This window comes from Aristolochia californica, unplaced genomic scaffold (assembly GCF_029961685.1).
Source record: "Aristolochia californica isolate CCGP_79_NKW_82.1479 unplaced genomic scaffold, dmAriCali1.0.hap1 SCAF_7, whole genome shotgun sequence".
Classification (NCBI taxonomy): domain Eukaryota; kingdom Viridiplantae; phylum Streptophyta; class Magnoliopsida; order Piperales; family Aristolochiaceae; genus Aristolochia; species Aristolochia californica.
In genome coordinates this window covers 35,400,227-35,686,468 of record NW_027182268.1, presented here as the reverse complement: position 1 = coordinate 35,686,468, position 286,242 = coordinate 35,400,227, and the positions used below count along the sequence as shown (strand labels likewise).

Here is a 286,242-nt window from a genome sequence, read left to right as displayed (position 1 = left end):
ACAAAAATAAACGAATGTTACTACACCACACCTGAGGTTGACACAAACTTCAGTAACATGCACACAACTACCATAATTGCATTAAATACAATCATGCCTAAGAACAATAACAATTACTGCATGCACTGACCAAAAATTTTTAAAGTGAATAAATTTTTTTTGGTGGATTGGACCTTTGGTTCAATGGACACAGGCAGGAGCTTCAGGTTCCAGATTGACAGAGGGGTAATTCAAGTGCAAATTGGAGGGTGTATTGATGAAAAAGAAATCACATATGTCAAATAGGTCAGAGAGGGTAAGGTTCCCCTACAAACCATTCGAGCTAAGAGTGATCTTTAGAAACCCAGTTTGAACTACCTATGGAATATTGGGCCTTAAAATTTGGATATTTGTGGATGAGCAATAATGAACCTTTCATTTCTTTGCCATTCTATCAACAATAGAAGAATACATCAGTCTTTTTACATTGAATCAAAATGAGCACTTCTGATTCTTTCTAATTTTATAGGGTTGAATAAAATTTTAATTACCCATTTGATTGAATTGCTATGCTTAGTGTGTGGCTCATTGGTTTTTTCCTTTAAGAGTTTGGATTAAAAAAAAACGACAATACAATAAGACACAGACTGATCCCCAACTAGTGTATGCATGTAATCAACATCCAAAAAATATATATGTATATATATACATGAAAATGGAAGCAGATGTGTGGTCTTAAAATTCATCATTCCACTCCTCTCTCTCCTTGCCCCAGGGTAAGTGCTATTAAGCTAACTTTAATGGAGTTCCAAAAGTCATCCAGGCCCCTCTCACAGAGATGGTCAAATCTGTAATCAAGATCAGACTCATGTGCACTGGCTTTCTTGTCATAATTTACTCTACAGGGCCTGATCTTCAACCTTTTCTTGTTTGAGCAAATGTTTCCAGCCCTCTTAAGTGGAAGGAGACTCTTCAATTGTCATTAGCCAGATCATGGTAAGTTTTGACTCCTTGAAAGTTATGGTCCCAACCATCGTGAGGTTTAAGATCTTATCAAGGAGTTCAAGATCCCCTGGAATCAGATTAACCAGTATGCCAGTGACCAGGTAGATTCCCCTGCAGTGATGGGACTGGACAGCAACTCCTCATTGTATTGTCCAAGAAATCCCTCTTAGTTGCTTGTAAGTTTATGTTTTGTCATTATCTGTCTTGGGCAGCCTATTCCTTGCTGCTTAGAATTCCTATTGTTTATTTTTGTTTCTCAATAAAATCTCCATCATTTTTTTTTAAATGATAAAATCTCCACCTTTCAGGCAACAAAAATTTAAGAGATTAAATTTTTTGAAAAAAATTGACACAGAATTCTAGACCTGACAAATTCAATCACTTCCAAAAAGAAAGTTCTTTCCTCGTGAATAAAACAGGATGAGGAAAACAAAGCTAACATCAGATAGCCAAAGGGTGAACCTGCACCCACAATCATCAGACTAACTCTAGTCTTTAACCTTTAGAAAACAACCAACAATGACTTCAGAAATCTAACTGTCCAGAGACAGCATAGTACACTTGGAGCTGAAAACCAGAAAAAAGGCAGGTTAAGATTCACAAGAGGAAAATCTACAGAGACTCCCTACATGTTCCACGAAATGGAGGATTATTTAAGATAAGGGGCAGTAACTCAAGACTGATTTTCCAGTCATATCTTTATTCAATTTGAAGATAATTACATAACTATAGGCGCAGATGAAAAATACAAGAACCCGTTGTTATCTTTTTATGGTTTTTACTACCAAAGTTGAAGATCTGTGCCATGTAATATACGTCTTTCTCAACAGCAGAGAACATTAACCAATTGAAATGATAACAACATCAACTGAGAACATCAGTAAGCCTACATATCATCAATTAAAATCTCGCTTGTACAGAAATATGACTGCCAATGGAACACATCTAACTATAAAATCCCATGCATTTAGTGGAGACTAAAGTTTAGACACATTTCACTAAAAAAAAATATCCCAGTATGCAAGAGAAGCAAAAGTGGTTCTTTAAGGTTGAACGACATGGGATTGAAAGACAGAAGAAGCAACATAACAGGACGCAAGTACAGCAAATAAAGGTTGAAAAAGAAGAAGAATTGAACTTGCAAACCAGCCGCAGAGAAACCTCAAAACGATTTCGCTATCCGAGGTTAGCAAGTGTGTTGACAGGATCAAGAAGTTGCGGTTGCTGTTGTGAACCGGCCACCGCAGGCGTAGTGGGAGAACCCTTCCCTTCAACAAGCCTCCACATGTACCAGGAGCCGACGGAACGGTAGGGTCTCCACCTCTCACAAAGCTGTTCCATTTGGGAGGGGCGGGGTAGCTCTTCCAGGTCATAAAGGAGCTGGACACCCTTGCGGACGCCAAGATCGCCAACAGGAAGGACATCTGGACGATGGAGGGAGAAGATCATGAACATGTGAACCGACCAAGCGCCGATGCCCTTGACCATGGTAAGCATGGAGAAGAGGGACCTATCGTCCATAGAGACGATGGTAGCATCAGAGAGGATGCCACGGGTGTACTTGGAGGCGAGGTCATGTAGGTAACTAGCCTTGCGGGCAGAAACGCCGATCTGACGTAGCTGCTGGGGGGTGAGGCCAAGCACAACCTCGGGAATGACGCCGTCCTCCCCACCACAAAGGGACAGAAAGCGGGAGTATATGGAGGCGGCGGCCTTGAAGGCGAGCTGCTGGTAAAGGATGCTCCTTGCGAGGGAGTGGAAAGGCGGGTGAAGATTCTGGAAGGCTGGGGGTGCGTGCAAGTCGATCACGCGAGCGAGCAAAGGGTCGGAGTTGCGGAGGTGCCGAATCGCGAGGCTAACTTCGCCATCGCAAGATAATGTTCGAGCGTCCAAGGCAGGGGGAGGGGGAACGCTTTTCCGGGATTTTACAAGGAGAAGATTGTTGCAGTTGCTGACTGCATTACCAGAATCCCTCTTATTCAAGGCGTCTTCCTGCGAGGCGTTGGAGACTTTGCGAACCTTTCTGGGGCGGAAAGGGATCTTGGAAGAGGAAGGCGAAGAGTTGGAGATGAAGGCAGCAGGATCGGAATCGGCCAGAGGATTATTGTGGTCTTTGCGGTCTTCTTCTACTTGTAGATGGTGTTGTTGATAAGCTTGTTGAGGCTGCAACGGTGGTGGCGCTAATACCTGTGAGGCTGCCGATTGGGTCTGCGCTTCTGCTACGGCTACCGCTTCCGCTTGTGCCTGGGCGATGATGATGGCATGGGTAGTGGTTTCCCCTGCTGCTTGCGTTTGTGTCTGTTCCCCCATGTGCGGAGCCAGACTGATGCGTCTTCCTATGGCCGTCGCTGCAGTTGTTGGCCCGTTACGAGCATAATACCTTGCCTTACCCAGCCGGCCTTGATCTATCTATCAAATATCCATCCATCATGTCCTCCCCCCACCCCTCAGGCTTTTTTTTATTCGGAGCAAATTCAACGTTGTTTTAAAGTAAATAAAATCACTTGCCTTCTTGGTGCTACGTACAGTAACGCAATTTACTTTTAGCAAGAACAAACAGAGGACGTGTACCTGTTTGAATTTTGAGCGGTGCCGACTGGACTTGTTAGGTCACAGGTAAAATTCGGCATGATGTGACACTTACGTGGCACAGAAGAACGAAAACCAGGAGAAGGTGAGGTCTGCCTCTCCTCGCCCTGTGGTCGGTGCCCTGCCGCCGGCGCAGAAAACTATCAGCAAGATGTTGCTGTCACTTGCCGATCTGCCATTGCCATGCCTCTCTGTTACTTTTATCGCAGGTTAACAAATTCATCTTCTTTACTGTATGTTCACAGCGTCCCTTCTATAACCGGCCTTCCAGTAAGAGGAAGTTCTCTCCTTCAACAATAAACTGAGAGATAGGAAGGAATTTGCGGAGAAAGGTGGTATCTTTATTGGATAAAAGAGATATTCAATTGGAATCAACATGAAGACGGATCCATATTTTCCGACAGGTAAACTGAACTTTTTGAATTGTTGGATTAAAATAATCATTCACTGCCAACAACTACTAGTAAATGATTTTAATGGTCAAACTGAATCTCAAATAATGAATTCAATGTTAATGTTCAATGAGATTTAACTTAACACGAGTTTTCGAAAAACTGTTAAGCAAGAGTCGCTAGCCAAATTATATGTTGAATTTTAAAGAAATTAATATAGACCTGGGCCGATTGCATTTTTCCAGTTCCATCGAAGTATATTGTATTTATAATCTCTGATCGGAAGGATGGGGAAGTACAGTTTACTTATAATCTCTGATCAGAAGGATGGGACTCAGTTGAACCAGGGTGGTGAACCGCAAGCGGCTATTACACCGGTTCGATTGCGGGTTCTGTTCTTCCTATTTTAACTCCTCTCCCTCTCTCTTTTCCTCTTTCTCAACTCGGATAATTCCTGGTGCAGGGGCATGTGATTTCTTCAATCGTGAAGCAACTTGCCTTGGAAAATTTCTTCCACGGGGAAACATTTTGAGGCGCGGATTTCCCTTTCCTGCTATTCATTTTCTAGTGCAAGCAATGGGATGTGAATAGTTCTTTGATGTCTGTTGCCTCCAATGGCTTTTCTTCCTCCTTCGCAACCCAACCCTGATCCTCTCAGGCCCCATGTTGGGGTTATGGGCGTGAAGGATTCCACCAGTGAGCGTCAAGAAGAAACTCCTGAGGCGACTCTTCTGGTGCGGCACCTTCCTGAGGCCATTTCTGGGGATACTTTATCTCGTTTCTTCTCACACTATGGAGCTTCCTCTGTCAGGCCTTGTGCTGGTGGAAGGTAACTTCCAATTGAAGTACTTTTCTTACTTTACAGATCTGAGATAACTGTGGGCACGCCTCTTTTTAAATTTGACAAGGATGCTATCAAATTAACACTGTGAGACTTTTTTTCAGAGCCAATTTCATTTGTCGTTCTGTAAATTCCTCTTCGCGATTGAATATAAATGTCCACGCTGATTTGTTTCTTTTAAGTCATAACGCAACTTAAGAGTTCATGTCTAGTTAACTATTTCTTAAGGCCGAAAATCTTTACTTGTTTCAGTGTCTTGCTACTGGCTTTACATTGATGGGCATTGCATGGATGCTATCAAATTTACCCTGGGAGGCTTTTGTCCATTAGGAGTCGATTTCATTTGTTACTCAATAAATTTTCTCTGCCCATTGAATATATATATATCTCTGCTGGTCTGTTTCTTTAAATCATGATGCAACTTTGGGTATATGCTTGGTTCAATTTTTTGTTTAAGGGCTTTACAGTTTATGGTCATCTAAGGTTGTTGCTGAGACGTCCTTTTCATCGAGCTCTTTAACTTCATGAGGTTTCTTTATCTCTAGCAGTACAATGATCCGAGAGTTTGTTATGTGGGTTTAAGTCCTCATGTGATTTGGCTGTAGATATTATGAGATTTAAAATCCTTCTAGAGGGTATGTAATCCTGCAAATTAAGGTGAATTAGGCAAGATAGGTGTATTTTAAACTCGTTTTTCCCTTAGTATTGTCCCTTATAATCATTATGTAGCTTTTGTAGTGGTATAAGATTTGTTTGTCGCACTTTTTTGGATCTTCATTTTTGTTTAAGAGTCCGTTTCAACTCACGTGGTAGAGAAAAAAATAATTGATATTGATGAATTCATTGACAACCACAAAGCACTTGGAGATTAAACTATGATCATATGAACAGAGGAAAGTGATCTCCACATGCTCCAAAAGTAGTCGAAAAAGGTGAAACTCTCGACCATATTTTCCCCTGTTTTGCCACTTTCCGGATTTTTTTGCCATGCAATGTAGGAGATACTCAAACCAACTAAAGCTTTGTGTCCTTTGTTTGTGTTATTATACGAGTGGATGTGGGCCTTGATCAGAAAACCAACTCCAATTCTTTATGGCCTTTTCATCAGTGGATAAATGTTTTAAACTTGAATTTCTTTTATCCGTTTGTTGAGAGAAACATTAAAAAAAAAAAAAAAACTGAAAGAATCATTACTTATCTGCTCACCCATTTATTCACCTCGATCTTCTGCAGACTTAGGAACTGTGTTTTTGTAGATTTTAAGAAGGAAGCTTCGGCATTGCAAGCACAATCACAATTAAACAGGTGAGTCTACAGTTTGGCCAGTTTTCTGTAGACTTGGTGTGCTTCTTAATTTGTTTAGATGTCTTTATTGAAATTTCATAATCTTATACTTTTGTTGGAAAAATGTCATGTTTCAGGAGAAAAAGCATCTCAATTATTATTTTACATAAACTAATTTTCTTTTGGGTGTCTGTGTGGTTAAACTTCCATAGTTGCAGTTCCTCAATTCGATCATCATGTTTCAACTTTTCTTATCAACTGAATGGTTAACTTGCATTATTTCCTTTCAGGTTGAGATTCCTTGGGAAAGTCTTGTCAGTGGAGAGGGCAGGCGGACAAATCCCATGTAAGGAGAAGCTACTAAGTGAAGGGAAACTTGGGAAGAACTCCACTCCCCCTGCTTCATCAGTCAATAATGCGCAAGTGACTGGGAGTATTTCTAAAGTGTCCATTGCATGCTCAATACCTATAAGTGAGCCAATTGCGCCGAAACTTGGGGTGGAATACCCATTTTCTCCTCATCTGAAGTACGTATAATTGCTTTCACCTTGTTCTTGTGTTTCATTTTGTGTCCTAGGGATTTTGTGATTATAAGAGGATAACTGTCTAGAGTTCCAGAAGCTAGAAATGAGTGAGCATCTGAATACTTGGGCCTTTTGTAAGCTTCAAGTATGCAATGAACTGCCCGATCTGCAATGTAGATGTACATTGCTTATCATAGCATTAACTGTATCTAAACTATTCCTTCTGTCCTGTGAGGAGCAAACAATGTAGACTTATGGCTATCCATGTGTGAACTTAGGAGTACTGCATGGACAAATCAATCTATGTAACTGAATTTGCACAGTTTCTTGTTGCGATTACCAGATTTATGATAGTCCACCTAATCAAGAATATGAATCTCTTTAATTAAGTTGGACTTCCTTTTTCTTCCAATGTGGTTGAGATAAAGAAGTCTTCCTTCACTATAGCCTCCATTTGGTTTATGTGGAGTATGTTTGTCGTATATTTTTTTGTCCTTTTCTGCCTGTTCCCATGATCAATGCTTTCCACTTTAGAACTGTGTTTCTTCAATTAGAGTTTGACTCCTGCACAAATGATCTTTGTCAAGTTTATGTGCACCTTATATTAATTTTTTGTTGTAGGTATGCATATCCACCACCAGATGGAAACATACTTACCAATATTGTGAATGCTCTCATTGCTGTTCCTCGTTTTTATACACAGGTTAGTAATTGTTTTTCTTTTTTTTTTACTGCATAAATATGTGTATTCTTTATAATCCTTTTTTACTGAAGATGGGGAAGCTTCCTTTGAGATTTTATGCTTTATCTGTTTATCTTCTCGCAAATGAAAGCAATAGTGTCATTTGCAGGTTTTGCATTTGATGAACAAGATGAACATTCCTGCACCTTTTCGTATGGCTCTGCCTACACCGCCTCTCCCACCTCCAGTCCCACCCCCACCCCCTCCACCTCAATCTCCCCCTCCCCCTCCTCCCCCTCCTGCAAAGGCAACATTCAATCGGAAAGATCTATCCAGTGATGAGTCAGAACTGGAGTTCTCAGATGAAGTATTAGCATTCCTTCCTTTTGTCGTCAGCATTTTAAAATGTGAAAATTATTCTATTAAAATATATGATTGAATCTTATATTGTCAGGGTGATGCTGCTGAAGAGAGCCGTGCCCATAAGCGTGCTAAAAGGGAAGCTATTGTGGGACCAGCCATAGATAAAGGAGTGGCACATGAAGCAGTTGGATTAAGACCTTCTACTTTGGTACCTAAAGAGATCCCATTGATTAAAAAGAAGCATCCCGTTTTGCAGGTTATCAACTCAATTTAAACTCTCTACTCGTTTGTTAATCTGTGATGTCTTTTTTATGCCTCATGATTAATTTGTTTTTAATTCAACTTCAGATCAGAATTGCCTCCAAGCCAGTGCAAGGTGAAACTATGAGCGAGGAACTTGGCATAAAAGGACAGGACGAACAACAGAATGAGGGTTTGGAAGTGATACAATATGCAAACCGACAAGAAATAGAAAATGGGAAGTTACCTCCGGAGGAAATTTTATCACTTCCTATGTTTAAGGTAGTATTCTTCAGGTTTTGTTTGCTGTATTATCTTTCCCATAATGTTACACATGTTCATTTTGTATGTTGGATTGAAAATTCCGAAAAGAGAGTTAATATGGAAAAAAGAAAAAAGACATCAGAAACTATCTCCATCTTGAAGACTTATCAATACTTTCAAAGATGCAAATATCAGTAGTTTCATCACATCTAACAATGGCTTGAGGTGTAGTAGCTTAGAGAAGGACCTAATAGATGCCCAAGAAGTATGAGACATATTAAATTCTCATGATGGTATAAGAGGAAAGAAATCTTATTCTGTAAATTTTAGGTTTTGTCTTATTACTTTCCTTGTAGGGGACAAATATAAATACAAAAATGTTTTCAGAAAAAAAATTAATACAATTCAATTTTTCTAGAGCTTTTGCCGACCGAATTTTAGATAGGTAACTGAAGTGGGCAGAGGTAGTTTTATTTCCATCTTTTTTTTGTCATTTAGCTTAAAAGAAACAACTTTTTACAGTTTAGGGCTTCAGTGCTGTCTCATGCTTCTCTCTGGAAAAAAAAATATTTCAAAGCAATCCTCTTGGTTTGATTGAAATCCTCAAAATTCAAAAGGAGAAAGTTTTAGGTGAGCAGTTAATATGAAACATTAAGCTTTTGACTTTCAATTGGTGCAGAACTATACTTCTGGCAACCCAGCCAAAGTGTTGTACATAAAGAACTTGGCTAAAGATGTCTCTGTTGATGATTTCTACTTCATATTTGGTAAGTGATCTTGAAAAATTGGTGTAGCACTTGCCATATTCTAAACCATGGACCAACTCTTGATTAATTTACTCATGAACATCACCCATTATTTTTTGATTGGCTGATGTTGCTGAGATCACCTGCAGGGTCATTTTTTGGTAGTATCGAGGCTGCTAGAAATGCTCTCAATGTTAAATTGATGCAGGTGAGACCATATGTTGATTCTCATAGCTACAACATTTTCTGTTGATCTTTGATGTTTAACTTGATTCCCTGGCCAAATGAATCTCAAGAACCAAATTAAAGTACATTTCTTGTTACTGGTCAATTGATGGGGAAGTTTAACTGCCATTAAAACTTACATTATGGTACATATGCAGGTTTGAGGAATAACTTTTTCATGTACTCCTGATATGCTTTTGGTTAGCATAGGAAGGAAAAGAAGGGTTGCTGGATATGAAAAATGTAGAACATAGTGGAGCAGGCTACAAAAATGAGGAAGAGGAGGGCAGCCACCTTCCGTCCTCTGTCTTCCTTGGTCAGGAGGAGGGCCGCCCTCCCCCTCCAGGAAATGAAAAGAGGAAAGGGGGATCTCTCCCTTTCTGTGTCTGTCTAGAGGAGGAGGGCACCATGCTCCCCACCAAGGAAAAAGATGGCAGCAGTCCTCTTCCCGTCAGAGGGTGGAGGGCCGTAGCCTCCCTATTCCTGACAGGGGAGGGAGGAGGATGGTGATTGACCCTCCTTTCTCTCTTTTCTTCTTTTATTAAATGTATCCCTACTCTTTTTCATCTTCTATCAGGAATTAATTTCAGTTATTGGAGAACCAAATAGGATTCCACAGGTACTGGAAAAATTGGTTCCATATAGAAATTAATTCCACAACTGATTCCAGACTCACTAACTTTGGAATGACTGTTTGTCTGGAATTGTGTTCCAATTATGGAGTAATTCTTGATATGTTAACTCCCCCCATGGTATTTCATGTTTCTGGGAAGCTGTATATTTGGTTTAGCTTCCAGCTGACAGTCTCTGTTGGTAAAGTTGCCTTTGCATTATTTATTCTCTACAGATGATTATTTGCTGCCCACATATAATGTTGTGAAAAAATGTTTTCAGATTGAAACTTAAATCCTAGCACCCACATAAGAATTATGTAGTGATTGCTTGCCACATGATTCTGTTAGTAAGATTTATACAGTTAATCATTGTCTAATATCTGAATATTGGCATTTCAGGAGGGCCGAATGAGGGGACAAGCATTTGTAACATTTCCATCTGTAGATCTGGCTCAGAATGCCTTGGTATGCATTTTTGTAGAGTATGTCTTGGTTGGTTGTGGATATATTCTCAAGTCTCGATCGTGTAGCAAGATGCTCATACATGTTCCTGTTGTTCCATGCTGTCCATTGCTTTTTGTTTCCTTATTACCTTTGTTGATTGGAAATATAAACCCTTCAATGATTTCTGGAGAGCTTTCGGTGGATGTGCTTCTGCTTTCTTCTAGGTCTCAACTACTCTTACATGTTGTACCAAGTTCAGTTTAAGCATTTCCAAAATCATTAAGTAGGAAAAAAAATCCGTTTGAAAGGTTAATATAGATGGTTGTCTGATACTAAATACCTTTGTTTCCATTTCTTTCTCCCTGTTTTTCCTAGTAACTTTGGATCTTTGTATGCAGAACCTCGTCAATGGATATGTCTTCAAAGGCAAACCAATGATCATTCAGTTTGGGCGTAATCCCGCAGCCACTGGTAAAGCAAGCTAGCAAAGACCATGTGGGCATAATCCTGCTGCCACTGGTCAAGTCAGGGGATGAATTTGCCACCCTTATTTTCTGCAAACTCCCCCTTTTCTTCCGAGTCCAGCTTCTGGAGTGGAAAAAATCGATTTGATTTTAGACGATCTAATGCGGATTTTAGTGAAGTTAACTCAGGTCCTGAGTCCAAGTGACAGAATTGGGCTTTGAAGATTGAGAAAGAAACCAAGGTTTGGAGAAGAAGTGGGGAAGTTGAGTCGGACGCTGAGTCCAAAGTCACAGAAAGAAACCCAGGTTTGAAGAACGACACAGGAGTGTACTAATGCCTAGAGAGTGAATTTTGATTAGTTGGGGCTGATTTCAGTATAAAATGGTTCCCCATGAACTGTAGTTTTTTGTAGTGTAGGGTTGTCAGTTTTATCCAATTATCCATTGTGCTGTTATGCTTATTCGTTTATCAATAGATGTGGAACGAATATTTTTATACTAGAAAGACTCCATCAATTTACTTATATTTTTTTATTATCCGATTATTCGAATAAATAGTGTTAATTTTTTAATTTTAAAATCGCTCCACAGGAATCCTATAAAAAATAAACATTCCTCGTGTAATGGATCAGAGGATGAGTTAATGTAAATAATGTTTAATTAAAATTAGATGATTACACATTTAATTGATGTTATTTTAATTTTTTTCACAATTTATCATGATTTTAAATATTATATTTCGAAGAAAAAATTTACCTAATTATCTTTAGGCAGGCGTGCTTTGAAACGTTCAATGGATCCATTAGGTAGGTATTTGGTTCAAAATACCCATTTGGAGCCCATAATATTGGTGTTTGTAGGTAGAGGGATTAAAATTTAGGTCTGATTATTTTATAGAGCTCGAACTTCTTCATCTATGGCAACAAGCCAAACAGGATTATTAGCTACAAATTTGAACCTTTTAGGTGCAGTAGAGACAAGCAAAGCTGCGATGTGCATAGAGGAGATCGACGAGAAGCTTCTCGCTAGAAAAAATGGCGATCAGAGAACTTGCTCTGATACTATATGAAGCTTTAAGAAAAACTCTTTTTATTCACCACGATTTTGAAACCAAAATTACATCATATATTTATACATAAAATTGAAAATTGCTAATTCTAGCTTGGTGATCCGTCGGTTCCGGCAGACGGGAACCTAGTCTGTAGGCTTCCGTTGCACTGTCGTTCACACCCTCACCCTTCCTCCCCATGCACTTCCTCTTTCGCTTTTTAGCCCTCCCTTCATCTCTTCCTCAGTCGTCAAGCCCTTCCTCTCGGGTGAGTCGTCGTCCCACTCTCATGTTTGATCCTTCCTCCATCTCTTCCTCTGTCGTTGTCCCTATTCGTGGCCTATCATCAAAGGAGTTAACTTAGTTCCCATAATGTTATAATACTTTACTATTCATCTTATTTCCTGTTATGATATGGGATGTCACCCAAGTCGCGTTGAGGTATGCCCGTGTTGCCGTTGCCGAGGATAGGCGTAGGCGTTGAAGGGCCGCTATACTCTTAAATCGTTGACAAACGTGTATCTGATCAAGAAGATGATGAACAGTAAATTGATTATGATATTAGGAATTAAAGTTTGCTTCGTTCATGATTACAATATATTCTGTTTATAATATGTTTACTTCATACTAGGATATTCCCCCTTCTGGTTCTCTTTTACCACTCTTAGCTGTAGGTTAATTTAGTTTATTTACTTTTAATTGTTATTACTTTCAATTTGTTTTAATGGCATCCAGTAGTAGGAGTACTGGATCAGTTAAGAATGCATCTCTGGTTGAATATAAAGTTCAACAACAATTAAATGATTGGACAATTCCGTCCATTAAACCTACATCAATATACAAGAAAGGAACTTTCACCCTTTCTAGTACCATGGGAATTAAAACCATGGAACAAACAATTAATCTTGAAAATCAAGATTCAACTCTAAAATTATTAGAGTTAACAGATCTCAATAAGTATCTAGCAGATACTGAGAAGAAATATATGCATATTGGATGCATACAGATTGCGTTCAAACCCTTGACCTTATTAGGGATGAACACATGTCTGCAGGCCATACTTAGAGATGGTCGTTGTTTGGATTGGAAACCCTCATTAATGGGTATCGTGGAAATAAGTCTCAGTAGGGGACCTGTGTACTTTAATGTCCATCCAAACCTAACCCTATCATTAACAGATAGGAATTTGTTAGAATCTGTTCAATTAAGGATTCTAACACAGGGATACAATTTTATTCCTGGAACTGAAACCATTGCTGTTATAGCAAGGATTCATTTCAAAATAATGAATACCTTAGTCCCTAAGGTATTACACTTACCAGATCAAGGTAAGACTGTTTTGATCGAGATAGATCTCATGAGTGCAAATATTGCCACTCCAAGAATGATCAATTGGGAGGAAATTCATTTCCCAGCCAACTGGACTATTCCACAGGCTGTTCCTCCTCGCCTCCTGATTAATCAGGATATTGATCATGTCATCCAATCAACTGATGGCGATGTGGTAATCAATTTCAAGGATAAGACTCCATACCGAGTCTCTTTACCACCCACGTCATCCCGATATTCGGATGTAGGTCCATCTTCGCGCCTACAGGAATTGGATGAAAAGCAATCCTTAAAGGATGATTCCTCAATAAAAGGAATCCAACTATCAGACACCCAAGTACCTCATGGGGTCTACCGAGAAAGGGAGCATGATCGAACTTCTCCAGTGAGATGACTGGTTTTACTCTGTAATTATGATTTTTACACCTTACCAGAGTAACCCAGACCCACCACCTTTTGTGGTGGATAGAGCAGCAATTAAAGCTGAATTCTTTCACCCCAATAATCTAGGTTTCAAAAATTGGTTTTTTGATACCTATGGGGACGCAGAACGCATGGAATTTTCAAATGACTTTTATCTTTATTTGGAAACAAATAAGGTTATTATGTCCTTTGTAGATTGGTTCATGCAAACCAGACTCAAGAAGGCGGAGAAACGACCCTTAGTTTCCTCCTCTAATGCTCCATCTCTTTCTACCCTAACGAAAGAATGGCATCTTATGTCTGGCATCAATATTAGATCAGTACATCCTCCCACTGATCCAATTAAACTTGAATTTGCAAGTCCTTCAGGAAAATCTCCTGAATTTGTTGAAGCAGTTGCTTTTGTCAATCCTGAAGTTACCATTAACCCAATGGGGCAAATCAGAAGACAAAACAACTTCACCAATTTAAATTTTCAAACGATCGGCCAACAGTTGACACGTATGGAAGATTTATTGGAAAAAGATGTCTCTGAGAAAGTATGTCAAAATCCTTATGACTTATCTTCTCGAAAATTACCATTGTTGATGAATGATAAACCACTCATCAAACCCCCGGTTCCAATCAGGAACTTTAAATTAGATAACAATTCTGAGGTGGTAGAAGAATTGTTATTAAGGCTTGGCAAATTAAATCTCTCGGAAGAGCAGATTAAACAAGCCCAAAAGAAGCCCGAAACGACGGCTAATGTGGTAAGTCAACACATCCAAAAACATTTACCAATTCTACATGTTTTGGAAGTTGACCATTCACAGGATGAAGAATCGCAAGAAGGTTCTTTATCACAAAATAATTCTGAAGATTTAACTCCTTCAGCATACTCTGATTCTGATATAGGTCAAACGCCAGATCTACATGACTTGGGTTTAACCAATATCACTCAGACTGAAGCAATTCTTCAGGAAATGATTCAAGACCAACCGAGTATCCAAAAATTGGATTACCAAAAATCATCTACTCGGAAGTGGGATCTAGAACTCAAAAGATACTACCATAGGCCTACCCCTCAGGACCTATTGTATGAAGAAAATTTGTATCTAGATCAAAAATCCTATGATGGGAGAACCATCTATGAATGGAGTATAGATGGCATATCTGAATATCAGATAATGGAACATTGTCAACGGATGTTAATGTATGCAACCATCTGTCGACAACATAAAAATTCTGATCAAGGCATAGCAGAAATGATAACTGCTGGATTCTCGGGAATCCTAAAAGGTTGGTGGGATAATCTCCTCACCCATGAACAACACCAGGAAATTTATAATTCCAAAAAGGTAATTAAAACTGAAGCAGGTCCTGCATACCTAGGCGAGGACGATGCAGTTTATACCTTAATCTCCTGTATTGTTCATCATTTTATTGGCAGACTTACTTCCCAGACAGATAAGGGAAGGGAGACGTTGCAAAATTTGCGGTGTAAAACACTTAGCCATTTCAGATGGTATAAAGATGTTTTCCTCAGTAGAGTGATGCAACGAAATGATGCCAATAATGAATATTGGAAAGCCAAATATATCGATGGCTTACCTCCGCTTTTTGCCAATAAGGTCAGAAAGCGAATAGGAAATGAAGGTGGTGCAATCAACTACCACCAATATACATATGGCCTCCTTACCAGTGCTATTATTCAAGAAGGAATGGCCCTATGTAATGATTTAAAGCTTCAAGCTCAGCTTAAACAACAGAATATTTCTGGTAAGCGTGAGCTTGGGGAATTCTGTGAACAATTTGCTTGTGCAACAGGACCCCAACCTTCTCCTCAAAGGAAGGGTAAAGGGAAAGTCTCTCATCCTAAGAGAGAACCCTACTCTCATCAGAGTAGGAGATATCCTAACCGACAGTCTCATCACAAGACTCGTCCTGAACCTCGGAGACCTCCTCCTCCTCGAAGGACTCCTCCAGACAAAAAGAAGAAAATTGTCTGTTATAAATGTGGTAAATTAGGCCACTATTCCAATAGATGCAAAACAAAAGAGAAATTAAACCAACTTCAGATAGATGAAGGATTGAGAATCCAGTTGGCTAAAATTCTCTTAAATTCTGATTCTGGAGACGATATTGATTATGCCTCATCCAGTCAATCAGAAGATCCAGATTGCAGTTGTTCTCATCTCCAATCTGTAGCTCAAATGCATCAAATTAATGTTCTGACATCCCTGCAACGCAGCATGTTAGAGAACATTGATCAAGAGGAAGATCCTCAAACCAAGAGATATTTAATTAAAGAATATCTCGATCAAATTCAAAGTACTTCAAAGAGTAATCCTCCTATCCCAGGAGTAAAACCCTATTCTTTGAAAGAAATTATTGGTCGTTATGAAGCAAACACCTCTTCAAAACAACCAATATCCATCTCCTCATTACAAGGAGAAATTAAAGAAATCAAGCATGAATTAAAAGAATTAAAATCTTTGTATAAAAAGCTTGAACAAAAATGTGAAAACACATGTTCATCAGAAAAGACACCTGAAGGTTCTTTTTTGAATCAAATTACTAAAGTCATCCATCAAAGATGGCATACTGTAATTAATTTGGTGATAGATCAGAACTTTGTCATTCCTAAACTGACAGCGCTGATCGATAGTGGAGCAGACTTAAACTGCATCCAGGAAGGGTTGATTCCAACCCAATATTTTGAGAAAACCACTCAAACTTTGGCAAATGCCAATGGAGACAAAATGTCAATTAAATACAAATTAAATAATGCCTCCATCTGCACTAATAATCAGTGCATTTCCACTGACTTTTTATTAGTCAAAAATATGACGCAACAGGTCATATTAGGTACTCCATTTCTGGAGAAAATCATGCCAATTAAAGGCATCGATAATCATGGAATCCAAGGTCAGGTTAATAATAAACCTATTTATTTCTCATTCAAATCTCCTCCTCAAATTAGCTTCATTAATGAGATCTCTGAATTGAGAAGTGTTAAAGAACATCATCTGAGTTTCCTGCACAAAGAATTACAGTTGTTAACCCTTGAACAACAATTGGAAACTCTAGATATCAAAGAGAAAATTAGTTCTCTGCAGAAATTATTAACCCAAGAAATTTGTAGTGAGATTCCTACGGCTTTTTGGGATCGACATAAATATATTGTGTCCTTACCATATATTGATGGGTTCAATGAAAGAACCATTCCCACCAAAGCCAGGCCTAGTCAAATTAAACATGCTTTACTAGACCTCTGCAAAAAGGAAATCCAAAATCTATTGGATAAAAAATTAATTCGCAAATCTTACTCCCCATGGAGTTGTACTGCTTTTTATGTCAATAAAAATGCAGAGAAGGAACGAGGTGTTCCCAGACTTGTGGTTAATTACAAACCACTTAATGATTGTTTGCGATGGATTCGATACCCCATCCCAAATAAAAAAGATTTATTAGACAGTTTGTTTTCTGCTAAAATCTTTTCCAAATTTGATTTGAAATCTGGATATTGGCAAATTCAAATTAATGAAAAGGATAAATATAAAACTGCATTCACTGTCCCTTTTGGTCACTTTGAATGGAATGTTATGCCTTTCGGTTTGAAAAATGCTCCATCTGAATTTCAAATTATTATGAATGATATATTTGCTCCTTTTTCTGAATTTACCATTGTTTATATTGATGATATACTTGTTTATTCAGAATCTCTTGATGCTCATTTTAAGCATTTACATGTTTTCAAATCGGTTATTCGAAAACATGGGTTGGTGATATCAGCAGTGGGAAGAAGGAAGATTGACAGAAGGCAAGTAAAGGGAAAACAGGCAGGGAATAACTTTAAATCACTACTAATTTATTCACAATATCATAAAAGTACTTACAATAAACTCCAAGTAGATAAAAACACAAGTGTAGGCAACCTTGAAGACAAAGGGGAAGGTTTTTCCAGTGATGCCTTGTCTAAAGAAACTAACTCCTTATATAGCCGGAGTGAACTAATGTGGATTTGAACATATTTGAAATCCACTACTAAAAAGTAACCTCTATGATTGAGGTGATGAGTCATGATCTCTATAATTGAGATTCTTGGATGATTCAGCATCTTGATTATCTTCATCTTTATCATCCACTTTATCTCCATGATGGGGATAGGAAAGAGACATTTGATGGGCTTTGTCCCAAAGCATCTTTTGTTGACGAAGAGCCTTAACTCTTATCCGATGCAGGCGGCTACTAGCGGCATCCCATGAGTGAGACTTTATGGAAAATGGCCGACCAAATATACTGTAGGAGCCTTGATTGATGTGACAAATAGGCCAACTGTGGGCCGGAGGATAAGATTTCCTCGGAAGCTTTTGGACGGACTTGGCCGACGAATCTGGAACAGATTGATCTGTCATAGTCATATCCTGCAAAATTATTTCTTTTTAGATGTTGCCTTGAATGCTTGCAACATAAGATTAATATATTCTTCCGGATCCTCATCAGGTGGCTGACTATCCGGTAAAGAGTCTTGAGCATTATCATCTTGCTCTGTGCTATTATAATCAATATCTTCATCATCTTCAGCAGCAGAAGGTTCTGAGACAGACATGTTGTCGTCTGCTGGGTGATGAGAAGAAGTGCCTTCATTGCACTGAGTAACCATAGAATCCTTCATTGATTCTAATAATTTTTGCATAATATCTTTTTCCGAGATATTCGGAATCAAACTCTTTAATTGAGTTTTAAAACTTGCAAATAAATTGTCGGAATCATAATGGACTTCCGGGATGCGATGCAATCCAAAATTGTTTTCATTTTGTATGATAGCAGACTTAATTTCTGCAACTTTGGTATCAATATTGGGGAAATTTTTCCACCATCGAACATGAAATGTTCGTACTAATACTGGTAGGCTTTTATCATTAAAGCCTGTAGTACAATCCCATCTCCAAATCCATGGTAGAGAAAATACCATAAAGAAGATAAGACTGTCCCAATGCTTTGGGGGTTTTTCATAACCCAGAGCTTTAAGCTCAGGACTGGATTGAGTCCATTTACTAAAACAAGCCTGAATGGGCTCAGGTAATATTGAAATGGGTGGCCCAAATTTGATCCACCATGCAAATACCCAACTGGGTAGAGGTAATGACCTCTGAAAGACATTCTTTTCCCATTGGAAAAACCAGGAATGCCTATGGGAAGGATTTTGGTAATAAAAGGTATTATACCAAGAATCCATATAATCCCAATAATTAAATTCCTTATCATTAGGAAGATTAGCTGCTTTAGCCAAATCAAATTTTCCCCATGTTGAGGGATGCATGAATCTTTGAATTGTACATTTACTGTACGCTCTTGGGCTATCCCATTTAGCCACATTTGTCAGTGTATGATGCACTGATATAGAATTCAAATGAACCAAAATAGATTCAAAGGAATACCATCGTTTTCCTGCACGGATGGGACAGTAGGCTTCTCCAAGCCATTTCTGTAACATCTCCCAGGAATCCAATGTACCCTCAAGATCCTCTTTATTGAGGAGTAGAATTGTTTCCTTCTCAGGAAGAGTAATATACTCTGGTTCTACTTCAAGTGTCTCTTTATACGACACTGGGGCTTTGCCCTTCTTGTCTGAGGAATTTCCTCTTTCTGAATTCTTTCGGCCTCGGCCTCTTGATTGTTGATTTCCACGGCCTCTCAGTGGGAGTGGATTGCCCCTTGCGGGGTTATACATGATTTTGACCCTGGAGAAATTCACGGGTTAGAAAATCAGGTAAGGAGTTCAATTCTCCTTTGATATGTTCTATATCAAAATCAAAGGCGCTTAATTCCGCCTGCCATCTGGCAAAGATTTGTTTGGAAGTAAGATTCTTCACGTCCTTCTTAAGAATCGATTTGGCTGCTGAACAATCAACTCTTAAAAGGAATTTTTGATTTAATAAATCATCCTGGAATTTATGAATGCACTTAATTATTGCCAATATTTCTTGTTTTACAGTGGAATAATTAAGCTGTGCATCATGCCAATTTCCAGAGGTAAATCGAACAAGTTCTTCTTTACCTGATGGATTTCTTTGTGTCAAAATGCCACCATAGCCTATATGGGAGGCATCTGTCACTACAACCTTCGGATAAGAAGGATTAGTGAGGTTAAGACAAGGGAGTTGTTTAACCTTACTCTTAATTAGTTGGACTGCCTGGGTATGGTTGGGAGTCCAAGGCTCAGGATTCTTTCTGAGTCTTTTGTGCAATATTGCAGAATCTTGTGCAAGATGAGGATAATAATCTGCAATATAATTGAGACTTCCTAGAAATCTCTGAAGTTGAGTTTTCTCCAGTAGTTCATCTGGGAACTTAGAGGCAAACTCAATGCTTCGATCAATGGGAACTATTTTTCCCTTGTGAATATTATGACCTAAAAATCTAACAGAGGTCTGGAATAATTTCATTTTCGGTGCTGATATCACCAACCCATGTTTTCGAATAACCGATTTGAAAACATGTAAATGCTTAAAATGAGCATCAAGAGATTCTGAATAAACAAGTATATCATCAATATAAACAATGGTAAATTCAGAAAAAGGAGCAAATATCTCATTCATAATATTTTGAAATTCAGATGGAGCATTTTTCAAACCGAAAGGCATAACATTCCATTCAAAGTGACCAAAAGGGACAGTGAATGCAGTTTTATATTTATCCTTTTCATTAATTTGAATTTGCCAATATCCAGATTTCAAATCAAATTTGGAAAAGATTTTAGCAGAAAACAATCTGTCTAATAAATCTTTTTTATTTGGGATGGGGTATCGAATCCATCGCAAACAATCATTAAGTGGTTTGTAATTAACCACAAGCCTGGGAACACCTCGTTCCTTCTCTGCATTTTTATTGACATAAAAAGCAGTACAACTCCATGGGGAGTAAGATTTGCGAATTAATTTTTTATCCAATAGATTTTGGATTTCCTTTTTGCAGAGGTCTAGTAAAGCATGTTTCATTTGGCTAGGCCTGGCTTTGGTGGGAATGGTTCTTTCATTGAACCCATCAATATATGGTAAGGACACAATATATTTATGTCGATCCCAAAAAGCCGTAGGAATCTCACTACAAATTTCTTGGGTTAATAATTTCTGCAGAGAACTAATTTTCTCTTTGATATCTAGAGTTTCCAATTGTTGTTCAAGGGTTAACAACTGTAATTCTTTGTGCAGGAAACTCAGATGATGTTCTTTAACACTTCTCAATTCAGAGATCTCATTAATGAAGCTAATTTGAGGAGGAGATTTGAATGAGAAATAAATAGGTTTATTATTAACCTGACCTTGGATTCCATGATTATCGATGCCTTTAATTGGCTTGATTTTCTCCAGAAATGGAGTACCTAATATGACCTGTTGCGTCATATTTTTGACTAATAAAAAGTCAGTGGAAATGCACTGATTATTAGTGCAGATGGAGGCATTATTTAATTTGTATTTAATTGACATTTTGTCTCCATTGGCATTTGCCAAAGTTTGAGTGGTTTTCTCAAAATATTGGGTTGGAATCAACCCTTCCTAGATGCAGTTTAAGTCTGCTCCACTATCGATCAGCGCTGTCAGTTTAGGAATGACAAAGTTCTGATCTATCACCAAATTAATTACAGTATGCCATCTTTGATGGATGACTTTAGTAATTTGATTCAAAAAAGAACCTTCAGGTGTCTTTTCTGATGAACATGTGTTTTCACATTTTTGTTCAAGCTTTTTATACAAAGATTTTAATTCTTTTAATTCATGCTTGATTTCTTTAATTTCTCCTTGTAATGAGGAGATGGATATTGGTTGTTTTGAAGAGGTGTTTGCTTCATAACGACCAATAATTTCTTTCAAAGAATAGGGTTTTACTCCTGGGATAGGAGGATTACTCTTTGAAGTACTTTGAATTTGATCGAGATATTCTTTAATTAAATATCTCTTGGTTTGAGGATCTTCCTCTTGATCAATGTTCTCTAACATGCTGCGTTGCAGGGATGTCAGAACATTAATTTGATGCATTTGAGCTACAGATTGGAGATGAGAACAACTGCAATCTGGATCTTCTGATTGACTGGATGAGGCATAATCAATATCGTCTCCAGAATCAGAATTTAAGAGAATTTTAGCCAACTGGATTCTCAATCCTTCATCTATCTGAAGTTGGTTTAATTTCTCTTTTGTTTTGCATCTATTGGAATAGTGGCCTAATTTACCACATTTATAATAGACAATTTTCTTCTTTTTGTCTGGAGGAGTCCTTCGAGGAGGAGGAGGGCTCCGAGGGGGAGGTCTCCGAGGTTCAGGACGAGTCTTGTGATGAGACTGTCGGTTAGGATATCTCCTACTCTGATGAGAGTAGGGTTCTCTCTTAGGATGAGAGACTTTCCCTTTACCCTTCCTTTGAGGCGAAGGTTGGGGTCCTGTTGCACAAGCAAATTGTTCACAGAATTCCCCAAGCTCACGCTTACCAGAAATATTCTGTTGTTTAAGCTGAGCTTGAAGCTTTAAATCATTACATAGGGCCATTCCTTCTTGAATAATAGCACTGGTAAGGAGGCCATATGTATATTGGTGGTAGTTGATTGCACCACCTTCATTTCCTATTCGCTTTCTGACCTTATTGGCAAAAAGCGGAGGTAAGCCATCGATATATTTGGCTTTCCAATATTCATTATTGGCATCATTTCGTTGCATCACTCTACTGAGGAAAACATCTTTATACCATCTGAAATGGCTAAGTGTTTTACACCGCAAATTTTGCAACGTCTCCCTTCCCTTATCTGTCTGGGAAGTAAGTCTGCCAATAAAATGATGAACAATACAGGAGATTAAGGTATAAACTGCATCGTCCTCGCCTAGGTATGCAGGACCTGCTTCAGTTTTAATTACCTTTTTGGAATTATAAATTTCCTGGTGTTGTTCATGGGTGAGGAGATTATCCCACCAACCTTTTAGGATTCCCGAGAATCCAGCAGTTATCATTTCTGCTATGCCTTGATCAGAATTTTTATGTTGTCGACAGATGGTTGCATACATTAACATCCGTTGACAATGTTCCATTATCTGATATTCAGATAAGCCATCTATACTCCATTCATAGATGGTTCTCCCATCATAGGATTTTTGATCTAGATACAAATTTTCTTCATACAATAGGTCCTGAGGGGTAGGCCTATGGTAGTATCTTTTGAGTTCTAGATCCCATTTCCGAGTAGATGATTTTTGGTAATCCAATTTTTGGATACTCGATTGGTCTTGAATCATTTCCTGAAGAATTGCTTCAGTCTGAGTGATATTGGTTAAACCCAAGTCATGTAGATCTGGCGTTTGACCTATATCAGAATCAGAGTATGCTGAAGGAGTTAAATCTTCAGAATTATTTTGTGATAAAGAACCTTCTTGCGATTCTTCATCCTGTGAATGGTCAACTTCCAAAACATGTAGAATTGGTAAATGTTTTTGGATGTGTTGACTTACCACATTAGCCGTCATTTCGGGCTTCTTTTGGGCTTGTTTAATCTGCTCGTCCGAGAGATTTAATTTGCCAAGCCTTAATAACAATTCTTCTACCACCTCAGAATTGTTATCTAATTTAAAGTTCCTGATTGGAACCGGGGGTTTGATGAGTGGTTTATCATTCATCAACAATGGTAATTTTCGAGAAGATAAGTCATAAGGATTTTGACATACTTTCTCAGAGACATCTTTTTCCAATAAATCTTCCATACGTGTCAACTGTTGGCCGATCGTTTGAAGATTTAAATTGGTGAAGTTGTTTTGTCTTCTAATTTGCCCCATTGGGTTAATGGTAACTTCAGGATTGACAAAAGCAACTGCTTCAACAAATTCAGGAGATTTTCCTGAAGGACTTGCAAATTCAAGTTTAATTGGATCAGTGGGAGGATGTACTGATCTAATATTGATGCCAGACATAAGATGCCATTCTTTCGTTAGGGTAGAAAGAGATGGAGCATTAGAGGAGGAAACTAAGGGTCGTTTCTCCGCCTTCTTGAGTCTGGTTTGCATGAACCAATCTACAAAGGACATAATAACCTTATTTGTTTCCAAATAAAGATAAAAGTCATTTGAAAATTCCATGCGTTCTGCGTCCCCATAGGTATCAAAAAACCAATTTTTGAAACCTAGATTATTGGGGTGAAAGAATTCAGCTTTAATTGCTGCTCTATCCACCACAAAAGGTGGTGGGTCTGGGTTACTCTGGTAAGGTGTAAAAATCATAATTACAGAGTAAAACCAGTCATCTCACTGGAGAAGTTCGATCATGCTCCCTTTCTCGGTAGACCCCATGAGGTACTTGGGTGTCTGATAGTTGGATTCCTTTTATTGAGGAACCATCCTTTAAGGATTGCTTTTCATCCAATTCCTGTAGGCGCGAAGATGGACCTACATCCGAATATCGGGATGACGTGGGTGGTAAAGAGACTCGGTATGGAGTCTTATCCTTGAAATTGATTTCCACATCGCCATCAGTTGATTGGATGACATGATCAATATCCTGATTAATCAGGAGGCGAGGAGGAACAGCCTGTGGAATAGTCCAGTTGGCTGGGAAATGAATTTCCTCCCAATTGATCATTCTTGGAGTGGCAATATTTGCACTCATGAGATCTGTCTCAAGATCTGTCTCGATCAAAACAGTCTTACCTTGATCTGGTAAGTGTAATACCTTAGGGACTAAGGTATTCATTATTTTGAAATGAATCCTTGCTATAACAGCAATGGTTTCAGTTCCAGGAATAAAATTGTATCCCTGTGTTAGAATCCTTAATTGAACAGATTCTAACAAATTCCTATCTGTTAATGATAGGGTTAGGTTTGGATGGACATTAAAGTAAACAGGTCCCCTACTGAGACTTGTTTCCACGATACCCATTAATGAGGGTTTCCAATCCAAACAACGACCATCTCTAAGTATGGCCTGCAGACATGTGTTCATCCCTAATAAGGTCAAGGGTTTGAACGCAATCTGTATGCATCCAATATGCATATATTTCTTCTCAGTATCTGCTAGATACTTATTGAGCTCTGTTAACTCTAATAATTTTAGAGTTGAATCTTGATTTTCAAGATTAATTGTTTGTTCCATGGTTTTAATTCCCATGGTACTAGAAAGGGTGAAAGTTCCTTTCTTGTATATTGATGTAGGTTTAATGGACGGAATTGTCCAATCATTTAATTGTTGTTGAACTTTATATTCAACCAGAGATGCATTCTTAACTGATCCAGTACTCCTACTACTGGATGCCATTAAAACAAATTGAAAGTAATAACAATTAAAAGTAAATAAACTAAATTAACCTACAGCTAAGAGTGGTAAAAGAGAACCAGAAGGGGGAATATCCTAGTATGAAGTAAACATATTATAAACAGAATATATTGTAATCATGAACGAGGCAAACTTTAATTCCTAATATCATAATCAATTTACTGTTCATCATCTTCTTGATCAGATACACGTCTGTCAACGATTTAAGAGTATAGCGGCCCTTCAACGCCTACGCCTATCCTCGGCAACGGCAACGGCAACACGGGCATACCTCAACGCGACTTGGGTGACGTCCCATATCATAACAGGAAAGAATATGAATAGTAAAGTATTATAACATTATGGGAACTAAGTTAACTCCTTTGATGATTAAGATATATAAAATTTATAATAATTTACTTCATACCTGGATATTCAAGGTTTAGCCTTCCATTTTATTGGCAGACTTACTTCCCAGACAGATAAGGGAAGGGAGACGTTGCAAAATTTGCGGTGTAAAACACTTAGCCATTTCAGATGGTATAAAGATGTTTTCCTCAGTAGAGTGATGCAACGCAATGATGCCAATAATGAATATTGGAAAGCCAAATATATCGATGGCTTACCTCCGCTTTTTGCCAATAAGGTCAGAAAGCGAATAGGAAATGAAGGTGGTGCAATCAACTACCACCAATATACATATGCCTCCTTACCAGTGCTATTATTCAAGAAGGAATGGCCCTATGTAATGATTTAAAGCTTCAAGCTCAGCTTAAACAACATAATATTTCTGGTAAGCGTGAGCTTGGGGAATTCTGTGAACAATTTGCTTGTGCAACAGGACCCCAACCTTCTCCTCAAAGGAAGGGTAAAGGGAAAGTCTCTCATCCTAAGAGAGAACCCTACTCTCATCAGAGTAGGAGATATCCTAACCGACAGTCTCATCACAAGACTCGTCCTGAACCTCGGAGACCTCCTCCTCCTCGAAGGACTCCTCCAGACAAAAAGAAGAAAATTGTCTGTTATAAATGTGGTAAATTAGGCCACTATTCTAATAGATGCAAAACAAAAGAGAAATTAAACCAACTTCAGATAGATGAAGGATTGAGAATCCAGTTGGCTAAAATTCTCTTAAATTCTGATTCTGGAGACGATATTGATTATGCCTCATCCAGTCAATCAGAAGATCCAGATTGCAGTTGTTCTCATCTCCAATCTGTAGCTCAAATGCATCAAATTAATGTTCTGACATCCCTGCAACGCAGCATGTTAGAGAACATTGATCAAGAGAAAGATCCTCAAACCAAGAGATATTTAATTAAAGAATATCTCGATCAAATTCAAAGTACTTCAAAGAGTAATCCTCCTATCCCAGGAGTAAAACCCTATTCTTTGAAAGAAATTATTGGTCGTTATGAAGCAAACACCTCTTCAAAACAACCAATATCCATCTCCTCATTACAAGGAGAAATTAAAGAAATCAAGCATGAATTAAAAGAATTAAAATCTTTGTATAAAAAGCTTGAACAAAAATGTGAAAACACATGTTCATCAGAAAAGACACCTGAAGGTTCTTTTTTGAATCAAATTACTAAAGTCATCCATCAAAGATGGCATACTGTAATTAATTTGGTGATAGATCAGAACTTTGTCATTCCTAAACTGACAGCGCTGATCGATAGTGGAGCAGACTTAAACTGCATCCAGGAAGGGTTGATTCCAACCCAATATTTTGAGAAAACCACTCAAACTTTGGCAAATGCCAATGGAGACAAAATGTCAATTAAATACAAATTAAATAATGCCTCCATCTGCACTAATAATCAGTGCATTTCCACTGACTTTTTATTAGTCAAAAATATGACGCAACAGGTCATATTAGGTACTCCATTTCTGGAGAAAATCATGCCAATTAAAGGCATCGGTAATCATGGAATCCAAGGTCAGGTTAATAATAAACCTATTTATTTCTCATTCAAATCTCCTCAAATTAGCTTCATTAATGAGATCTCTTAATTGAGAAGTGTTAAAGAACATCATCTGAGTTTCCTGCACAAAGAATTACAGTTGTTAACCCTTGAACAACAATTGGAAACTCTAGATATCAAAGAGAAAATTAGTTCTCTGCAGAAATTATTAACCCAAGAAATTTGTAGTGAGATTCCTACGGCTTTTTGGGATCGACATAAATATATTGTGTCCTTACCATATATTGATGGGTTCAATGAAAGAACCATTCCCACCAAAGCCAGGCCTAGTCAAATGAAACATGCTTTACTAGACCTCTGCAAAAAGGAAATCCAAAATCTATTGGATAAAAAATTAATTCGCAAATCTTACTCCCCATGGAGTTGTACTGCTTTTTATGTCAATAAAAATGCAGAGAAGGAACGAGGTGTTCCCAGACTCGTGGTTAATTACAAACCACTTAATGATTGTTTGCGATGGATTCGATACCCCATCCCAAATAAAAAAGATTTATTAGACAGATTGTTTTCTGCTAAAATCTTTTCCAAATTTGATTTGAAATCTGGATATTGGCAAATTCAAATTAATGAAAAGGATAAATATAAAACTGCATTCACTGTCCCTTTTGGTCACTTTGAATGGAATGTTATGCCTTTCGGTTTGAAAAATGCTCCATCTGAATTTCAAAATATTATGAATGATATATTTGCTCCTTTTTCTGAATTTACCATTGTTTATATTGATGATATACTTGTTTATTCAGAATCTCTTGATGCTCATTTTAAGCATTTACATGTTTTCAAATCGGTTATTCGAAAACATGGGTTGGTGATATCAGCACCGAAAATGAAATTATTCCAGACCTCTGTTCGATTTTTAGGTCATAATATTCACAAGGGCAAAATAGTTCCCATTGATCGAAGCATTGAGTTTGCCTCTAAGTTCCCAGATGAACTACTGGAGAAAACTCAACTTCAGAGATTTCTAGGAAGTCTCAATTATATTGCAGATTATTATCCTCATCTTGCACAAGATTCTGCAATATTGCACAAAAGACTCAGAAAGAATCCTGAGCCTTGGACTCCCAACCATACCCAGGCAGTCCAACTAATTAAGAGTAAGGTTAAACAACTCCCTTGTCTTAACCTCACTAATCCTTCTTATCCGAAGGTTGTAGTGACAGATGCCTCCCATATAGGCTATGGTGGCATTTTGACACAAAGAAATCCATCAGGTAAAGAAGAACTTGTTCGATTTACCTCTGGAAATTGGCATGATGCACAGCTTAATTATTCCACTGTAAAACAAGAAATATTGGCAATAATTAAGTGCATTCCTAAATTCCAGGATGATTTATTAAATCAAAAATTCCTTTTAAGAGTTGATTGTTCAGCAGCCAAATCGATTCTTAAGAAGGACGTGAAGAATCTTACTTCCAAACAAATCTTTGCCAGATGGCAGGCGGAATTAAGCGCCTTTGATTTTGATATAGAACATATCAAAGGAGAATTGAACTCCTTACCTGATTTTCTAACCCGTGAATTTCTCCAGGGTCAAAATCATGTATAACCCCGCAAGGGGCAATCCACTCCCACTGAGAGGCCGTGGAAATCAACAATCAAGAGGCCGAGGCCGAAAGAATTCAGAAAGAGGAAATTCCTCAGACAAGAAGGGCAAAGCCCCAGTGTCGTATAAAGAGACACTTGAAGTAGAACCAGAGTATATTACTCTTCCGGAGAAGGAAACAATTCTACTCCTCAATAAAGAGGATCTTGAGGGTACATTGGATTCCTGGGAGATGTTACAGAAATGGCTTGGAGAAGCCTACTGTCCCATCCGTGCAGGAAAACGATGGTATTCCTTTGAATCTATTTTGGTTCATTTGAATTCTATATCAGTGCATCATACACTGACAAATGTGGCTAAATGGGATAGCCCAAGAGCGTACAGTAAATGTACAATTCAAAGATTCATGCATCCCTCAACATGGGGAAAATTTGATTTGGCTAAAGCAGCTAATCTTCCTAATGATAAGGAATTTAATTATTGGGATTATATGGATTCTTGGTATAATACCTTTTATTACCAAAATCCTTCCCATAGGCATTCCTGGTTTTTCCAATGGGAAAAGAATGTCTTTCAGAGGTCATTACCTCTACCCAGTTGGGTATTTGCATGGTGGATCAAATTTGGGCCACCCATTTCAATATTACCTGAGCCCATTAAGGCTTGTTTTAGTAAATGGACTCAATCCAGTCCTGAGCTTAAAGCTCTGGGTTATGAAAAACCCCCAAAGCATTGGGACAGTCTTATCTTCTTTATGGTATTTTCTCTACCATGGATTTGGAGATGGGATTGTACTACAGGCTTTAATGATAAAAGCCTACCAGTATTAGTACGAACATTTCATGTTCGATGGTGGAAAAATTTCCCCAATATTGATACCAAAGTTGCAGAAATTAAGTCTGCTATCATACAAAATGAAAACAATCTTGGATTGCATCGCATCCCGGAAGTCCATTATGATTCCGACAATTTATTTGCAAGTTTTAAAACTCAATTAAAGAGTTTGATTCCGAATATCTCGGAAAAAGATATTATGCAAAAATTATTAGAATCAATGAAGGATTCTATGGTTACTCAGTGCAATGAAGGCACTTCTTCTCATCACCCAGCAGACGACAACATGTCTGTCTCAGAACCTTCTGCTGCTGAAGATGATGAAGATATTGATTATAATAGCACAGAGCAAGATGATAATGCTCAAGACTCTTTACCGGATAGTCAGCCACCTGATGAGGATCCGGAAGAATATATTAATCTTATGTTGCAAGCATTCAAGGCAACATCTAAAAAGAAATAATTTTGCAGGATATGACTATGACAGATCAATCTGTTCCAGATTCGTCGGCCAAGTCCGTCCAAAAGCTTCAGAGGAAATCTTATCCTCCGGCCCACAGTTGGCCTATTTGTCACATCAATCAAGGCTCCTACAGTATATTTGGTCGGCCATTTTCCATAAAGTCTCACTCATGGGATGCCGCCAGTAGCCGCCTGCATCGGATAAGAGTTAAGGCTCTTCGTCAACAAAAGATGCTTTGGGACAAAGCCCATCAAATGTCTCTTTCCAATCCCCATCATGGAGATAAAGTGGATGATAAAGATGAAGATAATCAAGATGCTGAATCATCCAAGAATCTCAATTATAGAGATCATGACTCATCACCTCAATCATAGAGGTTACTTTTTAGTAGTGGATTTCAAATATGTTCAAATCCACATTAGTTCACTCCGGCTATATAAGGAGTTAGTTTCTTTAGACAAAGCATCACTTGAAAAACCTTCCCCTTTGTCTTCAAGGTTGCCTACACTTGTGTTTTTATCTACTTGGAGTTTATTGTAAGTACTTTTATGATATTGTGAATAAATTAGTAGTGATTTAAAGTTATTCCCTGCCTGTTTTCCCTTTACTTGCCTTCTGTCAATCTTCCTTCTTCCCGCTGTAATTGGTATCAGAGCCATGGAAGGCTAAACCTTGAATATCCAGGTATGAAGTAAATTATTATAAATTTTATATATCTTAATCATCAAAGGAGTTAACTTAGTTCCCATAATGTTATAATACTTTACTATTCATCTTCTTTCCTGTTATGATATGGGACGTCACCCAAGTCGCGTTGAGGTATGCCCGTGTTGCCGTTGCCGAGGATAGGCGTAGGCGTTGAAGGGCCGCTATACTCTTAAATCGTTGACAGACGTGTATCTGATCAAGAAGATGATAAACAGTAAATTGATTATGATATTAGGAATTAAAGTTTGCTTCGTTCATGATTACAATATATTCTGTTTATAATATGTTTACTTCATACTAGGATATTCCCCCTTCTGGTTCTCTTTTACCACTCTTAGCTGTAGGTTAATTTAGTTTATTTACTTTTAATTGTTATTACTTTCAATTTGTTTTAATGGCATCCAGTAGTAGGAGTACTGGATCAGTTAAGAATGCATCTCTGGTTGAATATAAAGTTCAACAACAATTAAATGATTGGACAATTCCGTCCATTAAACCTACATCAATATACAAGAAAGGAACTTTCACCCTTTCTAGTACCATGGGAATTAAAACCATGGAACAAACAATTAATCTTGAAAATCAAGATTCAACTCTAAAATTATTAGAGTTAACAGATCTCAATAAGTATCTAGCAGATACTGAGAAGAAATATATGCATATTGGATGCATACAGATTGCGTTCAAACCCTTGACCTTATTAGGGATGAACACATGTCTGCAGGCCATACTTAGAGATGGTCGTTGTTTGGATTGGAAACCCTCATTAATGGGTATCGTGGAAACAAGTCTCAGTAGGGGACCTGTTTACTTTAATGTCTATCCAAACCTAACCCTATCATTAACAGATAGGAATTTGTTAGAATCTGTTCAATTAAGGATTCTAACACAGGGATACAATTTTATTCCTGGAACTGAAACCATTGCTGTTATAGCAAGGATTCATTTCAAAATAATGAATACCTTAGTCCCTAAGGTATTACACTTACCAGATCAAGGTAAGACTGTTTTGATCGAGACAGATCTCATGAGTGCAAATATTGCCACTCCAAGAATGATCAATTGGGAGGAAATTCATTTCCCAGCCAACTGGACTATTCCACAGGCTGTTCCTCCTCGCCTCCTGATTAATCAGGATATTGATCATGTCATCCAATCAACTGATGGCGATGTGGTAATCAATTTCAAGGATAAGACTCCATACCGAGTCTCTTTACCACCCACGTCATCCCGATATTCGGATGTAGGTCCATCTTCGCGCCTACAGGAATTGGATGAAAAGCAATCCTTAAAGGATGATTCCTCAATAAAAGGAATCCAACTATCAGACACCCAAGTACCTCATGGGGTCTACCGAGAAAGGGAGCATGATCGAACTTCTCCCACTCCCAGTGAGATGACTGGTTTTACTCTGTAATTATGATTTTTACACCTTACCAGAGTAACCCAGACCCACCACCTTTTGTGGTGGATAGAGCAGCAATTAAAGCTGAATTCTTTCACCCCAATAATCTAGGTTTCAAAAATTGGTTTTTTGATACCTATGGGGACGCAGAACGCATGGAATTTTCAAATGATTTTTATCTTTATTTGGAAACAAATAAGGTTATTATGTCCTTTGTAGATTGGTTCATGCAAACCAGACTCAAGAAGGCGGAGAAACGACCCTTAGTTTCCTCCTCTAATGCTCCATCTCTTTCTACCCTAACGAAAGAATGACATCTTATGTCTGGCATCAATATTAGATCAGTACATCCTCCCACTGATCCAATTAAACTTGAATTTGCAAGTCCTTCAGGAAAATCTCCTGAATTTGTTGAAGCAGTTGCTTTTGTCAATCCTGAAGTTACCATTAACCCAATGGGGCAAATCAGAAGACAAAACAACTTCACCAATTTAAATCTTCAAACGATCGGCCAACAGTTGACACGTATGGAAGATTTATTGGAAAAAGATGTCTCTGAGAAAGTATGTCAAAATCCTTATGACTTATCTTCTCGAAAATTACCATTGTTGATGAATGATAAACCACTCATCAAACCCCCGGTTCCAATCAGGAACTTTAAATTAGATAACAATTCTGAGGTGGTAGAAGAATTGTTATTAAGGCTTGGCAAATTAAATCTCTCGGAAGAGCAGATTAAACAAGCCCAAAAGAAGCCCGAAACGTCGGCTAATGTGGTAAGTCAACACATCCAAAAACATTTACCAATTCTACATGTTTTGGAAGTTGACCATTCACAGGATGAAGAATCGCAAGAAGGTTCTTTATCACAAAATAATTCTGAAGATTTAACTCCTTCAGCATACTCTGATTCTGATATAGGTCAAACGCCAGATCTACATGACTTGGGTTTAACCAATATCACTCAGACTGAAGCAATTCTTCAGGAAATGATTCAAGACCAACCGAGTATCCAAAAATTGGATTACCAAAAATCATCTACTCGGAAATGGGATCTAGAACTCAAAAGATACTACCATAGGCCTACCCCTCAGGACCTATTGTATGAAGAAAATTTGTATCTAGATCAAAAATCCTATGATGGGAGAACCATCTATGAATGGAGTATAGATGGCTTATCTGAATATCAGATAATGGAACATTGTCAACGGATGTTAATGTATGCAACCATCTGTCGACAACATAAAAATTCTGATCAAGGCATAGCAGAAATGATAACTGCTGGATTCTCGGGAATCCTAAAAGGTTGGTGGGATAATCTCCTCACCCATGAACAACACCAGGAAATTTATAATTCCAAAAAGGTAATTAAAACTGAAGCAGGTCCTGCATACCTAGGCGAGGACGATGCAGTTTATACCTTAATCTCCTGTATTCTATTTTTCTAAGACTTAGAGTTTGACTTTGGGTGTAATTTAGACAAGGGCAGTTTAATTGTAATATAATTTTACTTGTTTCCTTTATTAAGTTTGAGGGTTGATTGATCAATTCCCAAAGATTATGAGTTGTTCATCTAATTCATGATTTTTTCTTTATTTTTATTTTATTTTAATTTATTTATATGTAGCTCTCTCTCTCTCTCTCTCTCTCTCTCTCTCTCTCTCTCTCTCTCTCTCTCTCTCTCCTCTCTCTCTCTCTCTCTCTCTCTCTCTCTCTCTCTCTCTCTCTCTCTCTCTCTCTCTCTCTCTCTCTCTCTCTCTCTCTCTCTCTCTCTCTCTCTCTCTCTCTCTCCATGCACTTCCTCTTTCGCTTTTTAGCCCTCCCTTCATCTCTTCCTCAGTCGTCAAGCCCTTCCTCTCGGGTGAGTCGTCGTCCCACTCTCATGTTTGATCCTTCCTCCATCTCTTCCTCTGTCGTTGTCCCTATTCGTGGCCTATCACCGAGCCCTTCTTTTCTAGTGAGTCGTCGTCCTATCCTCCCGGTCGAGTTTGTTGTTGCCCCAACCCTTTCTTTGTCTCGAATGATTCATTGGCTCTTAATTCCACCCCTCTGAATGCATCTATTTATGTATTTTCTCTTCCATTAGAGTTAAGATGGTAAGCTCCACTCTATTCCACTTTTATTTAATTTTCTATTTTCTTTTTATAAATTAAAGAAATTAAAATCTTGTGAATGTTGTTCTTGATTGCAACCATCTTCATTTTAAATTATTGGTTTTTTTTAGATTAACAAAAGGCAAGGTTGTTGTTGGATTCAGCCCAAGATGGGGGGTGGTGGGAGGTTGCGATAAGGCTGTTGTTGCAGGGTTTGTGGCCTAAGATGACCTATTTGAATTTGTAAAGGAAAAATCTCTCAAAATTTGTCGAGAAATCATTTTTTGAAAGGAGTGATTAACATGTGTTTGTCCAAAACTTTATTAAACAAATATAAAAGGGGAGTGGCATTAAAATGAAATACTATTGTATATCCAATGTTAATAGAATAATTAAAAAGCAATGTACATTGATGAAATGCTTAAACATCTTGAATGCCAAGGTTTTATTCCAACATCCATTGGCATGAATCACATGGAAATTCAAATAGCAATGAAACATGAAATTATTAGGAGTTAAAGTTATTTGCACAAATAAGATTCACCGACCCACACCAGGCCTGCAAGCTGCATTACAATATACCAAGCGATTGCTCTTCTCTATTAGGTCCTTGTTTTTCAAATTTAAAACCAGGTTGCCTTAACATCAAGGTCCAAACATAACATGTTTTGAATTTTAACCATTATGATTTAGTAAGATAAAACAAAAATATGGCATAGGGTAAGGATAGGACTTTGGACACAAAGTCAACTGATCAAAGCAAAATTGATTAAAAAATGATAGAAATAGCTACAGTATTGTATGAGTCTAGTAAGTCTAAATTGGTTGTCTAGATAAACTGAGACATTTTCATGTAATTTATAACCTTGTTGTATTTACTGCCAGTGAAAAACTAACTTCTATTTTCCCTAATTATGCATCTGGCTTGCAAAATCATCTTTCTAGGTCTGAACTTCCCTTAACTATCCTAAAACATATCTATTGAACATGTAGTCCTATGGTTAATAAATTTGTTTAAAATTATTTAATATACTTTGAGAAAATGATTGTCACTAAAGCAAAAAAAACGAATGTTAGAATAAAAATATTAAGGAGAATAACATAGTGGACACAGATAAATATCAAGTTATATCATAGACTTCATTCTGGACAAATTTATAACAAGACATTTCTCGTTCTTGTGTTCTCTTCTAATTAACACTCTCTTTACAATATGTAGTCGCATCCCTATGTTTATTTGATTTAAGGTTTCAAGGTATATATCATTCATCTTGAAGGGGACCATTCAAGATATAGCAGAATAGCAGCCACCAAGATATAGAAGAATGAGTTACAAGTCATAATCAACAAATAGAAAATGCTTTCATACTCTATGTGAAAGCTAGCTCCAAGTCCATTCCATCATGATGAGCCAAATGTAGATATTTTTTTTCATACAATTAGAACTGAGATTTCATTAAGAAGCTCTAAAAAGGTATTTTTAATAGCCAATTCATCAGAACGCAAAACCAACAACAAGAGAAAATGTATTTTTAACAATGTGGATTGAAATTTCATCAAAATGCAAAACTAGCAGCAAGAGAAAAGAAAGCAAAACAAGAAATACAATCATATGGAAAAGTATTTTTAACAACCAATTCAGTCTTGTTTCCTTTTATAAAAAGAAAATGGAAGTATAAAGAAAAGTGGAATACAATAGAGTTTATTGTCTTAACCAATATTCACTAGAAGAGAAAATACATGAATAGATGCATCAAGAGGGTGGGATTGTGAGCCAATGAATCATTCAAGACAAAGAAAGGGTTGAGACAATGATGGACTAACTCGAGAGGACTGGGACGGTGACTCACCTTGAGAGGAAGGGCTTGACGAACTCAAAAATAAGAATTTAATTTATGTTATATTTCTCATTCACATTGTCGGCTTAAATAACCGTTTTACAAACTATACATGGAGAGTTTAAGAGTGATTAACGGGATTACAAAATCACAGAGATTACAAAATATGTACTGAGAAGGCAAAAGTATATTTTTTCGTAAGGGAAGAAATCTCAACACTCCCCCTCAAGTTAGTGCATAGATATCGCTCATGCCCAACTTGTAAAGACAATTGTTAAAAGCTCGGTAAAACACTGCCTTGGTCAGCACATCAGCAAGCTGATCTTGAGACCGAACATGAGGGACTTTAATGATTCTTCCTTCTAGAATTTCCATGATAAAGTGCCTATCAACTTCAACGTGTTTAGTTCTATCATGTTGGAAAGGGTTGTGGGCAATATCACATGTTGCCTTACTATCACAATAAAATTTCAAAGGACTTGTCTGCTCAATGTGTAGTTCTTGTATGAGATTTTTGATTTATAACAATTCACATATTACCTTGGCTATTCCCCTGTATTTGATTTCAACTGGTGATCTAGCCACCACCTCGTGTTCTTTACTTCTCCAAGTGACCAAATTTCCACCTACAAATGTAAAGTATCAAGATGTAAATCGTCGATCCTCAATTGACCCAGCCCAATCAGCATCGGTATAACCTTTGATTTTCAAGTCGCCTCCCTTTTTAAATAAAATTCCTTTCCCTGGAGATGATTTCAAGTAACGTAGGATACGGTTGACGGTATTCATATGTTCTTCACTTGGGGAGTGCATAAATTGACTAACCACACTTAATACATGAGCTAAATCTGGTCTGGTATGTGCAAAATACATCAACCTCCTGACTAGTCTTTGGTAACGTTCCTTGTTTGCAGGGACTTGATTTGAATGTGTTCACAGTTTAGATTTTCTTCCATGGGAGTATTGACTGGACTATATGTTGTCATACCAGTTTCCTTCAACAAGTCCAAAACATATTTTCATTGAGAAAGAAAAATTCATTCCTTCGATCTTGACACTTCAATACCAAGAAAATATTTTTCATAACCAAGATCTTTCATTTCAAACTCTTTGGCAAGATGACTTTGCAATGCCTTCTTTTCTTCTGGATCATTCCCAGTTACTATCATATCATCAGCATACACATTAAGAGTTGTGATTGCCTCCTTGTTAGATTTCCAGAAGAGAGTATGATCTGAGTTGTTTTGCTTGTATCTGATAGATTTAATAAAATTGGTGAACCTTCAGTAAGAGTTGTGATTGCCTTCTTGTTAAATTTCAAGAAGATAGTATGATCTGAGTTGCTTTGCTTGCATCCAATAGATTTTATAAAATTGGTGAACCTTCCAAACCACGCCCTCGGGGAATGTTTTAAACCATAAAAGGATTTCCTCAGTTTATATACTTGTTTGTATCCTTTGGTTTACATAATACATCCAGGAGGTAATTCCATATATTCTTCTTCTTGGAGATCTCCATGCAAAAATGCATTTTTAACATCAAACTGATATAAGGGCCGGTCAATATTCACAGCCAGAGATAGTAAAATCCGAATAATATTGATTTTGGCCATTGGTGCGAATGTCTCCATGTAATCGATCCCGTAGGTTTGAGTATATTATTTGGCGACAAACCTTGCTTTGAACCTTTCAATGGTGTCATCGGCTTGATATTTAATGGAAAATACCCACCTGCATCCGACTGGTGTCTTTCATATAGGTAGGTCAACCACTTTCCATATTGAATTCTTTTGGAGGGACCTCATTTCTTCATTCATAGTTTCTTTCCACTTAGGATCTTTTAAGGCTTCTTGCACACTATTAGGAATAAATATAACAGATAATTGATTCACAAGTACTTCATTTACCTTTGACAATCTATGATAAGATACAAAATTATGCATGGGATACCGAGATTTAGAGATGAGAAGAGGTTCATAATTGACTTTAGGTTTTCCTCTTGTGGTTCGATGAGGTAGCACTCTTAGTTGAGTTTCGGAACTTACCTGAGGTTCAGACATGGACTTGGATTCAAAAACCAATTGATCCACTGGTACATTATGAAGGGGGGAAGATGTCAACTAAGACTCTGGTTGCATCACTTCCATCTGGTCTTGTCTGTCTCCATCCTGTGAATCATGCTCATTTGTATCATTTTGATGTTCACTACTGTAATTTGAATACTTACCACTTGTAATATCCAAGGTGTCCAAATAATGATTAAGGGTCTGCAATTCAATCCTGTTCTACGCTGTATTGAATATTTGGGAGTAGAATAATACATGTTATCTTCATGAAATACCACATCAAGAGTGACATACAATTTTCGAGAGGGAGGATGATAACAACGATAACCTTTATGATGTTGAGCATAACCAACAAAGACACACTTGAGAGCTCAGGGTTCCAATTTATTTCTCAATGGCTTATGGAGATGAACAAAGGCTACACACCCAAAAACTCTAGGTGGCAATTTGGCATAACAGGTGAACTTATGGTTTCATGAAGAACACTCAAGGGAGTCTGAAATTGTAACACACTCAAGGGTATTCGGTTGATAAGATAAGTTACAATTGTGATGATTTCATCCCAATAATTAGCCGACATATGAGCTTCAAACAAGGAAACACAAACAACCTCAAGAAGGTGGTAGATCTTTCGCATTGCAACCCCATTTTGTTGAGGGGTGTACGGACAAGTAGTTTGATGAGTAATACCATGATCATCTAGATGTTCTTTCAAACCTTGATTAACAAATTCTCCACCATTGTCACTGCAGAAAGTTTGTATTATAGAATGGTACGAAAAAGCTATCATTCTATGAAAATTTTTGAATAATGAACTAACTTCACTTTTTGATTTCATTAAGCCAATCCAAGTCATACGGGTGTGATCATCAGTAAAGGAAACAAACCACTGTTTATCACTAAGAGAGGCTATATTTGTTGGACCCCATACATCAGTGGATAATCATAAAGGGTGTTGGACTCCTATTCATGCTTATTTGAAATGGAATACGATGGCTTTTAGCCAATTCACATACCTCACATTTAAAATCTAAAACAAATAATCTAGCAAAGAGTTTTGGAAACAATTTCTTTAAATAACAAAAGGATGAGTGACCCAACCGCTTATGCCATAACCAAATCTTAGAATTTGCAAATTTATGCATGGAAAATGTTTGAGCTAACAGATGAGAACTCTTCGGCTTCAGATCAAGGTAATAGAGCTTCCCCCTTCTAGTACCATAACCAATTGTCATCCAAATTCGAATGTCCTTAAAAACACAACGATTAATACAATGCAGAGTTTGAGTTATTTGAGCTACTGATAACAAATTATGATTGAGGGTTGGAACAACTAATACAGAATCAAGACTTAAATTTTCAATGAGGGTGATGAACCTTCTCCAATAATGTGAGAGGGAATACCATTTGTTGTAGATAAGATATGTTGTTATGATGATTTCATAGTTTTAACATGATGATTGTCAAATGTCATATTATCAATAGCACCAGAATCAATTATCTATTCACTATTTCTACTAGGAATAGAAGTATTAAGAACCTTACCAAATATAACAATTAAAATTGATGCATCCTTCTGTTTTCAAAGAGCTTTGGTAGTATCCCACCATTCTGGATACCCAATAAGTTCATAATATCTTGATTTTGTATACCCATTCTCAGCACAGTGAGTACAAATACGATTTGGTTTTGATTCATTTGACATGATGCAAGAAGATCGATGATGATCACCCAAAAATACTGGTCCGGTTCGCTTCCTACCTCTGGGTTTACCCGATTTGGGTCTCTGATGCCGATCCGGTCCAAGAACTAGTCCGATCCGCTTTCTGTTCATTGGGTCGACCCAGTTTGGGTCTCTGATTCTGGTCCGGTCCGAGAATTGGTCTGGGCCGCTTTCTGTTCGCTGGGTTGTCCCGGTTTGGGTCTCTAATTTTGGGCCGGTCCGAGAAGTGGTCCGGTTCGGTCGACCCGATTTGGTCTTTTGATTGTGGTCCAGTCCGAGTTCGGGTCGACAGAAAAATAAAATGTGGGACCTAAGTTAAGTGGAATTTTTTTTCTCATACCTCTTCTTCTTCTTCAGCGAGACACTCTGGTGCGACTCCTCTCTCGCCAGGCTGGAGGCAATGTTCGGAAGGTCCGCCGTTCGTTGGCGATGGTTTGGGAGTCCTACCAGAGTTTAGCAGAGACTCTGGTGGTGGCCGTGAGGAGGCAGGCGCAGAGAAATTTTTCTCGTACTAGCATCTTCATCTTCGGTGATGGCAGTCTCTCTGGTTTTGCCGGCAAAGGTGTGGTTTGCTAGGAGGCCGAGTAATGGCTTACGGAAATTCCGCCGGTCTTCTCTGACGGTGGTTCTGTTCATGGCGATGACAGAGGAGACTCTCCTTTTTTGCTGGGCTGGTGATGCACTGTAAGGCCAAGTGGTGGTTCAACGGCGGTTTGGTGTTACGACGACAACCGAAGAAAATGCAAACAACGTCTTTTTCGTTCACGATGACTTCAGAGCAGACTTGCTTTGTTTTTTTTTTTTTTGGCAACAGAGTTGCTGCTTTGTTTTTAGGCTACGGGACAGAACTACTGCTTTGTTCTTCGGTGACGGGAGAAGGATTCTCCTGCTCCGATACCAACTCAAAAATAAGAATTCAATTTATGTTATATTTTTTATTCACATCTTCGGCTTAAATAACCCTTTTACAAACTATACACGGAGAGTTTAAGAGTGATTAACGTATGTATTGAGAATGCAAGAATATATTTCTTCGTAAGCGAAGAAATATAAACAGACAATATGCCACGAATAGGGACAACTTGAGAGGAAGAGACGGAGGAAGGGTTCGTGAGAGGAAGAAACGAAAGAAAGGCTAAAAAGCGAAAGATGGGGTCGGAATTCCAAAACCCTGAAATTAAAAGAAGACCATTGATCACCCTTTCAAACGGTCTTTGTCCCATTTTCGTATCTTTGGCACCTTACCTTATCAATCCTTATATATATATATATACACACACACACGAAGTACATATTATTTATTAAAAATTTAATTTTTTTCTCTCTATCAGACCTTAGCCTGTGGTGATACGCAGTTCGATACGGCTGATACGTCGGACGCCTGCCCTGGGCCTGCTCTGTTCAGCTGGTTTTCTCATTGCCTCTTTCCTTTCCCGGTTAGCTCTGGAAACAGTTAAGAAAACCTTTCTCCCCTCCAGAAAAGCGGCGTCTATTCTACTTTGCTCAAGCTCTACGCGTTTCATTTCCAGCGATCTGTCTTCCGCTTGATTTGTCCCTTCTCTCGTCTGCTGCAATCTCTGGTGAGTATTTTCTCTGATCAAATAGTTAGCTTTGATTTCACGTTCTTATAACTTCATCTTCTCTACATCGATGGCTGTTGGAGATTGGCTTTCAGAGTAATAAGAGTAAAATTTTTCTCTGAACCTTGGTTTATCCTGACCTGTATTTTATGAATCCAAACCACTTTCTATCTCTTTCTACTCCAGGGGCTTTCAGCGGTGGCAGCTGTCCTCTCTTGGTCACTTCTGCTTTTTCTGCCGTCGTTGACCCCTTAGAGATTCATCGAGGTGTGCATTTGTATTATTGACTCGATTTTTCCCTTGTGTGCTCGTTTAGGTGAAGTCTCTCTCTGCCGTTTCCCCAGGACACGAAGAGACTTTAAAGCTCTATTTGAATTCATTTTCACTGAGCTTATATAACAGTACACAAACTGACCACAGATGGAGAGATTTCTTAGACCACAACTTGACCAAATCATCATTTCTTAATTTTAGTTTAAGAATTAAAACCCGGGATAAAGTAATCCTAAAACTTTGACCAATTTAACTTGCAGCTCGTATTGTTTGTTGACCATAATTCATGAACCCAGTCACCATAGGGAACATATGGTGGATATCCATGAATAATTTGATGTTTCTTTCTCTTGCTTGAGAGAGGTTATGAACCTAGAATTTCATATTCTGTTACAGCGAAAGGAGTTGGAAAGAAGTTGTCAATAATAGAGAAACATGTAAAAGAAATTTCCATACAAGATTTAATAGTTGGTCCATTCTCATCCTTGGGAAACGTCCACCTTGTTGTGATAGGAATGAACAGGAACAAATAAGCTTTAGCTAATGTAATGAAGATACTAATGGTCGTGCCTAAAACCTGGATTTTTTTTTATATTATTATTTTTGTTGTTCTTTTACTTTTTTTTTTTTTAATGAAGTACATTCTTCTTTGCATTTATGTTTTTAGCTGTATGTTGTTCATGCCTATCACATTTTGGAACAACTTCAGGAAGGAAGCTGGATGGTGTACGCTCATATGCACTAGATTTTGGATCGTTCTTGCCAATTTGTCATATTTGCCAAATCATCCTTTTTTCTCCGGTGAGAGGCACTGCAGATATGGAAGAGATTGGGACAATGAGTCGTCGCCGTCGGGAGGAGCGTTACCCCAACACGCCTCATCTCCCTCCGCCAACTGCACTCGCTTCTGAGTCCTACTTCCGACACCCACTGGTGCGAAGATAGGGCCAGAAACGGCGACAGTCTCCAAGACAACGAAGCCTGCCATCTTCTCCAGCACCGTCAAGGAGAACTTCGATCTCAACCATGCCGTGATGGAGGAAGAGGGACGTTGGTCGATGGCGAAAGGAAAAGAAGTCAGAGAAGAAAGGGAAACAAAGAGAATCGTGGATATTCGGCGACTCAGAAATTATCTTGGAGATGAAGCTAGGCAGACTCGGAATGGCTCTTCGATTAACCTCCAGAAATGGAAATCTATGATCCTTCATCTCAATTCCTCTGGCCGCGGTCCCTAACTTCGCCCGCTGCTTCGAGGACAAAGATTCGGCGAGAGAGCCACGACTCCGGGAGATCAGAGTGGGGGAAATCTCTTTCTCCCTCTCGGTGTTTCGAAAAAAGGGTGTACGGGAACGTAAAATTGTTCAAAGCCGAGGGCAGTTAATAATGGCCTGGATTTATCTCCAAGAAATTTTCGGAAACACGCCCTGCTGGAAACCTATGTGAGAGGAAATCCTAAAAATGGGAGGGATATACACTGGGCAATCTCTGAAAACTGGCAGACGCCTTTCTATCATCCGCCCTGCTCCACTCGGGAAAGACCCATTGCATTACCCTCCTCTACCAAAACCCCCCCAAAAAATCGATTCCAGATGCACTTCGTCTCCCCCCCAGAAAGGCATAACCAACACCCAAAATCCTTCCCTCCGCTTACCGCCAGACCTTCTCTCGGCAGGCAAAAGGGAGATGGAATCAGCATTCATAGTAGAAACCAAGTTCGAAGCCTGGACGGTTGACTATCTTGCAACATGGCTCCGGGACAAGCTACAGTCTGATTCCCTACTCAAAACGTCTTGGTTAGGCTCTTGTAGATGGTTGGTTTCCCTCAACTCAAGGGAGGAGGTAGCGACAACCCTAGAAGCCGAAGTCTGGGAGAATGAGTCGGAGGTGGAAGTCATGAAATGGGAAGAGACCGAGCTATGTTGTCCTCTTGGTCAGTGGATCTCTGTCAAGGGGCTGCCGATTGAGCTCTGGTCGAAGGAGGTTTTGCACCGAATTTTTGAGTTGTTCGGGCAAACAAGCAGAAGACACAGCTGAGTGACGTAACATAGATGATGCAATGGCTTTCGTTGCTCCATCTTCCAGGTGGTCTGAAAATCTATTTTTGGAGCTTATTTGAGCGAAAATTTCATCTGGCTCGAAGTCCCGTTCGGCCGAAGCGTCGCCGGACACGAAGGGGATTGACAAAACAAGATCAAGGGACTGACGGAATAGTCCAAACATCCACAAGAGAGAGCGTAGCTCTCTGGTTTCACAGCGAAACGAAACACACGACGAAATCCAGAATTCTGTCCGTTGGAGATTTTCCCCCTTTCATTAAGTATATATCCTTTAGGTTTTCCTGTTACAAAATGGCCCATGGGCCCAAGACAATACCCCCTCATCCCATTAAGCCTAATCAAATAACCCTATATACATATCCCAAATTATACAACAATTATGAATATAAATTACATTGAATATACATTTTAACATATCGTAACATCCCCCCTCAAATTGATGATGGTGAGTCAACCAGCAACAATTTGCCAACCAAAAAATTATGTCGGGATTGAGACAATGCTTTGGTGAAGACATCGGCCACTTGAAGATCCGAAGAAATGTATGGTAGAGATATTACCCGGCGCTCCAAAGTATCACGGATGGAGTGACAATCAACCTCAATATGCTTGGTACGCTCATGAAAAACCGGATTGGCTGCAATCTGTATAGCACTTGTATTATCTGCATGAAGCGGTGTAGAGGAGGGCTGAGAAAACTGGAGCTCAGCAAGAAGACCACGGAGCCAAATAACTTCCGAACACGCAGTAGACATAGCACGATACTCGGCCTCGGTAGATGACTTGGACACTCGATCTTGTTTCTTACATTTCCAAGAAATTAGTGCATCGCCTAAAAACATACACCAGCCTGTAGTAGATCGACGGGTATCGGGGCACCCTGCCCAATCAGCATCACTGTAGGCAACCAGATGTAGCGCAGAGCCAGTAGGAAAGAATAAACCACGAGCAGGGGAGCCGCGCAGATAGCGGATGATGCGCTGAACGGCCGCAAGATGAAGGTGTCGAGGAGATGCCATAAACTGACTGACCTTATGAACAACATAGGAAATGTCCGGGCGAGTAGTAGTCAAGTAGATGAGACTCCCGACTAGTCGTCGATAGATAGTCGGATCATCAAGGAGAGTCCCTTCATCTTTCCGATATTTGACATTGACCTCCATAGGGGTAGCCACCGAAGATGTGTCCTCCAACCCAGCGAGTGTGATAAGATCTTGAATATACTTATGTTGGTTTAAGAAAATACCTTTAAGTGTGTGATGGACCTCCAACCCTAAGAAGTAGGTGAGGCGTCCAAGATCCTTCATATGAAAAGTGGCATGCAACACCTTCTGAAGCGTGGGAATCAGTCCAGAGTCAGTGCCAGTAATGATAATGTCATCCACATAAACCAAGAGAATGACCATGCCTGCAACAGACTTATGATAAAAGAGGGAGGAATCATACTGACTCTGGGTAAACCGGTGGAGAATAAGAGTGCTACGGAATTTCTCAAACCAAGCCCGGGGGGCTTGTTTAAGCCCATACAAAGGACGTCGTAGCTTGCAGACGTGATCGGGAGAGGATGTAGACATACCCGAGGGAAGCTTCATATAGACATCTTCTTGCAGATCACCGTGGAGAAAAGCATTCTTCACATCCATCTGATGCAATAGCCAAGATTGAGAGGCTGCAATGGCTAAGATAGTACGGACTGTGGTCATCTTGGCAACTGGGGCAAAAGTTTCCTCATAATCAATCCCATATTCCTACCTGTTCCCCAGGGCCACAAGGCGGGCTTTGTACCGATCCAATGATCCATCGGAACACAGGTTGACAGAGAAGACCCACTTACTTCCAAGAGGCCGAATAGTGGGAGGGCAAGCCACAATGTCCCAAGTGTGATTCTCCTCTAGCGCTTGTAGTTCAGTTTGGATGGCCTTTTGCCAACACGCATGTGCTATGACCTGTTTATATCCAGAAGGAATGGAAATAGAAGACAAAGTAGCTACCAGAGATACAGGGGAGGGAAAACCATACCGGTCAGGAGGGTGAGAACTACGTGTGGATCGATGAAGATGGAGGGGAGCAGAAGTAGAGGGAGGATCAGGAGCAAGCGCTAGGTCAGAAGGGGAAGAGGGCAGCGAAGCAGTGGATTGAGGCTCATCAAAGCTCGGCAAACTAGACAAAGAGGTAGACAGAAGTGTAACTTGAGATGGAAAGAAATATTGGTTTTCAAAGAAGACCACATTCCGAGAAACACGGACTCGACGTGCCTGAGGATCATAGCAAACATAGCCCTTTTGAACACCGGCATACCCAAGAAATGCACACATAACGGATTGAGCTGTAAGTTTATGTCGTTCATGATCAGGTAAATGCACAAAACAAACACAACCGAACGTCCGAAGAGCTGTGTAGGACGGAGAATAACCGAATAATTTAACAAAGGGAGAGACATGATGCAAGACAGGCGAGGGCAGGCGGTTAATTAAATGGACGGAGGTAGAGAGAGCTTCACACCAAAACCTAGGAGGAACGGATGATTCAATGAGAAGGGTGCGGACCATATCAAGAAGGTGACGATTTTTGCGCTCAGCAACACCATTTTGTTGGGGTGTCGAGGGACAAGAACGTTGAGAGATAATGCCTTTGTTTTGAAGAAATTCTTGAAATTCTGCCGACATGTACTCGCCCCCAGAGTCAAAGCGGAGTACTTTAAGGTGAGCGGAGAACTGGGTTTCAATGAGTGCAAGAAACCTCTTAAAAACGACAAAAACGTCAGACTTAGCTCGTAGGAAGTAGACCCAGGTAAATCGACTAAAGTCATCAATAAAGGTGACAAAGTACTTAAAGCGTGCATGCGAGATAACAGGAGCAATTCCCCAAACATCACTATGAATAAGGTCAAAGCAGTGGGAAGCATGCGAGGCATGATGCGAAAATGATAGAGTTTTACTTTTGCCAAGTTTACATGATGAACAGTCAAATGACGTGTCACGAGACATACAATCTTAATTGCCTAATAAACCTAATTTAAATAATGTACGAAGTACAGCCGAGTTTGGGTGGCCTACACGTCTATGCCACAACTTAGGGCCAAATCCAACAACATTACAAGCAAAAGAAAGTACAGGAGAATGTGGAATAACAGTGGATAGAAAGACTTTAAGTGGAAATAGCCTGCCCACTTTAGGCCCCTTCGCGATCACCTTCCCCGACGCTTGATCCTGCACAACACAGCCAAAGCGAGAAAACTGAACATTACAGTTTTTATCAACCAATTGACCAACAGACAAAAGGTTTGTCGACAGGTCAAGAGACACAAAGACATCAGCTAAAGATGGAGAGAGATCACCAACAGCACTGATAGGCAGAGTGCTGCCATCAGCAGTGTTGATGTGCAGATTGCCATCATACTTTCGGACATTCGAAAGAGATACCACATTGTTGGTCATGTGGTTAGAGGCACCAGAATCAAAATACCATGGGTGAGTAGAAAAGTTCTGTTTACCTGAGATACCAAAAGTAGAAAAGGCAGAAATGATCATCTGTTGTACCATTTCAGGAGTGAGAGTGGTGGAACTGGTAGGTGCTGGTGGAACAGGAATGATAGGGACTGAAACAGCAGGTGGCAATGTGGTAGAACTAGATGTACCAATGGATGCATGATAAGCTGTAGGCTTCCTCCGTGGAGGTCGTGTAGGGCAAACAGTGATGTGATGACCCGGCTTCTTACAGTAGCTACAGAATAGAACCGACTTCTTGGAGCAGTCCCGAACAAAGTGACCATAAGCCTTGCAGTGGAAGCACTGAACAGAACTGGTGTCCCAACCCTGAGGCCTTCCTTGTACTACATAAGCTACAGGAGCCGAGAGATCATCCTGAACGCGAGGTGTCATGCTAGCCTGAGTAGTAAGGCGCTGCTCCTTCCGGAGAAGTTCACTCAAACAGGCATCTAGGGACGGCACCGGATGACGATTCATCAGATGTGATCGAGCAATCTCAAACTCGGGACGAAGCTTCATCAAGAATTGATCCCATATACTGGTGTTATGGACAACTTGCACAGCAGAGAGAGCAGCAGCAGGGACATCCTCGTAAACAATGTCAGTGTAGTCAGCCCATAGATTTTGGAAGCCCGAGAAATATTCTTCAATCGAACGACTGCCTTGGGTGAAATTTGCAAGTTCATATTCAACTTGAAATCGACGGGCCGTGCTGGTTTGACGATAAACTTTGTGGAGGTAATTCCACATATCGGCGGCAGTTTTGTAGGGCCTCAGATTTGGGACTAGGTGAGGCTCAAGAGATCCAAGTATCCAAGTCATGACTCTAGCATCCATGATGATCCATTTTGACAATGCGTCAGCATCACCAGGGGCCGGATCACACCCATCAATATGACCCCATAAACCTCTTCCCTGAACAAATAACCGGAACTGAAATTCCCAAGTACCGTAGTTCTTGCCCGTGAACCGAATAGGAACGAAATTGGACTTATCTGCTGACATGATAAAATTGAATCTAGCAAAATTCCTGATGCACCCCCGCAAGATAAAAAATTCCAAATAAACCCTCACTTTTCAGAAATTGCAAATAGACCCCTACACTTACAGACATCCAAGAGTTGCCCCCCAGGTTAACAGAAATTCGAATTAGACACCCAAACTTTCAGAAATTCGAAAAGCACCCTCGTACTTTCAGAAATGCCAGAATGGCCCCCCAAGCTTTCAGAAATTGCAAAGCGGCCCCCAAACTTTCATAAATTTCAAAGCGGCCCCCAAACGTGCATATATTTCATAGCGGCCCCCAATCTTTCAGAAATTGTAAAGCGGCCCCCAATCGTTCAGAAAGTGCAAAGCGGCCCCCAAAGATTTTTAAATTGCAAAATGACCATATGCCAATTAATCACCCGAAACGAACGCGCGGGAGAAATTTTTTTTACCTTCGTTCCCCCTTCCGGCGAGTTTCTGCCGAGAACCTCCGTCCCGCTGTAGCTTCTCCGGCAACGAAACCACCGATGGAGCTTTTCTGACGACGGAACCACAACGTTTCCGAGCTCGGAAAATACTTTCCGACAACCCCTTTTGTTTCCCCTTCCGGCGAGAGCCTCTACGGGTCGTTTCCCCTTCCGGCGAGAACCCCCTTTCCGGTAACGGAACCCCCGTAACTCGTCCGGCAACGAAACCACCCCACAAGTATTTCTAACAGCGCCCGAAATCAATGCCGAAAGTGAACAGAAAAAAAATTGGTCGGACAACACAGGTCGTTGGACGAGAAATACGTCGGGGTTACTCTTCAGAGCTCTGATACCATGACAAAACAAGATCAAGGGACTGACGGAACAGTCCAAACATCCACAAGAGAGAGCGTAGCTCTCTGGTTTCACAACGAAACGAAACACACGACGAAATCCAGAATTCTGTCCGTTGGAGATTTTCCCCCTTTCATTAAGTATATATCCTTTAGGTTTTCCTGTTACAAAATGGCCCATGGGCCCAAGACAATACCCCCTCATCCCATTAAGCCTAATCAAATAACCCTATATACATATCCCAAATTATACAACAATTATGAATATAAATTACATTGAATATACATTTTAACATATCGTAACAGGGATGACCTCTCGCCGAGTCCGAATCATCTCCCAACTGGGTCAACTCAGACATTAATCCATCGTGCTTAGACGACTCCACCTCACTACCGAGTTCTGAGTTAGACTCGTTTACAAATTTCAACGCCTTGGGGAGTGTTTCAAGATTCAATCTGTCAGATGATGTCTCGATTTTCGAAGAGATGTCACCAATTTCAAATTTAAATGGCAAATCCCGAGAAGAATCCCGAGGTATGCCAGCTGGTTCCCCCCAAATTTCAAATTCAAAAGGTGAATCCCGAGGAGAATCCCAAGGTACGCCAGTTGGTTTCCCCCTAATTTCAAATAAAAAAGGAGAATCCCAAGGTACGCCAAGTTCCCCATTAATCTCAAATTCAAAAGGTGAATCCCGAGGTGGATTAGCTAGCTTCCTGATGGCCAAAATGAAGATTGCTTTTCCTGATATTTCAAAGGCCGCTCACTTCTCGAGGCAAAGCTCAAAATCCGTGTCAGGAATAACATTTTTCCCTCCCGTTTTTTCGTCGGATGCCCTCCAAAATTTTACCTTCCCAAATCCCGATGCCCTTATCCCCTCCCACGTCTTCCCCTCACCCTATGTCCTCTCCCATCTTTTTGTCAGATATCACCCCAAAATCTTCTTTTTCAACCCCCGAAATCCCATCTTCCCACACTTCCTTTTCAACTTCTCCCGTCTTTTTGTCAGAAATCTCCCAAAAATTTACTTTTTCAACTCCCGAAATCCTATCTTCCCACACGTCCCCTCCAACTTCTCCACCTTCCCACACGTCTTCGCCAAACCCAAAATCCCCAAACCCCGAAATCCCTACCTCCCCGAAATCACCCTCTCGCATCTCAAACCTGACCAACCCCCTCTTTCGAAAAAACCTCCCCTCCCACTCATTTCCCTCCTCGTCCCAAGAGTCCTCTTGGAGCCCGAAATCCAGAGACCTGCAAACCACTGATTTCAAGCGGATTATAGGCTTCGAGAAATCATTTTTTTCCCCCACGACTTTCGGGGTAAATTATTTTCCCTCGCTTCTCCCCAAAATCTTGCTCAACCAAGTCTACCATAATTCCCATTCCGATACCCAGTGTTCTTCCAGAAACCTTTCCCCTCTCCCCAAAAGATCAGAACCATCAGCACCTCCCATCTCGTCCCTCCATTCATCTATGGAACCCGAAATTCCTGAACAGGCAGCATCCCCCCTGTCATCGCTACATATCAAAGAAGACAGCGACACCTGGAGACAGAGATCAAAAAAGAAAGTAAGTCCTTGGCCATCCCCCCAATGCCTGAGAGACATGACAGTCCTCAGCTCCCACCTCCCTCACCCGGTAGACCTGATTGTCTGGTGGAAGAACTCCAGGTCGAGCGACACAAATATGACGACGAAACATGGGAACAAATGATGAGTCTCGCGCGTCTTTTGGGAGCAGTTTACATAGGTCAGTTGCCTGAAGACAACACCTTGTCAGGAGTTCAAGCATTCAATTCCAGATGATTGTGTTATCTTGGAATGCAAGGGGTATTGGTGGCTTTTGGAAGAAGGAAATGGTTTCAAATTTTCTCTCCCAGTTCAAACCCTCTGTGGTTATTTTACAAGAGACAAAAGGTCAGGAGATGTCTAATCCTATCGTTAAGGAAATATGGTCGAATCCTTCAATTAAATTGGCGGTTGTTAATGCAGTAGGTCATTCCGGGGGCATCCTTGTTGCCTGGGACTCTTCTCTTTTGGACTCCCTCCATGTGGTTGAAGGTCGTTTCTCCCTGGGCATCCAGTTTAGGGATTTCACCTCCGGTAGGATGTGGTGTGTAGGGGGAGTGTACGGCCCAACCAGATATCGAGAGAGGACCCTCTTTTGGGAAGAATTATGTGAGCTATATCAATCTTGGAGGCTCCCATGGATTTTTGTAGGTGATTTCAATGCAAGCCGGTACTGTAATGAGAAGAAACCCCCGGCAACCCGTATATCTGCTTCTATGAGGGGTTTCTCAGATTTCATTGGCAGCTGCGGTTTGGATGAGATCTCATTATCCGAGAAAAATTACACATGGTCGAATAGTCAACAACAACCGATTTTATCAAAGCTGGATCGTTTCCTGGCATGCCCTGATTGGTTGTAGCTTTTTGGAAATGTTTCGGGTCATGTTCTCAACAAGGTGGGTCAGATCACTGGCCAATCATGGTAACTACTTCTTTTGAGAAATGGGGACCTTCTTCTTTCAGGTTTGAGAACTCATGGCTGTCTGCGAAAATTTTTGCTACCCTTATTGATGGATGGTGGTCAGAAGACCCATGTTTGGGCTGACGAGAATGGCCCTTCCCTCTGAAGCTTCGATTCTTAAAAGGCAAAATCAAGGAATGGGCCACCTGCCACTGTACCACGTTGGCTGCTGAAAAGTCCTCTCTTCTTGCTCAGATTGCGGATTTGGACCTTGTCGAGTAACAAAGGTAATTGACTTCGGAGGAATATTCCTCCCGAGTCTCTCTCAACTCTAACCTCTAACCTCAATTCTATCCTTCATCAAGAGAAAATCTGATGGAAGCAACGTGCTAGATTTAAATGGCTGAAGGAAGGAGATACCAATACAAAATTCTTTCATGTCATGGCTTTGGCGAAGCGTAGGTCCAATTGAATTACCTCATTATGTATTAATAATGAGGTAACGTTGTGTTGGACCGCGATTACTAACGTCGTGTCAGACCTATATTCGGAGGAATCCTTCAATAGGCCTAAATTGTAGCACATTAGATTCTCTCAGTTATCTCCAGCTGTCTCTTCTCTATTAGAGCTTCCTTTCTCGGCTGGGGAAATCGAGCACGTTGTTCTAGGCATGGAAAGCGATAGAGCACCGGGCCCTGATTGCTTCAATGGAGATTTTCTAAAAAGATTCAGGCCCCGGTTCAAGGAGGACATCTCATAAATGATTCATGAATTTTTCAAAAATGGGGTCATGGAGAGGAAAATTCCTCTCTAAAGTTGGTAAGTTGGTTCTCATAAAATCCTACCTTCAAGGAATCCTCGGCTACTTTTTGTCAATGTTATGGTGCCCCGCCTCTATTAGAGATAGAATTGAGTTTGTCAAAAGAAGATTTCTTTGGGGAGGACCAAATGGTGAGAAAAAGTATCACTTAGTAAAAAGGGAAGAGGTCTGCAAGCTAAAATTCCTTGGCGGACTGGGTACCCGAGACATTGCCACTACAAATTCTGCACTTTTCCTTAAATGGATCTAGAAATTCAATCTTTTCCCTGATCTAATTTGGAGAGCTCTAGTTGCTGCCAAAGCCAACAAACATTTGGGTTGGTGGACTGTGGGGGGAAGATACTACTGTCTGTCCCCAACCTGGAAAAAAATAGTCTTGCTACTCCCAAATTTCAAGAAAGTTGCTAAGTGCTACGTTGGCAATGGGACCTCCACAAAATTTTGGTCCAATTGGTGGACTGGCCAATCCAGCCTCAGCATTAGCTATGAGTCTATCTCAAAATTTTGGTCTGATTGGTGGGCTGGTCAATCCTGGCTAGAAATATTGATGCCTCTATCTCAGATCTTTGGTTTGCAGCAAGGGGTTGGAATTTGAACCTCAGAAGAGACCTCTCAGATTTTGAAGCCATTCTGGCATCTAATCTCCTCTCGATACATTGATCTGGACACCTTGTACAAAAGGTACTTTCTCAACTGCTTCAGCCTACAATTTCCTCAGTAACCCCACCTCAAAACAGCCTAACCACTCTACGGCCTCCACTGTGAACCTCCTTGCTCCCCCTTGCGCAAATTTTTTTAATCTGGCGCGCTTGCTGAAATAAAATCCTCGCATCATTTTCTTTAATTTGGCGGGGAACCGCTGTCCCCGATCCTTATTGCCCTTTTTTCCAAAATGCCCCAGAAACGCCCAATCACATACTTTTATCCAGTCATTATGCCTATACTATTTGGACCAACCTTTTAAATAAATTTGGTTCCAGTATTGCGCTGCATAAAATCTCCCATCCACTATCCTTTCAATCACTGGTGCTAGTCTCCCAAAACTTGGAAAAATGCTTCTCTCATACTGCATTGGGCACATAATATGGGGATTATGGAAAGAAAGAAACAAGAGAAAATTCGAATTTAAATCTTCCCCCACTGAAATTTTGTCTGATAACATTACGGGCCAAGTTTCTATCTGGCTCCTAACCCAAAAAATTTCAGAAACTTCAGCAGTTCCTATCTCAGAGGAAATTGGTAGCTAGTTGTTGGGCTATCTCAGCCTGCCCGTCCCCCGATTATGGCTATCTGCGCCCCCACCCCCCTTCAGGCCATTTCAAGCTAAATTTTGATGGAAGCGCTCTTGGCTGCCATGGTCCTATGGGTTATGGAGGGGTTATTCACGATGCAAACGGTTATCTCCTTTTCTCCTTCACAGGCCCACTTGAAATCTCTGACTCCACAACAGTAGAACTCTCTGGCTTGCTGAACAGAATCAAAGTATTTACTAGCGGGCTCGTGGGCCCCCTTTGCATCGAAGGGGACTCGAAGACTGTCATTGATTGGTGTGCAACATTTATCTGACCTCCATGGCGTCATTGGGATATGTATTCAGAAATCTGTAATTTAATTTTTTCTTTAAATTATAATTGGAAACACATTCCTAGCTCTGCCAATCATTTGGCAGACATTGAGGCTAAGATGGATATTTCACTCCAACACCTTGTCGTGGAGGAAGGCCCTCCTAGCTAGGTTTGTTTGTACTCTTCACTTTCTTTAATAGTTTATACACCTTATTTAAAAAAAAAAGGAAGTTTCATCTTTCCTAATTGATAACTAGAAGTAGCTCTTCACAATATTAGTAGTGCTGATGGTTCTCTAAGTGGGGTTGTTTAATTAAGATTCATTGCTTAGTTTTTTTAATTTTTAAAGAGGCGAATTTTATTCAAAGCTGAGGCTAGATAACAAAGTCACAAAGTACAAGCTAGAGGGGGTTCTGTTACAATTAGGGATTCAATGGTAACCCTCTGTTTGGCCGACGAGTCAGCCAAATGATTGGCTGGTCTGTGAACATCGTTCCAGAAAAACTCATTTGGATGCATATTTTAGAATATCATGTTTTTAAAAGGCCTCTCTCTCTCCCTGTCAATCTGCTTTTTTCTTTGAATGGTTACATACACTCTCTAAATCTCTCAGGATTTTCAACTAAAAAGTCATGGAAGATGTTTGATTGTCAACACCTTCAAAAAATATTATTGCTCCATGTTATTTTTTATTAGCTATGTCGATATTATTATAGTGAATCAAACATTGGTTGAGCCATTCTTATTGTTTTTCTTAACAATTGTCCTATAGTGTAGTTGAGACCGCATCACTCAAGATGGTTTTACCAAAATATGAGACAAGCTAGATAAGTTAAATAAATTTGATAAATCACATTGTAATTTGAGAGGAATCACTGGATCAGATATCTTTTCAGAGAATAATTTTCTCTTGCTATTAGTGTATGTACCAAAAAGCATTAAATATTTTATGTTCCTATATTTTAGTTCAGTCAGTTAATTTTGAAGTAAAAGGTTTCTTACTTTTTATTTGATCCCCTTGGAGAGAACCAGGGACTGTTGTTTGTAAAGATCTTCTCTGTCAATCCACTGTAGAAAATATAGTGCATGATTGCAACTTCTTTGATTTTCAGAATTTTTAATTTCACGGATATTGAAACGGACAGGATTATGAAGTTTTTTGCTCTTTTGATATTTCTTGATTCTATGTTTGACTCTTGAGTTTTTATTATCAGAAAGTAATACTCCCTCTTCAATTTAAGGTGGTCATCTGCACATTGAAGAAGAAGACAGAAATCTCTTGACCTCAAAGCCCTAATTGAAGATTACTCCCTGTTCTTTGACAACTTGGTTGAGCTTATCCCTGCAAAATTCTTCCTTCCTACTGAGGACAAAGAGTAAGTATGGTGTCAAGGCTTGAGCAAAGCTGCCAAAGCATCAGCTAAAAAGGAATCTCGTGAGAACACGAAAAAAGCTTGGCGAGCCCATCTTGATCCTGAAAAATCTGCTACAACTCTGGAATTGCTCAAGAAAAGAGTCAGAGATGACGAGAGGAAAAGTTGGCCGATGATGCGCTTAAGAATGATGAGAATGTTGAACACCCATTATACAAGACTCACTCTCTAACATATGAAGCACTCAGGGGATTCCACCAAAAATTGAAAGAGCTCAGTGAGGGATGGACTGCCAAAGCCGAGAACAAAGACAAGGTTGAGAAGAAGAGAAATATGGACAAAGGTAAGTGTGAGCATGATGAGTTGGTAGATGAGATACCGAAACCCAAAAATCCAGTAAATTTGTCAAAGAAAAAGGGAAATGAAATCCCTGCAAGTCTTGAGTTTGGTGTGGTGAAGATAGGGAGTGAAGATGAATCAAAGAAGAGAGAGGAAGCTTTCGAAGACGAAGAACCTTGAGGAGGCAAAAGAGGATGAGAAGAGAGGGGAAGTAAGAAAGAAGCGTTATTGGAAACCAGCTACGAGTGGGGCTATAGGGTCAAGGTACATGATGATCCAAAATTGATTAAGCAGAGTCTAAAGAAGGAAAAGAAGAAGCTGGAGAAAAGTGCTGAGAAGTGGAAGGTAAAAGATAGAGAACGTGCAGAAGCAAAAGGAGGAGAAACAACAGACTATGAAAGAGCATATAGCCGAGAGGCTTCATGAGAAGAAAATGCGAAGATTGCAATGAGACAGAATAAAGTCATGTGGCCGGGATTTGAAGGTCGTAAAGACGGATTCATCAATGATTCACAAGGTGCTTTTCCCCACTAAACATGTTTACCCTTTTTATCGTTGATTACCAAGAAGTCAATACTCTGCTGTCAGAATCACATATTGTCGTTTTTTTTTTACCTAATTGATGTGGTTATCAATGATCCAAGTTTAACATATCAATTGCAATTCAATGGACAAACACAAGACTCTTTGGTTAGGCTGCTTCTTTGCTCTCTCATGAAGAATTCAACCCTCTGAAGTGAAATGTATCTTTGACGTTCCTGGTCAATTAACCACTAAAGTTGGCCTGTTAAAACCATGCGCATATGATAGTTGCCTAGAATACAGTTATTGTTTGTTATTTTTTTCTTCCTCAACTGTACAAATAAACGGCTCTAAACCCAGTAATTCTTTGCTTGCTTACTGGCTGGTCCTAGTCTGGGCATTTTCTAAGGAGATGATCACTTACTTCAGCCTGGTTAACATTAATTGGATTCTGGTTGACTATTTTTCTTGGTGATAGCCTTTTTTTCGTTTTTTTTGTTTTTTGTTTTTTTGTTTTTTTGTTTTTTTGTTTTTTTAATGTAAGATCATTACACCATACTCTCTTGAGACATGAACCTAAAGCTCTCACGTTACAAAAAGTAACCTAGACCAGGATATGTCCATGGCTCACCAAACCATGTGAGATTCCCCTAACCTTTTTTGACAAGCTACTTAGAGCAGTTGGTTTTTGCAGGCTCAGATTTTGTGATAGGTGTTCAGGTTCTAAAACCGATCTGTGCTCAGTCTTTAACTTCTTCATGAAAGGTAAGATAATTTTCATTCATTTCCCACTTTTACCAAAGTAGCTTGCTCAAGTGATAAAGTAGCTCTTACATAATCACAAAATCTCACAATTAATAGCAAAAAGTTAAACTTGGCGAAGACTACTAAGTACCCCTTGCATTTGTCGCACGTATTGCTCTTTTGCCACCATTACATTTATCTTTTGATTCACCTGAGATCCTCCATTGACCTTCTTCTACCTCAGAAATATTAACCTTTTCCATTTCAGTCCGACTGTCATCTAAAATAAGGTCATGCATGGCGAAGGAGTCCCTTCACATTCTTATATATACCTAAGTAAAACTCTAATGGCTGCATTCCTTCGAAGTATCTCTCTTCCTCTGCTGCTTTCTTCTTTGTTAATCTTTATTAGCATACGTTTTAGCCTGATCCCCAAAATGTCTTCTGATTTTAAGAGAACAGTCACAGACGAGTTTATAGCACTGCTGTGAAGCATCGAAGAAGAGGAGGTCAACTAAATCCTAGACGAACATGGGAGGTTGGGGGCTGTAAGTCCAGTGGCCAATCTGGAACAGAATGACAATGAATTGTAAGTGACAAGAGCGGCATTGTTGCCGGCAGGATAGGAAGTGGAGGCCGGAATCCGAGTAGCCAGTGCGACAGGAGGGAGAGTAGACAAGGTAACTGCTTCGTTTGAGCTACAAATATATGGGTAGGAACTCTTGAGAGCCAGATACCTCACAGATATGCCACCATGACCATAGAACTAATTGAATAAGTGATTCGCTTTGCCCAACATTAGTTTCTAGAGAAGTTTTCCCATTGTTGCAGTACTTCTATAATCCTGGGCGTAGATACAGATTCTGGTCAAGAAGAGAAGTGGTGGAAGTTTATAGAAACCAGCCGAGAACTGGGTTTTTGTAGAGCCATGAAAAGGCTCTCCATCACCTCATCTGATTACATAGAAAGAGACCTATGAAGAGTTTTTACTTGCACTATTTTCATGTTTTCTATCTGCTTATGCTACGTCTTAATTTGTATTAGATGTACCAAAACTTTCCGTTTCTTTTCATCTAATATTGCTTCAATTTTTTTCTTTTCATTTATTATTACTTCTAATTAATACAAATTAATATACAGCACATACAAAAATTCCCTTGGTGATTTCAATTTTTTTAATCAAATCATCTCAAACATGCGTCGGCGAAAATTGTCAATGTTGAGCATTGCAATGCTGCTGTATCCATTGAAACAAAACAGGAGCTTGCTTGTGTTTTTTTATATTTTAAATAAGACTTATTTATTATGTCATGAATACATTGTGGACATGCCTCTGAAACCCTACCTTGTGATAGATTGGTCCTTTCAAGACCCATTCTCCTTAGAAACTTTGGTAGAACTACTACTTCTAAGTCATTGATTAAGAAAGGTTTTCGTTTTTAAATTTAAATTAGGTGAAAGCCTTCTCTTTGGAGAAAAAAATTTCTTCGTTAGAAAGCTACTCACTTGTTGGTTTTCAAACTCTTCTTGTTTTATAAATTCCACTAGCTTCTCTAAACTTGACCATAACATATTCTATCTATAAAGTTAATATATATACATACGGCCGATCCAATACAAAAAATCATTTGGTGCGAAACATGCGAAACGGTTATATCAGTTGTATATGTAAAGGGTTGATCTAATACGAAAAATCATTTGGTGCAAAACATGTGAAACACTATCTTAGCTATTTGACCATGATCAACAGTTGTTCAATCAACGATTATCTTTGTTGTCTGATCAATGGTTATCTTAACGGATCAATGTTAATGGTTTTTTGTATTGGATGAGTCATGTATATGTATTTATATACTAATGAAAAATATATTAAAGTGGACTAGTTGGTTGTGATAAGTTTTGTCCAAACATATTGAAGTGGACTAGTTTGGATTGGTTTGGATTTGTTTGGATTTGTGAGTTGTCAAACTTGAACTCGACTTGACTATTAAATTGCTCGAATAGGCGCAAATTCGAGTTGGTTAAGAAAATACTAAAATAAAAAACCTAAAAATCTAACAAAATATATAAAGAAGAAAATTTTCTAAGGAAATTAATTATAGAAAACAACATATTGGTAGCAAGTTGATTTAAGTATTTAAATTATAAAAAAGGATGGTCTCCTTCAATTTGATTTGCTTCAAATATACTGGGAGCAATTTGATTCTTGCTCTTTTGTTCAATTAAACCTTTTGGATTCCTGGGTTTTTTTTTTTTTTTTTATGTCTAAATCAAACAATTGGTGTACTTTTGGTAAAGCAAAATTTGTTCCTTGAGTTTACAATAAATAAATAAATAAAATTGAGGAATAATTTATGAAAAGATCAATTACTAAAATGCCATCGTGTTGTACTTTATGATGAAATAAATATAATAGATTGCATATAAATTTTAAAGGCTAGATTATGGGTCAACAATTTATAAGATCTGTGGGAATATTAACCCATTTATGGTAAGAGGAGTATATTTATTAAATAAATATTAATTATATATTTTTTAAAAAATACCAAAGAAATAATTTGCTTTATTTTAAAAGAAATATTCTTGTAAAAAAATAATGATTAAAAAAATTAATTTTTAGGCAACCTAAGAAGATAAGAAGGCCGAGAATGGCGAGAGAGGTAACTGGAAAAGGAAAGTCCCTCCACGCAAATTACCAAACCAAACGGACAATAATCGAAGTAACAGACACCGGTTTTGCCTACAGGGAAAGCTTCTCCGCCGCAGCCAAAAATGAGTCTATAAATCTTGCGACAGCTGTAAGCAAGATGGCCCGCTTCCTCGGTTCCTTTTTTGGATCAAACGGTTCATCATTTCCTTCTTCCTCGTGGTCTCATCACCTCCGCCACGCCAATCTGCAGAGGCAAATCCTTCCGTCGCTTGTCGCCTCCTCTTTCATCCAACAAATCCACACAGAGAAAAACGAAGGGGAATACCGCCCTAATCGTAATTCCCATGTGCCTGGCGAATTCAAATCGCTACTGTTGTTATCGTCGTCGTTAAAATTTGACTTGAGCTCGAGCGTATTTCTGTCCAGTACCTGCACTCTACCATGAGTTTTAGGGACGACAATGATGAAGGAGGAGATCTCCGTAAGCCTTTTCTGCACTCTGGAAGTTGGTACCGCATGGGCTCAAGGCAGTCGAGCATGATCGAGAAGCTGGGGTCTTCAGCTCAGGTCATCCGAGACAGCTCCGTTTCCGTTGTCCTGTGCACTCTTATAGTGGCCTTGGGTCCCATCCAATTCGGATATACTGTAGAGTCGATATTCTCCCTCTGTTTTCTTTTTTATCTTGCATTGCCATTATTTCCTTCTTAGTTAGTCCTTAGTTTTTATTCATGTATATTTTGTTTCCTCTTTGCTCTCCAATCGCAGGCTGGCTACTCGTCCCCTACGCAGTCAGAGATTATCAGCGATCTCAGCCTTTCTGTCTCAGAGGTACATACTCCCTTTTGTTATTGTTCCAAACTATGCCTTTCTCTTCGTATTCCAAGCTATTGTTGTCCTTCTACTGTTTTATTTCTGTCTCTGTGCTTGCCTTTAATCATGTGGAGTGGAACAGTTTTCTCTTTTTGGTTCTCTGTCCAATGTGGGAGCCATGGTCGGTGCTATTGCCAGCGGGCAAATTGCTGAGTACATCGGGCGCAAGGGGGTACTTCTGCAGATGCTCTTTGTGGAAATTTTAGTTATGTCTTTTGAGTCGATCCTAACAATTTGACCAACTTCGCAGTCGTTGATGATTGCTTCCATTCCTAACATTATTGGATGGCTTGCCATATCATTTGCAAAAGTGAGTTGAGTTTAGTCATGGTTCTTCATAAATGATTGTCGCCAATGAGTTTCCTTCAGCAGCTCTTACAATTTCTTGTCGTTCTCATTCCAAGGACTCCTCATTTTTGTATATGGGCCGATTGCTGGAAGGATTTGGAGTAGGGGTGATTTCCTACACGGTATACTTTGTTTTTCTTGATGTCTTTCTTCTCTTTTTTTATGATTTTTGTTTTATTTCGTTGTTTTTGGGTCGAATACATGGTATGATTAATTGCTCCTGTCTCTGGTAATCATATTAGGAGAAAGAAAATCTAATAGTATCTGTGTTCTTGGTGATTCATTATAGGTGCCTGTTTATATAGCAGAGATAGCTCCTCAGAATTTGAGAGGGGCCCTTGGCTCTGTTAATCAGGTTGGTTACCAGCTAGCATTTTTGGTAGCTACAAAGTGATATTATTTTTTGTTTTGTTTGACACCATCTTTCTCTGCAGCTGTCTGTTACTCTTGGCATAATGCTAGCATATCTCTTTGGGCTGTTTCTCCACTGGAGATTGCTTGCGGTGATAGGTCAATCATTTCTGTTATAGACATCAATTAATATTTTGGCTGGATTTGCTATTCACTGTGGAATCATGCTACAGAGATTAGATCTTCCTCATGTTTGATCTCTGCTGTGGCAACTACCAAATTTACACTATTTTGTCTCTTATAGGATTGAAATGCTCAATCAATTTCTTTTAAAGATTTCAAAAAATTGTATGATTTTCTTTGCTGTAATTCCAATTTTAAGAATAAAGATACCCAAAGGGAGATTTGATATTCTAGAAAGCATTTGTACTACTGTTTTTGTCTGGCAGGAATTTTGCCTTGCACTGTTCTCATACCAGCTCTGTTTTTCATCCCTGAATCTCCACGATGGCTGGTGAGTTTCATCATAGCCTTCTGTTATTGTTGTAAATATGTGAGAGTTAGCCTGGTCTACCTTAGGTTAACGTGTTGATTTTTTTCTTCTTCTTGTTTGTCTTTTTTTACCCATGTTTGTGTTGGAAACCAGGCAAAAATGGGCATGATGGAAGATTTTGAAGCATCTTTGCAAGTGCTACGGGGGTTTGATACTGATATTTCTGTTGAAGTGAATGAAATCAAGGTGTAAATTTGAATGACATTGCCTTTATGTTGTGCTTCATCTTTTTTCATATGGCATCTACATAATCTGTTTTGTTACATGCTGCTGTTGTAGCATCAGGAGTTAATGCAGTAGTATGCAGGATTTCAGGAACAGTATCGATAACTTTGCTGCTTATACACAAAATTGATCTAACCTTTAATTGATAACAAAATTTCTTTGTGCAGAGGTCTCTTGCATCGACAAGAAGAAGAACTACAATTAACTTTTCAGAACTCAAGCAAAGGAGATATTGGTTTCCTCTGATGGTATTAGAGCTTATCTGGTGTTTCATGTTCTTTTGCTTTTTTGTCTTCTGTGTTTGATGGTTAACACTACTGTACATTCTGCAGGTAGGAATTGGTTTACTTGTACTGCAGCAGCTAAGTGGAATCAACGGCATCCTATTTTATTCCAGTAATATCTTTAAAGCAGCTGGTAAGTTTCTGCTACAGCTCAAAGAAATAGGACATGCATTATGGTCTCTCCCATACGTTCTTGTCAAGGTGTTAAAATAGTGGAGAAGTATTTTTCAACTTTTATTAGAAAAATTTAATCTATATCATAAATATAGATATAGAACAGTTAGTCATTCTGTGGTTACAATAGATATAGTTTAACATTAATTACCCATCCAATCCAATATTGGTTAGATACTTGAAGAAGTACTCGGAGAGTCCGTGTGCTTGGATGCAAACTATCTTTACCCCTTTCCGCAACTCCTACTGTGCAGAGAAACTTTAAAGGTTAATAGTAGTTCTTCCTTGGATACTGATGATGAATACACTCTGAAACTCTTATAACTTCCATCAAGATGAAACAAATTACAATTCATTGCAGAAGTTGGTTAGCTTTGTCTTTGTTTTTGTGCAATTTATTAATGAAAATGGAGATATTACAAACGGGGAAGGGGAAAGCCCTCAAGCCTCAAGGGGGAAGAATTCCCAGTGAAAATGCAAGATCTAGGAACTTAGCTAATCTATCTGCAATATGATTCACTGATCTTAACCTACGAATCCAAGAAACAGTGATATCTATACACAAATAAGCTATTACATCATAATAATGCTGAAGCAGTCAAGCAGGACTGGAGGAACAAGAAAGCCATGAAATGATTGTAAAACAGTCTCCTTCATCTATGATGGGGCTAGAATTTTTAAGCACAAAGCTGTATCCTTTTATATGAACTCTAATGTCAGCTTCAATTGAATTACACTTATAAATTGAACCTAAGGAAGTGCTTTGAACTATTCCATTATGATCTCTGATGGTCCCATCTTTAACACTAGCCCTGGGATTACCTAAAAAACTGCCACCAAAGTTTAATTGAAGATATACCACTGAAGGAGGCTCCCAACTGAGCATAGATGGAGGAGAAGAGTAATGAGACCTGACAAAGACTGACCAATTCTTTCTAATTACAGAGCTTTAGTAAGAAGGAAGCCCACAAGAAAATTGAGTGAATTGGTATCTCAATTACTCTCCTTCAATGAGAGTTTGTGAGATTGGACTCTGAAAATTCATATAAATTACAAGTTCCTGAATGTAAACATTGAGATTGATTTGAAGAGCATAATCAAATGAAGATGATGTATGAAACTGTTTTTCGTTTTATGATAAAAATTTGAAAAATAGACAAGACTTTTGTTATTTCTTTCAATAGATGTGATAGATTACTGAAGAACAAATCATCCACAAATGTAATGAATACTTAAATCTTGCTAGGCTTGACGCACGATAATAGGCCTGAACAGGAGGAACTATTGGATCCATAGAACAGTACACTATTGGAACTATTGGAACTATTGGAACAAATATAAATAGAGCAGTCCTCATGAGACTTTGCTGCACTTGGAACTATTGGAACAAATATCAATATTTGCAGTACACTTTAACTTGACCTGAGGATTTACAAAGTCCGTATAACAAAAGACAAAACTCAATAATATTTTATTGACTGTAAGCTGATAAAATTCTCCCCGAGGAGCTGAAAGGCTTTTTATAGCGTCAGTTTACATCAAAAGCTTTCTCAAAAGAGGTTCATAATGGAAAGAAAACAATCTGAAACTTCCGATTTGGGTTTTAATATAGATAGTGCAAGAAGGATCAAAGCTGTTTTGGGACTTTTTGAGCTTGCCTCGGGGCAAAAAGTTAATTGGGGGAAAACTTCCGTTATGGGTTTTAATACTTGCCCTATTTTATTAGAGGAGTTGGAAAATATATTTGGTTGTAAAGCCTCCACTATCCCATCAACCTACCTTGGTCTCCCTCTCTTTAATGGCCGCATTACCCAAAGTTTATGGAATCCAGTAGTGGAAAAATTGGAGACCTGTCTAGCAACTTGGAAGAGCATGTTTCTTAGCAAAGTAGACAGACTCATTCTCTTGAAGTCTTGTATCGCAGGTATTCCAAATTATGATTTATCCTTTATGCCTTGTCCTATTTCGGTTTGCAATGCCATGGATACGCTTAAAAGAAGATTTCTATGGAGAGGATCGAGTGATACTTTTAAGTACCATTTGGTCAAATGGGATGATGTCTGTATGGCAAAAAATAGGGGAGGACTAGGGATCCGAAAATCGAAGGATATGAACTAGGCAATGCTCTTAAAATGGCTGTGGAAATATAACAATGTTTCTTCTAATCTTTGGAAGGAAATGGTATCTGCGAAACTTGGCTGTCCTTCTCCTTGGTGGATCTCAGGTGGCAATCGGAGAAGTCTTTCTCCAATTTGGAGATCTTTATATCTTCTTATCCCCAAGTTCTCTTCAGCTGTCAGATTCTATGTTGGTAATGGAAGATTTTTAAAGTTTTGGGAGGACTGGGGGACGGATCAAGCACCTATAGTCAACTTAAAGGAACATTTTCCTCCTATCTCTGCAAAAGAATATATCGGTTGTTGATGCTTTTGAAGATGATGGATTGAACTTACACCCTAGAAGGGGTCTTTGTGATACTGAGGCTCTGGAGGCAAGTAGGTTGATGGAATCTCTACAAATCTTCAGATTGAGGCCTTTAATTGCGGATAAGATGATATGGTGGCCTGATAAAAGTGGTATCTTCACAGTATCCTCTGCTTAAAGCTTCATCAATGATTGACATACAAACCAAAGGGATCATGATGTTCTTTTTTCATGGCATCTCTATGTCCCGCCAAAGATAAAAAAAATTGTTTGGAGTGTTTACCATGGAAAGATACTCTCGGCAGATGTGCTCAGAAGAAGAGTCATCTAGCAATTGACCTTCTCTGCCCCCTATGCAACTATGAGGTTGAATCAGTCAATCACATTTTGCTCCACTGCTCGTTTTCCTAGAGGGTATGGTTTTCCATTCTCAATAACATGGGTTTACAATTCTGTATGTCATTGGGTCTGATCTCTTTCAATAAGATGCTAATTGGTACTCCCCTCCCTGGGCTTGGTAAGCTTCTGATTTCCGCATGCACTGATTTTATTCCGTGGGGGCTTTGGAATGAACGTAATCGGAGACGTTTTGATACTAGAAGTAACTCTGTGTCTAGTGTGGCAGACTGTGTGACTGGCTAGATCTCTACTTGGCTCCTTACTAAAAAGCCTTTCTCCTCCTTTGCTAGTTCCTCCATCCGTGATAATTGGAACACTATTGAAAATATGAGGCGTGGGACCAAGACCCCAGTCATGCAAGAATGGATCCCCCAGAGTTTGGTTTCCTTAAGTTAAATTTTGATGGTTCCTCCCAGGGTAATCCCGGAAAGGCAGGTTTTGGTGGTGTTATCTCAGATCCCTCAGGCAATCAATGTTTATCATATGCTGACCCGCTTGACATTGTTGATTCAATGACGGCAGAGATTCACAGTCTTCTCAATGGGCTTCACGTTTATTGTGACCATTATAATAGTCCTATTCACATTGAGGGGGATTCGAAGGTGGTTATTGGATGGTGTGATAAGGCTTCCTCCACCCCCCCCCCCCCATGGCGCCATTGGGATTCCTTGCAGAAAATCCTTGAAATTTCTTCTCATTTTTCTTGTATTTGGTCTCACATTCCAAGATCTGCTAACTCGGTGGCAGATGTGCTTGCCAAGTGAGGAGTTTCCTTACAATCTCTTGTTGTTAGGGAATTGCTTCTCGTCCCTCAATAATTCTTTGTTCTTTTGTTAATATATACATCCTTTTTCAAAAAAAAAAAAAAATCTCAAATGGAGAATTTTTAAGTAAAAATAGCATTGAAGAATAAACTTCCTAGGAAAGCATTATCAAAACAGTTAAGTAATAATGAAAGACGACTTCATGAAACTAGGAAACTTAAGATTTAAAAGAAACTAAATTAGTAAGTTACAAGGATTATAACTTTCCTTTCTGCCCCGATTGTTTTTCTGCTATTCTAGCAGATCTTCTAAATTGTGTCCTTCAAATGACTCTTTTCAGGGGATGCCATTAAGAAAAGAAAAAGAATGATAATTTTCAATCTATTCTTCTTCTTCCTCCAACGGTCATGTTATTCTGCTATTGAATCATCATCTAAGGCTGCATTATTTGCCTTGAGTTGAGAACTCGTCCTTGAGTTTGATACTTCTGTTTCTTCGTTTCCCCGTGGTGCAGATTTAAGTGCTTCACATCGTTAGAAAATATGGCATGGGTGTATATTGGTAATTTTACCTATGTAATACTCGCTCCTAGTGTCCAGGTACCTTGTTAGGAGTTAGTCTACAATGGTGTCTTAATATCTGGTGTTTTTCTTATTTATTTCAAGTGTATTATGTACTGTTTTAGGAGAGGGGCTTTTTTTTTTTGTCTTTTTAGTCCCTCTCTCACTTAAGTAATAAAACCTAATCAGGGGTGGAGCTGGCCCCAATCGTGCAGCAGCCTACATGCTGCTTTTCAACATCTTCTCTTCCTCTCACTTCTCTCTTCTCCTTCTCTTCCTTCTCCTTCTTCTCCTCTCTATTTGCATCTATTTTTACACGCATTACTCACTTCAATGAATGGGGTTCTTCACTCTATAAGAATTATTTTCAATCTTCTCCAATATTTCACAGGCCTGTGCTTTGCAGAATGCAACTTCCTTGCTCCATATGTGGGAAATCTCTTTGGAGTTGAAAAACCTAAACCAAATCTCCCACTTTGAAGGAGACTTTTTTCTTTGCGCTTTTTTTTTTTTATTTTTATTTTGAATGAAGATGTATAAGCTATTTAAAAAAGATGAAGATTACAATACCTTGCTAAACAAGGCCTACCTCCACAACAAGGTGAGGGAGTGAGACCCCTAATTTAACCCGTGCATCAGCTAAATGATTAATTGATCTGGGAATATATTTCCATTTACAATTTAAAGCAGACGTTCAATTACATATATCTTAGAATATGTTCCAATGCCGCCAAGGATGACGTTCTGTCTTTGCATACCAATTAATGACTATTTTCGAATCTCCTTCAATGCAAAGGGCCCCAGAAAGACGACTTTTGAAGATCCGTAATCCATTTAGTAATCCAGATAATTCAGAAGTAGTCGAATCTGAAATTCCAATAGGCCCAACAAAGGAAAAAAGAAGAGTACCATTTTCATCATGAACAACACCACCAAAGCCCGTTGGGCGTGGATATCCAAGAGCGCTTCCATCAAAATTCAGTTTATAATGGCCCATTGGGGGAGGAGTCCAAATTGCCATAGTCAGGGGCCGGATATGACATGCTAGCAATTGTTTGCCAATTCTCCCGAAAGTTAGATCCTTTTAGATTTCTGAATTCCTTACGCAAAAGGATTCACGCAGTGACTTGACCAATAATTTTTTCAACCAATATATCTCTAGGAATAGATTTTAGATTAAATTTGCGATTATTCCTTTCTTTCCATAATGCCCAAATGAGATGCCCAACACAACAAGATATTAATATTTTTTCGAGCTTTGGGAGGTTAGTATTTTTAACTGAGAGAATGGTAGATGAGAGGTTTTGAGTGAGACAGTACTGGAGATCGATTTTGTTAAGGAGACTGGTCCATACAAAATGGGCACAATTGCAATGTAAAAGGATATGGGTGGCTGTTTCTGAAGAAATTTGGCAGAATGGGCAAAGAGCGTTTGGGACATGGTAACTGAGAGAGTTCTTGCCACCGTCCAGGAAGATATGCCTACCAGGGCCCAAGAAATCTCCAAGGAGCGGGTCACGAAAATGTAAACCAATAGAAAAAAGACTAGGATGGGAGAGAGTGGCTTCAACAGAGTTTGGGTTCCAGAGGACAAGAATACCTCCAGAATGCCCAATCGCATCAACTTTTACCCATTCAGGGTTTGAATCATACCATACTTCCCAAGCAACAAAATTATCAAAAGATTGTAGTTTGGTTTCAACCAATATTACAACGTTTGGCTTACATTCAAAAAAGGCCGCCTTGATGATTGCACGTTTTGAGCGTGAACCGATTCCTCTGACGTTCCAAGAAAGAACAATTATTTCGGGGCGGGTGGTGGGATATCCTCCACTGGGCATTGGAGATTGTCGTGGAAAAATTTGTAGAATTCCATGCTAACTTAGTAATTTCCTCGAACTCCTACAGAGGAAACTCTTGCTCTTGCTCTTTGACGAATTGGATGAAGTCCTTTTGGGCATCAGTCTGAGCGATTTGAGAGAAGTTGGCCAAATAGTCTGTTTTTGGAGGGAGAGAAGTGGACGGAGGGTTTGCTGGAATATCTGGTTTTGGTGGACTATTTTTTTTTCTTTCTTCTTCTTCTTCTTCTTTTTGGAGTATGTGTGAGCGAAGGGAGGTTTCTTCTTCAAATTTTTGCGGGAGTATGCGATAGTTGACGGGAGCTTTTCCTTTGGAACTTGAGGATTCCATTGGATTGTGAGACTTCGGTCTAATAGTTGCTTAGGGGGTTGGACAAAGAATGTGAGGGGGGGGGGGGGGGGGGGGGGGGGGGGGAGGCTATTTATATAATTTGGCAATCCTCTGTTTGGTGGGGTGAGGTAACCGTGCCAATGAATGAGGTTTGGGAGAGTCTTTGGGGTTTGAGCACCATTTTTTTTTTTTTTTGAGTAAACAGGAGTGAATATATTACTAGAAAAAAACAAAAACAAATGCCTTACAAAACAAGGCCTTCCTACACAAAAAGATGTTGGAGGGAAACGCCTAATTTAGCCTGATTATCCGCTAGGTGATTAGCGGATCTTGGAATATAATTCCAATTACATTGCAAATGAGAAATTAAATTACAGATATCCTCAAATAGATCCCATTGATCATCAACTTCGTAGAATGATCTAGACACTGACCATTCGTTTATTTTAATGGGAGACAGAGGGGCGGGGGAGTTCCAAAAGGACGCACTGAGAGAATTTTCTGGGGAGTTGGTGGTTCGAAGTGGCAGGGGCAGCGAGTGTTAGTTCCCATCCTTGACAGGATTAGGGTCAGAGTAAGATGATGGCAGGGGAGGGGAGATTTGGCTCTTCGGGAGGTGCGTAACAGTAGATAAGATGGGAGAGGTAAGGTTCTTTGCAGAGCATGGGGGAGTGTGATTTGTCTGGGAAAGGAAGTTTCTCAGATTGTGCTTATGATCCATGAAATCAACCTTCTAAATCTTTTTGCCAATTGATGGTAACTTGATTAACTCCAAGGCCCTTCAAGGATTATCTCCGCTCATAACTTGACGTGGAAAAACTTGAGACTTTGATTTTTTCTTTTATTATTCCATAATTTGGCATGAGGTAGCAAAGAAAGGATCCCATTGATTTAAATTGTTTTGATCTTAGCCAATTGTGCTTCTGCGCTGCAGTTTGGTCATCCGTTCGAGGATCAATTTACCCCACAATTATATCTGTAACTGTCCAATAACTTTTTGGTCTATGTTAGAAACAATAGAAGCTGCGCCACATGTGAAGCATCATGAATTTTCTTGCATGGTATAAAATGTTCATCTTGGGAAAAATATTAGTAATAACCAAAATGGTATCATTGCCTTTAAGTGTCCTGGTGCATAGCATCTTGAGTTTTCTTACATGTTATGAAATGTGCCGTTTTAAAAAAATTTATTAACAATAATCAAAATGCTATCATTGCTTCTTAGTGTTCTTGGCAAAACCAAGATGAAATGCATTCTAGATCTTTCCAAGGTTTTGGCATATATAGTCCAGCATTAGAAGCTCTTCCTCTATTTGTTTGACAAACTCAACATCTAATTATGTACCTCTCTAAATCATGCCTCAAATGTGGGTGACAGTGTTGCTCAGCTATGACAGCAAAAGTTTTTTTCTCTGCTAATATGTGTCTCAGCTTAGTTTAATGTATGCAACTGAAATATTCTGCTTAGCTTTGGATCAGCTATTCAAGTTAACATAATTTTTTATTGGGTTTTGGTGATCAGGAGTTTCATCAAGTGATGCTGCAACTTTTGGAATTGGGGCTATTCAGGTTATAATCTTAACTTGAAGAGTTGTTCTTTTTCATTAAGAGAAGAAATATCTTTACCTAACCGCTATCATGATGCTGCAAGCATATCTTCTATTATATGTCTTAAAGAGGTGGGAAGTTGTGTACAGGTTCTTGCTACTGGAGTTACGACTTGGTTGATAGACAAAGCTGGGCGTCGACTTCTCCTCATAGTGAGTTTGAATGCGAGGAATTCTTGTCTTTGTTGTGGAGTTTGATGGATGTAATTGAAGTCGAAATTTGAAATGTGATTTCTTGGTGTAGATCTCCTCCTCTGGAATGACAATTAGCCTTCTTGTTGTTGCAGTTGCGTTTTATTTAAAGGTTAGCATGATGAGTGCTATGTCAATGTATTTCAAATCCATTAAGGCTCATGGCTCATATTTTATCTGGGTTTGATTGCCAATGCATTGAATTTTCGGAAAAAAGAAAGCAATATCTACTTTAGTTACATTATGTCATATGTTTTTTTCACTTGTATTCGTGTTCTAATGCAATCCAGGGTGTTGTGTCTGAAGATTCTTCATTTTATGGTGCTTTGAGTATACTGTCTCTTGTTGGGCTTGTGGTATGTCTCTTTCTTTTGGTGATTGATTTCTAGGTATAATCTTTGATAGAGAATACCTTTTTTGTATGACTTAAGCAGAGAATACTCTATTAATATTTTACCAATTTGTTTCCTCTAGGCTGTAGTAATTGCCTTCTCTCTCGGAATGGGAGCTATTCCATGGGTTATAATGTCAGAGGTATGTACTAGGTTTCTCTTTATGCTTTTCTACTTCAGTAAAATACACTGCTGGTGATATGTGTTTTTCCAAAGCCATGTATCTGGACTATACTTTCTGAAGTTTATAACAGCTCACTAGTACAAATTAGTTTGTAGTTGCTACTAGTAGTATCACATAATTCCTCATCTTTTTCTTGTTGATAAAACTACATTCATACATTTCCAAAGAAAAAATTACATTCATCAGAGGCAAGTTATAAAAAGTACAACTCTGCCCTGAAATCAGGGAGCAACACTAACTCCTGGTTACATTCCTGCTGTGGTGGCTTATTGGTGTTTGTTGTACCCATTTAGCATTATATGTATTGTATTTGTAGTATTAGATATGTTATAGTTGGATACACATCCATCTTAAGATGGCTAACTGAAGTGTGGAGATCTTTCTCCTAACTAATAACCTCATGGTTTTTCTGGTCTTCAAGCTAAGGGTGGCAATGAGTCAGGTAAATCCAAACCTGTTGTTAAATGGGTGGTCTTGAACCTGACCTGTTAATTGAATGGGTAAAAAATGTAGACCCGAACTTGGACCTCTTGTGGTTTGGGCTGGGGTCGTGTTAACCCACTTAATTTTTTTAAAAATAATACATAAATATGGCAAAATGCAAAAAATTAAAGGATATAAATTTTAAAAAAAGAATTCTTTTGGTAAAGAAGTTGTTTGAAGTTGTAAAAAATAAAGATCAGGGAGTCTAATTAAGTTTGGTCTAGTTTAAATAAATTGAATGAGACACTTCAGTCCAGTTCTTACTCTTTTATGCAATTAAACTAGGATCCATAAGTCCTGGTGTCTAACCCTAACCCAACTCAATTATTAGACGGGTCCTTTTGAATAAGCCTATACTTGACCCCTTTAAGTTGGGCCGGGTTCAAGTCAATTAAATGGTTCGAGTTACCGGGTCAGACAAAAATTTGCCACTCCTTTAACCTATGTGGGATTATTTTTACTAACAATTCCCCTCACGCCTAGGTCTAGAGAAATGGACAATGGGTTGAGACTAACATGGACAGTATAAATGGGCATGTACTAAGCCCAACAGAGTAGATGCCTTGCTTTGATATTGTTACGGCCCTGATTTTACAAAGGATGATCGATCAACCTAAATAGGTATGATTGATTATACAGAAGGTTGTAAGGCAGAAATTATAAAGGATGATCAATTAACTATCTTAGTATGATTGATCATACAAACTGCTGCCAGCCAGCCTAATCAAGCATGTTTGATGGCATGATTGATCATCCTCAAAGTATAAAACGGTCAATCGAGTCTGATTGATCGATCATCCTTAGTGACGGTAGTGTTTTTTGTTTTAAGTAGTGACAATATTGTAATTTCTATTTGCAATGGCATTCGATTGAATTTCTGTTATCTCTTTTGAGAAACTCAATAAGAGAGAATGGAATCCCCGAGAAGGGCAGACAAGAATTACAACCCTCTTCTATTTAAAATGGCCTCTCCCTAATCCTCTCTTTGTCCTATTTTCTCCCCTTTCGTCTAAATCTTTCCTCGAATTCGTCTAATTCTTTCCCCGACTTCGTCTCATTTCTTCTTGGTTACCTCAATTTTTTTTTTCAAATGGAGTGAAATTTTATTCCAGCCAATAACAAAACTCGTTACCTCATTATGCAAAAGGATCATATCAATTGGTATCAAAGCACCTATCTTGGGCATCTAAAATTTTGGCTCCAGCCATGGTGAATACAAGAGCGATAGAAAGGGAAAAGGTGTAAGATCAAGAGGTAATTGCTGCATCTGCTAGTCGAGTGCTTCTGAAATTAATTCAGAATCTTGGTCAGCTCTCTGTGCTCGAGTGGATCAAATAGCACTTCTCGTGAAAACATTGGCTGAAGTACAAAATTCCAGACATCTGGAGTCCCTACCAGATGTTCGAGAAAATTCTAAACAGCCGGCTTCCCCTCCACCTTGATCTTTGGATGGAGATGCAACATCTGCTGCCCACACCAGCCAATCCCTACCGCAATCTTTGCTACTCTACCCGACCCATATTTCCAGCCCCTATGACCCATCCTCCATTCACATAGCTGTCCACTCCACCTTTCTATCAACCCGACATTTCCTTCCCCACATCCATACCACCTCTCTACGCGTCCTTTGTTCCCCCCACAATCCCAAACCCACACCAACCACACCATAATTCCTAGCAATTATCCTTACCTGCCAACCGTTAGTGAAAATTCCCCAAACCAATTTCAGCCTCCATTCTATCAAAATCCCAACACTTTATCCCACCCACCACCTGTTCGACAGAATGCCATACCCTCACATCTGTGTGCAAGTCAGCCTCAAATGGCTCGTTTGGACTTCCCCCATTACAACATAGATGATGATTCTATTGAATGGACCTATGTGGCCGAACAATTATTTTCATACCATGGAACCGAAGAGCATCAAAAAGTACTATTAGCGTCCTTCCACCTTGAAGTTGACGCCTGCAAATGGTTGCAGTGGCACAATCGGACCAACCCCTTTCTCTCTTGCTCGAATTTTACCTAAGCTCTTTGTATCCGTTTTGGATCTACCTAATATCAAGATTTCAACTCCCTTTTAACAAAGTTGCATCAGATTAGATCAGTGAAAGAATATCAGGCCAAGTTTGAACAAATTGCTAATCGTGTCTAATGGTCAAGAGTACATCCAAGTAGGCAGTTTCATTGGTTGTCTCAAACCAGAATTGGCTATTGAGATATGAGTGTTCCATCCAAGCTCGCTTGTGGAGGTTATATACTAGGCTGGGTACAGGAGGAAAAGTTAGCATTGCTTCGGCCTCGGTCTTCCAACCCACAATCTCAGGCTCAGGACAAAGCCCCTACTCCAGTAACCTGTTCCATTCAATGGCCCAGCCTCTTGCAAGCCTTTCTAGCAGCTCATGCTTGCGGACATGGAAAACTCAAGGAAAGGGATTGTGTTTTTATTGTGATGAAAAGTTTTCTCCAGGCCACCGTTGTAGACGTTTTTAAATGTACTTATTGCCGCTGAGGATCCGAGCTCTCGAGTGTTGTTCCATGCTCTCTTTGGGATCCTTTGTCCTCAAACGTTGCAACTGGACGGGGTAGTGAAAGGCCATATAGTGACCGTTCTGATCAATAGTGGCAGCATGCACAATTTCATCTGTGGTAAGATTGCTACAACTCTAGCGCTTCCTTTGTTTCAACTTACTAGATTCTTAGTTATGGCGGGAGGACCTGCATTCAATGTTCCTCTAAGGCAGTAGAGGTCTCCATTGGGATACAGGGTTCACAGATCACTGCGGATCTCTATCTTACCTCTCGAGGGTGTGGATATGGTCCTCAGCATGCAGTGGTTGCACACACTGGATGAGCTGACATGGGATTTTAATAAGCTGGCCTAGTTCATGCATAACCAGAGGACGGTCAAATGGCCAGCTACTGCGACCAATTAGCCGCAAATGCTCCCGATAGCTCTGTCCGCACATGGGTTCCCAACATCGATCAGACTGTGTTATCCCAGTTGCTTGCCCCGCTATAGCCGTTGTGCAACCAGGGGTGTCAGATTCCCCATGGCTCCCGTCTTCACAACGAGTTGAAGTTGCAAATGACAACCTGCTGGCTGCAGAGACTTTATACGACCTGGCAGGTGCCTTCTCCTTTTCCCAACGTTTCAACCTTGAGGACATGGTTGATCTCCTGGGGAGGGAGGGGGTGATATGTTACAGTCTGAATTTACAAAGGATGATTGATCAACCTGAATAGGTGTGTTGATCATATAGAAGGCTGCAATACAAAAAATTATGAAGGATGATCGATCAACCATCTTGGTATAATCTATCATGCAGAACACCGCCAGCCAGCCTAATAAAGCATGATTGATGGCATGATCGATCATCCTCAAAGCATGATCGATCATCCTTAAAGACGGAAGTTTTTTGTTTAAATAATGGCAATATTACTACATGCGATGGCATTTGATATAGTTTCTATAATCTCTTTTGACGAAATCAATAAAAGGGAATAGAATCCTAGAGAAGTGCAGACCAGAATTACAACCCTTTTATATTTAGAATAGCCTCTCCCTAGTTCTCTCTTTGTCCTATTTTCTCCCCTTTCGTCTAATTCTTTCCCCCAAATCGTCTCATTTCTACTCGGTTACCTCAATTATGCGAAAGGATCGTATCAAATTCCACATTAAATTTGAGTAGTTGAAGTTAAGAGGTTTTTTCCCAACCCCATGATGTTTCTTGACTTTAATCTCGTGGGAATTATTCCCACTAACAAGATATTTCCTTTCTATTCTAGATTTTACATCCACTAGTTCTTTGTTAACATATAACAGGGCTCTTAAGTAATTTCTCATTTTTTTTATGAATCATAAAGGAGTTTGAGAGAAGATTGATTTGTTGATTTTTTATCTCTCACTTTGTTGTACTTCATTCCTCTTGCTTTTATTTTTCCTTCCTTCTCTTCTCACTTTATTATAACTGGGGACCCTCTTACGAACTGTAAGCACTTTTATTCTTCTATCTTTTAGGGTAACGTTCAAACATCTCATTAGTTGATACTGAGAAGAAAAGGAAGATTGTTAAGTAATGCAAATATTAGTCAACACAAAATTAAGTTTGGGAAAATGTTCTAAACTTGAATGCTTGTTTTTTTTAATTTAGGGTTTGATTCAAATGTCTCAACGTAATCACTTAGGAAAGGAAAATAGACAAGTCATGCAGGAGGAAGTCGAGACAAAATTCAAGCCTGATAACATGACTTTTGTTGTCTCAACTAGATGATAGTTGTTCTTAAGTTCTGAGATGTTGAAATGGGTCTTTACATTTGTTTTGAAAAAGGGATTATGCATGTGTTTAAAATTCCTTCTAGAACCATGCTGATCGACTGTGTGCTTATATGCAGTCAAAGAAGCTCAAACATTTGAGCAAGCCAAAAAAAAAATCTTCCTGGGAATGAATCTAAGGTTGTAAACTTGAAACTCTTATAATAGGGTTTACTGATGTGTTTGACATTCCTTCTAGAACCAAGCTGATTGGCTATGTGCTTATATGCAGTCTAAGTAGGTCCAAGTTCTAAGAATACAAAAATAAAATTCTTCCTAGGAATGAATCTAAGATTATAACATCAGAAATGGAGTGTAGGATAAGCTAGTAGCTCCAAGGGGGAGGGATCTATCCCCAACTAATAACGACACTAGAGTTTTCTTCAATGAGAAGATGACCTAATAGTCGCTCCTTGAAAATAATCAGACCGTGAAGCAGGGCAGAGATTTCAGCTGTGGTAGAATGAGCAAGACCCAAAGGAATTGCATAAGATAGAATGACCTCATCCGAAGAATTACAAAAAACGCCTCCAAAACCAGTCGGGCCTAGGCAACCCAGAGCGCTACTGTCAAAGTAGTTCAGCTTGATGCTGCCCAGAGGAGGGGGAGGACCACTCGACCATGCCAGGAGCCTTTGTTGGGCATTCCCCTGAGGGAAGAGAATTCTCGACGAGAGTGAAGCCAACTGGTAATATGACCCACAACCAACTCAATAGATCGTTCGATGCTGCTGAACTTGCAATTAAAACGCTGGCTATTGCGCTCTAGCCAGATGCACCAGGGAACATGGGCAAGATAGGCAAAGAGGAGGATCTTTCCAAGTGTGGGAAGAGGGGTGTCTCTAACCATCCGAATGGTTCCAATGAGGTCGTGCCGGAGGGCGAGTTGAAGATTTATCTTTTGGAAGACACCTATCCAAACTTTCCAAGAATAGATGCAATGAATGAGGACATGCTCGACTAATTCGTTGCATGCATCGCATAGAGGGCAGACCTCATTTGGGCTTGTAAAGCCCCTCCTGAATAGATTGTTGGCAATAAAAATCTACCCTTTAATAGCTGTCCACATGAAAATTTTGATTTTCCTTGGCACAGAGAGCTTCCATGCAGCCATGGCATCCTACTTAGGGGGGTTGGGCGTCCTACCTTTGATGTGAGAATATGTAGTGGCCACAGAGAAGAGGCCCCTCTTGTTCGACTTTCAAACAATCTTATCTAGAATACAATCCTGAACCACAATAGGGGCAAGATTATCAAGAAGGGTACATAGGGTCATTGGTCTCACAATCTCAAAGGCCTCGCCTGAAGTGAAAGTCCCAAGACTTGTTGCGCCAAACATCTGCAATGAGGGCCTCTTGCCTAGATGTGATGGCAAAGAGAGAATTGAAGGCCTCCATAAGGGGTCTGTTTTTGCATCATGCATCTCACCAGAAAAGAAGTCTTTGACCATTTCCTACATAGAAAGAGGTGGCACTCATGAAGAGAGGGAGCAAGGGGAGTAGAGACGTCCATATGGGAGATAGGCGTTTGTGTCTCCCCCCTACAGACCACCAATGACGAGGGCACTGTAACTTGTAAGCTTCCATGGTATTCCAACAAGAGACTCTCTGAGAATTAAAGCTCCAAAACCACTTGAGGAAGAGGGCTTGGTTCATTTCTTTTGTGGGGTGGACACCAAGCCTGCCAAGAATGCAAAGCAAGTAGACTTCGTTCCAGTTGACCAGATGATAGCGAAAAGAGTCCTTAGATCCTTGCCATAATAAGCGTTGCTTGATGGAGTCAATTCTTTTGCACACAGAGACCGGGCATTGCATGAAGGATGGATAATAATTTGGGATGCTCGCAAGATAAGACTTCAAGAGAGTGAACCTTCTTGCAGTAGAGAGTAACTTGCCACACTAGGTAGCCAACCGGCACTTGAACTTTTCAATCAAAGGAAACCAGTGGTTGGCCCTCGGTCTACTGTCGAGGAGTGGTAGGCCGAGGTATATCGATGGAGTGGTGCTCAGAGAGGAGCCCAAAAAATCCGCCATATGCCCCAAAGCCTTAGGGTCGATGTGGTAACCAAAGAGAGTAGTTTTCCTTCAGTTTATCAATTGACTTGAGGAAACCTCAAATAATCCCAGAAGGGCCCGAAGTTTTTTGACCTGGTCCATAGTTCTTACACCAAAGCATATCGTGTCGTCAACAAACTGAAGGATAGGGATATCAAACTCCGCAAGATCAGAGGTAAGCAACATCCACCCCTTCTCCTTGGCCGAGTAGACCAAGGAAGAGAGATACTCAGCAATGACGTTAAATTTCAGCGTGGGTATGATTTTTAGTTGGCTGCACACCAGGAAGGTGTTTGCCCCCCAAACAGGTATATCCCTTCGTTGGAATTGGAGTTTGCTGGCTCATATGGCGAGGTGCCTACCGTAGCAGAGTGGGAGCCTCCTCTTGGTGATTGAATCAAGCTGAACTTTGACGGGAGTGCTTTGGGATGCCCGGGTCCGACGGGTGTGAGGGAAGTTTTCAAAAACCACAGTGGAGAGACTATTCTTTCCTATGCGGGGCTGGTTGGTATTACAAACTCCAACACCACTGAAGTGACTGCCCTCCTCCTTGGAGTAAAAATTTTCAATGACCGTCTTCGTGGAAAGTTGCCCCTTCAAGGGGATTCCAGAGTTGTTATTAGTTGGTGTTCTAGCATCCACACCCCACCCCCCTGTGGCGCCATTGGCCCACCATTTCTTCTATATTTGACATTGTATCCACCATTTCTTGTACTTGGAATCATGTTCCTAGATTAGCCAATTCCTCGGCTGATAGATTAGCTAAACTTGGAACCTCCCTACAATCTCTCATTGTATGGGACGGTTCCCCCACCTTGTAATTTTACTCTTTGCAATATAACTCAACACTAAAAAAAAAAAAAAAAAATAGCAGCGGGGACAAAGGGTCGCCTTGCCGGAAGCTGTAGGATCCCTTGAAGAGACTACAAACAGCACCGTTGATGAGAAGGGAGTAAGTGGCGGAGGAGATGCAGTTGTGGATCAAAAAACGCCATCTTTGCCCAAAACCCATTCTGGCGAGAAGGTGATCAAGGAGCCGCCAATAGACCATATCAAAGGCCTTTTCAAAATCCAACTTGAGGACAAACCGGGGGAGCTTCATTGTCTTGAAATGGTGCAAAAGTTCATGGCTCGACATGGCAAGGTCGAGGATATTCCGGCCCTTAATAAAAGCACTTTGCCCGTGGTGAATGACCAGGGGCAGGATAGCTTTAAGCTGGTTCAACATTTGACTTTATGGGAACGAGAGCAATGAAAGAGGCCCCAATACTACGGTAAGTAATCCCTCGATGGTAGAAGTCATGGACCATGGCAGTAACATCCTCTTTAATGGTAGGCCAGCAGTGATGGTAGAACTCTCTATTGTAGCCATCAGGGCCGGTGCCTTGTCACAAGGAAGGCCAAGGGTAGCCTTTTCAATTTCACGCACTGAGAAAGGGAGTTCAATCAGACCGGCAGCTGCTTCAGGAATTCTCTTAAGGTGGACATTCTGAATAAGAGGCCTCGAATGACAAGTTTCAGTGTAGAGACCTGCAAAAAATTTCATTAAGGAGTTAGTAATGGAGGGCTGATCAGAGGTTACCTTGCCGTTGACACATAGCAAGGTAATCCAATTAGCTCAGCGCCTGGCAAAAGCAATAGCATGGAAGAACTTCGTGTTTGCGTCCCCCTCTGAGAGCCACCGAAAACGAGCTAATTGCTTCCAGCAGATGAGCTCATTATGAGCAAAAACTTGATGTGTGTATAAATTTGAAAGTTGAATATCATACATATCTACATATATGTCTTGTGTGTTGGAGGGGTCTCTGTGTGTGTGTATGTGTATGGATGTGTATGGATGTGTATATATCTTTGTATACACAGAGACACATATACTGACACTAGAATATATTCTTTATAACTATTTGTATTCCTCATATTCCTTTAGAACTATAAAATTTCAATCATGCCACCTCTTATTCCTCATATCTAATATATCTGTACAGTCGTCTTGCAAAATATCCTGGGATATGTATTATTTTCAGGATTTGGATGATGAATTGGTTATAGTTCAATGTGAGAACAGTTATAAAACACATTCAGAGTCTAAGTAAAAATTGTTGAGTGATGAATTAAATTTAATATAACTTAAAAAATCTGCAGTCATAGCAATCAGAAATTATGGCATGTCTTGAGCCATGTCTGGTCTTATATTTTCTATTGCTTATTACTATAATTTGTTTTCTAGTATTATTTCCAAATAATGAGTTGAGGGGGCTAACTTTGCTGACTAGAAGGATTGCCAGTTAGACGGTCCTTTGAAGTTTTTGCTAAGTTTTGTTTCTACATTTTACTCTACAACACATCATTTCCAAAATCCTAGTCTTACTTTATTTTCTTTTATATCTGGGACATCTTATGTGTCTATCTTAGATGACTAAGTTAGTATTAATTGGAAACCAGCCTACCTTTTCCTTTAAAATGGAGTCCACTCTGAGACTAGTCCAACATCTTATGTCAATAAGAATATCTACAGAGTTTTTTCTTGGGTTCAAAATTTATGGTGTTATGACTCACAATTGGGACCCTACTCAGGTCCTTCAAAATTCTGAGTTGGACCGCCTAACTCACAGGGGCTTTGACTTGGGGCCGTTTGGGCTATTGTAGAAGGGTTGAGTCTAACCCACCAACCTGACCCACCTAGACTCAAATCTGAGTCGACTTGGTGGGTTGTAACACCATGTTGAATTCTCCTTTCATATCTTAGTGTCTGTTTTAGGTGACCTAGTATTTTGGCCTTTAAAATAGAACTCTATTTCTGAGACTAGTCTATCATATTACATTGATGAGGATATCTACATCTCTCTTGCTCAAAACATTAGAAACCCATAATCTTCTTGGTGCCTAAATTCTCCTTTCATGTCTTATGTGTCTGTTTTAGGTTACCAAGTGATTATTAATTGGAAGCCATCCTGCCTTCTCCTCTAAAATGGAGCTCCACTTCTGAGACTAGTCCAACTTCTTGCATTTAGAAGATCTACAACTCTCTTCCTCAAAACATTAGAAACACAGTGTCTTCTTGGGGTCTAAATCTTCCTTTCATTTTACCCCTTTGATTATATTTTTATTTTCATTTTTTTCTTAATAAAATTTCTCGCTTTTCACGACAGACAAAAATTCTGACCCCTACTGCTGCAAATTGAAGAGGTTCTTGTGTTTTGCAGATACTTCCAGTAAACATTTTCTTGATTTTCTTGGGGTCTAACTTTTCCTTTCATTTCACCCCTTTGCTTGTATTTTTATTTTCATTTTATTCATAATGAAATTTCTCACTTTTCAAGAGAAAAAAATCTGACTGATACTGTTGCAAATTGAAATGGTTTTTGTGTTTTGCAGATACTTCCAGTAAACATTAAGGGACTTGCTGGTAGCGTCGCAACTCTAGCTAACTGGCTGACTTCATGGGTTATAACTATGACTGCTAACTTGCTCTTGTCTTGGAGCAGTGGAGGTAAGTCCCAGCCGCCCCCCACCCACTTACCCAAAAAAGTAAAAATATCACAGTGACTAAGCTTGGTTTTATTGAAGTTAACTAATTTATTTTTCTATGATTTTAATCTTGATATGTTTTATTGCATGTGTGTGAGACAAAAATATTATTACTATATCTAGCTAAATCATCTATTTCATGTCTTTCTATCATTGGTATTGGATAACACATATTTTCATTTAATAGCTTTACTGTATAAGAGGCTTGGTTGTCCCAGTCTTTTCATTAACGTTGACATAAAGTAAGTTGTTATATGAAAAGGGTGTTGGAATAGCTGACATAGCTATCTCTAGAAGTCCAAGGTAGATTTCTGTAAAGCTCATGGAGTAGTATGCTTGTGATGACTTTAGGGCTGGCATGAGTGAAAGGTCGGTTAATGTTCTAGGTGTATGTGACAGAGAGAGATAGAGAAGGGTGACCAAAGCGCCGAAGGTTGAGGACAAGATTGAAAAGAGAGAAAATAACACTGAAGGAGAACAAAAAACCAAGGCACAAAAGACAGAAGTAGACTGGGGTTAACTTCCCCTTGTCTTGTTGTGTTTTTTGGCGTCAAAACAAAGAAACACACACAAAATAAAAAATAAAAAAATAGTGTAGAGGTTTAAGCACACATCCCCCTTCGAGTTGTTTTAGTTTTATAGACTTTGTCCTACAATATGGGAAGTATTCAATGAGAATATAAGTTTCCTTTCTAATATTAACTCTTGCTCCTAACTCCTACTCTGATTCTAACTTTTGATTAATTGTGACTACTGCTGTGACTCAAACTTTGACTAGGATGTCCCCACATCCAAGTCAGCCCTACTTCCTGTCCGAATTACTAACTTAATCTTTTGGTTACATTGAATATATTGAAAATCCCTATTATAAAAATAAAGATTACTTTGTTCCTTCATGCAACGACAATTTACCTTTACTGTGTTGACTGCTATGCTGTGGAAGTTTGCCTAATTTTTTGTGTTACTGGCTTTTTTCCAGACTTGTTAATTCAAGTTTTTCAAGGACTTTTAAGTCTGGGAAAGAGTTATGACTAACAATTTCCCATGCAACTATCTGGGCTTTATGGGAGGAAAGAAATACTAGAACTTTGATAATCATTCTTGGTCTGTTAGGGGAATTATCCAGTGTATGATTCACTATACTCATTTTTGGTTTAGTAACAATCCCTCTTTTCAACAATCTTGCTAGTGCTGTTTGGCACTCTCATTGGCAAGAGGTGACTGGTTTTGTAGTTTATAATGTCTGTGGGAAGAAAGATTTGGCCTTGGCAGCAACCCCCCTTGAAGCTTAACCCCAACTAGCACTCCCAATTGGCCGCTTAGTTATCACAATTCATAACCATAGGGTTAGGTAACTTAAAACCAAATTCAAGAAGAACAGACTTAATCCACATAAGCTAACTAACTGTGTGAGTTATTGCTCGATACTCGGCATCTGCACTAGATCTAGCCATAATCGTCTATTTCTTCCTTTTCTAGCTTACCAAGTTGCCTTAAAAAAACAACAATAGCCTGTTATAGAATGTCTATCCATCTTACAACCAACATAATCAGTATCAAAATACCCAAGTACATCAACTTTCCGATTTTGAGTATACAAAGGACCTTGTCCAGGTGCACCCTTCAAATATTTTAAAATCCTTTGAGCAGCTTATAAATGGACTTTTTTGAGGATTTTCCATGAACTGGCTCACAACTCCCATGACAAATGAGATATCCAGCCTGGTAACTGTAGCATAGATCAGTTTACCTACTAATCTTCGGTATTGAGTTTTATCCTTGAGTGTAGGACCCTGAGTGTCATGTTGATTATGATTAACTTGCATGGGGGTGTCTACGGGTTTAGTACCTAATAAACCTTACTCCTGTAACATATCCAATATATATTTTCTCTGAGAAAAAACAATATCTCACTTGCTACGAGCAACTTCAATGTAAAGGAAGTACTTGAGAGAGCCCAAATCTTTTTGTCTTGAAATGTGTGGCTAGATATTGTTTAACTTATGTAATACCATCAAGATCATCGCCAAATAACACAATACAATCTACATACGAAGTAGACAATGACATAGCAAAGGACTTAAAGGATGGGGACAAAAAATCAAGAGACACATATTTGGATATCGGATGAGAAGTACAAGATCGTTTACCTTTCCGTAAACTAATGAGCAAGTCCAAATAAAAGAAAATAGAATCTGCAAGCAATGAGGAAGTTGGTGGATCATGAGAAGAGAGTTCTGTAAAGGTAATTGCTGGAGCGCAAGAACAATGGCTGTGAACACAAAGAGGCGATGAAGAACTCGACGAAGTTGGTACATCCAAAACTACAATAGGAACAAGACAATTAAAGGAGACTCAGGTGAGACAGGAAGCTCAGTAGAGGTTGCAAAATATGGAGTATGTTTAAAGAAGGTCACATCAATTGACACATGTCTTCCATCAAACAGGATCATAACATTTGTACCCTTTTTGTCAATGAGAATATCCCAGAAAGACACATTTGACAGACCGAGGTGACAACTTATCAACCGAAGTTCCAAACATATGAACGAAACAAGTACATCTAAAAACATGAGGAACCGTATCAAACAATTTACAATTCAGCTTTAAAACCTAAAGAGAAACTTGACCATTCAAAACAGATGAGGGCATACAATTAATCAAGTACCATGAAGCTAAAACTCTTCCCAAAAGGATTTAGAAACATTCATATGTAGTAATAGTGACCTTGTAACCTCAAGGAGATGACTGTTTTTACGTTCAATCACCCTATTTTGTTGTGGTGAATTAGAGCAAGACGTTTCATAGGTACTACGAGAAACACAAAACACTGGAAATTTATAATTAAGATATTCCAAATCATTGTCAGTATGAAGCACATGAACACAAATACCAAATTGATTCTTTATCTTCATTGAAAAAATTGAGGAATACATCAAATACTTCAGACATATCATGTAGGAGATATACTCAAGTTACTCTATTGAAATCAATAGTAAACGACACAAAATACTTAAAATCAAACGGACTAGGAATCCAACACGGACCTCATATATCAAAGTGAACTAATTCAAACAATTTGGTGTTTCGACTAGAACTAACTGGGAAACTGGAGCGATGATGTTTTCCTAGCTGACAAGACTCACAATCAAATGAAATGATTTACGCAACCGAACCGGTGATGGATATCTCAAGCACAAATGCCACAAGTAAGAAGAATCTGCAGTAGTGAGTGCCACTGCTCAAGAAATTGATATATCATCTAGTATGTAGAGCTCTCCCGTCTCATGTCCTAAACCAATTGTCTTCTTTGTCTGCAAGTCCTAGAAAACACAAGTAGGATAAAAGGTTACTGAACAATTTAAGGATTTAGTAATATGATTCATAGACAAGAGATTAACTTGAAACTTTGGTACAAATAAAACAGATTCTAAGAATATTTGTGGAGTAGTGTGAATTGTACCCTCCCCCTAAATGAGAGAGGTGGATCTATCAACTAAAGTAACTCGACGATATGAATGAGATAGATTAATGGATTGAAATAAGGAGGGCATACTTGACATGTATGTAAAGGCTTCTGAATCAATGATCCAAGAGGAGGAATGGGACACATTCAATGCAGTCATACTTGTACTAACCATCGTGGCACTTGTTGAGATAGGAGTCTCAGTAGTCTGAGAAGCAATAGATGGAGCAGTCAGCTGACTTAGTCGCTATACTAACTGCTGAATTTCCTCGTAGGATCTTGTGTGTGAGGAGGCTTCCTTATTTGTGAATATAGAGTTGGCATAGGTAGGCTTACCAAAATTTTCTTAGCATTTCTCAGAAATATGATTAGTCCTACCACAATGAACACATTTTTTATCTCCCCGCACATTTTAGTCATGACCATGGGTAGAGAAAGCGAACTCTACCTCTATTATTACCACCGTGAAATTGACCATCAAGCTTACCACTAGAAGATTAGAGGCTAAGAGCAGTTGCTTCTGAGAGAGCTCCATAGACTCATTTTTATTTACTACTGCACCTTCAGCTCGAACAACTCTATTAAAGGCTTGCTCAAAGGTGGTGACATCTTCATTGGCTAACAACTGGACTTGAATAACATCATACTCAGGCCCCAAACCATCCAAAAATTAGGCTACTTGAATGTAATTTTCTTTCTTACGAATTTCTTCAACTTTCGCAGTAAAAGAATGAAATGAACTAATCTTCTGCAGTACCCCTCTCATCTCAGTGAAATAATCGGTCACTAATCTACCTCCACACTTTATATTAAAATATTTCACATATAACTCATAGATCCTTAACAAATTACTTTCTTTAGATAAAATGGAAGTTAAGGTAGTCCACATTGCTTTAGCATTACTCCAGCTCAAAATCTGGTTACTAAATCTGGACTCCATACTGTTGACCAAGTCATTACTAAATTATCTTCTGCCACCCAATCTTTAGTAATAGGCATAGGGGGATCATCTGTTACATATTCGGCCATTCTTCTGGCCCTCAAATACATCAAAACTTATCTAGACAAGTTCACATAATTCGATCCATTCAATCGAATCGTAGTTATCTGAATAGGTTGAGAGAATTTCACATCTGAGCTCTTAGTAATCCTCTGGATAGCAACTTGTGTGCTGGATTCAACCATTAAATTTCACAAACCACCACAATTCAATAGACTAGAAACATTTTCTCCAAATTTCTATGTTTGTACAGTCAAGTGGTTCCCACAACAAAGTCAATTAGGGCAATTCAACACCCAATTCATTCAATTTCCAAGCAATAGTGATTAACTTCAGCAATTAAGACTATAAATCGATGAAAGAATGACCTAATTGCACGAAATCAGGATGACGCAAGCCATCTAAATGTTGATGCAAGCATTAGGGTTAAAGACGCACGCAAATTTGAAGAATTGGCCAAGAGGCTAAGACAAGCAAAAAAAAGGGAAAATTGAAATTTTTACCCTACCAGTCTAGAAATCTGGGAAAATCCTTTAAGGAGATTGTTGAAAATTGAAAGAAATCATCCCAAGATGTGAGTTACTGCTCTGATTCCATGAAAATTATGAGATTTGGGGAGAAAATAGAAGAGCTAAGAGGACGAAAAAAGACCTGGGAGAAGAGCAGCCTTGCTTCCTTGGAAAACATGCCAGTGACATGTCCTCCCTATTTTTAATCAGGGTTTAAGTGATATTTTATAAATGGACCTTTAATACTCAAAATTACATATCTCCTAAAATATATCTAAATCGAATGAAAATTGAACCATAGATCAAATAAGATATTGTCTATCTAACAGCCATACTATAAGAGATAAATGTGATGTATGAAATGACCAAAATACCCTTGAACTGGTATTTTAACAGTGATCATGTTTCCAGGGACATGATGCACTCAAGTTTGTGTGTTTTTGCAGTTTTGTAGAGTAAAAAATAAAAATAAAAAGAGAGAAGAACATCATATTGCAGCTAGTGCACTGGATGTCCTTGGCAAAACAGAAAAAAAAAATGCTCAACACACCTGGAAATCTTGTTGCTTGTTGATCTTCTACACCCAACTCTTTTATTGCTGTTTTTGCTGCTTCTTTTGCAAAGATCATTACTGCCCTGCCACCAATTGTTACTTACCTTCGTTGAGAGAACCGAGGGTGATGCATCAAGTAGTGTGCTTGTGCTGATTTGGGTTGTTGTGAGTGAAAGGTGGGTTAATGTTTTAAGTTCATGTGTGAGAGAAAAAAAAAAAAAAAACAAAAAAAACAAAGGTGGAGAACGAGAGAAGAAGATAGAAAAGAGAAAGAGAGAACACAGTTTGTGAAAAAGAAAAAAACACAAAAGACAAGATTGATCAGGTTCCAGCTCCCCCTGATCTTGACGTGTTATATATTGATGAGCTTCTGTGACCTTTATCTAGCCTCAGAATTAAAATAAAACTTTCACTTAGCTCCTAACGAGGACACATTGCTTAGGAAACTAACAATCTCCCTGCCCCATAAATGAGAGAGAGAGAGTTGTTAAATCATGAAATTTGGGTCTTTTTTATATTAGAGATGGATCAAGATTACAGACCTTATTTTATTTCTTTTGAAGAAAAATACCAGACTTCTCTGGTCTCTTTTCTGTTTCAATTCTTAAGTCTCTCACTGATATTCAATTATATATACATATATATATATATGTATGTATGTATGTATGTATACATCTATATTACATATATATTGCATTGCTTTTATATCACATATAGAGCTATGTGCATATTTCTACATATTCACACTTGAATAGATAAAGAATTGAGAGAGACATCAAATTGGTGTGCTGTAATATATTGATATGTACCTATTTGAACATATTCACACTTAAATGGATAGATTGAAGAGACATCATCAAACTGTTGTTCATTGGTAGCATTGCAAATGAGTAACTTAAATGAATTTGCAGATACTTGTCATTAACGTTGTCAAGTTGATATAATAATGGGATATTCAGATTCTCCAGTTATTGATGAATCTAATAGCTGCCTTCTATCTTCAGGAACCTTTACGATCTACACTGTTGTGAGTGCTTTTACGCTGGTATTTGTGATATTATGGGTCCCTGAGACCAAGGGAAGAACTCTAGAGGAAATTCAGCGGTCTTTCAGATGAAAATATTCTACTCAGGACCTCAGAGGTCTTACTTCGGCTAGTCTTGTATCTTGCTTTTGCCAAGTGCACGCTTCAGAATAGCCCGTCATTCCTGATTTTGCTGCAAGTGGATTGTAACTCCAGAACAGGCCATCGATATGTATATTTCTTTATTTTGTGTCATTAGTTTATTCATATTTTGTATTTACGACTATTGCTATAGATTTGAGAAATAAAACTCATTGGACTCTGTTATTCAAACTTGGAATACAATTCAGTTCCATTTCCACGCCTGAATGAATTGTTGACTATCAATAATTTGAAGCGAGTTGCTAAACCCTTGGTGATTGTTCTATGAAAGCCAACATTATGTTTATTCAGCTTGGGTTGAGGCGGCTAGATATTCCTTGAGACGCCTGTTGTAAACGCATGGCCGTTCCAAATGAACCAAGTGACCTGCCTTCTTTATCGTCTGCATCGTAGTGTTGCCTCCCAATTGCCTGTAATATAGTAGATATTTTAAGTAAAAAAAGAAAATACAAATACTAAATTTTGAAATTGTCTAATTTCTGAACCAGGGCGGTTTTATATAGTTTCAGTTCTCCAGAAGTCTTTTATGGAAGTAAGACAAGTTCAGCTGTATGTAATTACGTTCTTTTTCTTGTATTTCTGTTAAAGTGAAATTACTTATAGTGTGAAGTTGGGTTCAATGTCTATCCCAAAATATTAGCCTAAGGGAAGGTTATTTTCTAACTAATAAACTCAAGATTTTTGTACTCACTAGTCCATGTAGGACGATTCTTTAACATTCTCCTTCACGTGTAGGCCCTCTTTGTGGTTCTACATAAAGATAAATTTGGTGGAGGCCCACACATGAGTATTTGTTCTGATAAAGTTGGGTCCAAAGTCTATCACAAAATGATTAACTAACTTAGGAAACCTCTTACCTAACCAATAAATTCAAGATCTTTATAATTACTAATATATGTAGGGTTATTTATTAACATATAGAACCAAAGAGAGAACTAAAGAGAGTAACAGGAGTATTCGTGTGCGTAAAGCTGAGAAGGGTAAATGTGGACTTACTCCTTCATGTTCTGGGCAAGGTCAAGATTGAATATCTGATCGTTCTCCCCCCAGAGTAGCAGTATCTTCTGCAGTAAAAACCAGTAGAAAATCTGAATGTCTACCTCGGGTAAAGGGAAGTAGAGCTGATGACAAAGTAGTTTCAGAATCTCCATTTACCTGCGAAAATTTGGGGATGACTGTGTCTTTGTTGCTGACAATTAAACCTTCCAGAAGCTCAGCTCTTTCCTCTCTATTGTTAAACATAACCTGGACAAATCACATGCGTTTATTTTCCAAAACCATCATGCATGGTAATCGAGTACTAGAGGAGAAGTTCCAGCATTTATTTGAATAATTCACCCTTTTGCTCGCTTTATGAGAGGAGGGGGAGGGGGAGGGGGGCTCGCCTTCCGACCTTCACCTACTCTCTCTCCTCTTGATACCCACCATTTCTTCTATTTATTGCTACTTATATTGTGAACCCTACAATTTTCTCTACATTAAAAAAAGTAACTTCCTTTCTGTTTTTCTCTCTTTTTTTATTAAAAAATATCCTTCTTTATGATACCTGTGGCCTACAGAGGATGGTAGAAGGAAGACTTCGCCATCTAAGAGCCTTCTTTCTCCATTGTCCATGTATTAAATGGAAGTCATATAGTGATTCTTTTTGTACTCACTAATCCTTATGGGACTTTTTTTAAATACTACCCTTTATGTGTAGGTCTTCTTGTGTGGCTTTACATATCGACAATTTGGGCGGCTCTATTTGTTCTAATAGCATGTAAAGTTGGGTTTAAGGCCTATCTTGAAGTGATTAGCCAAGTTAGAAACCCTTTTTTTTTCAACTAATATACCCAAAAACAAAGCTTAGTTGGCTTATTTACTCTTTGTATTTTTTTCCTATAAACATTCATTTGGACAAGAGAATTTAAAAGGGTGTTCATCGCAGGGTCTTTTAAGTCGTGCAGCTCACCAGTTGGTGGGTATGCTTTGATCAAATTAAGTTCGTGTTAAAGGACAGTTAAAGAAAGGCAAAAAGGGAGCTAAAAACGTAAATTGAGCATTAAATACTTTGTTCAGAAATCAACATAAAGATTAAATGAAACACTTAATAAATCGTTTGGAGTGGAGTCCGGAGATTTTCATCTCTTTCAACTTTTCTCCAAGGTATTGAAGGAATGATCTGAGCCACCAAAGTCTTTAACAGTTGGGAAGAGTAAGCAACTTGGACTTGGTCGGAGCAGCCGACCTCGTTCATGGGTTGCTTTTACGATTAATGTCAACCTTCCACACTGTACTTTTACGTCTTTAAGTGACGAAGCTACTTAACCTGGTTTTTCTAAATGTGATAGATCAGTCGCTCCCCATGGCGACTCCCAGAATCACTACTACTCTGCTACTTAATTATCTCAATCCCCAAGAAACTGGACTCGTTTAATTCTCGGTTTAGTTCACCGTTTACAGTGAGATTCCAGAAGACTCAGAACAACAGATCCACTCTCAAACGTAACGAAAGGAAAGATGGAAAATAGGATTGTAATTACTTAATCGGATGAAAGATAAGAGGGTAGATTACCTCAAGGTAGTCTCGGTAGAGACAGTTTGGGAACCAGAGTTTCTTGTGGGCGGCCACGGAGAGTAGAGCCTTCAGTCCCTTGACACTGTTTGGGAGCAGCAGATCTGAGGATGACGCGAAACCTAACCTCTCCAGGGTTGTTCCACTGATTGAATCAGTCATGGCAAGCACGGAACCTGATATGACGAGACAGGTGATCAATTCCGGATATAGCTCCGCCATCTTGAACGCCACCATGCCGCCATAGCTGAATCCGACCACGCTGCACTTGTTGACGTTGAGCTTGGCGAGGGCCTTGGCCAAACATTCGGCCTGGAACCTCGGAGAGCGATCGGCGCTGGAGGTGACGGAGCCACCGAAGAAGAGGAGATCTGGCACGTAGACGTCGTACTTGCTCGTCAGCGCTCCCACCTGGAACTGCCATGTTACGATCCCTTCCGCGGCGAACCCATGAACCAAGACCACCGCAGGCTTCTTCTTCTTATCTTTCTTTCCGCGGCTTTCCTCGTTTTTGCTGCTGCTACGGGGTACCCAGAAGCTCATTACGGTTCCCTCTTCGATCTCCACTTTCTGAGGGGTCAGCTCCGCCAATTTCATCAGCCCATGCAAGAGCGGCTTCTGTGCTGCTACTAAGTTCACCATTGCTAGCTTTCTCGATCTCAGTCTCCTTCCAACGATTACTCCACTTTATCTAGGAGGATCACCCAGCCGGCTTTTGAGGTTGATTAATCACTTTAAAAGCCTCGGAGCCGGTCTCCTTAATAAGATGCCAGCCTGCCATTGATGCCCACAATTAATATCGTAATTGGAAGATCTGGGTTCCGAAATCTGTATTTGCTCAACTCCTACCAAACCCGACCAAACACAGAACAGAAAACCCATAACATATGCATGCGGATGAACTAACCAAACCAAATAAAAAAAACAAGGAAAAAGACAAAGAAGCTGACCAGTGCACGAAACGACCGTCGAATCCCAACCGCCACGCAATCGGCAGTAATTGCGACTAATCTTCGAATGGTGGCATCTCGCTGGGTTGATGAACGACATCGTCTACTGCACGACTTGGGTGGGACGATGCGATTGATTCATGGGATTTTATGCGTAAGAGCAACTAAAGGAGAGACGAGCACGTAGCCCTGAGACTTCCTTTACAAAAATGTTCGGATCCGTTCAGCAGGAGTTATCACGAATCTCTCAAGAAATTACGACGTGAATTCATTTTGGCTCGTTTTTATAAAACATTGAACGGAAGTGAAATTTCTTTCCTCCCCTAAAAATACCATAATTTAGTATGAAATACTAAAATTTGAAAGTAAATACTACAACTCTTTCGATTTTGATGGTGAATGGGTTTTAGGTTTCGATCTTCATTTTGATGTTTAATAGAAAAAATTTACATAAGAATGTTAACATTAACCTGACCATAATTGCTCACTATTATCAGACTATTTTCTGGGGAAAAAAAAATCAATATATACACCCGATTAACACATTCTGTATGTTAAGATATGGAAATATTATTACATTACCAAATTTTTTGTTAATAATAACATAAGTAACCAACTTTTTAATTTAATATCACAAATACCCAACTTTGATCGGTTAACTACACATGTGTACATGTCAAAAGTGACACGTAAGCTTTGATCGCTTACGTGGTACTATATCATCACACCACAATAACACCCAAAGATCCTAACATGTCAATGAAAAGCCATGTCATCATCCATGTAAGTTGCCACATCATCATAATATGTCATCGAGCACCACATAAGCCATCTACGTCAACTTACCTTTTTTCTCTCATTTTTTTTAATGATTGATTTAAGTTATTTTGTAATTAAAAATATTTTAAAAATATTAATTTCTGGTTTTAAAAATCTTACATATTTTATTTCATTAAAGTCACTTTAATAAAATATAAAATATAAAATTTGGTTATTAATTATTTAAAATTATTTTTAATGTAATAAATACCTTACATTATCATTTTAAGATATTATTTAATTTAATGCAATATTTTGTAAAAATATAATTTAGTTTTTAAAATCCTTATTTGTCGGTACATATTTTACTACCCACTTTTTTAATTAATAAATATAAAATTCGTATATTAAATAATTAAAAAATTATTTTAACACCTTTCATTATCGATTTAAAATATTTTTTAATTTCAAAAATTATTTTAGTGTTTAAAAATCTAATTTATCGGTACACGTTTTATTACCTTATATTTACAATAATAAAATATAAAACAAGTATATTAACTAATTACAAATCTTCTTCTAATATGTTTAACAAATTTTTATCGATTTTAGATATTTTCTAATTTTAAAAATAATTAGTAATTTTTTTTTCAAAAAGCTTACATGGCACATGATGACGTGTTATGATGATGTGGCATACAACATGGATAATGACATGACTGTTTGATGACATGTTATGGTGACATGGCATCCTACGTGGATGATGATGTGGCTTTATGATGACATGACGGGTGACATGTTTGGCTCTTTGGGTGCTAATGTGTTGTAAAAACGTTGCACCACATAAGTTGTCGAAGGTGACATGTTACCTTTGACTATACACGTGTGTAGTTAATCTTATTTGTGTTACTATTTAAAAAAAAAAAGGTAATATAGTAAAATTTCCTTGAGATAATAACAAACTGTGAGTAGTCATGCCTAAAATAAACTGACTTTAGGGGGGGTTAGTGCCCCAAAGTGGATTCTTGAAGATCAAGTCATGTCCAACATGAAGATCATGTCATGTCATGTACATGAAGATCATATAAGAATTTGTGTTAGTGTTGACGACTTCATGTGCACTGGAAAACAGTTTCCAGTGTTAGTGCCCCAACATGAGAAAAACATAAAAAATAAGAGAATTTCTAAACCTTTACAGTGCACTTAATTACAACATAATCCTTAAACCCCAAATTAGGTAAAACAACCATTATTACTACACGAATAAGTTATTTAATGTATAATTAAATATACTAATATATTTATTAATTGAATTAGATATTTTATTGTACATTAATATGGTAATTACATGAGCCAATGAAATACCTACACGATTAATTACAAATAATAAATAAATAACATTATAAATAACAAAAACGAAAGTAATACGTTGAGTTATTAATTTATTAATAACATATGATATACTTTAACCTAAAAATGAATAATTTAAGAGAAAAAATTGATCTAATCATAAATTTAACACACTATATATTTGTACATAATATATTTTATGTATTATTAATTATTAATATATTATGACAAAATTTAAAACTATTGGTTTAATTAACTATAGCAATCGGATAATTATGCCAAAAATAATTTATCAAATATTTATTTTAACAATATTTTCATTATGACTATTAAATCACTATTTTAATATAGTAACTGTAAAATAAATATATTAAATAAATAAAAATAATTATTTTATAAATAAAAATAATTATTTTATAAATAAAAATAATTATTTTATAAATAAAAATAATTATTTTATAAATAAAAATAATTATTTTATAAATAAAAATAATTATTTTATAAATAAAAATAATTATTTTATAAATAAAAATAATTATTTTATAAATAAAAATAATTATTTTATAAATAAAAATAATTATTTTATAAATAAAAATAATTATTTTATAAATAAAAATAATTATTTTATAAATAAAATTTATAAATTAATAATTTTTATGACGATAGTTTAATTTTTCCTAACTTAGGAAAAATTAAACCATCGTCGTCTTCCTCAGCTGCGAGCCAAAGGGCAATGACGATGGCGACAGGGACGGGCTAGTAGGCGACGGCGACGGCCAGCGACGACGGCGGGCAACGACGATGGCGACGGGGACGGGCTAGTAGGCAACGGCGACGGCCGGCGACGGAACGAGAGAGGGTTGCGGCAACACCGAGAGAGGGCTGCGGGAACGAGAGACGGTTGCGGAAAGAGAGAGGGTTGCGGCAACACCGAGAGAGGGCTCCGGCAACACCGAGAGAGGGTTGTGGAAGGAGAGAGGGCTGTGGAAATGAAATGGCAAAGAGGGTGTGCGGCAGAGAGCCCCCCGAGAGACAGCCCCGCTCGACGAGAGAGAGCCCGCGCGAGAGTCATGTAGATGATTCTCAAAATCGGGCGGAAAGCACTTTCCGCCCGTTACTCTTGAGACATTAACTCTTGAGTCATGTATCTTCATGTACATGACATGAATTTTGGCTCTCCCTAACGACATCAGGACATGAACTGTGTAATGCGCATGAAGATCATGTCCTGAGTCATGTGCACTAACCCCCCCTTAAGCTTCTTGGAATTTTGAATTCTAGTTTGTAGGATATTTATTCTCTAAAAACTTGCTTCAAATATGATGGTGGAGGTCATCCAACTACTTCTCCACTACAAATCTTTCTCACCTCTACTTGCCGGGGGGGGGGGGGGGGGTGGTTGTTAGTTAACAAAATGAATTTTTGAAGTTCATATTCATCTCCAACATGAAGATCATGTCAGTCATGTATGTGAACTTCAACTTCACACTTGGTGTTAGTGTTGACGACTTCATGTGCACTGGAAAATAATTTCTAGTTGTTAGTGCCCCAACATGAGAAAAACGTAAAAAACAAGAGAATCCTTAAACCCTTATAGTACACTTAATTACAACATAATCCTTAAACCCCAAATTAGGTAAAACAACCATTATTACTACACGAAAAAGTTATTTAATGTATAATTAAATATATTAATATATTTATTAATTAAATTAGATATTTTATTGTGCATTCATATGGTAATTACATAAGCCAATGAAATACGCACATGATTAATTATAAATAATAAATAAATAATATTATAAATAACAAAAACGAAAGTAATACGTTGAGTTATTAATTTATTAATAACATATGATATACTTTAACCTTAAAATGAATGATTTAATAGAAAAAAATGATCTAATCATAACTTTAACATACTATATAGTTGTACATAATATATTTTATGTATTATTAATTAATAATATATTGTCACAAAATTTAAAACCATTGATTTAATTAATTATAGCAATCGGATAATTAAACCAAAATAATTTATCAAATTTTTATTTTAACAATATTTTAATTATGACTATTAAGTCACTATTTTAATATAGTATTTATAAAATAAATATATTAAATAAATAAAAATATTTATTTTATAAATAAATATTATAAATTAATGATTTTTATGACGATAGTTTAATTTTTCCTAACTTATGAAAAATTGAACCATTGTCGTCTTCCTCAGTGACGATCCAGAGCAACGGCGACGACGGCAGGCACCGACGGTACGCCGAGAGGGAGAAGAGATGGAGGCCGAGAAGCTCTGCAACAGATGTTCGACCTCCCGTGCTCTACGACTGAGGTCAAGAGGGAGAGGAGAGGGAGGATGGCCAACGGGGGGGGGGGGGGGACGCCGAGAGAGAAGAAAAGTCGTCGTCGAGGGAGGAAGGCCTCCCTCTCGACCTCCGTCGCAGAGCCTCTTGGTCTCCCGTACTCTACAACGGAAGTCAAGAGGGAGAGGCTATAGGGAGGGAGACCGGAGAGGACGGTGAAGACGAGAGAGGGAGGGAGAGAAGGGGTGCGGGAAACGGAAATGAGCAGACTCATGGAGAGGGTGTGCGGCAAAGAGAGGGGGCGCTCGTTTTATGTACACGATTCTCAAAATTGGGCGGAAAGCGATTTCCCTCGTTTATGCTTTGGACATGATCTCGTGAGTCATGTTAGTCATGTACATGACTTGAACTTCATCGCTCCAGGACATGAACTGAGTAATGCGGTTGAAGTTCATGTCCTGATTCATATTGACTAACCCCCCTTATGTCATTTAGGGTGGGGGTTAGTCAACATTAAAGTTGAAGTTGACGTTAGACTTCAAATTCAAAACAATGATTTTATTCAACTTCAACTCTTCCTTGGGTGTCAGTGTAGACCAGTTCAAGTGTACTGGAAAACAGATGATAGTGTTAATGCCCCAAAAAGAAAAATATGATGTAAATAAGAGAATGAATAACTTTTTACAATATACTTAAATAAAATATATACTTAAACAGATAATTAACCAAAATAAACATTGTTATTATACTAATAAGTGAGTTAATGTATGATTAAAATATATTAATATACTAATTAATGAAATACTATATTATATTAATTAGTGATTACAATTTATTATAAAATAATATAATAATTAGGTGTGACTATAATAAATTATATAAATAAATAAATAAAGTAAAAAATAACATAAGTGAATATAATAAATTAATTAATTAGTTTTTTAATAACATAAGAAATATTTTCACATTAAAAATACTAATTTAATACAATAATAAATAATATATATAATAAATAAATATATATGTTATTTTATCAACAACACAATATATATTTTTACATATTATTAATTAATAATATATTACCACAAAATTTAAACCATTGGTTTAATTAATTACAGCGGTGGGATAATCAAACTAAAATAATTGATCAAATGTCCCCCGTGTTGAATAGAAGGGAGCTACTATTTACAAGTTTAACTTCCAGAATGGTTTCCAAATAGTAAGTTATCATGTACAAAGCAAGCTACTGCCAGGAACTTTTTGTGGTATTCCTTCTATCATTGTATCTCTTAGGGGGGTTAGTCAACAAATTGGAAATTTGTTCTTCATCTTCATCTTCATCTTATGCATCTACATGATCTTCATCTTCGAAATAGGTGTTAGTGTGGACAAGTTCATCTTTGAAATCTTCAAAATAAGGTGTTAGTGTGGACAAGTTCATCTTCATCTTCATCTTCGAAATTTAAAACCATTGATTTTATTAATTATAAAAATAAGTTAATTAAACCAAGTGTTTGAGTTAACAATATTTTAATTACCACTATTAAATCACTAATACAATAGAGTAAATAAAAAATAAATATGATTAATGAATAAAAAAGTATTATATTAATAACATAAGATAGATTTTTTACATGGTATTAATTAATAATATATTTTGACAAAATTGAAAGTAATTAATTAATCAAATGCATACTTTAATTATATTTTATTTACCAGAGACTTAAATATGAAGTTTAATATAGTAACAAAATTGAACAAAAATAATAAATAAATACATATACAACTTTATTAATAACCTAAAAAAAAGATTATTCTAATAACGAGTTCGTGCCTTTAATATTAAAATCATCAAGTTACAAGTTTCTTACATATAAACGATGCATGTTCAAAAGTAATAAGATACAACCGTCATTTATCGTTCCACATGGAAGTCGATATGGCATCTCGAAATTTTGCGGCTCTGTGGATTCTAATGCACTCTGCCTCCGAAAGCATGTTACTTGGCTACCCACATCCTTAAGACCATCGCAATCGTCGTTGTCTGTATACATTTTACATAAAATTGGATATGACCTCTACATAAAATTAGGCATAACCTATATATATAATATATGTATAAGATTGGTCATAACCTCTTCTTAAAATTGAGCATAATCTATATATATAATACCTGTATAAAATTCGGCATGACCTCTACTTAAAATTGGGCATAATCAATATACATAATACCTGCATAAACACTCCATAAGCACTCCATAAAATTGTCTATACATTCCATAAACACTCCATGGAATTGTTTATATACACTCCATAAAATAGTCTAAACACTCCATGCACTACATAACATTATAAATAAACTCCATACAATAATCAAACACAACAAAATTAAATGAAATATCACTATCAATTTACAATCGCCCAAATAAAAACTATAATCCATTATAAATTTACAAACTATAATTGTTTCTCTTCATGCTTGTTGTTCCTCGCCCATTTCCCCCTATGAACTGATCTCCAAATCTTCCCCTTGATTGATCTTTCTCTTGTAGAGGAGGTAACTCCTTCAATACTGCAATTGTTACATCATCCGCATTGCCCTGACATGCAAGTAAGAACATCCAGAATAAATCCGTGATTATGGTAAAAAAAAAAAAGGGCCAATTCTTTACTAGTTTACTTTTAACAATCTAAAATTTTTGAATAGGGATATAAATATTGCCCTGATGAGACATTCTCAAGCAGGCCTTCGGACTCAAAATTCTCCTACTCCAAAAAAATAAGATTGGAAAACAAAATCTTAGAACAATGGTTGAAATGGCATTGGTCAACAAGTTCTCAACTATATCAAAAGTAGGATATATCAATCACAAGTAGTTGTCTATAAGGCAAATCAAATACAACACTAAATTAATAAAAAAAAATAGAGTTTAGACTTACCTTATGAAATTTGAGAAAAATCAAAGCCGAAGGGTTAAATTGAAACCACAAAAAAAAGAAAATACCATGTGGTGGATATGTATAATACCCGAATCTCGTCACCACATGGCAAAAATATTCCATAGCACTTCAAAAATCCTCAACAACATTCTAAAATATTTCAAAATTAATTAAACTATTTTCACTACCGGATATACACTAAACAATGAGAAAACACACAAATCAAGTTCAAATTCACCGAACACCCCTGGTAGAGCCCCATATAACTTCGCAGTCACTATGAACTGTACCTTGTCAGTGATGGGAGTCGGGTTTCGTTGCCTAATGGACATTCGTGTAGGCGACTCAGCTTTGTTTGAATTGGACTAAAAAACCCCTAATAAAACCTAAACCATAAACCATCAAACCCTAAAGTCAAACCCTATCACCTACTAAACTCTAAACCCTAAACACTAATTCCATAACACAGTACCCTAAACCTTAGAAGCCCTAAACCCTAAACCCTAAACCCTATACCATAATTCCAAACTCTAAACCCAAAAAACCTTATCACCTACTAAACTCTAAACCCTAAACACTAATTCCATAACTTAATACATTAAAAGCCCTAAACCCTACACCCCAATTCCAAACCCTAAACCCAAAAAAGAAATAGCTTAAAAACACAAAACTCCCAAAACCTTAAAAACCCTAAACCCCCTAAACCTTAAAAGCCCTAATCCCTAAAATACCATAAATCCTTAACCATAAACCCTAAACCCTAATTACTGGACTCTTAAATACCGAGCAACAAACCCTAAAAATAATCCAAAGAATTTAGACTATAAACCGTAACCCTAAATCCCAAAATAATGCACAAATAACCCCCAATTACGCACTGAAAATAAATTTAAATCAAATAAAACACTAATTTAATAAACAAAATTAGGGTTTAGGCATACCTTCTGAAATTTGGGGAAATCTAAAGCCGAAGGGTGAAATTGATGCCTAATCGAAGTAGATATTAAGCAATCAATGCCCAAATGTCCAAAATCGAAGAAAATCGAAATGGAAATGGGGAAATCGAACGAAATCGGAAGGTATTTTCAGGGGAAATGAGACTAGCCAGAGAGAGAAGTGAGTGGGAGGCCAAAAGGGAGAAGAGAGGGAGAAGGCAGAGAAGAAGGGAGGTCGGGAGGGAATAGAGAGAGAGAAGCGAGAGAGAGCGAGTCCGAGAGAAGAGACGAAGTCACAAAGATGAGAGAGGGGGTGCGAGAGAGAGGGCGAGGCCGAGAGAAGACCGAGAGATGAGGTTGGAGGTGAGAGGGAACTGAGACTGTGGCCGGAGACGAAAGACGAGATCGATTTTGGTAGCAGCGTCGTCGGGGGCGTAGGGAGACGAGAGAGGGAGTGTGGGAGAGAGGAAGAAAACATGAGAAATGACGACGCGCGATGGGGGGTCCGAGGAGAGAGAAGGGAAAAATGGAGCTTCGTCCGTCCTTCAATTCAAAGAAGATTAAACAAGACCTTCTTCCACATGATCGAAATTAAACCGTGGAGATGAAGGATCCCTTCATCCCCTGCATCGAGATGAAGCTTCATATGCACTCCACTAACGACTTCAAGTGTTGAAGGGCGTTATGCGGTTGAAGATCATCTCATCCTTCAAGTTGACTTACCCACCCCCCCTAAGATTCACCACATCATGTCATCTACCATCGGCTGCATATATATTTGAAACCATGACTCTATAGGCTGTCTTATCTGGCTTTGTCTCAAAGAGGTGGTCGGCTATAATTTCAAGCAGATGAGAATTTTCATGCAAACTACAACCCAGCAAGAATGCACCCTAAATAGCCGAATCTGGCAATGCAGGCATGGCTAAGATAAGATTATAAGCTTCTTCCAGATTGCCAACCACCCCAAGAAGCTTCACCACATATACATAATGCTCTGTTTCAGGGATGATCCCAAATTCATGCTCCTTTCTCTTAAAAAATTCTCGATCTTCAGCAACAAGCCTTCCATGACAATAACCAGATAGTGGTGCAAAAAATGTGGACTCATCAAGTTTTAGTCCATTCTCTAACATCTGTTTGAATAATTCAGTGGCTTTATGTTGAAGCCCATTCAACCCAAGACCCATAATCATTGAATTAGGGGGGGTTAGTCAACTTGAAGGACGAGATGATCTTCAACCGCATAACGCCCTTCAACACTTGAAGTCGTTAGTGGAGCACATATGAAGCTTCATCTCGATGCAGGGGATGAAGGGGTCCTTCATCTCCACGGTTTAATTTCGATCATCTGGAAGAAGGCCTTGTTTAATCTTCTTTGAATTGAAGGACGGGCGACATTGGCTTTTTCTCCTCTCTCCTCGCACCCCCCCCCCCCCCCCTCGTGCGTCGTCATTTCTCATTTTTTCTTCCTCTCTCCCGCACTCCCTATCTCGTCTCCTTGCGCCCCCGATGTCGCTGCTGCCTCTCTTCTCTCGGTTTCGAGTCTCCGGCCTCCGTCTCTCCTCCCTCTCTTCTCCGGCCTCCGTTTCTCGAACTCGCCCTCTCTCTCGCACCCCCTCTCTCGTCTCCGTGCCTCCCTCTCTTTTTTCGGACTCGCTCTCCGTTTTCTCTCTCGCGCCTCTCTCTCTTATCACTCTCGATCTCCCTTTCTTCTCTCTCTTCTCCCTTTCAGCCTCCCACTCCCTTCTCTCTTTGGCTATTCTCCTTTCCCCCAAAATACCTTCCGATTTTTTATTGATTAGGGTTTAGGGCCGTGCGCAAGAAAATTTATTCAGAGCCCCAGACAAATATTATAGGTTTCTGGGTTTTGTTTGTTCAAAATGACATTGTTTTTGGAGAAGGCCTATGATTGAAGACATATTTACCGGTTTGTTTCTGAAATTATTGTGAATTATCATGGGAGATTACCTATTTAGAGATTTTGGCATTCGGGTGAAGTTTTGGAATAATATCTTAGATTGATTCTTTTTGGAACCATTAGCCTGAGAAGCATTCTCTGCTGGAGAATAGAATTTCTCTCTTCTGGAATTTAAGATTAAATTTTGGCATTCAAGCGAAATTATTGTTTAATTATCATGGGAAATTGCCTGTGGAGCGAGATTTTGGCACTCAATAAAGTTTTGGATTAATGTCTTGGATTGATTTTTTTTAACCATTAACCTGAGAAGTATTTTCTGCTGGAGAATGGAATTTCTCTGTTCTAGAGTTGAAGATAAAGTTTTGTTTACATGGCTAAGCTTCAGCATTATCACAAGATTAGATCTGATATGAGATAAAAAGGCAAAGAAAAGCACAAATGAGTTTTTTTCTTGCTCTTAGGAATTTTTTGGTTGGTTGCTGCGCCACATATTTTCTTAAGAGCCAAAAGATTGAGGGAAGAAAAGGCTTAGCAGGATTTCATGGGTCGCAGTAGTGCTTTTAAGAGGTAATAATTGGAATGGCTAAGGTTATGGGTAGAGGTCATCCTTTGATCCATCATTTTACCCCATTTTTTTACCTATTTTTCCTGATCACTTGGGAGTAGTAAATGAGATTATATGCAAAATGGGTGAATAGGTGAATAAATGGGTTATGTAAATTGTAGAAAGCATAAACTAACATAATCTAAGGCATCCTTAAGCATAAACAGGTATTGGGTAGTTTTTATTTATATTCGGTCTACTTTATAACAGTATGCAAGTGTTAGACAACCTTCCCAGAATCCTTATGTGGATAAGAACTGTTTTTCTTTAACCATTTGTAAACACACCGGATAAAACAATAATATGGGGCATAGAGTGAAAGTGCCTGCATTAGGTTCTAGATTTTAGGAGGTCATAGAACTGCACCTGGGATATCAATTGAGGTCTACAAGTAGGAAATTGGATGTTGTTGCCTATGTCAGCCTCCTATTGAAGATTAATGGTGGACCTGAGGAATCAAGTTTGGTAATTGTGGTAATGTTGGAGGTCTGTTAATCTCTAGTCAATGTTAAAACTCAAAAAAACAAAAATAGCCTACATAACTGAGAAAACTAAATTTTGTTCCCTAGTTGTGGTCCTCAAATAAAATATAATTAAAGTATGCATTTGATTAATTAATTACTTTAAATTTTGTCAAAATATATTATTAATTAATACCATATAAAAATTTATCTTATGTTATTAATATAATACTTTGTTATTCATTAATCATATTTATTTTTTATTTACTCTATTGTATTAGTGATTTAATAGTGGTAATTAAAATATTGTTAACTCAAGCACTTGGTTTAATTAACTTATTCTTATAATTAATAAAATCAATGGTTTTAAATTTCGAAGATGAAGATGAAGATGAACTTGTCCACGCTAACACCCTATTTCGAAGATTTCGAAGATGAAGTTGTCCACATTAACACCCATTTCAAAGATGAAGATCGTGTAGATGCATAAGATGAAGATGAATCAAATTTCCAGTTTGTTGACTAACCCCCCTTATACGTGACTGTATTTCTTTCTCCCATCATCTAAAAAACATTGAGCACTAAATTGATGAAACCTGATTTAGAATACAGGTCTAAAAGAGCTGATGCCACCATAACCTGTGAGTCAAGTTTATGTCTAAAAACATATGCATGAATCTCCTTGCCAGATTGGATCATTGCCAATTGAGCAGAAGCAGCCAGAACAGTAGCAATTACTACAGGATCAGGTATCTTAGCTGCCTTAATCATTTCTGAGAAGAAGGATAAAGCAAGCCCACACTCCCCCAACTGAGAACACCCCGTTATCAGAGAAGACCACGTAATTAAATCTGGATCAGAAAACTCACGGAACTCTTGAACAGCAAAAGAGAGCATTGCACCTTCAGTACATGCTAACAAGGGCACTCCTAACATGCATACTTGCTATCTAAGCCATGTTTCAAGCAAAGAGCATGAACTCCACTCCCAACATCCAGCAAATTTGGATCCGAAAAACAAGTACGCAAACCAACCATAGTATATCCATCTGGTTTAATCCCTAGGGTCTGCATTTTACTGAACGACTCGAGGCAATTGTGCGAAAATCCTCTATTCGCAAAACCAGACAGTCTTGAATTCCATGAAATCAAGTCCTGATTGTACATTCCATTAAAAACAAATTCAGCAACCTTCGTAAGGTTAAGTGTTAGATATGTATTCACAAGAGCAGTAGCTGATATGGGATAGGTTGACAGACCATCCAAAAGTATGATTCCGTGAACCCATTTTTCGCTTGCAAGATCAAGTTTTTCAGCACACGCACGCAAGCGAAAGTGAAGTCAACAGGCTTTGTATCAGAAGTTAAAATCCACCCAAAAAGAGAAAATCCAAGGTTGAATTCATGATCCCGATTGTAAGCTCTAATCATGGAGTTCCAGCGAAAGACACTTTTCAGAGGAGTTAGATCGAACACCTGACGAGCTAAGACCAGATGACCATTGATCGCATAAAACCGATGGATTCTTGTGGCAAAGAAGGAATTCCCTGCTAAGCTAGACGCAATTACTAGAGCATGAAAACTTTTGGTTTTCGAAAGGGTGTTATGAGATTTCAAGAGCTTGGAGTGAAGGTGATGTTGTTAGACTTGATGTCTAATAATAATAAAATAAATATCATAGAAATAGATAATAAATCCTCTATAATTCCATTATTATGAAAGTCATACATATTTCATAGAATTGAAATAAGAAGAATAAAAAGAGCGTACCTTTCATCTTGAAGAATATAAATAGAACTTGAAGTGTACAAGATAACCTTTGATAATTCGTTTACAAGTGATAAGTTTGCTCTCGTTCAGCCAGACTGGGTGTACAAATAGCCTTAGCCTCACTTGTAAGACCATGGAGGAATTTATAGATTTCCAAAGGGTGTGGCACTTATGACTATTCATAAGGATACATCCCCTTAGGAGAGATACATCCTCTAAGGAGAGATACATCCCCTAAGGAGAGATACATCCCCTCAAGAGAGATACATCTCCTTATGCCCAGGGGATGTGTCCAATCAATGCACCCAATGAATCTATCTCTACAGGGTGATGTGTTGGCCATTATTCCATGTACTGAAAATTCAATGCAACATCTAGAAGTGGGCCCCACGCCTCTAATATCATGGTAATTTTATTTTATAAATAATATATTTTGAAACCATAATTCCAACAAACTCCCACTTGGTTTCAAATCCATTTCAAATTCCGATTTTTGAAAAAAATATGAAAAATCAATCTTGACACATAAAACCATACCATGACCATAGGCATTACCTTAAACACTTTAATATACATGTGTAGTTAACCCAGGCCTACACAATATATATCTTAGATATCCAAGGCTGGGGAATAAACCAAATCCATACTTGTCAAATTTGCCAATTTAGCGGTCTCCATTCTTAGCATACTCAGACTTGAACTCAGGGTAAAGCTCTGTACCAGTTCGAGTATTAGCCACTAAGGTAATTGTGCCTAATCAATACCATAGGCCTGAATAATTTAGACATCCAACCCTACTTCCTATTGAGACCCTTCCGTATATACATACAAGTATATACCTAATAGAAAAGCTGGACATCAAGGCATTTCATCGTCCATAGCATACTCAGTACTTGAGGAGCTCAGGATAAAGCTCTATACCAGCATGAGTATTAGCCGTAAAGGAAACTGTGCCTATGCAGTCCCATTGGCCTGGACAATTTAGAGACTCAACTGTCAGTCCCTATTGAGACCCTCACATATACACGTACAAGTGCATACCTAATAGGGAAGGTGAATCTCAAGGCATACACTGAGTACTCATATTATCACACAAAAGCATATGCATTCTTTCAAAATCATTCCATGGAATATAAATTACAATGTCATGACATACATAGTATTACAAATCATTGAGACCACAATGCGTACAAAACAATGTTCTCCCACTTGGTCTCATCAATTATAAACAAATCAAACTCATGTTCCCCACATGGAAAGTGAAACTGGTCACGGGAAGACACTTGGTTAGTGGATCAGCTAAGTTATCCGGAGAAGATATCTTATAAATAACAACTTCCTCCTCCCTCAGCATGTCTCGTATGTAGTGTTATTTCCCTTCGATATGTTTAGCCTTGGAGTGACACTTCAGATCTTTCGTGATAGTAATAGCAAATACATTATCACAAAAGAGAGGAATAGGTCGCTCCACACAGTCTACCACCAGAAGACTTAGTAAGAATTTGCGAAGATAGACAACCTCCCTTGTAGCTAAGTTCATAGCTACATATTCTACCTCTATGGTTGATTGCGCACACAGTCTTGCTTCTTGCTTTTCCAAGAAATGGCACCTCCGCCAAACATAAAGATAAAACCAGAAGTAGACTTTCGGGTATCAATACATCCTTGATAATCTAAGTCGGAATAACCAACCAATTCCAACTTGTCCGCTTGATAAGTCAAAGCATATGACTTTGTTCGTTTTAGATAGCGCATTACCTATTTTACCCCTTCCCAGTGAGTGAAACCTGGATTAGCCTAAAACCGGCTAAGAATCCCAACAACATAAGCAAGATCAAGTCTTGTACATATAAGAGCATACATAAAACTCCCCACAACAGAAGCGTATGGATACTTAGATTCATCCAACTTATCTTTGAGGCGAGAAAGACAATCCACCTGGCTCATTTTTTTAGTGCTATCATAAGGTACTTTACCTTGTATACAATTAGACATGTGAAACCGATCCAGAAGAGTGTTGATATACTTCTCATGAGACAAACTCAATTTTCGCAAAGATCTATCCCGTAGAATTTTAATGCCAAGAATATAAGAAGCTTCCCCAAGGTCTTTCATATCAAATGTTTGAAACAACCATGTCTTTATACCTTGGAGTAATTGAATATCATTCCCAGCTAATAAAATATCATCTACGTATAAAGTAAGAAAAGCAATGCAATCTCCCACTGTTTTTATATAAACACAGTGATCTTCTGGATTCTGAGTAAAACCATACGCTGTAATTACTTCATTGAACTTAATATTCCATAATCTTGAGGCTTGTTTCAAACCGTAAATAGACTTGTCCAACTTACACACTTTTGCTTCAGTTCCAGGTCTAACAAATCCACGTGGTTGTTCTATATAAATCTTCACATCCAAATTTCCATTTAGAAAAGCGGTTTTAACATCCATTTGGAACAACTCATAGTCATAATATGCAACCAATGCCAGAAGAGCTCGAATAGACTGTATTCGTGCAACAGGAGAGAATGTTTCATCATAATCAATCCCGTATTATTGAGTAAGACCCTTGGCAACAAGACGAGCTTTGAATCTTTCAACTTTATCTTCAACATTTCTCTTCCTTATAAAAATCCACTTTCACTTAATGGGCTTAACCGATGTAGGAAGATCAACAAGTTTCCAAACCTCATTTTTATACATAGAGTCCATCTCTTCTTCCATTGCTGACTTCCACTTGTCGGAATACACATCAAGGAGTGCTTCCTCGTAAGTGACAGGATCAGTAACATCTTCATTCAACCTTGTTCTTTCATAAGTTTCTCCAGCGTAGGTATAAAAATCTGAAGATGATAGGAGTTGATTAGGTTTTCTTTCTCTAGTCCCTCTTCGAATATCCGTTTGGGTGGAATTCTCTATATTAGAAGGAGATTTAGAAGAAGACATTTCAACACATTCTTCCAAGTGAGACTTCGTACCTAAATCTTCATCACAATCAAATCTATCCTCAATGAATTTTACATGTCTACTTTCAATAATCACCTTCTCCTTGGGATCATATAACCTATATCCTTTCTAATGTTCAGAGTACCCAACGAATAAACATCTTCGAGTCTTAGCCTTCAATTTGTCCTTAGGATCAAGTTTTAAAACATGAGCAACACATCCCCATACTTTAAAATGGTTAAGACTAGGAGTTTTGTCTGACCATACCTCATAAGGTGTTTTCTCAACCAACTTTGAAGTCACTCTATTTGAGATATAGGTAGCAGTCAATAGTGCTTCGCCCCAAAAGGATATTGGTAAATTTGCAAGTGCCATCATACATCTTACCATCTCTAGTAAGGTTCGATTTCTCCTTTCAGCAATACCATTCTGTTCAGGTGTATAAGGCATGCTAAACATATGGATAATCCCGTTTGACTTGCAACATTCAGAGAATAACTCCGAACAATACTCTCCACCTCTGTCGGTGTGCAATGTTTTGATCTTCTTTCCTGTGGCATTTTCTACCTCCAATTTGAAGGTTTTGAAATAATCTAAGGCCTCATTTTTTCTATGTAGTAAATATACTCTTCCATATCTTGAGAAATCATCTATAAATGTGATAAAATACGAATGACCATTACGAGTATTCACATTCATAGTTCCACATATATCAGAATGAATAATATCCAAAACATGAGAACTTCTTGAGCCTTTGGATCGAAAGGGTATCTTTATCATTTTCCCTTATATACAACACTCACAAATAGGAAAATCATTATGTGAAAGATTTTTCAATAATCCTTGTGTCACAAGTCTTGTAATTTTATCCTTGTTTATATGCCCTAGTCGTAAATACCACAAATACAATTCATTTTCTTTAATACCCGAAGAAGTAGAAACATTGAATACCATATTTCCACTAAGTTGCAATTGATATAGACCAGAATTTCGTAAACCTCTCAAAATAACTTTATCATCTTGTAACATAAGAAACTTTCCATTTCCAAAGTAAAATGTAAATCCAAGTTTCTCAAGACAAGATATAGATAATAGACTTCTTCTCATAGAAGGAGCATAAAGACAATCTTCTAAATAAAAAAACTTATTATCAACAAGCTTTAGCCGGTAAGTTCCCACGCCTTCCACAATGGCCTTTTCATCGTTTCCCATGTAAATAAAGCTTGTTTTGTCCTCAATCTTTCTTAGCTCCTTGAAGCCCTGCAACTTATTCGATACATGAACAGTTGCACCAAAATCAGCCCACCAACTAAAAGGCTTGATATAAATAGTACAAGTTTCAAGAGATAAGGACTCACTGGTGTTCTTCTGTGTGGTTTTCAAAGCCCTACAATACTTCTTTATATATCCTGACTTATTACAACAGAAGCAAACACGTTGATTTGCATGTATTTCAACCCTTTATTGATTGACCCTTTTGTCCTTGAAGTTTTGCAATCGAAAGTTTTTTCCCTTCTTCTTAAAATTCTTTTTCTTCGGCTTCAAAACTACGTTAGCACTAGGTGAAGGTTTATCTAACTCAATACTTGGATTGAGTCTTTCGGACTGGTGGTCGATCATATTAACCAAATCAAATACAGTCCACTTTGTCTTGGACAAAGAATAAAAGTCTTGAATATATTTGAGAGATTTAGGTAAAGAGTTGATAATGGTGACCACTTTAGTTTCTTCATCCATTGGTCTACTATGATATTGTAACTCATCTGCCATGGCAAGCAAGTCATTTACATGTTTTCTCACATCAGCATTTTCTTCCCATTTGGCACGAGTGAACTTTTGCCATAAGTTATTGATGTGAGTAGACGACTTTTTACCATATTTAGCCTCAATCTAGTCGAGAATCTATTTTGTAGTGGGGACATGAGAATAAGTCATCAAGAGAGTCTCACTTAGAGCCCCAAGAATATGTAACCTAGAAATTTCATTAGCATTATCCCATTCCTTGAATTTTCTAAGGTCCTTCTTATACTGTTTTAGATTATCGAGGTAGTTTATTCCGGAAGGTCTTTGAGGAGGAGTATCCACTTTGATAATCTTATCAAACCTATAGCCTTGTAGCATTAAGTCCACCCGTTGTGACCAGTTCACATAATTAGTCTCATCAAGTACATTTTTCTTTAGGGACTCAGCAAAATTATGTCCACTACTGGATATTCCTGTCATCCAGAAAATATTTCAATATTTGGGAGAATATACATAATTATACAATCATTTCAGCCATCTAGTACTCCCATTTGCCCTTTGGGGATTCATGAGAGTTACTAGGCAAATCATTCCACACATGATAAACAACCAACAATATCACAAACCAACAAACAAACAAATAAATGAATTCATACTTACCCTTTGGGGATTCATATGAATTAATTTACAACATACTAATCTAATTATACAATTCGCATTACCCTTTGGGGATTTTGCTAATCATATAATAAAATTAGTATAACTCATAAAATAAATTATACTCAAAATAAACACACATAAAATTAATTTAATCTATACAAAATGCATTACCCTTCGGGGATTTTACAAATTATATAATTAAGTTAATTTTCACATACAAATACATAAATATATAACAAGGCAAGCAATAACACTAATTATAAATACTTCAAATAGCCAAATAACATGGAAATTCTATTCAAAATATAATTCTGGGTAAAAATAAACCCTTAAAACACATTCTGGCTCATTATATTAGCAATAACCCGGTTTGGTTCATGGTTCTGGGTCATTACCGACCCGGACTGCCCAAGCCTGCACATTGGCAAGCCTGCACCAGTAGGCCCATGGACAGTAGCCCGCGCATAGCAAGCCCACGCACAGTAGCCCGCACCAGCAGGCCCGCACATTGGCAGACCCGCCTGCGGTGCCAGAACCCAATAAGCATAAATTAGGCTTATTTCCATTCACAAATAAATAGCCAAAAAATCCAAAACAATTATGAAAAAATATAAAAACTTAGAATCTATCTCTATGATACTAGCAGAGGCATTAATCACTTGTATTTGTTAGACTTAATGTCTAATAATAATAAAATAAATATCATAGAAATAGATATTAAATCCTCTATAATTCCATTATTATGAAAGTCATACATATTTCATAGAATTGAAATAAGAAGAATAAAGAGAGTGTACCTTTCATCTTGAAGAATATAAATAGAACTTGAAGTGCACAAGATAACCTTTGATAATTTGTTTACAAGTGATAAGCTTGCTCCCGTTCAGCCAGACTGGGTGTGCAAATAGCCTTAGCCTCACTTGTAAGACCATGGAGGAATGTATAGATTTCCAAAGGGTGTGGCACTTATGACTATTCATAAAGATACATCCCCTTAGGAGAGATACATCCCCTAAGGAGAGATACATCCCCTCAAGAGAGATACATCTCCTTATGCCCAAGGGATGTGTCCAGTCAATGCACCCAATGAATCTACCTCTACAGGGGGATGTGCTGGCCATTATTCCCTGTATTGAACATTCAATGACAACATCTAGAAGTAGGCCCCACGCCTCTAATATCATGGTAATTTTATTTTATAAATAATATATTTTGAAACCATAATTCCAACAGATGTAAGGAAATACGCATCCATAAACCAACCAAGAGGATGAAACAAAGTGATTAAATTGCAAGCGAAGGTGACCCGGGGACGAGAAATGGCAAAATTTACAAATTCACCCATCTGGAATTGTCATAATTTAACATCCAGGAAAAGAAAAGATAAGGAAAGAAAAGAGGCTCGTTTGATAAAGGCCTTTTTCTTTGGCGACACAAAAAACACTGAAAACAGATAGGGAAGCCGAGAGGGAGAAGAGAGAAGGCGAGGGAGGCCGAGAGATACAGGGAGAGGAGATGCGAAGATGATGAAGGGAGAAGGGAGAAGTGTGAATACGAGAGAGGAAGACGATGAGAGGAAGAATAGAGCGGGAGAAAAAACAAAACGGGAGAGGAAGCCGAGAGGGAGAAAAAAAATTTCGTAGGGAGAGGCAACAACGCAACCCAAGTGACGCTTCAAGTGAAGGACTCGAAAAATTGGCTGAATCACAATTCCACCATATTTTAGCCTGAGTAGATTACATACGGTTTTCAAATGATGTTGGTATTCATTCACCTCTAATGGCCTAATCGAATAAACTATGTAATGCATGTGAACTTCAAAGGTGACACATAGGATTTGACCAATTACGCATCACCACGTCATCATGGCACATCAGCACTCAGTGAGTCAATTGACATGTCAACTGCCATATCATCACCCATGTAAGATACCACATCATTAAATATATTAAAACCTTATCATGCCATGTCATCTCGCACCATGTAAACCCCTCATCGCCTTCATATTTTTTTCATTCTCTCTCTCTCTCTCTCTCTCTCTCTCTCTCTCTCTCTCTCTCTCTCTCTCCCCGCTGGATCTTTCTCCTCTCCTCTCACCCTCTTGCTGTGCCAACTGCCGATGCTCCCCAATTGCCGCTGCTCCCTGCTGCCACCGCTCCCCTACTGCAGCCACTCAGCCTCGACCTTGCCTCTACGCTCCCCTCTCAACCACCCTCTCTTCCTCTCAACCCAGACTTCTTCTCAGCCACATCTGTCACTCTTCTTCTCTGTTCCCCTCTGTTCATCCTCTCGTCCCCCCTTTTCTAAAAATCGAAACCTATCATTTCATCTCCTCGCCGCCCCCTCTCTCAAAACCGAACCATATAATTTCCTCTTAGCGTCCCCTCTCTTAATACCCTATCATTCCACCCTCTCGTTGCCCCCTCTCTCTAAGCCCTACTCACCCTCCAAACCCAAATTTGATTCAATCAAGGTTCAATTAAACTTTACAATAATTTTAATTTATCTGCAATTGGCAGAAATTTCATTAGCTGAAAATCAGAAATTAAATAGTAAATCACACAAAAAATCAATACAATAATAAATACCTGAATTAAAATCAACTTGATAATTATACACGGTAATTAGATTCAATTAACAAAAGCTCTAAAAAATCACCCTGCTAAATCAGGTTTAATTTAGTTTAATTTATGATTTATGCATTTAGTTTAATTTTTTGATTTATGAACAATACCCAACGAAACCCGACCCCCATCACTGACGAGGTATGGTTCGTAGTGACTGTGAAGTCATATGGGGCTTTACCAGGGGTGTTCGGTAAATTTGGACTTAGGTGTGTTTTTGCATTGTTAGGACTAGTCATCTGCTATGGAATTAATTTGATTAATTTTTTAAAATGTTGTAGAATGTTGTTGAATAATTTTGAAGTGTTATGGAATGATTTTGTCATGTGGTAAGGAGATTCGGGTGTTATAAATAACCACCACATGGTATTTTTTTTGTCTATGTTTTATTGAGTTTTCATGTGTCCCTAGGGATGGATAGAGAGTTTGATTAAGAGTAGGTTGGGTAATGGAGGGTGGGTTGAGTCCAGTTCAAACTAGGCTGAGTCGCCTGCACGTGCATCCATTAGCCAACGAAACCCGATCCCCATCACTGACGAGGTACGATTCGTAGTTACTGCGAAGTCATATGGGGTTCTACCAGGGGTGTTCAGTGAATTTGGACTTAGGTGTGTTTTTGCATTCTTAGGATTAGTCATTTGCTATGGAATTATTTTGATTAACTTTTAAATGTTGTAGAATGTTGTTGAATAATTTTGAAGTGCTATGGAATAATTTTGTCATGTGGTGAGGAGATTCGGGTGTTATAAATAACCACCACATGTTTTTTTTTTCTATGTTTTATTGTGTTTCCATGTGTCCCTAGGGATGGGTAGAGAGTCTAATTAAGAGTAGGTTGGGTAATAGAGGGTGGGTTGAGTCTAGTTCAAACTAGGCTGAGTCGCATATATAGGCATCCATTAGCCAACGAAACCCGACCCCCATCACTGACCAGGTACGGTTCGTAGTGACTGTGAAGTCATATGGGGCTCTACCAAGGATGTTCAGTGAATTTGGACTCAGGTGTGATTTTGCATTGTTAGGACTAGTCATCTGCTATGAAATTATTTTCATTAATTTTTAAATGTTGTAGAATGTTGTTGAATAATTTTGAAGTGCTATGGAATAATTTTGCCATGTGGTGAGGAGATTCGGGTGTTATAAATAACCACCACATGGTATTTTTTTTTTGTCTATGTTTTATTGAGTTTCCATGTATCCCTAGGGATGGGTAGAGAGTCTGATGAAAAGTAGGTTAGGTTGAGTCTAGTTCAAAATAGGTTGAGTCGCCTGCACAGGCGACCATTAGCCAACGAAACCCAACCCCCAACATTGACGAGGTACGGTTCGTAGTAACTGCAAAGTCATATGGAACTCTACCAGGAGTGTTCAGTGAATTTGGACTTAGCTGTATTTTTTCATTGTTAGGATTAGTCATAAAAATTAGGACTTAGATAATTTTTTGCATGAATAGACTCTTACTAATGTATGTAGATTTTGTAGATAATAAGACATCAATTATTGGGTTCTTTTGTCGATACAATGAAAAATTGAAGGAAAAGTTTAGATATTTTGATTGTTATGATGGAGGTCAATCATGAATCAAAAGGATTACAGTTTCGACTAAGTTTAGTGAGTTCTTAGTAATGATGTAGGGAGTCATGGGGTGGGATGGTGATACTCATCCAATGATTATTAAGGCCAAAGTTCCATTTTCTGACAGGAATTTTTATTATCTTAAATGATTTTTCGTCTAGTGCTTAAAAGTAGTGGTAATGATTTTTTTCATATGTTTCTTTCAGCTCATCAAAAGGCATGCAACAAAGATATTCTTGTTAGTGATAATCTCCACAATTTTTTCATTGTACTCAACTGCCATTGTTTGGTCGTTTAATTGCACTGTTGAAACAACTCAAGTATCATGCAAGTGTTTGTATGGATTATAGTCTTACATTTGATAATGGCTAGGAATTTGTCCCAAATTCTCTCAAACTCCTTGATTTAGTTTGCATGTCAGAGATATGCTTAACAAAATGTTACTCAATATTGTACTTAGAACTTGTTTGTTTTCTTGTATTAGACAAGTCATGCTACTGATCCCTATATGTTGACCTAAATTGATTGAGAAATTTTTATATTTATTATTTTTTACATCTCTGGGTACATGTAATTACTACTTTATCATCTTGTGACTAAGTCTCTAGTCAACTATACTTTTCTGATGGGTTCGTTGTTGCATTTTGCAATTGAAGAAGAAGCATATGAGGAGACTCAAGAGGAAACGCCGAAAGATGAGGTAGAGATCGAAGTATAAATTTTGTTGGGAAGGCAAGATGAATTTTCTCCTTGTTCAGTATTCACTATGACAAGTAGAGGGGATTTTGGTTAGAGCCTCACTATCTTGTCATTGGTGACAATCTGTTTTGGGAGAGGTTGTCTTGTTGCCTTTTAGTGAAGTCATTTAGCTATATGTTTCTAAACTATTACAACTGATAGAAATTACTAATATATTCATGTTTAATGTTTCAATATAAACCCTTGTTGTCAAAACACTATTTATAAAAATGTTGTTGGTAATTAATTATTGTTGATGTTATCTACTTGTATCGCCTTTGGTGGAAGAGTAAGATTTTTTAATTAAATAATATAATAATTTTATATTTTATTTTTTAAAATTTAAGGTAATAAAATGTCTACCGATAAATTTGATTTTTAAACTCAAAAATAAAATTTCAATTTTTTTAATAAATAAATATTTTAAATTGATAATAAAAGGTATTAAAGTGGTAAGAGTAAGATTTTTTAATTAATATATAAATTTTATATTTTATTATTATAAATATAAGGTAACAAAATGTGTACCGATAAATTTGGTTTTTAAACTCTAAAGTAAAAATTTTGAATAATATTTTTAATTAATAAATATTTTAAATCGATAATAAAATGTGTTAAATAGGTGAGAGTAAGATTTTTTAATTAATTAGCAAACTTATTTTATTTTTAATTATTTTAAATATAAGGTAATAAAAGTGTAGCGATAAATTTGATAAAAAGTGTACTAATAAATTTGATTTTTAAACTCTAAAATAAAATTTTCAAGTTTTTTTAATTAAAAAAAGTTTAAATCGATAATAAAAAGGTGTTAAATTGGTAAGAGTAAGATTTTTTAATTAATTAATAAAGTTTTTTAATAATTTATTATTTTAAATATAAGATAATAAAAAGTGTACTGATACATTTAATTTTTAAACTCTAAAATAAAATTTTCATATTTTTTAAGTTAATAAATATTTTAAATTGATAATAAAAGGTGTTAAATAGGTAGAGTAAGATATTTAATTATTTTTTAAAATAATTTATTATTTTAAAATTTTTGTGATAAAAAGTGCACCGATAAATTTTATTTTTAAACTCTAAAATAAATTTTTTGTATAATTTTTTCAACTTATAAATATTTTAAATCTATAATAGGAGGTTTTAAATAGGTAAGAGTAAGATTTTTTAGTTAATTAGTATACTTATTTTGTTTTTTATTATTTAAAATATAAATTAAAAAAGTGTTCAGATAAATTTTATTTTTAAACTCTAATATATAATTTTTATATTTTTTCAATTAATAAATATTTTAATCGATAATAAATGGTGTTAAATAGCTAAGAGTTATTTTTTAATTAATTAATGTTTTTATAACTTATTAATTTATATATAAGATAATAAAAAGTGTATTGATAAATTTGATTTTTAAAAACCAAAATATTTTTTTAAAATTTTTTAAAATTTATAAATATTTTAAATCGATGATAAAGGTTATTAGATGGATGATGACGTGGTTTGCTATGTTATATTTAAAACAGTGGGTTTATTTTTGTAATTTAATGACATGGTATCCTACATAGGCGATAACGTGTCTGTAAGATGATGTGTCAGAAGTGGCATGATGACAGGGTGACATGTAATTGGTCAAAACCTACGTGTGACATTTGACTATACAGATATGTGTAGTTGACAGTTAAAGTTAAGTATTTTCGTAATTAAGTTCAATAGTTCCTCGTTTATCTAATTAAGTTTTAATCCCAGGACTATATTTCGGGAACTCAGATACATCTTCACTGTGAGGCATAAGACAGATGCTCCGTACATCGCGTGAGCCATTGAGGCAGCTGAACCTCCAATTAACTGAGTCGGGAGTTGTTCTCTTTTTCTAATCCTGCTTCTCTGTCACCATTAAAGAATCCTACTCGAGCAAATGGACGACCACTAGAGTCCCGAGCTTTAAGCAGAAAGAAACCTTAAATCAATCTACTTCCGACCGGTTCACCACCGTAGATGTACACACCTGAACGGGTGGCTGAATCTCTTTCCTGCAGCCGACAGCCGTCTGCGTACTTCAGATACGAATCCGGCGGAAGGTGATAGAAGGTCAAAGAGAATATTATCAACGTCGTTGCCGTCGCAGTGGTATCACATTAGCATTGATGGCATCATTCAAAACTGTCTGTAGCCATTTCAAAATCGGGTTGAAAACCCTGTTAGAACTAAGAGGCAAAAGTGGTCATTTCAAATTGTGTTCTTCAGTATTTTCAAACATTATAAAGGTTCAGCAATCGCCAAGCAAGGGAAGCATCAATTCACTTCTTTTTCAACCACATAATAAGCTTACTGCTGAATACAGCGTTAGTGGAAGGGTGAGTGTACACTGTACACCAATGTAAGAGGAAAAAGTTGTGTAGAGAAAGAAAATAAAAAGGATGAAATATGGACGAAACTTTAGGTATTTCTTGCCCTTTCTTCCGATCGAGTTCTTAATTATCTCACGTGAAGTCATGGAGGAGGCCAGCTCTGTCCCTGACGTTGAGACGCCACGAAAGAAAAGAGACATCGGGGGAGCTGCTGTCGTCATCGTCCCGGATAAGCCTAAACTCGGCGGATGAGGCAGCTGTCATGTGCGACTGTGAGCCAGGGGTATAACTCCAGGTGTAGGGATCTGTTTGTTGATTGTTCATTTCTACGACTGTAGAACTCGCGCGCCTCTCCTCTTTCTTGTATCGGATTCCACACGCATTACAAAGCGACTGCGAACAGTAATATCAATGGTTTGTGCTGCTCAAAATAAAGTCAAATATAAAATTGGAGAAAGCATAGGACAGGTGCATCGGTGGTACCTTGGGGCCCCTGGGTCCGTTCCTCCAGAGAGGAGTGGAGGTGGTATCACAGTTGGCGCACCTGCGAGCAAGCAGTGTTTCACCGTTCAAGTTGTTGAGCTGCATGCTGCTGTTCCCTCCTCGCCCACTCTTATGAGACCCCATTGCTGCACCTTCCTGCTGCCTTGCCTGAAGAATGTCCCAACAGAAATTGGATAAGCACGAGGTTCCAGGCCGGCGTTTCCGCTGGAGGGCAGATACGTCATCGCCCAGGCGGGTGGAAGGGGTACCCAGTGAAAGGGTGCAGTCCACCTGCGACGGACCTCCCCCTCCTAATTGCTCATCGTTTTCGTCGGCGGGCATGGCAAATAGGACGCAGAAGGAACTCCCCGGTGCATGGAACAACCCGCAGGCGCACGGTCCCACTGGAGTGGCACGCGAGCCGCCGCCACTGCTACTATAGCGATGCATAGACACACGCAGATGCAATCAGAAATTAGCTAGAGAATGCACGGGGAGGTTGATCGATATATAGAAGCTCTAGAACGAAGAAACGATAAGAGAGTGGTTGAGGCAGGAAAAGGAGAAGCTAAATAGCATGAGATGATGCAGGCCTAGTGAAGAAAAAGTGGGCAACAATGCATTCTGAGTTTTGACTACAAAATGCGTACGTGAGTGAGGAGATCAAGCGGGGCTCCGTTAGAAACTGAAGAGTGTAATTTCGCTATAAGAACTAACAAATGACCTCAAATAATAATCCAATGAACTCTCTCAATAAGCCATCGTGTCACGAAGAGAGACATATAAATGCTAAAGAAGAAACGAAAAGAAAAAGGGAGGAAGAAAAAAGAAAAGTTAAACTGTGAAGACCGACATATGCCGTAGGAATGGAGAGGTAGAGGCTCGCATAAACTTGGAGATCTCGGGGAAGAAAGAAAAGAGAAAAGATGTTGGGTTGGGTCAGGAAACTCAGTCGGGAGGACTCAGGCAATCGGCCGAAGTAAGCCGCGGAAAGAAAGAAGAAAATTCTCGTCGCTGTCGGCGAAGGATTGGAGAGGATCTGAAGCGAATCAGTATTCAATTCGATCAGGTAGTCGTCGTTCATTGGCTTGCACCGCTCGCCTCGCTCTCCCTCGCTGAGGCTCACCAAACAATGCGAGTCAGAGCGGCAGATGGGATGGTCATAGGGGAGTCAAAAAGAACCCACGTGACTCTGGGAACAGTCTTCCATGATCTGCCTTTGCCGATCACGAGGCAAAGCCAGGACATCGAACCTCTCTGTCCGTAGCCGTATCTTTGACAGACGCAGAGCCAGAGGCAGAAGCGAGCCCACCCAAAGAACCCAACCCGGCCTCCGAGGAGAGGGAATGGATCTCTATGTATGCGACTTGTCCCCTCCTCATGTCTTCCCTCCTTTCCTCGGCTTTCCCTTCTCCGCCGACGTCTGGTAAACCTATTGCCCAGGGATGACCGTCGCTGATTACTTTGTAATGACCAGACAGACACGGCCACCCGTTATGATGATTACGCTTATGTCCATTTCGATTCAAACTCTCTTTCTCCGTCTCTCTTTTTGCATCTGCATCTGCATCTGCAACTGCATTTTGTATCTGGAATCTGGTCATTGCTTGACCGGTCGTTTGAACTCGAAGCAGGTTCTCGTTTAAAGGTAAAAGCAAAGAGAGAGTGAGCGATACACCGCAATCATCAAAGCAACATCCCCTACTCCTCGTTAATCATGCTACGCTTACATTGTGTTTTGAATGGGTGTGTTAAGTCCGAGAAAAAAACAAATCACACATGCACACGCAAGCATCAAAGCATTAAAAAGAATAAGAGAAGAAATAAATATGGGACGAAAACTAAAAGATAGCTAGTAGGTAAAGCTAACTTATAGGCCCAACTCCAGTTATCATCATCAGTTCCTTCATCGCTTAAGCCACAAACAGAAGAATCCCATCCAAGTACACACTCCTTGAGATTGGCGTCTCTGTTGGGTTGATGTAGCGATCGGTTTTGACGACTTAAGTACCGCTTTCCAAAAGATGCTCTGGTCTCGTTGTTTGTTCTGTCAACTATCGAGAGCCCACCACGAATTCCCAACAACAAACAACAAACTACCTTAAAAAACACTAAATACCATTTCTAACTTCTCTCACCTTCTCAACGGCAAATTTACGGCAGGCTCTCTGTGCTTGTTTTACATCGTCTCAGCCTATCGATTCTATCTAATGTGTCGAACCGGTTCCTCCTCAAAAGCAACAAACAAAGCGTTTTAAGAGCCTTTCCAAGATCCCTTCCTTGCAGCGAAGACGCTTCGTATGCCAGCGACATCCAATGTGACCCACTCCATCACCTCTTCCAGTGAGATATATCCTTTGGACGACTTAAAAATGTCTCTGCAGCTAGTAACAATAATAATAGTTGAAAGAAACCTGTTCTTATACTGGTCCATAGAATAGCTAGTATATCTGAACACAAAGATTGTAACCAATTAAGATCAACATAATATAACCACTACAGCATTGCAACCTTCCACTTGTAGCCATGATAATGACTAAAAAGAATTCAGAAAAACTGCACCAAACTTAAAGAAAACTCATAGAAACCATAAGCTAGTGGATGACCTTACTTTAGATACTAGACCCTTCTTCCACTTATCACACTAGGGTCTCATCTGATATGTACTCTTGATATGTAATAGGCGCACACTTTCTACCACTAGAGGGTGCAGTAAAAACTTACAAAGGAAGCAGAGCAAGAGGTGGTAGGATTTATTCTGGTCCTTCGAGGTCTAATAACGGAGTCTGTACCCATTTTGGAGGACTAAATCATTTAGTGAAAACCTGTTGGAAGCTGCATGACAAACCAGACTGGGTCACTGCCAACCAAGCCTCGGTTCATAATGATAAAAATGAACACAAACCTGAGTCACACAAAAGCAAGACGACAATAACCGATGAAGATCAGAATTCTTGCAAAGACTAAAGAGTATGATGGTATCTTCTCATGCATCTTCTTCCACCGTTGTTGCCACTACTGCCTCTGGTGAAGACAAATTCATATGAGAGGGGAACCTACAACACAATTCTGAAGGTCTTCGGAGCTCTTACCGTTTGGCTTCTTGTCTGAAGCTCTGATTGAAGTTATTAACCTCTGAAGTGTCATTATCTTGCAGGATAATTTTGTGGTCCATTACGAACATTTGGAGAAGAGACCGGCAGTCCCATAACTTGAGAGGAGCACTAGCACGTTGTTCCCACACAATTCTTTAGCGAAATATTCTCCCATCCCTGCAGTACCTATACAATTGACATGTTTTCTTGTTTTATCTTTAGATCCTTAATGGGCTACTGCTAAGTAGGAACCAAATAGTTGAGCATGTGCAAGAGGGGAAAGAAGAGGAGGTTGTAGAAAGATAATTGGAAGTCACCTTTGGGGAGTTAAACGACTTAAGTTCACCTCTTAGAAAAGTTGTGTTTGATTCATTTAGAATGAATGAGAATGCATTTATACTACCTATCACAATCTTGCAAAAAATTTCAAGTCTTTTATCTTTCAAACACCCATCATAGAGTCTCATGGGAGTCTTTTTGTAAAACCCTAATGAATGAATTTGATCCATAGAAATTCACTATCTCTATGGGTTTTAGCCATGTATTCTGCTTCAACCCTGGATCTAACAATCACATTATTCTGTTTTTTTTACTCCTCTATGTAACCAAATTCCTTTTTTTTTACTCCTCTATATAACCAAATTCCCTCCGACCAATAAAAAAGTCAATTATCTTTCTAAAACCGTCTCTTCTTTCCCCTCTTTGCACATGCTCAACTATTTAACCATCTTTGGGATTCGTAACATTAAGATTATCAAAAAATTCTAGTGCAGATAGTAAGAATTTTGATTTTAAAATCTGCCTGCACTTTTACAGTCAGGCTCCATTTAATTATTAGCTTGTTCCATCAATTTGACAGAATGCTTGACCTAATGATATGCGACTTTAGACACCAAGTCTTCGCGCTCTCGCTTAATATATGTTAAAAAAAAATTACTTTAGACTAAAACTGAACTTCCGCTTTCTGACTTTGAGATATTGATTTTTTTGCACGACGATAGAACCATTTATGCAGTCACAGTTGGGGAGGAATTTGATTTTGATTTATATGGTTCCTACTTAACAGTAGCCCATTAAGGATCTAAAGCTAAAACAATAAAACATGTCAATTGTATAGGTACAGCAGGTACGGGAGAAGTATTACGCTAAAGAACTGTATCGGAACAAGCGCTCCACTCAAGTTAAGGAACTGCCGGTCTCTTCTCCAAATGTTCGTAATGGACCACAAAATTATCCTGCAAGAAAATGACACTTCAGAGTTTAATAACTTCAATCAGAGCTTCAGACAAGAAGCCAAATGGTAAGAACTCCGCAGACCTTAAGAATTGTGTCCCATGTGTTGGGATCAAAACAATGGTAGGATCCCCTCTCATATGAATTTGTCTTCACCAGAGGCTCTGTATTTGCAACTCTAGTAAACCATAATCGAAGCTCCCTGTGGTAGAACCATCCCCGTGCATATCTGCAAATTTAATGGCACTTATAAGTTTGTGTTACAATAATTACTTATGATACAACTGACATGAATTTATTACTATACAAGTTCGAGAATGGTTATTTTTAAACAAAAAACATATGGAAGAAATATAATAGTATATGATTCAAGTTAGCTCTATATGTTCTCATGAGAAAAGGAACCATGCTGATTTAATATCTAGAAGGTAATGACCAGTATCCACACTTTCTGCATGAAATGCAGAATATCTATCCAAGAACAGCAATCCCTAATGCTTCCCGCCCACACCATGTGAGAACCAGTTGAGGACCATAGACTTTTTTCTTGAATTCAATGTGTCAGATGAATACGATTTTCCTCTCCTAAGATGCAAATTTAAACTATGCCCATGGAAGTTATCCAATCCAGAGCAAAAACTCTAGAGTGCACATCTTGACAGTGATTTTAAATTTTTAAAAGCAGTATCATTGATGACCAATAAAATGCATCTCTGTATAGAAAAAATTCCTGTTACTTAAGAAAGTAACTTGACTCCCATGTGACAATACCCAAGAAGAGTAAATTAGTCCAGACTAAGAACTCCAGTGGTCTTATTCACCAGAAACCACCATAAACATTTCAGTGCAGCAGTATCTTGGTTCTGTGAGCATGTATAATGGTGTCTACTAAACACACACACACAGAAAAGAGAGACAGAGAGAGAGAGAGAGAGAGAGACAGTACAGTTCGCTGGCAGCATACAACTGTGCTTCATCTTTTGGCATGCTGCGGATGAAACAAGCACATGTTCAACAGGATCAGTCGCCCAGAAGAGAACAACATAATGCAGAATAAATAAATACCAACAATAACAAAAAAGTAAACCTGTAAAAGATGTAAAATAACGTCTCCAACAGGAATTTGGAAAAATACCCTTGCTGCAGATTTGAATGAAGTAAGATCATTAGTTAGAAAAAAAATAGAAGTTATTAAATACAAACAGTGAGAGAGAGATCCATACATGCAGTGCAGGTGGTTGTTTAGCATAATAACACTCCGGCACGACATACTCAAGGTCCCCTTTAGCAGGTCCATCAGACCAAGGAGATCCAAATGTCTTATGAAGGTTGTCAGTAGAGTTCAAATTCAACCCAAGAGTTGTCAAATCAATGCCCAAAGCAAGTGACGTGAGATCAGGATCACTCATTTTTATAACACCCAATAACCCTAGCAGACCAAATCTATCAGGAGAAACGGCTTGAGTGGCTGTCCCCTGGAAAGACTTCAGACTTTGGTCCCTGTATGACTGGCTAGCAGCAGCTGACATCTGCTGTTGCAACCGGAACTGGGGCTGATTCTGATGGTGTTGATACTGCTGAATAAGTTGGTCATAAGATCCAATTCCAGACACTGAACTGGGAGAATTCAGAGGTCTCAGGCCAACATTAGGTCCTCCAGTCTGAACCTCGATGGTGATAACAACAGGACAGAACAATAAAAGAAAAACGTAAGTTGAAGATTTTTAGCACCCTAAGGATGCAGATTCTATATAAAAATTTTGTAAAAAAGAAAGTCAAATTACAAATGACAGAAGCAGCAAACCACTACCGCAGCACCCAACATGGAAATGATAAAATATTTATTTCCTTGACAGTAACAGATGGCAAAATTCAACAAAAGTCATTGAAGGACTTTACCTGTGAATGATAGGCACCATGGGAAGATGGGAATAAATCAGAACCATGCAATTGCATATGATCCTGGCTGTTTACAGGTGAAAAGGAAGCATTGCCAGTACCACTGACTGAAGGAGTATGTTGCTGTTGTTGTTGCTGTTGTTGCTGCTGCTGACGGTGAGATGGGTAAGTCCCTCCTAGACTGAAACCAATGGATCTAGCCATCTGCCCATTTAACAACAGGTATATGCATTTATAAACCAGAGGCTCCAATTTAAAAATTACGATAGATCAAGTACTTGTGACATGTTACTCATATTTTCACACAAAAAAATTCCAGTTAGGGATGCTACAGTTGCTACCCATGCATGACATGAACAGATGCTAACATTGGGAACAATGTCAAATAAGAAACCTACAACTTAGAAGGATAGGAAGGATCACAAGGTAGAGCTTTATCCATTCTCTGTGTTAGTAAAATAAAACGTTTGCACAAGCAATGTAGAGGACGAAATTATATGGGTACTCCCAACATAAGGAGAAATGGAGGGAAATAAGAATTTGCCCATTGGCAAGTTAAACTAGATAACTATTGAAGTGAAATAGCCATTGTTAAGCTTTTAAATATTGAAGGCGAAAAATTGCTGTCACTGCTCCTTGCTTTTATACCTCTTTTGCAAAATTCCTGGAGTGTATCAACTGACAATGTCATTCTTTACGGATGTGTGACCAATCTCGTTAAATTCAGAGATGAAGCCATCTAACCTTGTTGCTTTATCATTTGGTAAAAAATTTATAACCATCTCAACTTCCTCAAGTCTGAAAGGTGCCTATATAATTTCGGCCACTTCAATTGGAACATTAAACCTTTATGTATGCTGATGTGAATCTGTTGGGACGCATCCTGGGTATCAAGTACAGCGAAACAGGCAATGAAATAATTTTTTATTTCCTCTTTTCCAATCTATAGTAACAAAGAAAATTTCATTTCCTCTATGGTGTACTGGGGCAATCATGTGGAAGAATTTAGTGTACTCATCTCCTTCCTTTAACCAATTAGACCCAGCTCACCGTTTCCCATAAACTATTTCTTGAGTAATTATATTTTCATAGTCTTCTCTCAAGAAGTCCTTGACAATACACTCCATTTTGTAAGCGACTTCACTCCTGCCTGACCCAAATCCTGGATTCTTCTTAAAAGGCAATTTTTTTCTGGATGTTGCAAGTGATTCCCCTTTCTTTGCACCAATCTTTTTTTTTCTGTTTCAAGCCCTTAAAATTTCACCAGTTTAAGACTGATGACTACATTTCAAAAAAAAAAAAACTGATGACTTGATGAATCCATTATTTCAACACCAGTCACTGGTTTCCTGTCTCAGGAGTGCAAGTTGGAGAGGCAAATTTCCTGTATGAATGCCATTTTCACCAGGTTTGTTTTATTTCTCTTATAACTGCTCTTTAACACTGTGAAATCAATCCCCTCTCATAATTCCATCATAGTATATTCATTTAGGAATATTGCTTGCGAGTTGCTCCTTTCAATAAGTTCTATTCTTAATCATGGTTACAGTTCGTCATTAATCATGCCCAATGCATCAGCAAAGTTCTTCATTTTACTATCTAAGATTATCTGTCTATTTCTGCATTTCTGCTTTTTTCTTACTTTGAAAATTTTGTCACTGGTTTCCTGTCTCATGACAGCAAGTTGGAGGGCAAGATGTCCCAAGGACAAGGTTTGTAATTCCGTCTATTTACACAGGCAAGTAATCAGTTGATGAGCTTTTGACCTGGAGTTTGTGCACTTCATAAAATGCTTTTCTGCTTCTATTTTCACCTGTAATTCCTCCTTGTATGTTTTGGTTCATAATTTCTAGCATTTTCAACACACATCAGTTGGTGAGCTCTTAACCTGGAGTATGTGACTTGAAAGAGGGTTTTTCTCCTTCTTTCTTAATCTGTAATTCCTCCTTGTATGTTTTGGTGTTCACAATTTCTGTCATTTCTGATTCACATGTTTCCCATTGTATTTGCAAAGTGGCTGGCTTCATGAGGAAGAAAATACAAATGGTGATTTAACTTGAAATAGTTGGCCTCTGCACTGTGGAGACAGCATATTATCTAGTGGAGACTGGTTGACACAGCACATCCCAATGTAGAAGATCTGACTGAAAAAAATACCTAAGGACTAGATATCAATCCAAAATCTTTCACCCAAAAATTACCTGAACATTTAATACACCTTTACCTTATAGAAACCTAAAATCCAGCAACCAACTCCTCACTATCCAATAGACCAACCATCCAAAATTCTATCTCAAAACCCACCCAACTTAAGCCAAACATTACCTGCCACCAATGTGGCAAATCTGGTTCTGTAAATTTCAAATCCTCAAAATGAAAGCACTAGTCCATGAAGATGGGAGTTCAGAAAGGGTAACACTGTTGACTATTAATGACGAGGAGAACGAAGAAAAATAAGATGAAAATCTAGAAGAAGAAACTGAAATAGTTGATGCTTGGGATAATGGCACTAGTTTGGTGAATAGAAGGGTCTTTTATACTCCTAAACAGAAAAAAGTTTGGCTGAGGCGTAACATCTTTCCAATTACATGTTCTCTAGGAGATCATAGAACAAAAGTTATTATTGATTCAGGTAGTTGTGAGAATGTGATTTCACAAAATGTGGTCTCTAAACTAAACTTGAAGACAAAAGTCCACTCACATCCCTACAAACTAAGAATGGCTCAATTATGCTAATGAAGTGCAAGTGTCTTGAAGACGATTAGTTATTTTAACAATTGGAGATAGGTACACCAAGATTATTTGGTGTGATGTTGTCTCCATGGATGCATGTCATCTCCAACTTGGAAGTCCTTGGATTTGACCAAAAATCTACACATAATGGGGACAAGAATATGTATGCTTTCCTTGTTGATGGGCAAAAGCTTACTCTTTCGCTGACAAAATACACTAGACTCCATACCAAACCAAGTCAAGTCTATAGCATGTCTTCATTTGGCAGATTTTGAGCAAGAAATGAAAACTAGTAAAGTAGTTTTTCCTCTCATCTCTACCAAGCATCACTCTATAAAATGGAGATTTCAACTATTCCTAAACATGTCCAATGAGTTCTAGATGAATTCCAAGATGAGTTTCTCTTAGATCTACACTCTAATGAATTCCAACATGTCTCCCATTTTCCACTTGCTCTTACCGATTACCTGTTCTGGATTTGCTTGTGTAGGTTAATTTCTGCACTTCCAACCCTTAGGAAAGAGGTGCCTTAGCAAGACCCTTGTTATGACTCATCGGATATAGGATCGACTATCTTCTCCTTTAGCTAATGGACGTAAGTGTGCTCAATTGCATTACTTCTTCAGATTCTTAGTCGTATCTGTCCTATCTGAATCAGAAAGCGGTTAGTAAAGATCATCAGTCAACAGTATTTGAACGCATATTGGTGCCAAGAAGGATGGAACATAGAGAATGTGCATTGGTTGTAAAGCCATTAATAAGATCAAAGTACAGATTTCCTATACCAAAAATTGAAGACATGTTAAATCAACTCAATAAAGTCGCAATATTCTCTAAGATTGATATCAGAAGTGGCTACCATCAAATAAAAACTCAAACAAGAGAGAGACAATATGAATAGCTTGTGATGCCTTTTGGACTCACAAATGCCCCTCAAGAGTAATGAATTTTTTATTTTGATTTATAGTCATTCATAAGCAGGTTTGTGGTAGTTTATTCTGATAATATTTCAATTATAGTCATGACTTTGGTTATGTACCTATGTCTTCCGCTCCTAACAGGCCGGTCTTTTGGGTAGTATTGGCTAAGTGTATAACATTTGGTATCAGAGCTAGCGCTATGTCGCGATTTTGAATCCCGGAAGGAGAGCTTGGGGAGGGGGCGACCGCACGGAGGGGGTGACCTAGCGGGAGTGGCGACCAGAGTGTGTTCCCGCACCATTGGGCAACCGCTAAGCGGAAGGGGCGACCTGAGTGTGTTCTAGCACCAACGGGCCATCGCTAGAGTGGGTTGTCGCTCGAGTAGGCTATCGCAAGTGGGCCACCGTGGACGTCGGCTCTCACGAGCGTGGTGTGATGTTATGATCCTGGGTTATGTACCTATATCTTCCACTCCTAACAGGCCGGTCTTTTGGGTAGTATTGGCTAGGTGCATAATACTTATCCACAAGCTTGCAGCATCTCAAAGAGGTTTTAGAGACTTTAAATAAGGCAAACTATATGCTGACCTTATAAAGTGCAGCTTAGCTACATCAAGCATCATTTTTTTGGGTTATGAAGTTTCAAAAGAGAATATCAAGCCAGATCCTGCCAAAATTCAAGCAGAGTAGCCAGCACCTTCTTGTGTGTGAGAGGTAAGGTTCTTCTATAGTATAGCGAGTTTTTATCAGAGATTTGTCAAAATTTCAGCACCATCATAGCTCCTATTTCTGATTTGATGAAGGAAGGTTCTTTTGAATGGAATCCACAAGCTCAAGAAGCCTCTGATGCTATCGAGGCACTGCTTACTAGTCACCTTGCTTAGCCCTACCAGATTTTAAACTGATGTTTAAATTTAGTTTGTGATGCGTTTAAGGTAGGAACAAGGGTTGTCCTCAATCAAAAGTCAACACCCATGGGCTTTTCTAGTGCTGAGTGGAGTTACACATAGCTATCCTACCTATTATCTTAGTGTTATGCTATTCAACGGCTTTGATGTTTTGGAGGCATTACTACTTGTGTTTTATGCCATTATGGAGACTTTTGATGTTTGGGAGGCACTATTGCTTTTGAGTTTTATGCCAATACAAAGACTTTGATGCTGTGGAGGCACTATTGGATACCCAAGGAGCTCGTGTTGTACTCTTACCAAGAGGCACTAAAGCACTTCAATGGGCAACAAAAGCTGAATCCAAGACAAGCCAAATGGATGAACTTTCTTCAAGAACTCACTATTTTTCTTAAGCGTAAATAAGGTTTGCCAAACAAGGTTGTTGATGCATTGAGTAGAAGGTATGTGCTTCTATATTCTGTGAGAACTGATGTTCTTGGATTTGAGATAACTCAACAGCAACTTGCAGAAGATGATCATTTTAAAAAGATCCTAGAATAAGTACACAATAGTAAAAATGTAGTTATCTTGAGGTGGATGTATACTTATTCAAAGGGAATTGTTTATGTATTCCCAACACTTCACTTCAACAACTTATCTTACAAGAAGCTCACAAAGCAAGACACTTCGGTAAGATAAGAACATAGCATTGATTCGTGAAAGATTTTTCTAACCTATTCTAGATTGGGATATTGGATACTATTTTCAAACGTGTCGTGTACATCAGACAATAAAAGGATCTTCTACAAATGCAGGATTACTTAAACTTCTTCCTATTCCTATTGTCAAAAGGAAAATAAGAGCTACTTTAAAAAAAAAAAAGGAAAATTAGAGAGTATAGAGAAAGAAATTGAAGGAGAGAAGAGAAGAGAAGAGTTTGAGGGGAGAGAGCTTTGAGAAGACTCTTGTTGAGGGTCGTGCTCGACCCCCTCATCTCTTTTTTTTTTTTTTTTTGAGAATGAGTATCATAAATCTTTTTTTTGTTTGTACTTATCTTCCCCATCTCTTCATCTCTTTTATTAAGTGAAAAAGACAAAGTTACTACATTGCCCATACACACTTCTAAGGGCTAATTTTTAATTCAGCATTTCTGAGGTGAACCATCAAGCGGAAATCACTTTACAAGAAGGATGTGTGAGTTTGGACCCCTCAACTATCCTAAAGTGAGATAACAAGATCTCACTTTATTAGAAAGGATATTTGAATCAGGACCTCTCAGCACTTCTGGGGTGGGATACTGAAACTCACTAAACAAAGATACTTAAATCTAAATCCTTCACAATTTCCAACGGGGAATAAGTGTTTAAAGTGAGGAATCTGAATTTAGACCCCAGCGGCAGAACATCTATTGTGCTAGAAATATTTTGGAAATATTTTGGACCTCATGTTATTTTATAGGTGTGAATCAGGCCTTTGGTTCAATGGTCACATAGGTTATAAGAAAGGTGTGTGCATATATACTCAACATTTAAACAAAACAATGTTATCTTATAGGTGGAGATAGACCCCTAAGAATCTCAAGAAGGGGCAATCTGTACCTCTTGACCGAACAGAAACAGGAGACTCCAGTAGACAACTGATTCAGAGTAAAATTGGCATCAGCAAGACATCAGCATGAGCATACAAGGCTCCACCCAAACCCCTCAATATATCTAAGCTAGAAAATTCTATGGACTTTTGGATCGAAGAATATTGTCCCTGACCATCAGTGGATTCTAGACCTCATTTGGACAACTTGTAAGAGTACAATCATATTCAATGACCGTATCCTACAAATTTTAAGTGTAAGAAGAAATCATTCTTAACTGATGGTTTCCAAGAGAATCTACTTGTTGAAAAGTTTTCTTGACTCATAAATGATAGAATCTTTCCCAGCCGAAATTAATGTGAGACCATCCTCCACTACTACTCTTACTCTCAGACAGCTTTTCCTGAGACATAAAGCAAAATCTATAGCCACAACATGGTGGGACCTTTTAGCCACCAAGAAGTTTTATGTTAACTGAGCAGGCTCGTGCTTGCTTAGCACCGGCTGTTCTGCTAGATTTAATTGATATTCTTAAAAACTTCAAAATGAAAATAATCCTAAGCAGCAAGTGAAGCAAAACTCACAGGGAAATGCTGCGACTGCATCATAGGCACAGTATTGTCGTGAATATGTTGATCCTTCTGATGCATATCCATTGAAAAATCAGTACTACCACCTGGAAAAGAAATACATAAGTGAAAAAAAATTGATTATTCTCATCCATCCAGAATAAAAAAAGTGAAGAGATATCTTACAACGAGAGTTTAGATATATATAACTGCATCAACACACATGGTTATGTCTAACAAACAGGTGCACTAAGAGTTCAGACTATAAAACCAATTACTAAGATAACTCAATAGATCTAACTGCTAATAGAATCCCAATAATAAACAAAAAACTATAGATAAACAATTAGTTACCACTAAGGCATAACATGAATATAAGGTCACAGAAATTAGGGTAAGATTCGGAGAATAGGGTGTTCAACTAAGATGATTCATAGATAAAACTGCTAATATAATCCCTCGAAACAGTTTAAGGAAAGACCCCCATGCCATAGGATGGAAGCATCTCAAGTTAGTTACTACACGAGTAAAGCTGGAAAGAAAATTATGTTAACATAGAATATGAATGTGTTAGGCAGGTTTTAAATATTTCTGGAAGAAGTTTGGCCAAATCCCTAAACCCTAAACTATCTCCAAATAATATTTTCCTTTTTTTCTTTCAATATTATCATCACAAAACCAATAACAATGGGCAAAGTGCAAAGGTTGCACGTTCAACATGCAAATAAGAGCAAACAAGAAAGAAATGCCTCCATAGTCAATCCTACAAACTTCTTCATGGTTTCTTCACCTTGGCAAATAAATCAATCTCGTTCAGAGATATCTTAACTGAATCTCAAATGTATATGTTCTTTTTCTATAAAGCAATCTCATACCAAAATGACAAAAAATTCTACCTTGCTAACATGCAGCAGGTGAAGTAAGACAAATGCAGCTAGAAAAATTAATTAAGACCAATATGCATCCACCCAACAACAGCAAGTGAATATTAGAGTGTTTCTACTATCCACAATCCAATAACCATTTAAAAAAAAAAGTAATCCAAGAAGAACAAATCCCAGCATAAATGCCAGGTAATGTGTAACAGCACTGTGTAAAGTGTTTCATCATCTACCAATACGAAATAATACACAAAAATAAAAAGAAAAAGAAAAGGAGACAAGACAAAATCACCTTTAAACCCAGGCAAAGCTGGAAAATCCTCATTTTGGATGCTGAATTCTTGGCTCTGCTGGACTATAGAACTAACACCAACACTTTGCTTTCGCAGAGAACCTACAAACCAGTTAGGCATGGCAACATATAAAGTGTGAAGCGCACGGCATAATGAAACACTTTTTTCATGAAACGAAAAAATGTAATTACTGGTTTCGAGCTGACCTAATTGTCCTTGTGGCCCTCCAGCTGAACTAGGGCGTCCAGTCAACTGGGGAAAATCATTGATGTCAAAAGGAGAATTATCACTGGAATTCACATCATTCAGTATTCCCATGGAATTCAATGAATTATTCGCTGCTTGGACCTGGCTTTGTGACAGTGGTCCTCCTGATGATGAATATGAATTTCCAAGCACTGAAAGAATCTGTGGTGCTGCAAAATACCAAGAATATCAGCTCCCATCAGACAAGCATGCTCATATACCTCCCTCATGAAGAAGACATGTTTTGATATCTTTTTCCCATGCTGATTAATTTTTTTCTCCATTTTTTATGTGTCAAGTACTAGAGATCTATTAAGTGGTTTACATGTCAGGTATAATTTAGTCAGATTAGTTACAGGATTTTAAAATATTAAAAAAGGCAAACCTAGAAAAGGTTTAACTTTCTGATATTGACTATAGGGAATCTCATTGATATATTGTCAAACTCAGGGCTTTTTTAAAGTTGGTGGAGATCTAGTCACGTTTTTTTTTTTTTTTTTTGGAAAAGGATGTACATATTAACAAAGAATTACAAAGAACTCAGGAGCATATCCCTGACAACAAGAGATTGAAAGGATGCTCCCAACTTGGCAAGCACATCTGCTACCAAGTTAGCAGATCTCGGAATGTGAGACCAAATACAAGAAAATTGAGAGGCAATTTCAAGAATTTCCCGAACAGAATCCCAATGGCATCACAGGGGGAAGGATGCATATTCACACCAACCAATTACCACCTTTGAGTCCCCTTCAATGTGAAGAGGACCACTATAATTGTCTCTGAAAATGCGGAGCCCATTCAAAAGACCTTGGAACTCAGCCGTCGTTGAGTAAACAATGCCTAACGGACCAACATACGACAGGCACTGATTGCCGTAAGAATCCAAGATAACACTCCCAAAGCCAGCAATTCCAGGATTGCCAAGAGAAGAACCATCAAAATTTTACTTACGGAAACCATGCTCTGGGGGGGGTCCATTCCTGCATGACTGGGATTTTGGTTCCATACCGCATCTTTGCAATATTACTCCAATTATCGTTGATAGATGAACCAGCAGAGGAGGAGAAAGGCTTCTTAGTAGGAAGCCACGTTGAGATCTAGCCCGACACACGATCAACGACCCTTACCGCGGAATCTCTTCTAGCATCAAAACGCCTGTGGTTACACTCATTCCAAAACCCCCACGTAATGAAACCAGTGCAAGCGGATATCATAAGCTTTCTAAGCCCAAGAAGGGGATAACCGAAGAGCATCTTGCTAAAAGAAATCAGATCAGTTGGCATACAGAATTGCAACCCAGTCTTACAGAGGATGAAAGTCGACACAGTCCACGAGAAAGAGCATTGGAGCAAGATGTGATTGGCTGTTTCGACCTCAGAGTTGTAGAGAGGGCAAAGAGGATCAATAGCTGGGTGTCCTCTTCTTCTAAGCACATCTGCCGTGAGTATCTTTTCTAGGTAAGCGCTCCATATGAAGAATTTTATCTTTGGCGGGGCATAAAGACGCCATGAAAAGAAAATCTCATGATCCCTTTGATTTAATTGCCAACCATTGATAAAACTGTAAGCTGAGGGCACGAAAAAATATCTGCTTTTATCAGGCCACCAAATCATCTTGTCAACATCTAAAGGCCTCAATCTAAAGGATTGCATACATTCCAACAACCTACTCGCCTCCAAAGCCTCAATATCAGAGAGACCCCTTCTAGGTGCAAGTTCAAACCATCTCCCTCAAAAGCATCTAAAACCAATATCTCCCTTCACAAAGATAGGAGGAAAAGGTTCCTGAATGCTGACTGTAAAGGCTCCTGTCCCGTCCACCAATCCTCCCAAAACTTTAAAGATCTGTCATTATCAACATAGAATTTGATGGCTAAAGAAATTTTGGGAATAAGTAAATATAATGATCTCCAAATTGTAGATAAACATCTTCGATTGCCTTCAGAAGTCCACCAAGGAGAAGGACAGCCAAGTTTAACAGATACAATTTCCTTCCAAAGATTTGAAGAAACATTGTTGAACTTCCAAATCCATTTTAAGAGCATAGCTTGATTCATATCCTTCGATTTCCGAATCCCTAAACCTCCCATATTTTTTGGCAAACAAACTTCCTCTCATTTGACCAAATGGTACTTAAAAGTATCACTCGATCCTCACCATAGAAATCTTCTTTTTAACTTATCCATGGCATTACAAACCGAGACGGGGCACAACATAAAAGACAAAGCATAATTAGGGATGCCTGCAATACAAGACTTCAGGAGAATGAGTCTACCTGCTTTGCATAGAAATCGGCTCTTCTAATTGCTAGATGGGTCTCCAATTTTTCCATCACAGGGTTTCAAAGACTTTGGTTTATGCGGCCATTGAAGAGGGGGAGACCAAGGTAGGTTGATGGGATGCTAGAGGTTTTACATCCGAAGATGTTCGCCAGCTCTTCTAGTAACTTAGGGCTGACGTTGAAACCCATGAGGGAAGTTTTCCCCCAATTAACTTTCTGCAACGAGGCTAGTTCAAATAGTCCCAAGACAGCTTTAATCCTTCTAGCGCCTTCCATATTACCGATCCCAAAAATGATGGTATCATCCGCATATTAAAGAATGGGGATATTAAAAGCCTGATGGGGGCTGGTAGGGGGGACCCGCCCAAGATTCATTGTCGAGTAAAACATAGAGGAGAGGAATTCCGCTAAAATGTTGAAAAGAGGCGAGGAGAGCAGGTCTCCCTGTCTAATCCCCCTTGTTCTTTTGAAATATCCGCATACAAAGCCATTAAGGTTGAGAGATTAGGAAGCCGAACTCACATAACTCTTAATCCAGAATCTCTAATCACGTGGAAGAGCAAACAGTGATTTTTATTTTTATTTTGAATATTCAGTAAACAGCAAGTTTGGTTGTAGAAGTTTTTTTTACATTGATTTTATTAACACAGGGACAGAGATAAAAAATTTAAGAAAATGATTAACCCCCCAAAATAGTACAACCAAAAAACTAAAGAAGCAGACTGCCCGATGGCTGGCACCCTCTTTAGCAAGAGAATCTGCAACTGGATTAGCAGAACTGAGCATGTAGTTCCAAGAATCAGCGAAACTTTGAGCTTCAGTCCCAAACCTGAGTGTGTAGAGTTTGGTTTTCAATTACAGCTACGAAAATGAAATCTCACAACAAGTTGATGAGCATACATTTAGGAGGTATTACTTTATAGGATCTTAGGATGTCTACAAAGATCACCACTCAATGTGCTTCATCTGAGGATCAGGACAGAGATATTTTACCAACACTTAGTTTCGCTTTGAGTTCCAAAAAGAAAAAACAAAAACAAAAAGCTAAATCTAGTTAAACGCTATTGTATGTTGAAATAAATTGGGCCAACTAAATATTTTATGTTCCAACATGAGGGAGAATGCAGTTTTACCATGTTATAAAGGTCAAGGGTAATTAGCTGGATTACTTACAGGCGCTTTCTTTTTAGTTCAGAAATTATGGTTTCAGTGTATGTTTCTACTCTTTTACTACATATTAGAAAGAGACGGGGAATAGAGGTGCATGACTCTTATCTTGATTGAACTCTGTTATTCTCTTTTTTCCTCATATTCTTCCTCCTTTTTTCAACTACTACAAGTCTTTCATGTGATTTCATCTTTGTCAATATTATCCTCCCTTTTGGCCTGATTGTCAGGTCTTACTATTTCATTTTCTTAATATGAGGTTGTATAGCTTTTTGTTCGATCCAATACTGTTTGTGCCTTGCCTAGTGAAGTTCCCTTTTTCTCTTCTTCCCCATTTGTTTCTTGTATCTCTTCTTGATTTTCTTACTAGTACCTCTTCTCGATATTAATAAAATTCTTCCAAAAAATATTAATAAAATTCATCATAAAAAACCTATTTCCATGTACCAAGTTTTATTAAAATGCTCATTAAATGATTTGACCAAGTAACCCTCAATATACAAAGAAATAAATGAATGCACAGTAATAAAGAGAAGGCAAGAGAAAGAAAAGTGAAACCATAAGCTTCTAGTTGATTCATTCCTTCAAAACCAGTGTTCAACATTACAATCTTTGCAAAATTTCATCAGAAAATTTTAACCATAGGATTTGAAAAACTCCATTTCTAACTTAAAATGCCAGTGCTACCACATCCACTTCTTTCTTTATACATCTTAGTTACTCCTGTACAACATACATTATAGAGTAAAGCAGGAGTAGACATTTTTGAATTTCCAGAACATATCAGGTTGTCAAAAAAACCAATATGTCTGAGACATTGGCATTACATAACATCTGAGCATACTAGTATGAATATTACCGTAAGAGAGACATTATATCGGGTGTATCATCTCCTCCCTCCCCCCACCACCCCAACAAAAAGAAAAATACAAAAGCATATCACCTGATACGTGTTCCATGGAGTGAAACGTCTATAAGTTATGACCAATGCATTTTGCATCATATCAAATAAGTACAATCAGAAAATATTATGACCTCAATACAAACTCTATTAAGATGATCACTATGACAACCATGCAGAATAGGACCAATTACCTTGTTGAAGCACACCACTCATTAGTCTACCAGGTCCCTGAACAGTAATATTTCCTGAGCCATTATTAGCAGACATATTTACACGTGAAGCAAGTCCTGGCATTGAAAAACCACCTCCAGAGTTTAAGTTCCTCCCGACATTGCCACCTCCACCAACAATGCTTCCCACAGAACTCGTCATTCGAGGTCCTGCATTCCCCAATATTGGAGATACACCCAACCCTGGAACAGCATTCCAGCTAAGAAAAAATACAACACTTTGGCGAGTAAGCGTGGGGGTGGCAGAGGAAGTTGTGCACTTTGACAAGATGTGAGAAATTAAATTCAGAATAACTCTCACATTTATCCAACTGGCGTGAAGTGCTTAGAAAAAAGTTGACCACCAATACTAACTATTTGTCTAATGATTAGAATGGCATTCCAACCTCAAAGTGTCAGAATCTCATTCCATCAGAACTCCCTGCCACCTCCTCCACTTGCTCCATATAATCAAGTGCCAGACTACAAACAAAGTTTATACCTCTATTTGCAACCCCAGAATGTCCGTGAGAGCTGCCATGAGATATCTGTAGCAATAAGAAAGCAAAACAAAAAACAAAAATGATGAAGTTTTTATTTAAGGGAATTAAAAAACATTTTTAATAGTAAAAAATATACAAGAAAAACAAAGTGCTAGTAAACAAATAAATACTATCACATCATGGAGTTTGGCCCACACCAGAAGTAAAACCTTCAACAAAAAAATAAAGTACCAATGTTGGCGTTTGCCAGTTTCCACTTGCAAGAAATAATTAGTGCATAATGAGAAAATTGTAGGCTTCCTCAAGTTAAACAGAAAATAATTCAAAAAATTCAGTGATTCGAACTTCAGAGGAAACTGGCAGTCTATTGCTGGGATGTCTCTACCCTCTCGCCCCCCTACTATGGCTACATGGGTCCCCCCCTCCACCTAGGTACACAAAACTCAATTTTGATAGAAGTGCTCTTGGCTGCCTTGGTCCAGCTGGTTTCGGTGGTGTTATCCACAATGGAAATGGCAATCTCCTCTTCGCATATGCAGGTCCCCTTGGCAACTCAGATTCTATTATTGCAGAACTTTCTAGTCTTTTGCACGGGCTCAAAATCTTCTCTAGCCACCTCTCTAGTCCCCTTTTTATTGAAGGCGATTCAAAAGTGGTCATCAATTGGTGTGCTAACCATGGTCAACCCCTGTGGAGTCATTGGGATATGTTCAATGAAATTTGTAATTTATTTTCTTGTTTAAACTGTAAATGGAACCACATTCTGCGCTCTGCTAATCACCTGGCAGATTCTCAGGCTAAAGAGGGTATTTCTCTCCAACAGTTTGTTGTGGAGTCAGGCCCCCAAAGCTAGGTTTGTATTTTCCTCCCCTTATCAAAAAAAAAAAAAAAAAAAAATACATTTGTAAAGACATGACTCTCCCTATACACATATGTTAGGCCTACCAAGAGAAAGATTGACTAGCTTGACTTAAACTCGAGATTACATGGTTGAAACAGGACTAACAGCTAATAACATCCACCAGATAACAAGCTTAGTAGCATCGCAAACTAAGCATCTATAACCAAATTTTAGAACACTAAACCAGGAAACCAGAAGAACCAACAACCAGCAAATAAAACAAAGTGCTGACAGCAGCTAATTATGCTCCTACCTGCTATTGAGATAATAGAAGCAAGAAAATAAGATACAGCAGGGAACCTGCTATTGGGATAATAGAAGCAAGAAAATAAGATACAGCAGGGAACACCGCCTAAAAAGCAAGAGTTAATAGTTGTTGTCTGTAGAAGTAGAAAATTGAGAAGAAGGATAAAGGAGAAAGGAGAAGAAAGAGAAAGGAGAAGAGAGAGATAAGACAGCACAGAAGATGAATGAAGAGTGCAGCTAATTACCAGCACTCATTAGCGAGAGGACTTGACCTCTCTCCTATTTTATAGTCACTTAAGTGAAATATGACAAGCAGCATATTGATACCCCTCTACATTTAAATCTCTATAACTTCCTAATACATCTCAAAATCAAGAAAATTGAAACACATATCTTCTATACACATACGAGCTTACAGCTAACTTAGAGGGACAATCTGACAAGTGTGAAATGACCAAAATATCGTTCTTCATATATTTTAACACTCTCCCTCAAGATAGAGCATATATATCTAGAAGCCTCAGCTTGTTACAAAAATTCTCAAACTCATGCTTGCCTAGAGCCTTAGTAAAATGTCACCAACCTGATCAACAGAACTAACATATAGAGTGACTACTGCACCTCTCATCAAAACATCATGAATGAAATGACAATTGACCTCAACATGTTTGGTTCTTTCATTAAATACTAGATTACTAGCAATGAAAAATAGAAGCTTGGTAATCACAATACATTGCCATAGCACCCTTGGCAAAAAAAACTCTAGCAACACTAACCTTACCCACAGAATTTCACCAACTATATGGGGCATTGCTTGGCATTCTGCTCCTGCATTAGAATGGACTATAACACTTTGTTTGTTGCTCTTCCAACTAATCAACTTCCCTCCAACAAATACGCAATAATCTGGAGGTAGACTTTCTATCCAACTTGGATGTTGCATAATCAGCATCCGAATGGCCCCCAATCCACAAATGACCGTGTAATTTATATGATAAACCTTTACTCAATGCACCCTTCAAATATCTCACTATTCTATGCGCTGCCATAAGTGCATCTTCCTTGGATGCTCCATGAATTGACTAACTACTGTTGAGATGTCAAGTCAGGTACTTGTGGTATAAATAAGCTTACCAAATAACCTTCCATACACGGTCTTATCTTTTGAGTTCAGCACTATCATCATCATGAAGATTATGATTCACTTCCTTGGGCGCTACTCCAATTTCAAAAACAAAAAAAGTCTTGCTCCCAACAAACCATATACTCATGGCATATCCTTGACATACTTTCTTTGTGTTAAGAAGACTCTTATTTTACTTCTTGCCACTTCTATTCCTAAAAAGCATTTAAGGGATCCCAAGTCTTTGGTTTGAAAATGTTTGACAAAATATGCTTGTACCTCTTCGATGCCCATTGTATCACTTCTTAACAACACTAAGTCATCCACATACACAATTAACACCAGAACTCCATACAACTTCTGCAAAACAAATAATGAATAGTCACAGTGCCTTCTAGTAATGTCCAAAAACATAATCACTCCACTAAACTTATCAAACCATGCTTTAGGGTTTTGGTTGAGGCCATAAATGGCCTTGTACAACCAACACATTGTCCCTCTCTGCCCCTCAGCAACATACTCAGGAGATTGCTCCAATACACTTCTTCTTCCAAATCCCCATACAAAAAGGCATTTTTTATGTCCAATTGAAACGAGAGCCAGCTCTTAGTAATAACTACTGAAATCAAAGTGCAAACAATGTCAATCAAGCTACAGGTGAAAACGTTTCAGAAACATCTGCATAATATATTTGGGTATATTCCTTACCCACCCAATCATCTGTATATTTCAAAATATACACCCAACGACAACCTACAATGACAACATCAGCAGGTGGATCACATAATGTCTAGGTTCCCTTTTCAAGCAATGCCTCCATCTTCATATCCATGGCCTACTTCCACTGAGGAAACACAAGAGCTCAACTTTGATAGCAATGCACATAGTAACTCTCCGATCTGCTGACTACGGGATCCCATGATCATGAATGCAAGATGAACCCCCTCATATGCAGGACCTCTAGGCTTAGCTGATTCTCACTACGCTGAAAACCACTCTCCTTCATGATATCTGCATCAGTAGTGAGTGGTTCAGCATCCCCCTGACTGTTGACAGAGACTCATCATCCGTGATTAGTGGGTGCAAAACATAGCTGAGGAAAGTGGTGGCTGCTTCCTCAAATGGAGGAAATATTTGACTAGTCTCAGCATTTTTTTATCTCACACTCCAAGATCGGCTAATAAAATGGCTAATATGTTATCGTATGAATTCATAGCCGTTTAAGTGGGGAAGGGCATTTTTGTAATTTTCTATTGCTTATCACTTACAGGGCTTTATTTCCCAAGCTGCTCGGGACGGAACAGGGATCGAGTGAACGATCGAGCCTCCGTCTCTCCTCGAGCTTCCCCGCTGTGTAATATAGATTTTCCAATATTTTGACATGGTATCAAAGCGGGGTTCATAGTCTTCGACATTTTCGATGCTTTCGGTGCACGTTCTTGGCTTTGTCTGAGTTCATTGGGGCTTCGTTGGATTTCAGTGTTTGGATTTCCGTCCAAAGAGGTTTCCGTGGGTTTTACATTCTTTTGGGGTTCCGTTGGCAGAGAGGTTGGGGCTTCATTGGATCTCAGACATTTGTTTTTTGTCCGGTCGGGGCGACTTGCTGCAGGTACTCGACGGATTTGAAGCCTCCAGCTAGGGCAAAGTGCGTCTGGTTTTGAAGTGAAATTGCTGGGTTGGGTTTGCGCTTGCCAGTGGCCTAGCTTGTTGTTCCAAGCTTCAGTTTGTTGTTTCCTGGGTCCTGAGTTGCAGAGTTCGCCTTTCCGTGAAACGTTTTAGGATTTTGCTGCTTTCGGTTCAAGGTGCTGGATATTGGCATAACTTTCCAGCTGCTGGTTATCCAGAAGAGTTGGTGGGTACACAGAAACATTCTCATTTTAATTTCACTTTAATTTAGTGACATAAATGGTAATGATAAATTAAGGCAGTGCTGACAGCTTGGTTTGGTGTTTTTGAAGAGCACATAATTTTCCATTTTCGGTTACCATTGGCAGAGAGGTAGTGGCTTCGTTAGATTTTCGTTGGATTTTGTAGTTGCCGTTTGGATTTTATCATGTCATCTGAAAGGTTAGATTCGTTTCACGGGTAAAAATTATACTGCCTGGGAATTTCAATTTCGTTTATTTGTTATGGGAAAAGAGTTATGGGGACATTTAGATGGGAGTGACCCCGCACCTCGAGAGGCCGAGGCTTTGTCCAAGTGGAAAGTCAAGGATGCTAGGGTCATAACCTGGATCCTTGGCTCTATTGAGCCTCACTTTGTTCTCAATCTGAGACCTTACAAAAATGCCCTTCCCCACTTAAACAGCTATGAATAGTGTTGCTAGATAGGGATCCTCCCACTTGGAAAATGTTATTCATCAGTAAAAGTTGGATTCAGATGCTGATGTTTTCAAATTTGTTGTATTTTCTTCTGGTTCTCTTAAATTGTCTGTGTCCTTTATGTCTGTCCTTCCTGTTGGGGGACACTCTTATGTATTTTCTCTCTTGCTTAGTAAAAATCTCATTTGCTTTACAAAAGGAACAAAAAAGAAAAGAAAAAAACTTGGACAACAACTTACTTGAGAGAGGGCTACAGGAATATTATTTGATGCAAATCGCCCACCAGAAAGGTTTCCAGCAGGCTGCTGGACTGCACTTGAAGGCATGCCTCCCATTGCTGAGTTTCGTGATGAAAGAGAGGCAAGCAAGTTTGGAACAGTGAAGCTCCCATGAATGTTATGCAACCCTTGTAAGGTTCCTATTAATTGACACAAAAGAAAAGGCAGTATATATATTACATGATGTAATAGGAAAAAATCAACATTCCAAAAGAAAAGGATAAATAGTTTTTCTTACAGATGGAAAAATAGTTTTTTCTTCCAGAGCAGGGTTTTCCACTTTCAATTTATTTAAGAGGATTAAGATTTAAGCTTGTTCATTGGAGCTTCTTCAATAGTAGGGTTAAAGGTGTTAAAAGAAACTTTGGAAGAGAGCAAAATACTGCCTTCTTTAAAAAAAATACATAAATAATAAAAGCCCCAACGTAGTATTTTCTTTTTCAATGGCAATTCTTCTCCTCCAATGTCTCATTGTAAGACCATCTCTTCAGAAACAACAAATGCCATGATATTGCATCAAATATTTTCACTATTAAAGTAACAATATTTATATTGCTATTTAGAGTGTATTTCTTTCTTGAAAATTTAATTTACACCATAAGAATTTGTGATTATAACCCTGCTCTCTTTTTTTTTCTTTTTTAATAGCTTAACCCTACTCTTTAGATACCATCATTTTTCCTCATTTTGGGAAAGAACTGAACTTACCCACTGAGTCTTTGACTTGAAAAAAGAAACCTTTAGAAAATAAAAAATCATAATTGCCTTACCTGAATGATGAAAAACTGGGGTAGTTGCTGATTGAGCAGAAAATGAAGCTCCAAAGGGCCGGCCTGAGGAGTCTAAAAGATTCGAAGTTGACCCATTAAGTGTTGACTACAACCAAAGGAGTTACAGTTCAGCATGACCTTGAAAGAAGAGAAAAAAAAAAACATGGCATCTAGGTTTTGGGAAATCAAAACAAATGTGATTCAGAATACTCATTCATGATTTTGTTAAGGCAAAAAAGAAAAAGAAAAAAAACCATTTGAGCTAAATAAATGTACAGCTAACATGGCTTCAAAGTTAAAGAGGTATGTTTATATGTATCTTCAAATTATGATGGGGTCAAATGTGAAGTAAACTAGCTTACGACTCTTATAAATGTTTACCCAATTGGACCTTCCAGTACATTCCTTAATGCAAATCTTCTCCGTGTTTTCAGGAAAAATACAAATATCCACACACAAAGAAAAGTAAGAGGGAGGGAGGGATCCGTCCACAACAAAAAGTTGACAGGAGATACCTTCCTTTGCCAAAGAATCAACAATACTAGATGCCCTTAAAAATATGCTTCTAGGAGACCACTAAGAGTAACAAGAGTCCATGGTTTCTTCATAAAACTGCTCTGGTCTCCCCAAAGGCTAAGAGTTACCCGTCAGCCAACTGATCACACTAGCCGAGTCACCTAAAACAATCAAAAGGCCCTGAAGAAGTGCTATAGAAAAACTTTAATCCCATTGAGGAGGGCTCTAATTTATGCTACTGTGGGATCAAACCAGCCAATTGGCCCTAAATAGAAAAGAAGACCAACTGCATCATGGTTACGGATTACTCCAACACCAGCAGGTAAATGATTGCTTTTTTTAAAAGTGTGCCTCAAATTTTATTAAGAGAATATTTCAAAAAAAATTATTAAGAGAAAAGCATGCATAGGGCAACCCCAACAGAGCCAGGAAGGGCCCACAGAGATTACGAGGAAAATAAAAATGAAAATTACAATGAAATAACAACTCAATCACATTGAATAACCATTTCATGAAGAGACGTTCCCTCTCTAGCAAGACTGACAGCAGATGCATTACCTGACCTAGAGGTGTGAGACCAAGTAATAAATAGGCACACACATGCTCAGAGACTTCGGTTCATTTGGGCAGCAATCTCCATGGGGCCTTTAGCCATTTTGCACCAGCTAATTACAATAAAGAATCTCCATCGACAACTAGGAGGAGAACAAAGTCTTCTAAGCAATGCAAATTCCATGTAGTAAGGCATGAGTCTCAGCAGCAAGGAAGCCAGCCTGTCTGAGCAGTCCAGCATAGGAAAGGATAGTTTTGCCCTTGTGATGACAAAAGGTGCCCTGAACCCAGTAAGCCCAGGGCTGCCACAAGCACTTCCATCAACATTCAATTGAATTTGTGCTACCATCAAAGTTAGGTTTGAGCCATCCCACTTCAAGAGGAATCTACGGGGAATGGAAGGGACTGTGATGGGGACTGAAATTGGAAATAGTCCTCCAATATTTCCTAGTAATGGAGTTCAGACAAGGGGAAAGAGTTTTGAGCACTTTTGATCCATCGAAGAATGTCACAGAAAATTCCCTGAATGATGCCCCCATGAAATAAGAGATACTGTTCAAAATGTGGCCATTCCTTTCCTTCCAAAGATGCCAAAAAACAGCAACAATAACAAGTTTCAAAAGAATTCTCCCAAGCTCAGAAAGAGACCAACAGAACCATAGAGAGTAGCTAACGACAACAGCCCAGACAGAAAAGGAAAGGGGGGCCACAACAGCACATAATCACATGATATATTCACTGATGTGCTTAAATCACAGAAGTAACCCATAGTTACAAAATAAAACTCTTTGGTGGTAGAAGTGTTTAGACTCCAGAGTACAAGCTAAACTAGAACAACAGCTCCAACTAGTAAATTGACATATTCCCTTTCTCTAATTTTTTTTTCCCTAAATCAAAATTCCCATCAAACTGGTTTTCCAAGGGTAATCTAAGTCATACAACAGCTCCTTTTTCTGAAAATATTTCAAAGTCTTTCCGGCCCTACAAAAATGGAGTGAAACAACCAGGAACGTTTTTGGGTTTCAGGTAATGTTTTGTAGGTATCATGTAATGTTCTTTGTGCTGATTTTGGTTAATTTGCTACCTTCCTTAATGTAAGTGCTAGCATGGAACCATCTGCCAGTGTGATGTTCCTATTTCCATCTTAACTCTCCCTGAGTCTACCAAAACCAATTTCCATTGCTGTTCCACATTTAAGTAGTTTTTCAAAACATAACCAAAGCCTCCTGCCAGTAGTCAAGTGAGAATGGTAACTGCATCACTTGGATCATTGAGTTTCTTTATGTGGAGGCAAGTGCTGCAGGAATTAGTAGAAATAAAATTTGGGGAGTAACTTTTCAAAAAAAAATTGGGAGTAGGTTTCAGTTCAAGGCTTTTGGGACCAGGATTTTATTCATATAAGACAAATTAGATGCTTCAGGGCATAATAGAAATATGAGGGCCTGTTTGGCATATGTATGCACACAATTGGTTGGGGAGACGGAAGGGGTGAAAGAAGTACAGGCATCAACACTCCCTTAAAAAATAAATTAACAAATTCTTCTAATTGGAAAATTAATGGTGCTTTAACCCCTGATATTTATGCAGAAGGTCTTTTTTTTACTATGTAAAGGCAGCAAACACCAGTTCTTCTTAAACTATAACATAATAGATAACTATGTGACACATTAGATGCGCATAGCACAGGCATGTCCAAGCAATAAATGCAAGAATTAAGTCAAGTAACCTCCAATTTATGCAAATAACTAATTCAAAGACATGATTGCATTCAGCTAACATGTGCGACAATATTATAGATAACTTTGTTAGTAAAAAAATTAACAAGAGAACTCTCTAAACAGAATACTAACTATATCATTGAAAGGTCACAAGAAAAGGGGCATACATTAAGCAGCCCAGACATGGCCAGAAGGGTCTATAAAGAACTCCAATCCTTCTAGATTATGTCTTGCCAAAAGATATTACAGGTAGAAAGAACAGTCAGTTGATCAGATCCTTCAGATTTGGTAGTAAAGCAGTTTCACCTCACCATGATCTGAAAAAATGAAGAAGTTGAATCAAGTAAGAGACACAGAAAGCAAGGTTAAAATTCTCCTAAGCTTCATTAAGATAATATATAAAGAACACACAAAGTAAAGCACAAAAACAACACTTGCTTATCCATCCATAGAAACAAAACGCATCACTAAATCTATGCATGTGCTAAATTAAACCAGGCAGATGCAGATTTATGTAGCAAACAAATGCAAACCAGGATTGTTACACAAATAACAATAGATAAAAATGTTAACTAGTAAGAAATTTTGAAAAATTACGAGCATGAAGGTTTTAAGAGTTGAAAAGCACTGTGAAAATACAATTTCCCTAACACGGTGAGAAACATAAATCATTTTAGAAAAGAAAGAAGCAAAGAACAAAAAGAACAAGGGAAAAAAAAAGGAAGAGAAATCTAAGGGAAAAAAGACACAGAAAAAACTATCTAGTGCATTTCATAAAAAAAAAAAAATTCTAGTAGGGCAAGGAATGTAGAAACTAGTAAACAAGGATGTCCGTATACAGGAAGAACACAATCATTTTTTCTTTTTCTTGAAAATTGGTTGGTGACCTCGATAATAATTATAGAGCAAGAATAGTGATACATAAAATATAGCATCTTAGATATATACTTCTAGGATGACTACGGATTGTAACCAGGATCTTTCTCCTCCCCATTTGCACTGAAAGTCTGGACTCACCTATTGGCCTCTCTAAACAAAGATTTTGGACTCACCTATTGGCCTCACAAATCATCACGTATTCAATCCCTCCCTTTGAAAAGGTAAACCAGTTCAAGCCGATAAATAAAGAAACACTTTCGAGTGAACCAAGGTCAAACCCTAGTAATGAAATCCCGTTACGATTATAAACCTATAAAAAAGATCCACGTAAACCAAATCGATAACATCGATAGATCCACCAAAAATAAACAGAATATGTGAACAGATAAACGATTAAAAGACCTATCTAAGTCGCGAGAAAAGCGAACTCATCCTGATAATTGAAAAGAAAAATAAACAGGAGCACCAGGGACAGCAAGAAAAGTAACCTACCCATGCGCCATGGAAGAAAGAAAAAAAGAAGGCAATCAGATCAAATAGCGGGAAAAGTGAACTCATCCCAATAACTGAAAAGAAAAATAAATAGGAGCACCATGTACAGCAAGAAAAGTAACCTACCCGTGCGCCATGGAAGAAAAGAAATAGAAGGCAGTCAGATCAAGCATCGAGCAGTAATGTTTATGCAATTTCACGAGTGCAACTGTGAGACAGCTCGTTGTCGACGACTTACGTTTATGCAACGACCGGATCCACAGTCGGTCGGCCCGTCCGACTACAGTCGCATTTAAAAAAAAACAAATAAATAACACAAAATAAATTAACACATTAACAATAATCTATATATCTTACTAATTATCGACTAAATTATGTCAAAATTACGATTCTTTTACCAAATATGCCCATTTTGGGATGACAATGCCCATCTATATCCACAACCTAACATTTTCTTCTCTAAACCCCAACACTCCCAATCCATCTACTTCTCCTTTTCTCAAATTTTTGGAATTAATGTGTACCCCAAACTCATTTGTCTTCCTACTCAAAATCAACCTTCTTGTCCAAAATCGACGAAAGACCTATGCCAAGCTCCAACCTCCAACTAATAACCATCTCTAGACATGGGCTTTTCTTTCCTCTCACCCTTTTTTCTACTCGCATTGTTTATCTTCCATTCTTTCTTGTCTCTCTAGCATATCTTTTTTCTTACCTAAATTCATCGAAACAAAATTAGTGAGATTACCATTTGAAGCTAGGAATTTTTTTTCATATTTTGTTATTTTTATACATGGGTTTAGTTTTGTTGTGTTGTTGATATTATATTGCAATCCAAGTTCCTAGACTCTCAGATTTAGATAGATGAGGTAATAAGAAGAGTAGGGCAATGCTGGTAAAAAATGGCAAGCAAAATTAATGCAAAGGGGAGGGTGAACTGAGATACAATTTAGAAACTTAAGCACTTATGGTGTTATTCAAATCAAATAGTCAAGCAAAATAAAATCACAAAGACAACCATAAAGAGGTAGATGTTTTTTGTTCTTGATGATCCCTAGTGGTATTCACGGGTCAAGAACTCTTGTTCAAGAAAGTTCCACTAATATGCTCTATTAGTTAAAAATATAAAGAGATTTTATCTCTCTGTAAGCCAAGTGTAATCCCCAATCACACAATTTAATCTTTCCCCCAAGAGATTTAATACAAACTAGAATCCAACTCTAATGGGCACTATGTTTCTAGATTTCAACCTCTAGAATATCAATAATTCTAGTTTTTTAAGGTACAAGAGAACTTCTATCAAAGAAAGTTAAAATACAAGAGAGTAAAAAATAACTTACAACTTTCCTTTGGAGAGATAGCCCTTCTCCTAGTGAGATTCAAACTTCCAAGTCTTTAAGCACATGGAATGCAATGTGTGGAGTTTGATGGAAGTATTGAATGCCAAGAAAATGCAAAAGCGTTTTGAAGAATTTGGCGTTTTTGGATTTCTTCTCATCCAAGAGGGTAAGATTTGACTTGTACATTTTTCCAAAGTTTTAGTATGCAAATAAAGGGATGAGTTTGGGTCCCTATATATAAGTTTCTTGGCGGAATTAGCCATTTTAAACCATTAGACAAAAGTTGCACAAAGGGTTGATTGATCTATGAAAAGGTATGATCAACCCCTAGTGGTTATATTTGCAATCTTATGATCAATCAGGGTTGATTGATAAATGTCATGGGTTGATCAAGCAAGCACTGTAAAGGTTGATTGATCAAGTTTTATATACTAGCCTGGTAAAATTCTGGTTGATTGATCATGCTTAGATAGGTTAATAGATCATGTTTTATAATTTCAGTTTTAATAGATCATGTTTTATAAGAAGTTGATCAGTCATGCCCAAGGAGGTTGATCGATCATGCTTTATAAACTTGCCTATCTATACACTAGTTAGTTGATCATGCCAACAGGTTGATCGGTCAATCATTATACAAATGGTTGCTGCCAAGGTAAGATTGATTGTGCCTATAATGATTGATTAATCATGCTTTATAAAGCTCGATCAATGTTGATTTTCAGTGTACCACTAAATTCAGAGCATGATAAAAGTAAAAAAAATATATTGTTTTAAAGTTCTAAAACATTTATATGCATCGATAAATATGTTTTTAGAAAATATTTCATGCCCAAATGCTTCAATAAATATTTGTGTATTGAGAATCAGAATTTGGTTGGCTATCTACTTACATAGTAGAGTTCTTTAGATTTTTCTAATGATGTTTAAACTCTAGTATTTAAATCTTCAATCTTCTTCTTTGTGTAAGTTTTTTTTCATAATAACAATCTTCAATGTGCTCTTGTTTCGGGTCTTGAATTGGCAACTTGATTGATTGTTCTTTTGTCTTAAACTTTTGCCCAAAAACTCATAATATTTGTATTGGAATGCATGTGTATAATATACACTAATAACACTGTTAGTAACATAATCTCAAGCTACCCATTTTGTTACCATCAAAATAATATAGATCAACATGATTTTACCATTGGTTTAATAGTTTATATTTTACTTGCTTTATTTTATATGTCGATTCTAAGAATCTAAGTGTATTCTTTTCTTTTAGAAAAACTTTGATTTATTTTTCGTGAAAGTTTTTTCATTTTCATGTACCAAAACAATCTTTTATTAGTCTTTGACGCTATGAGATGGAATTACTAGTTGGGACTTGAAAAAAACTTATGTTTGAGCCCGTAGAAATCATTTTTAAGGGGCTTTTGTGCACGATCATTTTTTGTCCTTTACCATAATGTGACATAGAACTAGGTTAAGGTTAAGCCACTACATAGTAATTTATGTTAGTGTAACTGATAGGATACACAATTAATCCTCGAAAGGAACTTTTCGTTTATGTTAGTAATTTATGCTAGTGTAACTTTCGTTTATCTTCTATAAAACAAATCAGATGGAGTAAATTAACGTGAAGTACAATACCATGTTATGAACTTATGTAGTCCTATTTTACAAGTACATCATACTTCAAAAATGTCTAATACTAGGATAGAATAAAAGCAGGTCTACCATTATGTTATATGGTATTAGTTTTTAGGTACTACTATGTTACTTGCACATAAGATCATATGTTACTGATAGGATACTTATGTTGGCCTAGGTGGCTTCTCAAGATGGGGTGAATTGAGATAATCAAATTAAAAGTGAGGTGTGTGTGTAACTAAAAAAATCATGCACGCAAGTAATTCAAGTTAAATATAACATGCACACACCACAGGGACAAATAAATTTTTTGTTATTGATGTTCCCTTATATAGTTACCGCCCAAGAACCCTTCCTTTGGAAAATTCAACTATATGCTCTAATAGTTAGAAATTAAAAAAAAAATAGTTCTTTTTGGCCACGTGTAGCGCAATACACGATTTGTACAATCCCAATTTCCCCAAGAGATTGTTGCTAGATTCTAGCTCTATATATGCCTTTTTATTTAGATTAAATAGGTCACAAATAAAAAAAGGTAAGAGTTATACCCTTACTTGGATAGATGTTTCTCCTTGAGATATTCAAGTTTCCTCCTCCTTTGTAGCACAATGTGAAATGATCAAGGAGTTAGGACTATATGAATGCAACGATTGATTGAAAGAGAAAAGAGATTTTTCAAAGTGTGAAACTCTCTCTTTCACTCTAAAACACTTTTAAAGGAAATTTGCAAGATAGAGAGTAATGGCTTGAGGATTTGTCAATTAATGCTCATTTCCTCCTCTACACATGGTTTGATGGTTTATTTGTAGCTTCACCACTCAAACAAGTTGTTATTTATCCATTTTTAAATATCAGTACTTTGATTGATCGATCAATCAATCATAATAGTTACTTTTCTTTCAAACAATGACTTATTGATTGATGGATTGATCGATCAAATATGTTACTGTTGGTCCATAAAAGTTAAGTTGATTGATCATTACCAGGTGATGAACAACAATCGAGATTCCCTCTGTTGTGAAATATAAGTATGATTGATCAGGGTATTTTTCTCTGATTGGTCATGCTTTAAGTTCCCTATTGGCAAGGTTTTGATTGATCGATTAATCAGGTGGGACAGTTGATCATTCCATGAGAAATTTTCTTGCCTGGGCAGAGATGATCGATCAATCAAGTGGGATGATCGATCATGCGATATAGCATGAAATGGCCATGTTCTAGATGATCGATCAATCGATTATGGTTGATCAATCATGCTTCACATTTTTGCTTGCACAGTTTTGGATGATCGATCATTACGAATGGTTTATCAATCATTCCAATGCCAGTTCAAAAGTGTTAATTTTTATTGCATGGGAATGTTTTTCTCTAAGTGCTTTAACATGTTCTAAATGATGTTTATGATGATCTTAAATATTTTTAAGTGCAAAATATAACCTAAAACTCCGATTTCACATATGTAATTAAAGAAATGGAGATTATCTCTTAAAAAAGTGACTGGGTTTATTGTATATTACACTTGAACTCTAGTCTTCTTGTTGTTTTCTTCCTTGTGGGTGCTTCTTCAAAAGACATTCTTCAATTGTGGTTGAGGTCTAGATTTTTGGCTTGAAGCGTTAGACCTTGAGATGCATTTACTCTTGAAGGTAAAAAATCTGAAATACTTAGATTTTCAAGTTGTTAGATCGATAAAGTTTTGTTATAATCTAAAACAATATGAGAGTCAATCTACGGTTAATAACTTAATTAACCCTCAAAGAATCTAAATGAAAAGAAAGAAGAAGCGAGAAACACAAGATAACAAGTGGAAGAGGCACCGACAAGAATTAGCAAGGAAGGTCACACCAAAAGCAAAAAAAAAAAAGCAAGGGGTCGTAAACTTAGGGCAAAGTTGGAATTTATACCAAATTTTCATGTAGAGCCTACTCAAAGCTACTTCTAGAATTACAAGAGGCCAGTCAAAGCAAGTCAAAACAATATTTACCTTCCTATTTTTGTGAAATTATATAGAGATATGATTTTTATTTGATTTGGTAATTTCTTTAGTTTATGTAATTTTTTTTATTGACGTAATTGGAAATCCTAATTGAAGTAGTAGTTTCCTAACAGATGTAAGGAATACCTATAAATAGAGGAGGCTTAGATGAACAAATCCTCCAAAACAGAAGAATTTATTTTAGCTTATTCCCCTTCCCTATCTCTCAAATTGGTGCCCTATCACCTCTCCCCTTTTTGCTCCTGTCTACTTTTCTTTTTTCCTTCTAGCTCTTTCTCTCTCCCTCTCTTCCTCTACTTTACTTTTCTCTTATCCCAATCCACTTAACCTCTCTCACTTTTAAGAAAAGATAAGGACTTTTTAACAAGTTAGTTTTCATTAATTGATATTATAATAGTCCTTCTTTGGGACCTCCTTTGTCTCAATCGTTAACCAAATAAAAGCTCAACTTGCCCATATTGCAAATTTGATGATATGTGAAGGAGATAATCTTATATATCGTCAATCTGCAATTTGCTTGAACTGATCTTCTATTTGGTTACTGGTCGAGTCGGAGGAGGTCTTTGAAAAGGACTATTGTGATACCAATTGATAAAAAGTCACTTGTGAAAGGTCTTTATCTTTTCTTAAAAATGCAAAGAAGAGTTTAAAGGGAGGGGTTAAGAGGTTTGGAATAAGAGAGAAGGAAATAAGAGAGGAGTAAAGTAGAGGAGGAGAGGGAGATAGAGAAGAGCTAGAAGGAAAATAGAGAAGGCGAAAAGAAAAAAAAGAAGAGAGGTGCTATGGCACGAGTTTGAGAGAAAGAGAGGGAGAAGAGGATTAAGAAAGAGTAAACTAAAATAAAATAAATTCTTTGACTTTAGATGATTTATTCATCCTAGCCTTCTCTATTTATAGGTTTTCCTTTACATCTATTAGAAAACTCCTACAATTAAGATTTTCAATTACATCATTTAATAAAATAAGTAACATAATCAAGGAGAAGTTTATCATAATTCAAAGGAAAATGCTAAATCAAATAAAAGCCCTATCTCTAGAAAATTTAACAAGAATAGGAAGGTAAAGATTGCTTTGACTTGCTTTGACCAGCCTCTTGGAATTCTAGAAGTACCATTAAGTTGGCTCCACATGAAAATTTGGTGTAAATTCCAAATTTGCTCCTAGCGTCACTCCCCCTAGCTTTTGTTTGCTTTTGGCATCACTTTTACTTTCTAATTCTTGTTGGTGCCTCTTCCACTTGCTATCTTGTACTCCTTTGCTTTTTCTTTATTCTCATATAGATTCTTTTGAGGGTTAACTAAGTATCCTATCAGTTAATAGGACCTTATTTACAAGTAATAAAAATGCATACCATACAGCATATTGGTAGACTTGCTTTTGTTCTATCCTAGTATCATACATTTTTTAACTATAATGTACTTATAAAAATAGTACTACAAAAGTTCATAACATAGAATTGCACTTCACTTTAGTTTAGTTCATCTAATATAGCTAACATGGTAATATTTTTGTTTTATAGGAGATAAAAGGAAAGTATCAACATCTCTTTCATTTGTGTACTATGTTGTGACCAATTTCCATTGTCAACTAGTACCGTGGATTATGTTATTGTAGTATATTGTGCTCCTCAAAGTTTCCTCTTTATTTATTTCTTGCAATAAATATGAAAAAGTGAAGACTGACGAAGAAGACCTTAAAGACTTATCTCGACGTCATCAAGTGATGACAACTTGGCCCGATCATATTCTATTCCACCTATAGAGCAAGTGGAGGTGGCCACTTTCTTGCAACACTTGGATGAGGTAGTGACAAGCAGTACCATATTAAGGGAGGTACCCTCTCCTCCCCCACCCCCTCAAGAGAGGTGATAACCCTTATATTTGAAGTTATAATCTTACCAAGTCAAATGGTGGAGGCAATAGCCCGAACTCCATTTAATGGTGTTTGTAAACTACCTTTAATTGTGGACAATAGGTCTATTTTGTAATATATAGTCCATCACTGAGTTGTCCCCACCCCACCCCACCCACCCACCCACCCACCCCCTCAAACACTACAAAGGCTTTTTGGCAATAAGTCTAAACTAACAATAACCACACTCATCAACAAGATTAAGACCCTTGTAAAAAGGGAGATGGCTTGGAAAATATTGTTTTGTGTTTATGTTTTGATCATTTTTATTAAATTGTTCATTCTAATGAAGGATTGAATAAGTAATTATTTATGTATATAGATGATTTAGATATGTTGTATATGGTAGATGCCATTTTCAACTTCATCCCAAGAGGAAATACAACATCATTTGCCAAGGGTGGACATTTTTTCGGTGGATGTAAATTGGGTTGGAAAATTTGAACCTTAGAATACGTGGAGATGTGTATAGGTATGTAGGTTGCAAGGAAGAATATTTGATAATAAACTCTTCAATATGTGTTATATTCTCACATAACTTAGTAGTGTTCTTTGAGAGTATGATGTTATTATAGATGTCATAATTTTGCAATGATGGATGTGATAGAATCTTTTACAACATTCAAAAGAGGTTTGTCATGCCCGATATCCTACAATTTAGATATTGCGATATGACACACACATTCAAGTTGGAGACCAGCCATGGAAGAAGAGATGGCAACTTTGCATAACAATCAGACTTGGAAGTTGGTTTCCCTTCCACCATAAAAGAAAACAAAGGGATGTAAGTGGGTATTTACAGTTAAATGTAATATTGATAACAATGTTGTTAGGTTGAAGTCTTGATTGGTAGCCACATAATATACTCGGTGTCATGGTATAGATTATGAGAAAATATTTTTTCTTGTGGGAAAACTTTATCCTTATATCACTTGTTGCTAATTTTAACGATCTCTTCATGACTCAATGTCAAAAATACATTTTTGAATGGATATCTTGAATAAGAGATATATATGGATCAACCACTTGGTTTTGTCGTTGAAGAGGAGGTATGCAAGTTGAAGAAATCTTTGTATGGCATGAAACAATCAACTAGGTCATGGTTTGACAAATTGAACAAAGTGATGATTAAGTTTGATTTAATAGGTATGTTATTGATCATTCTATGTTTGTAAAAGACACTAACAAGAATATATGTAGATGACATTATTTAAACAGGGAGTGATTAAGATGGTATTCAACAAATGAAGGTCAAATTATATAAAAAATTTGTGATAAAAGATTTGGGGTTACACAAATATTTCCTTGTGATTGAGGTACTATAGTCAAGGTATGACATTATTTTATCTCAACAGAAATATATACTTAATTTTCTTAAGGAAACAAACATGTTGGGAAGTCTATTGTAGATACTCCAATGGATCCTAATTTGATTGTGCTGGTTTGGGAGAAGAGTAGATGTTGGAAAAATATCAAAGTTTGGTAGGCAAGTTAGTCTTTCGTATTGTAACCAAACCCGACATTTATTTTTTGTGAGTGTTGTTAGCCTATATATGCATAAGCTTCAAGTCTCATATTGACAAGCATTGGAAAAGATACTTTGGTATCTAAAAAAGTTTCATGGGCAAGGGCTCCTATACAAATGGCATGGACATGTTAACATTGAAGGTTTTTGCAGATACTGATTGAGTTGGTTTATTGGATGACAAGAAATCTACCTTGGGATATTGTACTATGGTTGGAGGTACCTTACCACTTGGAAAAGTAAGAAGCAAATAGTGTTGCCAAAATTAGCACAGAGGCAAAGTATAGAGTAATGAGACATGCAGTCAATGATATATTGCTCTTATTTATGAACTTGGATTCTATAAAGGTGCTTAAATTAAACCAGTTATGATAATCAAGTAGTTCTACATAGTGCTTCCATTCCAGTTTTCCATGGAAGAACAAAACATATTAAAATTGACTAGCACTTCATTAGGGAAAAAAGTGTAAGCTGAATTATCTGCCTAGAAAATGTCTCCTATCAAAATCAAGTTGTTGACATCTTCACAAAAACAATTGCTAAAAGACTGCTTCTTTGTACCCGTTTCAATCTAAACATATATGATGTATATGCAACGACTTGAGGGAGAGTGTTGAAGAATTAAGAATATTTGGGTTATGATTGTAATTAAGCTTTGAACCCTATCTACTTTAATATTGATGGCATTATTTGAATTTTATTTGAAATCAATATAAATAGAATGAAGGAGAGGAGGGCAACTTGGAACCTAACTGTCTCTCTCTCTTCGTTTCACGAGTTCTTCCCTTTTATTCTATTCTTCTTCTTCTTCTTTTTCTCTCTTCTTGCTTACTCCAAACTGTCACTTCTCTTACATGACACTCGAGGGCATACCTTTAAATGCTTAACCATGAGACCCTAGTATTTAACATTCTAGAACTCACAAAAACTTCAAACTAACCCGGAGAATCAAATATGAAGCCACCTACTTTGATACCATGACAATTGAACTTGTTAAATTCTAGGGCCTCAACTCATAGATTCTTCGATTAGGTAAGAAGGAGAGAAAGAGGGAAGAAGAAAAAGGAAGAAAGCAAGAAGGAGAAGAAGCTTATCTAGGAGGATAAGAGGCTACACGTGTGGAGAAATATAGGAGAGAAAGAGAGCTCATACATGAGCTCCTCTCCTTTATCTTATTGATAATAAATTTTTTGACGCAATTACAACTCTACACTTAGGCAATAATTAATAAGAAGAACCAAATAATTAAAGTAGAATACATGACTACTTGTAACACTCCCTCAAGCAAGTGCAAAACATCAAAATCACATAACTTGTAACATGAATACCAATACAACAACTGTTTTGGTGAAGATATCTTCCAACTGACTCTTGGAGGGGAGATAACGTGTGCTAATAATTTCATATCTAAGCTTCTCTCTAATGAAATAATAATCAACTTCAATATGTCCGGTTCTCTTATGACACACTAGATTCATAGCAATGTGAATAACGACTTGATATCACAATAAAGTTGCATCACAATAAAGTTGCATAGGGATTTCCATTGTGAGACTTAGTTCTATGAAGAGAGACTTGAGCCACACCATTTCATTGACTCCACGCACCATGGTTGTATATTATGCTTCTATACTTGATATTGCCACCCCACTTTGCTTCTTACTTCATCAAGCCACTAAGTCTCCACCAACATTTGTACAGAAATTAGAAATAAATTTCTTGTCATCAGGAAAACCTACTCAATCTGCATCGACCAATCCTTCAATTATGAGGTGTCTGTGGTTTTAATATAACAACACTTGTCCTGGATTTTTCTTCAAATATCTTAAAATCCTCTTAAGAGCTTGCTAATAAGAGAATTGTGGTTTGTGCATAAACTGACTAATTATACTTAAAAAAAATGAGATATATGGTCTAGTAATTATCAAATAGATTAATTTTCCAACATCTACCTCATTACCATACTTTGCACACAACTTCAGATTTGGGTCCATCAGGGTATCAAGAGGTCTATAATTAAGCATTCCAAGCTACCTTGCTAAATTGGTTAAACCATATTCACTTCGAAAAGACCCTCATTGTTATAATAATTATATTGCTATATTTTTTTAAATGGGCCGTATTACAACCTCAGGGTCGCCCCTTCCCTAAATCCCAAACCCTTTAACCTGAACAAAAACCCGGTTCAGCGGGTGAACCGGTCCAAGTTTTATCCCATGGTTAGGAATAAAAAAGTTTTAGAAAGGATGGAGGGGTTAAGTCGTCACTTCAGAATTGTAGCATTTCACATGCTTGCAATTGTGCCGTTAGGATATGGAAAGTCGGCCGTCGGCGTCCCTTCTTAAACGACCTCCGAGACGCTCTTTAGCTCCTTTAAAGATTACTAGCCGTTGCTTTTACCTTCCTGCTCTCTCCCTCGATTCTCCTCAATAGATTCAGGATCTCGTCTCCAGATTTCCCTATGGCCGTCGCATTGAGCAGCGCTTCTCCTACCCATGTTAACAAGGTTATCTCTATCTTCATCTTAGCCCTCTGTCCGTCCCTCCATCCGCCTTTTTCACACTACTCAATTTTCTTTATCGTTTTTTTTTTCTTTCTTTGCAGGATTCCACTGTTTCCCTTTCTTGTTCTTCTCAGCTTAGTCCGACCTCAGAAGACCGTTTTTGGAGCAATTTTAGTGATCGGATCGAGGTCATTCTTGAAAATCGAAAACGCAAGGGGCCTGGCATCTCTGTAAGAAGTCAATTTCTTTCCGGAAATGGCCTCTTTTTTCTTTCCTTCTTGTCATTACATTCTTTCAAAAAATGAAACTGGGGTCTCCTGGATGAAAAATTTTGCAGGCTGTGTCGGGAGAGGAGCGTGAGAAACGATTCAAAGAGGACACTACGCTTTTGCTTAGGGGATTTGATTCAGTTGCATCTTCTCTGTCTCAGCTTACAAATAATATAGATGCTGCTCTGCAGGTAAATTTTGCATTTTCATCAGCCCGAAAGTACTAAGTGCAGCTATAACACCCTTGCTGTTTAACTAATTCTGACCTCCATCAGCGGATTTCGACAATGTAGTCGCATTTCCAGGAAGTGGGTGCTGAAGCAATCCTGGTTCTATATTTTGTTTTAGCCAGATTTGTTTTCAAAACATTTAGCAGTGAAGAGCCACAGCAACTCTTCGGATGCCTCTCAGTATGTCACTTATACACGCTAAAATGATGTTCAGATGTTAGGTTTCTCTCTGCAGAACACACACGACCCTGCTAATATGAAGCCATAGAACTTGCCTCAAAATTTAATCTTAAAAAAAGAAATATCCAAAACAGATGTTTTATATTCTAGATTTAGGTAAGAATTCTTGAGTTAGGTAGCATTTCCTGATTGCCGCTTTAAAGATTGATAATTTTTTTACTTTGTGAAGGGCTGGTCTCACCTCACCCATGTTTTGCTATTTTGCATTCTCTCAGGGAGCAAGAGATCTAGCAAAACCATCATTAACAGAACTATTGAACAGAGACTCAGAGAAAGTGGAAAAGGAAGAAGAGATCCAGGCAGCTGAAAATCAATGTGGGATTGACGAGTCATCGTCCATAATTGAAAGCAAAGACAAGCAAAGCCCTGGAGGCATTGAGAAAAATGAGAAGCTAAAGAAAGCTAGAAATGTTTGTACTTCTCATCTCACTTTCCTTTGTTCCATTTATTTATCTCTTGCACTGCTAATGCCTTCTTTGATTTTCCCAGCTTGCAGTTTCTATGGCTACTAAAGCTGCGACCCTTGTGAGAGAACTAAAATCAATTAAGTCAGATTTAATTTTTTTTCAAGAAAGGTGTGTTCTCCTTGAGGAGGAAAACAGGAGGCTCCGAGATGGCTCTGTGACGGGTTTGAGACCAGAGGAAGACGATCTGGTAGGCATAATTTCTCTTTCCTGTTTACTTTTTCTTTAAACAACAGATATGGTCTATTGTATTAGTTAGTGTATGAAACTTACATTGCAATGTTCAACAGGTGAGGCTTCAACTGGAGGCACTTCTTGTAGAGAAATCTCGATTAGCAAATGAAAATGCTAATTTAACCAGAGAGAACCAGTGTCTTCACCAACTTGTGGAGTACCATCAATTGACCACCCAAGATTCGTCCGAATCATTCGAACAAACTATTCATGGGATGTGCTTGGATTTCTCATCTCCATCATTGGAGAAAATTCAAGAACATGAGGAAGATGATGATGGGGAGGGAACTCATACGCCTGACTCGGTTATTTTTGAATTTCCTACCGTAGAGCCCTCTCATGAAGATCAGTAGTAGTAGTAGTATCATTAATTTATCACTGCAAATTTTATTAACTTATTGAAGTTGGCTTTGTCAGTCATGTATGTAATGGAGAGAGTTTATTTATATGGCAATAGAAAGAAAAAGACAGGAATAGGGCTGCTTATAATGGCCTTCAGAGGCGTTCAACATTGAAAGGTAAAACTTGTGTTAAGACTAGGACATGCAACTAGTAACTGTAAAATTCAAGCAAGAGGACTGAGTACAATGACATTGTAAAGGAAGCTGTTATTTTTCAAAGGCAGAGTAAGAAAAAATATATTTGTTCAAATTGGTGCCTATTTGAAGGAGGCTCACACTCTTTAATAATATAGGAATAACATCAGACTAGATGTAAGTTAAAGATAATTTTTTATTATCTTCAGTTATTTCTTTTAACTAAGATTTATCTTTCTTATTACCCGTTCTAGGTGTTAATTTGAACAAAAGATTCATACAAAAGAAACATTGAAAGAAAGGCAAGGACCATCTTGTTGAGAGACTCTTTAAGCAGAGGATAAAGCATGAATATGATCTACGAAGTGCCAACCATACAAGAAACACAACAATCATGTGTCATACCTTGATAATATCCATTAAAGAAACCAAAAGGGTTGTAGTAAGAAAGAAAGCCAATCATGTTCATTAGTTGTAGCGATGGCATCTCACTTGACCACAGAGATTTTGGAGAAGTTTGATTTAAGATCTTGAAAAGCTTTGGATGCCTCGTCCGCCCATGTGAATCTTCTCTTTTTCAATAATTTTGTCAAAGATTTCCTTATAGTCTTATTCTATTTTGAAAGCTTGCAAAAAAACCTGCAACAATCGCAGACCTTTCCTCATGGCAGGTCTTCACCAGGTCTAAGTTGGCTGGTTCTGGGGCGAATGAGAATTTTGATTGAGGTGCATGCGATCCTCTGAGACCCCTGTGAGCTGCCCTCATGGTAAACTGGGCGGTAGATGCGGCAAGCTGTTACACAATAATACCATAGCTCTTAATTAATCTCCTGTAAAAACCAGTCAAGCCAGAAATCCGAGAAGCTACTTGACTGTGTTAGAAATAGGCCAAGAGGCAATCACTTTGAGTTTCTTAGGATCTGTGGACACACCTGCCAGAGAGATGACATGTCCAAATATACCATAATAGTGGTGCCAAAGGTTCAGTTTGATTTCTACACAAAGAGACTTTTTGTGCCATAAGATCTGCAAAACTAGAACATGAGGATATTGTTAAAAAATACTAACACAAACTTTCTCCCAAGGGGCCTAATATAGAGTTCATGGGAGCTTGGAAGGTTGAAGGAGCCATCAACCCAAACAGCATGACAAGGAACACATAATGGCCTTCATGGTTGCAAAAAGCCATTTTCTCAATATCTGACGGAACCATTCAGATTTGGTGGTACCTTGATTTGAGGTCAAGCTTAGTGAAAACAGCAGCTCCACGAAGTTCATCCAACAACACTTCTATGACTAGAGTAAGGAATTTGTCAATGACAGTGATTGCAATCAATGCCCTGTAATCACTATAGAACCTCCATGTCTCATCTTTTTTCTAAGAAGCAACACTAGGGAAGAAATATGAATTATGGCTCAGTCAGATGATGCCTACATCCAACATTTCTTTAACTAACCTCTCAACTTTTGTCTTCCTTAAACTAACCTCTCAATTTTTGTCTTCTCTCTGTGTGGGTAAGGTACAACCATACATTAGCTGAAGGGACACCTAGAACAATGGGTATGTTTTGCTCATGCTTGCAATGGAGGAAGACCCTTAGGTTCCTGAAAAAAGGTCATTGGACTAGCTGAGAGCATCAAGAAGTGTACATACAAGGGTAGGCAAAGGGGAAATATCATCCAAACTGAGATAGACAACATCTGTAGTGGTAGTCACTGGCATTGCCTTGAAAGCAATTTTGGATCCCCCACTTGGACAATCTCCTAATGTTCCATCACACCACTCTATCATTTTGATCTTGAAGAATGGTTAAATAAAATTCCAAATGACAGTTCCAAACGTTTGAAACCATTACAAAGCCACTACAAGTAAGTCCCCTTGACAAGTAAGACATAAAAATCTGTAATTATCTTTGTTTCTTTGCAAGGTCAATTCCACTTTCTTACACAAGGCTGAACAAAAGAGAGATTTCCCATTGCCCACCATTATTTGAAAAGAAGTGATGCCCGTCTATGGTAAATTTAATCTCTTAACCACCTTCCCACACATAAAGTTGTGGGTGCCCCCAATATCAAGGAGGACATCAGTTTCATAGTGCGAGGGTTGCAATTCCCCACAAGTGCATGAAGAGACTTGAGAAAATTCTTCCTACACTTTCTCCTCTATAATCTCTTCTTCAGTAGTATCCTAATCTGTAGTTTCTTTGTAGAGATATAAGTAATATCACTTACACGTATGCCTCAGAGAGTTTTTTAGCAAAATTAAAGCAGATCCTCGAGCCCACCTGCTGCCCCATCTCCTCTTATGTCAGTTTTCAAAATGGCTTCACCCCTAAATTACTTGTCGGCTGGTTTATAGTGGCAATAGAATTGTCATTTTTTTTACCAACACAGTTGGTTTGGATGAGAACCCCAAACTCTTGTTTGTCATCTCATTGCTACTCTTTTTGGGTTGGAACCCCAAATTCTTTAAGATTAACTTTTGTTCCTGTTCATTTGCCAATCTTGTAGACTCAACCATTCTCTTCAGATTGAAGGAACTCGTCTCTGCTGGAGTGTCCCATTAGAAAGCCCCTAATAAAGCAACTGAGATTCACGTCATTTGCCCAACCACGCACTCGGTTTGACAATCTTTCGAATTTGGACTGATAGGCATGGACTATGGTGATCTGCTTTAGCTTTGCAAGGACACCATAGAAGTTCTCATGTTCCTTCATGCCGAACCATTCACAGAAAATGGAAGTGAATTCAGTCCACGTGGGTTCCCCGTTATCTTCTTTGTGGCTATAATACCACTACAACACCTCACCTTCCAAGTAAAAACTAACTTACTGTTCAAGACTCTTGAGTCCCATGGTACTCTAAAAATTGCTCCACCCTCTTGATCCAAGCCATTGGCTCCTCATAGTCCACATACTATAGGCAATCTAATCACATCATCCTCTTACTAACTCCTGTAGACAAACCATCAGTAGCTTCCACCGATAAAGACCCCTCGGCTCCTTTTCTTTTGTACACCAAGCCTTCTTTAATTAGTTCTTGCAAAGCACTGAATTTTGTTTCGATTATTTGTGCTAATTCATTCTCCAATCTTTACATCAAAACCATCACAACAATCTAAAAGAGACACTAGTTTTACCTAGCAAGTGTTTATAAGTGTGGACCATACTTCCTCTTTCCTTTGCACTTCACGTCGAACACCTTGTATGCGTCAACTTAACCAAAAACTGAAACTTACCCCAGAATACCATAATCAACACTAGAGTAGACAACACTCACTGGATGAAACGGTTGCAGAGAGGACATTGCAATTAGTACTCTTGATTGATGGCTAAGGTTTTCGTTGTGCAACTGACACTCATGTTTTTTAGGTTTTCTCTGTGTGCCACCCTCCTCTTGGTAACTGGAAATTGTGGTCCCCTCTCCTCTTTCCTTCAAAGTTATCTTCCTCCCACACCACTACCCATGGATTCGCCCACAGTTCAAGAATACGACTGCTCTGATACCAATTGATGTCAATGAAACTCCAGGATATTTATGTCCCATCGTTGATTTTCATATGCTGAAGTTTTCTGTGAATATAAGTTCCTGAAAACTTGTAATCTGGATGCATTTCACGAGGAGAGGTACTGAGATATTCAATGCTTATAAGAATTTGATGCTTACCTGTAAGGTAATCGCTTCCCCTGTCGCTGACAGTTTTATCAGAGGGAGCTGGTGCAACCTTTATGTTCAACTTTTGGGAATTCTTATATAGGTCAAGTGCATCATAATAACTTAGGAGAAAGCAATGGCCGCTTAGTAATTTCTGAAGGCCAATCACATGAACAGAAAATTTGCTACACTTCTGCTAAAAGTGATGCACAATGGCTTGCCCATATGAGAGAATTTATTAGTTTCAACTTTCTTTAATAAGTTTGATCACCAATGAGACATGTAAATAAGGGTAAAGCATTTGACATTCAGCAAGTGAGATCCAAACTTGATTACTTCGAACCATTTGATGTTGTAGCCATGCTGTATCCAGGAGTCTTCGCAACCTTCCTGTCTGTCATCATCCTCCTGATCCTCTGCACGTCGCTCCACAAACTGGCTGCTGCATAAATGTTAGATAAAACCACATAAACCCCATCGTTCCAGGGCTCTAATTCCAATAAATTCATGGCAACCCACTCTCCTATCTCAACATTCCCGTGCTTCTCACAAGCACCCAAGAGTGTACCCCAAATAACCGAATTTGGCTTCATTGGCATCCCTCTCACCAGCTCCCTCGCCTCTGTTAACCTTCCAACTCGCCCCAATAGATCCACCATGCACCCATAGTGGGACATCTGAGGCCTGATTCCATACTCTCCAGCCATAGCGTTGAAGTAGTCACTTCCTTCCTCCACTAATCCCCCATGCACACATGCACTAAGGACACCCACAAAAGTTACCTCATTAGGCCAGATCCCACTCTGCCTCATTTCTCGAAAGAAGTCCAACGCCTCATTTACGTGCCCATGCATGGCCAGGCTTACAATCATTGACGTCCATGTAGAGACATTGCGCTCAACCATCCCTACAAAGACCTTATAAGCAAGATCCAGCTGACCACACTTCCCGTACATGTCTATTAACGAATTTGACATCAAAATGTCTGACTTGCTTAAGGATTTCGCCTGGTAAGCACATTTATGTATCTGGAGGGCCAAACTCAAATCACCAACACTTCCACAGGCAGATGCAACACTGACCATGGTCACATCATCGGGTAGGATACCAAATCTCCGTAGCTCCAGGAACAAATAGATAGCTTCTTTTGATCGTCCTCCTTGAGCAAAGCCTCCTATAAGAGCATTCCAAGAACCCAGTTTCCTGTAAGGATTTTGTGCAAATATTTGAAGTGCACCATCGAAATCTCCCGCCTTGCTATAAACATTTATGAGGCCGCTCTCGACGAACTCGTGAACTTCAAGCCCAATTCGTATAGCAAAGGAGTGGAGTTGCCGCCCCCACTCAATAACTAAGACTTGACACACTGCCTTAAAAGCTATCGGGAGAGTGTAACAATCCGGCAGGATCCCAGCACGCAACATTTGGATGTAAACACGAAGAGCCATGTAAGGGCTAGATAGTCTCAAATATGGTCTCATGAGAGAATTCCAATAAAATGGTGCTGGGTATAACTCTAGCACTTGAAATCGAGTCATTTTCGCATAAACTTGGTTCAATTGATACAAACTAGAACAGGATTGCAAATGACTCATGAAGGAATCAATCAGATTCCAGGAGGAAACTAGCGACGCTTGCGTAGATTTGCATGGGGTGAAGCCAGCTTGAAAGGACAGAGGAATGCATTCTTGAGTTTGAACAGGTAGGCAAGCTCTGAGACGACGTAAAACAATCGAAGTATAAATATTTATAAAGCAAAATTTGGATTTACACTCATTAAGGAGTGGAAGGCGACTGACAGAATGCATGGGGTGGATCTGAAGAAGAAGAAGAGCAACATCTGGATGCACTATTGGCTAAATGGTGAAGTACAACTGCGTGTTCTACTATGATGGAAATAGTAATTGGGTTAACTCCATCTACAGCTTCAGACACGCGAAATGGACCTGCAAAGTGCCCACTGCCCAGTACCCAGATAATGGCCAGTCAATCTGTTCACATACAGCCCGGCACCTGATCCAACCCAAAACCTCGGGTTTGAAGATTTAACCTCGCAGGTCGGGGACGGGATGGGTTTAGGGTTTAAAATTGGGTTCGGGTTTTAAAAAACCTGACCCTAACCGACCCATGCCCACTCCTAATGGAAATGCGTTGGGCCTCCCGTCATGGTTTTTAAAATAAATTACTAAAACACTAATAAATTTAATGACCAACTTAAACCCTAAATTATAGATCTAACATCTCGTAGGATTAAGTGCACTTAGTCATGAGTGACTAACGAACCATTGAACTTACATAACGATCATGGCCGAACCGGTTTTGTCATTGTTGTGAACATCACTCCATCTTCTCCTGCCAGGAGGGACATATTTCTTGCGGCAAGTCCAAGGCCAGGAGCTAAGCCAGTTGAGACCAAGGAAAGGAAAAAGTAACACGAGCAACACCTTACCAGAAGTTGGAGCACGATTAATATGGTCTCAAGATTGCTATGATCACCTTGGATGTTGGAGAGAAAGATGTCTGCTGCGTATGGTCTACGCCTCTTGCTGGCCAGCTGCCAGTGGGAAGATACTGAGCACTGAAGCAGAATAGGAAGAAATAAATCTTCCACCATCCGTATTTCTGCCAAGACAGATTATGCTTCTGCTTCTGCTTCAGCACAGCTAGCTAGCATCTGATCCATGGGCAAAGTCGATCGTAGCTTTTATCTGCAGAACTTTGCCCTCACATGAGCAGGAAGAAGGAATCCTAGTCGAATTAGGAGAGCACCTCGAGGCAGTTCTTGGCCTGAACGACACTTTGACAGAAAATCTGAACGACGATTATCAGAGTAATCCACCAGAGTAATTAAAGAGATTACAACATGTCTTTCGGCAAAAACTTGATCGTTATAATTTCCAGGGAATAAAAACTCTGAAATTAAAATTACAAAGTAATTCATGTCCTTAAAACACAACCGTTTCTAATCTCATTAAAATGCTAATAGAATGATTATAGTTAAGAACTAGCTCAAAGTGATACAAACTTTCACTTATTTTGGTTTGCCAAGAATCAAGCTAAGGAAGCAAAAATCTACTCATTGGGTCGTATTCACTTCATGTGCCAACAATATCCAACCTTGCAAACTAATCAACACCAGAGAGCCCCCATCGTATCTTTAAAAGCAGTACCATGAACAGCCGACTGTTTGTGCGGAACCCGTCCTCTCCTGTCTATGCAGAGTTGAGCAATTGACATGATATGAGACACGCTCATGTGCTCTCGCCCGTCTTCCCCACCTTGTCGAGACCAGTCATTCGCCGAACAACCATCTGATTTGCTCCATCTTCTTTCCTAGGCGCCGAAGCACTCGAGTTTATCTGAGCGAAATCGGGAAAAAACCCATGACGGGTCCCATCCAAATTATAAAAGCTCGATTTACCGCCTCATTTTATAGAATTTCAATTTCATACCCAATCTTCAATTTTACATTTTTCCAAAAAAGTTAAAAGCTTTCGCTAAAATTTTCACTATTAAATGGAATAAGCGGCCCAAGGATCATCTTGAAAGATGAAACGGGCTGCTTGTCTCCGGAGTGCAGACATTTAAGTCCCCTCATAAATGACATCGGCGTTGCGCAGACGCTATTTTACACCTGCTCAACCAAAGCCTTTAAGAGCTTAGAGAAAAGCTGCTTATTAATGGCTTCCGCGGCACTGACCTATGGCACGCTTGTAAATACCAGCCATGGGGAGTATACGTGGACAAATCCCGATTCCAGATGATGCATGGATGCTTTCATCTTGTACTTTGGCTTACAAGTTAAAACTTGGTCGGCGCTTTACCTCTGTCAGGTACGTGTTTGCATGTTTTCTTACACGTCAGCATCTAAACCGCGAAAGCGAAAAGCTTATCCTTAAACCAAAACTCGAGTCCTCACGCGAAGCGCACGTGTCGGATTCTCCCCCTTGGACGTCACATCTTCGACATGCTACAAGGTGCTCACCAACGTGGCCCGACCCGAATGCACGTGCGAGAAGCAACGGAGAAGGAGGAGGGCACCAATGGACATCCGCCAAATTTCATTGACCACCACGGGGTTTGGCTTTCGACACGAGCGAGGCAGTCTCACATGGCCGCTGACACCGTCTCCAGCTCTATCACGTGCTATCCCGGGCCCCCACCTTAGTATCTCAAAAAAAACAAAAAAAGCGGGTCAAGATATTATTATTAAAAAGAAATATTAAAAAATAAAATAAACCCTCACGCCAAGCAACTGCCAAGGTGCTCTTCCGCTTTTGCAGTCTTCCCTTTTAAACCAAGCATAGAGCTTCAAAAATATTAAATAAAAAAAGAAAACTAATTCTCACTCGCGTCTCATATTAGAATTCTTCATTGAGGCCGAAACACCAGTAAATGAAGGTGGACCCACAAGATGAACCCGTAGAAACTATGCATGTGGAGAAATGGCCGTACTATTAGGCTGATCTGCTCTCCCTGCTGACGCGGCGGGAGTTTGAAGTGGTGTCTGTTTCTACGTGGCAATTTGCCTCTGGTAAAAGTGAAAGGAGGGAGGAAACTGTTGAGTTGGTTCCCGGAGAGGATCACGTGGATAGATCCGGACCGTCGAAGGATCTCGCCGAGCTGTAACGGTCGTGCTAAAACGTGGTTAGCGAATTTAAATAATAAAAATATAGGAAGAAATTGTGGCAGAGGGAAGGGGAAAATATAAAAAAATGGATAAAAGAAAAGGAAAAACGTATTTCCCGAGGAAAAATAAAGCAGGGGAATCCGGCTGTAAACTTGGACGCTAATGCACTGAAACTCGGCGACAAAACCTGCAAGATCGGTTCACAAGGAGTTGAATCGAACAATTAACTTTTTCCATTAAATTAAGACCGTAATTAATCAACCCATAATTATATATAGAAAGTTTTTGCCACAATTACTCTCCTGCCCTTCATCTCTTCCCCCCTACAGACTCCGTTATCCGATCCATATTTTCTCTGCATTGACAAAATTCTCCTTCCGTCTGCGCCCTACACGTGTCAACTTGTTTACCTTACCCTTTTAAATTTGAAACCGAGAAGGGTAGGATCGTGATTAGAGTGCAGAAGAGAAGCAGTAGTCGTTTTGTAATTTCGGGGAAATTTTAGGGGGTTTATAATGGACGATGTTTCGTGGACTACACCTGGTTGGATTAGTTTCTACTGGGCAGGTAAAGATGCTTCTATTTTTCTCCCCTTATTTTATTTATGCTTTTTCACTCCTTTCTCTTCTTTTTTTTTAATTTATTTATTTATTTTCTCTCTTAAAAAATCCCACCATTTTAGCTGTCCGCCTGTCACCTTCAGCGCAAATAAACCCTACACACTCTCCGCTCTCTCTCTCTCTCTCCTCCCTCCCCCTCCCTCTCTCCTTCACTGCCTTTCTCAACAACAACATCGCTACAGAAAATTACATCTTCCTCCGTCTTCCTTCAACGTTTCCTTGTGTCTCTCTCTTTTTCTCTTGCGCTCCTCAAGAATAATAACAAGAAGAAGAGAAAAAGGTAACCTAGCTTTGCCTTGACGTACAATGGAGGCACCGGAATACTTTCACGGCGGTTCCTGCCGTGCCGGAAGCGCTCAATTCGGACCGGATAAGCGACAAAATGACACGAAGGCGACTGAGCATTTCTTAATTGAAGACCTATTAGACTTCCCCAACGACGACGATGACTTTGTCGGTGACAATACGTTCGACGTCGCTGCCGGGAACTCAACTGACTCATCCACCGTTACCGTCGTGGATAGCTGCAACTCCGGTTGCGATCCTAACTTGTCCGGAGACCTGTCCTGCCAAAATATCGCCGATGCTCAGTTCTCCGGCGACCTATGCGTCCCGGTAATTGCTTTCGACAGTCAAAAACCAAATTATTTTAGCTCGCTTTTGTTAGTTTAAGGTTTTCTCGGTAATGGCGTGATTTTTTCGATTACTTTTTCTTTGGTTTAAATCAAATTCTCCTTCACATGAGTCGGAAAGCAATCTGCTCGACTTTTGAACTCGTCACTTCTACAGAACAATTTCGCGTTTTTCTTTTTTCTAAAAAAAAAAATATGCTCATTGTAAGTTTAAATTTGGTTCGGTTTTGTCGTATGAGGAGACTTTTCTACGTTTCATCGTTAGAAAATTCGCGATTTTAGAAAACCACTAAAATGAAATTTTACAGTTTTTAATTTATTCGGCGAGTTTTCAGTTTTTAGCTGACGTCAATTTCAGGTGAAAAAACTAAATTTCCTTTCTATTTCCTGATTGCTAATTTACGACTTTTGCTGTAAATTTCAAAAGAATCACCCGGTGCCTTGCTCTGAAATTCTTTGTTTTTCTCAAAGATCTGGAAATAAGTATATTCTAGAACTGCTTCCGTTCCTTCTGCTTAGTAAAAGCTGGAAATTAAAACACAAAAAAGAAAAACGCCTGGTTGAAATGCGAAATTCGTTAACTGAATTACATCAAAGGCTCAAAGCTCTACGAGATTGAAGTTAGATGACAATAGTAAGATAAATACTTTTTTGACTTAATTTGTTTTCTACTTCCAGTACGACGATTTAGCAGAGCTCGAATGGCTATCCAATTTCGTAGAAGAATCCTTCTCAAGCGAGGACTTGGAGAAGTTGCAGATAATATCTGGCATGAAAACACCTACTGAAGAGGTATCGGAAACGAGAGAATTTCCTAGCAACACCAGCCGAGCCACTACAATTTTCCGGCCGGAGATATCAGTTCCAGGAAAGGCTCGCAGCAAGAGGTCCCGCGCAGCTCCCTGCAATTGGTCATCGCGCCTCCTCGTTCTCTCGCCAACAACGTCCTCTTCGGAGTCGGACGTCGTCTGCAACACCCCTAACAAGGTCGGGAAGTCAATTTCGAAGAAGAAAGATTTATCGGAAAATGGTTACGGCGAAGGACGGAAGTGTCTACATTGTGCGACAGATAAGACACCGCAATGGCGGACGGGGCCCATGGGACCGAAAACATTGTGTAATGCATGTGGGGTCCGGTACAAGTCCGGGAGGCTGGTGCCGGAGTACCGTCCGGCGGCCAGCCCCACTTTTGTGCTCGCGAAACATTCGAACTCCCACCGGAAAGTCCTGGAGCTGCGGCGACAGAAGGAACTACAAAAGTCGCAGCAGCAGCAATTTCTTCATCCGAACCCAGTGTACGACGTAGTTGCTTCTACCGGCGATGACTATTTGATTAATCACGCTGGACCTGACTATCGGCAGCTCATCTGATGGGAAAAAAGGGCTACCAAAAATCCAGGAGAAGTTCGGGGTTTAGTTGTGACATTTAGAGTCTCCTGAACTTTTTAATCTCTTTGTAAGCCCTTGCTGTTTTTGTCGTCCTTAGGAACCTAACTCTTTTTTTTTTTGGTTAATTAGGTTCTTTTTAGCAACATTTGAAGAGGAAAAAAAAAAAAAACGAGGAGAAGGGGATTAATCGCAATCAGCTAATGTTTTTGTATCTCGTCGCCGAATTCGGCAAATCTCTGCAACGAATTTTCCGCAATTTAGGAACTGTGTTCATGTTTTCATCGCCTCTCTTTCTTCATCCGCTTCTTTCTTTTCAGTTAGTTTGTTAAACCGTTAGCGGTATTTTTTTCTGGCTTCTGAGTAGGCAGATCCATCGGACTGAATGATTTCACAGAAATCCATTTTGGGCTTCAGGGAAAGCCTAAGCCGAGTCGCTTTTCTTCTCACCGTCTCGTTTCCCAAAACAGAAATAAAAGTTTTCATCGTTTTCTGTTTTTCTTTTGAAATTTTCAAACCCCGATGTCTCTGCCACCTGATTATACCCCTCGGAGACGAGAAATATCTTCGCACGGAAATCCCAGCCGCTGCGCCCGAGCGATTGGCGGCCTCAACCAAAACTAAAAAACGCGCGGAAGGGTAATCGGTAAATCTGTCCGCGCGATCCCAGACATCGCCGATCCATGGATACGTCAATCAAAGAATATTCCTCTTTTCCTTTCCATTATTTTTACGCATTCGGTCACATGCAGGTCTACTGTGCGCACTCTTATGACCTCACCTCACAAGGTGGCATGTGTGGATTTTTTTGTGGGCAAGAAAAGGTGAAGGCAACCGTTTAAATTTGGTGGACAAAGATGAAAGGCCCATGATGAAGTGAAATGACTCGTAAGTTTCTCTCCCCCTTTACTTCTTCTAAGAAAAAATTTCAGCCTGCTGTGCTGGTGGATGTAATGGAAAAGATTTTGCAATTCAAATAAGATTGATTTGATGCATTTATAAGCATTTTACACGACTGGGACATGTAAATGATGAAATAGGTTACTAGTAGGAAATTAGGTGGACATATCTATTAATAGGTGGATGGTCAATAAATCTTTTATCTGTGTAAACTTATTTGATCATGATTTCAAGTAATTAATTAAGTCATTCAACCTATTAACTTTACAAACACTAAATAGAGAGGCAGAGAGAAATGAATGAGATGCAAATGACATAACGAAAGGAGTTGAAACTGTCTTTTGAAGAGATTCCAGGGGTTTTGCCTTGAGTCCTACGTGAGGCAAACTGGGGAAAGAACGTCACCAATTGCTTGCTACAGTATGAATTAGAAGGAGAAGAGTTTACTCAACATAAACAAAACTGTCTTTTGTCCAAGAGAAGATGAGTTGACGCGCCTGTAACATATTATTTGGTCCATGGCAAGATCAGTACTTTGAACATTCCAATAGCTCGGAGTGAAGTCCAGTGGAGGATCGTTTTGGCATCTGTTATCGAGGCACAGAAAGACCCATCTCTGACATACAATCAAAAGAAGAACATTAGCATTTTTATGATCAAATGAAGGTGCAAGGCATGCTAAGACAAAAAATCATCAGATAGGTAAATAGGTACATGAAACATATGTCTTTCCACTCAATCACAAGAAAATGCGCCAATATACGATCCACACAATAGGTTTATTACTGCCACCAACAAACATTGCTATACGGTCTCTTGTACTATATAAGTGACAAATTTGTTTGTTTACTTGAAGTTGTTTGGTCTGTTTTGGAACCCCTAAAAAAGAAAAGAAAAGAAAACGAGAATTTGACCATTATTATTCCCAAAAATAGTTTGTAAAAACGAGATAATGATCAAATTCTTCTTTTCACTTTGGAAATAATAATGGTCTAATTTTCGTTTTCTTTTCTTTTCCATGGTGTTCCAAACAAAACCCTATAGGAAAACCACTCTGGGGAACCTTCCAATGATAATTCTTATAGATAAAATCATCGACTTACACAAACGCAACCAAAGTAAACAGAGAAGAGATCTATGATAGGCTCGTGGAAAGACATAATAACCAGACTGACATAAAACATTCAAAATTGTACCCTTTGTGACATATTCTAACTCACATGATTAAGATGCATTGCACTTTATGTCACAGAAACCGTGACTTGAAAATATTTTGTTCAACAAAGACTTCTTCCAATGTAACTTAAACTAGCATTTAAATATAAGGAAAGAGACCATTCGAAAAAATTGATATAAGAACAGAGTACATCAGAATTATGAGATGCTTGACAGTGCAAGAAGGGTATCAAGAAAGTAAAATAGAAAAAAATACTCCCTCCTCCAGTGGTCACCACTAATCTCGAGGAAATAAAATATCAAAAGGGGGGAGGAGTACAGAGGCTTAACAGGTCCAAAGCTACCTGAGGTCATATGAAACATGCTTTTATGTCCAAGTTATGCAACCGTATCTTACTGTATCTCCTAACGGAACCCTCCTCCCCCCTCCCCCCCCACGGCAGTGATTTCAGCAGTGGTGGAGTCAGTGTGTCGGGTCCTCCCCCCCAACAAAGTCCCACTAGGCCTCAATTTCCTTAGGATCAACCATCAAAATTGAATTTACTGTGGCCGGCACTTGGGAGCTTCCATGCTTGAAGCTCAGGAGGACTTGAGTGAGTCATGTTGGCAACAAGTTGCCAATTGCTGCAGATGAGGTTGCTAGGAATACCTTCAAAAACTGTGAGGTGCGCAACCCATGAGATGATCTGCTGAGTGGCCGTGGCAATTAACTTTTGTAGTGGGGAGGATTTCTGGTTGAAGTGCTTTTCATTTCTAGCGTTCCACAGCATCCAAGGGATCACAGCAGTGCAAGCTTTCCAAAGGATCCGGCCAAGGAGGGGAAGGGATTGTGATTGAGTTTGCTGGATGAACAATTCAAAGGAGAGTGGGACAGCACTCTCCTTGAAGGCTAAAGAGGCTTTGAAAGTAGCTCCCGAGTACTGACACCATAGACCAGTGAATGAGCAAGTGATTTACAGATTCATCTTCCCGGATGCAAAGGCAACATAGGAGAGATTCAATTTGGATGCCCCATTTTTTTAAGGTTGTCCAAGGTGAGAATTTTGTTCCTCATTGCACTCCAAATGAAAATTCGGACTTTGTGGGAAGCTTCTAGAGACCAAGCCATAGTAGCAGCATGCTGTTGGGTAGTGCACAGTGTAGAGACCTGAGGGGGCAGGGGTCCAGAGGAGGGAGTTTTGAATTGATGGTCCGAAAATGTGGCTCCCCAAGAGGAGAGGGAGCAGAGAGCCTCTGCTTCATCATCTTTCAAGTCTCTTCTAAATATCAGGTTCCAGGAGTTTGTCATACCAGAGATGGACAGGTTCCTGTCATCAGCCTCTGCAACGAATTGGTCTGGGTCGCCAGAGATGAGGAAGAGCTTGGTGTAAGGTTCACAAAGAGGTTGATCGCTGATCCAGCAGTCAGTCCAAAATTTAGTTGTGGATCCATTAGCAGCAGAGATTCTGGTGTGGAGTCTCCTAGAGTTGGAAACGGGGGCTATCTTTCACCAAATGGGGGATAGTATCCTTTTTGGGAAACTGTCTAGCCATCGAGTGTAAGGTCCACATCGAAGTTTAGCTAGAATTATCCTTCTCCAGACAGAATTATCCAGATTTGCGAATCTCCATGCCCATTTAAGCATGAAGGCATTGTTTATATCCCAGATTCCCCTTACCCCCAAACCTCCAACCTCTTTGGTTTGGCAGACATCAACCCAGTTGACCAAATGGAATTTAAATCCCTCCAAGGATCCTTTGCAATGAAAATGGCCTTTCCAAATTTTCAATCTTCTAGGAGAAGCTTGCTGGGTAGTGCATAAAAGATAATTAATGTCATGGAATATCCACAAGAGAGGATTTCAACAATGTTAGCCGTTTTGCTTTGGATAAGATCTTCCCTTTCCAAGTGAAGAAACGTGATTTCAATTTTTCAGTGATCTTATCCCAAAGAGTGGCAGAGATTCTGTCAGTAAATAAAGGGACGTGCAGATACGATGATGGAAAGAAATCCGCTTGGCATCTGAGTTCTCCAGCTTTCTTGAAGGAAGTTCATATCAATGATAAACCCGTAGATTCAAGATTTTCGAGAGTTGATTTTCTGGCCCGAGAAGATCTCATATAAGCTGAGGAGAGCCTTTAGGTTGCTGATTTGATTGTGGGGGACGTGAAAGAAACAGCATATATCACCTGCAAATTGGAAAAATAGGTGTTTTCAGCCCCAAATTGCATCCTACTGGGTCAATCCAACCAATGTCAATTGCCTTTTCAAATGAGGTAGCAATGCATTCTCCGATTATGTTGAATAGCAACGGGGATAGTGGGTTACCTTGCCTTAGCCCTCTTGAGCTTTTGAAGAAACCACATGCTTTTCCATTCACCATCTATGCTCAAAGAGATGCCAGATCTCATCCGGAATCTCCACTTTCTGCCAAAGCCAAGTCTCTCAAGGAGGAAGTCAAGAAATCACCAATTGACTCTATCAAATGCCTTCTCCGAATCGAGTTTGGTCATGATTAGAGATTTCCCCTTCATCTCGAAATAAAGTAATAACTTGTGCACTCCCATAGCCGAATCTAAGATGGTTCTGCCTTTCAGGAAAACACTCTGAGTCTATCTGATTGCCAAGGGCAGAACCACTTGGATCCTTGCAATGATTTAATATGTGCTGGTAATAAGGCTAATTGGCTGATAGTCTGATAGTGATTCCAGCTGTCTTTTCTTGGGGATTAGAGAAGTGAAGGTGGCTCCCATTGCTTTGGCAGTGATTCCACATTCAAAAGACTGCTGGATCATATTGGTCACATCACCTTTGACAGTGACCCAATAATGCTTGAAGAATTCAGCGTTGTAGCCATCCAGTCTTGAAGCTTTATCACGAGGAATAGAAAGGATCACTTCTTCAATTTCCCTCACAGAAAATAGACGCTCAATCACATTGGCTACAACGTGAGGGATGGCATTAAATCTAAGCCAAGTTGGGAGGGGTCTTAAGTTGTGTTCTTCCATGTATAAATTGATGAAGTAGAGGAATGTTTCAGCAATTAAGTTGGGGACGTCGGAGATGTTCCCAATGGCCACTGCTGAAATGTTGTTTTGCCGTTTGCACGAGAAGGCCACAACATGGAAAAATTGTGTTTCCATCACTTTCTCTTAGCCAATGGAATCTGGTTCTTTGCTTCCAGCAGATCAACTCACCGTAAGTGATGTCCTTGAGATCAGTCATGAGCCTGCCTCTGTCATAGGATTTGGCCATATCAAGTTCTCTGAATTCTTCCTATAAGCCTAGGTGGTGGATGCGCTCAGTGATTTCGTTCTTTCAAATGTTGAGCCAGTTTTGCTCGGCTTATGCCGAATCTTTTATTTTGAATTTTAGAAGCCTGCTTTTGTGACAGCTTTCAACCCTCAAATCCATAATCTCAATATCCTTCCACCAGTTGTCAACCAGAATTTTGAAGTATTCAGAGAGGAGCCATGCCTTTTCAAACGAGGAAGAAGGGGGCCCATTGGGTTTGGTTGATTGTTATGCCGATTGGCCAGTGAACTGATGTGTGACTCGGAAGAACCTTACCAATGGTTATAGCATGTAATCAAATCATTAAACATTTGCAATGAACCTATCGAGTTTGGACAAGATCGGGGGGTTTGGCAATTTGCCGAAGGGAAAGCTTTATCTATTAGCTGGATTTCATCCAAGTTATTTGCCCCAATGAAATTGTAGAAGGCGCACATGGAGTATGTTATTCGATTGGCTAGTGGCCTTTTTCCAGCACGGAAACGAATGCAATTGAGATCTCCTCCAATAAGCCAAGGTTCCTTGGTGTTGGGGAGAAAAGTTGGGAATGCTTCTCAGAAATCGACACGTTGATGATAGTGTGACGGGCCATACATACCACCTAGCATCCAGGCGGTGCCAGTTTTGATGGTTGCGACACAGGCTCTAATGGAGTAGTTGCTGATAGCAATATTTGAAATGTCGAATACCATTTTGTCCTAGATGAGGAGAATGCCTCATGAAGTGCCTTCCCTTGGGGCTAATTGTGGTTCTTTTCAATTTCTTTGCGAGAGGTAAGTCTGCCCTCCTATGCTCGCTTTCCTATAGCTGCCATTCTTCGAGCGAGTTCCTACATTTGTTCCCAAGTCTCGGTGTCGTATTTATAGGAGGCCGGTCCACCTTCATCGTTCATGAGTTCCTCCAATGATTTCCTAGATGTTGAAGCAATTTTTCATCGTCCCCTTATTGAAATTTGGGGCACATTCATCTTATGCTTGGTCACTTCTTGGTTTCCTTTTACTTGCTTCTTCCCTCCTCGAGTACCCATTGTAGCATCTCTAGTTTTTGGTGTTAGGTTGTCTTCGTCATTCCTACCGCCTTCAACATTTCTTAAAGAATTGCTACTGAGGTTTTCCTTTTGGGAATCCTTAATTCTGAGTCGGTAGCCACATGAGGGGGATATGTGGGGTGATGAAGATTGAAGCAAGGGAGGTTGTGTATGGTGAACTCCTGAGGGCACTCAGTGGGTCCCCATCCCAGGTACATGTGTCAAGGACTCTAGATTGTAGGGGTACATTGGTGCCCATTCTGCTAGGGATGGCCCTTTAGGAGGGCTATCGGAGATCTTCTTTTGGTTCTCATGACCATTGAGGTCCCTAGCAGTTGAGGTCAGAAGGTGTGCCAATTGTCTCTCGAGAGGTATTTTTTGGTTGTTGTTTTGATTGAATTCAAATTTGAATTTGAGTCAGTGCTCAAGTTTGGCTGCTCATCAAGCTCAGGGAATAAATCCCTTTTGTCTAGCATTTGCTTTGTTTTGTTTTGAAATAGTGTTGTTATATTAAAAGGCTCAAAAGAGCAAGATTACAAGGAGGGGGAACCATCCCAAACCATGAGAAAATGCTGGGAGGTTCCAAATTTAGCTAGCCTATCAACCACAAAATTGGCTGACCTAGGAATATGATTCCAAGTACAAGAAATGGAAGATACAATATCTGGAATAGATGAAGTAATTGGCCAATGTCGCTGGGGGAGGCTGAATTAGAGCACTAGCTGATGATCACTTTAGAGTCTCCCTCAATTAGAGCACCATACCCACTGCGTAAGAGACTGTACTATCCAGATTGTTGAACTTAGAATTGAATCTCCGATTATTTCTCTCGAGCCAAAGACATCAAAGGATGTGAGCAAGGCAAGCAGAGAGTAGAATCTTGCCAATTTTAGGGAGGCGAGTCCCAAGCACCATCTGAAGTCTAGCATTTGCTCTTCCCACCACTAGGCTGAGTTTAGCTGCTGAATCTCACTTGATTCACTAAGTTGACTTGGTCTTCGTCTTTGGTTTTTGCTCTGTGATTGTTTGTTCTCCCTCTTGCCAGATTTTTCTTTTTTCTATTGTGATTGCATATGATTCCTCCCCAGTAATGAGATTAAGTCCGGTAGTATCCTTTTACCTCCGTGAAAGGTAGGATGAGAATGCCTCCTCTATCCATGTAGTGTCAGTGAACCAAGTCTTCTTCTATTTCCTGGACCTTCTAGAACTTCCGGCGATAGTGTTCAATATTTTGCGGCACCAAAGTTCAACTAATAGTTGTGTTATGAGTATCCAGCAGTGGTGGTTCTAGCCAGGTGTAGGATACTAGTCAGACAAATGTGTGAATGGGGGTAAGATGTTTTCCCCAAATTGGTTAGGATGAACTATTTCTCATTGCCAGGGTTGAGGAAGAAGAGCCAATTGTTCTGTATGATGTACGCTACCTCCGGGGGCTTGTCTAGTTGCGAGATTGTTTTGCACCAGTTCTGCAACTCCTCTCATTCATTATTTCCCAGTATATTGAGGCTTGGAGACAACAGTGAAATTTCTTTGCGTTTCTACTTAAGATGTTGGGAGAAAGTCAGAGTGGAGTTGTCTATTGATTGCCCATTGTTCCTGGTTCGGCTTCCATCTGTTGTAGAGCATCAGCTATACAAGTGGGTTGCCACCAGAATAGTTAGTTAGGAAAATTTGGCTGTATGGACAAAGAAGCGAAATCAAACTCTATTCCAGGGCATACTGAATTCTATTTTTTCGTGGTGAGGTGTTAATTTTGCAAAACCTTCCAAGAGCTGTCCCATTGCCAATTAAAGTCCATGGTCATTCATGAGAATAATTACAGAAGGAGCCAAAACATCCACCTGTTACACCTCAAACTGACAACCACCACCTCACATTGAGACAAGTTTGAATGATTTCCACAGGAAGGCATTCACTAAAAAAAATTGGAAAACTATCTGAACATCCATTGGTAGTATAACATGAAGCAAGCAAATAGAAAAAAAAAAAAAAGTTTTTTGAAAAGACATTTGCCATTGCACCTCAATTGTTCCTGCAAATGAGCTAAGCTTATGAGTTTAATCCACCTTTGTTACACTTTAGAAGATGCATTCACTACAACATGTCTGAAGCCCAACAGAATCCCAGAGTGCCAGTCCAACATATTTAACTTCAAGGGTTAGCTTGTGGTCATTAGCCAAGGGACTTGAATGAATCAATCCCAAAATGAAATGGCTCAATTGGAATAAACATTTGCAAACTCTTCAGCCTTGTGTTTCAAAGAACCTAAGGTGAGAGAAAAGAAATCATCCTACTACCTTGACCTAATTTATACAAGAATTGCTGACACATGTAACTGCTCCTCATGAACATATCTGCCTATCATGGAAAAAGGAAAAGGTAAGAACACCTTGACAGGTGAATTTACAATAGATCCCTAGGCACAGTTCATTTGCTAATACTAATGTAGTTCAGAATACTTTCCAATTCTCATTCTGGGGGGATTCAATCACAAAGAAAGAAGATCACTGTCAGAAAGTATATCACCCTCAGAAAGGGAAAGTGGAAATTCATTCCAGAGTGAGTTACTTTTCCCAAAAAAATGTATTCTTTCAGGTTAACGTATAGAAATGAAAAGTGCAACAGAGGTAGAGATGATATTTAACCTTTTGTTTTAAATTTATGGTTGAATTGGAGGATGACATCATCAGACCTCATCTGAAAAAAAATTCTCAATCGAAAGTGAAATTTTCTGTTCAATGGAATTTCACTTTCTATTTGTCAATGAATAAGGAGGAGGATTCATGGGTTTCACCAGAACTTTCCTTACTATACATTTTTAACCCTTTTTCTATATAATTCACTTTTCTTCCAACATTCGTTGTGCATTAACGTCTAATGTCTTTTCAATGAATTCAAACCTTGTAGATCTAAAAATTAAGGATAAGAAAAGAGAAAAAAATCGAACTAAAAAAAGCAAATTTGCCCCAATATGTAACTTCATTACGGCCCTTGAGCGGAAGCAACCAAGTAATAGAAAAGAGAAGAGGAAAAGGGAGAGAAAAACGGAATAAGTCCTTATCAACTTCCATCAATAGATGCTATAGGTGGTAACCAGATTGTGATATAAAGTGTGAGAGATAAACAGAAAGTTAACACGAAGTTCTTCAGACATGATGAAGTATTAACAGACTAGATTCAAGCAAAACTCAGAAAAATTATAGAAGAAGATCTTACTTAAAGATTAAAAAAAAACATGACATCAGACTCCAGGATATCCACGGCAAAGCATACCCTGAGACAGAGACTTTGAATTACTCGAGTCGATGCCAAGCAACGTTGTTAGACGCGCCGAGGAAACAGCGCTATGGAACGGAAGGAGAGATTGGACACCAGCTAATTCTGATGGTAGCCTGAAATTGAACAAAAAAATTGAACCAAGAGTCATCTATGGGAATTGTTGTCCTGATAGTGTAGTACAAAAATTCAATAAAACAAAATACGAATAAAAAAACTTGCCTCGAAAAGGAGGGAATAGGGCGAGGCAGAAGGGTAGGTAAGACAGCTTTGCTGTGTCTTCTCACGTAGGACTTGAGCAAAGAGATGGCTGGATTTGATAAGCCTCGATACCGAGAAGCCATGGGGAAAATGTGGAGGCTACGAAGACGAGGCGGAAGGGTTTTGCGGAGGTTTATGGAGTGTACTCCCGATTCCGTGAAGCTTTCGGGACCCACGGAGCTTTCCTTTTATAAGGAAATAGACTCTAACTAGTTATTTAAGTGGTACTTCGTAGGCCAGTTAGTGCATCGTGTAGTAAACTAATTTAGTTAGTACTCATATTATTTTATTAATAAAAAGCCTTATTTATTATTTTCATGTCTTTTTAATATTATATTAAATTAAAAATTTAAGAATAATAATTAAGATTTGGCAAAGTAAGAATTTGATCAAGTATCTAGAGTAATTTTTTTTTTTAAGTATTATATTTTTATAATTAATTAAATTAATAATTTTATTTTACTTTTTAATTATTGTATTAATTTAGACTAAAAAAAGATCAATCTTATTTTATTAATAAAATATCCTATTTATTTATTTATTATATTCATGACTTTTAATAATATATTAAATTACTATTTAAGAGTGATAATTTATATATTGTAAAAGTAAGAATTTGATTAAGTATTTAGACATTATAAAAGTAACTATGTTTATTTGGGTATATTATTTTATATATATATATATATATATTAATTTATTTAAAATTTAAAATTATTTTTATTTTAATTCAAAAGTTAAATAAAATTATCTTAATAAAATTAAATTTATAAGAATATTTTATTAATAAACTCATGCTCCACTTTCCAATACAATGACTCGTACTTGAGTAACAATGAAGCTAGCAATGTAAAGCAATAAACACGAATGAGTTCACTGAGAACTTCTATTTAATGGGTTCTTGCACCGATAGTTGGGAAACGCTTACGATACACACCTTCGTCATAAACACAAGAAAACCAGTATGTTGGCATATTATTGCATTCTGCATGAAATAAATGCACTCTTTTCATAAGTTGATTTCAGCATTGTCAATCAACCTAACCTTTCCAAACCAAGCTGCAACACAAAACACAACAGGGGCTTTTATTTCTTCAACTGCTACCACTGTTTCCTGGTCCACAATCTGCAAAGGATATAACTTGTTACATTTAGATTAGTATATGGGAGCCCTGTGAAAGAGATGTCACAGCATATGGAAGCCCTACAAAAGAGATGCCACAAACGATCTTGAAAAGTATGAAGTACCAAAAAATGTAGCATGGTTTCCCTAAGCAGTCCAGGGTATCACTTGATCTAAGACTACTCTTGTCCAGCTTAATCCATTGAAAAGAAAAAGGGTTGAAAAAGGAAGATCCTGAAGAAATAATACCTCAGCATAATCAACTCTACCACCAGAGCCAGTTATTGCTTGAACAACTGAATTCCTCAATTCTGTGCAAGATGTTTGTCCCTTTAATGCCTCAAGTTTAGCTCTCAATAATGACTGGCCGATGGACAAAGCCTAAACACAACAAAATAAATAAGCAACAAATTTCTTATTCCTGAGAAAAATAAAATCAAAGAGAATTATTTAGTAAGTGTCATAATTTGTTCAAGGATACTTAAAGATGGCTATGTTTCAAGAATGTTTGCAATGTTAGACATACCACATCCATTAAGGTTTCAAAAAACAGGAAAGACTACATATGTATTATTTGCACCTGTGACAAATTCTTTGAAGTACCAAAACATGGAAATATACTCTTGAATGTGGAACAGAAGTAAACAAATAATAGTGTACACATAGAGGAGATAGCAATCTCAAGGTGTGAGGTGGAGTAAATATACAAACCTTCTCCCTCTCTTCAGGTTTGAGGTGAACATTGCGAGAGCTCATAGCAAGGCCATCAATCTCACGCACTGTATCTGAGCCTATCACTTGTATGCCAAAGTCCAGGTCACGAACCTGAAAATAGCAGCAAATTAATCAATAACATCTGACAAATATGAACTACCCATCAATCTTTCCATATATGAGATACCTGTGTGACAAATTTATTACCACAGAGATTCTTAAGACCAGTGCTCATGGATGCAGATGGTGAAACAGGATTCCCCAACATGAGTAAGACTGAACCTTTTCATATTTGAACCATATTGTAATGCTTAGGCAAAATTTTGACAGTGAACTCTGCAGAAAATTGCATATTTTACAAACAGCCTCAGATCGAGCTCAGGTACACTTTTGGTGTAAAGCACTCATTAGTAAACTAGTGGACTAAACCTAAACCCTGGATAGCAAACAAGCTTCAACAGCGTCTGAATATAAATTATAAACTGAGCTATATATATCTATAAACTTCAAGTCAAGAACGTGAAACCAGAAATATACACACTTCAATTTCTATAATTTTACAGTTATTCTGTATTTCATTACTATGCCACTGATAGTCACTTCCAGCTGTATCCAAGGACATTGAGATAATCAAATCCAAAATAAGTTCCACTAGAGCCAGAGAGATCTGAAACAGAAGTCAAGGACGACATCTCTAGAGTAAATTATAGGAAATGAGTCTTCAGAAGAATGCAAGCCCTGAAGCTTACTTACTGATGATTCCAGCAGTGAATATATTAACAGTTATCATTTATATAGCCATCAACATTAACTATTCAGAATTCACTCTAAGGGCATTTCTGAGCAGCAGCTCGGAAGAGTAAACAGAATCTCAATGCGCACTTTAATTCAGTGGAAGTACCCTAATAAAAAATGACATCAATTAAACAAAGTAGGATCTGAAAGTGAAAAGGAAAAACACCGATGAGTGGTAATATCAGCTGCTTACCATTCTGCAAATAATGCGCCATTGTTGATAGTCTTTCTTTCCAAAAATCGCAATATCAGGCTCCACAATGTTAAACAGCTTGGCCACAACGGTAGCAACTCCTTTGAAAAACACAGGCCTGCTTTTTCCACATAGACGCTTTGTTAATCTTTCAACCCTAATCCACGTTTCATGCCCCAACCTTCCTTCCCCTTTGTCCCCTATACAAGACACCGCATTTCCCTCTCCTTCTTCAGTGAACTCCATATTGTCGACAGATTCGCTTTTCGTTTCACCACTGCCTCCATAATCATATAAATCTAGAGGATGGAAAACAGCGTCAACGCCAATGTCGCTGAGTTTCTTCAAATCCCTGTCGAGATCAGATGGGTATGTCGAAAGATCCTCAGATGGGGAGAACTGTGCGGGGTTGTCATAAATTGAAACTACTATTATTTCAGCATCCTTTTGGGCTTCTCTTATAAGGGAAAGGTGGCCGTCATGTAGGTAGTCCATGGTGGGAACTAGAGCAAGAATTTTGCTTTTGGACCTCTGACGCGGGACACAGGATAGTGATTATCCTGCCGGCAATGCCACCGGTAATCTACGGGAAAATTTGGCAAGAGGTCGCCCTAAACAGAGAGAAAAATTCTCCTGTCGTTGTTCAATTTCATATATCTCAATAATAATCCTCGTCTCTCCACAAAACTGGTTTTAATCAACCAAAAAGGCAAAGCCCCCGACAAGCCCGGGCCACAGCTAAAAGCAACAACCCAAACCGGGTTCAGCAAGACGGATCCGATTATGGACCCGATTATGTACCCGCCTCACGCTTCTCCTGCATTAGTCGCCTCGGGTTCGAAAGAACTCGTCCTCGAGTTCACACTAGCAACATCGGAATCCAGAAAACAAGGACTCAAGTGTTTGACATTAAAGACATCAGAAGTCCGCAAATGACTGGGGAGGCGCAGTCTGTAGGCATTATCATTGATCTTCTGCACAACCTCACAGGGGCCAATCTTCCGCGCCTTAAGCTTAGTATACTCTCCAGCAGGAAAACGATCACGAGTTAAAACGGCCCAAACAAAATCACCAACGTCGAAGAGTACCTGACGACGGCGACGGTCTGTCTGAAACTTGTACTTGGCATTACTCTCGTGAATGGCTTGCTTCACCTGCGCATGGACATCTCGAAGAGACGCTGCCATCTCATCTGCCTGGGGACTCAGACGACCCACACGTGGAATAGGGGCCAAGTCAAGCACCCCGGAGGGATTCTGACCATAGACAACCTCAAAAGGGCTCATACTGGTGGTTTTGTGTTTCGACCGGTTATATGCAAATTCTGCCTGAGGTAATGCCAGATCCCACTGCTTCGGTTTAGTCCCGACCAAACTTCTCAAAAGGTTGCCCAAACTCCGGTTCACCACCTCAGTTTGACCATCTGTCTGAGGGTGGTAGGCGCTGCTAAAGTTCAACTTCGTTCCCAGTTTCTCCCATAAGCTCCTCCAGAAATGACTCAAAAACTTGGTGTCACGATCAGAAGTAATGGAGCGAGGGACGCCATGTAAACGCACAATCTCCCGAAAGTAAAGATGGGCGATCCTGGCAGCATCCATAGTTTTCCGGCAAGCAACAAAATGGGCCATTTTGGAAAACCTGTCTACCACAACCAAAATAGAATCCACAGTCCGCTGGGTACGGGGTAAGCCCAACACGAAGTCCATACTGACATCAATCCACGGGGCTTCCGGTACTGGTAACGGGGTGTACAGGCCCGCATTAGTGAGAACTCCCTTGGACCGCTGGCACACATAACAACGCTCCACATAATGAGCCACGTCACTAGGCAGTTTGGGCCAGTAATAATGAGAAGATATCAAAGCCAATGTCTTATCTCGCCCAAAGTGACCCTCGTTATGAAGTTCACGAATAATCAACTGCCGTAGGGAGCACTCTGGAATGCACAACTGTAATCCGCGAAACAAATAACCATGATGCAGAAGAAAATCATGGCGGTGACCCTCAGTTACCTCGCGAAGTATCCTCCCGAATGAAGGATCTGCAGCATACATAGGAGAGAAAGCCTCAAAGCCTGCAACTCTGGCGCTCATGGTGGTGAGGAGTAATGTACGACGGCTCAAAGCATCTGCGACACGATTCAAATTCCCTGCTTGGTGTCTCAGAGCAAATGTGAACTCCTGTAAGTACGCCACCCACTTGGCATGTCGGCAGCTCAGTTTGTGTTGGCCATTGATGTACTTCGAGGCTTCATGATCAGTGAATAGAATGAACTCCTTCTGAACGAGGTAGTGACGCCAATGCTTCAGGGACTGAACTATGGCATAAAACTCCAGGTCATAGGTGGAATAATTCTTCTTGGACCCAGATAGCTTCTCACTGAAAAAGGCGATGGGTCGCCCCTCCTGACTCAAAACACCACCAATGCCAACCCCAGATGCATCACAGTTAACCTCAAACACCTTCTCAAAATCAGGAAGTGCCAAAACTGGGGCCTCTGTCATTTGTTGTTTGACCAGTTGAAAACTGGCCTCCGCCTCCTCGGACCACCGGAACTCACGTTCCTTGAGACACTCTGTAAGAGGAGCAATCAGAGTGCTGAAGTGTGGGATGAACCGACGGTAGAAGGATGCCAAGCCGTGAAAACTGCGAACATCGTGCAAAGTCTTTGGTGTGGGCCACTCCAAGACTGCATCTATCTTCGACTGATCTGCATGAACACCATCAGTAGACACAACAAACCCAAGAAAAGTTACAAAGGTAGTGAAGAAAGAACATTTCAGCCGAGCCACAAACAGGCGTTCCGTCCGCAACATTGCAAAAACAGCACGGAGGTGATCAAAATGGGATGCCCACGTCGGACTATAAATAAGGATATCATCAAAGTACACGACCACGAATCTCCCCATAAATGGGCGTAGAATCTGATGCATAAACCTCATAAAGGTGCTGGGTGCATTGGACAACCCAAATGGCATGACCATCCACTCATACAACCCATGTTGCGTCTTAAACGCTGTCTTCCACTCATCTCCAGGCCTTATTCTGATCTGGTGGTACCCGCTCTTAAGGTCAATTTTGGAGAAGACCTTAGAACCGGACAACTGGTCTAACATATCATCCAGGCGAGGAATAGGGAATCTGTACTTCACTGTAATCCTGTTGATTGCTCGGCTATCAACACACATACGCCACAAGCCATCCTTTTTTGGCACTAGCAGGGCAGGAACTGCACATGGGCTCATACTCTCACGGATGTAACCCCTATCCAACAACTCTATCACCTGTCGCTGCAACTCTTCGGACTCCTTGGGGCTGAGGCGATAGGCTGGCCGATTTGGCAAACTAGACCCCGGCACAAGGTCAATCTGATGCTGAATATCCCTCATAGGCGGTAATCCAGGAGGAAGGTCCTCTGGCATCAAGTCAGAAAACTCTGCTAGGAGCTGATGCACCTCGACTGGTAAATCAGGAGGCATATCTGTGATACTCTTCCCACAAGGAAGTAGAGCATAGACGAGATCTTCCTTCTCTATCTCGACAAGAAACCTGGACATTGACAGTAGGTTAGCGGGGCCGTCTATCGGGGTAGGAGTGGGGCCTTCCCGTCGAGGGGCTAACACAATCTTTTTCCCTTTGATGCTAAGGGAATAGGTATTCTTCCGACCGTCATGAATAACGCTGCGATCATACTGCCAAGGGCGGCCCAACAATACATGACAAGCATCCATAGATACCACATCGCACCAAGCATTATCAAAATATTTCATGCCGATGGAAAAAGACACGAGGCATCGTCTATTTACTGCTACCTCACTGCCTTTAGTCAACCACGTCAATTTGTACGGCTTGGGATGAAAATTTGTCTGCAACTGCAATTTCTTGACAACCTCTTCAGAAACGACATTCTCACAACTGCCACTGTCAATGATCATCTTGCAGACTTTATCTGCGACTGTGCAGGTCGTGTGAAACACATTGGTTCGCAACCAATCATCCCCTGAATCCCCCTTGGGTGTCAACAGACTCTTACAAACAACTAGAGTCTCATGGCCATCACCGTACAATACCTCTTCATCCTCCACATCATCATACACAGGGTCACCAAGGTCCTCAGGCGCATCTACCACGTCTGGTATGCTTCCGAGGGCGAACCGGTCGGCTACTGGGATCGCTTCTGACTATTGGCCTTCTGTTCTGCTGTTTTTCCACAATCAATGCACGCTGGTATGCTTCCGAAACGGTCCACAGCGAGTGAAGACTGAGGACATCCTGTAGGGGTTGTCGTAACCCCCCCAAATATCGTGCCACCATCTGCTCTTCTGTCTCAGATAAGTCATTCCGGGCGATCAACTGATAAAACTCCTCCGTGTAATCATCCACTGATCTCGAGCCTTGCCGCAACAAATGAAGTCGCTGAAACAAGGTTTGAGTGTAGCCGAAAGGAAGGAATTGACCCTTCATCTTCTTCTTCATTTTCGCCCAATCCGTGATTTTGGCCTTGCCCTGCCGGTCTCGTGATCGCCTCAACTGCTCCCACCACGCAGATGCTCTACCTTTGAGTTTGATGGCAACCAATTTCACCTTGACATTATCGGGGACTTCCTTGTACTCAAAGATACGCTCTATCTCCTGCAACCAGTCGATGAATCCCTCGGCCTGTAACGTGCCAGAAAACTCAGGTAACGTCACTCTGAACCCGAGGTCTATAGGTCGGTCCCCCTGACCGCGATGCCCCCCGAATCGAGGTTGATTGCGATACGGATTTTCAAAGCTGGTATCGGAATCGTGACTTCCCATCTCACGATCACCAAAATCCTGCGCTGCCAGACGCTGAGTCAACTCTGCAACCTGCCGCTGTAAATCTTCAATCACCACATTCTGTAGATTACGGCCACGGAATGGAGCTTCCTCATTCTGGTGCTGCCCGCGACGACCACGACCACGAACCATTTTTTTTTTTTTTTTTTTTTATTTTTAATAATAATAATAAAAAAATTAATATAATTTCCCCAAACGTAAAATACCTCGCCGACGCTGATGGAAAATTTCGGAGCCTTCGGTGTTCGAAATCGAGACCTCTCCGACGGTCTTCTCCGGCGGTCTTCTCCGGCTGGCGTCTCCGGCAGTTCGTCGCCGCCTGCGACGCTGGCTCGTTCCGGCAACGAGGATTTTCCGTCTCAGAACCCCCTTTCTCGGCACCACGAAACTCTGTTTCGGTGCTCGATTTTTCGTCAATCCCGACGCTTATCCGTTCGTCGAGCTCCGTCGACGGCAGATCCGACTACGACGACGGCAACGGCAACGTCGCACGGCAGTTCCGGCGGTGACGACGTCGGTGCCGACCTCTTTCTCTGCCGAATCCCTCTTTCCGGCAAAGCCAGAGCCTCTGCTCTGTTTCTGTAACTAGCTCGGTCGAGTCCCGAGCGTTTCCGGCAGCAACGTTGAGCGGTAGCTCAACGGCGACGGCGATGGCGACGGCGTCGTCGTCGTCGACGGCGTCGTCGTCGTCGACGCTTCTGCTCGCTGCAGCGTCTCTGGCGATAGCTGCTTCTTCCCGAGCCTGATGCTCTGATACCAACTGACGCCGGACACAGGATAGTGATTATCCTGCCGGCAATGCCACCGGTAATCTACGAAAAAATTTGGCAAGAGGTCGCCCTAAACAGAGAGAAAAATTCTCCTGTCGTTGTTCAATTTCATATATCTCAATAATAATCCTCGTCTCTCCACAAAACTGGTTTTAATCAACCAAAAAGGCAAAGCCCCCGACAAGCCCGGGCCACAGCTAAAAGCAACAACCCAAACCGGGTTCAGCAAGACGGATCCGATTATGGACCCGATTATGTACCCGCCTCACGCTTCTCCTGCATCAACCTCATGGATCTAGACCACGATCTCATCTGGTCCTTCTCTTTGATGATTTCTGGTTCCTTCGCCATGGTCGAATAGCTGCTTGGCCTTGGAAATCTTGAGAAAACACTGCCAGGGATTTTGATCGGATAAATAACTCTTTGCCGCCTCTTTTGAATGGAAATGTGGCCAACATTTGAGAATGGGAGCAGTGTGAGGCCCTGCCTGACGTTCCCTTAGAAATCGATTAGACATTCAATGTGTCACCCAATCGTTCCAACTCGCAGGTGATTCGGATTCAGAGTGACGGGTAAGATGGAAGTCAGACTCGTCTCTTCAATGGAGTCGGGAGGGTGGTGGTGACTCGATCTGATATGGGCAATTTGACCTGAGTTCTCAGGTGGATTCGAGTTGCCCCCAGTAAACCACATATATCGATTATATCCAAGTACTCCCAAGCTACGAGGATTCCGGCCGCGGGTTAATCGAAAGCAAGGCAGCATCTTATAAGAGAATCATGCATTGGATACCCATTGTAAGACAAGATCCTACGAAACCTCCCAAACGGAACCGTTCGTTGGCTCTATGTTGACAAAGCAAACCAGTGAGAAGCTAAGGAAAGAGGCGAGGTTCCTAATTCCTTAAGTCTCTGTAACGCTTGCCGTCGTCCCTCTACGCCGGCATGCCTCACGTGATCCTCACTTCTAAACAAGGAATTTTAGGGCGGGAGTCTAATCGGACACCCAACGTCACGCTTCTCTACAAAAGGAATCAAGACGACGCTATGAGCCCGTTTTAGATCGCCGTCATGCCGGAATCAGAGGCGAACATGGACGCTAACGTCCCAACCCGCCGCCGATCGCCAGTTCGGTTAAGTCCCACGCAACCCATAGCGGACCGGATATCTCGAGCGCTCCATCACCGCCTCCGCCTCCTCCACCGCTCCCATGCCAACTTCTACGTCTTGGGCGCCACCGGAAACGTCTACAACGTCAACCTTTCGGCATCCCGACCTGCACCTGCCCGGACCGGACAATCCCCTGCAAACACATTCTTTTCGTCTTCCTCCGAGTCCTCGGCGTCTCCGTCGACGACGCTTGCCTGCGCCGAAAGACTCTGAGGCCCTGCCAGTTCGCCCTCCTGCTAGGCACGCCTACCTTTCCAGGTTCTCTTGCCGGCCAGCGCGTGAGGGAAAGGTTCCACCAGTTGTTCTCCGAATCCGGCCGACTCCGGCCCGTAGTCGATACGAGACTGGAAGAAGGGTCTACCTGTGCGATTTGTTTAGCGGAAATGAAGAAGGAAGAGAATGTGGTATGCTGCAGCGTTTGCCGAAACGCCTTGCACGAGGAATGCTTCAAGAAGTGGGAGAGTAGTAGCGGACGGAAGGTGGCGAGTTGCGTGATATGCAGGTCCCGGTGGAGAGAGAAGAGGGAGCATGAGAAGTACGTCAACTTGGCGGCGTATGGCAGCGACGAGGAGGGGGAGAACGGAGGGGGCGGAGGAGGACCCTGCGTAGATTAGTACGTGCATCTCCTTCTGTATATACATCCTTTCGCTTACTACCGTTGAAAATATGTGCTTCTCGTTGTCACCCTCTTCGGTTGAACATTCTGTCCAACCGGAGATTGAGCAGGTTGGAATCATTTCAATTCTCTCCGTGATTCCGATATGGGATAAAGAAAGTCTGGTCATCTTTGTACACTTATTCAGCTCATTAACCTATATAATTGGCATTATTGATCTTCAGTGCTCACCTTTTCTTTCAACTCTATAAGGCAATTGTTATCGTACGTACTATAATTGCAATTACTCTCATCCCCAAAAATTTATAAAAATTATAGCAAATTACTTTCAAAATGCCACATTTATTTTAATTGCTCTCAGTTTCGAATTACTTTAACTTGAAATAAAATCAAATTTTACCATTATTTATTTTTAGTGTCTCATTTTTCATGAAAAATATATATTTTCTAATAATTTATTATCTTTAAAAATCAAAAAAAGGCCATTTTTTTTCTTCTCCTTCTTTTATTTCTTATATTTTTACATTTTAGTTTTGATAAGAAAATTTTTATTATTAAGTTTTATATATTTCATACACATTTTTATATTATTTTACATTTTATATACTTTTATATATTGTACAAAATAAAACTATAGTAATTTATTAATATTAAATATGTGTATTTAATTTATATACACGTATGATATTCATTAATATGAATGACTCCTTATTATAATATGAATAACGAGTTTTTGCTAGTCATTGAGAAATTCTACCTGCAAAGTTTTATTAATTCATGATTCAACGAGCAAAAAATAGAAGAAAAATCGTCTAATTATAATATTAATTACCTCAAAATGGGTTTGTAGGAACTACGAATAATGCTTGTCAGGCACATCTATACAAATTTCTTGGGACTTTGGGAGCATTCGCTTTTAAATTTCATTCGACGTGGTGCAGCATTAGGGTTCCAAGTTCCCCGAGGCTCAAGTTTCCGTTTCGGGATCCCCTCCCTGATTTCGTGATCATTCTTTGGAGGGGAATCCCATCTTCGAAAACCATCCGTTACGGTCCCTCCAGCAGGTAAAGTGTCACTCTTCATCTCTTCCCTGTCGTTCTCGGCTTCTTACTCGATACTTACTGGGGGGTCTTGGGGCAGGAAATTCTCCTTGTCTTGAGTAATTCCTCTTCAGTATTCACCTTCTTCACTACTTTATCTAGCATCATGTTTGATTTCTGATCTTGGATAAAGGTGGATTCTTGAACTTGATTTTGGCATTTTTTATTGGGACAGTGTTTTGCGTTATGTAAATCGTGTATTAATATTTTGCTTAAACCCTAGTGTTTGAGCATTGCTCATCTGTATTTTGCCAGGAGAGTCACATTCTTTGTCATAGTTGTTGCATATACTTGCTTCATTGTTTATAAGATTGTAAATCGCAGAAATGAATACAACGGTACATAAAACCCCGAAAACCGGAAGGCAGTCGCTGTTCTTCCGTGATCTTGCGACGCCAGTTTCTTCCCAGAGGGGGAAATTTACGAGTCCCGGTCAAGCTGCAGCTGTTTCTGCTCTATGGCGAGAAAATTTTGGGGGTGCGGATCCTCCCCCGCCGCCAGTTTTTACTTTGGAAGACCGTGTCGACTTCTCACCGGAGTCTGGCCTTGGAGACTATCCAGTATCTCCGGAATTCAGGTCGGAGACAAGAGCTCCGGCTCGAGATTCTCTGACTCCTGTGAAAAGCAAGTCCGAGGTCAGTACATCTAATGCGCTTTCTGGGGAAACTCAAACACAACAGAGCCCCGCAGGCTTGGGCTGGTGGTCCCCAGCAAAGGGTGGGTCATCAGTGAAGGGCAGCGGAGGTCACAGCGAGAAGCAAACATCCTCCCCCGTTGATGGTGTTGTACAATCAGGTGCTTTAATCACACTTCCACCGCCTAGAGAGGTTGCAAGGCCAGAGTTGCAAAGAAATAGCTTGCCGGCTGGTGATCTCAATGAGGAGACGTGGGTTACTGTTTATGGGTAACGATTCTTTCCCAATATGTTACTTATCTATTTACATTCATCAATTATAGTGCTCTTTATTTATTTCTTTAAATTGTTAGTGTACGCAGTAACCTGAAAGTGAAGGCTGCCTAGCAGTTTTGTGGAAAGATCCATTCCTCTTGGTATGTTTGCCACTCATTTGGGCAGACTCCTCTTGTCAGTGGCTGTAGTGTTAATTGCTCAAACTTGTGTCCTTCTATGTTCCTAGATGGACTTCGAAGGGTTATTGCTACAGTTTGGGACACACTTGACAGGGATGGCCTGTTTCGTTCGATTGTTGTCTTGGTGGATGAACATGAAAAACATATTCAGGTTGGAGAGTTCACCAATATTTGGGAGGACCAAAAAGTCACTAAAAGCTTATCAAGAGAAAAAGAAAATGTCAGTAAAATTAGTATGACACCAACAATAGCATAGTTAGTTTATTAGTATTTTTTGTTTTTATCTTGTATGAGTTGAAAATAAACAAGTTTTTTTCTCCTGATCGAGTGAATTGAGTTTGATTGTGTGGACGGTTTTATCAGCTATACTTTTATTTTCTTGCTACTTTTCCTAGACAAAGTTCTTTGAAATGAATATGATAGCTTAATATTGATAATCTTAGCAGGTTTGCTGAGGTGGTCCTCCATTTTTCTTTGGCATTGGCTGCATGTAATAAACAAAGATGTGGCATTAACCCTTATGAGTGCAAATACATGTTTTAGGGACAACTCTGTTTCAGTTTTACTTGATAGGTTATGGAAATGTCTCGTTTTCCTGCCAATTCAGTTTTGGGTGTATGGTTTTTGAAAAAAAATACTAGCATCAGCTTGATTTTGGAGTGCATCAATCAGCATTAACTCCCTATCTCCCAAAACTTGCTGTATAACAAAAGTAACTGAAGATTAAGTGCCTTGTTTTACGTAGCCTACAGCACACTGACTTTTGGTATCTTCCCCTTCTGAGTGAGCTCCGTGATCTGTAAAGTTCACATCTTACTCCATGAAAATGACCAGACTATCATCAACTTGAGTTTGGAGTGCAGCAACAAACATTAACTCCACATTTCAAAACATGTTATAGAACAAAAGTAACAGAAGATTAAGTTCCTTCTTTTACATGAGAAGCTCTCCTACGGATCACTAACTTTTGGGATGTCCTCTTTTGAGTGAGCATTCCTTGAAAATAACCAGAGCTTTGTTTTTGCAATTGCTATCATACTGTTTTCCCGAATTTATCTTCTTACCCACTTCAAGGCTTTCCTTCTTAAAATAAAAGTCATATTATTAACTAGGTGGCAGATTCATGTCTGCGAGTGGACTCTTGGGGGGTCAAAGATCAGGAACATCAAGTATTGTCAAGTTGTGTCATGCTAATTAAGCTATCATGGCTGCCTGTGGTCATGATCTGCTGCTAATAACATTCTTGATAACAATTGAGTTTTATGGTCAAAAAGCAGAATTGGGCTGTCGTTTAAAATTAGTAGGTAGCTGTATAAATATGAAATTTTGGTATAACAACAATGGATGGCTGCTCGGGAACATAAACATCGGTCAAAGTAGATTGAGTATTAGAAATCAGCAACTCAAGAGTAACATTCCAAAGAAAACTGTGAATCGAGAGTTTGATGTAGTTTGATAACATGAAGTTGCATTGGGATCATTTGTACAGTTTTCTTTGATCCTTAATTTTATCATTTGCTGTAATGAAGTTGTAATGACTCTCTTGATGTTTTCAACAGATTTTCACCAGGTGATACCAATTTAGTATTGCGGGAGTTTGAGAAATGTGGTGCAATATTGAGGCATGTACCAGGTCCAAGAGAGGCTAACTGGATGCACATACTATATCAGGTTTTGACTGCTTTTTGTCACATTCTATCGTCAGTTTTCTTATCGTCATTTGTTCAATGGCTAGTTGTGCAGTTATAAATTTGATTATCTATGTTGTTAAGCGAGTTATTTTTGTCTCTCTGCAGAACCGATTTGATGCTCAAAAAGCTCAAAGCAAGAACGGACTGCAAATAAACGGGGTTCTTATCATCGGTGTGAAGCAGCTGGATCCTGGCCAGCGTCAGTTTCTGGATGAAAAATTGAACACTACTAACCAGGGTTTCATGGTTTTGCCTCCTAAACCATCCGGGAGTGCTTCCAGAGTGACTCCTTCGAAAGCATCTCCTCACCCTTATTATCTGCAGAGTGCAAACGACAATGCTCGTCGATCTGTTGGGGCAATTGCTTCGCCTGCAAAATCGGCAGTGTCAAAAATCATGGATTTGATGTATGGAGTCTGATTTGGCCGCTGGTTTTCGAGTCTGGTTTGGCTGTCTTTTGTGTTGGACCATTGTTATTTCTGTATGACAGAGAATTTTGTTTTCCGAGTTGATTAGTAGTAAGGAGAATCTCTATGACTCTTGGCTCTCGAGCTTGGTATCATTGCTTCCATGGCCGCCCAATGAAGTGTTTCATTTATCCCATCTACATATTTATGTACTGGAGAACTAATGTTCTCCACATCTTTATTGGCCCTAGCAAGTAGCAACTGGTTATCATGAAAATAGTAATTGATGGACCTTCTCCTTCTTCGTTGGTCTCATAATCTTTAAATAAGGGTAATTGACGACAAAGTTTAGAGCTCATGCCGAAAATTTATTATTCACGTTGCCTGCCTGCTCTCTTTCAGTCTTCTCAACGTAACAAAAACAGAGTGCCTCACTCCGTCTCTCTCTTGTCACTTGCGTGGAGTCTCGTGTCTGCAACTTCCTCTCGTGCCTGACCAAGGATTGCATAGAGAAAGGGCGACGTCGAGGAATATTTGGTTTAGTTCTTCTCTTCCAAAGCTTCCAGATAATTCAGCGTTTCAAACTCCTCCCTTTCTATTCACGCTTCTCTCGGGTTTGGCCCCGATGGAGCCAAAATCAGACTGCGCATCCGAAGTAGACAATCATGGAGATGTCCAGGAAGCGGGAGCTGAATCCCATCCTTTGACTGCGTTTCTCGACCTCACCAGCTTCCAGCTTTATGATCTCGAAGCCGTCCAGCTTCCTCCTAACTTAATTGAGTTGGATTTGACGGCTAATCGGCTCTCCGTATTGGACTCTCGTATCGGTCTTCTCTCCCATTTAAAGAAACTCTCCCTCCGACAAAATGTCTTTGATGACGATGGCGTTGAGCCTCTTTCTAACTGGAATGTCATCTCTGGCGTTCAAGTATAGTCCCTCAACACGATTCCTTGCATTTTTTTTTTTTTTTATTTCATTTTGTCAGGCCAACAGCACTAACGGGAACGTGTTTTGTAGATTGCTTGGCTTAAAAATGGCTCTCTTTTTTTATTCTTTTTATGAGAAAGCATCTGCTTCTTTTTTTTAACGAACAAGCTGGTTTCCAATTTGAACTTGAAAGTCTTGATTGATTGCTCCAATTTCCTGTGGCCTTTTGTTTTATTTTGGTTCTAGAGATGGCAATACACGCATATATTCTTATGTTAACACGAATGAGAGTTTTTCTGCGGTTACATGCATGAATGATGGTTATACCGTAGTTCACTAACGATCAGGTGCTTTAAAACTTCCGATAGTGTGTAGGTTAAATTTCAAGTTTTTCATCAAAATCCTCATTTTCCTCGAGGGATTTTTTATCCTGATTTCCTACAATATTGCGGTCGACTACGGAATCCTCTGATTTTGCTGTGTCTGCCCGTTCTGTTGTTAGTTTCTCTTCACTCAAGTTTTTCTCTCTTTAATTCAACTCATATAATTTTTAGCGTTCCTCTGTTCTTCATTGGTGCATACATTGTTTCAATGGTGCACTAATTGCTTACGATAAACAACAAAATACCCAGTAAAATACTTTCTTCTTTTACATCCTGTGGTGATAATTTTTTTTTTCCTAATATTTTCATTTCCTTTTGTCTTTCTTTCTGTCATCTTACATCATCTCAAAGTTCACATCTCTTCCACCCTCATCCTATGTATGTTGTTCCAGTTAATATCATTTTGCTGCTCCGGCTCCAAAACATGTGACTGTTCTAATAATGTTTTGAACTACTTGATCCTTGCCCATATTAACATGTGCTACCAAATACCAATTTGGATGCTAATCTCCAGAGTTTATCGTTGGTTTTACATCCTCCTAATTGCTTCCTTCCTTTTGAATGACTGAGGTAGGTAAAGGAGAGAATCACTTTTGAGGTACATCTTGCCCCCTCAATCTGCAGCAGACAAAACCTGATGTAAATTTCACCCTGAAAAACAGCAAAAGTGAAAGATGCATGTCAGATTTTCTCAGTAATTTTTTGGTAGAAAATTTATAGTGTTTATAGATCATCTTACATCCTGGCTTACATGGCTCTTGTCTTCTGTACATGTTTTTGTCACCTTATCATCCTACTTTTTCCTTTTTGGTGAAACCTTTAAGAAAATTTTTACTGGTAAGTATTTTTTTGTGCAGTTTTATCTGATTCCAGGAGTTGTTCAATTGAGGGTACATAAATTTTTTAGGAAAAGAGTCGGTCCATGAAGCCATCGCCTAAAATTCATTCTCAAAATGCAGTGATAAATCTATTATCTGTCATGGAACATCAATGGCATAAATGGTGCATGGAGGATTCTGTTGAGTTTCAGGTATCTCCTGCAATCTGTCAGGAGATTGGAAAAGTCAAATTAGGGAGAAGATCTTGGAACAACTAATGCATGCAGGCGGTTTAGATGCGCTTTTTTAATTGAAATAATTGTTGTTTTCCTGAAAATTTTAAAGCTTATTTACTTATCATATAACGTGGAACTTTTTGGAAAGATTGTATTACAACATAGCGTGTTTCCTCTTCTCTCTCTCTCTCTCTCTCTTTCTCTCTGTGTGTGTGTTTATTTTTTAGAGAAGTTGTTATCATTTAGATTAGTCCCTAGAGCAGAATTTCTATGCAGGGTATTAGAAAGTGTAAGTACCTCTACCTGATGTTTCCGTTGAAAATCTATACTCTCTCTTTACCTTGCTATTGGATTCAAAATGCTCGATAATGAATTCCTTCTTGGGTGAAGATTACAAATGTACTATTTTCTGTTTTTTTTCTCTCTAACCTTAACAAATGTTGTCTCCTGTAGGAGCTCATTCTCAGAGACAATAGACTCACCAAAGTACCAGATGTCAGCATTTTCAAGAACCTCCTTGTATATGATGTGTCTTTCAATGAGATACCTTCCTTGAATGAAATATCAAAGGTCTCAAACACCCTCAAGGAGCTCTATGTATCAAAAAATGAAGTCACCAAGATAGAGGAGTTGGATTACTTGCAAGAGCTACAAATTCTTGAACTCGGTTCAAATAGATTAAGGGTAAGGTGTTTATCATTTTCATGATGGTCCTAGAATTGTTTTTAAAAGAAAAAAAGAAAGATATTCTCTGTTGGAAGATATGAATAAGTTGGGGTATCATTGATGTAATTTTCTTATGATCTTTATCTCATATTCACTCCTATTAGGGTGAATGGTATACTTATAATATTAGTACTTTTGGCATCTATAAATAAAGCTTAAGGGGGAGGCTTAGGACAAGTCCATAACCCTATTCTTCCTCCTCTTTTCTCCCAACATGTTCTCTCTTTCTCCTTAGACGTCTCTCTTAGTCTCTTTATCTCTTCCCTTTTCTTCTTTCTCTTCTTCCTTCTTCTTCTTCATTTCTAAAGATCTTAAGGCTATGAAATCCTGAAAATCAACATGGTATCAGAGCAATGATTCAGGATTCCAATTATTTTTTCTTTGCTGCTTAGATTATGAAATATTAAGTTGTTGTTCAGTGTTAAAGACTGCATGGCAGTTCGGTTAGAAGGAGCTGCTCAAACTGTTTCAGATTCTTTTTGGTGGATGATTAATTGGCTAATGATCACCCCCTTATGGTTTTGATCATGTTTTTTTTAGTTCTTCATGCCGCTCGTAAGGCTTTGATCATGGTATTTAAGTTCTTCATGCTGCTCGTGGAACAAGTCTTTTTTTTTTCCCTCTCATTCATGATAAATATTCAGCTTCAAAAAATTGCTTTATTGCTACTTCAAATCTCTGAATTTTGGTATGCAGAAACGTATTACTTTACTGCTTCTTGTCCTGAGTTAGCGTGGATTTGTGGAGGTGTTCCCTGAGGCTTATCCTCGTGGTGCTTTTCATTGAGACACCACAAAATTCGAGATTGGGATTCGTTTATTGTTTTTCAGATTTGAGGTTCGGTATTGGTGGTCTCTTTGTTGAGTCTGGAACCAGCAACAGATCGTTGCTTCTTTTTTGAATTCAGAATCATCGTTTTAGATTCTGCTGTAAGAAAAGCAGTATGGGAAGTTTTTTCCTGAAATCTGATAATGTCTTGGATGCCTTGACAAACCTTGGAAAATCAGCCAATGAAGGAAAGTTTCCAAGTTTTTTGCCTTCACTTGGGAAGTTTCCAGTTCAGAAACTTAGAAACTTTCTAGTCTCAGATCTTGGACAGAAGGCAAGACGTATAAGCATATCTCTGTTATTAAAAAAGTTTCCTAACTTAGGGAAACTTGGTGAATTATGGCGTGATTGTATAAGTGATCATCTTACCTCTCGGCTTCATGGTTTGTGAACTATGGATTCATAGTTTCTCGGTTTTAGTAAGCTCTCCGCTGCTCATCCCTAACAATTGAATAATAGCACTGCCCTGTCTCTTCTCTGTTTTTTTAGAATACGTGCAGCATCCATCGGGTAGCAGCAGAATAAGGAAGAATTCTATTTGAGTTCTTGATTCATTACAGTTCAACAACATTCAACAGCAGACGAGCTATGTTACTCTACCAGCAGAAGAGGTTTATGAATTCTGGATTCACTGTTTCTCTGGTAGCAAAATTATGACACGATGTTGTCTACTAAGAGACCTTCGAAGACACGTTGCTGAGAAGCCTTCTTGATTCAGAATTCTAATTGCCTGGAAGAAACGCTGATGAAAGCTTCCTGCACGTTGTTGTTTCTTCTCCAACGTGTTTCAGAAAGACTCTCTGCTGCTTGCTACAACAAGTTACTTGTCTTCATCGAGCTGGTCATGTTATTTTTTTTCAGCAAGTTTTCTGTTTTCTTGAAGAAATATTGGCAGCAAACGTTGGTTCGTTACAGCAGAAGAGGTGATTATTGTTCTGCTGTTTTTGGTTCAGCAATTCTCATCTGTTCAGTTTTCTTTTTTGGTCTTTATCCTCGGTCCAGTTCGATGTTGGACTTATGCATATAAGCTGTGGTTAGCATGGTATTATCTGTAGCCGAGGGGCATATACGCTAAGGTTGATCATGCATATTATAAATGACTCATGCATATAAGTTGAGGTTTCCTCTCATGCATAAGTCATTAATCTATTGACCTTACTACAGAGTTGTGTGTTTTCTTTTGCTGCTATTTACGAGTCAAGAAGAGACATTATTTGCCGTTTTGCTACTGTTATAACCAAAGATCAGCACTTAAGAAGGCTGGCAGTGGAAGGTTTCTCTTTTTGATTCTCTGCTTAGAAAGTTTCTTGGAAAGTTGTTGCTGCTCTTGCCTTAAGCTTGCATTCAGAACCTTGCTAAGACGTCTAGAAAGTTTCTTTTACTGCTGATCGATATGAGGAAAGTATCTAACAGGCTTCTCCTGTTTTTTGTCTCGTGCCTTAACATTGGTTTCGTTATGTAATTACATCTTTAAGCGTGGACTATATTCAGAAACAGGACATGTATGCCATTGGCTGCTAAATTAGTTGGTTTCATTTGGCTGGCTCTCAGCTTAGTGTTTGAATTAATCACTGGTACAGTGAGCGTGAAAGCAAGATTTATTACTGTTTTATTCACTCTTTTATGTTTTTTGAGAAGTCCTTGCAGCTGCTCTCGGAACCAGCAACACTTAGTTCAGTTATTTTTTATGAAGATTAGAAGCACCCGGTTCAGCTTATTACTAACAGCTTATTACTTGGTTCAAGTTTCCTTACTCTCGGTTGAACATGCTGCAAATTATTTCATGTATCCTTATCACATTTAAGGATTTTCATTATTTACATGTTATCCGCTGCTATATAATAATATATATGTGATGTGCTATTTGGGCACTGACTCATTACCACAGTTGCTATTGTGTCTCTCTAGTTGGGACATTATTATTGAAGAAATAAATTTTTGATTGATTACCTTGGGTTCATTATTTGCTGACTATTGTTGGCTTAATTTAACTTGAAAGCTTCGGTTGGTTCAAAGATTTCAGTTCTACAATGGCTCTTAAGAACCCCAAATGAAGAAGACCATCTCTGTAAAGGAGTTTGAATTACTCTGGAAGATAAAACATATGAAGACGTCTACCCTCATGAAGAATTTGAATTACTTCGAAAAATAAAGTACATGGTGGCCCCGACTTCTTCACCTTTTCTTCCTTTCATCCTCCATTAACCTTTTACTTGGCAGTCTTTCTCCTTCCATTCTTTTTTTTTGTCTTATTTACCTCATTTAGCCAACCCTTTGGTGCGTTGCTTTGGTTGGTCTTTTTTTTTATATATATGAGTGTTATTAAGTTCAATAAGATTTTTTTATTGGTACCCTTGGGTTTTTATCGTCGTCTTGTAAGTGACAAACATTACCCACTTTAGTGATTATTATCACTATTTTGTTTTAAATCCTTTGAGGTTGTTTTCTACTTATGTTTTATCATCCATTTTTTTACTTTTTGTGAGTCTGTGTCCAGTTTTGTACTTATCCTTGGGACACTTTGATGGAGGAGATCATTACTACATCTATATTATTTGTTTCAATCTGGGATTATTACCATTACCTCCCAGCTTGAGGGGGAGTGTTGGAAGATATGACTAAGTTGGGGTGTCATTGATGTAATTATTTTATGATTTTTGTTTCTTATTAACTCCTGCTAGGGTGAAGGGTATACTTGTAATAGCGGTACTTTGGCATCTATAATTAAAGCTTAAGGGGGAGGGTTAGGACAAGTCCATAACCATATTCTTCCTCTTCTTTTCTCCCAACGTGTTTTCTCTCTCTCCTTGGATGTCTCTCTTGCTCTCTTTCTTTCTTCCCTCTTCTTCTTCTTCCTTCTTCTTCCTCTTCTTCCTTCTCTTTTTTATTACCAAAGATCTTAAGGCTATGGAATCCTGAAAATCAACATTCTCAAATGCCATAAAGCTAGGCTTTGGAAAAGGGCATAGCTCCTAGTATTGGTTCAGTTAAATGTTCCCTATAACTATTAATGGCTTGTTATATGTTTAATGTTGTTTTTTGAAGTTCTAAGATCAAACATTACTGAGTGAATTATCAATTTTTTTGTAGATGCTCATATTGACTTTCAAAGTGGATGTTTAATTTTGTCATTTCAGGTTATGGAGAATTTGCAAAACCTTACTAATCTACAAGAACTGTGGCTAGGGCGGAACCATATTCGGGCTGTGAACTTATGTGGCTGAGGTGCATTAAGAAATTAAGCTTACAGAGCAACCGTTTAACATCTACGATTGGACTCCAAGTAAGTTTTGAACCTAGAAGCACCTGGGAAATAGAGAAAACTCTTTGAGTGTGTTCTAGAAATACTGCACATTCTAATTTAGATGCTGTATTGCTTTCTTCTTTTTTCTTTATTTCCCAGGATTGTGTTGCTTTGGAAGAACTCTATCTGAGCCATAATGGCATAATGAAAATGGAAGGTATATCCACCTTAGTGAATCTTTGCATCTTGGATATTTCTTCTAATAAGCTGACTGCGGTGAATGATATAGAAAAACTGACAAAGTGAGAATCTGCTTAATCTTTTTTTTAAAGAAAAGTTTTCCTCCTTTTTTTTGTGTTATATTCTTTATTTATGTACTTGGTCTTGTCATGAGCAGGTTGGAGGATTTATGGCTCATTGACAACCAAATAGCTTCATTAGAAGCCTTTGATATTGCTGTTGCTGGTTCTAGGGAGAAGCTCACAACCATCTACCTAGAGCGTAACCCATGTGTATGGATCTTTATTTTTATTCCTGATGCATTCTTTCTAAATTCTGTGTTTATTGTTGGACTAAAAAGTTTGGCAAGGTGGATTCATGACAGCAGGGACACATGTATTAATGAATAAGTAACTAGTATTTAACTCGTTGTTACAAAAACAGTATTTGCTTGTGGGGCTGTCATGTTCCCAAAGGTTTTGTTTGCTAGAAGCAGGCTGCATACAAGTGGAACGTTCCCAGATTAAGACAGTCATCAATCAACTGGTTTTCTGGGATTCTCTCCCTTGGAAGTTTGTCCAATTTATAATGGAAGTCGTGATTTGTAAACCTGATTGTTGAGTGGATGAAGATCTCTAAAAGTACTTACTCCCTTGCTGACTCGGCATAAAACTGGCATTTCCTTCTAACAACTTCTTGTGGGAAACACTGTTTCCTTTTCATCGTTTGGTTTGTTCCTTTTGGGCTTGTTATTTTCCTCTCCCTCGACTAAGTTGTGCCCCTTGTTAAATTTTTGTATTATTTTTTAATGAAATCTCATTTCCACTGTTCAAGAGGAAAAAAAGAAAAACAGAACAAGCTCACAGCCTTTAGCATAGACTGGAATCTCTGTATAATGTACCTTTTTCATAAATTGACCAATATTTTGAAACTTTACATTTCTATTTTGAACTCAATAGTTGGCAAATGATTTGAGTCAACCAGAATATAAATACTGCTTCAGAAAGCATCTAATGTTCTAGTTGTAGAAGCAGGAGATCAACTTCATTGATTTTCTTAAGACTGCAAGTTTCAGTTGACATAGTTAAGTTGATTGGGAAATGCTTGTGATTCTATAACTCAGAGAAGAAAAGAAAAAGCTTTCCATTCTTACTTTCCACAAAGAATTGTGTGCCATGAGTAGCCTAAATTAGAGAGCAAATGGTTAACAAAGTTGAACTGCCCACAGGTCCTTCCACATTAAGACACAATTTTTTCTTTTTTTCTTGAGAATAGCAATTAAGTTTTATGACTTGAAAGAATATGATTATATGAAAGGGGAAGGAATGCCCTTTCCTCAAGGCTACAAGGAAAGGGTATTCCCAACAGCAATGTGCTATTGGGTAACCCCCTCTCGATAGTTTGGCACATCTAGATACATTGTATTTTACCTAAACTCATTTCCTCCTAGATCAACGTTTTTGGTGTAAGTTGGGTCTTCCCTTGGCGACCTGTTTATTATGGTTCATATTATTTAATGATGTTCTCAATGAATTAACAAAATTTTAGTAGACATTGTCTCAGAAAAATTTAAATGCGTTCTTTCCGGTTGTAGATCATGGAATCTGTCATTCAGATCCATTTATTCATATAGTTTGATTTATTGTAGGAGGCTGCCATGACTGATGCAAGAATAATGTGCAGGATAAGTTCATTTCCTGTTTTGACTTACAACATAGATCAAGACTGTTCCTTTTGTACCTTGCCATGAATGGATTGACTGTCTGTATTCAACGCAGTTCTTGTTGCATGTTGTTTGTAGTGTTCAATGCTAACTGACCAACTATGAGATTTATGAATAGAAAGCTAGAAATATGGAGGTTGTGTATGGATTGCAATATGTTTCAAAGGTGATCTGCGAGTGAACATGTGACCTACAATTTTAGTGGGAAAAACCAAGAAAATGAGAATTTGATTTACATTAAGAGCCCAAAACTACCCAAATCAATCCTTTTATTATCCCAAGGAATGGGAGATTGAGAAGGAACTAACATATATGAATAAATTCTTGATGGCTGAAGTGGGGACTGATACTCAGTGATTGATGCATGCAGTAAAAAGTTAGAGCTAGTAACTCTACGAGAAGGCTGTCAGGTTAGCCATGCTTTACAAGAGTTTGTGATGCAGCACGGTAGCTGGGATTCAAAGAATAATGAAGTTGAAAGCTTCCTATATAATGTGGGTTACCTAGATTTCACCAACAACGTAGATTAATACAATCTGAACTTAAATTTTGATGGGTAAAAGTTGAAGACAAAACAGATGGTTTCTGAAGCTATTAATGAAAAATTATAAACAGAAGAATAATAATACTCAGAGAAAAAAGGGATAATAAATAAAAGATCATTTTCTTTTACATATGAAGCTCTTATATTCTGACAGAAATTTTTTTTTTTAAAAAAAGGAAACTTCTTTGCTCAGGAAATTTAACAACATGAAACAACTTCTAACTTAGACAGGTAACTTTTGCCTTCCCTATAATTGAAACAAAGACAGATAACTACTACTTGAAACATGCTTTCCAATTGAAGCTTTTAGCTAAAGCAACAAGTGGCTATTAAGGGATGTTTTCAATAAAAGCAACAAGCTACTTTTTAGTTAAACTTCCAACTGCAGCTAATAGTCTTTCCAATGTAAGGCTTTCTATTTTGGGAACTGGGGCCAAAGTAAGAAAGTTTGCTCTCTTTAAATTTAACTTCTTTCTCTTTTGATTGAGCCTCCTCTTAAGTTGAATCCCTTACATTGTTCTTCTATCATAAACATGAGTACCTTGGATGATCTTGTATTTGTCAGTATTCTTGAGCTAATTCTTCTGCACGTAATGTACTGCATTGGTTAAACAGCAAATAGATGATCAGAGTGACAGAAATGCGACGAGTAATTAAACAAAATTGGAAACACAATATTTGAAAATGAATAAATTAGAGAACACATAGGGGTTAACAACTATGATAAGAAAATACAGGAGAGTCATTGATGATTTTTTTCATTTTTCATTTTTGTGTGATGCTAAGAAGCATGATACTTGCATCTGTCATATTTTTAGTTGTGCCCGACTTTTCTGTTCTAACTAAACCGTTGGCCATTAATGCAGGCAAAGACACGAAGTTACTCTGTCACTCTTAAACAAATCTTTCCAAATATTCAGCAGATAGATTCTTAAGTATGCTGATAGAGCTACAGACACAAACTACTTGCATTCTTCAGCAAATCTTTCCCAACATCAACAGATTACTTTGAAGCTCTCTTCATTAGAGCTACATTCAGAATACCAAGTTTTCTCTGCTGCAAATTGCAATCATTTTGTTCGGTATTACATCCTTTCTCTACTTGGTTCATATGCATATTAATAATAATGATATGCGCATGTTGATTTTCTTTAAAAAGCTTAAGCTTGTCAATCAAATTCTCTAATCTCAAGTGACAGGACCCACATCCACCTCCTGCTTGAGGTGTTGATTGCTCATTCACCAAAGTGGTGGGCCACAATGTCAGTTGGCGGAATCAGCTTGTTGACTCATAGGTCATTATTGTGGGCCTTTTCAGTTCTTTATTTTTTTAATTGTTTTATTCTTCTCATGAGTGTTGCTAAGATTCACATATTGTTTTTTTAAAAAATAAAATAAAATAAAGATTCACATATTGTGACTATGAAACAATTTTGAGATCTCTTTTCTCATATTATTTGATTATCACTGACCTTAAACCATGAGACCCTTGACAACCCTGAATCTGAATCTTCCAATTCCAGATTCCAAATTTATGCAGGCTACCTCTAGGTACACTATATGCTGTTTACAGACAAGTCTCTTATTTCAATGGCACTTTCTGCCCTTCAAACTGCATATTATCTTTCTGAAAATTTCTCTCGCTGCCCAAGTTCATGTTAGAGCATGGAATCTAATTCCAGTTTCCAGGAATTGTAGAAGCTTGTATATGAGAATTTGGGTCAATGGTAGCAGACCCTGTTTCACATGAAGCCTTCTCCATTAGAACCCTGACACGGTCTGAACTCTAGATCTTTAGTAAATGTGGCTCTAACGTCTAATATCTGGATCTGCCCATGTTCTGATATGGAATAGGTATTATTTGATTTAATAAATAGGTAAAATTATCCAGTTATATCTGCTGATAATATTTTTTCTATAATTTTTTATTTAATAAATGGTGGATAAAAATCAGATAATCAAAAAATAATATTGTATTTTTTGTGATTATATTTTTTCCTTGTTGTTTGAAAGGTTTAGTGGGAAAAGCTTCAAATTTGAAGTTATAGAGACCACTTTAAAGCCAGAGATTTGTTGCAGACATTGGTTTTGTATTTAATCTCATCAGTGATAAAGTAGAGAAAATACCCAGACCAGATACTCTTGTACTAGTATTTTGTTTTTCTTAATTGCGATTTTTGTACACTTTAAGTTAAATTAAGCAGAAAGTAGTCCAACGAAACAGATACTCTTAAATCTTTACCCTATTACTGCTTTTAAGCTAATTATTCCCCAACTACAGATGCTTCTGAAGCCACACGGTCTTCCCCAGTTTGTCATCAGTATAGTTGGCTTCCTTTTCTTCCTCGGGACTCAGATTTCCCTGTTCAGTGCGAATTCTGCACCCGTAGGTACGTGTCCACAGACAGGGAGATGGGGGCGGAAACGGACCGCTAACCTGTATTTTACATCGGTTCCGTCAATTGTTGCGGCCGCGAAGAGCAGCTTCAATTTCAGTGATGTTCTCGGTCATGATTCTGAGGAGTTTTCATTTCGCTCCCAGCCAACGCTCTGCTCCTCTGTCCATTGTCGTTCTCTGCACTTCATACTAATTTCGCTCTTCCCAAATATTCTTCCTCCTTTTCCCTTTTTCACCCCAAATCAACTTCAGTCCTGATTCAGTTCATATCAGTTTTTATTTGAGTTTTATTCAAACTTAAAATAAGGTTTATTAAGTATAATTCTAATTTAGCTCACGAGTCAACTCGTTAGTATTATTTTTTTTTTACAAAAATTACCTTTTACTCTAATGATCGTTTCACCCTCCCCGGCGCGGCTTAACCTCTCGAGTTTTTCAATTCCATCTGGCGCATGTTAGCTCTCACCTGTACTTGGCGGCACGCTCTAAAATAAAAGCAGGAAATACGACACTCAACGCCGAGAACGGGAAGCGGAATTTAGCACCGTTGAGTCACGGGCTTGCCATCGGGCCCACCGGGTCACTTTCGCCGTCTTACCGCAGTACGGCGCAACCCACCGCCTGTCGCCGTTAAAATCCTCGCTAGATAAAGGAAGCCACCCCAAAGCATAAAACAACAGAAACAGAATGACTACCACCAGTGGCCGGAAACCTCCACCGGAGTTTATTTCGATTCAGATGACTGAGGCCGCCAAAATCGGCGCGGCAGACGCCAACACCATGAGCGGACCTCTCGTGCCTGTCTCTGGCGGGATGGGTCGCTGGTGGACTAATGTTTGTGGAAAGTCTGAAAGTACTCTTCATGTTGTTCTTCGCATTTTCTGCCTGTTATCGTCCATGGCTGCGCTCTCTTTCATGGTTACCGCGGAGCAGTCTGCAACTCTTTCGATATTCGGTTTCAAGCTTCCTGTCTACTCCAAGTGGACTTATTCGGACTCTTTTGAGTAAGCATTGTTTGATTTCTTGATTTCATTATTTTCACCCTTAGCATCAAATGTGGAGTTCTGTCTAGGTGCGGTACCTTGCCGCCGATTATAGAGGTTTATTTTGCCAATGTTTTCCACTTCTGCGGGTTTATGCGAATGACAGATCACTTGAGAGGGTGATAAACCCTCCACTATTTGGATTGCCGCCGCTGGCGCTTAAGGAGAAGCAGAGTCAGTTACAAGTTCCAAATATATGTTTTTCTAACTGTTGAAATGGATTCCTGTCCTGTTCTTCAAGTCTATTTTTCATTTGAATTTATATTCTTGTCAAATCGAGGATATGCATCTTTGTGTTCAATTGTTAATAAAACACCCTGCATGAGTTTGCTTTCTCTATCCATCAGCTCTAGAAGTAAGACATTTCTCAGGCATCCGTCAATGTGCCATTTTTCCTTCTCCTTTTCCTCGCTTCATTTCATTTTAGTTTTCAAATATAAAGGTCGTACCCCAGAAGAAGGAGCAGTGATGGTTTTTACGTCTGACGGAGAAAAATGTACAGGACATTAATATTTCTGTAGGAGCCATCTGTCGACAATGAGTTTGAAATTTGAAATCATTCTCTACATTCAATTCCAGATCCTTCTTCCTGTTTATGCGTCCAGCTCTCCGATGCTAAGGTGAAGAGGGTTATTGGCTTATAACGATTTATAAACAAAAACGGGATGTACAACCTCTGGTATTTCTGTAATGAAGGTTTTCGTATAAAATTTCACGACTCAGCCGTGTTCCACTCGGATGGATTCACATGTTTTGAAACGAAGGTTGCTCATGTGATTCGTATTTGATGGCAGATATCTGGTGGGAATCTCAGCTGCCGTTGCTGCGCATTCCCTTCTACAGATGATGCTCACTATGCGGAAGCTGCTAAAAAAGTCGCCTGTGATCCCTTCTCGGAATCACGGCTGGCTAATATTCACCGGAGATCAGGTGAGTGCTTCAAATCCTTGGTCTAATACAGAAAAATATATTTTATCACTTTACTGTATGTTAGTCTAATATTGTGTTTCGTACGTGCCACCTGTGCTAGTAAAAAAACGCAACACTAACATTAGCACGGGTTTTGCGTGTGAAGTGTTGATTAGTACGTGCCTTTGTTGGCTAAAAGATTTTAGCTTTTGTGTGTCAGGCATTTGCATACGCAATGATGAGCGCTGCTTCGGCTGCTGCGGGCGTTACCAATCTAAACCGCGCGGGGATCCGACACTCTTCTCTCCCCGATTTCTGTAAGCCCCTTCGAAGCTTTTGCGATCATGCGGCAGCCTCTATAACCTTTGCATTCTTCACCTGCTTTTTGCTTGCTGCGTCCGCGGTTGCAGACGTGCTTTGGCTCTCTAGATACTGATCATTCAACAGGTTCAGAAGAGTCGCGTCAACTCTATTGGAATTTGCCTCTACAGTTCCCGAAGTTGTACTTGTCTGGAATGATTTTGCTTGTCTGTAGCCCGTAGGCATCCAGCTCTGTTACCTTTCTCTTGACTTCCATGGATGATTAACAAGAAAACCTTATAACCTCAATCCGTTTGATGTAGATTTAAAATTCTTTTCACTGTCTGCTGTAACTAATATGGGCTTGCCATACGGTCTTGCTGCTGCCATAGATTTGTCAAGTTTCAATCATTGAAAGTTTGGCAAATGGGGACATATGATGCGAGGTAGAAACCAAACGTAGTCTAGTTTGAAACGACTCCTTTGCGCCAACCCTATCTGGCCTCTGTTCTTATCCCTTACCCAAGCATACGCTTTTATCTCTGGTACTCCAATTCGTTGCTCTCATATTACTGTTGTGACGATTCATCAGCTTCTGCTTCAACTTTCAAGTCATATCTCCCACTCGTTGGAAAGAGTAATCTCAATGGCGGCGCTCTAGAACGAGAAGATGCCATCCATCACGCTTTCATCAATCTGAAATATTAGTACCGCAAAGTTTAAGGTCGGTCAATCTCAGACCTTATTCAATTATCCTTTGAAAAATTTTAACTCTACTTTGGATTTCTGTTCAATCTTAAAGACAAAGCGACTCTTTTCGATTTCGATCCAATCGTCCAGTACTTGTCTCTAAATCCACTCCCGACGCGATGGACGCCGACTATGCGTATAATTCAGGCAATATATCGCATAAAATTGTTGGTATTGCTGCCGGCGAGGCTCACAATCTGGTTATTACCGGTAAGGTTCCCCGCTCCTGAAGCAAAATTTGAAGAAACTAGTGTGGAAGTTGTGTCTAACGTTTAAATTTGCGTTTGGGGTGCGATGCGACTAATTGCAGGAGACGGCACCTTGTTTTCATGGGGTAGAGGAAGCTTTGGTCGGCTTGGGACCGGAAAGGTGTCCGATGAGCTGTTTCCGGTGAAGGTTGAATTTGATGTGAAGAAAGGGAAGGTTTTAGGAGCGAGTCATGAAGGTCGTAAGCCTAAGTTTGTTGGGATTGCTGCGGGAGCTTATCATAGTCTCGCGTTGGCAGGTAATAGAGATTTTTGTGAAGAAACAAGGGTCCGGCATGTTGTCGACTCGAGTGCCTTTTGATACTTGCTTAATTCGATTTCGTTGATTATGTTGGAGTGCTTACTTCTTCTCTCTCACTTGTTAAGCCATTGTTGTAGATGTGCACTAGAGAGCTGTTCTTAATCACATTTTGACATCACCCTTGAATTGAAATGTATGTCTTCTTCATGTATTCATGTCTATTTTAAACGCCACATGTGCCATCTACGCGGTATAAACTGCCTAAACGCTTACTTTTGTTGAGCTTTCTGCAAGCTGCACTCTTTCCGGATCTAATGGCGGCTTTTCCATCAACATGGAACATCTTTTAAATCATATACAAGGGTATTTTGGTCATTTTTAGTGTATACTTCTGGAGTTGGCAATAGATTATCCGTCATGTTAGGAACCTATGGTTTAAGTTTTGTTAAAATCTGATGGGTATATATGAAGTTATATGAGTAGGAGCTATGAGGGGCATTATTCTAAATAAAAGAAGAGGGAGGTCGACTTTGAGCACTCTCTCCTTCAATCTTTTTTTTTTCTTTCTCTTCTCTCTTTCTTCCTCAATTTCTTCCTTTTTCAACATGTATTCTCTTCTTAGATCCTTGAGGTTGCTCCACTTTGAACTAGGTGAAGGAGAATTATGAATAGTGACATCAGAGATGCTTTTTAAATTACAAGTTCTAAATTTTGTTTGCAAGAGGTTCTAGGCTCCTATTTGATTGACCAGTCAATTGTATTTGTCTGTGTTTCTGCACATGGACGTAAACATATGAGGCTTTGATGTTCTTGATTAATGTATGATGTTCATGTCCAATTCATGGTAAGATAATGCAATGAATGATAGAGATCTTCATTTGCCATAGCCAACCTAATGTACCTAGTTCTTTTTTGTTAGAAATAATTCATCTGGGTTTTGTGTTACATGAACTGATGTTTAGCTGTATTTCCTTCACCTTCTTATCACGAAGCTGACTTTCTAGTTAATCTGAAAATTAGTGCATTAATCCTTTACTTGTTTGATGACAGATGATGGTTCAGTCTGGTCCTGGGGCTATAATTTATGTATCCTCTCTCATAATTTTTTTTTCTGTAGTTTCTCAATTGAAAACCTCTTCTGAAAGTTCTGTTGGACTAGGTAAATAGTTTTTCTTCTGCCAGACAATAGTTATGTACTCGTTGTTTTCTTTAATAGTTAAATGGATGGCCAGCTTGGGTTGAATGCAGAGAATTCTCCTTACCCTTGTTTTGTAAAACAATTCCTAGAGCTGGTTTCCCCTGAATCTTTGACAAATGAGTCCGAGTCTGACATGAAAGGTCCACTGAAGGTACAATGTTATCAACATTTGTGTTTCATCTTTCCTGTCTTTTTAAATTTTTTTGTCAAAAGAAATATACAGCTTTGGAAATCCACAAACGGTAAACTCTTGAGATATATGAAAGTGGGTGTGGATGCAGGTATGCTCTGTTAAAGCAGGAGGAATGATGTCTCTTGCAATTGATAGTCAAGGGTCCCTGTGGATGTGGGGAAGCTGCCCCCCACGGAACAAAAGTGAGGATGGGACGTTCTCTCTTGTTAGCATTAATATCCCGCAGCCTGTCTGGGATTTTCATGGCCATACTGTTGTTAAAGTTGCATGTGGAACTGAACATGTTGTGGCTTTGGTGAGTACTGGGGAGACCTACAGTGGGGGCAGTGACCTCCTGTGCTATGCTTGGGGAAACAACCACCATGGTCAGTTAGGCGTGGGAGATACTGAAGCCAGATTCCACCCTGAAATTGTCGAGGCTTTTGGCCAAGAGTCTCCTTGGCTGGTTTATGAGATAGCATGTGGGTCCAACCATACTGCTGTTCTTACTCAAAATAAAGATGTTCTGGAATCAGAAAGGGGAGAATTCAGGTGCTGGACATTTGGCCTTGGGGAAAATGGGCAGCTTGGACTAGGAACCATCAATAGTGTATGCTGTCCAAAACCTGTAGCTGAGTTGCCTAGTGATGTACTCCTAGTTTCAGTCGACTGTGGTTTGTTTCATACATGCGTTGTTTCTGATGCTGGTGATGTCTGGTCTTGGGGGATGGAGAGGGGTCTCGGCCTATGCCCTGATGCACGCTACAATGGAGGCGATTCTGGAGATGCACTCTTACCTTTGAGGATTACCAGTGATGAATTTCATGTCTCTAATTTTCCACGTCCTGTTCAAGTTGCTTGCGGAGCTGCTCATACTGTCCTTGTGGCTGAAAATGGATATAAAGTTTGGGCATGGGGTAGGGGACGGAGTGGTGTTCTTGGACGAGGCACCTTGATGGATAGCTTTACTCCTTGTGTAGTAATGTGGCCACCTCTGGGCAAGGACTTCGATGATGAGAGAAGAAATGTTTCTGGCGATCACACCATTGAAGGTAAAGGTGAATCAGAAAGAAAGATTGAAATGGAGCGGAAATTATCTCAGGCGATGGAGGAGATGCAACTTGTACAGTCCAAGCTGGCACTGATAGAACGCTATGCCAGTATATTGCATACTTCAATCTTTAGGAAGCCTTTCGAAGAGAAAGATTTGCCATCTACATTGAGGAACTGGGGAATGTTTAATGTTGAGAGGGAATGGGAGAATATGATTGAGTCAGCGGATGTGGGGAAGCTGACTAGGATGGCAGCTTTCTATAGACACATGCTTGCAGAAGTGAAGGACAAGCTCATGAAGAGAAGAATAGAGGAGATGGTTAAGGAGTCACTGCATTCTATTTCTACACAGAAATAGGGGCTTGGAGAATATGGGGCATCCTCTAAATAGGCTTTATTCATTTGAATGGCGTGAAGGACAGACTTATGAAGAGAAAGGATGGAAAAAGATAGTTTGAGTAATTTTCTTGTTTCTAATTTCTGTGCAGAGCTAGGGTACAGAAACTTGGATCATCTTGCCAATAGGATGCATTCATAATGTACGGATTTGTCAAGAACCAATCTCTGTCCATTCCAAGTGTTCGAGTCCGAGCTTGTCACTGAAGTGCTCACATGTCTCAAATACATGTCAAAGTATGACGGCTGTGTTATTAGCAAGCAAAGACGAATAAAAGGTGCAGTGCTCTGATGATTGTGAGTATTTTTTAGTGTATGATCTGCTTCCATATGGAATGTTTTGGTGAATAAATTACACTGCAACAGTTTCAAGAACCTGCTTGTTATCCCTTTTACCATGTTTGATGAAAATGCAGCTGTGCTTGTTGTTCTGGCAGTGTGGTGAATGTTCATATAAAATCCTCCACCTATTTAACGTCATTGCATAAAATAACTAAAATATCCTTCAAGTTTGGTTTTTCATTATTTTCATATAAAATAACAAAAAATACCCTTTAATCCAATTTTTCATTCTTATTGTCTAAGATGATTAAATATCCTTTTAGCTTGATTTTTATGCAACTCGTGTCAAAAGATGGTATACCTCTTTTTTATATAAAAAAAAAAATATTCTTATATAAAGCCCTATTGTTAGCCCTTATATTAAATGACGTAATCATGTTTTTCGGCTTCCTTGGTAATGTGTTTCTACAAAATCTTCACCCATGTGGACAGACTAGTCTTGTAATGAGCATATGAAAGGCTACGATCACTTAAAAGAGATTAGGATTTATAACTAGTCTGTATTTGGATTCTTCTTGAAGATTCTATTCTTGCTTCTACTCTTGCTTTCAACCATTGCAAATTGGAAAGGAGGGGGGATTCTGTCCCCTATTTGTACTTAACATAAGAAAGGGATGGGGAAAAACAGGTGAAGAAGAGGAGAGGGGCTGTTCCATACTTGCTACTCTCTTTCCACCTGTAAAGGGGCGGGCAAGGAACAATTTCTGGGGAAAGGGCATGTAAAAGGGGTTTCCCTATATGATGGAGAAGAAGAGGTTTGAGAGATCATGTGCTCAATGAATCTTTACATTTCTAGTTACTTTTTTAAGTAGATTTTGGGATTCAGGATTTTAAATTTAAAGCAAAATACGATTTTGATTTTTCTAACTTTAACGGCTTGTTAGTGTACTCTGTGGAGAAAGTGGTCCAAAGAGCATTAGTGTACAGTAAAAGTGGGGAGTGAAAGTGAATTACTCACTCGTTGTGGCGAAAAAACTAGTGAAAGTGAATTCACACCATGAGATGAGCGAATTCACTTTCACTTGTCGTTTCACTCAACGGTTCATCTGGCTTTTGCCCGGTTAGCAATAAGATGATGCTCCCTCTTCTTTGCTCGGTTTACTTGTGCTCACTCTCCTCTACCTACACTCTCCATCCGTCTGCCCTTGCCTCTCATCTTTCGGCTAACCCTCTCTCCTCTGCATCCTTGTCCCTCATCGTTTTCTCTTCCTCTTTGCTACAACCGGCTTCTTTTCCCATCGTCTCTCTTTTCTTTTTTTTCCCCTGCTGCCATCCCTCTTGGTTTCTCTCCCTGTCTCTTTTTCTCACCGCCCCTCTCAGAACCTAACCTCAAATTTCTGTCATCTCAACCTCGTCGCCCCTCTCTCTAACCCTAATTTCTCTCAATTGCTCTAACCTAAACCCTAAATCTATCATTCCCACCCAAAATTTCACTCAATTTTGCAACTTGAAATTCTAAAACCTCACACATCTCACCAAAGGTATTGTACTCTAGCCCTAATGTTTGATTTTGTTTAATTTCTATGATTTTTTAATTTCTTCAAATTAAGGGTTTCCTCTTTAATTGTTTGATATTGAATGTTTAATTTTGGGTTTCCCTTTTATTTGTGCAGTTTTTGTGTTTCGGGTTAATAATGAACTAATAAATTTATTGAAATTGAATTGATAGTGAATTAATTTTTGTTAATAAATTCTATGTTATTTCATTGAGTTGATGATATTGAATCAATTATTTTAAAATTGAAATTGATATCGAATATCTGTATTTTTTATATTTTTATAACTTTAATTGCATTTACGATTTAATTTATATATTTAATTGTATTAGTTGATTTAATTTCATGTTATAATTTAATTTAATTTAATTCATGTTAAATTTTTATTTAATTGTTGATTTATTGAATTTAATTTCTTTTAATTTAATTACACTATAATTGCATTGTTGATTTATGTTAATTTCTGTTAATTGATAACTTGATTGATCAATTACCCTCAATCCTAACCCTAACATGATTACCCTAAACCTTCACCCTAACACGATTACCCAAAACCCCTTAACCCTAAACCCTACATTCTAAAATTCTAAACCCTAAACAATAAACCCAAACCCTAAATTGTAAGCCCAAACCTAAATTCTAAACCCTAGACCCTAAAACCTAAACAATAAACTTTAAACCCATAAACCCTTATCCCTAAACCCTAGACATTAAACTCATAAACCCTAATCCCTAAAAGCTATATAATAAAATTTAAACCCTAAACCCTAAACCCTAACATGATTACCTTAAACCCAAACACTAAATCCTAAGCCCAATCCCAAACCCTAAACCCTAACACGATTAACTAAACCCAAACATTAAATTGTAATCCCAAACCTAAACTCTAACCCTAACCCATTTTATCATTGATTTCATACTTTTCTTTCTGTTTTTTCCCTACATAAATTGTTTTGTGGTTAATACATGTATGTGTTTGTGGTTAATACATGAATATATGTGTGTTTAAGACATAGATGTGTATGTGGATAAACATTGACATGAATGTGGGTAAAACATGAATGTATTTTTTGGTTATGAGAAGAGGGCTACGAATTATATGTTGATATGATTTAATATTCGTGTTTAATATATAGATGTCGAGACTTATTTGATGGTACAGGTTGTTTTTTGTTGTTCAATCATAGATGCTCATTTGTGTTTTAGCCATATTTTCGTTATTGAATGTCCAATATTGCATGTGCCATGGATACTCTATAATTGTGTTTGCTCTTGTAAGTTACTACTTACATCATCATAATGGGTGAGTGCAACATCTTATGGTATGGGTGGTCCATGATATTTAAAAAAAAAATTAGAAATATCACCTGTTAAATTTTGAAAAGTTTATTGGATTAAATAAAATATTTTTCTCAAATTGGTTGGAATCTTGAAAAATAGAGGACTCTTATTTGATATAAGGACTATATATGTGGAAGAACAATTTGCATGTTTTTGAATAGTGACATTTATTATCCTTACTTTAAGGTAAATATAAAGTCATTTGAGGAATAATTTAAATTTAATATCAAATATATGTTTGTAGTAATTAAAATTTTGTCATTAGGATGGTATTGGTGTCATTGATGGTATTCATATTAAAACACGTCACGCTTTGATCAGCAAACAATATTTTGGAACAGGAAGGGTTTGTTCTCATAAAATGTAATGGAAGCATACACATTTGATATGCAATTCAATCTAATTCATGTGTATTGAAGTCAGCGTTAACAACACGAGATAAACTTTGGTTACCTAAAGGTATATGTCACTTCTTTTTCTAGTCTATTTTCTTGCATTATTATTTTTAATTAATTCATGTCAAATATATATTTTATTCATGGTAAATATTATTTGGTAGATATTGGATATGCAAGTCTTTTAGGTTTTTGGCAACCTATCGAGAGATTCGTTATCATTTGCAAGAATTTGGAGATAATGCTTACACAGATCAAAGAGAATTATTCAACCGAAGACACTCATCTTTACGGACTACTATTAAGTGTACTTTTGGGGCTTTAAAAGTTCATTTCAAGATATTAAAAGTTGTACTTCCTTTTGCTTTTGATGTCCAAGTAAAAATAATAATTGTTTGTATATTACATAATATATTTGCACCAGGGAGGATTACATGGATTTATTTAGGGTTAGTCAACATTGAAATTGAAGTTGAAGTTAGACTTCAAATTCAAGGTAATGATTTGATTCAACTTGACTCTTCCTTGGGTGTTAGTGTAGACGAGTTCAAGTGCACTAGAAAACAGATTCTAGTGTTAGTACCCAAAAATAAAAAAATATGATGTCAACAAGAGAATGAGTAGTTTTTATAATATACTTAAATAGAACATATACCTAAATAGATAATTAACCAAGATAAACATGGTTACTACACTAATTAGTAATTTAATGTAGTATTAAAATATATTAATATACTAAATAATATAATATATTAAGTAATTATTACAATTTATTATAAAATAATATACTAATTAATGAAATACTATATTATAATAATTAATGAAATACTATATTATACTAATTAATGAAATACTATATTATATTAATTAATGAAATACTATAACGTTAGTTTAATTTTTCCTAACTTAGGAAAAATTAAATCAACAACGTCGTCTTCCTCACGGCATCGATAATGGCAAGGAGACAACGGTGGGCCAACAAGCAACAGTGACGGAAGCGGCGTTCTAACGGTAAGCAGAGAGGGAGAAAAGAGGGACGCTCAGAGGCTCTGCGGCAACATGCAATTGCGACAGAGGCTCGGTGATGGTGGCTCTGCGACAGAGGTTGAGAGAGAAAAGAGAGGGAGAAAAAAAAAAGGGGGGAGGAAGGCTGAGATGGAGAAGAAGCCGAAGGAAGTGCAAAGACGAGAGGAAGAAGATAGTGGGAGAAAAAAAAAAATTTGGGGGAGGAAGGCTGAGAGGGAGAAGAGAACGTCAGAGAAAAAAAAATTGTCGAGGAAGGGAACAACGCTTTCCAAGCGACGCTTCAAGTGGATGATTTGAAAAATTGGCTTGAATCACGATTCCATGATTTTAGCCTCAGACAATTACCTGCATTTTTCAAATGATGTTGGCGCTCATTTACCACTAATCAAATGAACTATGTAATGCGCGTGAACTCCATTTCAACTTCTTTGTTGACTAACCCCCCCCTAAAGATGAAGATAATGGTTTAAATGATATTTCTAGTGGAAAAGATTACAAAGGTAACGATGCAAATGAAGTTGAAGATAGTGATTATGGTGATGATTTTGAGGATGATGGGGTCATGCAAAGAAATACTTAAGAGGGAGCATGACCCACAATCTACAAGTACATCATATTTTCGAGATATATTAGCAAGTCAAATGTGGCAAAATTATTTACTAGATTTTAAAGAAAATAAACATTTTAGGTTGTATTTGACATATAAAATTGAAGGTTTTTTATTTTAGTATTTGAATGAGTTATACTTGTGTAATTTTTATTTTTATTATTATGCTATTTATGTAACACATCGTTCAATGATTCCATTATATTTGATCACTAGTTTAGGACTGAGAATTTAAACATTGTAAAAATAACAATTTGATTAACTATTTCAATTTTATAAAAGAAAGCATTTGTTAATTATTTATATATAATTAATTAAATCATCTTAATTCATTTTTAACTATTTATTAATTCACCACAAGTTAAAATTTATCTTAGTTTATCAATAAAAAAGTTAAGTACAACTATATTATAATAGTTAATAGACTAATTTTATATAATAAAATATATTTTAAAATAAATTGATGATGGTTAATATTATTTAATCACTAGTTTAAGAGTGAGAATTTAAACACTCGAAAATAATAATTTGAATAACTATTTTTATATTAAAAAAGTAAGTATTTTTATATTATTTATATATATTATTAAATAATATGAAGTTAATTATCTTAGTTTATGAATAAAAAATTTAAGTACAACGTCCTTATAAGAGTTAATAGACTATTTTTATATAATAATATAGCTTTTTATATAAATTTATGATCATTAATATAATTATTTAACCACTAGTTTAGAAGTGAGAATTTAAACTTTGCAAAAATAACAATTTGATTAAATATTTTGATATTATAAAAGCAAGTATTTGTTTATTTTTTTATATTTAATTAATTAATTAATATTATTTAAAATTTAAGTACTTTTAATTCATCAAAAGTTAGTATCTATGTTAATTTATTAATAAAAATTTAAGTACAATTATCTTATAAGAGTTAATATACTTTTATATAATAAAATATCTTCTTTATATAAATCGATGATGGTTAATATTGTATTTAATTATTAATTTAAGAGTGAGGATTTAAACGTTGTAAAAATAAAAAGTTGATTAACTATTACGATATTATCAAATTAAATTTTTTATATAATTATTTTATTTTTATATATTTTAATTAATTAAATAATGTTAATCTATTTATTGATTGATCACAAGTTAAAATCTATATTTTAATTAATTAATAAAAAATTTAAGTAAAAGTTTTCAAAGTTAAATCTATCACTTTATACTGTACTTTCTATTGTGCATACTAACACAAAAAAAAAATTTATACTACACTTTCTATTGTGTACACAAACAAAAATAGTAATTCACTTTTACTTTCACTTTCACTAAGTAATTCATTTTCACTTTCACTTTCACTATCCACTGCACTTTCAAAGTGCATGAAATTTAAAGTGAAATTTATTTCACCAAACGATTTATGAGTGCCTAACAAATGAGCGAGAAAAGGCTTTCTCTAGAAAGTGATAAATAAACATTAGTACATAGGAAAAGTTATGGTGGAAAGTTGATTGCCTAATGAATGCACTTTCACTCATTATTATGAAGGATACTGGAAAGTGAAATTCCATCTTCCCCATCTGAATCTATATTTGCTTACTCCTTGTGCTTGCTTTCCCCCTTTATTCCTCATCAATCCTCACCATTTTCCTCCACAAGTTGCTTCTCTCTTTGTTCCTCATCAACCCTCACCATCTTCCTTCGCTCGTCGCTTTCTCCTTACTCTTAGTATCACTCGTTGCTCTCAATCCTCCGACTTCTGATTGTTAAACACGTTCCATGACTTGACCCATTATGAGGTGGTTTTCTTTTAGATGTAGGGATAGTTGACAATTGTAACTGCCCATCAGTTACAACTTCTCCTCTTTTGATGAGAAAGAGTTTTGAGAAGTTGGTACATAAATTTTTTCACGGTAAAGGAAAAGAGGACATGGTCTAGCAAAGAAGCTATTGTCTCCATCAACTGCACTTTGGATGGACAAGATAATTGTTCTGGAAATTCATGGAATCTGACTACCATGGTTGGAGGTGTGTAGCTTGGGCTTCTGCTTTAAGTTTTTATGATTTTCATGCATGTATAGAAATTTTGTTAACATTTGGTATTAGAGTAGAATTTTTGCTCTAGTTTTTATTCCTTTAAAATTTCTGGAAATTACACGAGTGTTTAGCGTCTATTCTGTTTCTCGTTGTGGCTGGATTTCATGTTTCCATTGGCAAAAATAATCACTTGTTTTAAACCTTTTTGAAATTGTCGTTCGCCTGTGGTTGGAGAAACTTACACCGATTGTGTGTGCATGCGGGAGGGGAATGTCGGCCAGCCATTGTTCACCATGCATGGCCTGCACGTCAGGCTCTTTCTTAGAACAATGATTTCCTCCTACTGTCGGCAGTGGAAGAGGCGTTGCGCATGGCATGGCCGATCCTAGGCTAAGAGAGACGCCGAGAAAGGTAATGCGTGCACTAGTGTCAATTTCTTGATGGACGCAGACCTTTGTTGCGCACGCATATTACGACTCGATAAAAGAAGCAGCAAAGCAAGTGCTATGTGCACTATAGTTGGTTGCGCCCCGGTCGTGGTGTCGGCGGAGAAGATGGAGAGTTTTTTATGGGCTGAATGGCATCGGAGGCACAAACAGGATTGTCAAACTATTGACGTACCCGAAGCATTATGCACATTTGGTATCTCATCCTGTTGGCTTCACAGAGTGCCGAGAGAGGCATTGTAACAAGCGCAATGGTGTCGAACTCTCGACGATCGGTTCAAGAGCCATGAGAGAGAGGCCTGAAGTGTGATGACCGCAACCCATTTGGGACTCGAGCTTTAGTGCCGGATGGTCAGATTCCTGGGAGAGACAGGCCTCTACTCTTGAGCTTGGTACTCTCTCACTGTACCATATTGTGTGTGGAGAGCATGGAGGAAGTTGTTGCTGGGTGCTCCGAACTAAGCCCATCATAACAGGCGATGTGTTTAATGGTTGGCTTTGCATGCAGAGAAGGCATCGACGGAGAGCAGCGTGAGATAGTTGTGTCGGAGTGCAGCCAAGGTCAGCTGTGGGTGCATCGTCGTCGAGCTCACGAGAGACCCATAGTTCGTTGCGGCAAAGGTGGCATAACTCGAGACCCCTCGCTCTATGCCCACGCACTGGCTAGAGGTTGAGGTTGAAGACAACCTCCAACATGCAGAATAATTTATTTATTTTATATTCGTGCTATGTCACAGTACACCTAACATGCGTGTGTCATACCTTGTGTCACAACACATGTAACTTGAGTTTGGTGCTTCGAGGCCATCTTAGCTAGTGTGTTGTAATTGACACCATTTAATGCATGTATGAATAACGGAAAATTCATATATTTTGGTTTTCATGCACTTTTCATTTTATCCATATGAATTAGTTATAAATGCATTTATGAATGTATAATATGCATGCTTTTGTTAAATTTGTTATTGTGCAAAATTTATTGAGGTTTTTATGCATATTTTTTTGTTGACCTAAATATCATGAATTAATAATTGGCATAAAGTTTAGCCAATTATTTTGATGTCAAATTTGTGTTTACATTTGAGTAATTAACTAATAGCCAATCATTTTTAATTATGATAATATTCAGTGATACTAAGCTTAGTCACATAGAATTAATGACATAAAAATTATGATTAATCATGTAATATAATAATTTAACCCCACACGCTAATTGTTATATATAAGTTATTGATTAGGATGTGATAGAAACATTTTGACAAAAAAAATTCTAATTGTCCACTGGCCTAGAAAGTTCTTTTAGAGATAAATTTATGATCCCATCATAAAGTAATATAAATCACTTATGTGTTATAATCTAAGCCCATGGGAAATATTAGAATGACATGTTGATTTATTTGTTTGAAAATATTCAATATTGGGTTTATTTGCATGATTTAGTAAGCATTTTTTTTTATTTTGCGGTTGTTTAAACTTGATCTATTTCGAATTTTGATTCCTCCAATATTGTTCATCTAAATGGTGATAATTATGCTGATTGGAAAGAGAAAATCCCTATTGCATTGGGGGTGGATAGACCTTGATTTGACACTTTGAGTGGATGAACCTCAAGGCCCACAAAATCAAGTACCCAAGTTGAGAAAATATCATATGATCTTTGGGAGCGATCCAATTGCTTGACTACCATGTTTACCAAGTCTCACATTGGGAAAAGTATCCATAGATCCATCCCTGATTGTACCAAAGCAAAAGAATATTTTCAAGTTATTTAGGATCGATTTGAGACTTATGATAAGGCATTGGCAAACACCCTAATGACGAAAATGTGTTCCATTAAATTCAATGTTAACCAGAAGATGTAACAGTTACTCGCTTCCGTCTGAATACGAACCTCCAAGATCTCTTACAACACACATAAGGAGAAATAGTCAATTAATGAACTTCTAACCATGTGTGTACAAGATGAAGGGAGGCTGAATCAGGAGAGGATTGAAAGTGCACATTTGACGACTCGTGGTAAGAAACCATTCAAGAAAGGGAAGGGAAGAGTGCCTTTTAATCAAGTTAATAAGGACAATGTCAAATATTTCTTTTGCAAGAAGAACAAACATATACAGAAGACCTATCCCAAATTCAAACATTAGCTTGAAAAGAAAGGTAATCTCATCTCTTTAGTGTGATTTGAATCTAATATGGTTCTTGTTTCTCATAACACTTGGTGGATTGATTTTGCTACTAAAATTTATGTTAGCAATACCATGCAGGGCTTTTTAAACCAACGAAAACTGAAGAAAACTGAATGTTCCATCCTTTTCAATAAACAACACAGGTTCACATGTGGAAGCGGTTGGGACCTACAGACTTGTCTTTAATTCTGGTTTCGTTTTAGACCTTGAAATGACTTTTTATGTTCCATCATTTTCAAGAAACCTTATTTTAGTTTATAGACTTTTACCTTGTGCTTTCAGTTTCAATTTCATTGATAATTCCCTTTATTTGTATAAAGATAATTTTCTTGTTGGAAGTGGTGTTTTCGATGATGGGTTATTTAAGCTTCTTTTAAATTCTACCCTTGATTATAGTCTTACATCTATGCATGGTAAAAATGTTGGCATTAAGTGTGGTGTTATAAATGAGAAATTCTCCATGTTATAGCTTATGAGATTTAGTCATATCTCCATTCATAGAATTAAGAGATTGGTAAATGATGGAGTCCTTAAGGCTCTTGACTTTACTGATTTTGGTACTTGTGTGGATTGGGAAAACAAACTAACAAGTACAAGAAAGGTGCCAAGAGGATTTTTGATGCTTTAGAGATTATACACATTGATATTCCAGTCTATATGATTAGTGTTTTAATGGTCAAAAATATTTCATTACCTTTATTAATGACTATACATGATATATGTATCTCTATTTGCTTTTATGATAGAAGTGAAACACTAGATGTCTTTAAGGTCTATAAAGCAGAAGTAGAGAAATAATTGGGTAAATATATTAAGATCGTGAAGTCAGATAGAGGCGGTGAATATTATGGCAGGTACACTGAAACAGGATAATTGCCATGTCTATTTGCAAGGTTTCTTGAGGAACAAAATATTATGACACAATACACAATGTCAAGTTCATCATCTCAAATTTGTGCGGCTGAAATGAGAAACCGAACATAAATGGACATGATGAGGAGTATGATTAGTAACTCCGATCTCTCATTGTCTTTGTGGAGTCAAGCTCTAAAAACTGCAACATATGTACTAAATAGGGAGTTTAAGGCATGTACATGTTTGGGGATGCCAAACTGAAGTTAGAATCCACAATCCACATAAGACAAAGTTAGACTCAAGAATAGTCAGTGGATATTTAATTGGCTATGTAGAAAAGTCTAAGAGATATAAATTTTATTGCCCATCTCGTGCGACGAGAATTGTGGAATCTAAAAATGTAAGGTTCCTTGAGAATGATGAAATTAAAAGGAGTAGCCAACCTTGTAACTTAGTTTTTGAGGAGCATAGCAGTCATCAACTTGTTCATCTTCACATAGATTAGTTGTGTTTCATAAAAATCATCAGGATTCGATTACTCAAGAACAACCAATAGTTGAAGCACCACATCATCATGAGGATATTCCAATAGATCCAGTTACTCACATCCTCAACCTGAAAAATGTTGAAGTAAAGAAGATCTTCAAGAGTTAGGAAACCCACAATTTATTCAGATTATGTTGTATACTTTCAAGAATCTGACATGGACATTGGTGTTGAAAATACTATTACGTTTTTACAAATTGTGAGTGAAAATAAATCTATATTATGGTATAATGCCATGAATGAAAGTTGGATTCAATGGCTAATAACTAAGTCTAGGGTCTTGTTGAATTGTCTAAAGGGGGGGAAGACCATTGGTTGTAAGTGAGTTTTTAAAACCCAAAGAGACTCTTGAGGTAATATTGAAATATATAATGCAAGATTTGTAGCGAAATGATTCACTCAACAATAAGGAATTGATTATCACGATACATTCTCTTCTGTTTCAAAGAAGGATATAATTAAGATAATCATGTCATTAGTAGCTCATTCTGCTATGGAGATAAAAAAGATGTAAAAAACGGTTTTCCTTAATGGAGACCTAGAAGAATAGGTTTAAACAACTTGAAGATTTTATTTCAGAGGGGGGTGATCACATGGTTTGTAGGCATAAGAAATTTATATATGGGCTAAAACAAGCCTCCCAGCAATGGTATTTAAATTTCTATGATGTTATTTCTTCATTTGGTTTTTACAGAGAATAACATGGATCAATGTATATACCATAAGATCAGTGGGAGGAAAATAATTTACTTAGTCCTATATGTAGATGATATTCTACTTACTTCAAGTGATTTAGGTTTACTTCATGAGGTTAAGCGATTTATCTTCATGCAATTTGATATGAAAGATATGGGTGAAACTTATTATGTCATAAGCATAAAAATTGAGAGAGATAAATCCCGAGGGACACTAGGATTGTCTCAAGAAATCTATATCAATAAAGTTTTAGAGATATTTTGTATGAAAAATTGTTCATCTTGTGTTGCATCTATTGTCAAATGTGACAAGTTCAGTTTGTAATAAGGTCCTAGAAATGATTTGGAGAGGGAACAAATGAAAAACATTCTTTATGCTTCTTCTATTAGGAGTTTAATGTATCCCCAGGTTAGCACAAGACTTGACATTGTATATGCAATTGGAATGTTGGGCATATATCAAAGTAACCCAAAATTTGGACCATTGGAGAGCTGCAAATAAAGTCATGTAATACCTTTAAGGGACTAAAGACTACAAACTTACACATAGGAGGTGATTGGATATTCAAACTCTAATTTTCTGGATGCCTTGACTCGAAAAGGTCAACATCAGGATATGTCTTCTTATTAGTTGGAGGGGCCATTTCTTGGAGAAGTACAAAACAATCATTGATTGTTGCTTCGACTACAGAAGTAGAGTTTATAGCATGTTTTGAAGCGACATCACATGCTATATGGTTGAGAATTTACTGTGATAATTCCACTGAAATATTTTTGGCAAAAAATAATAAGAGCAAAAGTTGTAGCAAACACATTGACATTAAGTATTTAGCTATTCGAGAACATATCAAAGCTAATAAGAGATAAGTATAATCCGTCCAATTATCGGATAAGATCACATTGGATTTATCCCATGTTGTATTTATCTTATCGTGTAAAGCTTCTTTTATCTATTATAAATTGTATAAATGCCACCCTTACTCAATTGTAAAGGAGTGGTTCAGTTGAACATCTAACATGGTATCAAAGCATATCGATCTTTTGTATTTTCCATCCTCAAAAAAATATTTTCGCTTTCTTTGCCTCTCCACCCATAACTCATGCCCTGCCACACTCTCCCAAGCTCAACCACCCGGATGATTCACCTTCGATTGTGTTTGCCCCTACCACTACCAATGTTGCTACCCTTCCACATATCTTCACCAGACAATGCATTTTCTTTGATTCCGTCTACCCCAACCGTACCAGTGCCACTGCTTTTCCACATTTCTTCACCGGACGATGTAGATCGATCCTCTGCATCTGCCTCTCCACCCGTAAGTCACACTCTGCCACATCCTCTCAAGTTGAACCACCTGAACGATTCACCTTCGATTTTGTCCGCTCTGGCCGCTACTAGTGCTATTACTCTTCCACATCTCTTCATTGGACGATACGTTCTCTCCGATTTCGTCCACCCCAGCGACTGCTCTTCCACATCTCTTCACTGGATGATGCGTTCTCTTCGATTCCGTTTGCCCCAGTTGCTACCTGTGTCGCTACTCTTCCACATCTCTTCACCAGACAATACAACTCCATCTACCCCAACCACAACCAGTGCCACTACTCTTCTACGTCTATTCAATGTGATTCCATCCTCCCAATCGCTACTAGTGTCGCTGTTCTTCCCATCATTTTGCTTCTAATAACCCTTGAAACAAATCTCCTTATATAGCTAGTGCCAAGTTCATAGTTTTAGTTGCTACAAGACAAGATTTGCCTCTTTAACAAGTGGCCTATCTTGTGGGGACATAATTAGCGATAAACATAAACCATTTAGTTATCGGATAAGATCTCATTGGATTTATCCCATGTTGTATTTATCTTATTATGTAAAGTTTATCTTATCTATTCTAACAAAAGCAAACAGAGTGGTTGTGGAGCACATCACCTCTAGATCGATGATTATTGATCCACTGACAAAATGTTTGCCACCTATTGCTGATAAGGGACATGTTGAATACATGGGATTCGATTCTACTATGTAGTTTTTTATGTGATTGAGATATACTTTATGTTTTATCGTATTTTGTTGATTGAAAAACTTTATTAATTTTATATTTATCTTCTCTTATTTAGTTATATACATGAAATTTAGAGAATGACAATATATGTTTAAATTTGGTTGATCCTGTAAGAATTTGGAAGTTCATTCATAAATATATGTGCCACTTATGGTTTTCGTTCAAAGGAAAAAATTACATTGTAATAGGTGGAAGTTAATACTTACCGTAAAATTCTTATGTATCTGTCTTCAGCTTGTAAAATTCTTATGTATCTTTGTCCTCAGCTTTTAAGTTTTCATGATTTTCGTGCATTTCTAGAAATTCTGCAAACACCGATTTCCCTCTCGTTGTCTCTCATTATTTCTCCTTGCCGCTCTCTCTCAACCCCACTCCAGTTTCTCTCTTTCTCCAACCCCTTTCTATCTTTACTTTCGACCTCTCGGTCCCTCTCTTTCTCTCGCCGGCTCTCTTTCGGCCCTTATCTATCTCAACCTCTACCTTACTCTTAACTCTTTCCGTTTATCTTCATTCCGGTGCAAATTTCTGCTACCCTAATCTCTATTTATCTAACATTACTTGTCTGCGGAATTTTTATAACATTCATGGCGATTCTACGTGCGAAGTTCCTCCCTCTATCATCTTCTGACGGGAAAATCTGTAAGGCGCAGGGACCATATTAACTTCAAACTTGCTTTCCTGCTAGTGTCATGGACTGCATTCTCGGTTCCTCGAGCTTTTCACAACCATCTTTGAAAAAACATCCTAGAATACGCACCCGGAATCGAGTATGTTCCTATCCATCTTCAATATCATCTAATCTGAAAGCAATGAAGCCCGAAAATGACGAGAAAAAGAAGTGTGTTTCAAAGTTGCTTGAATTATCCGTTACTATAACTGTTATATCTTCTGTGCTCCCTCAATCTCCGGCAGTAGCAAAAGTTTCGGAAAAGAAGCGTTCATCCAAGAAGGAGGAAGTTTTGTCCCTAGAGGAATTGAAGTCTTGGACGCGAGAGCTTCCCGTCGTTGGAGACAGAATTCCGTACACTGATTTATTGAAATTGAAAGAAGAAGGAAAGCTCAAGCATATAATTAAGCTTCCATCAGTTCACTTAAAGCAACAACCAGATTCTGTTCTCGTGGTTCTAGATGACTCTAGGGTTTTGAGAACTGTTCTTCCAACAATTGCAAGGGATGGAAAGTTTTGGGAGTCTTGGGATAGGTTAGAAATGAATTCCCTGTGTATGAATGCATATACGCCTCCAATTAAAAAACCAGAGCTTCCATCTCCTTATCTAGGTGTTATTGCAAAAATTCCACTTTCCTTTTTATCAAAGGTGAAATCCAGGCCACCATCTATGCGAGCATTGGAGCTTCAAAATATGAGAAAGGAGCTGCAGATGAAGCGAAAATCTGAACTGGAGAGAGTGAGGAAAGAGCAGGAAATGCTGGAAAAAGCTCTAAGGGCTCAGAAAAAAATTGAGGAAAGAAAAAGGAAGAAAGAATTGAGAAAGGTTCAGTATGAAAAGTCACTGCACAAGGCCCGCAAGAATTATCAGCAAATGGCAATTGTTTGGGCTGATTTGGCACGGGACCAGAATGTTGCAACTGCCCTTGGGTTTCTTATTTTTTTCATATTTTATCGAACTGTTGTGTTTAACTATCGGAGGCAGAAGAAAGATTATGAAGATAGATTGAAGATTGAGAAAGCGGAAGCTGAAGAGAGAAAGAAGATGAAGGAGCTGGAAAAGGAAATGCAGGGAATTGAGGATGCTGGAGAAGAAAGTGAGGAGGGAGCAGATGAGCAGAACCCTTATATGAAGATGGCAATGCAGTTTATGCGTTCTGGTGCTCGTGTTCGGCGAGCCAGCAACAAACGGTTGCCACAATATTTAGACCGAGGAGTGGATGTCAAGTTCTCAGATGTTGCTGGGCTTGGAAAAATACGTCTTGAGCTGGAGGAGGTTGTCAAATTTTTCACTCATGGAGAAATGTACAGGCGACGAGGAGTGAGGATACCAGGTGAGTATCTGTTCACGGTAACTATCATATTTTTATTGAGCAAATGATAAAGATTAGATCTGAGAAGTTAAATCTTGTTGTTTGCCATCTAGCTATGGTTGTTTGCATGTACTGTTGAAACTAGGTAAGCTGAATAGTTGTTCTGTTGAATCATTGACTAGTCCAAGGAAAAAAGGATGCCAGGTAATAGCAACGACAAAATCATATATTCTTAATGAATTTGGATGAGTTAATGTGATCTGAATTGTCTTCTCTCTCTCTCTCTCTTGAATGGCGAGAATGTATTGAACCAAATAATAATGGAAAAGAGTCCAAAGATTCAACTAGCAAAACGAAATTGCAACTTGATAAACAAAGGCAAGGAGAGAGAAAGAGGGGTGGGGGGGATTGGCGCCTTAATCTTCCTTTCAAGGGGAATGGAGAAATTTTCCTAGCAAATTCTAACAGAACCTCAGTTTGGCATGACTGGTGTTGGTGGCACCCAGAGGGCCAGGAAAAGTGATGAAGACAGCACCTCCCTGATCTCTAAAGTACCTTCTCACTCTGCTGGCCCTGGTTTTCCCCTACAAGTACCATCTTTCCATAGTTTGACTTAATGGAGCTAGCAAGAGGGGAACCCAAGAACAAATAGAGGTAGGAGAGTGGGGAGCAGCTGAGCATAACTTTCTGATTCCTAATCATGGCACCGGTACATTCCTTCAACTCATCCATTTGGCCAAGCCAAATTGAGATTGCTTGATTCTTTCAATGACAGTACCATACCAATAGATCTTCTTTTGTTCTCGAAAGTTCTCTCTTTCCAAGTATGCCATAGAGTCATTGCAAGGCATACCTTCCACATGATGTTTCCCAGCTTGGGCAGAGGAAAGGATGGAGTTCAAGAACTGAAGTCAGAGAAGCTGCAAGGCCAACACCTGCAAAGGTCAAAGTTTGGAAGGACAAGCTCCAAATCACTAGCATCACATAGCTTGCATGTTCTTTTAGGGGAAGTATCTCCTCTGTTGCTCTATTATGATGTATGGTTTGCTTTTTATGGTCTTACATGTCTTATTCTATCTATTCTCTTGATATTCATTGCCATTGATTGGTTGTCTTAGCAAGATTCTCCAATTTATGTCTCCATGTACTGAGCTTTAAATATGTTGTCCCATTTAGGTGGCATACTTCTATGTGGACCCCCAGGAGTAGGAAAAACATTATTAGCAAAAGCTGTTGCTGGTGAGGCTGGAGTCAATTTCTTCTCAATTTCTGCATCCCAATTCGTGGAAATATATGTTGGTGTTGGTGCATCCCGTGTGCGAGCACTCTATCAGGAAGCAAAAGAGAATGTTAGTAACTATTATATTCCTATATTTTAAATGAAACGGTCGTTCTCAATTGCATTTGACTTTTCTTATCTCTTTTTTTTTTTTTTTTAATATTCCTTTCTCATCTCTTTGTTGTGCAAGTTTTCCGAATCTTTTTGAGTTTTGTGCTAGAACTGCATTAATTTAACCTCTTATGTAGAGACTGTCGGCAGTTCTTTAATGATGCTCACATGATGCATAGTCTAACAGGCTTGATTTATCTGGAAGTTACCTACGGGAAACTTCAATATGCACTAGAAAGCAGCACAAACCATTTTAAAGTCCTGCCATTAGCTGGATGGGTTTTCCCAACCTTCGAATGCATGGTGGCTTTTTCCCCGCCTTAGATGTGTTTCTTTAAAATGTGTTTTTAGGCACCATCAGTTGTCTTCATCGATGAGCTTGATGCTGTTGGAAGGGAGCGTGGTCTTATAAAGGGTTCTGGTGGGCAAGAGCGTGATGCTACTCTCAATCAGGTTGGCATATTAAGGGCAGCCTCTACTTGACCATTGTTTAAGCCTTTGTATAAAAAGTAGTGATCTTTTGACCGTGTAATCTCTGTGATTTTCTGTAGCTGCTTGTGTGTTTGGATGGTTTTGAAGGAAGAGGTGAGGTCATCACCATTGCTGCCACAAATAGACCAGACATCCTTGATCCAGCTCTTGTGAGACCTGGTCGGTTTGATCGCAAAATTTATATTCCTAAACCTTCTCTTGTGGGTCGAATTGAAATTTTAAAGGTAATGACTCCTAATTTTGGTTGTCTTCTTTCAGGGATATGCTAAAGAGGGCAACTGTGTTGTTCACCTTATACAGATATCATTAAAGAAAACTGTAGAACATGGGAAAGAGACATCTTTTCTTTGTTAAAAAAGTCTACTTGCATGTTATATTTCTTGTATTAGCATAAAAGAGAAAAAAAAAATTCTGTGTGTAGTTCATTATGTCTATTTCCTTGAACACAAAGGGTGACTGATTAGGATTGAATAATTTTGTTCATTAAAATTATGAAATACCAAATATATCAATCCTTCAAGTGAGATGTTAAACCCTTGAATGAGCCCATCTAAATTTGTGAAAGGTTTTACATATTGTGGCTGGGTTTACATTCTTGACATTCTTTTGATCATTATTTATTTTTTTATTTTTTTATTTTATTTTGGAGGGGGGGTAACCAATAAATGGCTTTATCTATTTGGTATTTGTAGGTCCATGCGCGTAAAAAACCAATGGCTGAAGATGTAGATTATATGGCAGTTTCTAGTATGACTGAGGGAATGGTTGGTGCTGAGTTGGCCAACATTGTTGAAGTTGCTGCCATCAACATGATGCGTGATGGGAGATCAGAGGTACTTCTAACTTCATTTTTTTGGGGGGAAATGCGAGATTTCTTTAAAGGCGAAAGTCAAGCAAACAAAACAAATTACAACCTAGGCAGGTGGGGGACCAAAACGACAGAGGGCAATCCCATACCTGGGCATAAGAGTCAGCCAGAGAGTTGGTTGAACAGGAACGAAAAATCAAGAAATATTGATACAAGAGGAGTGATCTAGGATCTCATAAAAAGTTTGCCTATGCCTCCATAGAGGATCAAAGGGGGTCGAGCACCATCCAATCATGATCTTGGAGTCACCCTCTACCCAGAGCCGTCCACCAGGATTCTCAATGCATAGGACAAGACTTTGCTTAAGCGCCATCACTTCAGCTGTGGTCGTATCAGTATGCCCAATTTGGCTAGTGTAGGAAGAAAGGATAACCCCCTCATGGTTTCTAAACACTCCACCAATTCTCGCTAGACCAGGACATCCCAAGGCACTTCCATCAAAATTTAGCTTGATGACCTTGGAAGGAGGGGGGACCATTCTAAACTTTAATTGCGAATTGCAAATAAACATTTGGTAACCTGAGAAAGTAAATGAAAACTCTTCTTTTTTTTTTTTTAAAGAAAAAGTTTCATCCTTATCATCATATGTTCATTTTACATCTCTGGTTGATCCCAGTGCTTTTTCAATGGTGCATGGAAGCATTACTATTAGATGATCTTGAGGTGCCCTTGATGCAATCAATTCTAAATTCCTTAACAGTTGTCAGTTAATGGTGCAATCTAATGCAGATTACAACTGATGACTTGCTACAAGCTGTTCAAATAGAAGAACGGGGAATGCTTGATAGAAAGGAAAGGACCCCAGAGATGTGGAAGCAACTAGCTCTCAATGAAGCAGCCATGGCTGTTGTGGCTGTGAACTTTCCTGATTTGAAGAACATTGAGTTTGTATTGTCTGCCTTCTAAAATATCCTGCTTTGCTTTCTTTGGTTGAATTGGTACTTGTCAAAAATATGAATAAATGAAAGAAAAAAAAGTAAATGAATAGCTATTTACATCAAGAGTCTGTAAATTGTATTTATGTCTCAAAGGAAAAGATATTTCTTTTGCTTTTGTAAGTGTTCATGTGGATCTAAGTGAACAATCACTGGGTATAGCAAAGGACTAGTGATTGATGACACTTGCAAAGAATCACTTATTTCTACATGTCCTTGGGCAGTTCTTGTTCTTGCCATAGATTGAATTTGACAGATTTTCCTTTTTCCTGCGTGAAGGCTTTTAAATATTTAATCTAGAGTCTTCCCTCAGTCCTTTATGTTTTAGTCTTTTCCTCAAGGTTTTCTACTTTCAAATTAGTTCTTTATTTCTACCTTGGCTACTGTTTAAGCACAAAATTGTTTTCTTATCTCATTACTTGCAGATCCTTCTTAATTTGATATTCTTTATAACTTGATAGATTTTAACATTTTAACTGTCTGGAATAGGTCACAATTGCTCCTAGGGCTGGAAGAGAATTGGGCTATGTGCGAGTGAAGATGGACCATATAAAATTCCAAGAAGGAATGTTGAGGTGTTCTACATGGCCCATCCATACACTTCATATCGTTTTTCTTTTTCAGATAAAATCATTGTAGCCATAATCAAGGAGATCGTGTTGAAAAGTAGATGAGTTGAATAACAAGTTTTATTTTGTCTTTTTCTCTTCTTGCTTTGCTGCCTTATTGCAATTATTAAATTTGACATAGTTTTCTTTTCCATTTGACTTATATGCAGTCGACAGTCCCTCCTTGATCATATTACCGTTCAAGTAGCGCCACGTGCTGCAGATGAGATTTGGTATGGTGAGGAACAGGTTAGTTTACTCTCTGTTTAAAGAATAGTACCACATGGGTTTGGGATTAGAAAGATAAATGTCTTTGTTACTTGGGAAGAGGCTTTCTTACTTTGGCTAGTTGGGGTATACTTGGATTCAACACCAACAAGATATTAGAGCGGGCACTTGTGTGTGGACCTCCATCCGAAATTGTCTACGTGTAAGAGCCATAAAGAGGGACATGCAAGGGGTCATTTTAAAAATAATTCCACATGGATTTGAATTAGAAAGGTAATGTCTAAACATCTGGAATTATTTTTACGAAGGATATGAAAACTACATGTATCATATGGTTTCTATAAGGGTGTTAGTTGAATGGAGACTAGGCAACGTTACAACTAATGCTGTCAAGTTTGTGTCAATCATCCACCTGAAATTTCAATGTTTGTCTAATGGTCAATCAGGCCTAAGCTTGGTGATCGGTTCATGAACTAAGAAATCCTTAGTAAATTGCAGTTGGTTGAGATAGGTACCTTGAAAAGAAAAATTGATAAAAAAGTAGGAAGCTGTAATTTTAAAAACCTTAATGATCAAAAACCTAAATGTAACATAAAATAATCTCGGTGTTTTCCATCAAATTGTTAATGTTGGGCGGTTTTTTGTAATTGGGTGTGGTTGTTTTTCTTCCTGCCTTTAGTGGACCATTGGCACCTTCCTCTCTCTCTCTCTATCTTATACACACACAAAAGCGCATCTGCACATCTTTGGAAGAGAATGAGAAATAGATTTCATCAAGTGAACTCTCATGAGGGAGAAAAATTACAAGGAAAGAACAAGGGCTAAAAGGCCCAAGAAGAGATACGAGAAAAAAGGAAGTATAACAAGAATACAAGCTAGGGAGATTAATCAAGAGGAAGAGTTCTTCCACCAACAAAATTTTGACTGGAACCACCACTTATAGGTTAGAAATCTGCCAGGTAGTTATTACTTCTTGGGGCATGAATCCAGGAAATTATCAAAGTTTTGTATACGTCCTTGACTCTATTCCTCAAGAAGCACCAAGGGAGACACTGCTTCTTTGAAGCTTAACTCATTACAACCACCAATTCCCCTTCCACCAAGAGGGGGCAAAGATTCGGGGATCCTGGAGTAGGGCCTGGACTCTGTTCACATGAACTCCCAATGGTCAAAATATGCAGGGAAAACAAGGCAGATGCTACTTGTGAGTTACGGTTAAGTCCCTGATGACATCATCTTCACCAACAAGCTCAGTGTTGCCTTTGGGGTTGTTGTCAAAGTTGAGCTTGAGCTAGTCACAAGAAGGAGACCATTCTGTGGGAGTAATCTTGTTGCTTGAGCTAATCACTTAGTTCCAGTTCTCTGTTAATAGTGCTGTGGAGCAAGAAATCACAACAATTTCAGAAACCAAAACTTCTTAATTGTTTTCAAGGACAGCAGCCATTTACTCAAGAGATATTGGCAGCGACCAGGGGAAGCAAAAGTGGAAGTGAAGGAAGGCACCTCAAACCTGCCAAAAAAGTTTGTGGAGAAGGAGACTTTTGGAAAACAGTATACAGGGTAGTTTGGTAATTTTACATAGTCTATACCTCTTAGTAAGGGTACTGGTTTAGTCAGCCTGTTTCGGTGTCTTTATGGTTTCATTTTCATGTAATTTGGAGGTGTACAGTGGGAGTTATAAGGATTTAAGTTCTAAAAGTACCCTTCAACTAGCAATGCCCAAAAGTACCCTTGCTATGTCTCCTTCAACTAGCAAAGGAGTAGAGAAGTTCTCAAAATAGAATTTAAGCTCTAAAGAAGAGCTGTAAGCTCCGCCACAGTGACCTCACAATGCTTGAAAGGGGAAAAGTATGCAAAGAGAACCATCCTCGTTGTCCCCCCCACCTGCGGGTTCGGGGTTCTCCCTAGACCCCATCAAAATTGAGTTTCAAGCCGAAGCAACCAGCTGGCTAATACAATGTGAGGCCAATTGAATGATAGATCGCCCATTTCTCCAAATAATCAAGCTCTGAAGATGAGAAGTATCTTTCTGCTTACTTGCGCCAATATTATGCTATGCTTAGTCTTTTCGATGGTTTCTCCAAAAGAAAATTGCCTACCCTCGGAAACTCTTCTATTATGCTCATTGCAGACACTCCATGAGATCACTACTATGGTGAGGCTCTAGAAGCTCTTCCCTATTTTGCCCCATGGTATAGATTGGGAGATGAGGAGAAAAGAGGGAGGGAAGCAAATATGGAGTCCAATTTGATGAAGGCCACTCATATCTGCTCAGAGATTGGACAATAGAGGAGGAAATTGTTGATGGAGTGCGGTAGGTTCGCACAGAGTTTGCATGATGGTTCATCCAAGGTTTTTCCTTGTTTAGAGAGTTAGTCAGCAGTAAGGATCTTGGTCTTAGTGCCGCACAAGAGGAAGTGGTTACTTTAGTCGGAGCTGGAATTTTCCAAAGAGCACTGTCCAGCAGAGCTTCTAGAAAAGAGTACTGCAAAGCAACCATATAGTCCCCAAAGAGGTCATGGTTCCAAACCATGGAACTGTAACCGCAACCCCTAATACATTTGGCTTCAAGGAAAGCGAGGAGATTTGACATAAGAGCCAGCATATGCTCTGCATGTTTGCCTCAATATACTAGGGGGGGGGGGGGGGGGGGGGGGGGGGGGGGGGTTGTTAGTGCACTTTGTAAGTGCTAGGGAAAGTGAATCACTTGTTTGTGTTAGTGTTTGCAATGGAAAGTGCAGTGTAAAGTGTTTGTTTGTGTTAGTGTGCACAATAGAAAGTGCGGTGTAAAGTGTTGAGAGATTATTTATTAATAAATTTTTTTGATAGATCTGACTTTTAGAAAATTAAATTAATATTAGTTAATTAATTAAATATAATAATTAAACAAAGGCTTACTTCTATAATTGTAATCAAATTGTAATTTTGTAATATCTAAATATGAAATGGTTATATAAAAAGGATATTTTATTATATAGTAATATCAAAATAATATTAATTTATTAACTAAATATATAAAACGTAAAATAATTACACAAATACTTACTTTTATAATATAAAAAAACTTAATGCAATTATTATTTTAAAAGTTTTGAAATTGTCACTCTTAAACTATTCATTATCAACGTACTATGTAAACAACGTAATAATAAAAATAAAAATAACCCAAATATAACTCAATCTAATACTTAATATAAAAAACCTACAACTGTACATGCAAAATACAACCAAAAAGATATTTAATTTCATTAAAACATAATAGTCAATAAATTTGCCACATGAATTGCTAATACATCTCGAAAATACGATGTTTTTGCAGATTGTACTGTAGACTCCCTCTGAGTACTTATTTGAGTGTCCACATCATCCTCAAAATCATCATCACTATTACTATCTTCATCTTCATTTGCATTCTTATCTTCACGATGTTCTCCACCAGAATCATCACAATATTATCCACCATCTACCAAATAATATTTGCCTACAATAAAATATATATTTATCATAAATTAATAAAAATAATAATAAATTAAAATAGACTTGAGAGAGAAGTGACATTTACCTTTAGGAGTACAAAGTTTATCTCGCCTGCTTAATGCTAACTAGTTAGCATGGAAAGAAAATTAAGATCGAATAAGGGAGAGACTATGTACATTTTAGGAGATAGGTTGTTTAGACAAGTTCTAATTACATGAGTTACAAGAATGAAGAAAGGGACTTTTAAGAGAATTAAGAGAGCTCTTTTCATGTGAGTTAGATTTGAAAAGAAAAGTGGCGTAAATTGGAATGGAGTTTATGGGAGATGTAAGCTAGAAATGGAACTTAAAGAGGCGTGATGTGGAGGGGAGTTTTCTATAGGGGAACATGAGTTAGAATGGGACCAAAGTGGTGCGAGTAAGAATGGAGCATGGGCCCCATAATGTCATGTCTTCACCAAATCTACAGATTTTTTTTCACACAAGCAAAGGAAAAGAGATCTTAAACCCACATAAACCTTTTTTGTGTTTCTTTGTATTTCAAGGTTTGGGCACCTCAAGAACTCAACCACCCCATTTTCTTTTATGTCAAACTCTCTTCTTCCACCATTCTCTTACATGCCAAATCAAAATTCTTCTTCTCTTTCCATTAAAGCTTCCAAAATCACTAAAAAAGGCAAGTTGGCCAACATATTTGTGATCTAGACCATTCATCAAATGGCAAACATAATGCACACATCACATATCTAATTACACAAATTCGACGGTGCAGTCATTGAAATAGAACTATAATCTTTTAACAGGTGTCAGTTACTCTTTTCATAAACATACATTTATGATCATCAATAAACCTTTATGATGTCTGAATTAGATTGCTACATGCATATGATATTGACAGAGAGAGAGAGAATGAAAGAGGGGAAAAGAAGCTAACAAGATGCATTTTCGAATATTTTCGAATTAGAGTGCTACATGCTTGGAGAAATGCCTTGCATTATTTTCAGAAAAGAAACCTTTAACTGGAAGCCAGTCAGATTCTATTCAACCAGAGATGTGCAATTCAGCATAATTTCTGCATCTCTTATTGACCAAATAATTCTTTCATGGTTTTCAAATTCTCCCAACCTAGTAAACTGTGCTAGAGGATTACTAACAAAGCCAAAGTAAGAAATGAGAGTCTGCATAAAGAACAAAAAATATGAGGCAATAAAGAACAACTCATGTAAGAGAGGTATTTGAGCAACACTGTCTATATCGTTCCATGTAGGGAAAAATCCTAAAATTGCCAAATATCTCCAAAAAGCACATGAAGGAGATCGTTTCTCACAAATTCAAGCCTCCCACAAGTTTTGTGGAATTTTTGCTTCAATCATCCATGCATTTGGATAAACACATCACATATACAATAGCATCTCCAAGTATTAAGTTTTTAAAGCAAGTCATCTCCATCCCGAGTAAATGCAACTCAAATTAGTAATTGACAAACCCATTCCAAGATTCAAGGGACCAGAGCAGTCATTTTCCTCTGGTTACTGTGTCATTGGTCTTTAGCACAAACTAACTCCAAGTGAATAATATCTTACATACAATTTGCTTGAAAGAGGAAGAAATTATGCAAAGTTAAACAGTTTACAGTCTATCTTTATACTCAGAAAACCGTTGTTTACTCACTTAAAAGATTCCGAAAATGAAGCCGAAAATTAAAATGAGAGGCAGAGGAACGATTCCGAAACAAGAAGAAGACTAATCTTCGATTTCCAGGAAGAAGGATTTACCCTAGTTTCTGCCGAATCGAGTGAGAGAGGTTGCAAAGGGGGGAGATAAATCGCCGAAGGTCGTCGGTGTTGGGGACTGCGAGAGGAAGAGAGGTTCAGCGAGCGCCGGGGAGAGGTTGCAGAGGGGGGGAGTGAAATTGCCGAAGGTCACGAGTGGTTGCAGAAAAAAAAAATTCTCCAGCTTCCTTTCGACAGCCCGACAACCCGATGTAATTCAACGAGTGAAAGTGAATTCACACGTTGAATGGTGTGAATTCACTTTCACGTTTTATGAGTAAATGGAGTGAAAGTAAATACCCTAGTGAATTCACTTTCACTCCGAACTTACAGAGTGCACTAACGACATTTTGTGCACTTTACCTAGTGTAAGTCATTTTACTTACAGAGTGCACTAACAGGGCCAACTTGATTTGACATAAAGAAACTTCTGGCATCTCAAATAATAGATGCACTGAAGTGTTCGTTAGAGGTGACTTGTTATACTCTCAAATAATAAGAGTTGCTGTCTTCTCTCATTTAAAATTTGTCTTGTTTTAGTTTCTTTGTGCTGAAAGTATTTGAATACAGCTTATTTTATTTGACTATTAAACACGACCACTTTCATGAATAGCTCGTTTAATATCATCTATTTTGGAAATTTAGGTAGAGATTAGTTTTTTTGGATTGCATTATAGGAACATATGTTTTGTATTCCCGTAATCAAGATATAGTTTTCTTTTTTTTTTTTCCATAAAACGGAATTTCAGAGTTTGTGGTCTCTGGAATTCCAGAGCTCTATTCTCTGGAGTTTTCTTTCTGGACTAACTGCTACATGGATATTCCACCAATCAGATGTGATGTTGTGTTTTATAAGCCTAACCAGCATGTTTTTATTTCACTTCTATTGAAGTTGTTATGCATTGACACATTTTACAGCTGAGCACAATTTGGGCGGAAACAGCTGATAATGCAAGGTCTGCTGCAAGGAGCTTTGTTCTTGGTGGCCTATCTGAGAAACATTATGGATTATCCAACTTCTGGGTTGCAGATCACATTAACGTATGGTTTATGGTTTGCATATTTCCTCTTATGAGCATTTTTTTAGTAATGTTGCTGGTCGCTCTGTGTACAATAATACAAGTTATTGATATCACTAGGAAATTGATTTAGAGGCGATGCGCATTCTAACTCTCTGCTACCAACGAGCAAAAGAGGTAATCCACATCGAATGAGACCTAAAAGAAATGCTTCTTACCACTAAAGCTTTTTACTGTTGGCATTAATTTATCTTTCTTTTCTGTTTGCAGATTCTGCAACGGAACAAAAAACTTACGGATGCTGTAGTCGATGAACTTATCCAGAAAAAGAATCTAACAAAGCAAGAGTTTTCTCGCTTGGTTGCGGCTTATGGAAGCCTTGAACCTGTGCCACCCAATATAATTGATGTCAGAATTGCTAAACGTGTGGAGTTCCAAGAAATGATGATGGGGAAGAAAGAAACAGTTGCCTGAGGAAGCAGTACCTGAGTTCCAAAATAGTGGTGCTCATCTCAACGGTAAAGTTCCTTGTGATTTTTTAATACTCCCATCTATGAAGTAAGGAATCACAGACATTTTCATTTTCTCTGCCCTCTAACATAAGTGTCTTTATAAGGTGTTAACGTATCTCAATTTATCCAAGTGCATAATATTTGTGATTAGACTTTCAGAATGATGATTATTCATAGTTAAGTGAGATTTTGCTCCATGCTGAAAATTTTGCAGCTAGTTTTGTTACTGTTACACGATAGAGGCGTCTGAGCTTACATGCTGAGAGGCGTGGGAGCAAAAAGGGCAGTAGATCCATTTGAAAGTTCAAACCAGGAGTTGATAAGAGGCTTTTAAGTTATTATGGTAATATTCTAAGTTGGATTGCTATTGATCGTTCACAATTAGTGCCCATGTAAATTACGTTGGAGTGGGAAGTAGTCTTGTTTTTCAGGTGATTTATTTTCCTTTGCCAAGTTCGAATTTTTTGTTGGAAGCAAGATATTGAAGGAAGTCAAGATGATGTTTAATGCACATTGATTCTCATTTTTTTCTTCCCATTTTCTGCAATTAAATAATTTCTTCAAACTTGACTTCAATCTCTAGAATTCATCTGTTGAACTTGTAACTGACTTTTATCTTCGTGTGCCTGGATGGGTTATTTTCTGTGTTGTAAATGACCTGTAGACCTGTATTACTTGGTTATAATTAAGGAAGGAGATGTTAAAATGGTTTTATACTTACCAAACAAACCAGTTCATAAGAATACACAAAGAAAATCTTTGTTTTGCTCCAAATTCGATTGGTTTAATGCTTCTACCCGCACCAAAAAGATTCAGCCAACTCTCTCTGAAAATTATAATTACTTAAAAGATTCAGAGCTTAGGTGAATGATATTGTTGTTTACTTACAGTCGAATAATCATCCTTCAGCCATGGAAATGAGGAGGAGAAGAAAGAGCACGAGAACTAAATTGAAAATGTTTGCCCTGGCCATGGTACTGTCAATAATAAATAAAATCGGATTTACAGATTCAGCAATGTGAAGAACTATATATTAAAAAATCCAGTAAAAACTAAAAAGTATTTTTCTGGAGAAGGTGGCTACACCTAAGCACTAACAGGGAAGTCCTCATGATATTGTGAACAGAATGACACCGATGAGAGAGTGCACAATCACAAGAAATCCAGGCTCTTGTATTAACTATCTCACAGTGGAAATCATTTAGTATGAGAGATGAGTTTAGATAGTATTGAAATTTATTGGAAGATAGCCAAAGTCCTGCTAAGCAATTTGTTAGGAAAAGACGGGTAATTGGGATTAGCAGATCCGAGCTCCCGGTAATGGAGAATATGGCTCACCTCGCCTGAACGTGTCAGTTGACCTTGCTAGTGCCCTTGTAAGTGCCAAATTTGGACGAAAGGTTTCCAACAGGAAAACCACTCGACCACGTTCGCCACTCTTCAACCTGTAACTTCCCTATAACCAATTAAAACCGCAACTTCTGCAACTTTAAAAGCCACGTTATCTCTCCCCTCTCCAGTTCTCTGCTATTAAATCGCATCCCTCTCAGAAGGTTGGGGCCATCTTTATCTTCCAAGTCTTCTTCAGTCACTGCTCGAACCTTCTGATAAACAAAGTATGGCGAAGGTTGTTCCTCTCGTGCTTCTTTGTTGCATCGCCTCCGCTGCCATGGTTGCTGTCGTTGCGGCTTCGAAGCAATTAGCCGTCGGCGGGATCGAGGGTTGGCGAGAGCCTCATGAAAATGATACGGGGTTTTATACTCGCTGGGCTGCCAAGCACAGGTTCCAGATTGGTGATACACTCTGTAAGTGGCATATATCAATATGTTCTTTATCTTAATTCTTTTTTCTCGACGAGTCGTTTATTGATTGGTTTTTTTTCGCGTTTTCTTTCTTTACTATCTGCATGGAGTCGTCTTCTTCGAATTACATGTGAGAGAGAGACAAACACAACAACTTCTACCATTTTTATACTGAGGACTTTTTTTTTCTGCAGATTTTCATTACACGAACGATTCAGTTCTTCTAGTGGACAAAAGAGGATACTACCACTGCAACACGACCAACCCAATCGCTACCTTCAATGATGGAGAAACCGTGATCAACCTTGACAGGTCCACTCTCTTGTACTTCATTAGCAGCTTCATCGACCATTGCAAGAACGGCCAGAGATTGATCGTCGACGTGCTGACACCACACCTGCAGTACTCCCCACCCCAACCATTCTCGCCAGCCCTTTCTCCCATGCCCAGCAGTGCAGTCTCAGTCTCAATTTCTGTTTCTATTCTTGCCATGCTAATGGCTACCGCTGGCTCTGCACTCCATGGACTGCTCTCTCTTCAATAAACGGGCACCAGACGTTCTTGGCTAGAGTTGTTGTAGGATTTTCTTTATCATTGCTTTATAATTTTCAGTCTTGATATCATTAGGTGTTTTGAGGCATTATCCGAGATTCGTTGAGTAGTGAAGCCGTGTTTTATTTTTTTGCTTTTATTTTATCTGGATTCAGTCGTGTATATTCAGACTTTATTAATTTGTTGCGTTTGTTTTTCATGATGTCCATCTATCATACAGTTGATTGACAATTATTTCACCGTTTCAAATCTCGCTCCAGGATTGCTTTCCAACTCACTCCCAGGGAAGAAGAAATAGTTGGAATTTTCAATCTTTGAAAAATAAACAATTTGATCTTGTCTACCACTTGTTTAGTGTTCTGAGTTACAATTTGGTGATCATCAACTCTCTTGGTCCAAAAACTACAACTTACATATCACACTACCAATGCATTGAATTGCAAACTTACTCAAGGAATGAGTTGCCTCAACACTTCAAATAGAACAAGGCAGAAGAAGAGTTTTACAAACAGAGAATGTTGGAAACCATTGAGCCAGATACACCTCAAGTAAATAGGTAACTTCTTACTATACATTAAAGAGTATACAAGGCCAAATACTATAACAAATAACGTAACAAACGTTCCCCAGAACATACAAGCAAATTATTGAACCCATTTCTATTTATGTATTGACTGTCATTTGATTTCCTATTGACAAAATACACTACAAATGGGTACCAAATGCCCAGAAACATTAACAATCAAATGAATGCTGCTAAATGTAATAAAACTTAACCTTCCATGGAATCCAACCTGTCAAAGAATTATAAGTTGAAAGAATCTATGAGTGACATCTCACCAAGATATCGGTAACACCTTAGCCCATTGAACAGAATGCACAATCTCTCCCATCTACCAGAAAGCTAGTGAACTCATCATTTTGCTCTAGGGGTGCTTCTAGCTTACATGTTCTTCACGAATTTGGAATTCTCCGTCATTAACATATAATAGATACACAAAACTACAACTTCGGTAAAGGAGATTTTCTGTTCATAGTTTCTTCGGTAAGTTATAAGTCTTCTTAAGGAACTTGGATGCTGCTTCATCATTTCGATAACACAACACTCTCAGAATTGTATTGGGTTCAGTAGGACTCCACTGTCCTGGAGTAGGAGGTAGCGGAAGCTTAGACTTGGCTGCTGAACCAAACATCTCCAAGGCTATGCTCCTGAACCTCTCAATCAGGCTCTCTGTATTAGTACGAAAAAGGGGGAGCACATTTCTCACTGTGGTGGCAGCCTTCTCCACCATCTCCTCTGGCAACCCATCTCCTCCACATACATACACTGCTTTTAACATTGCAAAGTCGTCCTCAATAATTTGAGAATCATTGCGAGAGAAAGCTCGAGAAGGGCCTCCAGCAAGAAGAACCAGTAGGAACCCTTCAAAGGATGCTTTCATAACAGATTTAACCACATGTGTCCGCATTCTCTCACTCACATGATTAAACAGCACCTCAAGATTTGAGTCGAGTTCTTGGCGGAATGGCTCAATCCTCGTAGAAGCAACGTCTCCAACATACAGGCCATCCCACAAAACATGTCTCAAGTCATGGAAGATCAACTTATATGAAATAGCTTCACAAAGCTGTTGAATCCCTTCCTGGCAAGCAGCCAAAGAGAGCTCAAACTTGTTACCAATTCCATTAGCAATATTATCCCCATGAGAAGACTCTAAATCTCTCACGCAATTGACCATTTTCTTCTCCAGGGAATCTACCTGTGTTCGTATGTGATACAAAGTGTTTATGCGAACACATAGCTGAGGTATTCCAAATGAGTCATCTCCATTTAATGAACCAACCTGGGATTTCCTTTTCTGGGAATTAGGCAACTTCTCCTTCTTCTTAAAGACACCTTGAAACTTTGACCCAGTTGTACATCTTGTCAATGCTGGCAAAGTAGGAATATAAGAATTTCGGGTCCCTACACATCAAAAGTTCATTATGAATCATTTTAAGCTCTATGACCACTCAAAAAAGCTCAACAGTATCAGATTCAGATATCTAATAAAGGAGATTTCTTTGTACCACAGCCAGATTTAGCCTTGAATATGTAGTGTTGGAGCCCTCTGTCCAGCCCAGTCACCAAATCTGGAAGTAAAGCTTGATGCATGGGTATTGGCAACTGAAAGAAAGCATTCAGAGTTTCATCTATAAGTCGAAGAACTTCAACGCATGAGGGAGCAAAGTTCTCCTTGTGTGCCCGTGCATTCCAAGCCTAAAACATGTAGCATTAAGGTGGTTAGCACAAACCTGAACAAACTCAAAAAATTTCTGGATTCAAACATTAAGATTTAGATGAGGACAAAAAATGCAAAACAACAGAATAGACATTATGATATATATATATATATATATTTGAGAGAGAGTAATGAGAAAGAGAATTCATTAAGAAAGCCCAAATAGGGCAAAGAACAAACAATAAGTGCAGTAAATCAGAAGAAACAAAAACAAAAGCAACTGCAGGAACAAAGGAAACAATAAAAAAACAAGACATCATGAGGGAAGTTCCAGTAATGAGAAAATTGTGGGTGACCCCTCCCTAGCCAAACTCTCTGCCACTCCATTGGTGCCTTTTAAGGATGTGCTGCCAACAAATGTGTCTGGATCTAATAATGTCTTCGATTTCATCACAAATACTCCAAAACGATGTCTTGGGGGAGGCTTTTGCCCCAATGCCCAAGATATGACTACAGCTGAGTCCCCTTTAGCAACAAGCGGGGCCGTGAACCTCTAAAAATACGATCAGGAGAACTCTGAACTACACAGATGTAAACTCCCTATGCCCAAAGGGTACAGAGAAAACTAGAGGAACCACACCATCCAAGTCACTAACTACACCACCACCCACAGGCCCAGGATTCCCCCAACGGCTGTCAAAGTTAAGTTTCAACCGTTTCTCTTGAGGGGGAGCCCATGCAACCAATTCTCTAGAACTGCCTTGTCAACATATGTTGAGATCAGCTTCATGTATCCTCCTCCATTCTACTTAAATCACAACTGAACAGAACAAACTTATAGCTTATTGACATGCATACTGAATATTCAATGCATGTGCATGCAAATGACTACTACCCAAATGCACCACAGATATAGCCAACCCTATAATGTCTTTTATATCTCTAACAGATGCTCACCTGTTGAACATGGAAAAAGGACATATGTATGTGCAAACTCTTCCAACTAAACATCTAAATCTGATAGCACACTGTGCTGTGCATATGAAAATGAACACAAACAAGTATGTACTTCTTAATGCACTACGTTTCTCAGATAAATCTGATTCTCTTAACTTTAGGCTAAGTACCAATACTAAATACGATCAGACAACAATCAAGGAACAGAGCATGCATAGTAACCTACCTCTTGCTGCAAGTTTCTGTCAATCCATCCCTTTAATGTGTCCACTCTTGTCTTTATCCAATTTCTAGCCAGATCAGCAACCTTAGTTTCAGCCTCATAAGGAGGCATCTCACGAATTATTGCTTTCCCACCATCATCACTGTCCACAGAATCTTCAACAGCAATCAGGACCAGGTCTTTCTCCAACTTGTCAGCAGCTTTCAAGATTTGCACATTTTCTGGTGTGAGGTCCGTGAGACTGTCCATGAACTGCTTTAGTTCACTTCCATAGCAAGTATGAAGTGTAGCCACAGCCACACCAGCAGCAAAAGAATGCCATTTCTTCAGAATTGGACTGAATACACTCTTTTCCATACTTGCTAACTCCCCAATGTCATTTGCCAGGATATAAAGACGAGGGCTAGAATTTGGCTGGTTTCTAGATGATCTCCTGGTTGAGTCTGCTTTCTCCATCCTCTGCAACATAAGATATACTGCATCAAATGAAAAATGTACTCGCATATGTAAGGAAAACCGATTAGATTGTATCACACATAGAAACACTTCTCACATCCAATGATCAGGTCCCGTCGTATAGAAATTTCTCAAGCACACATGCAAACACTCCCTAATTAAAAACAGGCCCCTAATATCGATAAACACAATGGCACAAGGTTCCCTAGTTTATATATATATATATATATCCATACATATGTGTGTGTGTGTGTGTGTGTGTAGAGAGAGAGAGAGAGAGAGAGAGAGTAGAAAATGTCAAGATCCTAGTAATCCAAATGATTCAAAGAAGGAAAAAATTCCAATGACTCAGCAGGAACCACAAGTTCTTTAGAGTCGTCATCAAAAGGCCAAATAGACAAGACAAATGAATATGAAGTACATAAAATCACAGATCCAAGTAAACTCCCAGTTTCAGAAAGTTACACCACATCTATGCTCGTGCAACTCCCTAAGCCAAATATAACCTAGGCTCTTAACTTTCTTTGTAAGAATCAGAATTAGTCCCTTTTATGTAAATTATTTTTATTCACATGAAGAGGAGAGGCACGCATATTAATTGTGTAATTTATGTAAACAGGAGCTTGCCTGAGCAAATGCAGTACGAAGTGATGATCTTATGTAAGCTTCAATTTTGTTCCGAGTTACGTCAACTTCTTCTTTTCTCTTCCTGCGGTACTCATAGGAGATATCTTCCACCATTAACCTTGCAGCTGATACTCCCAAAGAAACAATACTTTCCATTGAACCCATGTTCCCTTTGTGGAAGGTCTCATGGTATGCAAGAAGTCTTCTCTCCACCCAATTCATTATTGAATTCAATGTGGAGCTCAAGATCTTCGCATAAACTGGATCTTTTGTTACCTTTGCATCTTTTGCTACTTCTGCCAATTGGGTGTCTGCAGCAGTGAGCAGGTCATGTTCCACTTGACCTGTAGCAACATAACGGTTAAACAGAATCCACGAGAAGCAAAGGTTATGTAGCATCTGATTCACCCCAAGGACAACCCATGTTTTCTTTATAAGTTCAATCACCTCATCCACCTCCTCAATAACAGAGGTCTCATCATTGCAGTCAAAACAAGCTTCCAACAACATTTGATAAAGTCTCAGATTCAGAGGATACCCATCTGCCCAGTGGCACATTTCAGATGCAAACCCATCAAATTGTCTGCAAGCAAGAGACATCACAGTGGTGCGCAGAACTTGCATTGATTCAGAGTTCCTTCCAGTTTCTATGGGTCTCTCAGAAGCTCCACGAATTATTTGTCGGAGTCGTTGCACGGAGGTGTTAGACTTTTCTAGTGGAAGAGAAGGATGGAGAAGGAGCCCTGCCTCAAGAACTTTCAGATTCCGTGCCTGCCAGGCCTCATACTCCTCATGATCAGGAAAATCAGAAGCCTTGAACTGCTGTAATAGCTCCAATGGCAGCACAATTGACTCAATAGTTCTCCCTAGCTGTTACAAACAAAGAAAAAAAATCAATGTCTACGTGATATAAAACTTGTCATAAGGTAGAAAAACATATGAAAAACGACATTGAAAAAAAAATTATTAAAGCAATGAAGCTCTAGATTAACAATGACTCCAGTGGCTAAGTTTCCTCCCCCTCAAGCATTAATGCTCCCCCTAACTCACAAATATATCATATCCTTCACTATCTCCCTTATTATTCTTCTTGTTTTTCTAATTATGAAAATAAGGGGAGATATTGAGAAAGAATTAATGCTCCATACAAAGAAAGCTCAGCTTACACATGATACAAAGTTACAAGCAACTCATGATTGAGATTTTCGATGGAATCACCCGTACTCATTGGGTCCATTATATACCAACAATCATCAGGATTAGTAAACACTACCTCCTAGAATGATGCATTAATTGCTCCAAATATGTAGTTCATTTCTCAATAATTTTAGCAATTAGAAGGACCTTGCAAGAAAAAAGAAACAGAGGCATGGAAAACAAAATACTATTAATACAACGTAATATTCAAAGAGTATTTGTTTGACAGCCAAAATTCAATGACAACCACAGAGGGGGGGGGGGGGGGGGGGGGGGGGGGGAGGTGGTAGCGCAGGTAATCAACCCTGTAAATTGAAGACTCGGAGTATGCAGAAATAACGGCTGCTCAGAACTGATAATTGACACTACATGTGTCATAATCCAGTCCGAGCGCCCTTTTCAACAACCTTCCCATTTTGACCTGCATGTGCCCCTTTCAAGCAGAAAAACAGAGAGCCTCTAATTCAAGTTCCCAAAAAACCCCAGATGCCGAAAGTAAGGGCCAAAACTCATTAGCAGCAAGGTCCTGTTAAGAATGTTGATGGTGAAAGTGTCAAAAACTCCTTAGTGTGTAGGGAATGTTAGGGTGGAAAGTGAATTACCTAATTTCTTATGAAAAACGAACAAAAAAAGTGATATTCTTCCCTTCCCTTAACAAATTCACTTTCTCTCCCACAGCTTGGTGTCTTCCTGCCCTGGCTCGCCTTGTGCTCGTCTCTCCTCTCTCTAATCTTTCCATTGCACACTGACACAAAAAATATACTCTATGAAAAATAGATGACCCTGTTATTCACTTTCACTTTCCCTAAGTGATCTACTTTCTAACCCCTAGTCTGAACAGATGACAGACCAAGAAAAATGCATAAAAATCAAATTTCGAAATTAAAATTTAAGGTTGAAAATTTGACAAGGGCGTTATCATCTCAAATACCGAGGTCAAGGAATGCCGGTATAGCACCTGAATTCGTAGTTCTCATTAAGGAAAAAGCTCTGGCTTACACAAAATGACAAAGCATGCACTCTATTTCTGTGTGTGTGTGAAATGGAGAGAGAGATCACCTGGCCAGCTGCAATCCTCAGAAGGGCCCTCCGAACCCTTGAATCAGTCTGTTCCGAAACGCGCATCTGAACTCTCATGAGTTCCCCAATGGTCACCGGCTTTTTCGACTTGGATGTGCTACTATCTTTTACAGGACTTCTTTTGGACGAAGATTTCAACCCTAACGCCTTCTTCATCTTACTCGCCGCTGTCGAAGTTAAAGATCTCTGAAGAGACGGAGAACCTGATAGCGAAGGGGACAAAGAGAGCGACTTCTCAGCTTTCTCGGTGACCACTCTTTCGGACTGAGAAATGTAAGTTAACGGCTTCCCGCCCGAAGATCTGTTTGCTCCAACAAAGATCTCGTACGCAGTCTCTCGCAGCTCCGAATCTGATAGATTGCAACCCAGTTTCCCAAACGGAGAAGCAAGATCCTCAACTGGTAATCTGGGAGTCATTTCTCTTTTGGACTCGCCGACGCCCCTGTCTCGGATGAGGATAGACATTGTTGAAGAATATTCAGCGAAATTCAGATCTTACAGCCACAGTTTTGCAGATTCAGGAAGAAGCGAACGAGATAATAAAAAAAAAAAGGGGGTTTTTTACGTTTACAAGATCATCACAGCTTCTTTAGTGAGAAGTAGATGACAGCAGACTGTGTTTCCCTGCTAATCTGCTAGGATGGATAGCGAGATAAAACGGAACATCTTCTCCGTTTTCGGTTCCGGTGGAGAGGACAAAATGACAATGAGGAGAGGCCAGAAAGGAAAAGGTCGGTATGTAGTCTGCAGTATACAGACGTTTTAGACAGAAAAAGAGAAAAAGTAAACGGGAAGGCGTCAAAGAGAAAAGGAGAGGAATTTCGGTATAAGATAGCAGCACAAACCCTTTTCTGGTTCTCAATCATAATCCCATTTTTTTTGCAAATGGAAGATAAAAACTATATGTAATAAAAGAAAAAAACAAAGAACGAAGGAAGGTAGAGATTTTGGGTTTTCCTCAAGAGTCAATTCTGCTCTACCTTCCAGACAGGACTGTGAACGCCAAGCGAATCAGTATTATACTGAAGGGAAATCACTACATTACCTAATATATAAGAAATTCAAACCTTAACCACCAAAACTTAACAAAGTGCAATTTGTCAAATAAGATAGCTTTCACCGTGTGTCGTCATCATCAAGGAAACGCCCTCCAGTGACAGCCCAGAAAAGAATAAATAACAGATGGCTTTACTCCTCTCAATTATGCAACCCGAGTACATGTTACAGAACCACCAGAATTTTACTCTTTCACAGTCCATCCAAATTAAGCTAAAAACAAAGTGGTGTGTTCTCTTCCATGTTAGATTTACACCAACCTACACCCTTTTCCATGTTTTACTCGCGTTTTCTTCTGGTTGATTTCAATTATAGATTCAGGACACAGAACCAAGAAACGGGTTCAGTTCGAATGGATACGGAAACCGATGCGCCATTTAAGAGTTTCAAGGTAAGAAACAGACGCAGTCTCTCGACTCTTCCAGGTACCAGACATCAGAAAACGCGATTTTATAAAAATTGATGAAGAGGAAAACCTTCCAAGGATTAAAAGTGTCAGAACCCAAAGCTTCGAATACAGATTAAAAGCGTATGGTTTAGAGATCCCACTGAGAGGTTGTTTGTTTAATGGGAGTCAAGGCCAAACGACTTTTATGCGCTTGAGCTGTAGAGACAAAGACTAGCTGTACGTATGATTTGGATAGTAGACTTGATTGAAGAAGAACATGCCAACGCGTAGCAGTGGGAATAAAGAAAGCGTGTTGGGGCCCTCGGCCTGAAGCGAGTGAATCTTTCTGATTCCTCTCTGGATGCCAATCATTAACATGACACGCAGATGGTTGTCTCTTGCACTGGCCCACACTCTTTTGGAGGTTTTTCAATGGTTTCAACAGTAATCAGAAGCGTTTCTTCTGTGGGTTTTATGAATGAACGATCTTGATTTGAAGCACCTTTACTTCAATCTTCATTTGTTAATTATTTGCTTTGTCAGGTTCATTTGGATCATTTAAAAAAATATAGCGCTGACTTGCATTCCCATATATAATCATGATTTGCAATCCTGGTGTCACCATCAAAGACTGTCATCAACATGTACTTAAATACACTTGTAAACAAAAAAAAAAAAATATATATATATATATATATATATATTTACAATATCACTTGTCGTAGCGCCGTACTCAGATATAAATTCAAGTAGATGAACCAATTCATTCACTTGAACCCATTCCTGAGTAAATTGGGTGAATCAGTATTCTCACCGAATTCCTAATTCATCTCATTTCACTCACACGTGTTCAAGTGAAGTTGTGCCTCGCATGCTTTCCTTTCTTCCTCTATGTGTCTCTTGGCCCTCTCGCCTTCGGTGGTCTCTTTGCATCTTGGAACAATCTTTTGCATCTTGGAACAATCTCTTGGACCTCTCTTTCGCCCTTTGTTTCCCCCCTCTTGCCTCTCTCACCTCTCTCGTCTCAATTTTCTTTCAATTTCCCCATTTTAGTGTCGATTTCTCTATTTAGGGTTTGATTGCCCTAACTTCTACTTATTTTCCCCATTTTCGGCTTTGATTTCTCCATTTTTATGTGCTTAGAGTTGGAGTTTTCAAGGGGTAAGGGTTTAGGGTTTTAGTTTGGGTTTGGGTTAAAAGGGCTTAGAGTTTATACTATATTAAAATCTATCTCATGTGATTAATAAAATAATATATTTAATTATTTATTATATCTATTATTATTTTTACTATATTAAATAAGTGAATTAAGAGTGATAATTTTAAAGTAAGTATTTGGTCAAGTATTTTTTAATTATTTTAAATTTATAATTAATTAACGTGATATTTTTTATTTTTACGAAATTATATTATTATTTTATATTATTTTAAAATATATTTTAATATTATAAAATATTTATTTATTATATCTATTATTGTTATTATTATATTAAATTAGTAATTTAAGAGTAATAATTAAAATATTGTTAAATTAATCATTTGATCTATTAATCAGGACATTATAAAAGTATACATTTTAGTGTAAGTTATTTATTTTTTTATAATTAAACTAAACAGTATTCACTTAATTTATTAATGAAATATCTTATTTAATTAATTATTATATTAAAATATTCTAATATTATATTAAATTACTTATTATAAAAGTAACTATGTTTGTTTAGGTTTATTATAAAATGTAACCCTACCTCTTTCCATTTCATTTGGCGTTGCTCCCCTGACTCGCCCCCTCACCCTCCGCGTTACCCTTATTGACCTTCGTATCTAAGACCCTGATTTACCGTTATCCTCCTTTACCCTTTAATTTCTTCACAAACACACGCCTGATTTACCATCTGCATCTTTCCTTCCTGTTTTCCACCTTCTCCTAAACTTCGCTGATAGAACATCTAGGTTCAAGAAGATTATATTCTTTATCGCAAGTGAATCCTTACTTCTGGTTCTCTTTTGGCACTCTTTATTTGTTCCTGTCGAACGAATCTCACCTTTGTGGTTGCCGTAAGTGATCGAAATTCGAAAATCGATTTGAAGCGGATTCCCGGTACGATCCTGAGAATCTCCGCATCTCTTTGTTTGACCATCGATTGTAACTGCTGCTGATTTAAGGAATGTCAGTTGTTGACTGAAATTTCTTTATCGATTAACTAATTCAGCATCTCTATTTGCTAATTGCTTAACTTAGCCGCGGAGTTCTTTGACGCCCAATTAGAAAGTTTGGTGAGATATAGGTCGTTCACAAAGTTGTGAATTTATATTAGTTTGTTACAGGGAACCGTTTGGGTATATTGATCGTGGCTCATGTTGCAAAAGTGCATTACTAACTAGTGTAGAGTCCTTGTGGTCACGAAGAGGGAAAAAAACGGATTGGACAATTTGCATTTATGGAAAAACTTGGACGTGATGAATTGGGGTTGGTGCTGAAAAATGTTAGCTCAGAGCAAGACCGGAAATCCTGCTCTCAAGTCTGCAAGAACTGGTTGAGGATTGAGGGCCTCTCGCGCTCCTCCTTGCGTGTGTTAGAGCCTGAATCCCTCCGTAACTTCTTACCAAGATTCCCAAATCTGGTGACCTTTCATGCAGGAAGAGGAATTACTGATGCTGATCTTGACTTCGTTGCAAAAACATGCCATAATATTAAAGTTCTTAATTTGAGTGTTAAGCAAGCAGAGAGAGTTATGGACGAATTTGAAGGACTTGGTTCAGATGATATTGGTGATGATGGTCTGTGTGCAGTTGCCATGAAGTGTCCCAATTTGACCAGTGTTGCTTTGAGAAGAAGGAAGGGAATTGGAGATATAGGCGTTATTGCTCTCATAAAGTTCTCTCAAAATTTGACCATCATGGATCTGTCATGGTGTGATAGAATTACTGACCAAGCCCTTGAAGCAATTGCGGCTGCAAATTCTTTGCAGGCTTTGAACCTTCATGGTTGCTATTTGGTTACAACTAGGGGATTGATCTCCTTAGCAATTGGATCTTCTTCAAGAACCTTGAAAGTATTGGATGTTTCTGAATGTGATCAGATAACTGATTCTGGTGTTTCACTTTTGCAACACATGTCATGCATAGAAGAATTGAACTTAGCTGAGTGTGGGCCTAAAGTCACTGACATTTGTGGTGTAGCAATTGCTTCTATCCGTTGTCTTAGGAGATTAAACTTGTCATGGCTGTTCAATATTTCAGATGTCACCCTGCTTGCCATTGCTCAGAATTGTAAGAAATTGGTTTCTTTGGATGTTACTGGATGTGATATTACTGGGACAGGGATTAGATCCTTTGCAAATCATGATTCACTGGAGGTGCTTAAATTGGCTTCTTGTTACAGTGTTTCTTGTGGTGACATTGAACAGACAATACTTGAATGTCGGAATCTGAAGCATGTTAGGTTGGATGGAGGGCTGAGAGGGTGGATGCCCATTTCAGTGCAACAAAGGCTTAGCAGATTATGTAGGATAGAGTGGCGGTGAAACAATAATGTTGAATTGGCAATAAGCTTACATCACTGGGCTTTTTGGTCCTGGTGTCAAGAATTCTTTAATTACTTCTGTTTCATGTTAAGTGGTATTGGAGCTTAGCGGTGAAACAATAATGTTGAATTCGCAATAAGATTACATCACTGGGCTTTTTAGTCCTTGTGCCAAGAGTTCTTTAATTACTTCTGTTTTATGTTAAGTGGTATTAGAGCTTAGGAGACAAATTGATCTGGTAGGGAAAGCGTTGTGTAGTCTGAGATGTTATCATCAGCGTTTTTTAGATGTTATAGTGTGTACAGACGTGGAATTTTTTGCCTATTTATCAGTTTTTTTTTTTAATCCTTGCCTGGATAACATCTAGGGAGAGCATTGCCTGGCCTAGCTCTTAGGTTTCTCTTCTTTATTGGTGTATTCCTCTCTTTGGATATCAACTCTCCATTTTCAACTTTTTTCACTTTTTATTTCCATCAGTAGTCTCCTTGCATTTCTTTGGTTAATAGTCAAGACTATAGATAATATTGTTTCAATAGATGGAGTGGAGGTCTTGGGTTCCAAATTCAGTTACTTCTTATGGATTAGAACTGTATCTCAGCAAAAGAAGAATATGTTCATTTTCCTAACAGGCTTAGAACTCTGTTTTAGTTACAGAAATAAGAGTGGTAGTATTCACCTTCTCAAAATTGGTGTTAATCTAAAGCTGTTTTTTTAGAAAAACATATGAGTGGTAAAGAGATAACAGTTTGAGCCACATCTCTCACATAAGATTTTGCGTTAATATAGATGAAACAGATAAATAAAGATGATTAAAATTCTTTCTTCGGAGGATGTGAAAGACAAAAATAGAAACATAAATTTTGTTTGATAAAAAAGACTTGCGATGTTAGCTCGCCCTTTGTGCTCTCTGGTTATTCTCATTTATCCCCTTTTTAATTTCTTTTGATCTCTCAACAGTATATACTCACATATATTTCTTCATCTGTTAGTTATTTGTTTTTTTTTTTCTCTATTTCTTGTGATGCATTTTCGGCACCGAAAAATATCGAGCGCATCTATTTGGTAAGTCTCTTCTCAACCGGTGCGGAAGGTAATGCAACCAGGACGTTTGTATTATTGTTGTGGGAGAATGATATATGTGGCAGTACCACCGTAGACAGATGCAGCACAACCGACATAGCGGATTTTGGCGAATTGGTATGTTGGATGGCCAAAATAGAGAGCATTAGCAATGGAGTCAAAATGGTGTTTTCCAGGATTTATGGCAACCCCAAGTCATCAATAAGCCCACCTGGTGTCTACCCCTATATACATAATGTGCATTGCACAGATTTCAATTGAAAAACAATAGAATTTATTGGCAGCTATTGTGCTTTGCAAGTTTGTGTGTGTTATTGCTTGTATCTATATATTAAATAACAGGGGAGATCAAATTTTATTTCCAACTCTTGATTGGGGTTGAGTTGGGTGTTTGAAAAATTGACCCAATTGGACGGGGCAACAACGAGATTGAGGAAAAAGGAAGTGGAGTCGAGTTTGGGTTGGCTTTTTAACTCTTCCTTTATTTCAATGCCGGATTTAGAAGTCAGGTTTGGGTTTCTAGACAAGAATAGGGTTTAGGGAAAAATAATCAAGGTGCGTCAAAGTCAGTTTTCTACTTTTTGGGTATTTGTAAGGTCGGGTTCAAAGGTTTAAGTTATTCGGGGTCGAGTTGAGTATTTAAAAACCTAACTTGACCCAACCAACGTCCATCGTATATTTGGTAATACATTAACTTTCACACGCATCGCGCGGAAACGCGGGCTAACTTAAACATTCTGTGAAATCCATCGATGGCTCATGAATGTCTATGTTTTCGGCAAGCTGATGGTTCATGAAAATAACGGCTAGGAATTAGGACCATCACAACGGCAGCTTGGCGGTCTCAGCGAATTTTAATAACAGAGAGTCAGACGACATGAAAGCGAGGCAAAAGCTTCGTGAAGCCGTCGACTTGCTATACGCCCGGGGCCCTGCATGTAGCAAAACCTATTATAGCCTCATCTCCGAATGCATTCAGTGCAGTGACGTAGAACAAGCTAAGAGGCTTCAATCTCACATGGACCTTTACTTCTTTCAACCCACCACCACGAGCCTGCACAACCGCCTCCTACACGTATACGGCAAATGCAACAAGATCTCTTATGCCCGTCAATTGTTTGATAATATGCCCGTACGAGATGTTTTGTCTTATAATGCCATGCTCACGGCGTACTCGAAGGTGGGTCTCGTCGAAGAAGCTCGGACACTCTTTAGTCAGATAGTGTCTCCTGATTCTGTGTCTTTTAATATATTAATTTCTGCTTTAGTGACTAAAGGTTTCTCCGAAGATGCTTTAAAATATTTTATCCAGATGAGAAGGGAACGAATTGCACCCACAGAGTATACCCATGTGAGCGTTTTGAATGTATGTTCACATTTAATGGATTTGAGAAGTGGGAAGGAGGTCCACGGATGGATTCTTACTGGTAGTTCAAAGTCAAATTTGTTTGTCTGCAATGCACTGATCGATATGTACGCAAAATGTGGTGATATTGATCAAGCTCAAAGAGTGTTTAACGAGATGATTGATAGAAATGTGGTTTCCTGGAATTCAATGATTGCAGGTTATCTAAGGAATGGTAAACCTGATAAATGTTTGGATTTGTTTTCTAAAATGTGTTGTTTGGGCATTACACCTGATTTGGTTACTCTTTCTAGTATCCTCCGTGTGTATATTCATGTTGGACACATTGAAGAAGCACAAAACATTTTCAGGGAGATAAAAGAGAGAGATGTAGTTGCATGGACCACAATGATTGTTGGACTTGCACAGAGAGGAAGAGATGAGGACGCTCTACAGTTGTTTGGTGAGATGCTGTTGGAAGGCATTAGACCAGACAGCTGCACCTTGTCAAGTGTGATTAGTGCATGTGCTGGATTAGCTTCTACAGATCATGGAAAAGCCATTCATGGGAAAGCAATTCTTATTGGAACTGAGGGTGATCTTCTTGTCTCAACTGCACTTGTGGATATGTATTCTAAATGTGGACAAGTTAGAGATTCTTGGGTCATTTTTACCAATATGGAATCCCCAAATGTCATCTCCTGGAATTCCATGATAATTGGTTATGCACAGAATGGAATGGCTACAGATGCTTTGATTCTTTATGAGAGGATGTTAAAGGAGAACTTGAATCCCGATAACATTACCTTTGTTGGTGTCCTTTCTGCATGTTGCCATGCTTCCTTCATTGAGCAAGGGAGGAAGTATTTCCATTCTATAAGGGAACAGCATGGACTGACACCAAGTGCAGATCATTACGCATGCATGATTAATCTCCTTGGCCGCTCAAAGAATATGAATGAAGTGGTTGATTTGATTAAAAACATGCAGATTGAACCCAATTACTTAATTTGGTCAACTTTCCTGTCTGTATGTAGAATGAATGGTGATATTGAGCATGCAGAGATGGCAGCAAGGCAGCTTTTTCAATTAGATCCACTGGATTCAGGACCCTATATAATGCTGTCAAACATGTATGCTGCTTGTGGACGGTGGGAAGATGTTGCATCAATGAGGTCGCTTATGAAAGAAAGGAATGTCAGAAAATTTGCAGCATACAGTTGGATCGAGATCAACAACAAGGTCCACAAATTTTTATCAGATGATAGAAGTCATCCACAGACCAAGAAGATTTATGAGAAACTGAGCAGTTTGATGGTGAAGCTTGGGGAGGAGGGATATGTTCCTGATACAAACCTTGTCCTGCATGATGTGGGTGAGAAGGAGAAAGTTGAGTCTATTTACTATCACAGTGAGAAGCTTGCTCTTGCATATGGGCTGATCAGCAAGCCTCAAAATATACCTTTAAGAATTGTGAAGAATATACGTGTTTGTGGAGACTGCCATCTGTTCATGAAGTTTGTATCTAAAGCTACAGATCGGTATATTATACTGAGAGATTCAAATCGGTATCATCATTTTGTTAAAGGTCAGTGCTCCTGCAAGGATTACTGGTGATGTTAATAGGGCATGGACTTACAGTTGTGGATCCATAACATACATGAGAGATTAATAACAACCGCTTGGAGAACTTTACTGAACGTCCCAAAACAAGATTCTGACTTTCTTATGGCCAAGGTGAAGGTCGATTCAGGCACACCCTTTTAACTGCATGTCTCTGCAATGTGCTTCAGGAGCACTAAGTATTAATGTGGATTCCTAGAGTCGTGGCCCCACTGTCCAAGCATGCTGATTTGTCCTCTGCCAGTAAACTAAGAGAATTCAGACTCCATCGGTGAAGCTGGAATATCCAGCTCGTACAATACCTCAACATGTTTATTCTTGAAAATTTTAACCAGGAAAAATATTGAAATACCTAGTAAACTATCTGATGTATGTAAGTTTTCTACCGATTCTTTAATTCTTTATCTCAATGAATACCGCATTGTTTCTGTAACATTGTTGATGAAAAGTAGCTCACAGTGTCACTGCAATCCTGTCAGCTAACAGATGCTATTGAAGCCAAACAGAGACTTTTGGGATGAGTTTTACAATGGCTATGATTAACAATTTTTCCATGTAGTTGGTAGAGATATCCTGGTTTTGCGTTTAGAACTGATGCTTTTGATTTAGAAGCTGCTTAAGGTTGAAGTGTTTGGGTATTTTGGACGTCTAAATAGCAACGAAGCAGTTATAGCTTTTGCATCATTATCTATTATATTTATGAACCAAAAGAAGCTAATGTGTTACCCTCATCAACCAAATTGTACCCCTTGACTTATCTTCAATCATACTATCACTATATTTCTGCCACTATCTCTAAGCCTCTTGGGGCTCAACCCATTATGTTTTGAATATTAGTGGTGTTAGATCAAATGGTATAATCAAGTTGATCTATATTATTTTGATGATAATAAAATTGGATAGCTTGAAAATGTACTACTAATAGTGTTGTCGGTTTATTTTAGACACGTGTCTTCTAAGACATATATTACGAAGTATTTGGTGAAAACTCAGGACAAAAGAACGATCAATCAAGTAACCAAGTTAAGACTCGAAACAAAAACACATTGAAGATTATTGCTAAGAATTTTTTTTACAAAAATAAGAAGAATAAAGATTTAAAGACTAGAGTCAAAGTAAATAAAATATCTCAAGAACTCTAGCATATAAGTAGATAGTCAACCAAACTTCAATTTTAAGCGCATTTATGTTATGGAGCTTTAAAGCATCAAATATTTTCAAAAGCGTGTTTAGTCGATACATATTAATATTTTCAACTTGTTAGAAACCCTTAAGATCAATTTAAAAGCCTACTTCAGAAAATTGGCTATTGGCATAATTGTTCATACTACTAGTAATGATTAATCATCTAGAGTGCAAATTGATAAACAATACAAAGCATGATCAATCAACCAAGTAGGATTGATCAATTCACCCAAAGTTGTGCTAGAATGTTTATAAAACATGATCAATCATCCCCACTAGATTGATTGATCATACCTAGTCCAATAAAGCATGATCAATCATACATGCAATTTTGATCGATCAAACAGATTCATGCCTATAAGGGACATAAAACATGATCGATCAAATCTCCTCTTTTACAATATTCATTGACTTTACATTTGGCATATAAAAACTCTGCAAAATTAGTTTGTGCTTCAATTTCTATTTTAACCTTTTTGAGATAAAAAAAAAGTTGCATTTTCTAAAATCCATCTTCTTTTCCCAAAAATTCCTTGCATATATAATTCCATCAAACTTCAAACAAATTGTATCTCGTGCTTAAAGTCTTGGAGGCTTGGATCTCACTTGGAGAAAGGTTCTCCATTATAAATATTGTAAGTTTGATTTTTTTTTGTATTATTTGTATTATTTGTTAGAGGTTTTCTAGTTTTGGCAATCTATGTTATCATTAAAATATATATTTTGTAATAACAATAAATCATTAAAATAAAATAAAATAAAATAAAGCTCTATGTTATCATTATAAATATATATTTTTTAATAACAATAAATGTTATCACAAAAATAAAACTTAAACTTTGTAATAACAATAGTTGTTATAAAATATATTTCTTTTTGTAAGAGCTTGAATGATTTAAAAAAAAAATACTTTCAGGATGCAACATAAAACTCACATTTTGTAACAACAAGTAATTTGATCAAGAAAATATTAATTTTAAAAAAAATATAGTTACAAAAAAAAATTGCAATAGAAAAAACTACAACAAAAGATACATATTTTGCAAGATAAAAAGTTGTTGAAAATTATAGATTAATTGTAATGATAATTATTACTTCAAAAGATACATATTTTGTAACATAGATTGTTACAAAATATTCATATTTTTTAATGAATAAAAAAATGCAATTCTTCAGTCCATTAACTAACAATTGTATGTGACATTATAGTAAAATAAACTAATAAAAAAAGTCCAATAGTCGAGAAGAGTCCCCTTTCCTGGGCTGTACTGAGACATTATTTTCATCATTATTTGTTTGACAAACTCCATTTGATTTGTCAATCCCTTGCTTTTGTTTATCAAGTTATTCTTCTATTTGGTTTGTCATGTCTTGTTTTCATTTATTAAGTTGTTCTTGCACCGACAATTTTAACTAATTGACCTGATCATCTTTTAAAATATATTTTTTATTTTTTATTTTAAAATAACATTTAGGTTAATATAAATTTTATTTTAGTTATTTTATAAATATTTTTTATACATATAGTTAATTAATTATTACATAATATTAAAGTTTGATTATTTACTTAATAGTAATTTTTATACACTAATTGAATGAAAATAAGTTCCTCATTATCATAGATGTTTAATAATATTGTGAAAAAAGTAAAAATATAATAAATGTATAATAGTTACTAATATATGTTCATTAATTAATTAATATTATTCTTTGATAATTACAATGACTTTGGAATTTAATTCATATTCTAAAATACTTTATTCTATAAATTTATATGTGTAATATATATATATATATATATATATATATATATATATATATATATATATATAATTCATTAATTTAGCACGACAAAGAATTATAGTATTAACTATAAAATTCAAAACACATTGACACCCCCTTAGGTATTTTTACATATCGTTCGAAACTTTGGCAAATCAAGATCATGATCCATGAGCATCGAGCCCTTGTGCGATAGAACAAGAAAAGTTTATTCATAATTATATTATTTAGATTAATAAATTAAAATTTATGGTTAATATAGCTTCACATTATAATATTGTTTATTTATTAAAATAATATAACTGCGTGTATATATATCAACAACAAAATTAAATTAGATACAAAATTAAAATTATAAAAAAATATAATTTGAAACACAGTAATAGTACTTCACTTGGGTGATCTTTATCTATCACCCTTGAACTTTTGGAAATAAATATTTATTTCGTTATAATGTCTAATATTTTTAGAATTATATTATTTTTTTTTGTGACAATTACTAAGTCATCACGTTATAATTTTTTTCAAAAAAAAAATATTGTCACCTAATATTTAATTATGTGTAACAACAAATAAATTCTCAGAAAAAAGTACTCTTTTGTGACAACAAAACCTAATGTCACAAAAAATAGAACATCTTGCGAGGATAGTGTGATACAAAATATTTATTTTTTAGTAAAAATTGTAATGATTGTTACAAGATAGAAGATATTTTGTAATAATAATTCTATCGTCACGAAAAATACATTTTGTGATAAGTTTTTATAGTAATTGTAAATTATTTACTTTTTTGTAACAACTTTCATGATCGTTAGAAATAGTGTCATATTTGCAACAACAACTCCTATTATTTATATCATTACAAAATAATTATTACAAAAAATCACATTTCTTATAGAGACCATTGGTTGGCAAGAACTCACATAACCTTGTAGATCGTTAGTCTCTACTCCTCTTAGAGATTCAAGACCATAATCGGATTGCTGAGTTGCATACCCTAGCCCAAGTTTTCTCGTTATCTTCCCTTAAGGGCATGTTTGGAACACACACAAAATAAAATAAAAGAGAAAAAAAATTATTTTTTGTTATTTGGCAGCAAAGAATCATTGAGTGAAAATAACTTTATCTCTTAGTTAATAAAATTTCCCTCACAAAGTGATGAAATTGGGGGAGAAAAGAAAAGAAAAGAAAAGAAAAGGAAATTTGAGAGAAAATCTTAATAAAAAAAAAGTTTAAATATTCCTATTTTTTTCATTATTCATTTGTATCCAAACAAAAGAAATTATATTTCTCTCTCATTTTCCATTGGCATCAAAACAAGAGAAAATAAACATCTTTTATTTTATTTTATTTTATCTTTATTTTATTTTCTTTCCACTTTTTGTGTTCCAAACACAGCCTAAATATCAATATGATATTACTAACGAAACAGTGAGTTCTTTTGCACATTCCTACAAAGAGAATAACTTTCCAAACCATTCATCTTCTCCCTTTTTAGTCGGATTTTCGAAGCTCAAAATTCCCTCCTCGAGGCCCCTTTTTCTACATAGGAGATTGAGTGGGTCATTTTATCCCTCCCACCATATAAAGTCTTGGATCTCGATGGCTTCACAGCCAAGTCTACAAGGCTGGCTGAAAATTCCTATAGCAAGATGTGGATGCCCCTTTAGATTTCAGCTCCATTAGCCTCCTAAAGATCATTGCTAGTTTTTGCTACTAGGCAGAATAAGGTCCTCCCTTCTATTGTTCACCCATGCCAAAGCATACTTTCATCTTGAGCTGTTAAACTCTAGACACTACAATGGCAGCCATGAATTGATCCATACAAAGAAAGCCTCTAAGGGTGCTTGTAAAAATCGACATTGAGAAGGTCTTCAACAAAGTAACTTGAAAGTTCCTGGTTATTCCTTGATGAAGATGAGGTTCAGATGGTGAAGGCAAGTGTGCGAAAAATGCCACTCGAACAAATGGAAGAAATCCTAGATATTGCACCATAATTTGAATAACCTTGACCCCTACCGTTTGGTCCCATGCAGAGGGAAAGCCTGGTCTAAACGTTATTCACATGGTTTCCTGTATTTGTAATTTTATTTATTTATTCTTCCTGTCCTACATTCTAGAACACGTCCACTCGCTTCTAGATTGTTCCTGCCTCGCCGTGGGGCTTGGGACCATTTCCGATTGGAGTCCTACGGCCAAGATTCTACGGAAGCTTCAAGTAGAGAAACCCTGCTTTTATAAAACCGATGCTGCTTCCGCCTTCCGACCTGCTGGAGTCTAACGCTCACTGTGAGCAGACCTTATCCGACTGATCGACACCCAAAGCCTTTGCACTCCCTTGCCCTTCTCAGGTACTTTTTTCATGAAATCGATTCCTTTTCTATTGTGAGCCAGTGGTATAATGGAAAGGTTGAATGGAAGTTCCAGGATTGAGATTTGAATGGATTTTTGTTCTGTCCTGTGATGTAGGTATCGTTTACTTTTGTTCGATGTTGTACTGGCATGGAGTAGACTTGTGCTTTTTTCTTTCTATTATGAAATTTGTTATTGCTGTGGTATCGTTTTAAGTTTTTATTTATAATCATGTGTTCTTCTCTCTTTGATACTCGGTATTTGAAGTGCGATAACGGTGACCTCCTCTGTTGTCGAAGAATGACGCTTCTTCAAGTATACAGGGAGCTGAGTATCAGATATGCATCCTCATCTTCGCGCTCTGGTGTTTCTATTTTCTGTTTCTAAACCTGTCTTTGTTTGTTAGCTTACCTATGGAAATTTTTGGTTTGGTTTGACGTAATAGAGCTCGTGGTGGTTCGCTTCCGTGCCTGATGATTATTGCTTCTTGACGATACATAGATTTTTGCGAAGTTTTGCTGGTAGATAAACGATATGTTTTATAGTTCATCTATAAGTTTAGAGGAGCATCAAAATCTCGATAAGACTTTTATTTGTTATCTAAAAGAATTTTAATTTTGTCTTAGTTATACTTACCCGTGGATATGAATTCTTAGGCTACATATATATGTGGTGGCAGCTTTTGCGGCTAGGCCTCCGCGATTATGCTTTGGTATTAATATATGCTCTCATTTTCAGATCTGCAGACATGGCATCCACAGTCGGCTCTTTGGCGGCGCCTAGCAGCCTTGCAGTAGATAAGAAGCTGTCACTTTCTTCAGATAAACTCTCGTCTCTGGCTTCAATTTCTTCAAGTTCTTTTGGTGGCCGGAGGCAGCAATTACATTTGCAGAAAAGATGTTCCCCAAAGATAAGAGCAATGGCCAAAGAGTTGCATTTTAACAAGGACGGCTCTGCTATTAAGAAGCTTCAAGTGGGTTTTCTGACTGGGTTTGCCGTACATGGTGTATTTCTTGTGATTTATGTATGTAATCTGTTATCCCTGATTATCTCTGTTCGTTGTGTGTTAGACTGGAGTCAACAAGCTTGCAGACCTTGTTGGTGTGACTCTTGGCCCCAAGGGAAGGAATGTTGTCTTAGAGAGTAAGTATGGTTCCCCTAAAATTGTTAATGATGGCGTGACTGTTGCTAAGGAGGTGAGCTTTTGAATGACTCAAACAAGTTTGAATTGGATTAAAATGTGTGAACTGGTCCAAAAGCAAATTCAATGTTATGATTTCTTTCAGGTAGAGTTGGAGGACCCTGTGGAGAATATTGGTGCTAAATTGGTTAGACAGGCTGCAGCAAAGACGAATGACTTGGCCGGTGATGGTACTACAACTTCTGTTGTTCTTGCCCAAGGACTAATCGCTGAAGGTGTTAAGGTCTGTACGAATTTTCTTATAGGGTCATCTCCTTTAAAACAGGTGTAGTGTTCATTGTGGGATAATGATGGACATGTTGTACTAATAATGGTTAGTGCTGTTTGACTGTGGTAATGTTTCAATTCAGGTAGTAGCAGCTGGTGCGAACCCTGTTCAAATTACCCGGGGTATTGAGAAGACCACCAAAGCTCTAGTGGAGGAGCTGAAGAAAATGTCCAAAGAGGTTATAGACTTGCTTCCATGGGATTTATTTTTAACAATTGTATCACCTTTAAAGGCCTGAAATTTGTTGTGTTTTGGTTTAAAACTACTACATTATTGTCGTTTCTACAAATGCTACTGCAGGTTGAGGACAGTGAACTGGCAGATGTTGCAGCTGTCAGTGCTGGAAACGACTATGAGATAGGAAACATGATAGCTGAAGCCATGAGTAAAGTGGGAAGGAAGGGTGTGGTGACACTTGAAGAAGGAAAAAGTGCTGAGAATAGCCTCTATGTTGTAGAGGGAATGCAGTTTGACCGGGGTTATATCTCTCCTTACTTTGTCACTGATAGTGAAAAGATGGCCGTTGAATATGAGAACTGCAAGGTTTGCAGCTCTAGTAGTATATTTTTTAATTGTTAACTTTACCTGGAAGTCTGGTTTTTTAGTAAGTTGCTGATGGATGGGGATCATATCTGCAGTTGCTTCTTGTGGATAAGAAGATCACTAATGCCAGAGATTTGATCAATGTTTTGGAAGATGCTATTAGGGGAGGATATCCAATACTGATAATTGCTGAGGATATCGAACAAGAAGCTCTTGCAACCCTTGTTGTGAACAAGCTTAGAGGTGCATTGAAGATTGCTGCACTTAAAGCACCAGGATTTGGTGAAAGAAAGAGTCAATACTTGGATGATATTGCTATTTTGACTGGAGGTATGACGGACCTGCTAGTTGACTAATTTCTCTGACAGTCAAAAAGAAAAAAAAAAAAGACTCATGCATTGTTCTCCCAGCTTATTAGGTCCCTGTCTCTTATTCTGTGATAGTGGCTTATGATTGATGCAACTTTCCTTGTAGCCACTGTAATAAGAGATGAAGTTGGTCTGTCTCTTGATAAAGCTGACAAGGAGGTCCTTGGCCATGCTGCCAAAGTGGTGCTCACCAAGGATGCAACCACTATTGTTGGTGATGGAAGTACACAAGAAGTCGTAAATAAGCGGGTGGCCCAAATCAGAAATTTGATTGAGGTACGAGTTGGTTTCAGTTTTGTCTCCTTTGTTTCTTAAACCCTTTCTGCTGCTGCATTTTCTTCATTGGTATCCAATTTTGTGATGTCTTTCATAGGCTGCTGAGCAGGAGTATGAAAGAGAGAAGCTCAATGAAAGAATTGCCAAACTATCTGGAGGTGTTGCTGTCATTCAGGTACGTACTTCATTAAGCAGCACGGACTTGTTACAGTTTTGTTCTTTGGGGGAAAATTGACCAATATTGCTGGCAATTTGGCAGGTAGGAGCACAAACAGAGACAGAGTTGAAAGAGAAGAAACTGAGAGTTGAGGACGCACTCAATGCAACAAAGGTATTTCTTGAGGGTTTAGTTTCAGTGGAGTCCATGCATTAAAAACATAACCTGAGGGTTTCAGAGGAGTACATGCATTGAAAACATAATCTGAGGGTTTAGATTCAGAGTACATGCATTGAAAACATAATCTGAGGGTTTAGATTCAGAGGAGTACATGCATTGAAAACATTATCGAAGGAAGAAAACAATATTTAAGGACAAGTCTTATTGTTTCTTTTGTAAAGTAATTTCGTAGTTGAAATTAAATTCACCGTGCAAACTGTAATTTTATGTTGGTTTCAGGCAGCAGTGGAGGAAGGTATTGTTGTAGGCGGTGGCTGCACACTTCTCAGATTGGCAGCTAAAGTTGGTGCAATTAGGGATGCCCTTGAGAACGATGAACAAAAGGTACGAGTTCCTTTGTTTGTTTTTTACGTGTTGCTTATCATTTTCTATCTAGGATTATTATTTGTTGGTAGGTAAAGCTAGGTTGAGTCTTTGCTATTGCTTATGACAGGTTGGTGCTGATATTGTTAAACGGGCATTGAGCTATCCGTTGAAGTTAATAGCTAAAAACGCTGGTGTTAATGGAAGCGTTGTCACTGAAAAGGTGAGCTTCTGTTGCAAGCGTCTGCAAGTTTTGGAGAATTTTCCTAAGAGATCTGATTCTAAATCTATTATGTTTGCATGCTTCAGGTTCTTTCTAGTGACAACCCCAAATATGGTTACAATGCTGCTACGGGCAAGTACGAGGATCTGATGGCTGCTGGAATTATTGACCCCACTAAGGTACTGTTGCCAACTGCCATTTCCTAGACCTTTTACCTTTCGCGCGTACTTCAGTAGTGGAAGTGGCTAATGAGATACTTTTGAGATCCCACAGCAATTAACGGTATGCTAGTAAAGTAGGTAACTGCTAATTTCCATTTCATTAGTCTTCTGTGTGAAAATCTTGAAGGGTTCCATGGTCAGATTCCTATCGATCCATAAAGCACAAGCAACAAAAAGGCCCTCTCAATTAGTCTCTTATAATAAACATAGGTTTGGCTACCATAGCAAATCGTGATTGTGCGTTCTGCACATAATTTTGCACGTAAAAGTTATATAGACAACGATGATGAACGAGTGGTTTTGCTAATCTTCTTGTGTTGGGTGAAGAAACACCCAATTTGCATTTGGTAAGTTGAATACGATTACAATACTTGATGGATCTGCCCACATTTGTGGTTTTTGATGACAGGTGGTCAGATGTTGCCTGGAACATGCTGCATCTGTGGCGAGAACTTTCCTTACATCTGATGTTGTGGTAGTTGACATCAAAGAACCTGAGCCGGTTGCTGCAGGAAATCCGATGGACGCCTCAGGTGATCGATTCTCAGAATTTGGATAGAACATTTAGACCTATTGGGATGCAAAACGGAGTTTACTCATATGTTTGTGCTTTGGCTGCAGGATATGGTTACTAGATCTCGGATAGTTTTGAATTGAAAGAAAGTTCTTCATTTGATTGAATTGGCGTTTAAGGGAGCTGTCAGCAGCATGGGTCGGCTTCATGGAAATTGATATTGTAAATTTGATTTGGACTCGGTGATTACATGACCTATTTAGTTGAGAGGTTAGCGTAGGGCAAAATCGGCTTGAAATTAGTTTTTAGCTCATGGTGATTGCTGACAACAGAGTAAATGTATCCTTGAAGAGGAACCTGAGACTGATTGAAATTTTAAAAACACGAAGCAAATATATCTGTTCTTTTTACAGTTTGGTACTGCTAGTATCGGGGCCAATTCGGGCCTAAAGAGGCTCGACCGAGTCATGGGTGCTTTAAAAGTAATTCATTCGCACTAACGTTGAAGTACTTCATCAAGGTGAATTTCATAGTAACTTTTCATTACATTAACGTGTTCATTACATTCAGCCCACTCATTCCATATTGATTGACTAGGCGGCAATAAGATCGAGGACACATCTGTGACACATGATGAAAAAATTACTTGGGGATAAAAAAGCAGCATCCTCCACCTCAAATTGGGTGTATGCGCTAAGGGCTTATTACCGGGGTTCATCAGTAGTAATATATGATAGTGGAGAGACATACACCAGCACCAGGTATCACAGCTCTGATCTATTCATAGACCTTTTCCTGCCAAAGTGGTGTCTCTTTCCCTTAATTGTTCTCTAGGTAGAAAAAAACAGTATTAGTCAAGTATAAATAATATCTGATGCATTGCAGAACATTTACAGGCTAGGAGGCTTGGCATAGTCATAACAGTTCATTCTTGATTGAAAAAACTATACATGTACTTTTACTAGGAATTAAGATTAGTGAACAAATACAAGGAATTCCTGATATCTCTTGAAATACTGAATCAGGAAGCACAACTTGTTGAACCTCGATATCAATGGACGTATTGGGTGAATACTAATTTCCACATTCAATACTCGATTGTTGCCTGTCAATAGATTTTTACAACCTCGTTGCATAAAAACCCGTCACGACCCCGTACCCGATCCTACACCAACCGGTTCTGAGTCAGAACACCATGCTTGCTTTAGCTGGGACTAGAGCGTCGAGCAACATCTCACTGGCATAGGATTTGGAGTATGAAATTACAAGTATAATAACTAATCCGTTTCCGTCTTTTTCAAAAGAGGTGGTAGCCCATGGCGTCTTCGTCCATGCGAGCATTCGGAGCGGTTATTCACAAGTTCTCTTTGGGGTTCTCTTCCAAGTGCCCCAACTCCTCCAGTCTGCACTGTATGCTTCTCTTTCTTTGCTGATGAGACTCGTTTATCTTGTCTTTTTTTTTGGTTTATAGGATTATTACAACCATTTTGTATTTTTTTCAGCACTCAGTTTTCTGGATGGGAACTTCTCACCCAAAGCAAGCTTTGGTCGTGGATTAATGAGGATATGGACCTCTGTACCGGTCTATATGGGCAGGCGTTCGAGCAAGATTGCTACAAGAAAGGTTTGTAAAAAATTTTGGTCAGTGTTGAAAAGAAAAGAGGTTGCTGAGGTCTTGTTTAATTTTAGTTGTCCATGCGAAGCTTAGTTTTCTCTCTTTGGCATTGATTCCCTCTCTTGCTACCTGGTCACTTTTGCAACGCATAAGATTCTGGTGCTCGCCAGTCCGGCCTTTCCGTATCTAAATTCCCACCTTGATGCCGTCGTTCAAGTATTGATTTTTATGAGAATTTTTTTTTTTCCAAAGCCGTAGCTTGTTTCGAGATTGTTGGCTGCACTCCTTATGGAAGAAAAGGAAATACTGATCCTTTGTGCTTGTTGGCTAGCTTTTCTGTTGTTTGTATGATATGGAAATGAGCAAGAATCATAGACAACAAATCCAAGGATTAGGGGAAGGATATCAAGAGCGCTAGTTCTGATAGAGTCTTTGCCATTGAACCCCTCAATTGGTTTGCACCCCAAGCATGTATTCACTGATTTTGACGGGTCTATCTGTATGGAGGATACTCAAACAGTGTAGAGCAGGAAGTACACTTTACAGCACCACCTTTGGCAACAATCAGTCAATTGATTAGCTCTGACATCTAAGACATGATAATAGAGGATGGTAGATATGCTCAATTGACAGACTAACCTTCTACCCACTTGTCATGGAGCCCCTTTTTTCCTGCACCAGGATATGAAATTTAATGAATCCCCTTCAAAATGTAGGGGCCACTAATGTTTCTGACTTGAGACATAGGAAGTGGGAAAAGATTCTAAGTCGTGGCATTGATGAGAAGAATCAGAATCACTGTTTCAGACTTTCCCAGCTCTCAGCAGGGCATGGTTGTGCATTGAATTTCTATCAAATATCTTAAGTAGCGAATCATAGGAAGGATGAAACAGATGAGATGGATGTATGAAGCTAATTACTGCATGTTGTTCTCCTCTGGTGATAACACTCCAGTTTTTATTTTATTTATTTTTCCTCCTTTAAAAGGGAATGGTTTTGGTTAGACCCTTAAGGTTTCTGCAGCACATGCTTGAAAGTTTTCTCCTTGGCGCACACTGTGCTGATATTACGGATGCCATTCCTTTCAAAAAAAAGTACAGATGTCATACCTAATGTCAGATGAATTTGTTATTAAGCTAAGATGTACAGACGGGAAGTTTTGCAAGCCGTTATTGCTGGAATCTACTGCTTAATGTTTTTTTTTTTTTTTTTTTTTTTGAGTGAAACTGCTGATTAATCTTTGTAATGGTTGTGGATGCAGGGAGCTCAAGATGCAAGGAAAGCAAAACGATATGGGAAAATTGGAAAGGAAATTGTTTCAGCGTGAGCGCTTACTTTGCTTTGCCTTACTAACTTTTGAACATGATCACTATTTAGCAAACTCTAATCATTGCCATACTTGGAATCCATTGGGCATGTGCTATTTTACATTAAAGCTATGGCTCTCTTCAATATTCTTGCTCAATGAGTTAGTAAATGGGATGAGATGGACGAAAGCGATTCCTTGATGCTGGAAATATCAGAAACCTTATTTGAATATTGGTTTCATCTGATATGCTTCTTTTTTTCTCTTTGTTTTCTTTAGTACTAATTTGAAATGTCATCTGTCCTCAAAGATGTTTCTCAGGCTGTCCAAAGTGATAAACTTGTACTGCTTTGGGCAATTTGATCTTGTCTGGGAAATGATAACTACCTTTTGCAAAGAGCCACTTAGATCTTTAGACCAGAATACACCTTTAGATTTGTGTCTTGACCATTATGCATAAAGAGATTGTTGAAGAGCAGATATGGAAGAGTATGACATGGCTCTCACAATAAGAAGTTTCACAGAGCTAGAATTGATATGGTGGAGTTTTACAGGAATCTCACAGGAGAATGTCTCACAGAAGAGTCTTAGTTAAAGGTGTTTTAGTTATGTTAGTCTTCCATTTATGTTTCAATTATTCTAGGATTTATCTTTTAGTGTTTAACTTTGGGTGTAACTGGGATAAGGGTAGTTTAATTGTAATTAGATTTTACTTGTTTCCTCTATTATTAATAGAGGCTCATTGTACTCAAATTACTTCAAGTCAGTGAATTTTTTTATCTTTTTCTGAAATTCAACATGGTATCAGAGCAGGTTCTATGAGTTGACTCGGTCAATCCACAGAGATAATGTGATCCTTTTCTGATCTATCATTTCTAGTAGTTTAAGTTCATATTTTGTCTTTTTTTTCTTTCTTTCCTGTCCCAGTACCTATTTTTTTCTTGGCGTTCGTACCTCTATACTGAACTTTTCGTATTGCAAATTATATATTGACGGAAATTTTTTTGAGTCTATTTTCCAACACAAAAATAATTTTGGCAATCATAGTTTTCTACAAAGAGAAATTAATATTTGAAACTGTAGAGGTCAAACTACAAGAGAAGTTCGAGTAGCAACAAAAAATTTCAACTTTCGAGCCATTTTATACCATCAAGAACAAAACTTTATATGAAGAATTATATATAAAAAGAAAGATCTGTAAGTCTATTTTCTTACCTATCCGACCAATTCTCAATCTGAATTTCCTAGATGGAGATATCGATCTCGGATGAGTCAATGGTCATGCTGGCCAAAGAAGAAAGAGTACTTAGTTTGGCCAGATTAAAGAGTCCGAAATCTATCAGATTCTTTCTCTCAAATGAAGTATATTTTATGAAGAAAAATTATACTTGAATGAAAGGTATCAAAGTCTAGTTTCAGAAGGAGAAAATTTTATGTCAATCTGATCTAATATTTTCGGAGATATTCCCATTGAAGTTGGCAAGGGTCAAGCTACAAAACGAAAAAAATCAAGAGGTCATAAAAGATTCAGGAATGAAGTTTTTTTTTATGTCAAATTAGGTATCAATTTAAAGCTCTTTGAGTCTCGTTTCTTGAGCAACAAACCGTTTGTGATTTTGATCTATACTTTTAGAGATATCGATATCAGAAGTACCAAAGGACAATTTTGTCGAAAATCTCTCATTTTTCCTGTATTCTCTCGTATTATCTATCCGAGCATTGACATGAATTGAATTTATTTTTTCTCCTAAAATACGAGTTTTTTAACCAAATTTCTCTTCTAATCAGAGAGAATTGGTCAGACTTAATCACTCCATGATGTGCTCATTCATGGTATGCAATATCTTGCTTCGGTATTGCTTTCAAGTTTTGCGATGTTTGTTTGGTTGTATATCTTCCGCATAGTTAATTCCAAAAAATTGTGGTCACTCCAAAAAAATTATACTTGGTTAAATTTATTAAGTTCTACTATTATAGTCTCCCTGAGTTTTTTTTAAAAAAAGGTCACTTTGGAAGTATGAGTGTTGGATAGTTGCCTCATTCTGGTTAAAGTTGTTTTCCTCTAGTATTTTTTCAGTTTACCATCTTGTGTTTTTACCGCTTCAGTGCAATGCTTAGACCCACTAACCTAAAAAGTATATGAGTGTGCCCAACTTCCAGCTTGAGTCAAGTCTTTTGTTCTTCACCCAAGAGGTGATTTGTGTCTGAGTTACCATTAAAAAGTGAGTACTCTTTGTTGTGCCCCAAAGTTGGGCCGTTCGTTTTTCCGCCTTTAAAATTGAACGGAGGTGTTTCAAACTATGACCATTTTTTAACTAGTGCATGGAGCTTTGTTGTACGTCTAGGAGTGATTTTCTTCTCCCATATTGTGTTTTTTCTAAGCTGGGTCTCTATGTCCTTTTTATCCCCAGCTTAAGGGAGAGAAGTAAAAGAAGAACTACAAAAAAGAGGTATTTTGTTTCCAATGAGGTAATTTTATGTGACCAAAATATTCAAGACAAGGGAGCATAAAAGATGAAATCTTTGCATTTATGAATTGTTTTTTAGCAAAAGAAAATTGATGACTATTTTTTTTTTTTTTCATTGTAAGCTGAAGTTATAAACTCCAGCTTGAAGGGGAGTGTCGAAGAGCAGATATGAAAGTCTTATATGACTTTCACGAAGTCTCATAGAGCTAGAATTAATATGGTGGAATCTTACAGGAGTCTCATAAAAGAGTCTTAGTTAAAGGTGTTTTAGTTACGCTACTATTCTATTTATGTTCAGTTGTTCAATTATTGTAGGATTTATATTTTAGTGTTTAACTTTGGGTGTAACTGGGATAAGGGTAGTTTAATTGTAATTAGATTCTACTTGTTTTTTTTATTATAAATAGAGGCTCATTGTACTCAAATTACATCAAGTCAGTTTTTTATCTTTTTCAGAAATTCAACAGAGATCTAAATATTTGTTAATTTTGTCAGTTTTGTAATTTATTGCTTATTTAATATAGCCCTTTTGGTTAACTGTAAATTGCAGTGTGAAGAAGGGAGGCCCCAATCCAATCTCAAATATAGTGTTAGCTGCTGTACTACAGAAAGCCAAAGAACTTGATGTACCCAAGGATATTATGGAAAGAAACATTAAAAGAGCTTCTGAAAAGGGGCAGGAAGCTTATATTGAAAAGTTTTATGAGGTTTGTGACTATCTTGACGGCCAATTAACTGCCCATACTGTGTTTATGGTATTTTATGGTTTTGATTCTTCAGCTTATACTGGATACTCCTGGTGCTTTGAAATCATATGCATCTGAATCAGGTGTATGGTTTTGGGGGAGCCAGTTTGGTAGTCGAAGTCTTAACAGACAAAATAAACAGATCGGTGGCAGCCGTTAGAGAGGTAGTGAAGGATTGCGGTGGTAAGATGGCAGACCCAGGATCAGTTATGTTCAAGTTTAGGCGGGCACGTGTTGTAAACATTAAAGTCACTGATGCTGACAAGGATCAGCTCCTAGCTGTTGCCCTGGATGCTGGTGCAGAGGATGTAACTGAACCGCCACTATATGAGGATGATCCTGAAGAAGATCCATCAGAAAGGTACGGATGTGTGGATTTATACTAATCTCAATTCATGACTCTGCTTATTGTACCCATATCTGCTCTGTGATTTCAAACTTTATACTTCTAGCTCTTCTTTGTCTGACTCCATATCAGGATGAAGTCTGACCCAAGTTCATTTTTGCAGCTTTTACAAGATTGTTAGTTCAGCAGAAAATTACTCTGATGTATTATCTAAGTTGCGAGGGGAGGGCATACCTTTTGAACCAGATAATGGTTTTGAGCTTCTTCCTCTAACCACTATTGAGGTAAATTAGCTGATTTTTGCTGCTTTCTCCACTTTTCACTCTATCTGTATGTTCCATAATGCCGGGTGGCTATATGTCCAAATTTCTGGACTTAACTTGACTCTCTGAAAATGTTTTTGTGATCAAAGCAAGTGATGGACCTCTGACTTATGCTAATGACCAAAATTGAATGAAATTTGATTTGTAGAAGTGTTTTAATTTATTTAAACTGTTTTTGTATTTCTTTTCCTGATGATAAATGCTGTAGGATGTACTTTTCAAAAAAATAAATAAATGCTGTTGGATGTAAAAGTATTTCTTGAGTTATGGTTTTTCAGTTGGCTTTTTTGAGGTTCCAATACAATTGCATCATTGTCAGTTTTATTGTAATAGTGTGAAAGTTGATGTTGTTAGAAAATATAGTGAAGGGTAGTTTCGTCTTTTTACATATGCTGTAGTATCTAGAATTACAATTATATCATTCAGCATGATTAGAAGTGTCTCTAAATTAATTTTCATTTAATTTGAGTATGTACATTAGGAGATATAAGGGATTAACATGTATTTAAGTAAATAGGGGTATTTTTGTAAATTATGCTCATCTCCGTTAATAAAATAGAAGGGGATCGATCATGACCCCTAATGAGACTTTTTTTCCGAAGTCTCTTCTTTCATTCTTCTCTCATCTCTCTTCTTTCTCAAATTTTTTTCGCTCCCCTCTTTATTTTTACTCTTTTTCATGGTATCCAAGCAGTGAATTTTGGTTGGAAAGCCTTGATTCTTTGTGTTTTCACTCTATTAAGGACTGCGATTTCACATTAAGGGAGTTCTTAAAGTTTGTGCCCTACTGGTTGGTAAAAATCCATCTTTTTTTTTCTCTTTTTTCTGCTATGACTTTAGGGTTGTTGGCTTCTATTGCCTTTACTGCAATTTAATTATGATATAGTCCTATGACTTATTGATTTGGGATACTTCCTCTTTGCCTGGTGCACAACCCAGTACAAGGTTTTCTGACTGCATCACCATCTGGAAAGGTGATGTCAGCCCTATGTTGACATTTTTTTGTGATCTTTGAGTGTGCAATCACACTTTATTGGTAAAATTGGGCTAACTTGGGTTTGAGCGAGAAGTGCATTAAACCCTAATTTTCTGTGAAGTGGGGTCCACTTATCCTGCGCACCTAGCTTGCTAATTGAAGTTTTTAATTGCTGAAGTGTCCGGTTTTGTGATTCTTATAGCTGATTTTGGTGATACATACACCACCTCAAGAGAGGTAAGGAATTCTGATGGAAAAGATTCTATTGTGATAACTTTTGAGAAATTGAATGCTCAAAACCATCTTAGCTGGTCTAAATTACGGTTCTATTTAAAAGCCAAGCAGAAGTGAAAATATATCAGAGATGATCCTCCAGTGTCTATGAATGATATGATTGGGAGGCAGAAGACTATCAGGTTATGACTTAGATGATAAACAATGTTGATTCTAAATTGAGGAATCGGATTATGAATTGTGAGACTCCAAAAGATATGTAGATGTCTTTGGAATTTTTGTATACACAAGAGAGCAATTTATCTAGTGTATGAGTTGTATACCAGATTTTTTAGTCTCAAGAGGGGTGAAAGACTTGTTATAGATTACTAGAGTGAATTTCTAGGGGTGTGGCTGGAGATAAATGTATTTCATTAGTTTATTACTGATGAACGGGAATTGAGAAAGCAACAAGCCAGTTGCTGGTTGCTAAATTTCTTGATGGTCTTGGTTTAGAACTTCATGGAGTGAAAACACAATTACTTGCTTCAGATGATATACCTACCTTGTCTTACAACATTTAACAGGATCATGCAAGCGGAAACTACTACTATACCTAGAGTTAAGACAGTTGATGCTTCTACACTTGATACTCCTGGCTACTCATAATCTTCTAGAGGTTGTGGTGGTATTAGTAAAGGCAAAGGTAGAGATGGATTTGAAAGAGGTTGAAGTCGCTGTGATGGTAAATCTGAAAGAAAATATAGTCATTGTGGCAAATCCAACCACTTCTCTTACAAGTGCTGAATCAAGTTTGGTAAGCCAGCATGGCAAACTTGACCATTCATGAGAATAGTGAGATTCGTACCGAAATTGTAAGTAACATTATACCAGACTCGTTTGCACATATTAGTTCAGCGTATGGTTCGATTAAAAATTGCTTCTTGCTCGATATCTATGACTCAAACTTCCACTCATATAGCCACTCTAGCCAATATAGGTACTTCTGTTCTTCATGTGCATTGTTCACCTACCTAGGTTCTTTGACTTAGATGCTACAATTGACATGTTAGGTATGCCAACCTTGTTTTTTGACTTGAAAGAGTTCACTAATATTAAACATTTCACCTTAGCTGATGGTTCTGTTTCTTCAATTCAAGGAGTTGGCACCTTAGTACCATTGTCCTTCATGTCTCCTCAATTTGTGTTATTTGTTCTTAAGTTTCCTCTGAATTTGTTGTTTGTTGGTCAACTCAGTAAGTCTATGAATTGTCCCATTATATTTTATCCTTCTCATTATGTATTTCAGGATCTCATGACTAGGAGGACAATTGGTTCTTCGCATGAGAGAGGCGGATTATATTAGCTAGATTGCCTACGTGCTATGCATTTTACGGGTTCACCTTTACAGTGGCACCTATAGTTAAGATGCCTTCTTCTATTCTCAGGGGACAAGTTTCGATACAGATACTGATGCCATTTGTTGTCTTATTCCCACTGTCTCCTCATATATTTGGATGTGTCTGTTTTGTATGTGTTTAGTCCTTCCAGAGATAAACTTTCTCCTCGAGCAGTAAAATGTGTTTTTTAGGGATATTCTCGTACACAGAAGGGATACAAATGCTTCTGTCCTTCTACTAAGAAGACATTCGTGTCTGCAGATGTGACATGTTTTGAGGATATTCCATTCTTTGCTTAATCCACCATAGACACATGCACTTCCACTACCAATCTAGAAGTAGTTGTTCCTACTCTTGTGGAGGAGGTTCTTTTTCCTTCATTTGGTGCTACCGTTGGGAAACTTTTTCAGGTATATCATAGATGACGAGTGACTCAATATCAAGTTTCGGTTCCCTCTCTCATACCAGACTATGGTTCACCCTCATTTGTGGATCTTGAGGTAAATGATCTACACCTTATTGCTCTTTGGAAAGGTGTTTGAGAAGGTACCGTTATCCTATCTCACATTTTATTTTATTTGATTCGTTGTTTGATCAATATAAGCAGTTTGCCTTGTCTCTCTCTTCTTGCACTATTCCTTCTTTTGTGCAGGATGCCTTATCATCTCCTCATTGAAAGCAAGTTATGGATGTTGAGATGGCAACACTACTGGATAGAGACACTTGGAAGTTGTGTGATACGCTACTTGGTGCTATAGTTGTTGGCTGTGGATGGGTCTATACATTGAAATATAACATTGATGGTACTATTGAGAGATTGAAGGTTCGATTGGTAGCCAAGGACTGCAAACAGACATATGGGATTAGATGTTTTGAGATTTTTTCTCCAGTTGCCCGATTGCTTCCTATTAGGATTTTGATATTGCTAACAGTAAATCGGGGATGGTCACTATGGCAACTTGATACTAAATTTTTTTTATGGTTATCAGGATGAGGAGGTATATATAGAGCAACTTCCTGAGTATGTTGCTCAGGGGGAGATTGCAAAATATGCAGGCTTAAGAAAACTATTTATAGCCTCAAGCAAACTCCTTGAGCCTTATTTGAAAAATTTAGCCAGGTTGTTATGGCTCTCGAGTTCTCCAGAACCACTTTGACCATTGCCTCTTTGTTACAAGGAGATCAGATGGTATTGTAGTGTTATTGGTGTATGTGGATGACATCATCTTATCTGGCAGTGATGTGAAAGGTATTGAGGAGGTAAAAGCTCATCTGGCAAAACACTTTCAAACTAAAGACCTCTCTTCACTAAAGTACTTGTTAGGCATAAGAGTGACTAGAAACAAGGTGGGTCTTGTTTGATCTAGAGAAAATATATCATAGATATGCTTCAATAATATGGGTTGTTGGATGACAGTTGAGACTCCTATGGATGTTCGAAATGATCTTCATGATGGGCAGAGTGATGAACTTAATGATAAGACAACATATCATAGGTTGGTTGGCAGACTCATATATGTTAGTGTGACTTGACTTGACGACATATCTTTCGCTGTAAGTGTTGTTACTTAGTTCATAGAATGTGCTTGCAAGGTTCATCTAGAAGCTGTATAGAGAATCTTGAGATATTTGAAAAGGTCACTTGGAAATGGGTTATACTTTGAGCAGCATGGCAACTTGAAGATAAAAGCTTTTTCATATGTGAATTAGGTAGGATCCAAATTTGACAGGAAGTCTACCACATGTTAATGTGTATTTTTTGGGAGGCAATCTGATAAGTTGGAAGAACGAGAAACAAAATGTTGTAACTTGTTCTAGCGTTGAACCTGAGTAAAGTGGCATGACTCATAGTCAGTGAATTGATGTAGGTAAGACCAATTGTAAGAGAGTTTGATCTTCAAAGAGATGAATCTCTGATTATGTAATGTGATAATCAGGCAACCATATTCATTGCTGGGAATGCAGTGTTCCATGAGAGAACGAAACATATTGAGGTGGGTTGTTAGTTTATCCGAGATGTAGTGATGAAGAAAGAAGTTGTTACTCCATATGTACGGTTTGATCATCAAGTGGGAGATATAAGCTTTGAGTTGTTTTGTGACAAGCTGGGTCTTATGGATGTATATGTTCCAGATTGAAGGAGTGTTAGAAAATATAGTGAAGAGTAGTTTCATCTTTTTACATATGTTGTAGTATCTTGAGTTTACATTATTTCATTTAGCATGATTAGATGTGTCTCTAGATTAATTTTATTCAATTGGAGTATGTGTATTAGGAGATATAAGAGATTAAGTGTATTCAAGTGAATAGGGATATTGTTATAAATTGCATTCTTCTCACTTGAATAAAAGAGAAGGGGATCGAGCACGACCCCTAAAGCTACTCTTTTTCAGAAGTCTCTTCTTTCATTCTTCTCTCATCTCTCTTCTTTCTCAATTTCTCTTTCTCCCCTCTTTATTTTTACACTTTTTCAGATGTTTTCCACCTCCAATGTCTTGTTTTGACTCTTTAAAAATGAAAGCGAAAGTAGTTCAATGGTTGGGAGGTTCCTATGCAACTTGGTTATTACTGTTTAACTAGTGTTGCTCCTCACGAAACTTAAGGTACTGTAGCGCATTGATGCTTCTTTGCTTACTTGTAGGTAGATGATGAAGCCATGGATTTAAACAAGGAACTAATGTCCAAGTTACTGGAGCTTGATGACGTTGATGCTGTCTATACTGACCAAAAATGATAACGGACAAGGTTTCAACCTTTGACTATTTCCCAATACTGAAGGGTTTCTGTCTTCGGAGGGAAGCATATTAATTTCATTTGTTCAATCACTGTGTCTATCAATCTCCTACAGTTTTCGAGGAAATCAAATTCAACTGTTGTCCGACTAACAAAAATGTAGGAATTCGAAGAATTAAAATAACCACTCTCCAGAATTCCATGTGCGTTGCAATGGGATTTATTCATTAATCTGCGTATTCCACAGTTGTTTTTTACAAAGCATTGAATTCCATGTGTGTGTCGCGTATGAAGCGATTTCAGAAGGCATGTGCATGTCGGCAAGGCCAGAGCTCTGATTCAGCATCCACCAATGCACCAGCGAGTGGGTTGGGCTACCCAATTTTTTGTAACTACAGGTAGAGTTTTTTCTGGTTTTTTGGATTTCTTTTTCTAAAACTTCAGGCGGAATTTCATTTGTGCGAGTCATTTGGCTAATACAGATAAAATAGCAGTGATACCAATTGGCTTCTGATGTAGGAACGATTGAGGTGCCTGTCAGTGGTGCTCATTAGAACAATTAAAATCTTGTGATCTTGTTATCCAATTGGAGACTCTCTTCGACTCTTGAAACAACTTTGTAAAGTGAGCGAGAACGGATTCCAATTCTGGTGGGGAAGACTATTCCATGATAAGATTATGAAATTGAGCTTCTAGTTATAGATAGATTGTTTCAGTGTCAAAATTTACTTCCGACTGTCTCAAATGTCAATTCGGTACCACTAGGTGATAAAATTTTGGTTTGTCATTTAATAGTGGTTCCATCCATGTCAATTCAAAAATGATTTTGTATTCATAGGATTGTATCAGAAGTTTGCATTCACTATAGGATAAGGATTACATAAATTCCCCAAATCGATAAGATATAGAAATTAACCTCTATCATCTCCCCTTTACAAAAAAATTAACCTTCTTACTGTAGAATATATGATCTCATAACAAGGTCCTCAACCAAGGTAGTGAAAGAGGAAAGGAAGAAAACGAAGAGAAGAAAAGAGGAGAGAAAGTAGAGAGAACTTGGCTAGAGAGATATAGAGAGGGAGAGTTTAGGAGATGAGACAATTCTAATCACGAATATGAGAAAGGAGAGAGGAGACTTAATGATCTACCCCATGTCTTGAGCCTCTATTTATAGTTGTAAAATAAAGTTTACAATGACTACAATGCCCTTAGGGCTACAAACTTTGAAAAGGAAAAAACATAAGTAAACATACATCTTTTTAGATAATTACACCTTTGTGCCATCCTTATGAGAAGACATTTAAATTACCTCATTTGTCACCTCCTTGATGTGGGGAGGTAAATTACAGTGATGTCACTTCGAGGTATCTTCCAATACTTACATATTGAAAAATAATATAAAAACTCAATATTACTCACCATGACTCTAAATGTAGACACCTTATATGTTTTGGATTCAATTTCTTAACCACTTTGCCATAGATGAAGTTATGTGTACTTTTGTTGTCAAGTAAAATGATACGACCACTTTGTTCAATTTTAGCTTTTAACTTCATAGTCTCTGGTTTATGGCTCCCTGCCATAGTATACATAAACACAATTGCAATGTTAGTCTCACCTTCCATCACTTCTATTGACTCTTGAATTTCTACATCATCCTTATCCATTTCATCTTGTGTCAAATTTCTAAAAGTATGGGGTTCAAGGGCCCTAGAAGGCTGCATGACAAGATCGGGTACTATGTCATTGCATGCTCTAGAAAAGATAGGGATAATTTTCGTGCTCCAAATTGATGCTGCACATTATGTTTAATTTTTCATCTTGAAGTCTTGCAAGTTGCATCATTTCGATCAAGGTTTTGGACCTAAAAGAATTGACTTTTGTAGTGATGTCCTTCTTAGAGCATTAATAAAAGAACCCACCTTGGTATGGTTAGGCCATTTTTATGGTCCTATGGAGCCCATTGTGGCGGTTGAACCATCCTAGTATGAGATAGGTTTAAAGGACTAGCTTTCTGTGTTCCATCAAGTTTGAAACTTTTGATGTATTGGTTAGAACCTAATATTTGGTATCAAAGCATACACTATGTCACATATTTGAATCTTGGAGGGACGACCTATGAAAAGGGCTACTAGGTGCCAAAGTGTAAGCCACCACAAAGGTGAAAATGGTTACTTGGTCCAGACTGAGAGTCGTCATAGAATGATGCAAACTGGTGTATGTCCTCTTATGTCTTTTTTATTTTGAAGCATGTAGCCCTAAGGGCATTGTAGTAATTATAAATACCTCCACACAACTATAAATATAGCCTCAAGGTATGTGGTAGAGCATTCAAGCTTCTTTCTCTTGGCTCAAATTCATCCATACACCTCTTTCTCTTTTCATCTTATTTTTCTCCCTTGGTTTCTTCTCTTCTCTCCCAAGAACTAGAGTTCTTCTTTTCTCTTATCCTCTTAAGATCTTTTATATTTATATGTTGATCTTAGAAATCAACATGGTATCACAACGGACAAAGATCTGAGATGGAAAAGGAGAAGAAGAAGAAGAAGAAGAAGAAGAAAAGAAAAAGAAAAAGAGGAGTTTCTCATTTTTCCTTAAGTATTTCTTTCCAAATTCCTATTTTTCATTAGGTGTTTTACTCTCTAATCGTATGTTTCATATAGAGAGTTATATACCATTGGAAAGATCTTTGAGTATAGTTTCCAACTCAAAATGAATAGTTGAAATCAGATTTTTCTATAAACAGGAAACGACATATGAAGTAGTAAAGGTCAAGTAATCGAAATATTTCATGTAGTAGCAAAAAACCTCAACTTCTTGAACGGTTTCTACTAAAATTATTGAGGATTTATATATCAAAAGAAAGGCATGTGACTCTACTTGATATCCCAATAAAATTTTTCTCAATCTGATCTTTCTACAGAGAGATATTCACATTGGAAGAATAAAAGGTTATGTTGGTATCCTGTTACATGCGAAGATTTGAATTTAAACCAAATTTTTTGCTTCATTTTTTGAGTTACTAATGTTGGTTAAGTCTCCTATTTATTTTAAAAATCTATTAAAGATTTTACCAACTTGAGTATCTTTCCTTCCTTTAAAGTTTCTTTTGTTTCATCTCATATTATATTAGTTTCCTTAAGATAAGTCTTTCCCATTATGAGTTTAGTTTCTTTTTTTGACAAAGTCTAAAAATTTTGAATTAGAAATTCTTGTTTGCTCATTCTAAATTCCAAATTTAGAGTCCTAAAACCTCTCTCATTCTAGAAATTATCTCTTGAATATTTTCTTTGAAAATTGGTCAAGTGGGTTAAAAAGTGATTGCCTTATATGAGAAATCTATGTTTAGAAAGTTTCCATTATTATGTTCCATCTCAAACTTTCTTATTGGTTTTTTTTTAATTTTCTTAATCATCATGTTCATAGAGGAATTATTTTTCTACCTCCCTCTTGTGTAAAACCTGGTGGCTTTTTATCCATCTATTGGTCTAAAAGCGCCTCCTTACTTGGAGCATGAAGAGTTGCATTGTGCACCTCCTTTTTGAAGTATAAAAACTGCTATGTTTGTATTCACACCTTTAATTCTTCAAAGTACTTTCTTCAATTTTTTTTTTTTGTTAAAATCACTTCAGAGAAATGCCTAAAGACTCACTGCCTAAAAAATATATGAGCATGCCCAACATCCAACTTGAGTCAAGTCTTTCAATTCTTCACCCAAGAGGTGTTTTTTGTTTGAGCTACCCTTAGAAAGTGAATAGTTTCTTTGTTGTGCCTTATAGTTGGGCTATTTTCCGCCATTGAAATTAAGTAGAGTGTGTTTCAGACTATGACCATTTTTACTGATGTATGGAGCTTTGTTGTAAGGCTAGGAGTGATTTTTCTTCTCTCACCATTATGTTGTGCAAGCTGAATCAAAACAAGACAATCAAAATTTCTTTTCAAGCCACACAAGATTGGAATTTCTTTCAAGCACACGAGTTTCTTGATCAAGATTATTTTCAAGTGAAATTAAAAACAATAGCTTGAGGGGGAGTGTTAAGAGATACTCACATGCGTAAGGGTGGCATGACTAGTAGATAAGGAAAACTTCCATAGAGATATCATAGAGTTACGATTATGCAAACTGTTGTATGTCCTCTTATGTCTTTTTCCTTTTGAAGTATGTAGCCCTAATAACATTGTAGTCATTGTAAATACCTTTACACAACTATAAATACAATCTTAAGGTATGGGGTAGAGCATTCAAGCCTCTTCCTCTTGGCTCAAATTCATTCATACACCTCTCTCTCTTTTCCTCTTATTTTCCTCCTCTCTCCCATGAGCTAGAGTTCTTCTCTTCTCTCCTTCCCTTGAGATATTTTATGTTTATATGTTGATCTTAAAAATCAATAGGTCATCGTGGACGTCAACATGAAAGTATGGTAGATTATAATGGTCATATGGGGCCCAACCTGGGGTATGAGTGCTGGGTTGGGCCAACCTAGTATGAGATAGGTTTAAGGGTCTAACGTTCCACATTCCATCAGCTCTATAGTTTTTGGCCTACTAGTTTGGTACCTAACAACCACCCACACTCCCTACTTGACAATTTTCAAACTCCTCTTAATATTCCAATATAGTCCTAGACTATTAGCTAACACTCCGTCAAAATTTTAGTACTCTCTAGGATTGAATCTAGCACAACAAGCTTTTAAAAATTCTGTCCAACTAGGCTGTTCATAGTCATCCTTAGAACTGTAGAACCATTGTAGAGTGACTCCCTCTAGATAAAAAGAAGCTAGACTGATTTTTTTGGCCTTCCTTTGCCCTATGGTGTTGAAACTCAGGATTCCATGATACATAATCACAGTAGAAGATGATTAAGGGGTGAAAAGAAGAAAAATAGTTGCAGAGAGAAGGTTTTAGGAGGAGAAGAATTTGGAGAAAAGAGTAGGAAAATTAGGGTAATGGACTTCTTCCAACCCCTCCTCCCTTAAGTTGTAGTTATAAATATCAAAATTACTAATATTATAAAAATACCCTTCACCCTAGTAAGAATGAATAAGAAAAAAATATAAGCTAATTACAGCAGTGCCACCCTAATTATACCATATCTTCTAACATATGGTAATCAAACTACATTTACATATGTCATCCTCCATTTACATATGTTTTTGGATCAACTTTTCTATAGATTGGTTTCTAGAAGGTGCAATGGGATGTTTTTTCTAGTTATTTTGAATCTAGCTATCCACACAAACACTTGTTTATACACATGGTATGCACCCTTCTCACACCCCATAGACAACAAAACTTCTCACAAACACTTTCTCAAATACCCAACTATTTTTATAGTGATTCACAATCCAACGCTGTCTCAAATTGCTAATACACTCCTAAGGTATTTTAACTTCAAAGTTAATTCACTATGGGCTTAAGCCTAACGACATCTACAACAATCGACTTGTTGGATCTAATTACAACACCTGTCCAACATGGGATTTTTGAACACTAGGTACATGCACCTGGACCCTCAAAAGGGATTTTAAAAAACTACTAATTAACTTATCCAAATCTTGATTGTTTACAAATACTAGGGTTCCATACTTTTCAAATGAAGCATAAAAATGCCTCTTAAAAGGAAGATATTACAATCAAGATTTATAAATTGTTACACCTAACCTAAGGTGAATCTACCAACAATTCAATAACTCAAATATGAATGATATGAAATTCAAGGTACAATTAATGGTTGCTAAACAAATTTTATGAGGAAATTATTAACCGAACATTTAGAGTGCAAAAGTGAAATTTAGTATGATTTAAAATTAATTTGGCACAACTTCAACAATCAAGGGCCCAAGTATTCATATTAGATGTGAAAACACTAGCACTGAAATAC

General features: G+C 38.2%; 22 protein-coding genes, 1 non-coding gene and 4 pseudogenes across 31 annotated transcripts; 17 read left to right on the top strand and 10 right to left on the bottom strand.

The window, feature by feature from the left end:
• Window positions 1-1,841: 1,841 nt before the first annotated feature.
• Window positions 1,842-3,508, bottom strand: LOC137936493 (alkylbase DNA glycosidase-like protein mag2). Its single transcript, XM_068781210.1, has one exon. The coding sequence runs from the start codon at window positions 3,292-3,294 to the stop codon at window positions 2,161-2,163; it is 1,134 nt and encodes a 377-aa protein (XP_068637311.1). The 5' UTR covers window positions 3,295-3,508; the 3' UTR covers window positions 1,842-2,160.
• Window positions 3,509-3,721: 213 nt separating this feature from the next.
• Window positions 3,722-11,182, top strand: LOC137936492 (U11/U12 small nuclear ribonucleoprotein 65 kDa protein). Of its 3 annotated transcripts, none has more exons than XM_068781209.1 (12): window positions 3,722-3,977; window positions 4,429-4,794; window positions 6,040-6,111; window positions 6,381-6,617; window positions 7,236-7,317; window positions 7,466-7,663; window positions 7,751-7,915; window positions 8,008-8,181; window positions 8,843-8,930; window positions 9,059-9,117; window positions 10,148-10,213; window positions 10,591-11,182. In XM_068781209.1, exons 2-12 carry the CDS (start codon window positions 4,580-4,582, stop codon window positions 10,675-10,677), a joined length of 1,443 nt encoding a protein of 480 aa, XP_068637310.1. In that variant the 5' UTR covers window positions 3,722-3,977; window positions 4,429-4,579; the 3' UTR covers window positions 10,678-11,182. The 3 variants fall into 3 exon arrangements, with proteins under 3 accessions (XP_068637310.1, XP_068637309.1, XP_068637308.1); XM_068781208.1 differs by lacking the exon at window positions 3,722-3,977 and adding an exon at window positions 4,299-4,342; XM_068781207.1 differs by lacking the exon at window positions 3,722-3,977 and having other exon boundaries at window positions 4,402-4,794.
• Window positions 11,183-50,397: 39,215 nt separating this feature from the next.
• Window positions 50,398-57,412, top strand: LOC137937366 (uncharacterized; annotated as a pseudogene).
• A 1,822-nt stretch (window positions 57,413-59,234) lies between these two features.
• LOC137937639 (sugar transporter ERD6-like 6) lies at window positions 59,235-87,891 on the top strand. The gene is made up of 18 exons (XM_068782744.1): window positions 59,235-59,723; window positions 59,844-59,906; window positions 60,031-60,120; window positions 60,199-60,258; window positions 60,353-60,418; window positions 60,586-60,651; window positions 60,731-60,806; window positions 61,097-61,161; window positions 61,294-61,386; window positions 61,593-61,673; window positions 61,758-61,842; window positions 69,743-69,789; window positions 69,918-69,980; window positions 70,072-70,131; window positions 70,310-70,375; window positions 70,494-70,553; window positions 80,822-80,936; window positions 87,507-87,891. Exons 1-18 carry the CDS (start codon window positions 59,520-59,522, stop codon window positions 87,617-87,619), a joined length of 1,473 nt encoding a protein of 490 aa, XP_068638845.1. The 5' UTR covers window positions 59,235-59,519; the 3' UTR covers window positions 87,620-87,891.
• On the bottom strand, window positions 87,829-91,073 carry LOC137937640 (uncharacterized). The gene is made up of 4 exons (XM_068782745.1): window positions 90,243-91,073; window positions 88,844-88,933; window positions 88,685-88,752; window positions 87,829-88,098 (listed from the first exon to the last, which is right to left on the bottom strand). Exons 1-4 carry the CDS (start codon window positions 90,882-90,884, stop codon window positions 87,972-87,974), a joined length of 927 nt encoding a protein of 308 aa, XP_068638846.1. The 5' UTR covers window positions 90,885-91,073; the 3' UTR covers window positions 87,829-87,971.
• Window positions 91,074-100,249: 9,176 nt separating this feature from the next.
• On the bottom strand, window positions 100,250-107,575 carry LOC137937365 (putative pentatricopeptide repeat-containing protein At1g64310; annotated as a pseudogene).
• A 9,442-nt stretch (window positions 107,576-117,017) lies between these two features.
• On the bottom strand, window positions 117,018-117,818 carry LOC137937364 (GATA transcription factor 19-like). The gene is made up of 2 exons (XM_068782433.1): window positions 117,369-117,818; window positions 117,018-117,278 (listed from the first exon to the last, which is right to left on the bottom strand). Exons 1-2 carry the CDS (start codon window positions 117,816-117,818, stop codon window positions 117,018-117,020), a joined length of 711 nt encoding a protein of 236 aa, XP_068638534.1.
• A 3,666-nt stretch (window positions 117,819-121,484) lies between these two features.
• Window positions 121,485-146,794, bottom strand: LOC137936311 (probable NOT transcription complex subunit VIP2). 3 transcript variants are annotated; one of them, XM_068780896.1, is made up of 15 exons: window positions 146,701-146,794; window positions 145,371-145,520; window positions 142,418-142,523; window positions 141,609-141,787; window positions 136,777-136,822; window positions 136,257-136,478; window positions 131,675-131,884; window positions 131,468-131,569; window positions 130,310-130,401; window positions 123,596-123,799; window positions 122,920-123,357; window positions 122,784-122,836; window positions 122,643-122,684; window positions 121,781-121,925; window positions 121,485-121,698 (listed from the first exon to the last, which is right to left on the bottom strand). In XM_068780896.1, the coding sequence occupies exons 2-15, from the start codon at window positions 145,386-145,388 to the stop codon at window positions 121,645-121,647; spliced, it is 1,911 nt and encodes a 636-aa protein (XP_068636997.1). In that variant the 5' UTR covers window positions 145,389-145,520; window positions 146,701-146,794; the 3' UTR covers window positions 121,485-121,644. The 3 variants fall into 3 exon arrangements, with proteins under 3 accessions (XP_068636997.1, XP_068636999.1, XP_068636998.1); XM_068780898.1 differs by having other exon boundaries at window positions 136,257-136,445; XM_068780897.1 differs by lacking the exon at window positions 146,701-146,794 and adding an exon at window positions 146,575-146,665.
• LOC137937895 (small nucleolar RNA snoR35) lies at window positions 142,418-142,495 on the top strand. Its single transcript, XR_011109683.1, has one exon. It is a non-coding gene; the product is annotated as a small nucleolar RNA snoR35 (small nucleolar RNA).
• Window positions 146,795-157,304: 10,510 nt separating the features above from the next.
• Window positions 157,305-159,538, top strand: LOC137937133 (uncharacterized). Its single transcript, XM_068782200.1, has 6 exons — window positions 157,305-157,484; window positions 157,583-157,711; window positions 157,819-157,941; window positions 158,436-158,630; window positions 158,710-158,874; window positions 158,975-159,538. The coding sequence occupies exons 1-6, from the start codon at window positions 157,440-157,442 to the stop codon at window positions 159,269-159,271; spliced, it is 954 nt and encodes a 317-aa protein (XP_068638301.1). The 5' UTR covers window positions 157,305-157,439; the 3' UTR covers window positions 159,272-159,538.
• Window positions 159,539-162,791: 3,253 nt separating this feature from the next.
• LOC137937663 (pentatricopeptide repeat-containing protein At1g77170, mitochondrial-like) lies at window positions 162,792-164,917 on the bottom strand. Its single transcript, XM_068782774.1, has one exon. The coding sequence runs from the start codon at window positions 164,914-164,916 to the stop codon at window positions 163,441-163,443; it is 1,476 nt and encodes a 491-aa protein (XP_068638875.1). The 5' UTR covers window position 164,917; the 3' UTR covers window positions 162,792-163,440.
• A 3,594-nt stretch (window positions 164,918-168,511) lies between these two features.
• LOC137936660 (GATA transcription factor 12-like) lies at window positions 168,512-171,362 on the top strand. Its single transcript, XM_068781473.1, has 2 exons — window positions 168,512-168,973; window positions 169,669-171,362. Exons 1-2 carry the CDS (start codon window positions 168,665-168,667, stop codon window positions 170,359-170,361), a joined length of 1,002 nt encoding a protein of 333 aa, XP_068637574.1. The 5' UTR covers window positions 168,512-168,664; the 3' UTR covers window positions 170,362-171,362.
• Window positions 171,363-171,592: 230 nt separating this feature from the next.
• Window positions 171,593-180,453, bottom strand: LOC137937724 (protein NONRESPONDING TO OXYLIPINS 2, mitochondrial-like). 2 transcript variants are annotated; one of them, XR_011109637.1, is made up of 3 exons: window positions 180,251-180,453; window positions 179,969-180,144; window positions 171,593-171,892 (listed from the first exon to the last, which is right to left on the bottom strand). XR_011109637.1 is itself a non-coding variant. In XM_068782853.1 (3 exons), the coding sequence occupies exons 1-3, from the start codon at window positions 180,370-180,372 to the stop codon at window positions 171,867-171,869; spliced, it is 267 nt and encodes an 88-aa protein (XP_068638954.1). In that variant the 5' UTR covers window positions 180,373-180,453; the 3' UTR covers window positions 171,593-171,866. The 2 variants fall into 2 exon arrangements, 1 of the variants encoding a protein (XP_068638954.1); XM_068782853.1 differs by having other exon boundaries at window positions 180,026-180,144.
• Window positions 180,454-181,147: 694 nt separating this feature from the next.
• Window positions 181,148-183,778, bottom strand: LOC137936990 (pantoate--beta-alanine ligase-like). Its single transcript, XM_068781989.1, has 4 exons — window positions 183,115-183,778; window positions 182,124-182,237; window positions 181,662-181,793; window positions 181,148-181,415 (listed from the first exon to the last, which is right to left on the bottom strand). The coding sequence occupies exons 1-4, from the start codon at window positions 183,607-183,609 to the stop codon at window positions 181,299-181,301; spliced, it is 858 nt and encodes a 285-aa protein (XP_068638090.1). The 5' UTR covers window positions 183,610-183,778; the 3' UTR covers window positions 181,148-181,298.
• Window positions 183,779-187,227: 3,449 nt separating this feature from the next.
• LOC137937363 (uncharacterized) lies at window positions 187,228-188,067 on the bottom strand. The gene has a single exon (XM_068782432.1). It carries the CDS (start codon window positions 188,065-188,067, stop codon window positions 187,228-187,230), a length of 840 nt encoding a protein of 279 aa, XP_068638533.1.
• Window positions 188,068-189,775: 1,708 nt separating this feature from the next.
• On the top strand, window positions 189,776-190,488 carry LOC137937362 (uncharacterized; annotated as a pseudogene).
• Window positions 190,489-191,418: 930 nt separating this feature from the next.
• LOC137936575 (nuclear pore complex protein NUP35) lies at window positions 191,419-194,917 on the top strand. The gene is made up of 4 exons (XM_068781332.1): window positions 191,419-191,554; window positions 191,915-192,494; window positions 194,239-194,350; window positions 194,476-194,917. The coding sequence occupies exons 2-4, from the start codon at window positions 191,917-191,919 to the stop codon at window positions 194,788-194,790; spliced, it is 1,005 nt and encodes a 334-aa protein (XP_068637433.1). The 5' UTR covers window positions 191,419-191,554; window positions 191,915-191,916; the 3' UTR covers window positions 194,791-194,917.
• Window positions 194,918-195,402: 485 nt separating this feature from the next.
• On the top strand, window positions 195,403-205,781 carry LOC137937644 (protein phosphatase 1 regulatory inhibitor subunit PPP1R7 homolog; annotated as a pseudogene).
• A 1,696-nt stretch (window positions 205,782-207,477) lies between these two features.
• LOC137936902 (CASP-like protein 3A1) lies at window positions 207,478-209,214 on the top strand. The gene is made up of 3 exons (XM_068781862.1): window positions 207,478-207,828; window positions 208,662-208,797; window positions 208,997-209,214. The coding sequence occupies exons 1-3, from the start codon at window positions 207,512-207,514 to the stop codon at window positions 209,210-209,212; spliced, it is 669 nt and encodes a 222-aa protein (XP_068637963.1). The 5' UTR covers window positions 207,478-207,511; the 3' UTR covers window positions 209,213-209,214.
• Window positions 209,215-209,709: 495 nt separating this feature from the next.
• On the top strand, window positions 209,710-213,581 carry LOC137936901 (ultraviolet-B receptor UVR8-like). 3 transcript variants are annotated; one of them, XM_068781859.1, is made up of 6 exons: window positions 209,710-209,800; window positions 209,879-210,036; window positions 210,137-210,331; window positions 211,384-211,419; window positions 211,558-211,682; window positions 211,813-213,581. In XM_068781859.1, exons 2-6 carry the CDS (start codon window positions 209,946-209,948, stop codon window positions 213,112-213,114), a joined length of 1,749 nt encoding a protein of 582 aa, XP_068637960.1. In that variant the 5' UTR covers window positions 209,710-209,800; window positions 209,879-209,945; the 3' UTR covers window positions 213,115-213,581. The 3 variants fall into 3 exon arrangements, with proteins under 3 accessions (XP_068637960.1, XP_068637961.1, XP_068637962.1); XM_068781860.1 differs by having other exon boundaries at window positions 209,712-209,800; window positions 209,917-210,036; XM_068781861.1 differs by lacking the exons at window positions 209,710-209,800; window positions 209,879-210,036 and having other exon boundaries at window positions 210,185-210,331; window positions 211,566-211,682.
• A 13,949-nt stretch (window positions 213,582-227,530) lies between these two features.
• LOC137935903 (probable inactive ATP-dependent zinc metalloprotease FTSHI 2, chloroplastic) lies at window positions 227,531-241,002 on the top strand. The gene is made up of 12 exons (XM_068780312.1): window positions 227,531-229,188; window positions 230,344-230,516; window positions 230,909-231,010; window positions 231,109-231,273; window positions 231,742-231,882; window positions 232,647-232,805; window positions 233,342-233,427; window positions 233,631-233,709; window positions 239,855-239,977; window positions 240,076-240,132; window positions 240,226-240,473; window positions 240,682-241,002. Exons 1-11 carry the CDS (start codon window positions 227,877-227,879, stop codon window positions 240,427-240,429), a joined length of 2,601 nt encoding a protein of 866 aa, XP_068636413.1. The 5' UTR covers window positions 227,531-227,876; the 3' UTR covers window positions 240,430-240,473; window positions 240,682-241,002.
• Window positions 241,003-242,085: 1,083 nt separating this feature from the next.
• Window positions 242,086-242,813, top strand: LOC137937361 (early nodulin-like protein 7). Its single transcript, XM_068782430.1, has 2 exons — window positions 242,086-242,272; window positions 242,464-242,813. Exons 1-2 carry the CDS (start codon window positions 242,086-242,088, stop codon window positions 242,811-242,813), a joined length of 537 nt encoding a protein of 178 aa, XP_068638531.1.
• A 769-nt stretch (window positions 242,814-243,582) lies between these two features.
• LOC137935902 (protein unc-13 homolog) lies at window positions 243,583-250,490 on the bottom strand. Of its 2 annotated transcripts, XM_068780311.1 has the most exons (6): window positions 250,149-250,490; window positions 249,563-250,025; window positions 247,307-248,176; window positions 246,227-246,682; window positions 244,892-245,081; window positions 243,583-244,787 (listed from the first exon to the last, which is right to left on the bottom strand). In XM_068780311.1, exons 2-6 carry the CDS (start codon window positions 249,998-250,000, stop codon window positions 243,853-243,855), a joined length of 2,889 nt encoding a protein of 962 aa, XP_068636412.1. In that variant the 5' UTR covers window positions 250,001-250,025; window positions 250,149-250,490; the 3' UTR covers window positions 243,583-243,852. The 2 variants fall into 2 exon arrangements, with proteins under 2 accessions (XP_068636412.1, XP_068636410.1); XM_068780309.1 differs by having other exon boundaries at window positions 249,563-250,490.
• A 2,348-nt stretch (window positions 250,491-252,838) lies between these two features.
• LOC137937666 (F-box/LRR-repeat protein 4-like) lies at window positions 252,839-255,224 on the top strand. Its single transcript, XM_068782776.1, has one exon. The coding sequence runs from the start codon at window positions 253,469-253,471 to the stop codon at window positions 254,552-254,554; it is 1,086 nt and encodes a 361-aa protein (XP_068638877.1). The 5' UTR covers window positions 252,839-253,468; the 3' UTR covers window positions 254,555-255,224.
• A 1,287-nt stretch (window positions 255,225-256,511) lies between these two features.
• Window positions 256,512-258,932, top strand: LOC137937879 (pentatricopeptide repeat-containing protein At2g22070-like). Its single transcript, XM_068783062.1, has one exon. The coding sequence runs from the start codon at window positions 256,512-256,514 to the stop codon at window positions 258,594-258,596; it is 2,085 nt and encodes a 694-aa protein (XP_068639163.1). The 3' UTR covers window positions 258,597-258,932.
• A 4,889-nt stretch (window positions 258,933-263,821) lies between these two features.
• LOC137936051 (ruBisCO large subunit-binding protein subunit beta, chloroplastic-like) lies at window positions 263,822-268,647 on the top strand. The gene is made up of 15 exons (XM_068780569.1): window positions 263,822-263,920; window positions 264,660-264,894; window positions 264,992-265,117; window positions 265,208-265,345; window positions 265,473-265,568; window positions 265,691-265,933; window positions 266,029-266,263; window positions 266,408-266,577; window positions 266,675-266,752; window positions 266,837-266,908; window positions 267,194-267,298; window positions 267,408-267,500; window positions 267,587-267,679; window positions 268,131-268,254; window positions 268,343-268,647. The coding sequence occupies exons 2-15, from the start codon at window positions 264,670-264,672 to the stop codon at window positions 268,354-268,356; spliced, it is 1,812 nt and encodes a 603-aa protein (XP_068636670.1). The 5' UTR covers window positions 263,822-263,920; window positions 264,660-264,669; the 3' UTR covers window positions 268,357-268,647.
• Window positions 268,648-269,533: 886 nt separating this feature from the next.
• Window positions 269,534-280,751, top strand: LOC137937567 (probable transcriptional regulatory protein At2g25830). Its single transcript, XM_068782648.1, has 7 exons — window positions 269,534-269,645; window positions 269,738-269,859; window positions 271,112-271,173; window positions 274,175-274,331; window positions 274,454-274,731; window positions 274,880-275,000; window positions 280,270-280,751. The coding sequence occupies exons 1-7, from the start codon at window positions 269,552-269,554 to the stop codon at window positions 280,360-280,362; spliced, it is 927 nt and encodes a 308-aa protein (XP_068638749.1). The 5' UTR covers window positions 269,534-269,551; the 3' UTR covers window positions 280,363-280,751.
• Window positions 280,752-286,242: the final 5,491 nt, after the last annotated feature.

Coding starts and splice junctions, on each gene's coding strand:
- LOC137935902 (XM_068780309.1), bottom strand. CDS start 250,048: ATGTCTATCCTCATCCGAGACAGGGGCGTCGGCGAGTCCAAAAGAGAA. Junction 245,082..246,226: donor ACAGAAACTTGCAGCAAGAG/GTAGGTTACTAT, acceptor TACATGTTTTAG/GCTTGGAATGCACGGGCACA. Junction 244,788..244,891: donor CAAGGCTAAATCTGGCTGTG/GTACAAAGAAAT, acceptor TTTGATGTGTAG/GGACCCGAAATTCTTATATT.
- LOC137936492 (XM_068781209.1), top strand. CDS start 4,580: ATGGCTTTTCTTCCTCCTTCGCAACCCAACCCTGATCCTCTCAGGCCC. Junction 8,182..8,842: donor TATCACTTCCTATGTTTAAG/GTAGTATTCTTC, acceptor CAATTGGTGCAG/AACTATACTTCTGGCAACCC. Junction 9,118..10,147: donor TCAATGTTAAATTGATGCAG/GTGAGACCATAT, acceptor TTGGCATTTCAG/GAGGGCCGAATGAGGGGACA.
- LOC137937133 (XM_068782200.1), top strand. CDS start 157,440: ATGGCCGTCGCATTGAGCAGCGCTTCTCCTACCCATGTTAACAAG. Junction 158,631..158,709: donor AGCTAAAGAAAGCTAGAAAT/GTTTGTACTTCT, acceptor TGATTTTCCCAG/CTTGCAGTTTCTATGGCTAC. Junction 158,875..158,974: donor GACCAGAGGAAGACGATCTG/GTAGGCATAATT, acceptor AATGTTCAACAG/GTGAGGCTTCAACTGGAGGC.
- LOC137936990 (XM_068781989.1), bottom strand. CDS start 183,609: ATGGACTACCTACATGACGGCCACCTTTCCCTTATAAGAGAAGCCCAA. Junction 182,238..183,114: donor GGCGCATTATTTGCAGAATG/GTAAGCAGCTGA, acceptor TGCTATTTTCAG/GTTCGTGACCTGGACTTTGG. Junction 181,416..181,661: donor GTAGAGTTGATTATGCTGAG/GTATTATTTCTT, acceptor TATCCTTTGCAG/ATTGTGGACCAGGAAACAGT.
- LOC137937364 (XM_068782433.1), bottom strand. CDS start 117,818: ATGCATCGCTATAGTAGCAGTGGCGGCGGCTCGCGTGCCACTCCAGTG. Junction 117,279..117,368: donor ACGGACCCAGGGGCCCCAAG/GTACCACCGATG, acceptor TACTGTTCGCAG/TCGCTTTGTAATGCGTGTGG.
- LOC137936311 (XM_068780896.1), bottom strand. Junction 123,358..123,595: donor ATGGTGCCTATCATTCACAG/GTAAAGTCCTTC, acceptor ATCGAGGTTCAG/ACTGGAGGACCTAATGTTGG. Junction 122,685..122,783: donor TTATTTTACATCTTTTACAG/GTTTACTTTTTT, acceptor TTTCATCCGCAG/CATGCCAAAAGATGAAGCAC.
- LOC137937666 (XM_068782776.1), top strand. CDS start 253,469: ATGGAAAAACTTGGACGTGATGAATTGGGGTTGGTGCTGAAAAATGTT.
- LOC137935903 (XM_068780312.1), top strand. CDS start 227,877: ATGGACTGCATTCTCGGTTCCTCGAGCTTTTCACAACCATCTTTGAAA. Junction 231,274..231,741: donor GTCGAATTGAAATTTTAAAG/GTAATGACTCCT, acceptor TGGTATTTGTAG/GTCCATGCGCGTAAAAAACC. Junction 233,710..239,854: donor TTTGGTATGGTGAGGAACAG/GTTAGTTTACTC, acceptor CACATTTTACAG/CTGAGCACAATTTGGGCGGA.
- LOC137937567 (XM_068782648.1), top strand. CDS start 269,552: ATGGCGTCTTCGTCCATGCGAGCATTCGGAGCGGTTATTCACAAGTTC. Junction 274,332..274,453: donor ATATTGAAAAGTTTTATGAG/GTTTGTGACTAT, acceptor CATCTGAATCAG/GTGTATGGTTTTGGGGGAGC. Junction 274,732..274,879: donor GAAGAAGATCCATCAGAAAG/GTACGGATGTGT, acceptor TCATTTTTGCAG/CTTTTACAAGATTGTTAGTT.
- LOC137937724 (XM_068782853.1), bottom strand. CDS start 180,372: ATGGCTTCTCGGTATCGAGGCTTATCAAATCCAGCCATCTCTTTGCTC. Junction 180,145..180,250: donor CCTATTCCCTCCTTTTCGAG/GCAAGTTTTTTT, acceptor GTTCAATTTCAG/GCTACCATCAGAATTAGCTG. Junction 171,893..180,025: donor TTCAAAGTCTCTGTCTCAGG/GTATGCTTTGCC, acceptor ATTGTATGTCAG/AGATGGGTCTTTCTGTGCCT.
- LOC137937363 (XM_068782432.1), bottom strand. CDS start 188,067: ATGGTTCGTGGTCGTGGTCGTCGCGGGCAGCACCAGAATGAGGAAGCT.
- LOC137937361 (XM_068782430.1), top strand. CDS start 242,086: ATGGCGAAGGTTGTTCCTCTCGTGCTTCTTTGTTGCATCGCCTCCGCT. Junction 242,273..242,463: donor CCAGATTGGTGATACACTCT/GTAAGTGGCATA, acceptor TTTTTTCTGCAG/ATTTTCATTACACGAACGAT.
- LOC137937663 (XM_068782774.1), bottom strand. CDS start 164,916: ATGCATTCTGTCAGTCGCCTTCCACTCCTTAATGAGTGTAAATCCAAA.
- LOC137937640 (XM_068782745.1), bottom strand. CDS start 90,884: ATGGTGAACTTAGTAGCAGCACAGAAGCCGCTCTTGCATGGGCTGATG. Junction 88,753..88,843: donor TCATCCCCAAATTTTCGCAG/GTAAATGGAGAT, acceptor TTTTTACTGCAG/AAGATACTGCTACTCTGGGG. Junction 88,099..88,684: donor CTTGCCCAGAACATGAAGGA/GTAAGTCCACAT, acceptor ACTATATTACAG/GCAATTGGGAGGCAACACTA.
- LOC137936575 (XM_068781332.1), top strand. CDS start 191,917: ATGAATACAACGGTACATAAAACCCCGAAAACCGGAAGGCAGTCGCTG. Junction 192,495..194,238: donor ACGTGGGTTACTGTTTATGG/GTAACGATTCTT, acceptor TGTTTTCAACAG/ATTTTCACCAGGTGATACCA. Junction 194,351..194,475: donor GGATGCACATACTATATCAG/GTTTTGACTGCT, acceptor GTCTCTCTGCAG/AACCGATTTGATGCTCAAAA.
- LOC137936493 (XM_068781210.1), bottom strand. CDS start 3,294: ATGGGGGAACAGACACAAACGCAAGCAGCAGGGGAAACCACTACCCAT.
- LOC137937879 (XM_068783062.1), top strand. CDS start 256,512: ATGAAAGCGAGGCAAAAGCTTCGTGAAGCCGTCGACTTGCTATACGCC.
- LOC137936902 (XM_068781862.1), top strand. CDS start 207,512: ATGACTACCACCAGTGGCCGGAAACCTCCACCGGAGTTTATTTCGATT. Junction 207,829..208,661: donor ACTTATTCGGACTCTTTTGA/GTAAGCATTGTT, acceptor ATTTGATGGCAG/ATATCTGGTGGGAATCTCAG. Junction 208,798..208,996: donor TAATATTCACCGGAGATCAG/GTGAGTGCTTCA, acceptor TTTGTGTGTCAG/GCATTTGCATACGCAATGAT.
- LOC137936051 (XM_068780569.1), top strand. CDS start 264,670: ATGGCATCCACAGTCGGCTCTTTGGCGGCGCCTAGCAGCCTTGCAGTA. Junction 265,346..265,472: donor TAATCGCTGAAGGTGTTAAG/GTCTGTACGAAT, acceptor GTTTCAATTCAG/GTAGTAGCAGCTGGTGCGAA. Junction 267,299..267,407: donor TTGAGAACGATGAACAAAAG/GTACGAGTTCCT, acceptor TGCTTATGACAG/GTTGGTGCTGATATTGTTAA.
- LOC137937639 (XM_068782744.1), top strand. CDS start 59,520: ATGAGTTTTAGGGACGACAATGATGAAGGAGGAGATCTCCGTAAGCCT. Junction 59,907..60,030: donor TCAGCCTTTCTGTCTCAGAG/GTACATACTCCC, acceptor GGAGTGGAACAG/TTTTCTCTTTTTGGTTCTCT. Junction 61,674..61,757: donor GATATTGGTTTCCTCTGATG/GTATTAGAGCTT, acceptor TACATTCTGCAG/GTAGGAATTGGTTTACTTGT.
- LOC137936660 (XM_068781473.1), top strand. CDS start 168,665: ATGGAGGCACCGGAATACTTTCACGGCGGTTCCTGCCGTGCCGGAAGC. Junction 168,974..169,668: donor CCGGCGACCTATGCGTCCCG/GTAATTGCTTTC, acceptor TTCTACTTCCAG/TACGACGATTTAGCAGAGCT.
- LOC137936901 (XM_068781859.1), top strand. CDS start 209,946: ATGGACGCCGACTATGCGTATAATTCAGGCAATATATCGCATAAAATT. Junction 210,037..210,136: donor TCACAATCTGGTTATTACCG/GTAAGGTTCCCC, acceptor GACTAATTGCAG/GAGACGGCACCTTGTTTTCA. Junction 211,683..211,812: donor ACATGAAAGGTCCACTGAAG/GTACAATGTTAT, acceptor GTGTGGATGCAG/GTATGCTCTGTTAAAGCAGG.